The 255,350-nt window shown below is 43.5% G+C and overlaps 1 protein-coding gene across 6 annotated transcripts; it reads right to left on the bottom strand.

Annotated features, from left to right (window-relative positions):
• Window positions 1–64,358: 64,358 nt before the first annotated feature.
• IRS1 (insulin receptor substrate 1) lies at window positions 64,359–255,066 on the bottom strand. Of its 6 annotated transcripts, XR_012906216.2 has the most exons (8): window positions 250,407–255,066; window positions 182,108–182,408; window positions 169,288–169,388; window positions 162,912–163,136; window positions 150,585–150,687; window positions 81,466–81,564; window positions 76,708–76,818; window positions 64,359–65,604 (listed from the first exon to the last, which is right to left on the bottom strand). XR_012906216.2 is itself a non-coding variant. In XM_075937583.2 (2 exons), the coding sequence occupies exon 1, from the start codon at window positions 253,993–253,995 to the stop codon at window positions 250,432–250,434; it is 3,564 nt and encodes a 1,187-aa protein (XP_075793698.2). In that variant the 5' UTR covers window positions 253,996–255,066; the 3' UTR covers window positions 181,372–182,408; window positions 250,407–250,431. The 6 variants fall into 6 exon arrangements, 1 of the variants encoding a protein (XP_075793698.2); XR_016350365.1 differs by lacking the exon at window positions 81,466–81,564 and having other exon boundaries at window positions 64,360–65,604; XR_012906218.2 differs by lacking the exon at window positions 162,912–163,136 and having other exon boundaries at window positions 64,397–65,604.
• Window positions 255,067–255,350: the final 284 nt, after the last annotated feature.

The following is a 255,350-nucleotide window of genomic DNA, read 5'->3' as shown; positions in this document are numbered from 1 at the left end:
GTGTTGCCGTTACTGACTACAAGGGATCCACTAGTTCATTCTCAGCAGGCAGAGTTATGAACAGAAATGCACATGTACTGGGATGTTAAATATCAGTTAATTGAATAGACGAGTAACCTCATGAATTTTTATCGGTTAGTCGACTATTCTATACTCTCTGGGGGTGGGGCCGGAAGCCAGTGGACTTTGGTCTCACTCCTGAGAAGACCCCTGCCAGGTGGGAGCTGCTCCGCGAGGGGAGCCAGTTTAAAAACCAGCTCCCCTTGTGTACTGGCTGCTGATAAAGAGGCAGTGGCACAGGGTGGCAGCAGCCCCTGTCTTTGGGAGTGGTCTGAGCTCCCAGACCTGGCATGAGCAGGAACTGAGCTGGGCTGCCTGCCTGCCCAGCTCCTAATACACTTTAAATGCAGAGCTGCAGAAGGGGTAGGTCCTGGACCCACTCACTGCAAACCAGGACTGAGCTGGGTTGCTGGCCAGCCTGCTAAAAAATTTACTGGCAAGTGCAGAAGGGAAATGTGTGTAGTCTATAGCATTAACCTATAAGCTTTTGCTTATCGATTAATCGGTTAATCAACTACACTTTTACATCCCTAACATGTACCATACTCTGTGACAGACTGCTAAGCCAGAGCTCTGCCACTAGAAGCCTAGCTGAAAAGGCCAATTGCAACCTGCTCAGCAAGCCCATGCCTGAAGAGCTAATGGAAGCAGCTGTGGGCCTCATTAGCCAGAGGGCTATATAAGACAGCCACAGGGGAAGTGAAGGGGAGGAGCAAGGAGTCAGGGTGTGGCTGAGTGAGCTCCCAAGCCAGAAGGTGAGGCTGGCTGAGTTAGCTGCTGGAAAAGCAAAGCTCTGTAAATAGAAGGTGGTGGAAAATTGGCACTGACAATAAAAGGCATAGCAGCACCAGAAAGGGTCTTCAGTTGATTTGTGACCCAAGAAGGGGTCCCAAGGCAAGGGGCCTGGGCAAGGACCTTGCCACAACACATAAATCATGCACAGGGTATATAGTTAAAGGCCTAGAGAATTAAGATTTTCTTCTCCAGAATTTTCTTCATTGCCTGATTTATTTTGCAGACCTTCCCATGCAATTGTCCTGTAAAATGAAATGAAGTCAATACAGGATACATTTTCCAAAGGGCTGAGACATGGCCTACCATTTTACACATACAATTTGCTACCACATTGCTTTAAGCTGAAAAATTAAGTATGGGGACACAGTGGATTACAAACTCAATTCAACACCTGATATGAGCCTGCAGCCCCTTAGGTAGAAGAGATTCAAGAACTTAGGTTTCTACCCACTAGTTCATTGTAGATGCAACAGGTTCAGGCCCAGCACCCCCGTATTGCTTTCAGGAACCTCCTTAGAGGCAGATCCCACAACATGGAGAGGGCGCATTTCAAATGCTAATGCAGCCCCAGACTGTACTACTGTGCAATTTAAGTATGGTGTGGGAGATGGGGATCAGAGGTGCTGACTTCATGGGCCCCAGCCTTGGATTATCCATGAATGAAAAATACCTGCCAGTCAGGTCTTCTCCCTTCCCCCCAGTGCCTCCCACCTTCCAGCAGGCCCCATTCAGCTACACCCCCTCCCTCCCAATAGCTGCATGCAGAAGGTACTGGGAGGGAAGGGAAGGAGTGGGGGGCAGGGGGAGCTTGGAGGAGGGAAGAGATAAGGTGGGGTGAGGGATGGAGTGTGTGTGGGGGGGAGAGGCCTGGCACAAAGAGGGAATCAAGTACCACCTAGGAAAACCACAAAGTCAGGACTTGTGGTGAGGGGTTATGTGCTCTTCAGCCCAACTTGGGCCTTGTTCTACTCCTTTCCCAAGTGCTGAATCTGCAAACCATGATGGAGTCCTAGGAGAGAGGCAAGGGAAACAAGTCTTTGGAAATAGACCTGCCCTGACATATGAGACACCATATGGGATGCCCACAAATGAAGGCTCCTTTTCTCATGTGCAGCACCACCGATCAACCCATACATGAGGATTAAATAAATACAATCCAGCACTACTGTAAAATACTGTGAATATTAGGGTATAAATAGTATGAGCATGTGTGTTTGCATGTAACGATTCACTAAGACATACTGATCAAACAGTCCACCCAACACACTCTCTACAACAGTGTAGGGAAGCCGTGAGGAGCAGAGGTAGTGTCATCCTTACACCAGCAGAGGATTTTCTGGTGCATGATTTTGAAATAAGAGCACTAAGCCCCCCCAGTGGATATATAACAGTTTGAACAACAGTCAAAGACAAATTGCCCATCACCAGTTTTTAGGCACAAGATTTAACCTGCAGAAACACAATGGGGTTCAAAAGCAGAAAGCCTTCTGCACGCAGAATCATGTCTTTTACACACAGCCCAGAGCAACAGGAATCTTCCTGTTTTTAAACACGCTTTGAAAACTTCAGATGCCCATTTGAGTCCATTTTTGCAGTTACCAAAGCCACAGTCCCTCAGTGTCCGTAGATGGGCATTACAGCCCAAAGTTGAGTTAAGCAGGGATTTTTGGTTTTGCGTAATCCCTAAACACCTGTGAGTAGAGGCATTTTAGCAAATGTCAGTATTTTATTACACAAGTAACAAACTAATGGGAAAACTTTTATATCCTTTGATGCTTATCCATAGCATATTCTACACATTATACCTACTGGGTGAAATGTAGGCATAAAGACAGCACAAAGTCCATGTATCAAGAAGTCCCTCATAAGCCCTCATACTGTGGGCTAAAGGAGATCTTAGTGGTGTATATGTCTTGCGCTGGCCCTCTGCACAGGAGTAAATTTCACCCTTTCAGAAATGTTATTTAATACTCAGAATAAAGCACTAAGGGGCCCACTACACAGGAGAACAGTGGCTCTTCACTGATTCACTTGGTGACTTTGGACAGCTCTCTTAACCTCTTGACCATTAAACCAGCTTTAAAAAATTATACTCACCTGCCACACAAGATGTGAGAATGCCTAATTATTGTTGTTGTTAAAGTACTGTAAGGTCTTTATATGCAAAATAGTATTACTTTAAACCTTAGAAACTGGCTATTTTATCTTCACTGAATGGACTTCAAAAAAGTGTCATTGGTCTCAAAGGCAGCTCCCGCAAATGGCAATGACATTATAAAAGTCTTTATGAAATAATGAAGAAGATTCACATGATCTTCCTATAACTTTTTTGGCCCTTTTATTTTGTCAGCTGTTTTACTTAAAACAAGGACATCAGCATCTACAAATGTACAACAAGTATCAGACAGAGAAAAATGGAAATGGTAGAACTCGACGGAGTTACTCCAAAGGGATTTCATATAAAATAGACAAAAGGCAATAGTTCTAATTGTATTGTTTCAAAAAAAGATATAAAGTTTATTATAGATTACCTATTGGCCTGTTTGGCTGACATTTCAAAGTCTAATATGTCTACATCTAAACCTGAAATTTGACAAACAAAACAAGTTTCTTTTTTCTTAGTAGTAAAGTATCTGATTTTATTTTTCTGCATGGCAAATCAGGATTAAAATTCATATATATAAAACTTGCACTGATATACATGTAGATCCTAAGCGATTTGACAAGATAATTAAGAGCATGCATATTTGTTCTAAATTTAAAATCTAATCTGAAGTTGGTACTAAAATTTAAAACACAATGAACATTCTCCTCACAAGCAAAGTTAACTTGATGCTCACCAAGCCAGATAAATTGGCAAATGTCAGCCTTTAAGTGCATCTCTCTTAGAATTCAGCAATTGAACACCAAAGCTCCCATTGACCTCAATTGCCAGAATTCCACCCCAGGACATATTAAGTTTGGCATCCGTGATTATCAAATACCACAACAATTTCCCCTATTTTTAAACCTTTTTCTTCTCCTTTAATGGACATCCAATGCCACACACACAAATTCAATTGGGTTTGGAACTACCTGATTTTACACGTGGTACATGTTTGACAACACATTGATTTGACACCATACATCCAGTCACATGAATTAAGCAAATAGGGCTACGTCTAGACTGGCATGATTTTGCGCAAATACTTTTAACGTAAGAGTTTTTGCGTTAAAATATTTGTGCAAGAGAGCGTCTACACTGGCATGTGCCTTTGTGCAAGAGATGTGCTTTTGCGCAAAAGCATCCGTGCCAGTCTAGACGCTCTCTTGTGCAAGAAAGCTCCAATGGCCATTTTAGCCATCGGGCTTTCTTACACAAGAAATTAATGTTGCCTGTCTACACTGGCCTCTTGCACAAGAACAGTTGCGCAAGAGGGCTTATCCCTGAGTGGGAGCATAAGAGTATTTGCACAAGAAGCACTGATTTTATACATTAGAATGGCAGCGTTCTTGCGCAAGTACTCACGGCCAGTGTAGACAGGTGGCAAGATTTTGCACAAAAGCAGTCAATTTTGCGCAAAATCTTGCCAATGTAGACACAGCCTAGGTGTTTTCCCATCTCTATCTAGTACAGGGGTGGGCAAAAGGGACTCTGCGGGCTGGATCCAGCCCACCAAACAGGTTAATTGAGCCCATGGAGATCCTGCCACTCCCCATCCCCAGGCCAATCAGGGCCTAGGCACGGGGGAGTGTGCAGCTCTTAGAGTCAGCCCTGGTGATTGGCTCTAAGCACCACAAACCAGAGGGCAGGGAGCAAGAGACTTCACATGCTCCTCCCAGGTCAAACAGGGCTTGGGAGTGAGGGGAGCGCAAAGTCTTCTCCCGCTCTGCCCCTGCTTCTAAGTGCTGTGTGCTCCTTGCAGGCCTGGGGCAAGGCAGGAGGAGACTTTGTGTGCTCCCCTCGCCCTCAAGCCCTGATTGGCCTGAGGGTGAGGGGAGTGCATGAAATCTCCTCCCGCCCTGCAAGGGACTTAGAGTCAACCGCCAGCTGCTGCTCAGCTGGTGGATGACTCTGAGCACGGCACTTCCTTGCAGGATGAGGGCAGACTTCATGTGCTCCCCCCACCCTGATTGACCTGGGGGCAGGAGGGAGAGTGTGCTAAGTCTCTTCCCACCATCAGAGGCACAGGCACCTAGAGGGAACTGCTAGCTGTTCAGAATCGCTGGTGGTTCTCGGGGGAGGGGGACAAAAACTTCATGCCCCAGACCAACCAGGGTCTGTGGGCAGAGAAGCACGGAATGTCCTGGCCATGCCCCTTCCGCCTGAGGCCCTACCCCTTCTAGGGCAGCTTGGGGCCACTTCGAAAATTTCGGAAGTGGTCCCCAGTCAAAAATTATTGCCAAGGACAGCGGTTTCCAACAGTAAACTCTCTCTGTCTTTGAAAGGAGTCAGCAATGGAGTTACAACAGTTTCCCAAGGAGATTATTCTTCATTCTAATCAACCTTAGAGTTAGGAAATGTTTCCTGATATTCAGCCTAAATTGATGTTTGCTCAGTTTCATCCCTTTGTGCTAGTAATTTGTCCTTCAGCCAACATAAGAAATTCCTTTCCCTCCTTAGGGTAGGGACCCTTTAAGTATTGCAGACAGTACACATATCCCCTTTAGTCATTGTTTCCTAACACAAGAACTGGGTTGTCTGAATCTATTCCCAGCTCTGTCACTGAATTGCTGTCTGACTTGTGCCTCAGTTTTCCATTTACCTGCTATTTGGCTTCTCTAAAGATTCCTTTTTTAGGATCTCCTGTTTCTACCGTATGACTAGCAGAAAATCCAGCAGCTAAGCTCTAGGCCAACACAAATTGCTGTTCCTCTTAGTATGCACTGCAGTGCTAACCATCGAAGGTACGTCTACACTACAGGACAAAGTGAAATTAAGATACGCAACTTCAGCTACATTAATTGCATAGCTGAAATTGAAGTAGCTTAACTTGGCCTTTGGCGCTGTTTATACTGCAGGAAGTCGAAGAAAAAACACTCTTCCTTCGACTTCCCTTACTCTTTGTGAAAGCCAGGTTACCGGCATCGACCGGAGTGCCCTTCTCACTTCAAGTTAGCTGTCTTAATTAGATCTGCTCATTCAAACCCTGGAAGATCGATAGCAGCAGCTTCGATCTTCCTCTGTAGCGTAGACGTACCCAAACAGGCCTGCACTCCCTGAAGCTCTCAGGAGAAATATACTTGGTAGATCAGCTCTCAGAACTTCCCTGTGTCTCTGGTTTAAAATGTTGCTGGCATTTCTTTTGATCAGTGTGTGTTATTCGATATGTAGACACAATAAGAGAAATTGTGATAAGCTTCATAATATATAAGATTTTGAAATGACTCGAAAAATTAAATGAAATTACTGAGGAACATGGGAGAATTCAGGCATTGAAAGCTTGACTTTTTGATGTTTGACTGTTTTTGTCTATTGAAACATTTTATAGTCAAATGTAACAAGTGAATGTGTGATTTATATTACAGTACATTGCATTGCCCACAGCAGCTATGCTATAGGAACTGGCTGTCCATTGGGAAGCTACAATGCTACCTTCGCTCTCAGGGCTGGCTACAGTGGTGACACACACAGATAATACGATGATTTTTTTAAAAGTGTTGTATGATCAACCTGTTCTGCTCTTTATTCTAACAATCTGCTGAGCTTGCCTGAGTAGATTCTCCAAGACTGATGTGTGGGATGTTTTGAACTGTTGCAGGGAGGTGTCATTGACTTCAAAGAAACTGATCACATGTAGAAAGTTAGATATACATACTCATATGTGTTTGCATGATACAAGCCTTTGCTCTTTGTCTCGTATAAAATTCCTATTCATTCCTAGTTTAAAAAAAATCTCTTCATAGGATTAACCAGAATTTGAAAAAGGACAACAAACAATATATAGACAGAAACCACAGAGATAGAGTAGGCTGTCCCATACTAGAAAGCCATCAGAATATATTTTATTTTTATTATATATTTGTATTGTGGCAACATTTAGTCATTCACCAGTACCATGTTGTACTAGGCACGGTGTAAACAGAACAAAAAAGTTCCCTGCCCCAAAGCACTGACAATCTATGTTAAAAACAAGAGCCGGATAGTGGATACAGGTAGACTAATGGAGGAGCACATGGATACAGTGGTCAGCATGACAGGAGGTGGACACAGCACAACAGGCACCAAGACCTGGAGGGGACTTGGTGTCTGTTTAGGGAGAGCTCCTCCTAAGCATGGGAGGCAGAATGGGAGAAAGCACAAAGGTTCTTATTTGAACACTTAAAAAGCAACCATGGAGGCTGGCACCCTGGCCAATGGGAGATGGTAATTGACATCTCAACAGTGAGAGACAGAGAGAGGATAGGGAATGTGGAGATAGGCCATAAAGGGCCTTAAAACTGAAGAGGAGCAGTTTGCATTTGAGCCAATGGAAAAGGGGGAGCCACTGAGGCGATATAGAGTCATGACAGGTAAGACAACGAGGTGTTCACCTAACTTATCTTTTCAGCAGCATTTTGAGCACATGGAAAGTAAAAGCACAGTCTAGAAAAAAAACCTTTTTTGAAAGAACCCATACTACTCATTTTTTCAGGAGTACAGGTTCTTCCAAAAAAGGGGTGTCTTTTTTTCCAAAAGAACCACGTCTAGACTGTGCTTTCACATGTGAAAACCCCTTTTTCAAAACAGCGATTGGACAGAAATATGCAAATGAAGTGCAGGATATTTAAATCCGCACTTCATTTGCACTTTCGATCGGGCTCATTTACATTCCTCTTTTGACAAAGGAATGTAGTCTAGACACGCCCAACAGAAAAGAAGCCAGATTGTCAAGGCTGGAGAAGAAGATGATGTTGCAGTCAGGGCTGTCTTTAAGATTTATGGGGCCCTGTGCAGGATTATTAAACTGCAGCCCCACTGAGTGTGTGGAGGGGGCTCAGCTCCTGCACAAAACGTGCTCGCAGGCCAGGTTGCACCACACAGCCTGCCCACTCATCCACCCCACAGGCAGAGTCCCTCATATGAACTTTCAGGGCTTAAATTATATTTTTGTATGAAGTTAGGGCAAATTTTAAAACTATTTACAAATTTTAAAAATAAAAAATACGAAAAATCTTTAATATGTTTTATTTATGGTGTCATTCACCCCCTGACCTACATCCCTCCCTAGACCATGGGGGGAGATGAAGCAGGGGGGAACTGGTTCTTCCCAAGAGTTCTGGTGGGGAAATGGAGAAGGGGGAACTGAGTGTTGCCCAGGGACGCTAGCAGTGGTGGTGGGAGGAATGGGGTAAGGGGAACTGGGTCTCCCCCCAGGGTGCTGGTGGGGGAAATGGGGCAGAGGGACCTGAGTCACCAGTTGCTTTGTGGGTTCCAGGGTGAAGGAACTTACCTGGAGCAGGGGTCACCCATAGGTCAGGGTCCAGCCACATGGTGCCATTGCCTCCTCCTGCCCACTGTGGTCAGGATCTTCCCCATGCTCCCATCGGATAGCAGTGGGGTCTGAGCAGACACACGGGGCAAAGGGGAGTTGTATTGCAGCACCCTCCACTAGCACTGCCCAGGGGCCCAAGAGTACAGAGAGGAGGCAGGAACAGTGCCACAGGTGTTCATAGCACATGGAAGCCAGAAACGCCCAGGCCAGCCACCAAGCCTTCCTCTTCCCCATCCCTGCTTGCACCACCAAGTGGTACGAGCCTCTGGGGGAGAGGTGGGGCCAGAGTGGTCCTGCCAAGGCTGAGGCTGCCAGGGTTCCTCTCCACCCACCCTCTCTCTCTCTCTCTCTCTCTCTCTCCCCCCCCCCCCCCGGGTGAGAGAAGAAAATGGGAGGGGGAAGAGGCAGGGAGAAGGCAGCCCTGCTGCCAACTGACAGCAACGCCTTCTATACACAGCGCACGTGGCTGTGTTGGGACACTTGAAAATTTGGTGTCCCAAATGTTCTCGTGCCCTATGCAACTTTGTGTGTTGCATATGCCTAGGGATGGTCCTGGTTGCAGTAATCACAATGCGAGATGTGGGCCTAGATAAAGACATTCAGCTGTGTGGATGGTGTGGAAAGGCTGAGGCTAACAGGCGATATGCAGATAAGATTTAGATGTGGCCCAGATGTGGGGAACTACAGAGAAAACCAAGTTAAAATTGATGCCCCAGTTATAAGCTAAATCTCAGGGAGGTTGATAGTGTTATTGTCAGAGAGAGGAGGATGGTGGGAGAACTTGGGGAATGATTCAGAACTGATTTTGAAGGTAATATTGTGTTGAGAGAACTAACATGACATTGGCTTTTAACTTTCTAAGAGAAATATCAAATCCCACAGAAAAAAAATGAAAAGGAACCCATTTAATGGCTTAATAGACTAGCACTCATTAAGTTTTATTTAGATTGTGCAGTCGGATTCTTGAAGTAGGGGCAGCACCAGTAACATGGTGAAGTGCTTAACTAATAGGTCATAACAATTAATAATGATATAAATGCTTTTTGCCATTTGTGGTTTGCTGCTTTAAATGTAATGATTTTAATAAAGTGGATGAAATGGAGAGCAGAGCCCAGATAGTGAAATGGTTTCAATGAAACACCTAATTATCTTTTATAACAGCCAGGAATGAGCATCAGATATCATTAATAACTAATATAACCAAAGCAAATTGGCCTTTATCAGTAAGCAATTAGAATATCTCAGTGTTCCATCATAACTAGTGCTGTCATGAAAGACCTCACACAGGAAGTCAGAGTTTACATGACAAAAGTGAACAATGAAAAATTAAGAGGCTCAGACCTTTTTTAATTAAAACTTTAATTCATTTAAGAGGTACCCAGTGGCTATATTTATGCCCAGTAGATGTCATGGTGCCTCATGATGCTGCCAGCATCTTCACCCAGTATGGCAGCTATGCCACAGGGAGAAACGAGGATTCAGATCAGCCAGGAAGTGCGGCTGATAAGGGAGAAGAGGACTGAGAGGAATTCCCATGAGACAACAGCTCCAGGATGCGGAGATTAATGTTTGTCTGATCTGAAGTGACAGGTTTTGTTTAAATTTTCCTGACAGAAATGTTGCCAGTCAATAGCAATCTTTTCCCACAGAAAAAATTTCAATTTCAATAAAGCCTTATTTCCAATGGGGAAAAAATTGTTCAAAACGGTTGTGCCTGCCTTCCCTGGGTGTATATTGCATATACGTACAAGGCTTGAAAGCAGTCTCACTGCAATGCCCTGCAACCCCAACTCACAGATGTTAGTGAGCACTCCCAGCTGGCCATGCAGTGGGACTGCCATGAGCGCAATCCTAACCTCTGTGCACTGGATCTCCTGGTGTGAGTTAAGCTTCTGTAACTGCAGCAGGTTGCAGCATTGGTTCCTGCCTTCACCTCTCTAAAAGACTTCCTGGACACATACTTTTAGACTCCTATCTAAACTTCTGGGAAATAGGGCTCCTCAGCCCATCTGCACTAGGTTCCAGGACCACTGCTAACTCCCCAAAAAAACCAAGTTACTTAAACACATCCCTCACTCAGAATCCCACCCAATGGCATCATGAAACTTTTGATTTACAGTTTTAAACTCTCTCAGAGGCACATTACAGTTGTGACATGGTCAACGCACAACTTTGGAGAGTCTAACCTCTTTATGTTCTTTTATACTTCACCACGTAAAGCAAGGATCATACAAACTTCTAGGATCCCTGCATCTAGAAAGGTGGGTAGGGAGTCCAGTGCCTCATGAGGCATCATATACTAGGATATTTCTCTTTCATGGACTAGAGGAAAAGGGCCCTGCAACAGATCATTTTCAGCCTGTCTTTTATGTGACACTTTTGCCAGTTTCCCCATGAGCACAGACCTCAGATGCCCAGTTGCTCTAGATGAAGGGCAAACCATTCCTGGCCTTAAGAATGCCTCCATGTTCAAGGCCTTAATAAGCCCTCTTGATGGCTTCAGTAAGAGAGTCCAGACCTGCCCATTCCCTTCATAGCAAGCCAGAGACCCTACATGAAGCAGCTGGCACCAGTCTCTCTGAACACCTTCCTATTTCCACCATGCCTATCTTGTAGGCTGTTCCTTGCCCATCACCATCATCCTTGAGGACTTCTCATCAGTCTGCTGCTGAAGAGCCCTGCTCTCAGTGGCTTCTCAGCCTCTCAAGAAGCCATCCTACCTGCCTAGTCTAGTGGTCTCATAACAGCTGTGGAAAGTAGTCTGCCTCAAATGAGCAAGCAGTCAGTTTCCCAACTAATTCTTAAGTATCTGAGGCCAGATCTACACTCATAGGAATGTTGAAGCAGGATACACAACTCTAGCTATGTTAATTATATTGCTGGAGTCAACATACCTTGTTTCAAATTTCCCCACTGTCCCTAAAGCAGGAGGCCAAAAGAAGAAAACGCTCCCATCAGCTTCCCTTGATCTTCACACAAGCAGGAGTACCAGCAGCTGGTGGAGTGCCCTCTGAGTTTGATTTAGCAAGTCTTAACTAGACTCACTAAATCAGACTCCAGAAGATTGATCATGTCAGCATTGATCTTCTGTCTAGTGAAGACATGGTGTGAGACAGCATGAGCTATATACACCCCATGACAGCTTCATATTACCAAATTGGGCTTCATATTACCAAATTCTACTCATATAAGAAATGGCATTGCTGGTTTGGAAAAATACCCCATCCATTTTTCCTCAGCCAGAGGTAAGTTTTCTGTGAGACTCAGCCTTCAGAATGTGGCAAAAGTTAAAACAGAATGATCTTTAGGGGACGAATCCTGGGGCGGGGCTGGTGGTAGTGGAGAGAATAAATTGCAAGCTCTTGTTTGTGTTTAAAATATGCAGTCATAAATTTATGCTTATCATCTGAGAGCATGGGTACAGAGACAGCAATATGCATGTGTCTGCCACAGCACAGCTTTTATTTTTATAACTTTCTTTACTACAGTTATGCTCTCTCTGGGCAGGTGTCGGGAGCCCCCCCAACGGGGGTTGCCACCCTCTTCTGGGACATCATTCACCCCGCTTGGGCTTTGGCCCGAAGCGTGGTGCCCCTTTTTAGGGGAAATACGGCCTCATGGCCTAGCCCCCAAAGTTCACTGCCCCGCAATAGGGGAAATACGGCCTCCCGGCCTAGTCCAAAGTTCACTGCCCCTGCGATAGGGGAAATACGGCCTCCCGGCATAGTCCAAAGTTCACTGCCCCTGCGATAGGAGAAATACAGCCTCCCGGCCTAGTCCAAAGTTCACTGCCCCTGCCCTAGGGGAAATACGGCCTCCCGGCCTAAGTCCACAGTTCACAGGCCCAGAGGCCTAGTCCAAAGTTCTTTATCCCAGCCCCCACTCGCCGGGGTCTCGGGCAGCAGGGGTAGGGGGGCCCGGGCCCTCCCTCTCCACCAGGCCCCGACCCAGGGCCCTAGTAGTGGCGGGTGGCTCCCACCACTGGCTCGGCGGGGACTCCTCCCCGCAACGCCCCGAGCCCTCAGGGGCTTCTACAGCTCCCTGCCCTGGGTCGCTTCCTACCCCCTGCCCCCGGCCTGCCGCGGTCCCACCTGTCGGCGCTGGTCGGGCGGCTGTACTGGTACTTCCCCCGGCAACGTCGGAGTTGGCCGAGTCCGGTCCGGCGCGCGGGTCACGGGGGGTCAGTCAGCGGCTCTGGCGTTGGGGCCGAGCCCAGCTGAGGCCCGGCAGCAGCACGTTCAGCTCCCTTGGCGACTCCCTCTCTGGCCGGTGGGTGCTAGCTCCAGCTCGGGCTGCAGTCTGCCCCTTCTGAGCAGGCCAGCTGCCTTTTGTACCAGTGCTCCCCTTGGAGCATGCCCAGTAGGGCTGTGTGGGTGGGGCCCTCTCCGCCCCCGGCACCAGGTGGTTTCCCTGGGCTTGAGTGCGGGGCGGGGCCGCCCCATCACAGCAGGTCTACACTATGTGGCAATTTCAAGTTAAGGTACGCAACTTCATCTACATGAATAGCGTAGCTGGAGTTGATATCCCTTAGGCTGAGTCAGGGTCTCTACTTCAGGGGGTGGATGGGAGAAACTCATTCTGGTGGAGTATTGGAGTCGACAAGAGAAGCTATCGGTGGTTGATTTAGCGAGTCTTTACTAGACCCTCTAAATCAATCCACGGGGGATCATTCACCATAGCGCCGATCTCCCAGTACGCGTAGACCTGCCCTCTGTCACACTAGCTGCTGTTTTGTTAGTGACTGCACTATGTGTAATGGTGGATCAGCCCAGGGAGATTCTAAAAAGGGGGCAATGGATTGGCTACTCTATATACTTAGCCAAAATGTTTAACTATGCCCAGTTGAGAATGCCACCTCCCAAACATATTGAAATATTTATTTAGAGATTTGTCTGTGGTTATCATCCGTGTAGTAACTAACAGCCTCACAAACATTAACAAATTTATCTTCAAAAGACTCTGAGAAACAGGACATTACCATTATCTCCATTTTACAGAAGGGTAAAGAAGATGCTGTCAGGAGGCACTTGCCCAGTCATCAGGTAGTCAGAGAGGACACCTGGGCCAGTGGTAGCTCATGCACGTACCAGTGGATTCTTTGCCTTCCCATGCTTGCTTTGCTTGAATAATTTTGCTTTCTCTGCCTTGGAACCAGCCTTGCTCCTGCACAGCTCCAGACTAGACCCCAGGGCCACTCTTATGTTAGGCATATACATCTGCCAAATTTGGAGCATGCTGCATATGCCTTGGAACGACATATTAAGCAGCCATGGGCACTGCCGGCTCTTGTGGCCTCATGCCCCGGCCAGCCCCCCACCTATGGGTTCAGTGCCAGGGCTCCTACGCCCCACCTCCCCATCTCCAGCCATCTCCCCTCCCGCGTGGGCTGTATGTTGTTTCTGGCAGTTCCTGGCCACTTCCCCTCCTTTGTGGGCTCTGTACTGGCTCCCGTGGCCCATCTCCATGACTGAGGTGCCCTGCAGGCTGCGCCCAGCCCCCGCTCACCAGGTGGCAGAGAGCAGTGTGAGGGAGGGCCAGAGGATGCAAGCAGAGCAGGGGCAGCCATGCAGCAGACAGCTGGAGAGAAGCATCAGCTTCCCCTTCCAAGGACCACTTCTCTTCAGCTGGCAGCTCGGCTGCCCCCTGCTCCTCCTGAGTTTTCCAGCCTGTGCTCGCACCACTCCCTGCCCGTACCTTCCACCTGCTTCTCTGAAGCTGCAGCTCAGCTCCTCTCCCTGCCCTGCTCCTGAGTGGCCAACTCTCCCAGACTGGGCTCCATTGCAGCAAATGGAAACTGGTCTATGTAGTCTGGGAGAGTGGACCACCCCGATCCCCACACAGCTTCTACCCCTGCAGAGTGGCCACTCCCCTGGGGGAGGGGTGTCGATACAGGGCTGCATAGGGGATCAACACTGGCGGGAACAGCCCTGATACACCCTGCCCTGCACCCTAGTCTTTGTCCAGTCTTCCTTCTGCCTCCCCTAAATTCTCATAATCCAGCTCTGACTTCTGCTCTGACCACTTGGCTCGCCCACCTACGACCTAATTTTCTGACCTACACAGAGAGAATAGATAGCTTATCTGAAGTTATCTGGAAAATCTGAGGAACTGAACTGGGCCCTTAACCACAAGCCGCCTCTCCCTGTCCTTTCCATAGCTCACACCTTTAGTTCTGTGGAATTTAATTCAAAATGTGTTGCTCTCATTCTAGTCCCCACTTGTCTCCTTCGTGAACTACCATGCAATTTCAGCACAGCTCACCATCTCTGATCACAAGGAGCCTGGGATGAGAAAGGCATACCTCCTTGCAGGTCAGACCAGAGGTCCTTGGCAGCCTTATGTGAGGATGTCTTGTGCAACATCTGCCCACGCAATGCCTGGCTACAGAAAACACTATTATCCCTTTACTTTGGCTAAGCACTATGTTTACCCACAATTAGTTTAAAAAGAAAGAGAAATATTCCTCTGAGGATGTGTGAAGAGACTCACTTTGTTGGTAAACTTGCTATGGGAGATGGAGTTCTTTCTTCAAAAGACCATGTAGGAAGAAGCTCATTTGTCTCTGCTTTGAAACAAAAGCTGTTGGCACACATGATTACCCCTTTAATCAATCATGTCTTTTGTATTTATCTAGTTTGGTCTGGTTTGCTTCTTCCTAGTATTTTCTTTATTGTTGTAAAGAATCCAGAGTCTCCTTCCATGCTATCAAATCTAGTTTATCCATTATATTTTGCTGATATCAATTAACACCTTGTTTAAAAGGATCGAGTTGTTAAAATAATTGCTCTATGATCAATAACATGAACTGACTAGTGTGCAATTCAGTTGCATACAGGGACTTCTGCAAATTCTTCTGTTAATCTATTGTGTGTAAATATGAAAATACACAGGGCCAGATCCCCTGTTGTGGAAAATCAATGTAACCTGCATGGGAGCTATGCCAATTTACATCAGTTAAGGACCTGGATCACAAAACGCTTTGTGACCATGTTTTAATTATGCCCAAACTAGCATATTTGAGAGAGATCTTATATCCTACTGAAGTGCATCAATTAAGGGACTAATTTTCCATTCTTGCTACACCAATTATATTCCAGCAAATCTCCATTGTTATCAGTGGAGCTGCAGCATCACAAAACCAGTCAACATAATGAAAAATCAAGCCCAATGCCTGCGTGCTAAATTCCTCAATATATTAGCCTGAGCTACAGAAGCATTTGACTCATTTTTCAAAATATTATGCACTAAAAGTTATAATTTTAAAGCAGGAAGGTCAGTGTATAAACCTCTCAATTAAAACTCAAAAACACACAGTAATAAAACAGTAAATTGAGCTAAAAGATCCAACAAAAACATGAATCATCCAGCCCAGCAGACAAATTTTTGAGACACAGTAAAATGTAAACATGCCACACAAGAGATGAGACAAAGTAAACATGTCACGCAAAAGAGATGATGCAAGGCAAACAATATGGAGAAAGACAATTATATGCTAATCTAATTCCAGGAAAGTTCTATTTATTAGAAAATTTTACAACAGCTGCAATTTTTTGGAGGACCCAATTTACACGCACAAAATTCATCCCACCAGTGCATTCACCAGAGCATGGCAGGAATAGTTTATACCAGGAGTAGGGAACCTAAGGCCCGGGGGCTGGATATGGCCCCCGGCTTGCCTGGATCCCGTCCCCCAGGCTTGGGGCTCTCCCCCCGCATTGAGGAGCCCACACTAGTGCTCTCCCCTCCCCCCACCACATCCTCCCACGGAGCTCGATCACACAAAATCTAGTAGCCTGGGCCCCCTTGGCTCTGGTATATGAGGGGAATGTGAGGAGTGTCTTTCTCCTCAGTCGGGGGCCAGATCAGTGAGGATCTGCTTTTGAATTTTTTTGTTTCTCACTAGTGTGCGGTCCCCAACTGATTTTTCTGTGGATCAGCGGCTCCTGGCCCAAAAAGATTCCTCGCCTCTGGTTTATACCCACAACTTACCTCCCAGTGCAATTCTGAATACGTGTGCATCTAACAGATGCTGAAACTCAGACAGTGAAATGTGCAAGTACACCGATTTTCATACTCAGTTGATATTTTACTGGCACAACTTGTCCAGATCAAAAAGGAAAGCCTCAACCCTTTAAAAATGTACCCCATCGTTCAAAATTTTCAAGCTTGGGAGCCTACAGATACACACAGACATCCATATTTCATCCTAATTCCTGATGTGCTTTGTGAGGTCCTAACAATATGCACAACCAGGGAGAACTACTGTCCTGCAATAAGTAAGATAATGCAAAAGCAGGGGAGTTTTGAAAGGCATTTCTCCTGGTGAAGGCACTATCCCTTAGTGAGTGAGTTTGTTTTGTTTTGTTTGTTGTGAGCTGGTTTGCTGGCCATCTTCCTGAGTGAAGTTTCTAGTGTGGTCTGTTTTGGGTGGGGCGGAGACTGTGCACTGAGCTCAGTGGCCAACTGGGCAAGGCTAAGTGCTGCCTAAGGAGGCTCTAGCCTGTCATCCTTTGAACTCTAATCCCTTTAGAATCTCTTGCCAAGGGAGGTGAGACTAATTTAGGGACAACCAACGGTTAAAAAAAAAAAAGTTCATACGTGATCAGAGGATCTACAAACTGGGGAGTTTTGTGAAGACATTTAGAGGGCCTGCAAGATCTAAGAAATATTCTCTTACCTGGACCACTTGAGCCACTAAACCTTCCCCTAAAGAAAAAAATTACACAAATAAGAAGTCCCTACAAGAATAAAAATAGTACATGCAGAAGTCCAGCAACAGAGTGGGGGCTATGCAGTTTATTGCACTGCATGCAGTATACAGCATGGGATTATCTACCTCATGGGTGCAAGCAACTCATGGTCCTCAGAGATGGAGTGTGGATTCTTGAAACCAGAGTGGCTGACCAGGAGGTGGGAAGGGAGACAGAGATACATGGATGAAACTTTCTGGGCACATGGTTCCCATCTCAGTCTGGCAGCTTCTGTGCTGCTGAGGAGGAGGAAGGTCTTGGAGAATGAGAACATCAAGCTGGAGCAGAGGGAAATTATCCTACTGGGGACTTGGGATACTCCTTCCAAATGGTGTCATGGCATTCTCTCACACAGGCAATCCCTCTCCTTGGCAGGGAGTCCCTGTTAGGAAGAGACAGATAATAGTAATGGGGATTAGATTATTAGAAGTACATATAGCTGGGTTTGTGGTGATGGGGAGAAACATGTGGTAAATTGCCTGCCAAGTGTGAAAGTTGCAGACCTCCCAAGTCATCTAGATGGGGTTTAAGTGCAATGCTGGGGAGGAGCTGGTGTTGTATGTACAAAGGCAATGGAAGAAAATGGGACCTGGGGACCAATTTAGCCCACCAGGTAAGAGACAGAATTCCCAAACCTCCAGGGTAGCTATAGGTGCTTAGCTTCTAATCTGCTGGGGCAAGGGTGCTCCCCTGGCTCTGCCCAGGCACCTGCCCCACTCCATACCTTTCCCCAGGCTCCACTGCATCCCGTCTCTTCTCACTCACACTTTTCTTGAGAGCCTTTTTGTGGAGGCACATGGGCCCTGAAGTTTTAAAGTTCATCTTCAAGTGGTCAGTTTTGTTTTCATCTGAGAGAGGTTCACTGTGAATATGCAAGGTTGTGGTTGATCAGCTTGATCAGACAATTCTACTGCTCACCATGGGATAGGTTCAGCCAATCAGAGGAGAAAGTAAATCTAATTGCAAAAGGCATCTAGACAGTTCACTCCAAACAAGGCTGATTCTGAGTACTTCCAAGGGCATACATGAGCTGGAGGAAAAAGCATCATGCAGGCACATTCAAATTCAATTATTGTGAACAGGATTTCACTTTCAATCCAAACTGTGTTAAGTGGCGTTTTCATAAGCAAGGCACTGCACAAAAGAAACTGCAAAGCTCTAGTCTAAAACATGTACAACCAAAGATGGAAACAATAAGGCACCAATAACATTACAGCACTTCAGGGTCTAAGAGAAACTTAAACTAATTTTGAGCCCAGTCCTGTGCACGCATACTGCTAAGTGCTTTGCTTTGTGAATAGTAAGTATCTGCAGAATTGAATACTTATGCAGACTATACACTTAAAATGTCATAACTGGGCAAAATGATAAATAAAACAAATGAGACTAGAAACAAAGTTCCATTAGACATAATTAGTAACTTTTTCCTAGACAGAACAAAAATGAGATATATTTATTGAATAAGCAAGAAAAAAATCTTTGTAAAACAGAATTTTCCCCTGTACCACCCACTCTGGATCCAGCTGCTTTTCAGACATCTATTATTTTCATTGTGTCACGTACACTGCTTATATGTTTCCTAAATGAAGCCCACTTTGCTTTTCCCCCCCAGTCAGTCCAGACAGATGGCAAGTAAAAACAACACATTAGCATCAATCTGGTGGACACCCTTGCTGAAGCGCATTTGCCAAGAAAAGACAGACTAAACATGCATCAGGCCAAATAAAGATGTGTGTTTTACAGGCTAGAGGTACTAGACTTCTTGGGTCACAGAGAATTAGAATAGCAGTCAATGTGTTAAAGTGCTTGCAGAGAGCAGCTGTACTGTTTCACCTAAAATCACAGCATTGTTATCTCTGCAGTCTAATTAGAGTGACAATGTTCTTTTAAATCAAACAAGAATGGATAGCAAATTTCTAAAAACCTCATCAGCAGGGAGAAGCTTATTTTTTCACTGAAGATTTATAACAGATTTGGTACCTTATAGTACCAGTGTATTTCTCAATGGGCGGGGATAGAATATGAGGAACAGAGGTTGCAAAACGAACATGCTCCTAACTTGAAATCTCACCAGGGACTCTTATGAAAAAGAACAGAATTTACTTACTCAGGGTGCGGAGGGGGCTAGTAAGCTAGCATGCCTGAGGGGTGTGGGTAAACACATGCTTTGGGCTGTGGCAGCATGGCCTCATGCCGTATATAGTGTGGAGGCAGAGGGGCATGTACCAAGTCTCAGGTTTCAGTGGTCCTCTGTGCACAGTCCCACAATGCACAGAATTTGGTCTCTCTTCATGACCCTTATCCACTCCTGGCTGTTTTCACCAGCAGTAGCCAGCTGTGCTGACCACATCAGAACAGATTTCTGCTTCTTTCTTCATCAAGATATATGAAAATGGGTCCTGCTCTGCGAGCAGCTGCCTGTCCCACTGACCGTACGCTGGTGCTGATCAATGTGTGGTCAGAGTCTGACCAAGCAAGGTCCCAAGCAGTGGCAGGAACCAAGGCTGCTAAATTACAATGAACCCCTCACTCTCCATGGTTGTATCCCTTCTTGCTCTGGTGTGATACGCCAGATATTAAGCTAAGCTCCCACTCAGCTCCAACCAGTCTGGCCCCCAGCCCAGACATGGCTATCAAAGATTGTATTGATTTTTGTTGAACCACTATTATGCATCTGGCAGAAAGCATGTTGAAAAGCAAATTATTAACAAACGATTATTGTGCTCCATTTTCTGAGCATTTTTCAGCTAGCACACAGGCAGCAGTGGTCAATGTGGCATAAAAGGAGGGGGGCACAAGCCCCACCTTTGCCCCTCTTCCCCCAAAGGCCTTACTCCCAGCCAAATTAGAAGCTGGAGCCAGGTCAGGGAACCCAGGCCTCTTCACCTGCCCCAGAACCGCTAGAATAGTTCTGGAGCAACACAGACCGGAAGGAGGAAGAGAATACATTTTGTAACACCCTGTTTGGGGATGAGACAGTTGTAAGAAATGTCTCAGTTTTCCAAATGGTGGAAAAGTTGGCCAGACTAGGCAGTGACACATGGAAGAGGCCTGAAATGTTACATGCCCCTCCCTAAAACACCAGGCAGCCACCAAGGCTGAAAGGGAAAAGGTGGGGCTAGAGCATCTCCTATTCCAGCTATGCTTGCTGCCTGTGACTCTCTTGCTATGTCTAGACTGCAGTGCTTTTCCGGGATACCTCTGGTATCTCAGAAAAGCAATGCCGTGTCCAAAGAAGGCATCTGCTCTTTTGGAAAAAATTTCGAAAAAGCAGACGTGCTCTTTTGCCATCCCTGTAAACCTCATTTTATGAGGAAGATGGAAAAGACTCTTTCAACAGTAGAGCAGAAAAAGTTACACAAATTGCGTTTCTTTCCGACTTACCCTTGCAGTCTAGATGTAGACTCACTGTAGCCACTGCACTCTGCTGCCCCGGGCTGCTTCTAGCCACAAAGACTGCCTGGGACACTGCCCAGTGCAGTGCAGCAGCTGCTTTCTCCCAGGAGGCTGCTCTGCTGCACTGGGCAGCGTCCCAAACAGGCAGCGTGGCTGGAGACTGCCTGAGGGAGTTGCATTAGTGGTTCCACATGTCAGGGGGATTGGAGCTGGCACAGTAGGAGGACAGAGCAACCCCCTCTCCCACACCACCGAGTAACATGGAATGGGGAGAGAGTGGTGGCCCTGGGCTGGAGGCTGGGCAGAGAGTCACAAGGGGGGGTTATGTTCCCCGCTTGAGCTGGTGCCCCCTTTGTGTCCATCCTCAGAGCCGGCCCAAGCTATGGGCTGACTAGGCTACCACACGGGGCGCCCCATTGTAGGGGGCACCGCACGGGGATGCTGGGTTGGGCGGGGGCGGGGCCGCGCCACGCATGCGTCGCACTCCCGGGGGTGGCGCAGCGCTTCCAGAGCCCAGGGCGTGCGAATGGCTCGGGCCAGCCCTGTCCATCCTCACCAGTCACCAGAAGACATCACAGACTTGGAGCCCCTGAAAGGAACCGTCACTCTTAACTCCACACCTCTTTGGAGACACTATCAACAACGTTAAAAAAATGAGTACATTTATCTTACCATTACCAGTCTTAGACATTTTTTGCAGAATATGAAAAAAGAGCCGAGAACCAAGGGCAGGCAAACAGCTGTATGTCTGGAACGCTGAAAGGTGTCAAAGTTCTGGTCACTTACAGTATGTTCTGTCATGTGGCTACTCCCATAGGAAATAAATGTATTTATCCCTAGTCCCCCTTAAGAAGCTCTAGTCCTGCCCACACACACTGGGAGCAATCAGACAGCCAACACAGGATAAGGGACCCTCTGAAAGCAGGCAGGGAGGTGGGTTCCAGAGTGGTCGAGGGGATACAGTATTTGCCTGGGGAGCTCAGGGCTTGTCTCTGAGCTGGCCAGACCATCAGCTCCCAAGAGGGAAACTGTTCCATCAGGTGGACAAGAGCAGCACCCACAGAAAGTAGAGGCAGATGGAGGAGGACCTTGGAGGAGTCTGGGCACTATAGCAGGAAGAGTCACTGATTAGCAGGTCCATGGAGCAGGAAGTATGCCACAGGGAACAGTAGCGTCCCCTAACGGCGAGGCTGATAGACTTGGTGGCTGAATGCGTCCAAGGCCTGCCTGCTGCTGTAGTCATTATGCCCATCTGTGACTCATCACCACCTCCTCCTCCAGCTGCTGCCCTTGGTTCTGCGGAGGCATAAGAGCTGTCCTCCCTGCCCTGCAGTGACCACAGGGAGACTGCAGAACACCACAGGCACCTGAAACTTCCTCCCAAGTGTTCAGCCTGGGAACAAGGAGCCAGTGGGAGTTGTGAATCCTCACCAAGTATCCACCCCAGACCCCAACCTCTAGCCAACAGACCTCCCTGTTTGTCCTCAAGAATAATTTCCTCATCATTCCTCATTTGGAGAGGCAGAGCATGGAGATTGTTGCAGCTCTATTAACACTTGATCATTGTTCCTGTTATTTTTTGCTAGGGTTTTTTTTTTTTTTTTAAACTTACACATGCCTTACAGTACTTTTAATAAATGTCATTTCTCTGACTTGTGTGTGGACCTTCTTTCCTAGGTCTGATGAATACTGATGATTTCAGGTTTAGGACTGGGCCCCATGATTCACAGCACATGAATTGCATAGGTATAATCATGCCATAAACACTTTCCTGTCCTTTGCACCACCCCACAGCATCAGAAATAATTAGGTCCCAAGAACACACAAAAGGGGCAGGGAAAGTGCATTAGTATTGTGTGCTCACAGAAAGTACTACCAATTCTAAATACACCGGAACTCACAACAGAGAACGGGGGAGATAAATGTTTTTATGGTGCAGTTCATGTGCAGAAAAAACAACAATGCAGACATTTACCACTCCCAAGTGATTGCATCTTTAACTGGCCCTGTCCTTTGCCCCCAACACTTTATCAGTTTCAACCTTAGTAGATTACTGCTCCAAAACAGCCAATAAGTTGCAGTTAGGCCAGCTGACAATGAATGGCTAGGGACAAGAACAGGTGCTCATGTGCACACACCAAAGCAAACATTGATAAGGTCGTTAAGGGCTATTGAATGTTGCCAATAACAGAGGTCTGTAAACAAGTACGAACAGTAAAGACAAAAGCATTTCACAATGACCACATTACAGATTCAGCCACCCACCCTCTTGAGCACAAACACAACCCCTGCAGGTGTTAAGCCAGTGATAACTGTCTGTAATGGAGTGGAAATCCATCAACTTCACAAAGAAACTTGCACAGATCCAAACTGACGTCATCTTCCTTTCCAAATGCAAACAGATGGACATGGTACCTAAGGGTGAAAAACCTACTACAATCTACATAGCCCACAGATTACAGCCAGAGATTAGGATTACAGCCAGAGATTATGCCACACTCCCACAAAAAAACGAAGGAACCACTTTATCAGCATTCTCTACAATGAACAGAAAAAAAATCAAGGAGGAGCTGTCCACATTAGAAACTATCATAAAAAAGCAAGCCTCCACACACACTTTTTATCTTTTCCAGACTTTACTACAATTCAACAAACCACCTACAAGGACCACTTCATCTCCCTTCAGAAAAAAAAGGACAATAAACTATCCAAATGGCTACATGCCTGAGGATCTCTCATTCCAGATACTTTTAACTCACCCAGCAACGTCATCAACCTATCTGACGACGCTCTTAGCCCAGCAGAGGAATCTGTCCGAGCCCATGGACTCTGCTTCTGCCACACTACCCCCACTAAAATGATTCTGTTCTGTGGGGATCTGGAATCCTATTTTCGCTGCCTCCGCCTGAAGGAATATTTCCAACACCGACGTACAACACACTGAACTTACTCCTCCCCTCCTCACTCCCCGCCGTCAAACCCACAAGAGGAAGTCTTCTATGTGGCCCCCAACTAATGGTCATAACCAGGGTTCAACAAGCGGCGGCGAGCCCCACTCACCAGCCGCGCAGTTTAGCACGCTGCACATGCGCAGACCGTGATGCGCATGCGCTGATCGCACTGCGGTGCCGTGCTGTGCCATCAGGAACACCATCCCCAATCACAGTACTGCACACCTGATTACAGAGCTCTGCAACTTTGTCCCCACCCACAACTACTTCAAATTCGGAGACAATTTCTACCTCCACGTCTGTGGCACAGCCACGGGCACCCTCATGGCACCACAATTTGCCAACATCTTTATAGCTGACCTTGAACGTATGTTGACCTTGACTTCCTTAGCTCTCGCGCCCTAACATCCCTACTTTACTTATGCTACATCGATGACATCTTCATCATATGGACCCACGACAAAGAGACTCTTGAAGAATTTCACAAGGATTTCAACAATTTCCACCCCACCATCAACCTCAGCCTGGACCAGTCCACACGAGAAATTTACTTCCTGGACACTACAGTACAATTAAATAATGGACAAATTTCCACCACCCTATACCGGAAACCCACCAACCACTACGCTTACCTTCATGCCTCCAGCTTCCATCCCAGACACATTTTTCAATCTATTGTATACAGCCCATGCCTAAGATACAACCAGATTTGCTCCGATCCCAGACAGAGACAAACACCTACAGGATCTTTATAAAACATTCCTAAAACTGAAATACCCACCTGGAGATGTGAAAAAAACAGATTGACAGAGCCAAAAAAGTACCCAGACATGAACTACTTCAAGACAGACCCAAAAGGGACAACAACAGAATCACCTACAGCCCACAACTCAATGCATTACACACAATCTGCAACCCATTTTGGAATATGATCCCTCACTCTCAGAGGCCTTTGGGGAAAAGCCCATTCTCGCTTACAGACAACCCCCCAACCTCAAACAAATTCTTTCCAATAACCATGCTACACAACCACATCATAAACATCCAGGAACCCAGCCCTGCAATCAGCTGCGATGCCAACTCTGCCCACATATCTATACAAGTGAATTCATTACTGGAGCCAACAACATAAGCTACCAAATCAGAGGATCATACAACTGCACATCGAGCAATTTGATCTATGCCATCAAATGCCAGCAATGCCCCACTGCTATACATATTGGACAAACTGGAATGTCCCTACAGGAAAGAATCAATTGACACAAATCAGATATACATAAAGGGAACATACAGAAACCTGTTGGGGAACACTTCAATCTAATTAATCACTCTTTAAAAAATCTCCAGTCTTGTCACAAACCAATTCTACAAGTCAAATATACAGAGAGGTGTTGGAATTACTATTCATCCACAAGTTCAATTCTCATGCTAATGGTCTCAATTGAGATGAGGGTTGGCTGGGACATTATCAACCTAACACTCAATGAAAGTGCAAACAGCTCTTTGTCCATGTAGATTCTCACTATTGCTATCCTTTTATCCTTATCCGCTTCTTTTTAACTATCCAATCTTCAGGTGTTTATAGATTGCAAGTGCTGCCTACTTGTTTTTTCCTTTGATATTTTCATACCCTCTGATACTTGTTTCCTGCACTCCCTCCCCCCCCCTTTTTTTCTTCCTCCTTCTCCCATCGCCTTCCTCCCTTATTTATTTTGGGTCTGCAAATCCTAAACTCAAAACTCCAGTCATCTGAAGAAGTGGGTTGTGCCCACAAAAGCTCATGATACCATGTATATGTTTTGTCAGTCTATAATGAGCTACCAGAATTTGTTGTTTTTTTGTAATTAATTTTGTCTGTAATGGGTGACTAGTCACTGGAAGGAACAGCTAATGACCTTTGGCTACAGAGGAACAAAATTGTCACAAAACTACCTAATCCCAACAGTATGTCTTGATGTTCCCTCCTGCTTTTCCTGCAGCAGCTCAAGGTGTGAATGTGTCCCTCAGCACAGCCAGGTGTTATCTTCTGCATTCCTGCTCTGTCAAGATATGTGCATATATGTCCTCCCTGACTTCCCTGGGCTTCCGTGAGCCAAGCCCAGTGTGCAGATGGGTGGGATCCAGCAGCCTGCACAGTTTGTAAGTCAGATCCACCCTGAGTCCACTTGGGATGGACCCCTCCTCTTTGCCATCACCAATGTTACAGTGTGCCGAAGTAGACAAATTATACTACTGACACTGGCCACATGGGCCAGAAGCCAGGTGCATAATCAACACCAACAAGACTGCAGCCTACCAAATGGGCACTCCACAATCATTCTGCAGCTACTGAGTTTGTAGCTGAATTCCCTTTTTCCAGGGTGGCTGTTGGGGTTTGGTATCCAGGGCCAAGTTTGGAACAGGTACATGGAGTCCCACAACATAACAGGAATTTCAGGCATTCTGTAGAGAACTGTATCATTTCTAAGGAATAAAATCCCTTCTTCCCCTTTACAATGTAATCCCAATCTCTTTAACATATGAATGTTTTTGACATTAGTATTCCTAAATCTGCCTCTGCAGAGCACTAAGCCTGGCAAAATGAAGGAATAACCTTTTCAATTCACAAATGCATTTGTCCCCTTTTTGTGGGCAAAGTATTGAGATGGAGTGCTTAGGATGACCCCTCCACAGTTTGGAAACACCATCCTCTGAAATCCAACTATTATTTCTGGAACTTTTTTTATACCAACCACCCATAGGTAAATCAGTATTAGATGCCTCACAAACCTGTACGTCCATGGCCCCTGACAGAGGACTTTCCACCCCAACGTGATTTGCAATGGCCTGCAGCCATCTGGTGTTGCCAACTTCCACAAGGCATTGGGCACCCACTTCCGTGCCAGCATGGCTTCCTGTGGTCTGATGCTGGAGATCTGAGGAACACCAAACAATAATTTTTTTTGATGGGGAACACTTTTAAGGGCAGCCATTCCCAAGTTATAGACCAAAAAAAAAAGTCGCCAGGGAAGAGTTGTTGAGCAAAACAAACAAAAAAGAACGGGGAAAAGAAATTGTTAGGAAAAAATCCCCAAATAGTTTGCCCTTTTATCAGGAGAGCAGGCGTTGCCTTCTTAAGGGTGGCCATTTTGAACTCTGTTCAGGGATTGCCCTTTTAAGGATTGCCATTTTAATCTCTGTTCTCCGTGGCACACTTCCAACTGCCTCGCAGCACACCAGTGTGCCATGGAACACACTTTAAGAAATGCTGCTTTAAGGTGTCAGAAAGTTCTCCCCAAATTCCATCCAGCAGTTTGCTGATAGCAGGACAAATGTTTAGGTCACCGAGTAGGCAATCAGAAGCACTTGATCATCCCATTGCTCCATGTCTTCCACCCACTTTGGCAAAGGGGAGACATGACCAGGAACTGCCATCAGCAAAAGAACAAAGGCAAGGGCTAGTATCATTAGCACAGAGCAAAATGCCTCCTGGTGACGATGCACCGTATCCTGGGATATTCCCCTGAAATAGTACCACTATTATCACATAACAGCAGCTGGATTAACCCTTCTGGAGGCCAGAGGCTAGTAGTTTTTGTGGGGCCTGGGGCCAAAAGTGAGGGGGACAGTGTGCAGGAGGGGGCTGCCAGGAAGCCAGATGGGGGTGAGAGTGTGAGGTCTGGAAGGGAAGGAGGGAGGGAAGGTGCAGAGATTGGGGCACTTACCTGGCACAGCTCCCATTTAGGAGGAGGGAACAGGTGGTTCCTTGCTGCGCTGTGCTTTTAGGAACCATCTCCTGCCCTTCCATTGGCTGCCATTTCCTAGCCAACGGGAGTAGCAGGGGAAGAGCCTGCAGGTGAGTGTAGGGACAGAGAGCATCTCTGCTCTCAAGGCAATGCAGCTCCAGCCTGGGGAGGTGGCGGGGGGGAAAGGGGAGACATCAGCATGAAGATCTGCCTTCCCTCCCCTGCCAGGCAGAGACAGACAAGAATGCAGCATGCAGGGGCTTTAGTGGCTGCATCCCAGGGTCCTTCTTAGCCCAGGACCTGAGGTGCTGGGCTGTGGCCTCTAAAGCCCCTTTCATAATCCAACCCTGGCACAGCAGCTGTGTGGATAAGGCTCTCTCATTTTGTGGCTTTGTCAAAGTTTCCGGCAGCACCAACTGATTTTACAGTGCAGAAAGGAGCAGTGCACTTATGTTTATTATTTTGTACTAAATGGGCCATATAGAGGATGTTAGAATTCTTATAAACTAATGCTATCACATTCTAAAAGATGCCATAGATATCATTGCAAGATCGAGTATTTTATACCATTACAGTTGTATTATTTAGGAGGATAGAACAATATATTTAGGAGACAAGTCCCCAAAAGATGCTATTAACTAGATTGCTCTGCAGTAAGGCCATTCAGTAAACAGATTTTTTATCATAAGCTTATCCTGTATTAAATGACTAATGAGTTGATGCTGTGATAAGACAATCCTCAAGGGCAATAAATTATAGACATACAATTATAGGACAAGAGTAGAAATAGATTTTGACTTTTCCTGCTATGCTATTTAGGACCACATGTTGATGTGCATTGTCTGGTGCACAAGACACTTCACCTGCAGATTTTATAGCGCTTAAAAAGGTGGGTAAATGTTGTTGTACCCTGTTTACAGTCTTTCAGCTGCCCCACCTGCAAACTGGGAATGATGACGTTTATTCATCTTTGAAAACACTATGGCTGTGTCCAGACTCAGGGGTTTTTTCAAAAAAAGTAGCCTTTTTTCGAAAAAACTTCACCTGCGTCCAGACTCAAACCGCGTTCTTTCGAAATTAAATCGAAAGAACGCGGCTTTTCTTTCGATGGCGGTAAACCTCATTTCACGAGGAAGAACGCCTTCTTTCGAAAGTTCCTCTTTCGAAAGAAGGCGTTCTTCAATGTAAATAGGGCTTCTTCGAAAGAGAGCATCCAGACTCACTGGATGCTTTCTTTCGAAAAAGCAAGCCGCTTTTTCGAAAGTTCAACGTGCAGTCTAGACGCTCTCTTTCGAAAGAGCCTCTTTCGAAAGAGGCTTGCAGTCTAGACATAGCCTATGACATTAACAGAGGAAAAGCACTACAGCATATGCAAGCCATTTTCTATTACCATTATGGTGTAGGGGAAAGAGTGGGCTTGCAAAGATCGGCAATGTAATTATAATATTAATTAAGAGACAGTTCGCAAAGGTGGATACATCTTTTTTAATGTTGTTATTTAGGTCATGTTTGCAAAATTGCATCTGTGCACAAGTCAAGGAAAAACAAGTTTATGCTATTTTATGTCTGGAAGGGCGAAACAAGTTCATAGATTGTTTTCGTTATCAGTCATTTTGGTAAAAGGGCACTCATTAAGCACTAGGAGAGCTGTATAAAATTGTTGCGCTGAGCACTATGCATCGTCTGCATCTCCAGAGACATAAAAACCAATGAAAAGGTCTGCTTACCATCAGATGTTATTCCCTGGGTTTCATTGTGGAACTGACACTGTCACCAGCCTCACCAAGACTGCATCAATATTCAATTACCTGGCAAAACACACCCAGTTTTATCCGTGTTTACACTGGGCTTTTTAGGTCCAGATGGACTCAAATGGGAATTTAAAATGATGCAACTTAAACCAGCTACAAAGACTGACAGACTTGGACCTGCAGGATTTACACTTACTTGTTTGAATTAGCGAGTCACAAATATTTGTACACGTCACAGTCTCATTTTCACACATAGGAAAGGTAATCTCTGGTAGCAGCAAGACTCCCAGGACTACAATTGTCACCAGATATTGTGTATATGATTTCTGAATCCAGACTCTTCCATTTTTGTTCACACTGTTTCTAATGTTGCAGTAGCAGATTTAGCACTAACATAACACCAATTTCCTGCTAGTTCAAAGGAAATCGTTCCATCATCCCCAAACTATGCTAAAGTATTTTTATTTAGGTAAAGCTCAGAGAGCAAATAAAATCCCAAATGAGTTAAAAATGTTAAATAATCACAGGGAAGTCAAGATTAAAAATGCTACATAAAACAGGCAAGAACAAGAGAGAAAGGAAAAGTTGGGGAGCAAAAAATTTAAGTTGAACCAATTATACATTAAGAAATAAATTCTTGAGTCATGTTACAAATTGGCATGTCCTACCAAATCGAAAGAGGAATGTGCCAATTAGTAGTGCAAACATTCCAGTTATGAGACTATCTGGATGAAATAATGTATTGTGAAAGTTAAATAGCAAGATTCCAGCTGTGACTCCAGATGACAATAGTAGGGCTCCAATCAATTTTAGGGGTGCATTTCCAGAGCCACCCACGCCAGATTAGATATTCAATTCCCATGATGATTGAGGTACCAGTTGTCATGTGGAGGGTAAAGAACAGCAGAGAGATAATTGCTTTTTCGTTATGTATTGTTCCCCTACAGAATATGCATGTTTACCAAACACAAACCATGCAACCTGGTTGTCGTGCATAAAGCATTCCTTATATATTGCTCCAATTAGCAGCTTCAAGTTAAAAACAAAAAAAGTTCACAGGTTTTTGGGCTGTCACAAGAAAAATCCACAAAGTGTTTCTTTATGTTTATTTAATCTGTTTGGTGAAGATGTTGTAAAGAGAGAAAAATAATGATGCATAGCAAAAAGCCTCCTGAGAATCCAGTCATTGATAAAAAAAAATCTAATTAAGAATGCATGCCTTCAGAATGATATCTAATTTGGCATATGGGAAAAAGGCATCTAAAAGAGAATTAATGGCAAGTCCCATGATATACATGCTTTGGTTTGGATTAAACTGCTAAGGGTATCAGCTAAAAGCATCTTTAAACACTGTAGAAAAAATATACCTACATCCAGTGGGAGTATTAGCAGTGTAGTGAAAATCTCTGCATAATGCAATGTGTTATAATTGCAAGGGCAGTGAAAATACAAAGTTTAATTCATCATTTTCCTTTTAGGATTTATGGCAGTTTGTTTATGGGGAAGAAATGTATTATTTTGGGCTACATGTCTGTGATCAGACTGTAATCTTTATCCTATAAACTTCACTGGTGTAGCATATTGGCATTTCTGTTTTTTAGGGTGTGGTTTTTTTACCATCTAGGTAAACAATGCTAGAATGTGTGTATTAAAGCAGTTCTTAGAAATTAAACAAAATGAGGAATATGCTAAACTCACAGTTATTTCGCACATAATTGCATGTCTAGATAATAAGCAGCAATGGGATTCTCTTCTAAACATTGGTTCTGGCAGCTGTTGTTTTTGAGTGTGATCATTAAATCCAGATCGGTACAACAGAAAACTTCCCAAATTAGACACATACATAGAAGCAAAATCTACATCTTCCAACAAAACAACAAACTCTCCTAGGCATTTTGATACCAAGGCAAGTCACTCAGGTCTAATAGGCATTCCTGTATGTTGTAATATTTTTCACGTGCAGCTGAGTGTACTCAAGATATGAAATCTCTCTCTGTCCTTTGAATCCTCAATAAACAAAGGAAAGATAACTATCCTGATCATGACAGCTGACTACCCCAATGCACAGAGTAAGTACGGGGCCCCAGGAAGCCCTTCAATCACTGCTGGGGTGCTGCACAGCACACTGGGTGGCTCAGAGGGCTGACCCTGGGGAGCTGTGCAGTCCAGGTAGTGCTGGGAGCTGGCTGACCCATTCCTGTCCCTCCATCCCAGAACCTGCCTCTTCGGGGAATACGGAGCCTTTCCCCACTCCACTGCCTGGCAATCCTCTTGGCTACCCTGGTAAAAGGCTGTAGTGAGGCAGCGTGGCCTTCCTGTGACCCTGAAAGGGAAGAACTCCCCAAGACAGCCTGGTGGAAAGGGCCAGAGCAACCCAGCCCCAACCCCAGGAAACAGAGGAGAGGGGCCAGAGATATAAAGGCTGGAGCTAAGAGCTCAGTTGGCTGCGGAGGAAGCCCGATGCCTTGCCCAAGCTACTGAGGGGGGAGGCTCAGCCACACCCCCAAGAAGAGAAGAACTGACCTAGGTGGAGAGCTGCCACTGTTAGAGCCCTGGGCTGGGACGCAGGGAGCAGGCGGGCCTGTATCCACCAGCTCCAGCACCCCATTTCCTGGCATTTTCCCTCTGTTTTGGGCAAAACACCAGCACTTGACGGCTAGGGTTGCCAGATGATTGAAACAAAAATACTGAAAACCTCCCACTCCCCCCCCCAAAAAAAAACCACCAGGAAAAAATTCTGTTGAAGGGGAAAAAAGGGGGGGGCTGTCCGGGTGGATACCGGACATCTGGCAACCCTATTGACGGCTCTCTGCCAGAGCAAGGAGACCGACCACGGTTCAACCTGAGGACAGGCCTGAGCTCCGTACCGCTTGCTGCCCTACCTTGAACAAAGGCCTAGACCTACGAACTGTTGCCCAGCCTGAAAACATATCTGAGCTCCCTGAACTGCCTCTGTTTGTTGTCCTGTCCTGAACTAGGCCTGGGCTTATTGATCATGTCACAGCCTGGATCCAGGCCTGAGCCCACTGACTGCTTGTTACCCAGACCTGAGTTAGCACCAGGGTAGATTGACTGCTGCTCGGCCAGAGCATAGGCCCAAGACTCTTTCTTGCCCCGCCCTGAGCTAGGGCCAGGGCAGACTGACTTGTATGGCCCGAGTATAGGCCGGAGAATCCAAACTGTTGCAGGCCTGCCCTGAACCAGTCTGCTTCTGGTGTAGGGAGGCAGCTTTGCCTCCCTCTGGACTCAGCCCAGTACACAGGCCCACATGCTAGAAATAGAAAAGCTAGAAATAGAATAGAAAGTGTTTTTGGCAACTACTAGCTGCACACAGCCAAACAGTTACTACAAAGTGTGACGGTTATAAATGAATTCCACAGTATCCCTAAATCTTGTATTAACTAAGCATTGTACAAGAAAATTAATGGCCCTCTGTTGGTACTAGTTATCACATGCCACACCATGCAGATAATCTATACACACTGTGTAGGCAAAAGAAGGAAGGGTATGTCTACACTACAGCACTAATACGAACTAACTTAATTCGAATTAGTTAATTCGAACTAAGCTAATTCGAATTAGTGCAACTAGACCTAAAAACTAGTTCGAATTAGCATTTTGCTAATTCGAACTAGCATGTCCACATTGAGTGAACCCTGAACCGAGGTTAAGGATGGCCAGAAGCAGTGCCGGCAAGGCATCAGGTTAGGACTTAGAGCGTGGAGCTGCTGTCTCAGGCTAGCCGAGGGCTGTGCTTAAAGGGTCCCGACCCCCACCCTGGACAGACAGTTCTCAGGGGTTCCCCGCCTGCAAAGCAGTTCTGGCTTGGAGTGCCCTGAGTGCCCACACTCGGCACATCAAAGCACTCGGCCATCAGCCCGGCTGCACTTTCCACAGGCTGCCATCCGGGAGGGGGGGTCAATTGGGGGGCTGCAGGAGAGCTTCCAACCCGAAGAGCCCACAGAGCCACCCCAGTCCTCCCCATCGGGGGCTCGTACCCCATTCCTCCCTCACCTCCTTCCACTTACCCTTCCTTAGCCCCCCTTCCTGATGTACAAAATAAAGGACACGTGTGTTCAAAAATAGAAACTCTCTTTATTGAACAAAACTTGGGGAGACTGGGAAAAGGAGGCGGGAGAGGGGAAGAGAGAGGCTGGGAGAGGGGAGGGCAACTAAAATGATCAGGGGTTTGGAACAGGTCCCATATGAAGAGAGGCTAAAGAGACTGGGACTTTTCAGCTTAGAAAAGAGGAGACTGAGGAAGGATATGATAGAGGTCTATAAAAGCATGAGTGGTGTGAAGAGGATTCATAAAGAAAAGTTCTTCATTAGTTCCCATAATAGAAGGACTAGAGGACACCAAATGAAATGAATGGGTAGCAGGCTTCAAACTAATAACAGAAAGTTCTTCTTCACAAAGCAAATAATCAACCTGTGGAACTCCTTGCTGCAGGAAGCTGTGAAGGCTAGAACTATAACAGAGTTTAAAGAGAAGTTAGATAAAGTCATGGAGGTTGGGTCCATGGAGTGGTATTAGCCAGGGGGTAGAAATGGTGTCCCTGGCCTCTGTTTGTGGAAGGCTGGAGATGGATGGCACGAGACAAATGGCTTGGTCATTGTTTCGGTCCATCCCCTCCAGGGTCCCTAGTGTTGGCCACTGTCGGCAGACAGGCTACTGGGCTAGATGGACCTTTGTTCTGACCCAGTATGGCCATTCTAAGTTCAGGGCTCAGGGTCGGGGGTCTCACTGGACCACCCTGATTTTCATGCAAACCTGCTCCTGGGTGGCCAGACTGGCAGCTCTCCTGCCCTAGATGGCCACTTTCCTGTGCCTAGTGCGGACGTCATGGATGAGGTCCACGATCTCCGCACTAGACCAGGTGGGCGCCCGCATCTTGCGGATCCAGGCAGGCTCCCGGGAGCCGCCAGCCTGGTCCCAGGAAGAGGCAGAGGGCTGGGTGGCAGCGGGTAGCTGGTTCGTGCCATGCCAGGTGCAGGGTCTGCTGGCTGGGTGCTGGCAGGCTTGCATCTGGCACGGGCACCGTAGCCAGCCCGTGCCCTTTAAGGGCTCCGGGGCCGGGAGGGGGGCAGACGAGTTTCCCTGGTGGTGCCCAGAGTGGCCACCAGGGAAAGCTGGGGAGGGCTAGCCTCCCACTAGTTCGAATTAAGTGGCCACACAGCCCTTAAATCGAACTGCTTAATTCGAATTAGGCGTTAGTCCTCGTAGAATGAGGTTTACCTAGTTCGAATTAAGTTCGAACTAGCGGTTTGCATGTGTAGCGCCTATCAAAGTTAATTCGAACTAACGTCTGTTAGTTCAAATTAACTTTGTAGTGTAGACATACCCGAAATGGCCAAAGTAGAATAAGGGTTCGTTTTGTGGAATTTTTCTTTTGTCCCGGGCAATTCCTTCATTTTTGATAAGGCACATGTAGCCACAAAATGGTAGACTCAGCCAAAGCAAAATGCTCAAATGAACATCTTACTTCAGCATCACAAATACAGAAACATTCCTAATGAAGCTACACATGAAACACGTAGAATCTGGCTATAATCAGTTCCACTGTCCTCTGTGGGGCACTATGCTCGCCAAAAGGGGGGATAACCTGGTCATGAAGAGGCCATGGAGCGGTTACTAGTAGGATGCACTGATTCAGTGTGTCCCCCTCAGCAATCACAATCAATGGGATACCCTGGAAGCCTCAGGAGTAGCTCCCCTGTTTCCCACATGGATGAATCCTCTTCCCCCCAGAAAGGATCAGGAGGCCAGGTGATACAGGAAGATGTAGATTAGGCTGGGATTTTCACAGAGACTAAACAGACTCCTTTGAATTCAGTCAGAACTTTGTGTGAAATTCATAAGCACCTTTGAAACTTCTAGACTAAACTTTCTTGTAAAATTGTACGCAACAATCAATGCTGCCTATACAAATACCCCATATATATGATCTCTTAGGAAGAAATCAAAGTTGCAAAATTATTTATAAAACTGGAGATGTACCAGAACAGAACCCCAGATCCAAATGGCTTTGCCCTTTGAGGTGGTCAGAAAAAGAACTACATTTCATGGATCCTTCTTGCAGTGAGTTGAATCAAAACTAGATCCAGTTGCTCCCAGACTTTGATAAAAATGGGAGGCCTGATTCTCCTCTCATTTACCCTTTACACACTAACATAGCTCTATTGGGCTCAACAGGTTCACTTGTCATGAAGGCATGATGCTGAACAGGAGTTCCAAACTTAATATCCCTTACCCACATGGAAGTTCAGATGTCTCAGGATGGGCCTCTTTGCAGCAACCCATTGCCTGGGAAGAGGCTATTAGGACTTCTGCATTAATGCAAGTGTAATGGGCAGTGGTGATAACCGAATATTTTGTGGAATCAGAGTTCACTACTGGTGTTACGCAGAGGAGAATCAAGTTCCAGGATAAGGAGAATTTCCTGGATCTTGGGACATAGTTTCTCCTACTTGAACACTAAATGTTGGGTATTAGGCATTCCATTTCCCTGAATTGTTTGAAAGAGAGTAGGAAAAGTAAAGTGCTAGTAACTCACTGCACACTCTCAGCTGAAAGACATTTACTGATGAGTCTAACTCAGTGACATCTTTAAATTAAACTTGTCAGGAGAAAAGGCAAGAGAAACCACTAACATGCGAGTGCTTTTTTTGCCAAATTAAAGTCTTTTGAGGACACACTACAGCACTGTGAAGGGGCCCCAAGTATAAATGAGTGACCAATCCTGCATATTTTAAAATACTGAACCAATTTTCTTCTAGTGACAATTGTTTTCCTTTCTCAGCAAAGACTATAAAACAAACTGCAGCCAAAGAACCTAGCACTTGCTACTCATGAATTATGAGAGTGCAAAAATTTCAGTTGGAGTGTATGAGGACAATGAGATTTTTTTTCCACATTCGCATAATCCCGAAATGACTCAAAGTAGTCAAAAGAAACAGAGCAGGCATGACAAATTTCAGCTCAAAAGAATCTGAGTAGCAAAGAAAGAAGTTTACAAGATGAAAGTCAGCCCCTTTAACATCCGTCTCAGTTCAAATCTCCAAATCCTTACACAATACCCTAAAATGTTAGTCTGTGTCAAAGGGTGGTCTCCTTTAGGGCATCCCCTTATGTCTCAGGGTGGGCCTCTTCCCAGTAACCCATTGCCTGCCCACATTCTCCACCACATGTGAAAAGACAGCTTGTGACGGGGCGCTACCACCCCGTACTTTAGAACCCCCTTTGCTGGCCATGTATGGGGCGCAACGAGGCGGGTATGTCGGGGCACTACTGCCCCACATGTCAAAATCCCCAGCGTCAGCTGAGCCCAGGGGGAGGCACGACAGGGTTGCCGCATGTGCAGCATGCTCACGCACTGCCAAACAGCTGGCTGGGAGCGGCACCTGGAAAAGCAACAGGCGGCAGGGGAGTGACGTGGGCAAGGGGGTGGGGCTCGGAGAGGAAGAGAAAAGAGGGTGGTGTCCACTGGGAGGGGAAAGGACGCTGAGCTGGAAGGCGGGGTATTTGAAAGGAAGGTGGAGAGGGCAGGAGGGAAGGGAGAAAGGGAATGGGCACGACAGGTAAGGGGAGAGGAAGCAGCCCAGGGGAGGGGATTTACAGATTGCCCGCATGCTGGTGTGTTTTGATGGGAAGCCCTGCCAGCCAGACAAGACCAAATCAGGTCTGTGTCCTTAGGGCCCTGGGCTGGGGTCCGTGAGGGAGGGAGGGCCTGGACCCCCCCTCCTCTCACCGCCACAAGTGGCATTCCGCGACTATGTCCCAATCTGATGGAAATTAGACCGAGCGCCCAGCTGAGATAGACAAACAGCAGGTGGACATGGCGCGGGCCCAACTTCGTGACCCACAAAGTGGGGGATGATTAAGGTAGATAAATAAAGACACCGGGTGACAAACATTACACAGCCCCTTCCTGGAACACTGTCTAGAGGCCAGTGCTCCTTCCTCAGTTTCCCCTACATGCTGGAGCCGCCAGGAACTTCACATAAATTTCCTAGGTATAAATAGCACTTTCTGGAGTTAATTTATTACAGAAGTCCCACAGTCATAATCCAGAATATCCCAGTTCAGTCCAAATAGTACATTCAGTCTTTCAAGACTTAACAGTTCATCAGCATTTCTTGCGCAGCTCTGACCACACTTCAGCTCCCCAGCATAGCTCCAATGTCTCACCATGCTCTGACTTTCTGGGACAGCTCCAGTGTCTCTCACCATACACCACCTACCCCTGCTGGCTGAGATGTTTCTCCACCGTATTTCATTCTCTGCTCTAGTCCTAGTCCTCATTCAGAGACACCAGGGCTCACACATCCCTCATTCCCCAGCCTTTAGCCCTAGCTGGCCCTCTGACATCAGCACTCTAGCCACAGGTGTCTCAGTTTACAACTATCAGCTTTCAGCCCACTCCAACTGTTTCTGGGAATGGCTTTCCAGTGTGGGATGTTTGTAGGAACCCCCTAGACTGCATTCCACTTTCATCAGCCTGATCCAGCTCTGTTGCTCGAGTAGGGAACTCTCACCACTAAAGCCTTCAGCAGCAGCCCATCCTTGCAGCTCTGAGCCCAGCTGTGCTCTTCTGCTGAGCACGTTCTCTCTTGTTGGACTCTAGGGGTGTGTCTAGACTACATGCCTCCTTCGACGGAGGCATGTAGATTAGCCAGATCGGAAGAGGGAAATGAAGCCGCGATTAAAATAATGGTTTCACGAGGCTTACCTGTGCCGATGAAGAAAGGCTTCTTTGTCGGCGCATCGCGTCCAGACTGCCCCGATCTGCCGACAAACAGCTGATCGGCAGATCGGGGCAGCCATTTAAATTTAAATGAAGCCGCGATTATTTTAATTGCGGCTTCATTTCCCTCTTCCGATCTGGCTAATCTACATGCCTCCGTCGAAGGAGGCATGTAGTCTAGACACACCCTAGGTTCTGAACTCCCTTTTGCCTTTGGGCTCTCTCCCATTTCTAGGTCTCAGAGTAGTCCTTTTCAGCCCATTATACTAAATGAGGACACACCTGGACTGGAACAGGAGCATTGGGCCAAATTTCATTTTAATGGGGCAGCTATCTTGTTCCATTTCTCCAAACAGGTCATGCTATAACCTTTCTTGGTCTATTTCCCTTCTTCTAGCTCAGCCTGCACTAGGTATTAGGTAGATATAAACTTATATGTTATAAGGTGCCCTGAACACCTTAGTAACTGATACTCTAGAAATACAACCATGATTGTCATTTTTTCATGGAGTGACCATAAAAAAAAATCTAGGAAGAAATTTGTTAAACTCATAGTTTACATGTGCACAATGTCAATTCCTCTATTTTTTAATTCATTCAGCTATATAAGAGCAAGGTGTGGGATTAATAACCATCTGAAATGTTATATGCTGATGCCTATACCTTCTCTACCTGCATGTAGTTAAGATTAAAGAGAAAATATAAAGAATAATGGAAAGAAAGCTAAACAAGAAATCGGAGAGAAAGCAACACTTGGACTTAAAAAAAGCAAAATAACTTATTTTCAAATGTTTCATGTGAATAGTGCTTCTGGAAAGTGCATGGAGAATGACCAGCAATAACAGAGTGGTAATGCAACCTTCCCCACCTTTCTCCATCAGCCTGCCTCCGGCTGGAGCTGAAAAGCCTACCTCCCGGGAAAAGGTAGTTCAGTTCCCATGGCCAACCAGGGCAGTAATTGGAACCAGTTGTGGAGGGGGTTGGGAGGTGAGCACATGTTCACTGGGAACTGAAACAAATGTTTAGTCATGCAAATCAAAAATGCAGCCCAGGGGCCAAATTCTTCCCTGACTTTTGCCTTACATCCTGTGCAACAGCATTCACTGCAGCTGGGTAAACACCAGGGCAGACTTTGGCCCCAGCTATCTGCAAACAAACAGATTTGTTTAATACGCAGAAATACAGCAACAGGCAACCACTAAGATCTTTTCTTGATGCCTCTACAGCTGTAAGGCACATGGGCCCTTTTGTCATTAGTATTTGGATTTTGGCTACCAACAGAGAACTTCAGATACATTTTTCCAAAGAACCTAAGCTCCAATCTCAGAATTAACTTAGGCATTTAGCAGCTTAAGTCTCATAAAAAAATCAGTGGGACTGAAGGGCATGTCTATGCTACAAAGTTAAGACGACTTAAGTCAATATCCAGCCACCACAGCAATTAAGTCAGCTGGGCTCTTCCACACCATGCTCATTGTTTTGGTGGAGTGTGCCTGCACTAGCAGTGCTCGCATTGAGGCAGTGAGCAGTGCATTGTAGGTAGCTATCACACAGTGCAGCTAGCCACAGCAGGGTTTTGGAAGGGCTTGCAGCGCATGACAGGACCAAAACTTTGTCGCTGGGAAGAATGGGAATGTGGCTTTCATCTCCCATGATGCAGTTTACTCCTTCCTTCCTCTCTCTGATATCAGTCACACATTTACAACAGGCTGAGAAATATGGACCCGACCCAGCTCTGCACCTTTGTTGTGAGCATTACAAGCCCCTCACGCCTTATCCACCATCATTTCCAGAGCCAAGACCAGATCTGCTGTGTGGAACATTGTGGAACAAGGAGCCCTGCTGCAAGCCACAGAACGAAACAGTTCCCAGTTGCTGCTGGCTGTCACACAGTGGAGTGCCACTTTTGGTCCCAGGAAACAAGCACTGACTGGTAGTACTATACTGCTCTATTGTTTGCAATCCAAGTACTCATAATGAAAACTTCCACCGTCCCCTCTAGGTGGTCCTATGTGATATTACTGTCCTGAGGGTTTCAGAGATGGCAAGGGAGCAGAAGTTGCAAGTGTCTAGGACACACCTGGTCCTTACATTGTTAAGCTGTGTGCCACAATGATGACGGCAGAATTAATACTGGAGTGACGTGGGAAAGTGTCCTCTCATAGTGGAAACAATAAGGCAGCTCTCCCCAGAAACATTCTGTAAAGGATTGCAGAGTACACCCATGGAGGACTGCAGGGCCATCGCTATGCACACAAACATTCTTTTCCAAGGGACACTCTTTGCATAGCTGGAGTGGCTACTGGGAATCCCACTGCATCTCAGGTTTTCCTCATATTAAACATAAAACATAAAGCATGTAACCTTTGCAGTTCGACTGGAATTGCATATTCACCAGAGGTGCCTTCCCCAGCATCCCACTTAGTCACAATGTTGTTGTGAAACTGTCTGGGCTGCTCTAGAGCTAAAACTAGGCTCCGGTTCCCAGGGGAGATGGAATCCCCGGCTCACCTGTCTCCCCTTCTCTCCTTCTTGCAAAAGCTCCTCACTGTTGCTTGAGGTGGCTTGGGATTCAGACTCCTGGGAGGTGTCCTCGCTGTGTTTGGGGTCACCACCAAGAATCACATGCATCTCATGCTAGAAGCAGCATGTGGGTGGTGCTGGGGGAAAACTGTTCCCCCTCTTTTGTCTTCTGATATGCCTGCTGAAGTTCTTTGATTTCCACACAGCACTGCTGCATACTCTAGGTGTAGCCCTTCACCCCTGTAGCCCGTGCAATCACTTTGTAGATGTTTATATTTATACAACTGGATCAGAGCTATGCCTGCACAGACTCATCTCTCCAGAGACCAACAAGATCTACCCCTTCCTGTGTATGGCAGGCTGAACCATGGTTGGGACATTGAGTCACCATGATAACTTGTGCTGATCTCCATACTGATCAAACAGGAAACGGACATTCAAAAGCACCTGGAGCTGTAACATAGAAGGGGCCGTTGCCTGTGAACCTGTCTACTATACAACGGAGGTGAAAACAATCATTAGAGCAGTCACAATGGAGCATTGTGGAGCATTGTGGAGGCGAATTCAGTCAACTTACACATCGCTGTGTCTATACTGCCTCTGTCAACCGATCAACAGCAAATGAAGTGCTACACCTCTCACAGAGGTGGAGTAATTAAGTGCATGTCACACACGACTTGGATCAGCAGAAGAGACCTGGTAATGTAGACACAAACATTATTTGGCACTTTCAGTTTCCATCAACCTAAGCTTCTAATGTAGACCAGACCTTAGTTTCCTAAGGCACATAACATAGGGTCTGTCTACAGTGCAGAAAAAGATATGCAGTGGCAAGTCTCAAAGCCCGAGTCATCGAGGGGGCTAAAAATAATAGCATTGGGTCAAAGCCCATGCTCCAGCCTGAACCCAAATGCCTATTTTTACCTCTACAGTGCAAACCCTGTGACGAGTCAGTTGACCCAGGCTCTGAGATGCACTGTCACGGGTCTTTTTTTTCCAGTACAGACACGCCCTCAGGCATTTGGAAATTACTTGATTACATAATTAATAATTACTTCTTATTAGCTTCAGAACATTGACAAATTGTCCTCAAGTTCACAAAAAATGAATAGTTTAGGATCCCATGGGAGCCTAGTATTTCAGGCAGATACTATTCTGATGATAGTATCTTTCCTCTGTCTTTCATTCTTTTTTTACAATCCCATAACACATGTAGTGAAGATCCTAAGGGCATATTGCAGCACCAGCTCTCAGTGCTGTTAAGATACCAGTTCACAACATTCTGTTCAGAATCCAAATATAATTTTGTTCTTGCTGCATGATATGGATTTTTTTATGTTAACACATACCTGTCCCATGTCAAATCGGATAGTTGTGTGCTCAGATCCAAGTGCCAGTGTTCTTTAATCTTTGTAGACTAGATAATAGTTTTATTTGATGAATATTTACCGAATAACAGAGTTACTTATTATTACTATTTTCTCTAGGAAGAGTATGATTATAGGACTAGAATTTTGTTCCAGTTAAGGTTTCCAAAGACCTCTGCTTTGATGGTAAAATGAGCTATAGAAGTTACCATTCTAAATCAATTTATCTTGCATGTTTCTAAGATCTTCCTAAAAGATTCTTATATTGTCTGTTAATATGTTTTGACTGTAATGAGGTTATCATCATTTCTTATGAAAGCTCTATGTTATAAAGCTCTATCTAGCATTTAATTATGCTATTTAATTCACACCATCATAAGCATATGCACCTGTCTTTCAAATAAAGCATGCCAAAGTGAGCAAATATATGTTACTCATGATTTTCATGGAAGTGTGTGCTAAACACAGCATTTTGGACTAACATTGGATTGGGAAATAATAATGCATTGGGCCCGATTTTACTCTCATTCCAGTGTAACTCCACTGACTTCAATGAAGGAGGAAAAAGGGACCAGAGGCTAGGATCTGGGACACTGGAGACTCAGGTTCAATTCCCTGCCATGCTATAGGCACCCAGTGAGTCATTATATAAGTTACTTAAAGTAAAATTCCAACTCTATTGAAGTCAATGGCAAAATTTCCATGGACTTTAATGGGGTCAGGAGTTCACTATTTATCTCCCAGTATTTCAATCCTCTTCCTGTAAGAGATGTTATAAGAATAATGGGAGCAGAGCAGCATGTAAGCACATATTGCTCAGGCTACATTTCATTCACAGGTATTTTTAGTAAAAGTCAGGTCACGGGCAATAAAAAGTATAAAAAAATCACACACAAAAAATCCCCTGTCCATGGTTTGTACTATATTTCTCACTAAATCATGGGGATGGGGTGACACCAAAGCAACATGGGTGCTTGGAAGGCAGGCCAGAGGCATTTGGAAGGGCAGCCTGGGGGTGACCAAAGATGATTGAGGGGAAGGGGTACAGCCCAGGGATGGTGCGGATGCTTGTGGTGGATGGCCCAGGACTACTGGTGGTGCTGGGGTGAGGGGAGGATTTCCAGCTCCCTAACCAGCTCCGTGTGGCTTCCCTGAAGTGGCAACATATACGTCCCTCAGCTCCTAGCTCCGCACACTGCCTCTACTCCAAGCACCAACTCTGCATTTCCCATTGGCTGGCAACCATGGCCAATGGGAGCTCTGGGGGCAGTGCCTGTGGACAGAGGCAGTACACAGAGCTAGGAGGTAAGGGAAGGACATGTTGACATTTCTGGGGAGGAGCTTGACTTCCACGAGCTCCAAGACAAACTCCCACTCAGCCCATGTTCCAGAGACCCTGGGAAATCACTTATCCTCTCTTGCCCAGCTCCATCTGCTGTAAAATGGGGATAACAAGGACTTAGTCACTTATCTACCTGCCAGCAGTGTTGGGAAGATCCCCCTCTCGTTAGTTAGGGAAGTTGATTGGAGTAAAGAAATTATGGATCTTGAGGTGGAGGAGGCCTGGGATTATTTTAAGTTAAAGTTGCAGAAGCTGTCAGAAGCCTGTATCCCAAGAAAAGGGAAAAAATTTAAAGGCAGGTGTGTTAGACCAAGCTGGATGAGCAAGCATCTCAGAGAGGTGATTAAGAAAAAGCAGAAAGCATATAAGGAGTGGAAGATGGGAGGGATCAGTAAAGAAAGCTACCTTATTGAGGTTAGAGCATGTAGGGACAAAGTGAAAGAAGCTAAAAGTCAGGTAGAGTTGGACCTTGCAAAGGGAATTAAAACCAATAGTAAAAGGTTTTATAGCCATATAAATAGGAAAAAAAAAAAAAGAAGTAGGACCGCTAATTACTAAGGATGGAGTGGAGGTTAAGGATAATCTAGGAATGGCCCAATATCTAAACAAATACTTTGCTTCAGTCTTTAATGAGGCTAATGAAGAGCTTAGGGATAATGGTAACATAACAAATGGGACTAAGGATATGGAGGTAGATATTACCATATCCGAGGTAAAAGCCAAACTTGAACAGCTTAATGGGAGTAAATCGGAGGGCCCAGATAATCTTCATCCAAGAATATTCAAGGAACTGGCACATGAAATTGCAAGTCCATTAGCAAAAAATTTTAATAAATCTCTAAACTCAGGAGTTGTACCATTTGACTGGAGAATTGCTAATATAGTTCCTATTTTTAAGAAAGGGAAAAAAAGCAACCCGGGTAATTATAGACCAGTTAGTTTGACATCTGTAGTATCCAAGATCTTGAAGGAAAAAAATTTGAAGGAGAAAGTAGTTAGAAACATTGAGGCTAATGGCAATTGGGACAAATTACAACATGGTTTTACAAAAGGTAGATCGTGCCAAACCAACCTGATCTTCTTTTTTGAGAAAGTAATAGATTTTTTAGATAAAGGAAATGCAGTGGATCTAATCTACCTCGACTTTAGTAAGGCATTTGATACAGTACCACATGGGGAATTATTGGTTAAATTAGAAAAGATAGGGATTAATACGAAAGTGGATAAGCAACTGGTTAAAGGGGAGACTACAGCGGGTCATACTGAAAGGTGAACTGTCAGGTTGGAGGAAGGTTACTAGTGGAGTTCCTCAGGGATCAGTTTTGGGGCCAATTTTATTTAATCTTTTTATTGCTAACCTTGGCACCAAAAGTGGAAGTGTCCTGATAAAATTTGAGGATGACACAAAGTTGGGAGATATTGCCAATTCAGAAAAGGATTGGGATATCATACAGGAAGATCTGGATGACCTTGTAAATTGGAGTGATAGCAATAGGATGAAATTTAATAGTGAGAAGTGTAAGGTTATGCATTTAGGAATTAATAACAAGAATTTTAGTTATAAGCTGGGGACACATCAGTTGGAAGTAACGGAGGAGGAGAAGGACCTCGGAGTCCTGGTTGATTATAGGATGACTATGAGCCGCCATTGTGACATGGCCGTGTAAAAGGCTAATGCGGTCTTGGGATGTATTAAGCGAGGTATTTCCAGTAGGGATAAGGAGATGTTAGTGCCATTATACAAGGCATTGGTGAGACCCCGTTTGGAATACTGTGTGCAGTTCTGGTCTCTCATGTTTAAGAAGGATTAATTCAAACTGGAACAGGTACAAAGAAGGGTCACTAGGATGATCCAAGGAATGGAAAACCTGTCTTATGAAAGGAGACTCAAGGAGCTTGGCTTGTTTACCTTAACCAAAAGAAGGCTGAAGGGGGACATGATTGCACTCTTTAAATATGTTAGAGGGATAAATACTAGGGAGGGAGAGGAATTATTTAAGCTTAATACCAGTGTGGACACAAGAACAAATGGATATAAGCTGGCTAGTAGGAAGTTTAGACTTGAGATTAGATGAAGGTTTCTAACCATTAGAGGGGTGAGGTTCTGGAACGGCCTTCCAAGGGAAGTACTGGGGGCAAAAGATCTATCTGGCTTCAAGATTAAACTGGATGGGTTTATGAAGGGGATGGTTTGATGAGATAACATGATCTTGGTAACTAATTGACCATTCATTATCAGTGGGAAATAGGTCATTGGAGGGATGATATGAGTTACTATAGAGAACTTTCTGGGTGTCTGGCTAGTGAGTCTTTACCCACATGCTCAGAGTTTAGCTGATCGCCAAATTTGGGGTCGGGAAGGAATTTTCCTCCAGGGTAGATTGGCTGAGGCCCTGGAGGTTTTTCGCCTTCCTCTGTAGCATGGGCTACAGATCACAGCTGGAGGATTCTCTGCATCTTGGGGTCTTCAAACTATTTGAAGGCTTCAATATCTGAGATATAGATGAGAGGATTATTCCAGGAGTGGGTGGGTGATATTCTGTGGCCTGCATTGTGCAGAGGGTCAAACTAGATGATCATAATGGTCCCTTCTGACCTTAAAGTCTATGAGTTAATGTTGATATATGCTATGAAGATGAAAAGTTCTTAAGTAGTATTACTGATGAAAAAAGAGATCTGATTTATTGCTCCATCACAAACAATCCGACCTAATTCACAGTTCTGTATTTCTGACACTTTCCCCATCCCATTGCCCTCTCCAGATTATTTTGTTATAAATACACACACACCATAAATTCTTTACTATGTATTTTTCCAACATCACTTTCTTCTCTTTACATCAGTACTTAATAAAGAAGTAGCTCGCCCATTTTTACAAGGCAATTGCAAGCTCCTGGGCATTATAAAATGATTACATCTGTGTGTTACCACAGTCCCTTGCTTTGAATGTAAACATCTCAGCAATGGGCATTTCTGTAGCAGCAAGCAACTACTATTCAGGGAATGCCATTGGAATTCTGTCTAGCTAGTTATATGCTGTCCTTCTCCCAGATATCGATTTGCTGTAACTTATTTCGACAGTGTAGTGTGTGTATATATATTAACCTCCTGTTCTTAATGAGCCAAATCCTGCAGTCCTCACTCAGGCAGGGAGATTATTTATTCCCAAAGTAGCTCAGTCGGCTCATTGTAGTTACTGTTAGCAATGGACTAACCACAAGGTTAGCTACTCACCTTTCCTCAGCAAAGCTCAGTTCTAACTTGCATGAGAACCCGTCTCTAATCCTGTGATTTCCAGAGCTCCCTGCATCCAGCTGAACCAGAACTACTTTCAGGATAGTCTCTCTTGTGGTATGTTGACATTCCACTCGTAGCTCTGATGGGAATTAAGAGGTGCAGACAGCAAGGCCAGTGAAAGTAGGAAGGGAAACCCTCAACAAACATTCAAACCTTTAAAAAAAAAAACCAACCCATTCAGTCTAAGAGATGGGCGATGGTTTGAATTTGGTTCATATTTAATATCAGCTACTTGGGCTATTTCTTGCTAATGTGACCTTTGTACCCCTTGGTTTTCAAAGGGTTGTAAGTTGGCCGTGAACATTCCCTACCAGCTAAACCACGGTGGCAGCTTGGGAGTCATTTTTCTTTCCAGTCTTATATACAGAGCAAAAGAACTGAAACGGGCCCACTGAAAAAGTGTGTTCCCCACCAGTGTCATTAAATGCAGCTTAGACGTGCAGTTAAAAAGGGCATCAATAGGCTTGTGCTCAGCACTTTTGAAATTCCAGCCTCTTAAAGCTTGATGCTCTAAGCCCATGGAAAGCAGTGGAGAGATTCCCCTTGATTTGCACAGACATTGGAACAGGCCCTTTCGGAGCATTAATGAGGATTCAGGAACCTAACTTTAAGCTCCTTTAAAAAAAATGGCCTATGCCCTTAATTTGTCCTGTTTTGCCTAGATAGCTGATATCAGAGCCATAGACCATTAATCCTTATCTATTGTAAATGTTGCAATCCTTGCTACTCTGGGCCTTGTGTTACTGGAATGAGGTTGATTTGTCTGAATCTTCAACAGCTCAACCAGTACAAATGTCTGGTCCTAAACCTACATTTAGCTATTTACTCCTCCTACACCCGATAGTATAATATCTAGTGTACATCACATACCCTATTAATTCCATTTTATAATACTGCACATTTGTATATTATCACAGTGAAAGACACAGTGAAAGAAGCAATAGCTTCTAAGCAGTATTAAAAGCCCTACAACATAGCCCAATACCATGTAGCAACTGTCTCTTAGCAGCTGTGCTGATAGTCTCTGTGCTGTGAGGCCAGAATATTCCAGTCTTAGACCCAACAGCCAGGTCAAAAACTTTTTCATCGAGAACTAAACTTCTGCATTTTGCTGGCGTGGCAGACATGTCTCCTGCCAATAAGTGGGAATTTATTTGTCGCTGAAACAGAAAAGAAAAAATCTTTGGAGAGTCACACTGGTTGACAATTAAGTTTTCAGCTGTAATGTATTTTCTTTTGTGATGGAAAAACACAGATTTTGAGCACACACACATGCGTAGATATATACACAACAGTATATTTTACTTGGAAGTTACACTGTGTCATCATTTTAAAGATGTTTTCTCTTCCTGCTTACATGTTCCAAGCCCCTGAACATATGTCTTTGATGTGCCTGAAAAGACAAACATCTTACCTTGGATTTGAACACATGAATAACTACGCAAACCCCCTGAGACAGCAGAAAGAATTTGCAAGCACCTAAGACAAAGTCTAAACATGGAAGCAGAAAGGCCAAAATAGAAAACACTGAGTGGAGCATGTTTTCAATTAGAAACAGGAGCAACATCCTTTTCTCATCAGTCCTTAGATATGCTGAAATGACGCTGTAAGGGCTGGAAGTTATTACTGCTCGGGAGTGAAGGAGAATTTTGGCGGGGGAGGGGGGTCTAGTGCTAGAGAGTTAAATCATACCTTCCCCTTAAAAGCATGCACAAGATGAGGGACAGGACGCAAGGAGCCCTTCTCCCCTCCTCTACCACACCTAGGCAAGGGCCAGATGTAAACTGGTCCTTGGCACTATGGAGCACAAGAGAGTTCAGCTAGTGCTGCCACCAATACTAATAGCAGCAGAAGAAATGTTCCTGATCAAGATGAAGGCCCCGAGTCATCCATGTATAGGAATGGCTGCACTGAGGGCACATTGACAATATGTGATGTCCACCTCACTTTCCCTGAAGCTTTCTACCTCCTCTCCATTCTGAGACAGCATGAACCAATGTAGAAGCTTTTTCACCTTGTTCCTGTTGGCACCTTTTATCTGCTAGGTAGTTTGGGTCAGGGCCACATTTTGAGAAGCATAAACGGACCATCTCACCCTAACAAGTTTTCATCCCTTGCACTGGCATACAGCCACTCACAATCCTTGACTGATGGTATATAAATGGCATGTCTTGTGCTGCTGCAGAGGTGGGAACATCATACTACATTCTGCTTCTGCTGTCTGTTAATAACAAACCAGAAAATATTATAATATCTCTATTTAAATTTACTCCCACATCTTGAATACTGTGGACAGATCTGGTTGCCCCATCTCAAAAAAGGTATCTTGGGACTGGAAAAGATTGGATAGAGAGGGATAACTAAAATGATTAGGGGCATGGAACAACTTCCATATGAGGAGAGGTTAAAAACGACTGGAACTGTTTGGTTTGGGAAAGAGATGATTAAATGGGGATATGACTGAGGTCTATAAAATGAAAACTGATAGGGAGAAAGCAAATAAGGAATTGCTAAGTGCTATTTACTCATGACATGAGCACTAGGGGAGGTCACCAAATGAAATTAATAGGTAGCAGGTTTAAAACAAACAAAAGGAAGTAATTCTTCACACAATGCATATTAAGCGCTGGAATTAAAGACCCATAACAGGGTTCAAAAAGAAACGAGATAAATTCATGGAGAACAGGTCCATCAATGGCTATTACCCAGCATGGGCTAGGATTGCGTGCCTTGCTTCCGTGTGCCAGAAGTTGGGAATGAGTGACCAGGGATGGCTCTCTTCATGATTACCCATATGTTCATTCCCTCTGAAGCACCTGACATTGGTCACTGTCAGAAAACAGGATACTGAACTAAATGGACCTTTGGTGTGACCTAGCACGGACATTCTTATGTTTTCTGAGGCAAACACCTGTACAGTTTACTAATATTATTTATACATTTGTAATCTTGATACAGTAAAGCACTATGAGGTTATGGGTGGAGATAAGAAAGGTGCAACTAGGTATATACAGGCAGATGAAGCAATTTAGGATTAGTTTGTTCACTATTTGCACTATTTGTTGTTTTACTGGAGCAGTAAAATCTGGATCACAGAAGTTTGTGCAGATTCTTGCCCCAGTTGTAGCTTTCATGGGTTAGCTCTCTTATGAATTTCACTCTGAGCTAGCCAGACAACCATGCCATTGTGCATTCCTGATAAGATAAACAAATCCTGCAGCAGGACAGTGGGGACAATAACCCTTAGAAAGGCCAGGCAGTCAGAAAAAAAGCAGCCAACATTGCGGTAGGTAGTGGTAGGGCACAGAAGGGATATGATGGAGATAATGGACCAGATTATGCCATCAAAGGAACAGTCCTGTGTAGACAGTGATGTGGAGTCACACCACTCTAGTGGCAGCTCCAGACAGCATTGTGCTGCCCAGGACTCATCAAAAGGATAGCTGATCTTAGGAAAATGCAATATGCACATGTGGTCAGCCACCTCCACCAGTGCGGAATGAGGTCACACCATGGTGCTACCTGCTCCCATTGGAGAAGCTATCACCTGCAAGGAAATAAAAGGAATGCACCATAGCTAAACCATGTCCAATGAGAAAGGTTTCTTGCTCCAATGGTAATACTGGCCACATCTGACCCTCTTGTGAGAAGGAATAAAGACATGAAAGAAGGGAACAAAAAAGCAGGAAACTGCAAACACAATGTTAGAACAATTTGTAGGTACACATTTCATTGTCTCTCTTTTAACACACAATAGGTGTGTTGTTTTATATTCAAGTAAACCACAAGATTTAGTAACATTTATCTGTTTCTAAGCTTCCTGTAAAACAACAACTGTGCAGGTGATAAATCTTGTTTGTAATGGTAATAGTAATTAAATAATGCCAAATAAAAAATAGTATTAATTTTTCCACCTTTTGCCAGAAATCTTTCTACTATTGTAAATCATTTTCAACTTGCCCATTCAATTGTGGGTAACCAGGATTTGATGCAATATATTTGAATTTATTTGCTGTGGCAAATCTTTTGAATGCTTGACTGTGAAACTGAGGTCCATTATCAGTCATTTCCATATTGGGAATGACATTACTTGCAAAAATGATTTAAATGTATTAATAACTTGTTTGATATTTTCTACTATAGGTATTTCAGAAAAAATATGAAAAATAATTAAGAACCACAACATATGACTGTCCTTTATATTCAAATAGCTCTAAACCTACTTTAGACTAGTGACTTACATTTTTTGAACAAACAGCATAGGTTGTTTAGTCCAAGCATTTCTATATTTTTGATATGTCACATTCTTTTATATAATCCTCTGTTTTGATTCATTTGTGGCCAATTCAGAACTTTTCTACATTTACATTTTTCTATGCTTAAATGTCCCTTGTGTATGTGTTCCAAAATCTCTGCTGTTAGCCCTAAAGGAATTACTACTTTGTTACTTTAAAAAGAAATCCTTCAATTATTGATAAATCCTCAATAAATTGGTTGGGTGGCTTTGGTATCATTATTTTACCCTTTTTCAATAGTTAAATAACTATTTGTGAATTCTTATCCTATTTAATTGTTTGTACAATTTATTCCCATGCTCTTTCTGATAGAGGAAACAAATTTTTAAGCACATCTATTTATTCCATATTATTATCATGTTCAATTATATTGGTTACACCATAAACCCTAGAAACAGTGTTAGTGCCAATTAATAATTTGCCTGGCTGACATTCTAGTTTTAAATCATATAAGTACAACTGGAAAAAGTAATATTTGTAGGCCAAGATATTATGTCTGTCATGTTCCTTTCTGAAACATTAAGTAATGATCTATGAGCTGTTTCTCCCAGTACCAATCTATCATATGTACACTTGAATATTTTTGGCATGTAAAAACCAGTGCTAAAGCCTTTTTTCCCTATTTGCACATACTGATGCACTGTTTTTGACATAGCTCTAGATCAGGGGTGGGAAGCAGCATCTAGGTCTGCAGCGCCATTGTCTGGGAGCTGCCATCCATGGCCAACAGGAGCTGTGATCTGTGGCCAACGGGAGCTGCAATCACTGGTACTTGTGGGGAGACAGGTAAATATAGTGGCGGTGGCCCGACAGGACCTTACCCTCATGAACCGCCATCATTTTATTGCCCACCCTTGCGCTCGGGGCCTGCTTGAGCCATTCCTGCGCCTTGGGCAGCAGGTGTGTGACGCATGCGCAGCTCCGCCCTGGGTGAACGGTGCATGTGCTGCCCCGCCCCCCGGCGTGCTGCACACCTTACAGTTGCAATCGGGTGCACGGCACCTGACTGCAGCTCTAAGGGGCGCCACACAGCCCCCAGCCCCGGGCACATAGCGCCCCTTACAGCTGCCATCAGCTTTTTTTTTAATATCATCAATATTTTTAATATTGTAGCTGTTTTTATTTATTGCTTAAGTTGCTTAAATTCCTATTGAGATTGACAGTCCCATTTCCACTGATTATTTTTTACTAAATAAAACTTTTGAATTTTTTTCCTGCTATTTTAGTAATGTATTTCTCTAGAAAAATAACCACACACCCCAAATTCTGTAATGACCCTTTATCTTTTGAGTAAGCAAGATTGTCAGTGGGTTTGTATTCATTGTGGCTCACCCCTGACTGGTCAGTTTTCCTTCTAGAAATGTTAATTCTCATACTCTAAATTTTTGTTCTGTTTTAATACTGCTTCTTTTGCTCTAGATAATGTTTGTTCATTTCTATCATGTTTTTCTAAAGTTTTGCCTCAAATTTTTATATCATCTATGTATACTTTCACACCAGCTATATTTTCAAAAATCTTTTATGTTCTATGAAATCTCAGGGACTAAATGTAATCCAAAAGATAATCTTTTAAAGCAGTAAATTACACAAAATGTGTTAAATATACACAACAATTGATTTTCTTGTGCCAATGGTATTGGTCAAAATCCATTTGAAGCACATGAAGAAAAATATTTTGCTACTGATATTTTTTTTAAATATTTCTTCCCTGGTGGATATTTTAAAGTATTCCCTTTTAACATACTTACTTAAGTCTTTTAGATTTAAACAAACATAGGTTTTCATCTGTGTTTTCTACTATTACTAATGAATTCACTCACTCAGGTATCTCAGAGGGGTAGCTATGTTAGTTTGCATCTGCAGAAACAATGAAGAGTTCTGTGGCACGTTAGGCCTGGTCTACAGTAGGACCTTAGTCCAAAATTATCCCCCCTACCAGCTCAAATTTGTAAGCGGATCATCTCTACTACCAAGCCTGTTATTCCAGAATAAGGGACTGCAGAATTCAAACTCTGTAGTCCTGCTTTTCATGAGGAATAATGCTAATCCCAAACTTGTAAATCCAAAATAACATTAATGTGGATGGTCTGATGCTGCTAATTTGAACTTATTGGCCTCCAGCAGGCCTTCTGCAGCTCCTCAGAGTGCTTCCTGAGCTCTGGGTCCAAGGTAGCTCTGGGTCCACATTAACAGAGCCTACCTCAGACTACATTTGATTCTTCCCCATAGTGAGGACGCAGAACTTCAAATTTGTAAAATCAGTTGCATTTAGTTTGAAGTAATCTCCTAAGTACATGGCCTTAGAGACATGGGACATGGCCTTAGAGACTAACAGATTTATTAGGAAATAAGCTTTCATGCTTAAAACCCACTTCATCAGATGAATTGGACCTCTTTCTTTTATTGTCCTTTTATATACCTATGCCTCTGTAAACTCCACTCCAATTCATCTGATGAATTGTTTTTTACCCAGGAAAGCGTATGCCCTAATAAACCTGTTAGTCTCTAAGGGTACGTCTAAACTACATGGCTCCGTCGATGGAGCCATGTAGATTTGTTTTTTTGGCAAAGGCAAATGAAGCCGCGATTTAAATGATCACGGCTTCATTTAAATTTACATGGCTGCCGCGCTGAGCCGACAAACAGCTGATCAGCTGTTTGCTGGCTCAGCGCGCTAGTCTGGACGCTCCCCTGCCGACATCAAAGCCCTTTGTCAGCAGCCCCAGTAAACCTCATCCCAATAACGGAATAACGGGGCTGCTCACAAAGGGCTTTGATGTCGGCGCGGGAGCGTCCAGACTAGCGCGCTGAGCCAGCAAACAGCTGATCAGCTGTTTGTCGGCTCAGCGCGGCAGCCATGTAAATTTAAATGAAGCCACGATCATTTAAATCGCGGCTTCATTTGCCTTTGCCTATCTGTCTAATCTACATGGCTCCATCGATGGAGCCATGTAGTCTAGACACAGCCTAAGATGCCTGTTGACTTCAGTGGGATTTGCCGATGTTCAGAACCTTTGAAAAAATCAGAATCTTGTAACTGTAAAGAGTTCTGTGCAACATAATTGCCCTGCAGTAATTTCTAACACCTGTACTGGCTGCCAGTTAACTCTGCTCCAACACAAAGTTGCTTAAAACTTCTGATGTGTACTCAGCAGATCTGATTCCAGTCTCAGACATACGATGCAAATCTCTGCACATTTCCCCAAATCTGCTGCCACATATACACATTAAAACCCAAAAGTGAGATTGGCTGGATATAGGCAGGAAGCAAAAGATATTAGAACAGTACACGTGGAAATCAAATTTCATCCCTTCAGAATTCACTAAGAATTTCTTGCACAGTTATGTGAATACTTATTGATATGAAAAAGTTATTTTGGTTTGCTATAGTAGGTACTGTTGTCTTTACAAACTCTCAACAGCAAAAGTATTTCATAGGCAAACATTTATTTTAAAAGGCAAAGGTCATCTTATTTTAGAACTCAGGGTCTAGGTCAAGATTTCATATTGTCCTAAATGAATTACAACATCTACCAAAAGTGCCAAATGTATTTTTAAAATAGTAAAGAAATACACAGAATAGTTGTGGTTTCTGCATGCTCACCAATTTCACTTAGAGAGTACAGGCAGTCCCCGAGTTACGAATGGGGGGCAGTTACGAATGGGGTTTGCTGCCCGTCTACCTGGTCTGCTGGAGACCAACAGACCAGGGAGATGGGGAGCAAAGCCGTGGAACACGCCGGCAGCGGGACAGCCGCGGCGCGTCTGGGCTGTCCGCTGCCTGTGTGCTCCCCGGCTTTGCTCCCCATCTCCCTGGTCTGGGAAGACGTGGAGCAAAGCCGCAGAGCACGCGGGCAGCCGACAGCCCAGACGCGCCGCAGCTGTCCCGCTGCCATCGTGCTCCGGGGCTTTGCTCTGCTTTGCTCCCCGTCTCCCTGGTCTGCTGGTCTCCAGCAGACCAGGGGGACGCCTGTGATAGAGCAGCAGGGGCGCTGCTGGTTGGTCCCGCAGTGCCGCTCTGGGCGCTACTGGGCCAACCCGGCAGCACCCCAGCTGCTCTGCCCCAGGCGTCCTGATTCAGCCGCTGCTGGTCAGTTTCAGCAGCGGCTGAATCAGGATGCCTGGGGCAGAGCAGCTGGGGTGCTGGTGGATTGGTCCGATAGCGCTGAGGAGCAGCGCTACTGGAGCAACCTAGCAGCACCCTAGCTGCTCTGCCCCAGGCGTCCCAAGTCAGCCACTGCTGAAACTGACCAGCGCTGACTACAGGAAGCCCGAGGCAGAGTTGCTCTGCCCCGGGCTTCCTAGAATCAGCCGCTGATCAGTTTCAGCGGCAGCTGACTTGGGGACGCCTGGGGTTCTTAAGTTGAATCTGTATGTAAGTCGGAACTGGCGTCCAGATTCAGCCTGTTGAAACTGATCAGAGGCTTATTCCAGGAAGCCTGGGGCAGAGCAACTCTGCCTCTGGCTTCCTGTAGTCAGCCGCTGGTCAGTTTCAGCAGTGGCTGAATATGGACCCCAGTTCCGACTTACATACAGATTCAACTTAAGAACAAACCTACAGTCCCTATCTTGTACGTAACCCGGGGACTGCCTGTATCTCCCCTTCTCCCTTATAACTAAAGCACAATCTGAATGAGATGTGTAATGTATCCTGCCATTTACTATATCAGAGAAAGCAGATTTGTCCAATTGCTTTTAATCTTTGAAGCATACTACATTCAAAATGTGCCTTTATATTTCACTTACTATTATGATGACATTAATCTACTTCAGTATGAAATACCATATACAGTGGTTATCTTTCGACAGTTCAAAAACACTGGTCAAAGTCCACTATTCAGAAAATCTGGTTACATTTGCTAATGACGACATGGGGGGAAAAAAACCTTTTCTGATTTTTACTAATTTGAAAAGCAGCAGGAGATAGCTAGCAAAATGAGCAAAAGAGGCAGAAAAGCAGAAAAAGCCAAATGCAGTCTTGATGTAAGTAGACATAGCTCTACTGACTTGGATAGTGGTGTACCTGCTTATACCCATTTGCATTAGATTCTGCAATTACATATTAAAGGAAGGGCTAAGTAAATATACTTGGATACGATCTGAACTTTACTAAAACTCAATCCAAATCAGATTTGTGTTTGAAAATAAAATTAATGTTGCAATGATTTTCTCACATTCTTTTTTTAATTAAGGGAACTTCTGAGAGAAAGAACAGACAACTAGGTCAAGTCTACCCTACGAAATTAATTCACCCACTTTTTTTTTTTTTTTTTGCTTATAAAATCTGGGTTCCTGTTATTTTCACTCCAGTTTCCTGCTCATCCGAGGAAGTGGGCTTTGCTACTGGTTGTTTTTAAAATTACAGACTAACATGACTACCCCTCTGAGACCGTAGAATTCAGAACACACAAGAACCTAGAAACAGAGAGAGGGAGAAAACAGACTACCCCCCAAGTTTTTGAGGCATAAACTGCCTAGATTGTCTTAAGATGGTTCTTTCCAGACTGATCTGATCATAGACTTTGTTATACAAAGAAATCTGTAGCCAAAATTCTCTCTCTCTCTCTCTCTCTCTCTCTCGCTCTCTCTCACACACACACACACACACAAAATGAGTTACAATTTTACACATGCCTCGATACATCATAAAACATGCTTTGTACAAGATTGTTAGTGTGATGATGGGCCAGATTCCATGTGCTAAAGCTGATAAAAGTCAGAGTAAGCCTAGAATTGCTGTCTGTCATCACAATCATTTACTGTAAGCAGGAATATCTTGATCCAAAAAGGGAATCGAATCATTTAACTTTAGTCACTCTTCTGACTTGCTTTCTGGGAACTATACTTTTAAATGGAGAGAAATCCATTTGTCATTTTGTTCAGATGCTGCCTGCTACCAAGTTGTCACATGCAGAGTGCACACTTAATCCACGCTCCTTCCCACTGACACTGCATGGCTACTCTTTGTATGTGGAAGAGTCTAATAATAATCATGGGGGTTGAGTTCAAAGAGGTCGTCTCTAGGAAACTACTGAGGAAACCTGTCTGCAAATCATGTATAGAAGAGAACATTCTGTGCGAAAAGCTAAAATCAACTGCAAAGGATAACAGGGAGTCGAGACCTCCCAATGAGAGATAGTGGAGAGCCAAGAGCACTTGTATCAGACAGACAAAAGAGCTGCTCTGTGCTATTTTACTCCAGTAACTTAAGTTTGTTAATCCAGTTATGAAGGGATGACTTTCCAGTAATGAGAATGGCACTGTTCTGATTCACTAAACTGAACATGCCTTAGCCTAGCAGTAAAGGCCCACTGAATATCCCCAAACAGGAGTTGGACATTATAAATCCCAGGTGGTTTTCTTTTTTGGGAGGGGTTGGGGTTTTTTTGAGGAAACACTGCTGTCTTGGTTTCAACTTAGGTAAATAGCATTTTGTTTCTCTTCAAACTATTTGGGCTACATACTTGACTGGTAAGCAGCTCTCGAGTGGTAGATCATGCATGTAAAACATTACTCCACAACAAAGGGTGAATCTAAGTCCACCCAATATTTTAGTGCCAGTGCTTTGAGGTACTAATAACCTTATGGATTAGTAGCACTGGTGGATTCCAAAAAGATCCCCATCCAGCTCATTTAAACAGGAAAATATTGGCTATAATGAGGAGTCTCAAGGGTTTGTGGGAGAAATGGGAATTATCCTCAGTGTTCTGGCAGGGAGGCAGATAATCTCTCATCATCAGGGAAAGAAGCAAAAAGTCTCAGTTTCCTCTCTTTCCATTTTATGGAAAACAACTGAATTCCAGGCACATCCTGTTTTCCTGGCACAACCAAACCTGACCTTGCTTTAACCTAGGAAGCTGCCTACCGAATTTGGTAGTCCTATTCTTACTGTTTAGAAGGAGTTCTTGAACAAATGGACTTGCAGACAGCTAGATGGATTCACAGATGCACAAAGCTCTTTTATTTTTACACACACACACAAATATAAAATAAAAGTAATGTATTATGTTGCAGGGAAGGTAATCCCCATCACAGGACTGGGTCATGTTTTGAGGGGAGAAAGAAAAAAGAGCTGTGTGGCCATTTGTTAGGTCCTATGCTCATGACCCTGATTACCTAAGGTGGCAGTATGTCCCACTGGCTGGGGTCAATAAACAACCCTTTCATTCATAGCAGCATGGCCTAATAGCTAGGTCAACAAGCAGCCCTCTCACTCAGGGTTGCAGAGCCTTATGGCTGGAGTCAATAAGCAGTTCTATTCAAAGCATCATGGCCAGAGTCAGAGTACCCAGCTCTGTGGGACTGTGTGGCCTATTGGACTGTTGACAAAGTTGGATGCCACTTACAGGAGTGTGGTGCTCAGAGGAGGGGGACTTGGTTGCTCCATGCTCCTCTGAGTCCCAAAGCAGGGCCCTGGTGGTGGTAGTGGGAATGTTCATCACTGGATTCAAAAGGATCCTCCTGAAACATGCTGATAGGTTCCCCCATTCACACTCCAGAGACAAGTCTAAGTCCCATGGGCTGCTTCCTCCCCTTTCTCACTCGCTGAAGTTCCACGTTTACCCACATCTAGGGAGTTCTCAGCTGACCTAATTCTAGCTGACAGTCTCTTTGGAGCTCTATAGTCAGGGTCAGTAGCAGCTCCCTGGAGAGAGCTTGCAATCTGCATCCTCTCTCTTCAGCAGCCTGCCACCTTTTATATGCTACCTACAGGCATGTTCCCTGTAAGCTATGCACTTGTGTGACCACTCAGAAGAGATTCAAATGCTGCCCAGATGATTAGCAGAGTGACCACAGCTAAGTTTTTTTATTCTACTGTTGGTGAATATTCACACATGCCTTCGTGCACACAAAAATTTATTCCACACATGGATGGACAAGATTAGAGGAACATTGGTCTAAGTGTACCCAGCAGGTTCAGAAGTATGGGTCTTTTTTATCCTGCCAAGCAAAGTTAACCCTTTTGAGGTTGGTGCAGGGATAGGTACGTCCACTACAAATCTAAACAAAATGAAATGATAACATTGAAAGAAAGTTTTTCAACGTTAATCAAAAAGAGAAAGAGAATTGTGTTAACCTCTCTCATTTACTGACACCAGTTCAGCTATTGATTTTTATACCATTGTTATCCTTTTAAGGTACTTAGCCTGATAGTTAATTACAGCATCATTTACAATGTTGCCATTAGTCAAGTGTTAAATTATGACCCACAATGGAAAAGTTTTAGATCTGATTTTGAGCAAACTATGATCAAATTTAGAAAAATTGAAAACAGACAGGAAGGTATATTGCATATTTGCTGCAAGAGCGAAAAGGAGGGAAAAAAATAACATAAATGGTGCAATTTTAATAAAATTAAAATTCAAATGAAGTGTGATAATGAACAAAAAGTATCCCTCTTAAATCATATTTGGAGGCATTGAATTCCATGGTCACACATTTAATTTCCAAAATGATTAAATGCTCCATTATTGTAATAGCTTTGATTGACTGTAACTTTTAAGATATTGCTCTAATGATAAAATTTACTGCAAGAAAAGAGGTATTATATAAGAATGCCTCCTTCAGGTATTTATGGACAGGGGGTCAGTATTTGTTGATGGTTGTGGTGGCTTTTTGTTTTGTTCCACAAAAGTTTATAACGAGACAAAATTATTGAAAATAAAGAAGCAAAGAAAAGAAAAAAAGAAAAAAATTGGAAATTCAATAATCAATTCTCAATTAGCTTATACTTTTAATATTTTAAATTGTTTTAGAATTTCATGAACACACAACACAATTTAGAGGCTATTTTATTATTATTTTTGAGTCATGGCATATTTCACCTCTGTTACTGCCATACACAGACCCCTTGTTTTGTCCACCCACTCTTCTTCAGCTATTTTAGAAATGGAAAAGAACAGTTTCTAACTTTTCTGTAAGGGTACATCTGCACAACAGTGTTATTTAGGAATAACTGATGTCAGTTATTCTGAAATAATATAGCCTGTATCTACACTACAAGCAATTATTATTTCAACATAATGTCAAAATAATGTTGAGCTGGAGGAGTGCTTAGGGCTGTAACTCTCATTTTTCAAGGAGTAAGGGAAGTCAGAGGAAAAGAGATCTCTCTCAGACTTCCTGCTGTGTAGACAGAGCCAAAAGCTGAAATAAGCTATTTCGACTTAAGCTACGCAATTTACGCAGCTGAACTCACATAGTTTAATTTGGCTTTAGCCCTGCTATGTAGACGTGCCCTAACTGTTATTCTTCAAAACGTATTGCCTATGTCCAGACCATTCCATGTCAGTTGTGTGTGCACTGCATGCACATTGCCAAAGATTTTTCACTAAGTAATATCCATTAGGCTGTCTCTAGCTCTTTCTTGTACCATCTGCTTATGCACCAGCATAAAGATCACTTCCGATCCCAAACCCTTGGCATTGGTGACAGGTTCCACTCTAGACTCAACATATATTTGGGTGGAGTTGATGGTTCTGCCATTGGGTTTGGGGATGGAGGAGTGGTCCGGTGGTGTTGCACTCCATTGCCCTACCCTTGTGTGCCTTCACCATGGGAGAGTGCCCCCTCTCTGAACACTGCTTTTATGTTTCTTCCTCAGCACCAGAGATGGAGGAAAGTATTGGGAAATGTATGGTGCCAGGGGACACTAAAAAGTGAAGCCAGAGTGCTCAGTGCTGAATATGAGAGCAACTTGGCTTCAACACCAGTCCTAAAGAGGCTTTCATTAGAATAGCCTCTCCATCTTTCTTCAGACAAGGCAAAAAATCCTGACAAATCTGACAGTGCTGTCTTACGTGAGCTTCTCCCAGACACTTTCAGACAACTGAAGTGTGGGTCGCTCTCTGGCACGGGCTTGCTACAGGAAGCACAAGGTTTGAATCCTTCAGGCTGGGGTATGACCAGTCTTGGGGAAAGGGAGCCCCTCTACAATAAAGGAGGGACTTTATCTACATTAGAATCATATTGATGCTAAGAATAACAACTAAGATACAGAGAAGAAAATCACTGAAAAATGCCTTGCTGAAGCAAGAGAAGCTGTTCCAGTGCCTGCTGAGAGTGATATAAAAAGGAAGGGAGATGGTACAGCATCAGCAATGCCACTTATGCCGGTGCAAAAGCACATGCCACCAGAGGGCAATAGAATTGGCCCAATGGATACAACTGAGGGAAAAATCTCCAACAATGGTGCTCAAGGTGAGCACACACCTTATATGGACTTGAGCATTCACTCCAAGAATAATATGTTTTCCAACTATAATTTTTTCCTTTTCTTTTCATCCATTCTATGCAGGCAGGATAAGACCTTTCTAGAAGCAAACTACCCATTGAGCTGTATCTGTCTACACATGAGTTCTCCTGTGTCACCTTAGAAATTAACAAACATATACATATAGTATCATGGGCTTTTGGGGGCAAAACCCACTTCTTCAGATGTGCCCGTGAACACTCATGATACTTTGTATATTTTAGTTAGTCTCTAAGGTGCCACAGGACTACTTGTTAAAGTTACAGACTAACAAGTGAAACTCTCTTTGGGTGACCACAGTGGAGAGCTGAGAATTCAGGTTCCTGGGTTCAGTTCTTTGCTCTAAAGGTAGAGCGTCTGCAAGTGCTTAGAACAGAGGACTGAGTCCTGGGCGCTGTTTGTCGTTCCTGGTATTTGCCATCACACAGTGTTCATCCAGCTCAAAGTGGAAGTGTTTGCAAAGGTACAAGGGGTCATCTTATTTTACACCTTTGCCAAGCCCCTATAACTGGCATTTTTCTGAAAGGCTGTGTGACTGAATGGACCAGGTTTGAAGCTGCCATATAACAGAGACCATGAGACAAGAGACTTTAACGCATGACATGGTTGTGTCTAGAAAAGGGTCTTGTGGGGTTGGATAGTATCATTTTAATAAGGCGTATCTCGGGCCCAACAAGATATTATTAACATCTTTTCCCTTGTTGGGTTTGACACACCCTGTTTCCCAATGACCATCAGCCATCCTTGCTGGCATGAGAAGTTCTGCCCATGCCTGAATGGAACAAAGTCTTGATATTCAAATCCCTGAACCACATTCATCTGCTTAATAATGTACAGCAGCACACTCAGGTTATTACCATGGTCTCTCTCTGGGCCCACTTATTTAATCACAAATGTGGTAGGGAATTCCACAGTTGTTGGAAAGAGTAGACAGCTCGCTATTTAACTTGGCACTTATTTGGAGATCCCAAGGAAAGGGTTGAAATGTTCAAATAAGAGCAGGTGGCCAATGAGGTCATCAAAGGTGCAGGATAATTTATCGCATGGCTCCGCAATGTTTCGTGTGTGTGAAAGGGTGTAAACGTATGAAAGCTGTTTGTCCCAGGGTCAAGGCTAGAAATGAGACCTTTGTAATTCCATTTGGAAAGAACTGCTGAATTTTTCCACTTGGGACACATACCACTTGCCCCCAACCCAAGGCAATGGTGGTGTCATTTTTCACTATAGGAAACCCAAGATAGGTTAATTGTAAAGGTTTTTATGGTTCCCAATGAGCCTTATATACCCAGCCTCATGGCAACCACGCAGTTGGCATCATAAGTGGGTGAATATGGAAAATAGCCCCACAAAACACTTCTTCTAACTACCTTAACAACAATCTTTACTACTTCTCCATCCCACAGAGCACTTGAATTAATGGCTGTGCTTCCCACTAGTGCTATAGTGACAGCCTGTTTTGTGGAAACAGTTATATAAGCATTAGCATGAATTACTATTGTGCATAGAGCTGACTCAACATCGCTGTGAAAGCCGTGCTCGTCGGGGCTCGGCTGTCAGAGCGGAGGGTGGGGGGATTTGCTGGGTTAGATGGTCCGCTGTGCTGCAGGCTCTAAAAAGTAGGTCTGTGTGAAGATGATTCAGAATGTGAATAACTCTGATAAGAGCCTCTATGTTCACTCCCATTTGCCCTACTCCCACACCACACTCGGCGTGTCTTCCTACTGATTAATAACAGCTTTTTCTTCCTACATGCTACCAACACCTGACTGTCTAGTCTCACTCTACAAGAGTACGTTCCTATAATGCATTCAAAGCACAATTTCGTCTGACACCTTTTTAAGTTAATTCTGTTAAAGTGCATTTGTGTCTGGGAGCGCTCTGCCTTCCCACGTGGGAACAAATACACTTTAGCTTCTTTTACCACACCTGCTGTCAGATATTCTGTGCCCTCTGTTAAATATCTTGGGCCCCGTTCTGCAACAGAGGGTGCTGCACTTACCAGGGAGTGCAGTGCAATGGCCTTTCTGATATGAAGGGGAAGCAGCATCAGAGGCCCTGAATAAAACTGTTCCGTGTGGCCCAACCCGCATTCATTCCTTAGGTGCCCTTTTTGTGGAATGAAAATGAAACAAACTTATCTGGTAAGAGAATGTACTACAGGCAGCTCTCCCTATTCCCTAGCCCAGCAGCAAAAATTCAGTGCTCACTAGACATTTTACCAAACAATAGGTTTCTCTCTCATTTCCAAATTTGCCTCCTTTTCGGTCCCTATAGGCTCTGGTCTATACCATATACTGTTCACATACTGCATATTAGGTTTTAAATGGAGGGAAGAGAGAGACTACAATAGAAAAATAGTACTTAATATTCATGCAATGGGCCTTCATCTAATCACCTGTACATACCCTTTGAAGGCTGTCTCCCTCATTTGAAGATATTGTGTAGAGCTCAGGATTCCTTGCATGGCTAGAAGGCACTCCATCTGCCTATAATTGTTTACTGTTGAGCTTAGATCCCATTGGATCAGAGGAGGTCTGCTACTATAACATTTTAAATGCAAAAATAAAAATGTATCAGGCAATGCTTCCAACCCAGGCTACTCCTAGTTGAAAGCATTCTCTTACCCCTTCCAACAACCAAACACAGCAGCCACAGAGACATGCTAGGGGTTGGGAAAGTTCCACATCCCGCCCCCCCACAAACTGACAAAAAGCCAAGAAACCCAAGACTGACTGACATTGTCATGCTAAAACAATTAACACACATGTAAACCCTAATCTCAATGTGACTGCAACTTCATACTCATATTATTTTCTTTTTACCTGGTCTTTTCCCCCTGTAGATAGCTGAGGCACACGCAACATGGAAACAGAAATCTAGGTGCAGTAGTCCTCTTTTACTCCATCTAACAATCTAACACAATCATGGACTATAAGCATACTGCAACATTCTGCGATCATTACAGCTGCAACAAGCACTATCGCTGCTATACGCCCATATTCCACAGCAGGGCTACTTAATTTTGGAAGCCCTGGGGGCCACAATGATATTCACAGCATATACCGAGGGCTGAAACTTAAATGTGGTTGCATATACATGCAAATATATATGCAAATAGCTTCTTTCACACAATGCCCTGGCACTCCCGGCATCTCCTCCTGCGGGGCTGGAAGTGCCAACACCGTGTACTGTCTGTTTGCATCTTTCAGTGCTCACCCCACCTGGGAGATATCTTGCCGTTGTGGAGCGTGTTCCCAGTGCAGGCCATGTTCAAAGTATCTCACCCACGGGCCATGTGTTAAGCCCTGCATAAACCCAAACTGTACTGCGGGCCATGTGTTGAGTAACCCTGCTCTACAGAGTAACCATTGCAGATCATGCTCCATATATAAGTGAATTTCTCTGTGTGGTGCTAGTAGGGAAAAAGCAAGGATTAGAAAAAGGGCCTCATCTCATGGCCTGTGCGTGCAGGCAAGGACAGCTCATTTGTGCATACAAATGGTCTCAGGGCTTGAAAAGCTGAGCATTCCAAGGGCCATGTGCACACTCTTCAGGGAGCGAGAGGCCACCTTAGCAGTGCACAGTGGAGGAAGGGCATGGGAAAGTGGGCAAGACAAGTCAAGTCAATGGGGTGCTGTAGTACTGGTGGATCTCTAATAGCAGATCAAAGCTTTCCTTTGCAGCAAAGAATGGGATGCCGCAATATTGTCTCCAGATTTATTGGGATATATGCAGTCTTTCCATGACCATCTCCTGTAATCAATCTGCAGAGATGGGAATAACAGGCAGTTTCCACTTTCTCACAAGCTGTCGTTCCATGTTTGATCAGATATTGTTGCCCTTTATTGTAACAAGCCACTACGTTCCCTCAGTGTGTCACCATGAGTGGGTAGCATTATCCCTAGCATGTAAATATCAGCACAACTGTAACAGGTACAGACTGTACAAAGTGCAGTATGTCTCTACAATGGAGAAAGGCCAAAGAACTAGCATCATTCCCTACCATATACAAACTTTGTATTTTCAACTGCATACAGTTGAGGCCCAAGCCAGCCAAACTCTTTCCATGGGAGGGAGCCCTCCAAACATGTTCTGATGATGTGCTGAAAAATTCTTACAGGTTTTCAGATGAGTGCAATGAGATGAGAACAAATGGAATCTGCTCAGTGAGAATGAGGCAAGAACAGTAGAGAAGAGGGACAGGAGTGTTGGCCAGGGTGCTGAAAGGAAGAAGTGCATGAGGTGAGGAAATATTTGTGTCATGAATGTGTGATGAAGAGTCCTGAAGCTTGCCCCAGCAGGATTTCATTTTCTTCCATTTTAAAATGCTATACAATGGGCCAAGGACTTTCTAAATAATATGTTTTTGGTACAAGAGCAATTAAAAACATTTATTTTTACATTTGGGTTATGCTCTATTTCCTCATCCTCCCCCTAACCCCAGTAGGATTGAGGGGAAACAACTGAGACACTGCCATATCAATTATTTTCAAACCCCAGTCCTACAATCCTTGCAGGGGCAAGACTCAGCAGGGTTTTTCCCTGCATAGATAATGTAGGATTATTTTTTATTATTATTATTACATTTGTAATGGTAGAGCCGAGATCAGGGCTTCTTGAACTAGGCACTGTACAAACCCAGAGAGGATGCAATGCCCCTGCATGGTGATCAACCCCTGCAGAATGTGGCGAATGCAAGGAAACTGTTTCCAAAATGAGACATGAATTACCACTAAGCAAGAAGGGCCTTCAAGTCTCTTCAGCAATTAAGTTAATCTGGAACTGTAAAATCTCTGCTCCGTTGTTTGTCCAGAATCTGTGTGGGGTAGCATGTCCTTCTCTTCTGCCCTGTTGAACAGGTCCACTTTGAAACAGCTGATAATCTGTTCAGATTTATTCCTGCAGATAAAATTGCAGATGAATCTGTCAAAATGGCACAATATGTTCTGCAGTTTCTGAACATTCATCTTTTCCTTAACTGCGTTCTGCTGTGTACTCTGCTAACAGGTCCAGCTTCACTCTTCTTTTCCTGTTGACCCCTGATATACTTCTGCTGGTACAGCTACAGGGAAATTCCCTTGGAAATCAACACTGGGGAATAGGAGCGGCACAAGTACATGTAAAATACAGGACTATGTAGCACTTTAAAGACTAACAAGATGGTTTATTAGATGATGAGTTTTCGTGGGCCAGACCCACTTCCTCAGATCAAATAGTGGAAGAAAATAGTCACAGCCATATATACCAAAGGATACAATTTTAAAAAAATGAACACATGAAAAGGACAAATCACATTTCAGAACAGAAGAGGGATGCGGGGGGGGGGGGGAGGAAGGTGAATGCCAGTGAGTTAATGATATTAGAGGTGGGGAAGGGTAGATGTCTGTGAGTTAATAGTATTAGAGGTGATAATTGGGGAAGCTATCTTTGTAATGGGTAAGATAGTGGGAGTCTTTGTTAAGTCCCCTGCGGAGAGTGTAACAAAGACTCCAACTATCTTACCCATTACAAAGATAGCTTCCCCAATTATCACCTCTAATACTATTAACTCACAGACATCTACCCTTCCCCACCTCTAATATCATTAACTCACTGGCATTCACCTTCCTTCCCCCCGCCCCCACATCCCCCTTTTGTTCTGAAATGTGATTTGTCCTTTTCATATGTGTTCATTTTTTTAAAATTGTATCCTTTGGTATATATGGTTGTGACTATTTTCTTCCACTATTTGATCTGAGGAAGTGGGTCTGGCCCACGAAAGCTCATCATCTAATAAACCATCTTGTTAGTCTTTAAAGTGCTACATAGTCCTGTATTTTGTTTCAGCTACACCAGACTAACACGGCTACATTTCTATCACAAGTACATGTCTGTGAGATAGGCTGGACCAGGAGTGAGCAATAATTTTTGCCAGGGGCCACTTCGGAAATATTTGAAGTGGCCGTGGGCCACACAGGGAGGGGTGGAACATCAAGTGGAAGGGGTGGGGCATCAAGTGGAAGGGGCGGGGCCAAGATACTTCTGGGTTCCCCACCCCCAGACAATTATTGGTCTGGGGGTGAGGGAGTGCCTTTGCCCCCCTCAATTCCCCCTAGGTGCCCATGCCCCTGGTCTGGGAGGAGACTTCCTAAGTTCCCCTACTTCTACGTCAAATAGGGCCTGGGGGTGGGGGAGCACGCAAAGCCTCCTCTGCTCCCCCCCCCCCCCCCCGCAAGCAGTGTGTGGAAGGAGGGCAGAAGGAGTCTTTGTGTGCTCCCCCGCCTCCAGGCCTCTATTGGCCTGGGAGCAGCAGGGCCTCTACAGGCTGGATCTACCCACTTGGCGGGCCGGATCCAGACTGCAGAGGCCCTTTTGCCCACCCCTGGGCTGGACACTCTCTCCCCCACACAAATTCTCAGGCCCTCTGAGATCTCCAACAGAGGATTTAGCACCAATGAATGACTCAACCACATTCACTTTCATTAACCAAAACAGGAGAAAACGACTATGGAGCAGTGCAGGGAATTGGCTGGGGTGCACTTTGCAGGCTGAATTACAAGGGCATGTTTTTGATTCATATGTCAGAGATGCACTCGGGAAATCTCTCTTTTCAAGCAGCTGTGTCTGTAAATCGTCCAACATACTTTATATTTGTTTCCCTTCATCTTCTGTAACACTTGTCACACATCCCACTAAGGCTGCCAACGGGGGAGGGAGGGCGGCAAACGGGGTAACGGGAGATTTAAAAGGGCCCAAGGCTCCCAGGCTCTGCTACCACCACTACCTCAGCTGTGGCCAGAGCCCTGGGCCTTTTAAATCACTGCTGAAGTCCCTGGCAGTGCTGAAGGCTTGACTGGGGGAGGCTAGTACCCGGCCCTTCTGTGTAAGCCTTGCCCCCTTCTAGAGGACCTGGAGCTGGCTTCCCCCAGGGCCTGGAAAGATCTATCGTCAGTCCTGATCTCAACTTCTTATAACACTTTTCCTTTTTTGGAGATACTCCCAGCACTCTTGATTTTCTGTCTTTTTCCTCCCTCTAAATGGATCACAATGCAGTGATCTCCTTTGCACAGATCATCCCAACTTCGTGCCTGCCTCTCCCTTTCACCTTGCTGCCCTACAAGCTAAAAGAGCACAAGCAGAGAAAAGTTGTTTTCCCCCTCTGCCTCCTGCCACCCTGTGCTCACAGAAGAGCCAAAGTTCTTCACCCAGGGCTCCCTTCCACTCTCCTCCCCCCCCCCCCCCCCCCCCAGGAGAAGCAGAACAGAACTATTCCCGAGAGTCTTTTAGGCCACCTCCAGCTGCACTGTGGCTTTGGGGATGTGCTTCCTTATCCACCTGTTGTCACAGGCCAGAGAGAGGCTGATCAGCATTGCTGCAGCACACCTGAGGCAGCTGGCTGGTAGCCAACAAAGAAATTACAGTGCTTCTGTGGCCTTCTCAGTCAGGAGGTCAATATAAGTCACAAGGGCCAGACAAGGGCAATTTTGACTCAAGACCCCACCCAGGCCTCTTGGCTTCATGTACTGTGTAAGGTGGCTCAGATTTCAGTTCAACATAAATGCTATTCCAATCATTGTACACAGTTGAAAATAGAAAGTCAACATTGGCCCACACTTTCTCCTCCCTGATATTAGAGATACTGCAGTACTCTCCTGTTACAAGTATACAGAAATTACTGCGGTTCACAATCACTGGGCTAAATTCACTGCTACCAGAATTAGCAGATCCAACAGGCAACTTAGGATATGTCTCCCTGTCGGGGGGCAACCCCCCCCCTCTCGGGGGGTGCCGCCCACGTCCGGGGCATAGTTTAGAGTTCTCGGGCCTAGATCTTTAGTACGCTGCCCCTGTATTAGGGGGAATATGGCCCACTGGCCTAGTCTCTCAGTATACTGTCCCTGTATTGGGGAAATACGGCCTCCCGGCCTAGTCCTTTGTATGCAGGCTTTGAGGCCTAGTCCTTCAGCCACGCCCCCTTCTCGCTGGGGTCCAGGGCAGGAGCGGTAGGGGGGCCCGGGCCCTCCCTCTCCACTGGGCCCTGACCCAGGGCCCTATCAGTGGCAGGTGACGATAGCGGCACTTCCCCAGTCAGCGTGGGGGTTTGCGGTGGCCGGTCCAGTGCCTGGGTCGGGGTTGGCCAGCGGCTTCGTCGTTGGGGTCGAGCCCAGCGTGGGCCTGGCAGCGGCGCGTTCAGCGGGCCGGGCGACTCCCTCTCTGGCGGTCGGGTCTGCGACTCAGGAGGTTGGGCACTAGCTCCGGCTCCGAGGGCCGTCTGCCCCTTCTGAGCAGGCCTGCAGCCTTTTATACCTTGGCTCCCCTGGGAGCATGCCCAGTAGGGCTGCGTGGGTGGGGCCTCTCCTCCCCCTGTACCAGGTGGTTTCCCTGGGCTTGAGTGCGGGGCAGGGCCGTCCCGTCACACTCCCCTTGCACTTGATCAACAAAATTTTTGTCATTCCTAGGTGCTTAATCCTCCTCCCCCACAAGAACAACAAAGTTTTGCTGTGGTAAGAGCAAACATGAATGCTGCTTTGTGGGCATGAGTACTCTCCTGCCGACAAAGCAAAAGCCGCTCGTAAGGGGTGGAGGTATCTTGTTGGCAAAAGACCCAACACACTGTGTTCACACATGCTGAATTTTAGTGACAGTGTTGATAGCCTGGTCCCTAAAAGCTGCATAGTGTACCGTAGACATACCCTTAGCCAGCAGAAATATCATCTAACTTCATCTGAAGCTGTTACAGCCAGCTCCAGCCACCAGCCAAGTGAAGTTGAGGGCATCTTTCACCATTATGGCCCTCTCTCCTACACATTTACATCAGTATGATACCACATTCCTCAGCTGAAGCTGCCATAACTAAGAGCTCATATAGCTGACAGAGGAGGAGAGAAGGGAAGAGAAAGTTGACAGGTAGAGAATAGGGGTGGATTGGCTGTTCTGGAGTCATCTGGTAAGAGAAGTTCTGCTATTTTAAAAAAAAATGTTTCATCTAACTTTTTTTTAATCAAAGATTGTTTTTAACAGTTTTGACAGGATTTGCAGAAAAATGATTGCCGGCCTATGCCAAGGAACAGACTGTGATTATCGGGTCTTTCCTCCTCTAATTGCTGTGACTCTATGATCCTTTAGTGCTAGGAAGCAATGGAAATCTGATGGTTGCCAAGCTAGAAGGGTGGTATGTTTTCTTAAATATTGTTTAACCAAATCTAAATGAAACTTTAAAAAAATACCAGCCAGAACTTCCCTTGCCATGCAATTCAGCTATCCAGTGCTTCAAACAGCATGAAGATTCTTTCACCCTATATTTGCACCCTAACACAGGGTTCTTGCTGGAAAGTTGTATTCATAGAACAACCCTTAATGCAATGCTATTTGCTCCACTGCAGTGCAAAGGGCCAATGCAAAGACATACTTCAGCCTGTGGGGCCCAGTCCTCATGCTGACCCTTCACACGGGGATATATTTCACACCTTGCAAGAAGTAGTTCCAGTTGTTGAATGGAGAGACAGATTGTGACAGGTATTTCTAATCCTGTTTTGAAAATTCTTTTGTTAAAATCTATACTGTATGAATTTCCCTTGAGTAAATATTTATTTAGCTTGCTAAGGTATTATAAATAATCACTATCATTTTCCCTTAAAAAGTCATTTCTATTTCCATTCAACACACTTCATAATTTTACCATTTAAGACACACTTGACTGAAGCATGGTATAAAATTGTCAGTCTAAATGCAAATTTCTCTCTAAAAAACTGACAAATTATGCTGTGATTTATATACAGATAAATCAATAAGTATGAGAGGCTAGTGGATTCAGATGCTTTTCTTGGCATGCTCTAAGTAAAACAAAATGTACTTCACAAAAAAAATAAAAATGTGCAAGCCTTGGGTCTGGAGTGGTGCCTTTTACAGCTTTTTCTAATATAAAAGAGCAGAGTTACATAACTTTTCATAGCATTATTAATATATGTGCCACAAGTATCAATAGCACATTATAAGAAAATCATAACACTTCTACTGAATTGTACACTCCAGATCTGTAGCTATGACAAACGCAGTGAGAAAATCTCGGTCAATAGCTGAACTGGAGTGGTTCCCCACTACAATGGCTGGAGAAGACTATTTTTCAAAAGATCCTAAATTACAACCAGTTTAATGTACTCCTAGTAGTCTTGAAATCATATCTAAAGGACATAAGAAGTGGAAAAGAGAAGAAGAAATTGCTGCAGTAATCTGACACATATCACTTAAAGAGGGAAAAGGCAAAAGGAAAAAAACACCCAGACCGATTCCCAAGGTAAAGTGATAGGAGTCTGTACTCACCGTGGTGTTCAGATACCTGCTAAGTAATAAAAAGATCCAAACAAGCAACAAAGAGGCTCCTAAGATTCATACAAGTCAACTTTATGACCCAGCAAGTAAATCACTGATGAATGACCCTCACACATTCATTTTTCTGCAAGTAAAGACTCCAGACTAAAGAAGAAACCATCACTGATCTATGCCTTACTACCAGGAAGGAACTAGTAGAAAACATGAGGCTAGTAGGCAAGTTATTTATTATGAGATCTTTTGGATTCAGCAAGATGGATCACAGAACAGCAGAAGAGCTTTGGACTTTAGGACAGCAAATCTGGGGAGTTAAGAAAGGCGAAGATGAAGTCCCGCTGGGAAGCCAACCCCACAGATACAGACCAAATGAAGCAATGTAACTACCAGTTCCCTGAGGCACGACAATAGTGTAGTCAAATCAAAACCCTCTGGTTTGGGGATTTTCAGTATTTTGACCAATAAACAGATACATGAATCTAAAAACCTGTCAATTAAAAAAATATGTCAAGGGAAAATGTTTGACCAATTCTAATAATTAAATCTACATGTGGGATTCAGTGGTATCTAGAATTATGAAAAACCTGATTCAAAAAACAATTAAATACAGATTGGAAAAAAACCCAACAAACCTTGAGGGGAAACAGTTGGAAATGCATTTCATCAGTGAGCAGGGGAAAGAGACCCATAGATGACTAAGTGACTGCAAATCTGACCTGCATAAACAACACAGTATGAGCCTTAAGGCCACTGCATTTGGGACTGCATAGTAAAAGGCCTACATTCCTGATGCAAAACAGTCTCTCTTGTCCTTTCTGCAATGGAGTACATGATTCTTCCATGCAGTACAGCCTAACAACTATATTTTACTTTTCCCTTGTACAAATCTGTGTGAATGTCAATGAATGTTATTTTCTTACATTTGTAAGTATTTTAAGTATTTGTAAACCAATAAAAATAGCAATACATTTGAAGAAAACAGTATGGTTTCAGTACTGATTACTTTATCCACAAGACACTAATAGATGTGTTGGATTTAACATACCCAGTATTTCCATTTGCATAAGCCAGTGGAACGGTACTGAAGTCAACTGTGATATCCCTGACAATGATGGTGCATTTTGGCCCTATATTTTTTTACCATTTGTATATTTGCTAACACAAGTGCTCACTCGTCATTTTGCTTGTTCTAGATCAGTGTTTCTCAACCTTTTTTTTATAAAGTACCCCTTTAAAAAAATTGTAAGTACCCCCCAGTACTTACACTTTTCAGACACACAAACTTTTTTTCTACCATTGCAACACATTTGTTCAAACAACTTAATCGTAGCCAGGTGCGCAAAGAAATGTTTAGGTGTAAAAAGTACGAAAATAATGAAGTGCTGTAAATAATAAAACAAAAATTCAGTTTTCTCCAATTTTCTGTTGTGTTGACGTACCCCCCAGGGGTAAGCATTGAGGTAGTAAAGTTTGCAGATGATACAAAACTGTTTAAGATAGTCAAGACAGAAGCAGACTTTCAGGGACTCCAAGAAGATGTCACCAAACTGAGTGATTGGGCAACAAAATGGCAAATGAAATTTAATGTGGATAAGTGTAAAGTAATGTACATCGGGAAAAATAACCCCAACTATATGTACAATATCATGGGGGCTAATTTGGCTACGACAAATCAGGAAAGAGATCTTGGAGTTATCGCGGACAGTTCTCTGAAAACTTCCACACAGTGTGCAGCGGCGGTCAAAAAAGCAAATAGGATGGTAGGAATTATTAGGAAAGGGATAGAAAATAAGACCCAGAATATCTTACTGCCCCTGTATAAAACTATGGTACGCCCACATCTTGAATACTGTGTACAGATGTGGTCTCCTCACCTCAAAAAAGATATTTTGGCCTTGGGAAGGGTTCAGAAAAGGGCAACTAAAATGATTAGGGGTTTGGAACGGGTCCCATATGAGGAGAGGTTAAAGCGACTGGGACTTTTCAGTTTAGAAAAGAGGAGACTGAGGGAGGATATGATAGAGGTCTATAAAATCATGAGTGGTGTGGAGAGGGCCGATAAAGAAAAGTTATTTATTACTACCCTAAATAGAAAAACTAGAGGACACCAAATGAAATTAATGGGTAGCAGGTTTAAAACTAATAAAAGAAAGTTCTTCTTCACACAGCATGTAGTCAACCTGTGGAACTCCTTGCCAGAGGAGGCTGTGAGGGCTAGGACTATAATAGAGTTTAAAGAGAAGCTAGATAATTTCATGGAGGATAGGTCCATAAAAGGCTATTAGCCAGGGGATAAAATGGTGTCCTTGGCCTCTGTTTGTCAGAGGCTGGAGAGGGATGGCAGGAGACAAATCGCTTGATCATTGTCTTCGGTCCACCCTCTCTGGGGCACCTGGTGCTAGCCACTGTCGGTAGACAGGATACTGGGCTAGAAGGACCTTTGGTCTGACACAGTACGGCCGTTCTTATGCTCTCTTGAGTACCCCTAAGGATACTCGCACCACTGGTTGAAAAGCACTGTTCTAGATTACAGCACACAGCTGAAGTTTGAGGGCCGGGGGATGTTCCAGTGGAGAATAAAAATTGATAGTCAGGTATTTCTTTGACACAATCTTGTTTATTTGTAAGAAATTATAAAGTCCTGTGTCTCTGAACACAGAAGGAATCAAATAGCAGGAAACAGCATCTTTTGCAAACAGCAACAAGAGGAGTCTTTTCAGCCTGTACTATGATCCAAAAACTTCTCCCAGGTTTCTCCCAGGGTCAGACACCATGCTCCCAGCTGCTCCTTCAGTCTGTGTTGCTCTCTGGTTCAGAACACTCTCTGTTCTGCCCTCCCCTTCCCACCCTGCTGCACACCATAAAAATAATATGCATCACAAAGCCCATTTGGGTTAGGTGGAGACATTTGAGACCACGGGAGCCAGTAGCCTCGCTGGACTCCTGGACAGTATGGCACTCCCTCCAAGAAGAGGTGAGGGGCCTGTACCAGAAGGGTTGGGGCCAGGGAGCACCGCCTGAACCATGGTGCATCCCACCAAACCCACAGCGCTGCCTTGAGCGCACCATGTGGCAGCAATTTATAGGGCATGGGGCTCTGGGAGTCACTGCAACTGCAGTAGCAGTGGCCGGGAGCCCCAAGCCATTTTGAATTGCTAGGCCCTGGGACAGTTGCCATCTTCACCTCTCCCCCTCCCTTACCTGTCCTCCATCATCATGTTAACAGAAAGGTTGTTCACATCCACTCTCAGGCTATGTCTGCACTAAGCAGCTTTTAGCCACAAGGCTGTGTCGACATAGCCCTCCCGCTAAAAGTCAGTGCGTGGAAATGCTGTCTGTCATCACTTTTGCTAACAAAATACTTACAGGCCTCACAAGCGGCTTTCGCTTTGTCAGTCGGAAAGCACTCCTGCCAACAAAGCAGCATTTACTTGCCCTTCCTGTGACAAAACTTTTGCCTTTTGGAGGGAGAGAGGGTTTAAGCATCTGTGAACAACAAATTTCACTGATCAGTTGCAAATACAGAAAAAGCTTTAGTGACATTTTAGCTCCATCTATAACAGGGTTTCACTTGGCTCTGAATAATCAATATTTGAACACACCATCAAAACAATCAGGCAGGTAGCAGAATGGACACTTTTGCGGGGGAATAATCCGGGTTTCACATGTCAATACTGGCACAGCTCATCAATTATGTCATGCACATTCAGTCATCTTGAAAATGTTAGCAAGCTTTTCTGGTGACAATTGTGCTACTCAAACTAGGGATGCTAAATTGTGAGTAACTGACTAATCAAATCGTCAACGCAATTTGCATTGACTGTTTGATTAGTCGATAGGGCGACTCCGCCTTTGAAGTGTAGCAACAGCCGTAGAGCTGTTGCTGCACTTCCAAGGTGAAAACACCGCAGGGAGCATGGGTCCAGTGGGGCGGCAGTCTGCTGATCCTGTGCTTCCAATGGCATTTCAAAGCATCAGCACTGCGTGGAGCCTGGGTCAGCTGGGATTCCACCGCTGACCCCAGGCTCTCTGCAGTGCTGCTGCTTTGAAACACCACAGAGAGCCCAGAGTCAGGGAGACCAGCTGCTGCTTTGAAGTACTCCCACCTCTTCCCACCCCTCTTGCTGCCTCTTTCTGATAGTCATTCACATCCCTCACATCCCTGTCAACTAGTCATTCACATCCCTCACTAAAACTCCATACTCATTGCTAGAAAGCCCTAGGCCTCATCCTTCTTTGAGGTCTAGTCAAGTGGATCTCTGTGTACTCACAAAGCCCAAGTGACTTCTCTGGGGGAACTTCAGGACCTAAATTTGCTCTTTTAGTAGATCCTAACTTGCTTCCAATTTCATTACTGGCCACTACTGTCCAGGTGTTAATGTGGAAAACAGCTTCCTGCGTTCCTTTCCTGATGGCGTGGAATCCATAACCATCAGTGAGTTTTGTGTTTGGTACAGTTCTACTTAATTTTCCTCCTGCTATTCTCTGCTCATAGATACCTGTAAACACACATCAGTTACTTAAAATATATCAATTGAACTGTATTATTATTTTATGGGCATTCATTTCAGGAGAGGATTCATTATATTTTAATATATTTCCTATGGTGCAAAAGTATTTTGATAAATAATTCATATTAGAGTCCCAAATTTACAAGACTAATACTATTAGAATCACAGATGAGTAGAATGTACATACTGGCCACATTTATATTTTCAGATTTACACTATTACAATAGTTTTTATTATCTTTGATTTATGAAAGCTGAAGCCCGAAGGGGTAGATAAGTTGTCTTAAGAATTTACTCAATCTTTCAACAAAGTTAAATGGAGAAAAGATGGGGAAAGAGCATTTTCTCCTTCTAGATGTGTAGTTTGTTCAGCTATACAAATATAAACAACAAAAAAGGCACTACTTATTTTAAAAAAATATTACTTGAGGTCCTGTTTTTATTTTACTTATCCAGATAAAAATTCCATGGGAGGCCACAGGGCTAGTACTGCAAGACCAGACCTCCGTATTGAAGCTGCAAAAAATAAAGCCATCACTTATGGTTTTATGATGTGGACATCTGCTCGCTGAAAACAGTACTGCAGGCCCGCAGACAGGGGGCAAAGGAGGCAACTGCCCTGGGCCCCTCCCTCTGCTTCTGGGAGAGCATAGCCAGGGCTCCCCCCACTTGCCTTGGGGCCCAGCAAGTCTGTTAGCTCTTGTGCTGTATTGAAACTCATCATGATCATCTCAACAGTCATCTGGTGATACCAACTTCTGGTCACTATCTACTTACACTGGATTTGATCCAGCAATATAGAGGTGAAACAAAACTGTTCCATTAAAGCTTTTTCATTCCAGTACTGGTTAGATCAAATAATATTTCTTTTGTTTTTCTTTTAAACAGAAGTTAGGTGGGATCTTCCATATCTACTGCTGAAAGGCCTGCACTATCTTAATCCTGTTATTATCACACCTATAGTTCTAGTTCTAGAACAGTGTATGGTGCACCAACCTCCGTGACCAGTATACAACACTTTTGCTGAATCCCCAACTCCAGATGCATTGGTTTTAGGCATATAATGGGCAGGGGCAGGTAGATAGGGTATATTCCAAATACTCTAACCTCTAAATAGATGGTCAAGCTACTTTGGGAGGAGAGAAGAAGTAGGAGTCTCTGTACCATTATAAAAATTACCAACTCACCTTTCCAGAGTCTCATTTTGAAGCTTGGCTCAGTGTTTAGGCCAGTCCCTAAAGAAAATCCTCAGTATTTATGATCTGTGTAGAAAGCAGCTTCTAGCTTGGAACTTATTTCTGACAACAGGTTAGGGAGGGAGAAAGAAAGTTGCATTATTCATTAATGAATTTTTTATTATCTTCCACAGTTGCATTATTCATTAAAGAAATGTTTATTACCCTGATATTTCACTTTGTTATTATTATGATGTCCAAAGAGTGGTTTCCTTGAACACTCACAGCCCTTCACGCAGCTATGCATTTTTTTAAAGCTGTAGAATACATGATAGTGAAAACCTAAGTATCACTAGTCAAATCTCCAGAAAATCAAGCAGCCAGAGATGTTAGTGACAATATTGTCCGTACAGTTTATACCATTGTTTGGTTAAGCATTACAACAAATGTAAGGCCCCTAGTACTGAGTTCACTTGGTTTATTCTTAATATCACAGCAAAATTCTAGACTTCACTCCATTTTGTAAATTACATCAGCATAAGAAATACAACACACAGGATACATAAATGGTTATCTTTCTTATAGCTTCCAAAAATAAGGATCTCTACAAAGAAATGAGGGGTATTGTGAGATCTCCAGTGACTGCCATAAAACCAAATAGAAAAGACAAAAGATAAATCTAAAGGAGCCATATAAAATACGCTTTTGACTCTCCGGGGTTAATGGATCATATTTCTGGTGCTACCTTGTTTGTTGTAACTCAGTTTTCACTCTGGATTACAAATAATCCCATAATTCATCATGTTCTGGGCAGTTAAAATATTTATTTCTTTTTGACCTCCCACTAAGTGCATTCAAAGGAAAACAAATGGATTCTACTTGGGGCATGCACAATTTTTGTGCCTGTATCCCAGAAACCTGAAACCAATCCAGCTTTCTTGTGATTGAAAAAAGCTGAGTTGGCTGGGTTAAATCTGTTGTCAATATGGCTGGCTTACATAGTGAAATAGTTTCTTTCTGAGCAAGGGAAAGATTTACTGTAGTCAAGATATGGACTTGAGATATATAAGCATGGATCACGGGATGGGGATGAGGAATGAGTGATTCTTTATATATAAAGGCACTATATACCTCAGCAAGAAGCTCTTGCCCTATGAATAATCAAGTTCCTGAATCAACAGACTTTATCTACTCAAACTATCACCCACATCAGAATCCAATTACAGCAAAGCCTACAGAAAACAGGTTTGGCACACTTTAATATTTTGTCATTAATCTAATTTAGCACTGGTTTCAATTACAATGAAGCACGTTTTATTAAGAGATACATTTTGTTTGTTGGCATTTTGATCACATTTTTCCCATATTGACTCTGATCTAGCTCTCTGGGTACTTCTGCCACGCACACTGCCATAGATTTAGAGATTTTCTCCATTTTGCTAAGAAATCAAACCCGGCATCTCAGAATGAACACAATATGTTTTTAAAATTGGCCTGAAGTTTTTGTAGCACTGATTCCACAGCGATGCAGCTCAAATTGACATCAAAGGACAAATGTATCCGATCACTTGACAACTGAAATACTTGCTTCAGAAAGAATGTAGGCATATAGTTAGAATAAAAAGTTCTTATCCTAAGTAAAATAAGCATTTTTTAGGATTAGTACAGTATCACTCATATATCAGTCTGATTTAGGTGCCTTTCCCCCCATCAATATGCATGTAACTGCTATTGAAATTAGTTGAAGTTACACAGAGCACAGACCTCTTATTTAGTTTTCATATGAACTGCAGAATTATCTCATTTTCAAGTTTAATAACATACAGAAGAGATGTGGAAATAATTTTATCTTTCTTCCTCCTGAATTTGGCTAAAACCCTGCCGCTTTCCTTCTTACATTCATTGAGGAGAATGTCATCTGCACAATCCTAAATGCTTACAGATATTTACAAGCCTTTGCTTAAAAACCATTCCCAGTTAGAAATGTGCATCTTACGTCTAAAGACCCAAGTTTCTAAGAATTGGAAAAATTTGCTTCAATGTGCATTCCTCAAATGTAAATATAATTGCATATGCTGATAATCTCGAGGGTTTGCGGGATTAATGTAGGCTCATGAATTTATTGCAGTGATCAGAATAATCCTGCGGAAAAGAGATAACAAGAGTGCTGGAAATATTAAAAAGCAACTGCCGAACATTAGGGAGCAGTCACAATAATCCACAGTTGTGCTCATAAAATTACAAACCTCAGACACTTCATGCAGGTCCAAAAAGCGACAGGATTTGAATTCTGATCTTAGGTTTCCAAAGACAGATCATTTCTTGGTAAGGCAAAGGAGTAACAATATCTCTAGGGAAATTTTATGCATTGTGGAATGGCATGAATACATTCAGGGTAAAAACTGAAAGTTAGTATTTCCTCAAATCAAATGAAGTCTGAATTCTGATACTTTAGTAAAATGCAGGACAATGTAGCACTTTAAAGACTAACAAGATGGTTTATTAGATGATGAGCTTTCGTGGGCCAGACCCACTTCCTCAGATCAGTTTGGAAAAAAGAAGATTAAGGGGGGACATGATAGCGGTTTTCAAATATCTAAAAGGGTGTCACAAGGAGGAAGGCGAAAATTTGTTCCTCTTGGTTTCTGAGGACAGGACAAGGAGTAATGGGCTTAAAGTGCAGCAGGGGAGGTTTAGATTGGACATTAGGAAAAAATTCCTAACTGTCAGGGTGGTCAAATATTGGAATAAATTGCCAAGGGAGGTGGTGGAATCTCCCTCTCTGGAGATATTTAAGAACAGGTTAGATAGACATCTGTCAGGGATGGTGTAGGTGGAGCTTGGTCCTGCCTTGAGGGCGGGGGGCTGGACTCGATGACCTCTTGAGGTCCCTTCCAGTCCTATGATTCTATGATTCTATGAAATAGTGGAAGAAAATAGTCACAACCATATATACCAAAGGATGCAATTAAAAAAAAAATGAACACATATGAAAAGGACAAATCACATTTCAGAACAGGAGGGAGATGCGGGGGGGGGGGGGGAAGGAAGGTAGGTAAGTGTCTGTGAATCGATTCACAGACACTTACCTTCCTCCCCCCCCCCCCCCGCATCCCCCTCCTGTTCTGAAATGTGATTTGTCCTTTTCATATGTGTTCACTTTTTTTTTTAATTGCATCCTTCCTCATGGGAGGCCGAATACAGGGCTTCTGAAAGAGTGTGTGTGCTCTTCCCCACAAAAAAGTGGAAGAGCAGCTGCGTTCCCTGGATGTGGCAGAGTTTTTCCAGGATACCGGAGGTATCCTGGAAATACCACATAGTATAGAGATACCCTCAATGTCTCTGTAACAGTCGGTTCCACTACATTCACCCCCTTTAAAGAATGATGTTAAAATTTGAACAAAGTATGCCTGGTGAGGTATCATTTGAAAACGTATGATTTACTGATCATTATTGTCTTGGTAGAATATGCATGGCAACATCTTATGTACAGTTATAAGATTTTACTGTGTGATTTTGCTGAGACGTGCTAACACATTCTGGAGGGCAGTCACAAAACGGTTCCCCAGAGACATGAGGCTGGCCTCAGCCAGGTGTCAACAAGATCAAATGGACCATCACCTGATTAAGTGGCTACTGTCCCACAAGGGAGAGAGTGTGAGCAAAGAATCTACATTTTGACAAAGCACCAGCTTGAGGTTTGGGATCACAGAGATTTTGTCCTCAGCTAGAGTTGATTCTGGCACAAGTTTTGCCAAGCATAAGAGCTTGTGTGCACAGCGCTATGTCAGTGGGAGACGCTCTCTTGCTCACATTGCTACTCGTTGAGGTGGTTCTCTCCTATCTATAGGAGAGCTCTCTGCCATCGGCATAACATGGCTTGATGAGCCGACACATCAGTACAGCTGTGCCCCTGCAAGCTTCTAAGTGTAAGACATGGCCTTAGCCAGTCAGACTGTTGGACTACGTGGTGATAAAGACCTTTCTTTGAATTCCCAATGGAAAGCAGGGCTGGCCAAGGGAGATGGGGGGGGGGGGGAGCGGGGCTGGCCGGGGAAGATTGGTGGGGGGAGAACCAGCAGGTGGGAAGCAGGGCTGGCCAGGAGGGGGTCGGGGGGAGCAGGGCTGGCCGGGGGATATTGGGGGGGTGAACCAGCAGGTGGGAAGCAGGGCTGGCCAGGAGGTTGGAGGGAGCAGGGCTGGCCGGGGGAGATCGGGGGAAGGGGGGGAGAACCAGCCAGTAGGAAGCAGGGCTGGCCAGGAGGGGGTCGGGGGGAGCAGGGCTGGCCGGGGGAGATCGAGGTAAGGGGGGGGAGAACCAGCCAGTAGGAAGCAGGGCTGGTCAGGAGGAGGTCGGGGGGAGCAGGGCTGGCTGGGGGAGATCGGGGGAGGGGACCGGCCAGCAGGGAGTGGGGCTGGCTGGGAAGGGGTCGTGGGAGTGGGGCTGGCTGGGGGAGAAGCCGCTGGTGGGGAGCGGGGCTGGCCAGGGGAGATTGGGGCAGGGGGGACATCGGCCGGCGGGGAGTGAGACTGGCCGAGAGGGGGTCAGGGAGAGCAGGGTTGTCTGGGAGAGATCATGGGGGGGGGGGGGGGCGGGAACTGGTCGGCGGGAAGCAGGGCAGTACGCAACTACGTACTGATACTCATAATAATAAAACTAACTTAATTCGAAAATACCAGACATTTCTATGTCTGGCATTTTCTCAATTTATTTCCCAGAGAGAAAGCTCAAAACAGGACACCTGGCAACCCTCGCCTTTCCTATCCTACCTCTCTGCAGTGTGCTGGAACCAGTTGTTGACACTTTCCCCGCAGCACTCTCCATCTCTCTTCCATTCTTCAGCCAGAGATTTCAAAGCTACCGCAGCACTGATGGGAGAATGAGGGAGAAGTCAAAAACAGTGACCTCTACTGGCAGGAGACCAAATGCCTCCCTCCTTGCCTCACCACTTCCTACTTCTTTCTTCAAAGATACCAAGTCAGCTGCTCAGAACTGGATTTGGACAATGGGAACGGTGCTGGCCAGGCTGGAGCAGTGGGCAAGTATGCAAAAAGTCAAACAAGATAAACTCTCCCTACTCTTTAGCTCTAAAATGGGTGAGACTGGAGCGAGCGTTTCAGTCAACACCATAATTATGCATATTTCCCCCTCCTCTCCCACAAATGTAAAAACAAGAACTCTTGGACCTTGTCAAAATCCAGAAAAGGCCCCAATTCAAGATTCGCTGCAGCTGCACTGATGTTGACCCTCACACCATTAGCACAATCTGTGGAAACCCAGCACATGGAGCCAACTCCGAGGTGTGTCTACCAGTGCTATGTCTGACTTGATTCTGCTCTCACTGAAGTCACATGCTTCGGGCCAGAAGCATTAAGGGCCCAGATTTGGCCAGGTGCTGGGCGCTCTTGACTTCCACTGAAATCAGGAGGAACTCTTGAAGGATCAGGCTGCAAACAGCACATATACAAAAGGAAAGTGAATACAAAAGCTTTCATTTTGTTCCTGTTTATTGCTTTTGTGTCTCAGCTTATGAAAATGCAATTCAGACATTTCTATCCTTATTAGTTTATGTTCCATATGACTTTCTTTGCACAGCTGATTTCATGGGTAGCTGATTTCACATGGTTTACACAGAGATTTTGCAACAGCGGAACTATTCCATTTCAGGGTGTCATATTTTAACTGAAATACTTATGCTAGCACAACCCTGGAGTGGCTACCGCAATACCAGTATAAAGATACTTTATATTTATAGCAGTACAGCTTATTCCTCTTTCTACCCGGGAAAATGACACCAGTACAACGACAAAGCATCTTTATTCGAGTATAACTGGGTCCACCGCAGGAGGGTTGTCCTACCTTTGCATACTAGCCTTGTTAAAGTGGTACAACTTTTGTGTGTGGACAAGCATTTAAACCCCAAGCCTCCAACATTCAAACCAAAATATGTTTGTGACATTTCCTTGTACTAACATTGACTTTTGTGTGGCTGGAGAAATCCTGTTGTGCACAGAGAGGTGAGAGAAATTGATTTTGAAAAGGGCTAATCTATTGGAGCCGTCCTGAGCTCAACTATCTGGGGTTCAGTGTTTTTCAAACTGCTGCAGCTGCTGCTGAGAGGGTCTATTTACAAATGAAAGGGAAATTCACAGTTCATTCGGATGACTCATTCCAAGTTTACTGGGTGGTTCACACGCCTGCCGGAACAGGAAGGCCCTTATTGTGCTCAATTGTTTTCCTGAATGCCTTTATGAACAACAGCAAAAGGAAATATTACAGTTTGGCATTAGGCCATCAAGCTGCTTGGTACTATATAGTGCTTAGAATGCAAAACAGACATCAGCCAAGGCAAACAGATCCCTAGTGCTGCAGTTAGTTTTGCCTGTGTTTCAGATTAACTGCTGCTTTTCACAGCAATGGAGTTAAGACAACAGTTACTCTTTTTTTTTTTAAGTTGGATCATTTATTTTCAATACTTATTTCATGTTCAATAGCCACACAGGACAGCATTTCACAAAGGTGGCTATTACGGCTGCATGCAGACCCCAGGGGCTTTTCTGTGCAGCCACAGCCTGCTGGGTATGATTGGGTGAGGGAGGGGGGCAAAGCAGTGTTCAACACGCAAACGGGCACATCCTTGGAGGGGGGCAATGGGACAATTGCTCAAAGGCCTGAGTGGGGAGAATGGGGGGGAGGAAGGGGAAAATCTCTCTTCATGCTCTGTCCCCTGCTCTGAGTGCCAACTCCACAATTCCCATCAGCCGGGAACTGTGGCCAAAGGGAGCCGTGGGGGCAGTGGTGCATAGAGCCCCCTGACAATCACTTCTGGGAACCACCCCACCCCACCCCACCCCTCCTGCACCCCACTCCTCTTCTCCAGCTCAGAGCCCACACACTGAACACAAACTCCAACCCAGAGCATGTCCCCTCACCTCCTCCCAGTGCCTGCACCCTGCACTCCCTCCTGCACCCCATACCCAGCTTGGTGAAAGTGAGGGTGGGTTGGGGGCAAGCAACAGGAGGGAGGGGGATGAAGTGAGTGGGGACAGGGCCTCATAGAAGCGGCAGCACAGGGACATGGTCTCAGGAAAGGGGCAGTCCATGGGATGAGCAAGAGTCTTTTGGCTGGCGATATTAGAAAGTTGGCAAGCATACCAAGCAATCTTGTGGAAGCTCCTGGCCTTACCAGAAGAGCTCGCTGGGTGACAGCAGCACAACTGGCAGTTCGCTGGGCACCACAGACACAGGCAGAATGTGTCAGGAGGAACATGTCCACATGGGCACAGTTTGTGCATGCATAGGAGCCCATTGATTTTTCTGCTATGGGGCCCAAAATTCCTCATATAGGTTGAACCTTTCTAGTCCAGCACACTCTGCTCTGACAATACCCAAGGTCCGGCATGATTTTTATTAGCCGGATGTCCACTTATCATGGGTGCAGCCAAGTTTTCCACAGTCCCACTAAGTGTGTTCACAGCCACTGGTCCTGGCTCTCAAAGTTCTGTGCTGTTATTTAGCTCTAATTTACCCCTAAATGTCTTTTACGAGTCCAGAAAGCAGAAGTGTTGGTAATGCTGCTAGACAATACTGACCTCCCATGGTTCAGCAAATTCTCTAGTTCAGCTAAGCACTGGTAAGGTCCCAAGGGTGCTAGACTAGAGAGGTTCAACCTGTAGTGGACCTACCTACAAATATCACTTTTCACTGAAAGAGATTTACTAGCTAATATTTAAAATACTGTAAAGGCAAAAGAAACAACAATAATGAAAAAGACAAGAATGTGCAAAGCACATTATTTGTTTGTTCTGTTTAAGTCCAGAGAACTGTACATTATTTTACTATTGAGTCTGCATAAATGATGATTTGCACATGTGTGTGGATGTTTGCTTTTTCCAAAAGTTATTTTAAGAAAAATCATCAGCATTAGTGGCCACACTTAGAACCCACCAAAAAATTTCTTGTGAAATGCCCTGACATAGGAGGTGCTCTGACACCACCACTACAGAGGTGAGTCAGTGAAAAGACTCTCAGGCCATGTCTTTAAACGGGAGATTGACACTGCCGTGATTTATTTTCCAGAATACGATTTAGCAAGTCTAGTTAAGACTCGCTAAATCAAACTCAGAGACCCCACTGGCTGCTGGTACTCCTGCTTCTGTGAAGATTAAGGGAAGTCAATGGGAGTGCTGTGAGGATGGCAGGGAAACTTGAAACAAGGTATGTTGACCCCAGCCATGTAGCTAACATAACTTTAGTTGCATATCTTGATTAGGTGTTCCCTTTTAATGTAGACCTGGCCTCACAAACACCAGCTTCTGGAATTGTTTACTCTGAAGAGTCAAGCACTACAACGGCAGAAACAGCCAGTCCACCTAATCTCTTAACCACAGATGAATCTTATAGACTTATTGCATCAAATGCGATCCCAGCTCCTGGCCTCCAACAGATGAAGTGTGATATGGTCCAAATACTTCTCTCTGCATCTGTGAGAGTTCATTCCTCCATATAAATTCAGACTCAACTTCCACTGCAGCCAATTTTCTGGCCAGAATTTTTTTCTATTTTGGCTGAAAAATACAAGTTTGGGCATAATTGAAGTCAGGTCAATTTGTTTTCAACTCAAAATGCCTTTTTGTTTTGAACTTTACTACAGTTTTATTTTTAAAAAAGTTTAGAGTCAAAAGTTAAAAAAAACCTTTTCTTCAAAGGTCAAACAAAATGTTTCGGTCAATCTGAAACTTTTAAAAAATATTTTTGGCTCAACCACTGAATAGAAAAAATGATTATTCACATAGCTTTAATCCCCACTTCTTATAGCTTTTACTAGAGCTATAAATGATACAAAAATGCCCAGATTCTACTGTGATGGGAGCCATGTAAAAAGATACATAAGAGAATAGTTAAAACAACTACAAGCAAAATGTTGGGCACTTACTGCACAGTTGGTGTGCATCACCATCACTCCATTGACTTAAATGGAACTACACCAATTTACATCAGCTGAAACTCTAACTCTAAAACTACATGGCTAATAATGTGGTCATCCCAACATATGGCAATAAGAACTTTATAGCAGACCACCTGGTATGTTATAAATATAAGTCATGCAAGTCATAACCCCTAAAGTCCAGGTTAGTTTTCATTGTAATCTCATAATTAAACAAGCTCATCGGTTTCTGTAAAATTTTACATTTTACACTTAGTTTTTTCACTTGAATATTTTAAGTATGAGCAAAATCCCAGCCGTCATTTTGAAAGCAGACTAAAGTAGGAGTTTTTTCCCCTCTTTCCTCTAAAAACAAAAATAAAAAAAGTCAGCAGGTTTCTTGATGAACAGTGTAGACTACTGAACAATCAGCCTATGCCAATTTATATCAGAGGGGGATCAGACTCAAGTTGTTTTGCTAAGTTTGAAAAGAGTTTCATAATAAAAGAGTTGTGAATATTGTTGCAAATGGGAGACTGAAAATGCGCAATAGAAACGTCCAAGTCATGTGACATGCACACCAAGTGACAAATCCTTCACCTAGTGCCAGCCCAGTGAGGCAGATCCTGATCCTGGTAGGTGCATGCCTCCTTGCAGATCAGGGAGTTAATCTGAATGAGATTTCTACGATCTCTGCAGAGGAACAGAAGAGAGGTCACTACTCTGTAAATCCTTCAGCCCAACTTCTCTCATCACCTTCTCCTGTCCTGTACCCTGAGGGGGCCCTATAAAGAAGGGCTCTGCTCCACACAAGGGTTGAATAACCCTTACATGCCTCCACAATGACTGCTCTCTCTCTCACAGTGGAAATGCATTAACTCCACTAGTGTGGAAGCAGAGGCAAGAATTAGTCCTGAAAGGTGGATGTGGTGGTATGAACACACATCCAGGTAGTTAACTGCACAGATATTTGGTTCCAGGAGAAACTCAGCAGCTGAAGCCAGAGATTGTATGATTAACTGGAGGAGTTCAATGGCTTTGAAGCAACGTGTGTGTGTGGGGGGGGGGGGAAGCTTGCAAGGCAGGATGGGGCCTTTTCTTTGTAATTTTGTCTCTGAAGGCTTTTACATGAGAACTATGACCAACTGGCTATATAGCCACAGATGTACCAGTAACTGGCATTAAAGAATGGTATTTGGGGTAATATAAAGATTTGACCTGCACTTTCACCTATAGCTTTACTGCAAACAGTATTCATGAGTTACAAAAGCCACCTGTTAAAAACAACACCCTATGGTTTATATAATTAACCAATATCATGTAAATTTCGATTGTAATTTAATTGTAATTTGTAATATTCTAGGTCATAAATTATCTTTTAGTTTCTGTGTTAGTAAAATGTTAAAGTTTAAAAAAGTGAACAGAAAGGGTCATGCACAAAGGTGAACTGAAATTTGAGTTTTAATTTGAATCAATATTCATAGAAAATTGTTTTCACTATTTGCTCAACTTTGCTTAGTATAATCCCATAGGTGAAATAACACGATATGTTATGCATAGAAAAGCTGTTTAGAACATTTTTTTAAGAATTCCAAAATGTATTACTTATGATTTTCCTCTGCCTTGGAAGGTTCTACCATTGTACTAATGGCAACTACAACTTTCAGGTGAAGGGGTTTGAAAATCTGCACCAAGAAACAACTCTCTGAAAGATTCCTAACACAGCTTTTGGTGGAACATATGGCACACAGAGGGAACATGTGATATAGAGTCATTATTGGCATTTGTTTGGGATAAACAGCATAATTCCCACTGGGCTTTACCGCTCATGAGTAGTATGGTTATCCCAATTCATAGCAATAAATCTTTAGATTGCACCACATCATCAAAGACACACACACATACATATGTATGAGACAGGGAGAGAACACACATATGAAAGTGGTTTATAGTTGCATCACTCAAATAGTGGAATCATGAGCAAATTACACTGATCATTCCAGTATATAGTTTACATGTGGGCATATATGTGAAAATAGAAAATATATGAAAGTAAAAGGCCTAGATCAGAAGTTTAATATCAGTTTGGTATTTACAAAAAGCAGTAAAATAAAAACAAAACAGATAAAGGGACTAATCCTAAAAAGTGCGGCGCAGCTTCATGTTCCATCAAAATCAATAGATATTGGGAGTGCACTGAAGATCGGCATCCAGATCAGACACACAAAAATCTTTATCTTAAACAGAGGATACAGATCAGTGCTCCAGTCCCAGTGATCAACTCCAATCCAACACAAGTCAGCTTTTAGCTGTCAAGACAAGAAGCATCTTGGACATGCTGACAACTGACAGGAGGATCTCTGGGTACACACCTTGCCATTTTGCCATTTATGTATCCTATCCTGAAATCTTTCTTTCCATGAACAGTTCCTTTGGTGACAAGGCTTTGATTCTCCAAACCCTTGTGAAGCATACAGCAGGCAGCCAAAAAGAAGTCAGTGTTGCTAATGCCAGTTTCTATCTGTGTAGCTGAGAACAGAATCTGGCCAAATATCTGATATGAAGTAGAGCAGGGTTATGAAAATAACAAAGTTTAACAGATCATGAAATAATTGAACCCACTCATTCCCTGCAGGGCGAGGAGGGAAGCACCAAATGTTAACTATTTCATCTAATAATAAAGAGCTTCACAAATATGCCCACAAAACACACAGAATGTAATGGAGAAATTTGGTTCAATTGGGACTGGGGAATCTGAGCCGGGGGATAAGGAAGTGGCAGATTTCTTAAACAGTTGCTTTCCTTCTGTCATTACAGGAAGGGAAGGATTGCCTCAGTCAGGGATATTTCATGGTATGTGGAGTTTGATAGTCAGCTGGTAGTATATTTACCATCCGTCTAATTTTCCCAGAAAACTCCTGACCTTAGGTGACGCTGTCCTGAAGCCCAAGAGGATGGCAATGTTATCTAGCTGCTCTTGTCTTGTTTACAGTTGTACCTGCATAACATTTTGTTCTGGAACGGGCTCCCTGGACCAAAATTAGAAATATCACTCATTGCCAAATGCCCACAAAATAAGGAATTAAATGGTGATGGTCACTCTGGGCAGCATTATTTAAAGATTGGAGACTTTGAAGGGCAGGCAAAGGTCTAGATGCAGGTCACCTCTATCTATGAGTTTAAAAGATGGAAAGGATCAAAATCAGCTGCTAACTGTAAGCATTCTTTAATGAGATGGAAGATTCCTGAAGGTTGTAGCTTGGGAAATCGAACAATAGTTTTCAAAGAGGAGAGAAAAGGCATTGTGTCACACTAAACAACACGGCCCACTTAGATTAACAGCAATTGAGGATGAATGTGGAATTTAGCAAGCCACTGTATAGAATAAAATCCAACATGCAATTTGATTGGAGCCAGTCCATGTCAATTTATTTGGACCAAAATCTTGTTTGAGGTGCAGCCCTTCTCTGAAAAATGATTCCGTAAAAATGATTCTGCTTTGGCACCATGTAATATTGTATTTGCTTCTGTTACAGAAGCTCCATGCTTAAGAAATAGCCCAATCAGTGTGAGAAAGACTAGAGCAGAGAGATTGAAGCCAAGACACAGCTTTTACTGGTCAAAGGCTCAGCAAAGCACCTAGAAGAACCTACAGGATCAATGGCAAAAGTCGTTTTCACCACAGTCTAACTGGCTATGCATTCAGCTACACAGAGCCACCTACAATATTCTGCAACAGCCCTGGAGTCGAGTGAAAACCATAAGGTTACACATGGGGTTTCACATGTACTGCCTCTTATTGAGTTCCATATCAAATGCCCCAAGCTTCCTCTTGCTAGCCCTGGGAACTCAGCCTGAGCTCTGAGGATCAAGATGGCTCTTTCCTTCTCATGGATCACAACCAACAATAAAGGTATTGTCGGGAAAAGCACTACAGCGTTTATATTTGTGCACCTATAAGGTAAGCCCTCAGTGACATCTGTGCAACCCCAGGGCTGTGCATGTGTGACTGACTGAAAGTTAGCAAACAATTCTGCTAAAGATGCACAAAGCAGAATAGAATATAGATTATTTTCTCTAACCAAGGCTCTAAAGGCTTAAATAGGATTAATGAAGAGTGAAAACCTCTGTCGCCAATATCAAGAAGCAGTTACATACAAAAAGCAGACCTACTGGGTGGAGGGCATCTTTTATCTTAATGTTTCAGAGTGGAACTGCAACTTAACCAACTGGTTGAACTGAGGTTTTCAAAGCCGACAACGTGAATTTAACTGGATGTTCCCACTCAAGGTAGTTGTGGGGCTAATAGACCTATTCATCTTGGAAAATACCAAATGTAAGCTTTCTTACTATTATCTGAGGTGACCTTGAAGTTTACAATCTAAACTCACCCTAGAAATGGAAACATTAACTTTCCACATAAAAATTATTTTTTTTAAATGGAACAATAAATAGCAAATGCATAGAAGAAAGAGACAACAAACCTTTACCCCAAAAACTAAAACCAAAATTGTGTTGGAGGTTTGTGGGATTTACTGTTGATGGGGTGTTTGGCTTGGTTGGTTGGTCAAAAAATCTGCTAAGATTTGCTTAACTTTTTTTACTTCGTTGGTGTGTGCTTCTTAACTTCCGGTTCTTGCTGAAAGCAACCAAGATGCTTTAAGAGAAGCTTTTTTCCCCATTGTATTTCTGGCCAATACAGAAGAAAAAATTTCCAGATCTGACAAGAATTTAAAAAACAATTAAAATATCAGATAGTTTGGATGCTCATCCAGCCAAAGCTTTTACAGCAGCTATGACTAATGCCCATGATCACACTGATACCACCACCCTCAGGGCAGACTGCAAGGAGCAGGGCAGACAATCCCCAAAATTGGTGCTTTACTCTACAATTAGAGTACCAAACCAATAACAAAAGAGCTTCTCAGACCATACTGGTTAAACAGACACCAAAATCTAATATAGAGAGAGCTTTCTGAAAACCTATCTCATCATAGGTGAGGTTCTTTCATACCAAGTCAACAGAACTTTCAGACCTTATCCAAATATCACAATGTCAGCCAATTCGTAGTAAGTTAACTAAGGATTTAATAAGGGAAGAAAGTTACAAATAGTTAATAGATCATATACGTACAAATTGTTGCTAAGTCCTCATATCAGGTTTGTAGCAATGATGGAACAGACTGCTGGCTTTTAAAGTCTCACTCTAGCAACTTTCAAAAAATTGAAAGGTCCCAGTCTACAGTACAAGATGTTCCTTTTAGTTATAAATCCATAATCAAGAGAGTTAGAGCAGGAAAGAAGCAACATGGAAGTGTATCTTTTTATATCCTCTATCATGCACATGGAAATTTACAGTTACAAATGAAGCTCTGTCTGTAGAAGGTTATTTGCCAAGATGAAGTCCAGGGTCTCATGAGCAAATCACATGGCACATATTTTGCTGAATCACAGGGATTGTCCATTGGTTCCTCACTGACTTGTGGCATCCACAGGAAGATCTACTAGGCAGGATGAGTTTCTTCAATGGCCCATTGCAAGACAGAAGTGTCCTGGATAGCTCACCAACACGTAGTTGTCTAGCCTGGATGTAAATTCTGTCTGAGGGGTGTTATGCAGGAACACAATATGACTGCGTCTAAACTGGCATGATTTTCCACAAATGCTTTTAACGGAAAAGTTTTTCCGTTAAAAGCATTGGCAGAAAAGAGCATCTAGATTGGCATGGATGCTTTTGCGCAAAAGCACTTTTTGCGGAAAAGCATCCATGCCAATCTAGACGCGGTTTTGCGCAAGAAAGCCCCGATCGCCATTTTCGCCATTTGGGCTTTTTTGCACAAAACAGTCCTCCCCGTCTACACTGGCCCTCTTACGCAAATTCTTTTGCGCAAGAGGGCTTATCCCTGAGTGGGAACATCATAGTATTTGCGCAAGAACACTGACAATCTTACATTAGATCGTCAGTGTTCTTGCATAAATTCAAGCGGCCAGCGTAGACAGCTGGCAAGTTTTTCCACAAAAGCAGCCGCTTTTGCAGAAAAACTTCCCAGTCTAGACACAGCCATATACGTATTTAAGATACAAGTTTGTAGCCAATATTCACAACTTCAGATGCAAAGATGATACATGCATACAAATTGGATAATCATGCTTAGCAAAGTGTGACTTTTCCATTAACACCTTACATGACGTATTTTGTACAAGATTTGTTGCCATTTTAGAGCTGTGGTAGACAGAATGATACAAATGGTCATCTCTCTCATATCAGGCTATTGTTAATCATACAACTGGGAAAATAACTAAAACTTGCTGTATGAAGGTTTCTTGTCTATAACATGTAAATTATTTTAAAAGAACAACAAATGGTATATTTCAAAAAGTTTGTCATAGTAATAATGTAGCCATAGCTTAAAGAAGTTGCCACTCCTAAGTCACTCGCTATGACCTTTGTATGGAAAATCCCAGCTGATGCAAACCAAAGTTTGCCAGCAATGCATTACAATGAGAGGTAAAAAGGAAATAGTTGTTCTGTCCCACAAATATTTTCAAGATTTTCTGTTGCACTTTGCAACAAAACAGAGATCTTTTGAAGTACGTACACACACACAAAACACCTACAGATAGAAGGGCCCTAGAATAGCCTTGTAGTAGGAAACATACATTGCAGGTGAAAGACCCAGTTTTGAATTCCCACTGTAGCCAATTTGGAGCAAGGACTCAAACAGGCATCCCATGTAGTAGCCTGACCCCTTGGCTGTTCTGGTGTCAGTCTGTCTCTCCCTTCCTCTGTGACCAGATACTTGATCTTGTGCCTCAGAAACCCCTCTTGAAACTTCGCTGAACCTGCTACATTCCTGCAAAAAGTTTTGTTTTCAACAACCTGGTATTTTCCAATAAAAAACATGCTGGACCAGCCCTATTTAAAACCAAAATCATGAATTAAATGAAACAGTTTAATCACCTTGATCAAGCAGTTTAATCGCCTTCAGCCCACATGTACATTGCACAAATGACAACGTCTTCCATTCTCCTCGCATCCTGGCCTTCCTTCTCCACGTGTGGCCATGTCTTTTCACTATAAAATACTCTCCTCTCTTTGAAGGTCAGCCAAGTAGTCATTTCAGTTCCTGTAGGTACCATACAGTGATAGCTGACATCCATCAGTTGTCAGTGAGCCTCGCTATATACCTGGCCCACTGCATTTTACTATATCTACTCTCAACAAGGACGTCCTGCACACCACTCTGCTGTCTGATCATTTCATTGGGAACTTGGTTGCAGACTGAAATTCCCAACATTCTTTTTTCCATTGCCCTCTCTGTGATAGACAGTGGCTGCTCCTTTGTCCTCATCAGCACCCAGGTTTCGCTGCCTTACAACACTGCTGGCGGTACTGATGAGTTGAAGAGACTGGCACGTGTTACTGTGTTGATTTTTCCTTGGAGGACATCCTTGATAGAATTGAATGCCAACCCACTTCATTTGCAAGAGTTAACCTTCCTGCTCATGGGACCAGGTAACTTCTTGGCCCCAGGAGACCAATTGCTCAACTTCTTCTATTTGTTCTCCCTTGACTGTTATATTTGGGCTTTTGGCAAGATATCAGACTGCATACATTTCATTTTGCAGTCTAAATTGGCTGCTTTTTGTGTTGAGTTCTCACAGCATTTTCTGTAGCTTGGTAGTATTTTTGGCCATCAACATGCATGAATCTGAGATGGTGTAAGTGCTCTTTGTTAAAGTTGATTCTGCTCTTAAAATTCATCTGTCTCATTACCATTTTGAGACAGTCTGTAAAGAATTTTGGTGAAAATATGTTCCTTCCTCTCACATCCTTCTTAACTGGAATATAAAGGGGAGTGTCAGAACAGTTTAATATCAGTGATATTTTTAATCTTTCATGAATGGGGTAAAATATGCTCTATTTTCTCTCTCGAGTCACTATCATATAATGGACTTTTCAAGTAGAGCTGTCATTGTGGTTTCCTGGATTTCCTCAGCCTCTTTGGAATGCTTGTAAATTCCCATGGCCGATAGTAAGCTAAGCAATTTTTAAAAAGCCATAGTAAAGACCATGTCAGTGGTGTAAGCCCTTTTCTTCTCTTTTTTTTAATTATTTTTTTTTGGTTGAGCATGAACATTAGGAGATTATTATCAGCTTCTGACCTAACTTCAAAACAGTTCCAGCTGGGAAAACATCCATTTGTCCATTTTGTACCCTCAATTATACTCTTGCACCAAACTCAATCTTCACTACAAAATAGAAGCATTTTATTCTACTAATGGTTTAAGATATTAAATGGCCCTGAATGGAGAGTTTATTTTATCAAAGTACTTGAAGAAATCAGTCTAGTAAATGGATGTAGTAATGGGGGTGGGGAGGAAATCACTCGTTAGTGTCTTATTACCTGCTATAGAGTAGAATGCCTAAAGAGAATAAAAGGTAAATCCATTGTAATATTTATGTGTGCAGTAACTCGATACTTAATATCTGCCATTTATTTTTATTCATCGAAAAATACTTGAAAAAAGAAAACAAGTTACATATAAAAAGACTATATATAACATCAGAAGAGAATTATTAGACCTCAGAATATCAGACCCTTATTCTGACCACAGCTGCATTGGGCTTTTCATTCTCACAATATGCTAAAGACAGTAAAGTTGCTCTGCTGGAAATGAGATCAAAATTGAGTCTGCATGGTTGGATATTATTGTCCTGGGGAGACTAGAATATGACCATCCTCATTATTTATTGTGACTGCAGTTCTCCTCCCCTTATACATACGGAGTCATACATTATTCCACGAATGGTCCCATAACTTATGAAGTAAGGTACTACTTCGTGTGAACAAAAATGGCAAAGTCTGGCCCTCGTATACAGGGAAAATAGATAACCCCAGGTTTTATCATGCTTCCAAGATAATGTTTGTTATGAAGAAATTCTGAATAATCTACTACTCCCAGAGAAATGACGACTTTGAAAGAACCCCGTAATAGTACTCAAAGCTTACAAATGAATTTGATAAAGTGTAAGCATTTAAACTGCTCAACAATTTAATGAGTGGTTCAAAAGTCAGGAGTCACATTCAAAAATAATTAAAAAAAATCAGTCTATACAGGAAATTCAAAACTATTTCACTCAAAGACAGAGTAACAAACTTACAGAACTAATTGCCAAATAAGATCATGGAAACAAGTACTGTAGTATAAGTGGGTTGAAGAGATGTCTTGGCACTTTTATGGAGAGAGAAGGGATTAAAGGATACCATGACAGAGCAGAGAACTGGAGCTAAGATAAACTTAAAAGGGGACAGACTTTTAGGTCAAGTGGCTTCTTCCTTTCCAGTCATTCCTTTTATGTCCTTATTCCCTAACACACCATGTCAGCTTGAATAAACAATCACTAAAGCTTAGATGAGTAATGGACCTCTTCCATACGGCAAGCACTATCTTCTCCTTCACTCCACTATAAAAGTAATGGCTAACACACAGGAACAGCCTTTCTTCGCTTGATAGAATACGGTCCATTTAACCTGCTCTGACTGATTTCAGATATAGAAGTAACTGATATCACCTCCTTCCTGTAACAGTTTCCTCTTCAGTCCTATTTACTGCCATCACTCAGCTATCCAAGTGGCAGAAATCATCAAACAATGAAAGAGTACAATGTTAAAAACCACAGCATATGTCCTAAATTACACTTCATCAGTGACTTTATACACACTCCACCCAGCACTTTCCCAGTATTATCATGGGTTGAATCACCTACCATGCTGAAAAGAATGTGTTATCAAATTTTCCTTCAAGTTGAAAAAGACTTCAATTATTCTGTTCTGTCATTACAAACTGTTTTGTCTCAAATAGATTACACAATATGCCAATGGATTTAAATTAGCAGCTATTATCCAATAGGGCTACGTCTACCATCGAATTGGGGGACCATCCAATATGAAAGGTGCCTGCTGGTGGAATCTCTCAGACAGCAGGTGGGAGAGCTACAGGAGGAGGTGACTAGGTTGAGGAGCATCCGAATCCATGAGCAATTTCTGGACAGTGTTCATGTGGAGGCAGCTGAGGTAGCTGTCCCAGTACACAAGACTGCTGACACACCATGGGTGGAGGAGGAGACAGCCCAGGGTGGACACTGGCAGGTGGTTACTTCTGGCAGCAGGCAGTGCTCCACCCCTGCTCTGAACTCTCCTGCCATGGTACTAGGAAACCCTTATGCTCTTCTTGATACAGGAGATAAGGAATCACCCCCTACAACAGAGGAGGAGAAGCTTCGTACCCCCAAGGCTGGGAGGTCTGCTGACACCACTGCGAATAGGAAATGTAGGGTAGTGGTGGTCGGAGACTCTCTTCTGAGGAGGAGGGAGGCGCCCATCTGTCACCCTGACATTTCATCTCGGGAGTTATGATGCCTGCCAGGGGCCTGTATCTGAGATTTTACGAAGGCATTGTCAAGGATTACCTGGCCTTCTGACTACTACCCCATGCTACTCATCCATGTGGGCACAAATGATATTGCGAGGTGTGACACTGAGCAGATCAAGAGTGACTACAGGGCTCTGGGAGTATGGGTGAAGGAGTGTGGAGCACAGGTGGTGTTCTCTTCGATCCTTCCTGTCAAAGGTAGGGGCCCGGGCAGAGACAGGTGCATTCTGAATGCCTGGCTGCAAAGATGGTGTTGCCAGGAGGGCTTTGGCTTCCTCAACCACAGGATGCTATTCCAGGAAGGACTGCGAGGCAGAGATGGCGTTCACCTTTTGAGGAGGGAGAAGACCCTATTTGGACATAGGCTGACTAACCTAGTGAGGAGGGCTTTAAACTAGGTTCAATGGGGACAGGTGAGCAAAGTCCATGGATAAGTGGAGAACATGGAGACTTAGGAGATGGGTCGGAAATGGGAGGGATCATGGGCTATAATGGCAGAGAGAGAGGAGGGTCAGGGCAAAACTGGGAGGCAATATCAAATCAGTATCTTAGATGTCTATATACAAATGCGAGAAGTATGGGTAATAAGCAAGAAGAACTGGAAGTGCTAATAAATAAATACAACTATGACATTGTTGGCATCACAGAAACTTGGTGGGATAATACACATGGCCGGGCCAGGCTGGGCAGCGCATGTGGTGTGCGCCCCAGGGGCGGGCCCTGGGCTGCGCGTCAGCGGCCGTGGGCAGCCCACGCATGCGCCGTGTGCCCCGGAGGCAGACCCACGCACCCTGGGGGGCGGGCTCGCAACGCACAGGCCAGCCCTCACATGCGCCGTGCGCCCGGGGACAGCACCGCACACCCGGGCCCGGGGTGCCAAAAGGGCTCGGGCCGGCCCTGCCTGTGAAGGAAGGCTGAAAGAATTGGGTTTGTTTAGTTTAGAAAAGAGATGATTGAGGGGGGACATGATAGCAGATTTCAGATATCTAAAAGGGTGTTACAAGGAGGAGGGAGAAAACTTGGCCTCTGAGGATAGAGCAAGAAGAGCAATGGGCTTAAACTGCAGCAAGGGAGGTTTAGGTTGGACATTAGGAAAAAGTTCCTAACCGTCAGGATGGTCAAACACTGGAATAAATTGCCTAGAGAGGACAGGCGTGCTCAGCACATTTCATTAGGGTGTGCACCCAAAGAATTTTTTCAAAATGTACTTTGACCCCCCATTAGCCACACCCTCTGACCCAGATTAGCCACACCCCTGGAGGTAACACTCTCGGTGCAAAATGGACACGTGACCAGAAGTAAAAGATGTCATATGACCCCCAAGAACTTTTCCCACCATCCTCCTACCAAGAGGGATTAGTTTGGCCCTCACCAAACCCCCCTCATTCAACTATCCTGCAATTGCATTAACCCAATGTGTGTGATATTAACTCGGGGGGCAGAGAGGCTGGGGGAAGTGTTCCCTCTAAGAGTTTCCTCCCATGAGCAGAATAAATTTTGTGTTGTGCACCAGCACTGAGTTTGTGGCTTGTTTGGATGTGCTACTATGGCACCCAAGTTATTAATAAATATCTTATACACCTCTATCTTTTCCCTCTGCTGCCCTGTCTCCTCCCCTTGCTCCATCAGCTCTCCTGGTGCCTGCTCCACGCCCCCCTCCCCGCAACTGCTCACCCACCTCTGCTGTCCTGACTCATGCCCTTCTCACTGCCCTCAGCATTCCTGAGACCTGCCCCCCTCCACCAGCCCTTCTCTCCCCCACCCCCATGCCCACTCCTCCAGGAGCCCCACTCTGATCATGTGAGCTACCCCTCCTTATCCCCTCTCCTAACACCTCCCTCTACACACCTGCCCAATCTCTCCTCTCTGGTGCTGGTCCCTCCCCTGCAGGTGTCTGCCCTTCTGCTTCACCCCCAGAATCTCCTGGCACCTGCATCTTCCCTTACCCCTGCACCCTCCTGGTGCCTCCCCTTCCCTCACTGCCCTGCCCCCTTTGCCCGATGCCCACCCCCTCACCACCCTCTGCCCCCATTCCCCTCATTCCCCTGTGCCCTCACACATGCCTTGCTCCATCCCCGCCTTCCTCATGCCCACCCCTTCTTTCAAGCCTTCCCCCGGCACCTCCCCTTTCCCCCTGCAGCCTCCAAAGCCCTTCCCCTGTCCTCTCCCAGCATTATCCTGTCCCCCCCTCTCACTGACACCACCCCTCCTGCCCTTTTCCTCATTGTCTCCACTTGGCCCCCTGGCATTTGTGTCTCTCCTCCACCCTGACCCTTAGTGCCTTTCCCTTTCTTCTCCTGACCTGCCCTCCCCTCAGCACAAGCCCCTTCCTCTCTGACCCTTTCCCCCTAGTTTTCCCTCCTCCTCTAGCAGCCGCCAGCTGGTCTGTAAGAGAGTTCTAGGGTCGCCCTGACTTTCACCCTTCTGGTGCCCCCCCCCCCCCCCCCCCCCCCCCCCCCCCCCCCCCCCCCCGAAGTGGTCTCCAACCTTTTTACACCCGGCAGGAAGCCTGCGCTACCTCCATTTTCAGAGGTAGGTTGTGGGGCTTCTTGGGGGTGGGGAGAATTGGGGGGACCCTGAATGCCTCGCGATCAACTGGTCAAGCCCTTCCAATCGATTTGTTGGTGACCACGGGTCTAGACAGTATTTGGTCCTGCCATGAGGGCAGGGGACTGGACTTGATGACCTCTCGAGGTCCATTCTAGTCCTAGTATTCTGTGATACACTGAGCATTGTTGTGCAATAAAATATTCAAATGAGGTGCAGGGATGAATATTGCCATGCCTCATTTGCATACCTAATGAGCCGCCATTTTGCAGTACAGGCGTTTGCACAAGAAGAAGCTGTCTATACTGCTCCTCCTTGCACAAAAAAAACCCCTCTTGCGCACAGCCTAGATGTTTAAAGGAAGTAAGTATTAAAGCAAGTTTGTAACAGGAATTCATGATAGTTGCTAAGGCAAGTGTGTTCTGGAACACAATCACATTTCAATATTTTTACACACTTTCTTTTGCTGCTGTACATAATTTGGCATGAATTGGAACAACTGCCACTGTGCTGACATAACCTCAGGATATACTAGAAATCCCAATTTTCCTTCACCATGGCTCGCTGCATTGTTCCAATTAGGTGCATTGTTGTCTAGTGTTCTAACCTCTTGGTCTGACAATTAAAAAGATCTGGAAGACCTAAGAAGGAGATGTGTCCCAGAAATAGGTTTGTCAAGACCCAAGAAGTGATATAGTTAGGTTCCTCCAGAAGTCACACTTACCATACCAGATATGAGTACATTGACAGAAGTATCATGACCCTGACTTTTCTCACAAAGATTGAGTAGAACAAAATATTTTAAGATAACTCAAATTAATTTGGTACCTCTCCATTTCACCTAATCTGTTCCCAAAAATCCTTCTTACATTTGCTGATACTCTGCAAAGTCTATATCTGTGTTTTAGCATTCTCTCTTGGGTTGACTGCTGTCTCAACTCTTGCTTACTCCTGGCCGTCCCCCAAGGTCAGAGGCATTTAATATATTTTGCAGCTATCTAATACAGGGTAAATTCAACGGCATGCACACTATTAAGTCGGCAGCCAAGATGGAAGATGTGCCAACTCTCTTCAAACAATGCAGAAGAACAGAGGCAGCTGGTAGGGTTGCCAGGTGTCCAGTTTTGAACTGGACAGTCCAGTATTTGAGCTTTCTGTTCAGGAAATAAATTGAGAAAATATAAATGTCCGGTATTTTCTAAATAAGATGTAATGTAGATTTTGATATCATGTCAAGTGTGTCTGGTATTTTTGTTGAAACCATCTGGCAACCCTAGCAGCTGGTCCAGATCAGGGCCTCACCCCGAGTGGGAAACCAACAAGGTTTGCCATTCAGGTTAAGAAGTTTGTCTGGGGAAAAGGGAAGAAAAACTCCAGGAATTGTATTAAGGGATTGTCCAGACCAAATCTCTGAACCTTATGTCTATTACCTATCACTTTGTTCTTATCTTAAAAACAAAAACAGATTAAAGAAACAAGTCTCTTGTGCTTGAACTACTTGCAAAAAACACAGCTGGATAAATTCAGCTTTAGGATGTCACATTTATTGGATACTTTTGAGAGCTGATTCTGGTATATACAAATTTTCCAAACCTCTTCAGCTTTCAATTACCACTTACAACTGATAACATGATCTTGGTATATTATCTCCTCCAAAATAAAAAAGATGTTCAATTTTTTTTCATCTCTTACCTTCTTAAAAATTTAGTGGCCACACCCACCATTACATCATATCTGAAATTGTCCCTGATTTCAACCAAATTACATTTGCTTCCACTAGATTTAAATAATTTGACCTTCAATTTCTCACAGTGTCTTATACACTCCACTTTGATAAGGTACACCAAACCTCTTTAAAATTTCTGAATGTAATGTGCATTGTATGTCTTCTCATGACAATTATATTTTTCAAATAGTAATATGTATAAAATATCCCCTCAATACAGTAGGAATAATGAAAAGTCAATTATCTCAAGAGGGAGTATATACATTAAGACTACTATGGTCCTGATTCAGCAAACACACAGATTTAACTTAGTCTTCAGTAGGAATAGGGATTACTCGTATTAGGACTTATGCAAGTGCATGTTTTCAAGGTCAGTGTCTAAGCCAGTAACTTTCAAGTATTAAGTTATTCTTTCAAATATAATTTCAACTCCTTCCACACAATCTCTATGTTCAGATAATTTGTATCAAAGAAGTTGAAGCCCAATAGTCAATAATGAGAGTCGTCTGGATTTAGAATTCTGCATAGTTGTTTTATTTGTACGTCGATGAAATTACACAAAGGCTAATCGGTTTTCTTAGACTTTGCTTAGCAGCAGGCAAATGAGATGTTGCTACTGGCAATCCTGCTGAAAAGTAAAAAATGGCAGGACAGTAATGTTGATGGATCTGAGCTATTGCAATTGATGTAAGAATAAAAACGATTGGGGATTTCCTGACAATTTGATATGACCTTCAGCTTCCCAATTCAATGGTTCCTGACAGTTCAATGAAAAAAAAATCTAGAAGGCCTTTCCAGTGACCAAAATAAGGATTCTATACAAATCAAGTGTTAATTAATTCAGGGAGGTGAGGGAACCTAGCCAGGACAAGGTAATTCTCTTCTGACAAGGCATGTCTCTAAACATTTGAAGGTAGTTTGGGTTCACTGTGACAACAAAGGCTCGCCTCTCAGTTAACGAACACACTCATCATGTGACCCCTTGCCAGCCTACCCGTAAATTGTGGGGTAAAACAGGACCTCATTGTTAACTAGTTGCACTTTCTTATTTATATTTTTCCCTGAAGATTTCAGACCACAGTTCTCTTGGCTCCTGATTGTGTAGGAATACATTTCAAAAATAGCAATGATTCCACAGAGGCTACTTAAACACTACTTTAGGGTTGCTATTTCTAAGTTTCTTTGGGGATTTTTACTTTTATTTTTCCTGTCTACTCCTTCATCAAGGGCTGCTGATGGATGCTGCTCCTGTTGTAACTCCTATCACCACTGTTGCATCTGAGTTAGAGGGCAGGGGGGGAAAAAACAAAGCAAATGAGAAGAGAGGTTATGGAAACTGTATAGGTATGGGTGACTAGGCTGATATGCAGAAGGAGTCTAAATGTTATTTGGCCCCCCACAGTTAAATAACATCCAGCTCACACATACAGGCAGTCCCCGGGTTACGTACAAGATAGGGACTGTACGTTTGTTCTTAAGTTGAATCTGTATGTAAGTCGGAACTGGCATCAGCCGCTGCTGAAACTGATCAGTTTCAACCACGGCTGAATCTGGATGCCAGTTCTGACTTACATACAGATTCAACTTAAGAAACCCAGGCTCCCCAAGTCAGCTGCTGCTGAAACTGATCAGCTGCTGATTCCAGGAAGCCTGGGGCAGAGCAACTCTGCCTCGGGCTTCCTGTAGTCAGCCGCTGGTCAGTTTCAGCAGCGGCTGACTTGGGGACGCCTGGGCAGAACAGCTGGGGTGCTGCTGGGTTGGTCCAGTAGCGCCGCCGCTCGTCGGCGCTACTGGACCAACCCAGCAGCACCCAAGCTGCTCTGCCCCAGGCATCCTGATTCAGCCGCAGCTGAAACTGACCAGCAGCGGCTGAATGAGGACGCCTGGGGCAGAGCAGCTGGGGTGCTGCCCGGTTGGTCTGGAGCGGCGCTGCAGGACCAACCCGGCAGCCCCCAGCTGCTCTACCCCAGGGGTAGGCAAGAAAAGCCTGGTCTGCTGGGGGGGCACTAGCTGCACACCCCCCCCAGCAGACCAGTGAGACGGGGGTGGCGGGACCGCCCAAGTCCTCCACGGCTTTGCTCCGTCTCCCTGGTCTGCTGACCTGGGAGACCCGGAGCAAAGCCGCAGAGCACGCGGGCAGCGGGACAGTCCAGGCGCGCTGAGGCTTTGCTCCCTATCTCCCTGGTCTGCTGGTCAGACCAGGGAGACGGAGAGCAAAGCCGCAGAGCACGCCTGCAGCGGGACAGCCCGGGCACGCTTGGGCTGTCCCGCTGCAGGAGTGCTCCGCGGCCTTGCTCTCCGTCTCCCTGGTCTGCAGGGAGATGGGGAGCAAAGCCTTGGAGCATGCCCACAGCGGGACAGCCCGGGCACGCTTGGGCTGTCCCGCTGTGGGAGTGCTCTGCGGCTCTGCTCTCCGTCTCCCTGGTCTGGAGGGAGACGGGGAGCAAAGCCTTGGAGCATGCCCGCAGCGGGACAGCCCGGGCGCGCTTGGGCTGTCCCGCTGTGGGAGTGTTCCGCAGCTTTGCTCCTGTCCCCCTGGTCTGCTGAGGGCGTCCAGCAAAGCCGCTGGACCCCCCCAACAGACATGGGACACCGGAGCAAAGCCGCCGCCTGGGCAGCTTTGCTCCCGGGCAAACGAGCAAAGCCGCCCAGGCGGTGGCTTTGCTCGGGTGTCCCTGGTCTGCTGGACCCCCCCAGCAGACCAGGGAGACCGGGAGAAGCTTTTCTCGCCCCGGAGGACACGGGTGGCAACCCGCCGCCCGTGAGCTCCAGGGCGAGAAAAGCCCCGTTCGTAAGTGCGGATCCGACGTAAGTCAGGGACTGTCTGTACCAGAATGAACCTCCCCCAATCCAGAAATCCCATTCAATGTCTCGCCCTTATGAAGATGGTTTATGGGGAAAGCATGCCAATAAGGGTGGTCCAGTTAACTACCCTGACTCTGAGGAGCCTAAGAGAGAGGACCAGCAATCTGCTGCCCCAAAGACTTATGTAGTGATGAGGGGCTCAGTGCCTCTGAGTCTTCCCCTAAAAGGCACTCCCCAAGTAGGTGTAGGAGAACAGGAAGCCCAGCGGGGCCTTTGGAAAGGTTGGGACTCAAGGGATGAGGTCTGGGAGCATATGCAGGGAGGTGAACACGCCAGACCTTTTCCTCACTCCCTTTCACGCAGGCTTAATGAAATGGAATATCCACAAAGATAGAGGTACATGATGTGGCTCTTCATCCCCAGGAAAAGAGCCCAAATAAGAGAATTTCCCTCTGCCTCTCTTTAGAGGACAAGTAATGGGGCTAACGATTTTTTATTCCACCTCCCTTTGTCTTACCTTCCCTACCCTTCAAGGCTTGGCAGCAAGGAAGAGATCTGCCCCATCCAGGTGTGAGGAACATGATAGGTATTCTCACTTTCCAATAATGTTAGGAGGTAAGTGGGATCGGGCACTGGAAGGGAATTGGATCCCTCTCAGCCCGTTGAATTCAATTCACACTGGCCATACTGCCTCCCCAAGGAAGCAGATCTTGGGATTCGGAACTGATAACCAACATATAGACCATAGAGAGACTGAACTATATGTGGGCCAAATTTGTCTTGCTGAATACAATCAATATTTGTCTTATTCAGCCAATTTACAATTGATTCACTTGTTTGTAATACTGATGCACACAGTCCAGCAGAGGCCTTTAAAGGATTGGCTTCATGAATCACCACAAGTAATGAAAACATGACAGCAGCTTAAGCAGTTTCCTGGATGAAAGAACTAGCTTTGTGACACCCCCAACCTATAGATCAGGGTTAGGGAACCCTCGTGCCCAGGGACTCACTTGTCTGGATCCAGCCCCACGGCTCAGGGCCCACCCCAGCATTGGGAAGCCTGCGCTGTCACCGTTGTCCCCCCCACTACTCCACCGCGGGACTGGAACACACAAAATCTACTAGGCTGGACACCCCGCCATGCTCTGGTACGTGAGGGGAACATGGGGTGTGTCTTTCTACTTCTCAGTCAGGGGCCAGGTCAGTGAGGTGGTGGGTTTGTTTGTTTTTTGCTTTGTTTCTTCTCACTGGTGTGCAGCCCCTGACTGATTTTTCCACGGGTCAGTGGCCCCCTCCCAAAAAAGGTTCCCCACCCCTGACACATAGAAGTGACCATTGCATGTGGGGGAAGATTTTTTAAACATTCAAGGATCATCCCCTTCTAGTCACATTTACATTGTCCCCTGCCCATTTCTTTCCCTTTAAATTCACCCTTTGTCTTCTGCCCTTCCTGTTTTTCAGTTTGCCTGCCACAACACTTAAGAGATTTATGTTCCTATCACCAGACTGTCACACTAAACTGGCTTTTCTGAAGGCACTGCCTTCAGACAATTCAGTGCAGTGGAGCCACCCACATGGCATGAGCTGCAGGGGAGGTTCAACTTAAGGCAGTGCTGAAAACATATGTCACGCCTGAGCTCTGTCCTGCTTCTCTCATGACAAATTCTATTACCGATTTAGCTGATCATTACTACAAATCCCAGTGAGGGGAGGAAAGGACCTGTGTGGGAATCCTTGCCACTGATTGTTCGTTAAAGAGGACGTTTGTGTTTCATACTAGGTGCCTTTGCTCTGCCAAGAGGTATTTCCAGGCCCCCAGACATTGCACTGGCCTGCTTCTGTTTACATGCAACAGATCTCTCTCAACTTTAATTATACCCCACAAAAGCAGTGACATACTAAGTATTAAGTATAGAACTAATCTCTTCTTTTTGCCTTGACTCCACCTGGAAGAGCAAACCCTGTGGAATATCTTCCAGTTATAAAATCTTTGAACTGTACTTCCCACACTTGAAAAGAGTTCTTAATTTGTTTTGTTCAGACAAAGTCCTACAGTCTCTAGATCCTCTCTTTCTCCACTCTTCAACTGTCTTTTTCCTTTTCATATGCTCAAGAATCATCTGAGCAGTCAAGAAGAATGAGGCATGGAAGACCAACGTGCCATTTTTGGCCCAGAAAGAGTTAAAGGGAATGGTATTTGTTATGCCATGATGCAGGACTTCCAGGCTAGAGTGAAACAATCCAAACAGCTTGAAAAGGCAGAAGTATAGGCTGCAAACTGACAATTTACAAGCATTGCATATTGATTGAGAGCTGCAAGAACCTCCACATGGCTATTCACGTTTAGGCTAGGCGCATGTGGCTAAGCGGTTGACTCATGCCATCATGAATGGATATTTGAGTGGATTAAATTCAAATTCCCTTAGAGCTTTTGTGAACAAATGGGGAAGTGACCAGCAGCAGCTGAAGAGGATGGTGAACCCATACTCTCTTCCCCCATCCCAATTGCATTCCTGACCAAAAATATATACAGAGAAGCAATACTGTAACCACACTGGGTATTGGGGAGCCAAGGTACATTCAGAGGCCTGTGTCTTTACATGGTCTTACACATACAAAGAAAATGCACTATTTCTATTAGCCTGTACATAGATTACAGTACTTGAGACAGTACACAGAGACCTAAGAAACTCATTTCAGAAACACACATGTAGATTCCTTAAACAGTATATATTGCAATATATGCTGCCAAGGGCTAACAATGCTCAAGTGATTTTTTCCAGGCAGTCAGCAATACGATGTCATTCTTTAATCCAGAAGCCTTTCATGTGACATTTGTATTAAAAGAAAATGTTTACAGCAAATAGTAACCTTTCCTTTTGTTCATTACGTTTCATGTAAACCCATAAAGCTCAGTGCAATCATCAAGACCCCTTACCTTTTTGGATTGTATTAATCCAAGTGTTCAAGCTCAATTAAGCAGCCACAGCAGCCAAGGAAATATTTCAAACGATCAATAACTGATAATTCCTTGGATTCAGGTCCCCACTGTTTATCTGGATGTATACAAGGACTCGTTATTGGCAAGTAACATGGTCAAAAGTGGTTCCAAAAGCTGCTCCATTTGAAATTGTGCAATACTGAGTATTCCATCACTTTTGGTCTCCCTTTTTGCCCCACAGTAACTGAGGTGGGGAGCACAAGGAAGGCAATTCAGGAGAGGAATGAGACATAAAAAAACATGCATATGCTCAGTCCTGCTTCTAACCTCGAGCTCCAATGTCCTCAGATAAGGCTTGTCTGAATGCTGGCAGGAAGTCTGCGTGTAGGACTTGCTGAGCAAAAAATTTCCGTTTTCATACAATACTTCCAAAGACGCAACATTTTCATTTCGTTTGAAATTTTTCACCCAAACAATTTAAAACAGGAAATGAAAAATGATTTCATTTTGTGACTTTTTCAGGTCCGCCCAAATACCCTTGAGGTCTTTATGAGGATTTCCACACCTTTTTTTCATTTTTAAAATGAAAAAAGGTGAACAAAGAGCCATTGAGGAAAAAATAGAATCTCAAGAACTTTAATGATACCCCTCCCCTCCTATAAAACAATTTTTGTTTTGATTTTGGGGAATATGGTATAAAGAAATAATTTTTAAAAATTGACCATGAAAGCAACAAAGTTCTTGGCCAAAAGGACATTTTTCTCCCCAAAAGTATTTTCTCTGGGCCAGCTCTTCTTCCAGACCTGCAGTGCACCCTCCTCCTTATGTGTTAGTAACTGGCATGAATGGCAAGAGACAACGGCACCTGCATCCCTTTAAAACAAGGGTGAAGGCAACAGACGACAAAACTTCAAGCTTTAAACACACGCTTAGAATAGACAACATTCCCAGCCCTCGCAAGAGTGATACCCTCCACGGGTATATGCCAACTCCCCTTTGTAAGAGCGACAGCTTCTTAAAAAATATGCAGCATTTTGGGCTGGACTGATCAGATAGGACCCCAGCTACTTACTGAACATCAGCATCCCTGAGCTTTGTGGAACACTGGATCAGGAGCTGAATCTAGAACCAAAACTTGGGCATGTCAATGCTGCATCTGGGAGCTAGGCTCCTAGCCCAAATGGACTGCTAAAAATAGCAGCATGGACATGGCTTTGACACTGTAGCTTGGGCTGGACCTCAGATTCTCAAGACACCAACCCTCCCTATCCTCCCCTTCTCCAAGAGCCCAAGCTCCAGCTTGACTTGCTATGTCAAAGCAGAATCTACACAGATTGTACCATTGGGGTACTAAGGCAGACTCACAGTTGTGGGGCTTTGCATCAAGGTTCTCTGCCAGCTGCAATGCAGACGTACCTCTGTTGGTAGGCAAGCTGGGACCACTTTTGAGCCTGGTAATGGAGGAACCTCAAAAGGTTCAGGATTTGGTTCAACATCCACAAGTTCAGATACTTTGCAAAATCTCTCGACGCTGTTAAAAAATGGGTTGGAAATAGAATGAGGACAAAAAACTCTCTCCTGGAATTTGTTGACACCACCACTTTGCTCCCTGCCTTGCCAAATCAAGGTGTGTGCAAATCCTAGTGAATATGTGGGAGGTTTTTTTCCCCAAATACTTATACTTTCTAAAATCCCTTAAAAGATCAAGTCAGGGTTCAAACTGCATTTGGGAGAGTCCACAGTGTGTTTTTAATTATTATTATTACCCAGCAGTAATGGAAGTGAACGGTACAGCGGTTCTGCAGTATGCATTCAAAGAAAATGAGTTTGCAAAAAGGAAGCAGATGAACAGAACATCATTGTTCCATGCATGAGCCTGTCACAACAGATTCCATGGTACTAGGCATATGAAGAAATGACAAAGTGCACATGCCTGTCAGCTTAAACCCTTTTCTTAAGGTACCCTCAGTGATTTTTAAAACAAGGCAATTGACATTACCAGGCTATAAGCATATGCTTCTGTATGGTCTACTACACCAACAACAGATTAAACATGGAAGCATCTGTCACTGTCACATCCAAATGTAACAACATCAGCATTACAGGTGATGTCAGTAGTAGTTGGTATTCTTTATGTCACAAGATCAAGCCCAGAGATTCTAAAATAGATGCTCAGATTTTCTGCCTCCTGTATAGATATTTCATTTGTAATTATGCAATATTTTTTAGTCTTTATCATAGAAAAAGTGCCCACTCCCAAGCAAACTGATTGACTGACTTCAGCCTGGAATAACTTGGATGATGTGGCACAGAAAGCAGAAAATTGCTATGATGTATGAGGCTATGTGCATGTGCATATAAGGGCAGCCATTGGCTTCGATCCTTCTTCCGCATCAGTGCAAGTAAGTCTCATGCTCTTTTCGTGCTTGCTCCCTAATGCCCCAGTACAGAGAAATCACAAAAGGGGAGCAGCCTGTGCACGGAGAACAAGATTATTAGGTTTATCACAGCCCCACTCCTTTTCTGAAACAAAATACAGGACTATGTAGCACTTTAAAGACTAACAAGATGGTTTATTAGGTGATGAGCTTTCGTGGGCCAGACCCACTTCCTCAGATCAAATAGTGGAAGAAAATAGTCACAGCCATATATACCAAAGGATACAATTTAAAAAAAATGAACATATATGAAAAGGACAAATCACATTTCAGAACAGAAGGGGGATGCGGGGGGGGGGGGAGGAAGGAAGGTAAATGTCTGTGAGTTAATGATATTAGAGGTGGGGAAGGGTAGATGTCTGTGAGCTAATGGTATTAGAGGTGATAATTGGGGAAGCTATCTTTGTAATGGGTAAGGTAGTTGGTGTCTTTGTTGAGCCCCTCGTGGAGAGTGTCGAATTTTAGCACGAATGACAGTTCAGAGGATTCCCTTTCAAGTGCAGATTTGAAAGTCTTTTGGAGTAGGATGCATGTAATTAGGTTGTTCAGACAGTGTCCTTTCTTGTTGAAATGGCAAGAAACTGTTTTTTCTTTGTGATCCTGTCTAATATCTGTTTTGTGGGCATTGATCCTTTGGCGAAGTGTCTGAGACGTTTGTCCAATGTACATAGCAGACGGACACTTTCAGCACATGATAGCATAAATTATATTTCTGGATGCGCAGGAATATATATTCTTCATCTTATAACTCACCTGGTTAGGCCCAATAATGGTATCAGCAGAGTGAATATGTGGACAAAGTTGGTAACGGGGTTTGTTGCAAGAGAAAGTACCAGGGTTGGTATTAGTGTGGTATGTCCTGTGGTTGTTGGTAAGAATCATCTTGAGGTTAGGTGGTTGTCTATAGGAGACTTTGGGTCCGTCTCCCAGAGCTTCTTGGAGTTTAGTGTCCTGTTCCAGTATAGGCTGTAATTTATTGATAATGTGTTGGACAGGTTTAAGTTGAGGGCTGTAGGTGATGACAAGTGGTGTTCTATTGTTGGTTTTCTTGGGTCTGTCTTGAAGTAGATGGTTTCTAGGTATTCGTTTGGCTCTTTCAATTTGCTTTTTTATTTCTCCGGGTGGGTAGTTGAGGTTTCTAAATGCTTGGTAGAGATCCTGAAGTTTCTGGTCTCTGTCAGTGGGATTAGAGCAGATGCGGTTGTATCGAAGGGCTTGGCTATAGATGATGGATCGTATGGTGTGTGCTGGATGGGAGCTGGAAGCATGTAGGTAACTGTATGAGTCTGTGGGTTTTCTGTAGAGGGTGGTGTCTAATTTTCCATTGTTGATTTGTACTGTGGGGTCCAGGAAATGGATCTCTCATGTGGAATGGTCCAGGCTGAGGTTAATGGTGGGGCTTTTCCCCTGTAGGCAGAAGTAATCCAGCAGTCATAAAGCTGAGTTCCTATTATTGCATGACTGTTCTGTTCTTCTTCACATATACATAATATATTTTGTATACTTAGAATGATGCCACTCGGCACTTACAATAGTGCAGATTGTATCTCCCTGGTCCAGCACCCTAGGGACCTGACTCTCGAACCAGGGCATTTTTGCCAGACCAGAGGAGGTCAATGCCAGCCCCTCTTCTGCCGCCAGCTGCAAGGCTCCACTCTGGCAGCAGCGGAGGGGCTGGCATCGACGGAGAGGAAACAGGGGCACGGCCCTTGGGAAAAGAGGCAGGGAAGCAGCTGCAGAGCATAGCCCGTGTCTGCCAGAGGAACCCCACCATGGCTGGGTTGCCTAGTCCCCGGCTCTGTTCCTGGCTTCACTTCTGCCCCCAGCTGCCCACTGCAGGGCTCCACAGTCGGCCACAGGGCTGTGCTCCCAGCCTTGACTTTGGGTTTCTGCAGCTGTCCTGCCACGTCCCCCAAGCACTGCCATCCAGTTCTCACAACTTCCCCTCCCTCCATGAGCTTGACCCCCCCACAAATGATCTATTTGCTGCACTCCAGAAGCTCTGGGAGGGCAGGAGCCCACCTTTTCTCTGTGAGTGTTCCAGCCCCGGTGCACCCACAGACACTGGACCAGGGATATTTCCAGACCAGGGAAGTCTGGTTTATAGAGGTCCAGATGCATCCTAGGAGTGGCTATGCAATGAAATAACGTAACATTAACATTTGAGTGACTGTGCCTGCATCTCTCTGTGCATTTGAGTGTGAACTAGTGGTTTACTGCCGCTTCAACTGATTCAGACTGATCTGAATATATGAGCAGTTAACAACAACTGTGGATTCTTCTGTATGATAAAGGCAGTTCCTAGGTACTTATAAAACCTTACAGGCTTTGGAACATGCTTTACTAAATGTAGATATAAGAATCTTGGCAAGGACACCGGGATTTTATTGCCTACCCTTTCAGAAGAAGCCCTGTCATGTTCATCACCTGTATACAATGGGCAGAATGGACTTCGTTTTAACATCTCATCCAAAGATCAGAGTTCAGTGAGAAAATAAGCAGCTCAGCTTTACCTTTGCTGTCTCCAACTTGATTTAGGAAATGAGATTTAGATCTAGCTTCTGAAATTTTGTAACAGATGTTTGTACAATCACAATAAACCCTATTTACTCCTATTCTGAACATGCACCAGACAAGCTGACACCACAGTCACAACACACTCTGGGATAAGGAGGAGCCTGCAGCCAGACAATTGAATTGGTCCCAAGAGCTCCCAAGGTTGTAGGCAGCTCATATCTCTGTTTTCCAGCATTTTTGTGTTTCCTTAAGCAACTAGTAAGATAACATTAAAAAAACATCTTGGAATGAGGGGCAAGGAAAAGAATAGAGCTCCTTTAGAATATAGATAGGTATTGCTGATTTGTAGGTCAGTACCCGAATCATAGAACTGGAAGAGACCTCAGAAGGTCATCAAGTCCAGCCCCCTGTTCTAGGCAGGACCAATTCCAACTAAATCAACCTGGCCAGGGCTTTGTCAAGCCGAGACTTAAACACCTCTAGGGATGGAGACTCCACTACTTCCCTAGGTAACCCATTCCAGTGCTTCACCACCCTCCTAGTGAAATAGTTTTTCCTGAAAGATATGAATGCTCCCTTTGAACCAGCTGATGGGCCCTATTTCCATGAGAAGGTAAAAAAGTTTTGCAGAAGAAAGACGACAGTCTCTACAGCCTACATGCAGCCTAATGCTGAGAGATTTTCAAAAGGAGGTTCTGGGTGTCGAATGGGAATGTCATGATTTTCAGAGCTGAGGATGGGTGGTACTTGATGTTTCTTAAATACGTGTTTGTCTTGGGACTCTTTCTCTCTCTATTTGCCCAGCTATCAGATTCTTAGTTGTCAAAGAATCATGAGACTGGAAGGGACCTCAAGAGTTTATCTAGTTCAGTTCCCTGCACTTATGACATGACCTAAAGTATTATCTACACCATCCCTGACAGGTCTGTCAATCTAACCTGCTTGTCATGAGGGATTGCAGCACCTAGCCACTGCTCTGCCCATTTGTTGCTTAATACAACGGGTCCCCAGCATTCAGCAGAAAACTGTGTTAGGTCTATGAGGTACATACTGGATGACCAGAAGAACCCACGGCAATAAAAGAAACAAGCAAGACAGCACAAAAGGAAGTGCTGAGAATGGTGTGGGAAAACCTTTCTGCTCTTGGTTTAAAGCCGGTTTAGACTGGCTGATGGAGACGTATTGCAGGGAAGGAATACCCTCTCTCTATAGGGGGCTACTGCAGCATCTTTTCACCCCAGACTGATGCATTCCTCAGACAAAACAAGACCTCATCAGGAAGTGTCCTTTGCCAGCAGCACCTCTGTACACAGAGGCTGTGTCTACATTGGCACACTTTTCCAGAAAAGGGATGCTAATGAGACAAGTCGGAATTGCAAATGCCGTGGGGGATTTAGATATCCCTCACGGCATTTGCATGAACATGGCTGCCGCTTTTTTCCGGCTTGGGGCTTTGCTGGAGAAAAGCGCCAGTCTAGACGGGATCTTTCAGAAAATAAAGCCTTTTCGGGAAGATCCCTTATTTCTCTTAAAATCAGGAATAAGGGATCTTCTGGAAAAGGCTTTATTTTCCGAAAGATCCCGTCTAGACTGGCGCTTTTCTCCCGCAAAGCCCGAGCAGGAAAAAAGTGGCAGCCATGCTCATGCAAATGCCGCGGGGGATATTTAAATCCCCCGCGGCATTTGCAATTCCGACTTGTCTCATTAGCATCCCTTTTCTGGAAAAGTGTGCCAATGTAGACACAGCCAGAGAGTATGTCTAGATTACAGGCCTCTGTCAACAAAAAGCATCTAGACTACTGCCAGTTCTGTCAACAAAGCAAGCTGCTTTTTTGACAGATTCTAGATGCTCTCTTTTGAAAGCGTGTATGCAATAGCACCTTTTGTCGACAGAACTCTGTCAACAAAAGGCATTATTCTTTGTAGAATGAGGTTTACCGCTGTTGAAAAAACTTCCGCATTCTGTTGACAGAACTCAGCGGTAGTGTAGACGCAGGTATAGTTTTGTCAACAAAAGTCCACTTTTGTCAACAAAACCCTGTAGTCTAGACATACCCAGATATGTGTGTTTGTACTAGGGACAGTCTCTAGTACAGACTTTCCACTTGTCAACATATTAACTCCCTAATAATAACTATAATAAAGTCACATCAAAATAAAAGCAGTCAGAATTAAGAGTCAGACTTCAATATATTTCTTTTAACTCTGCAATTAGTGTTTTATTTGGCCTGAACCTGTTCCCATGGATATTAGTTTAGTGGGTGAGAGGAGGGTTTCCCCACCGACTTCAACAGGAGGTGGTGGGGCGACAATTAAATCTTGCCTTGTCAAAATTGCAGGGGGAAAAATAACTCCAGATAATGTGGCAGTGGGCATCTTACAAATGCATGCAATAAATAAGCAATTAATAAACAAATAACCTATCACATACACATAATTAACACTCATATAATAGCATTTTAGCTCAGCACAGAAAAAACTACTGACACTGTACAAACAGAAGCAGTTCCCCTCTCCAGAAGGAGAGGAGATTGATTTTCAATCTCTGTTTAGAACTGCATATAGACATGGCTAGCAATGAATCCACAACATCCATGTTACTGTATCCCTTTTGGGCCCTGACCAATTATATTCCTATGGAAGTCAGTGCCAACACTCCACTTAATCTGAATGGGACCAGGACCAGGCCTTTTATTTATGTGTATGTATACTTTTTTCTACAAGGCAATCAAGTAGTTGCAGTATAATTTTGAACTCCAGGCAGGAGCTACCTGATAAATCAAACGTTTCTTTTAGATGGTGCCCTATTTTTCCAACAGGAAGCACTGGGCTATATAAGTCATTCAAGAAGCTAACATCAAAGGCCTTTTTATCACTTAGTTTAGGGTAATAGACTGCACTTGAACTCTACTCAGTAAAGTGAAACTTCTTAAGCAAAGAGTTGAAGCTGAATTTGTTATTTCTGGCAAACTGCCAAGAGGAAATAGATCTAGGCCAGAGGTTTGTTTGTTAGATAGCAATGAAATATGGACTTTTTAATAGTTGACAAAGCAGAGTGAATAGACGCAATTTCTGAAACTACCGATTATCCCGAGGAAATGCTTTTGCTTGCTCTAATTATTATCATCTCTGCCTTTAAGGATATTTAGCAATTGGCAGATAATAGAAATCAATAGACAGGAAGAGTCAGGATAAAGGGCTTTTGAGCAACAATTTGGTTCTTGAGGCTGATGCTAGCTGATAAAAGAAAAGGACATTATTTTTTAGAAAATGCATCACACAAACTATGTCCCATTTTGCTTTGCAGACAGATCGCTGCTGATCAAGGTAAAAAATGATACCTAGCTAAAAACATAGAGGGCTATTTGTTAATGATGTTAAAGAGGGATATTTGGGCCTGGCAATGAGGCACAAATAGGGAAAGGAGGCACAAAGGACACCTGTTTGAACACATACACTGGGATAGCCATGATTGCAGTGCTGAGTGCAAAGATTAGGGCATGTAGGCACTGCTGTCAGTGCTAGACAAACAAGGATATAGAGCCAGGGCCCCATCCACCTCTGCAGCCTCATGTGTCACCACAGCAGAATACCTGGAAGAGACTCTTCTGTATAGTGGCCCTCTAGAGACTTGATTTCCACGAAAGCCAAGCCACCTAAAGATGTCGTCAAAGAGATCAAAGATCCCATTGTTGAAGGAATACCTGCTGACAGTCCCACCAAAAGCATACACTGAATATCTTGACTACATTTCTGTCCACTGGGAGGATTTTTAAAAAGAAACTACAGCATCTAATCATCCAGTTGTGAAATTAACAGGCAAACATTCACATGAACGATGTAGCCCCATTGAGGAAGTTCAAATAAGAGATCCATGTTCTGCTACTTCCTAACCATAAAAGATGGCAGTAAAATAAAACTTCACATTTTGGACTATGGAGATTTAATAAATGGCAGAAAAGTTCTTCAGGAAAATTGTTTGGTGTCTTGTTTCAAACTCTTCAGCTCAGATCTAATTAAACTGACCTGCATAATGACAAGAGAATTAAAACATGACACACCACAGTAGGCACTACATTTTCAAGCAGTGTCCAAGGAACTGACTCACCAAGCATTTCTTTAAAAATTGTTCCCACTTTGCTACTGCAATAGTTTAAAGAAATGGTTGAGTGTATAGATTTCATAGTAAATTGAAGTAAAAGAGAAGCATTAATGTATATATTTGGCATTATTTTATATATCATGTGGAATTTATAGTGTGAAGGCAAACTACATTTTTTAAGGGTCATCAATACTTTTGTTTTTGTTGTTAAAGTGTTTTGTATGGAAAGAGCACACTGTTCCATTAAGAATCCTCCAAGTAAGGACACCACACAGACTAAGAGAAGGGGTAAGGTAAAAACACAGGTTATAATCAGTCTAAATGAAAGCAGCTCCACTGAACTGTTAATCCTATTTACCTAATGGCTATATTGTCCCATAGAATATATGGGCTAGCGGGAAAAATGTTTCTGCATCACATTCTACCAGAGGCACCAAGAGGAGAGATCCAGTCTAGTGGATTTTCCTTAGCTCTTGCGCAGCTTTTAGAGAGATTGTCTCACAAGAAGGAGGTTAATCTGAAACCATTTACCAATAAACAAACAAGCAACAGAGCTGATTTAATAAGGTACAAACGAAAGGATTTTTGTATATAAGAAACAAAAAAAGAGGAAAAGCAGGAAAGCTTGAAATTATAGCTTGGCTTCTTACACAAGAAATACAGAATAAATCTTCTGTAGTTAATATTGTACCTCTGGATTCTTCCCCCCATCACCATTATGCTCAATTCTATGGCAACGCTGAATGTAAGCACGGAGGGTCTGTGCTGGTGGAAACTGTTTGAATGTGCCCCCCAAAGCTGAGATGTGGCAATAAATGGCCAATATTTGTACTTGTTATATAAAACTGGTTTTAGCCAAGCATGCTGCTACTCTTCCAGTTGCAAATCACCACAGTACTCTCCTCATAAGCTCAGGGGAAAATATCCCCCAGAGACGGTGAGTCGGTGCAAGAACGTTGTTTTGGGTTCCATGGCAGAGAAAAGTACTCTGCATTCAAAAATAGATACATTTCTTAAGGGAGATGGGGGTGGGACAACAGCCCGACTCCTTCCTCTCCCCTAGGTAATGAAAAATGTCAGGCTCCTCTCACTCTTATTTCCTTAGGTACTAAGAAGCATGTGACGATTCCATATTTGTAGCGAATATCTTGTACCTACTAGTGACTAGTGTCTTACTGTTAACACACCGAGACAGATGTTGATAAGAATGGTGTGGAGAAGCTGGCATGGGAAATGGAACAGAGGAAAGGAGAGAAACTTGGTACTGGAGATAAATTGACATGGTTGGAGGGAGAAGCAGGGGACCTGAGCACATAGGGCAGTGGTGCGCAACCCAAGGGGTTCGCAGATGTCTTCCTGGGGGGGTCACAGCACTTAGATCTGGCTGGCCAGGGACTGTGCCCAGCCGTTGGCAGTCCCACAGTGTGGCATGGCGCTAAGATCCAGGCGGCCCCATGGCATGGGGGTCATGGTGGAAAAAAGGTTGCGCATCACTGACTTAGGGCACGTCTATACTTACCGGAAAAGTGATGCTCTGGAGGCTGATCTTCTGGCATTCGATTTAGAGGTCTAGTACAGACCCGTAAATCAAACGCTGCAGGCAGCCGCCTTCCTCTCCTCCCACGCCCAGGCGTCCGGTACTACTCCTTTTGTGAGGAGTAAGGGAAACTAACAGGAGCATTTGCTCCTCTCAGCCTCCTGCTATGTGAATGTTGCCAAGGCTCGGCTTAAGGTGAGCTGACTCCAGTTAAGGAGTTGTGTACTGTAAAATGACTTTCCTGGTTTAGTATACACAAGGCCTTAGAAAGGTTACCAAGATCAACCCAATGAGCAAGGAGAGTCAGGCACTGGACAGAGCGGGAGGTTACTAAGGCATTAGTAGAGGAAAGGGGAATGTGAAGCTCCAACATATCAGAAGAAAGCTACACTGCAGCCATGCCCATCTTACAGGTGGTGCTCATCATCTGAGTGGGCAGATTTGTCTGCATTAGGCAGGGCACGGCCCCAAAACCATCTTATTCAGTAAAATGCAGTAATTTCCTCATTAGTGTTTTACTGAATGTTTCCTGCATCAAACACCAAGACCAAATACCAGCTGGACAGTCTCTCTGAGCTCGGAATCATGTGCTACTGTGACAGCCTTTGGAAAGGTCTCACAATCAAGGGAGATTGGGGCAAAAGGGGGAAGAAATATCACAAGAGATGGCTATGCTTACTCTCATTGTCTGGCATAGATGCACTTGTTTACATTAGACTGGCTTCATCTAAACTTTGCTGGAGATTGACCATAATATTTACAGGCTAAAAGAACAATTATGTAGCTGAGAACAGCTAAATGGAACAAAACAAAACAAGAGAGAGGCAGAAATCACGTAGCTTGCAAAAGTCAAAAACAAACTGGCCCATTAGCCCACACATCTTTTCTGCTTCATGTAAATTAACACTGTTGTACTATTTATACTACTTTTCAGGAGTACAGATGTTCTCTTGAGTTTATAAACATTTAGGCCCTTAAATTCTCCATGTAAGATTTATAAAATACAGACTTTATGAAAGGAAATAGCTTATGTATCTTCTGTTTGCTTACAGAATCTATCTTTACGAAACCAATATTCTTTCCTTTGGGACCTGTTTGCAATCTGCACCTGTGATGCTTTCTTCACTTTGAATCTCATGGGCTGTATTTATTACATAATTGTTTTCCTTCTTTTAAACACCATTAATCATCTCTCTGCAAAGATCTTCTTCCCACTCTACGCCTTACTGTACATTCCTTGCATTTTCACAAAACGTCAGACCAAAGTGAAACAAAGATAAGAATGGCTCAAGATTTACATTTAAAATTCTCTCTTTTTTCAAAGCTATAAATAAACTGAAATGAATAAAAATCACCTGGGGATTAAAATGCATACCTGGTTTCTCTATGTCCCTATAATATTTCATATCCCTGTTTACACAGAGAGAGAGAAAGAGAGAGAGAGAGAGAGAGAGTGAGACTGTGATTTCTGAAAAACAATTGTGTTAATACAATCCAAGAGAGTCTACAGAATCTCCCAAACTACAGGTAAATCATGTACACAATGTTGAAATAATAAACATTATTGGAAAAATTATCCAAACTTTTAATACATTTCCAAGAAATTACTGTTTTTATATTTCATGCTGCTGCAATGGGTGTCTTGGGTTTTATATTTTAAAATGTTAAGCAAAAACAACATTAAAATGTAACTTTCATTTCCTTAGAAACTGCAAAGGTGGTACGAGCATTCTGAATTTTTATTGTTCTCTATTTTGTAAAAATAGTTTTAAAAGATCAGTACCAACACACTTCCTCTGGTTTCCGAGACTTCACAGAAGATACGTCTCGCTATGTTTTTAATTATTATTATTTGATCAAAATGCTCATTGTGGATGACTTTAATTAATTAAATAATGATCTTTTGTTTATTTTTGTTATAACATTAAAACCACTGTAAAGGTGAAAGATTCCACATTACATAAAAGGGCAGGGGTAGGCAAGAGGCAGCTAGTGGGCCAGATCTGGCCTCCCAAGCTGCTGGCTCCAGCCCATGGCCACCTCGCCCGGTCCCTCACTACACAGCAGCACACACCATTTTAAGACTGGCTGCTAATTGCTACGGACCCTAGGGACAGCAGGGGAGGCTTTGTGCACTGTCCCCACTCTCTAGCAAAATCCCTCAGCTTCCATTGGCCAATTTCCAGCCAATAGGAGGCGAGAAATTTTGCTGGAGGCAGAAGCAGCGAGTGAAGCCTCCTCCCTCTCTATTCTGGAGTAGAGCTACATGGAGCAGCCAGTGCAGCAGACAGGCATGAAGCCTGTCTCAGGTTCCTGCAAGACTGCTGGCTGAGAGCCGCGTAAATAAGCACACCTCCCAGCCACAGCCTGCCTCTGGCACCCTACTCCTCTCTCCCCCCAACTACCTCCCCCAGGCCAGCCCCCATCTCCTCTGTACACCCTCCCTACCGCCTCTAGGTCACAACTCCCTCGCAGACCCTGTAATCCTCCTACCTCCCTCCCCCAGGCCAGAAATCTCTCCTGTATCTATACTCTCCTGTATCTTGGACCCTGCCCCCCAAGCCGCTGCCCCAGATCATACCCGTTCCTTCACCCAAACCCCCTCTCAGATCCTACACCCCCTACTCTACTCCAGTCCTCTTTCACAAGCTTCCTTTAACACCTCACCCGCCATCCCAGACTCCATGCCCCTTCCATAGAAGTGTGGCCCTTGACCACTTAACAAAATCTTGGACTGGATCCCCATTAAAAATTATTGCCCACCCCGGGCATGTAAACAGAGAAGTGCTATAATACATTTGTCTATCAAACATCAGCCATAAAACTGCCTAGATAGCTCTGTTCACCTCTGTGAGTAAAATTCAGAGCTGTTGAAGCAAAACAGTGTTTGTTTTATTAACCAATATTAGTATAATATTACCTACCAATAGATTCCTGGTGCAGTTTATGCCCAAGAGTAACTGCTTATTAGACACATTTTTTATTTAAAAGCGATGATGCTAATAAGATGTGCTTATATTAGTAAGGTCTGATCTTTATAGCTTTGGGCTGGGGAGGAGGGAGTCTGAATTTCTGAAACGCCAATCCTTCCTTTGTTATTTACTGAGGAGATTCCAAAAGAAAGCTTTGGGTAGGTTTTTTTGTTTGTTTGTTTGTTTCATGTATGAGAAATGTGTCCAATAATAAACAGTAGTGATATTACTATCATAAATAACTGTAGCTGCCTGTGATAGAAAGTTTATGTTCAACATCGGAGGCCATTTCATACAAAAGCAGTTATTTTCTAATTATCCTGCAAAAATATTGTACTTTTGCTGTGTTTGTATAAATTCTTGTTATAAGTGTTACCATAAGTGTGGTGGTATTGCATTCATATCTTAAGCCCAAAGAGAAGAGAAAAAGAAGATTTCAGCATAATTTGTAGTGTTTGAGGAAAGTACCTGTTTCTCTTATTCTCTGGGCACTTCTAACACTGGACTCTCACATTGGGATAACCCAAAGGAATTAATTACATTTACGTACCCCCAAACATGTAACAAACAGAGCAGTGGCTGTACTGCAAAGAAATGCCTGACTTACCGGTGTAGTTTACAGTACTTACAGTGGGTTGTTTTAAAAACACTGTACAAACCGTGTTTCCTTGGTCACCAATTAATGGAGCAATTCTGCAAACGGCTGAACATACAAACAATTTCTGCCAGGCAGAGATGCATCGCGTCCATTGGGACTGTATGTAAGTGACTATGGTTATTATTTATATTACCTCAGCATGCAAGTATAAATCCAGGATTAGAGTCCTAGACATGTTACAACATGTAACAAAAAGGTTTCTCTCCTAAAAAAGCTAAACAGCCTAAGATAAGGACAACATGCCACTGGCTCATGAAAACAAGCAAGCAAAGGTTGAGGAGCTGAGGATGAATCATCAATAACACGAGGACATTTATATGCATGCTAGCTGCATGGAAAATTGTGCCTGTCTTTTGGCAGTAATTCTGTTAGGGATTGGACCCCAAATTTACGCAGACAGGCTTGTGAAAGAGCAGAAAAAGAAACAACTGTATTTTTGTTCCATTAAGGAATATCCATCAGATGACCAACTTATTTCTTATCCACCTGTGTATATCCACACACACAAACAGACCGTACTAGGGTTAGGCTTGTTTGTATCTTATTCTGAAATATACAACAGTGAAGGAAACCCAAAGATGGCACATGCATAAATGAAGCAATACAGCTGCATCGGGCATGTGGGATGGAGTCCAGATGGAATCAAATATTGCTGTTCTATTTCAGTGCCTTTTAGATTAGACATTGGATGGCCAAATTCAGCTAACATCTCTGGATTTTGACATTTATTTCAGATGAGCAATAAATAGCAGAAGCATATCAACTCTTGGAACAAACAAAATTCCTCTTTTCATAGAACCCTTTAACCACCAAAGAAAAACAAAATGCATAAAATGTATGCTGATGCAGCCTCGGTACTTTTTTGAGGCATTGGCAACTTTGCAAATTAATATTTGTTTCAAAACTTCTGTCTAGTTAGACAAGTAAACTAAAATGGCATCAGATATAAAATCCATAAGAACATCCTAAAGAAAGAGATTTCAGTAAAATAAATCAGATCCCATCTTCTTGGACGTATTGTAACAGTACAGCCCACTGTGCCATTACAAAGAGCCACCATTTATTAAAATCAAACTGCCAATGGAGAGTTTTGCCCTTTTACAGACAAATGTGGAATTTTCCCCACAATCCCATAAACAGCCACAGCCCAGGAAAGAGAAGAGTAAATCTTGGGACAGTAGCAACTTGTATATGTCTATACCTGATATTACTACTACAGGCAGTCCCGGGGTTACGTACAAGATAGGGACTGTAGGTTTGTTCTTAAGTTGAATCTGTATGTAAGTCGGAGCTGGCGTCCAGATTCAGCCGCTGCTGAAACTGATCAGTTTCAACAGCGGCTGAATCTGGACGCCAGTTCTGACTTACATACAGATTCAACTTAAGAACCCCAGGCTCTGCGGCTTTGCTCCACTTTGCTCCCCATCCCCCTGGTCTGCAGACCAGGGGGACGGGGAGCAAAGCGGAGCAAAGCCGTGGAGCACGCGGGCAGCTGACAGCCCAGACGCGTCTGGGCTGTCCGCTGCCCGCGTGTTCCGCCGCTTTGCTCCCCGTCCCCCTGGTCTGCTGGAGACCAGGGAGAGGGAGGGCCCCGTTCGTAACTGCGGATCCGACATAAGTCGGATCCGCGTAACTTGGGGACTGCCTGTATTGAAAATCTGTTGTATTGTGGTTCTGAAGGATTGTGAATAGAAACCATCTACCACTGATGAACCCAAGAAGATGCCAAGATAAATTAAATCAACATCCATTTCATTGAGAACTTCTGGTGCCTTTGTATTTGAGCTGGAGGTTGAAATTTGGCAGGGCACACCTTTTGTCATGTGACAGTTCACCCCTATTTGGCCATGTTCTAAACTGCCCCTGAAAAATCTCCATTTGCACTTGTTTAGTAGAGAGGTGTTAGATTGGTGGCTTACTTCTTTGAAAAGCCCATCTGCACAGCGCTTGTTCCACCTCTTCACAGCTCCTATGTGCTATCCCCACAATATGATGGGGCACTCTGCAGCCCAGGGCAGCAGGAGATTAATAGGATTTGGTTTCCGATTGCTCCTCCTGATTGCCAAAGGCGAGTAGCACAGAGCACAGGAACTAAGAGCAGGGAGACAGTCTCTATCTACTGCGCTCTCAATACTCGCACTGCTGGTCCATAGGCAGAGCCAAACTGAAATGCAGAGAGGCACAGAGTCAGGTCTGAGGAGTGGTGAGGTGGCAGATAGACAAAAAGCATGGGTGAGACTGGAACAAATTCAGGCAGGAAGGGCCATGGAACAGAAAAATGGGAATCACGGGTGCTGGAAGGAGAAGTGCAGGGAGTGCTGCCACACCTGCTGGCTTAAAGTGGCTTCCATTATATGCAGGGTTTACTGTTTGGCTCAATAGCTCTCAACACAAGTTGCCCCAACACCTCTGGTGGGGCGGGGGTGCTTGGGGCAGAAGAATCTGCAATCACAAGAGCCCAGGAGAGTGGAATCCCAATGGTCTTTTTCTGTAATTTCTGAAACCCACTGGCAAAAGGGAACCCACTGTGCCTCATCTCCCTTTAGTGCCTCATCCACATGGAGTGCAACAACCTTCTACTGCTACAAGTTACTCTGTTAACTCAAATGGCAGAGGTCTGTGCTGTGCAGCTAAAGGATCTGATTCTGCTGAAGAGCAAGCTGTGTGTGCAATGGGGGAAAGGACAGGATTAGGTTTAGAAATGCCTAACCAGGGAGAACCAAAACTAAGATCACATAATCCCAACAGCATTCACAGAAGCAAACGTGCATCTCTGACACTCCTTCAGTCCTGCTCTTATCGCTGTGCCAGGCAGGTGTCCCTGAGGAATGTCTACTCTAAACAGACCCACTGATGGAGGGGCAGGGCAAAGGGAGATAACTGGCCCAGGGCCTGGCCATTCAAGAGAGCCTGGGGCACCCGGCCTTGCTGCTGCTATTATGGCAGTGGCCAGAGCCCTGGGCCCTTTAAATTGCCATCAGAGCCCAGGGAGGCAAACCCATCCTCTTCTGCCCAAGGCCTCACTCCTTCTTGGGGCACAGAATTATCCCCCCACCATCCCACATTGCCTAGGGGCCCAGCAAGTCTGTCGGCCCCACTGGCTATAAATCATACTGGGTGCAAATACCCAAGAGGGCCAGGAGCACAGCTGAGGATCAGTGTGGTAGAGGGGCCTCCCTCCACCATTCCAGCCATTGAGCCTCCCTCTACTAGGTCCCTACAGTGCTCAAGTGACCCTTACATTAGCAAGGCTAGTATATGCCAGGATGGCAACACATAGCAGCTGACTTCACCAGACAATCTGGGCCATATGGCCGGGGATGCTCTGAAGCAGTCTTGGGACCAGTGGCTGTCTATTAAGTGTGGTCTCTCTTGTAAATTGTGCAACTACACAGCTATATTAAACATACTGTAATAGAAAGTCTGGTGCGTCAGAGAGTCACAGTGCAATGTCCCAACAGGAACTGATGGGAGGAAATACCACACACGCACCCAGCACTCTTTGGGCTACTCCATTCCCTCTTTCAGCTGTACAAAAATCAGGGCCAAATGGCAGAGAACTCCTCAGAACTCCTCTCTTGGATTCTTAGGAAATTCAGCAGAAGTCTTCACCAGGAGATGGAAGTTGGGCTATACTTAAACACCATTGTAAATATTTCCCCCACATGTCCCATGCAGTGTGCTGTATGCCCTGTTAAAAAACTTCCATAATCTGCAAAGTTCTAAACTGGGTTGGTGTGTCATTTGTCCCTTAGATCATTTACAAAATAATGGAACAGGCGCTGCTTTACTGTGTGCTCTTACAAGCACAATGCTATTTGTTAGCACTTAGTGGGAGTGTGGGATGACTTTGTGCAGAACTATCTGTTCCAGCAGGTTTATATTTGTAGGTGACAGGAATGGATCAGATCAGTGTGTTCCATGCTCTCGAGGTGTGAGTCCCTGAGAAGTACACTATGATGAGGCACATTTGTGCCCATTTGTGTTCCAGTAGGATAATTTAAGATATTCTCTTACACTAGCCCTTGCTCTAGGTTGTTAATAAGAGAACTAGGTGGATAGGAGATTTTTTTGGCTCTGAGTTAGGGGTAGGAGTGGGAATCTAATGTAGTGACTATAGTTTAGGGCATAGGATATCTAGGAGAAAAAGTTGAGATGGTTTGATGTCACAGCAGCCAGAACCAAAGGAGTCGAGACCTTGTGACATTCAGAAATGCATAAGTAGAGGGAATTAAAACTAAAGTCATGCAGTCATGGTGAGACAATTGACCATGTGCACTAGACAGTGGGTGTACCAGTGTCAACCAGTGTTACTGGACTCAAAATGTAACCTCTCTTATCCAGGACATAGTGAACTGAAATATGTGACACCTTTCTGAGAGATGGAACTAGAAAACAATTTCCAACCAGCTGTAAATGTGGCTGCTCTCTTCACTTTCATACCATCTGTGGTCTTCATAGTGCATCAAGGCAGTACTACAGCTGCAGTACATCATACAAGAGGGAATACAGTAGACGGAGATCAACCCACGGAGGAGAATGAGAACAAGAGGTGCCTGAATAACAATTTCCATAAGGCACAAGGAAGGCATTTCAGAATCTAATTATTATGGGTCTTCGTATCACTGGAAATTCTAAATTTTCCATACAATGCGTCTGTGATTTTTTTTTTCCTTTTTAGAAAAAAAAAATTCGGAGGAAAAAAAACCTCTATTTCCTGACTAGCTCTAGTGTGAATCAAGATTCGTGTGGCCATGCACCAATAAGAGGATACTTTCACAGTGGTGCATGTGTGTGTATGTGAGAGAGAGAAGGGGAGGATGCATATTCATAAGCATCTGTTTGGCAACAAATGCTATGGGGCAAGCTGCGCATTTCTTTGTGCTGTTATTGTTTCTGATCACTGTGCATGAAGGGCCAAAATCCCAATAATATGTATGTAAGATCTTGACCACAGTCTCTGTTAAGAATCTTTCACATATGCCCAAACTCCATAGGCCTGGTCTAAGACATGAGGCCTAGTTAACAATGGACAATACATGGCTAAAGAAAGGTTGAGATAAGCAGGAAACAGACATGTTTGTTTAACCAGCCATAAACAAGCTAAGACAGCACAACCCCAGGTGGGGAGCAGTAATTGGGGACTTATCATGAGTTACGGGCACTTAATTCACAGAGAGGGGCCTCAGAGACTCCCTGGTCCAGAAAGAGATAACAAGTACATACTCCCCGAATGCCAACCAGACTTCAGGGAGAGAGCTAGCATGTCAGTCTGAGTTATGGCATCCTCCTTCACAGATGCCAACCTGAGCTCAAGAGGATGCATTGATAAACTATACACAATTGTCATTGCTGTGTACTGTTTACTGTTCTTTTTGCTTTAAGACCCTCTAGTAATGTACCTGTGGGGCAACCCATCTGGGAAGTGCCATCATCATTTCTATGGACCTGAAATCAGGATTTAACTTACACATTGCAAGAGAAGAATTTTCAGGAATAACACCTGTGTATTAGCAAACATGTTAACCTGAGCTACGGGCGGAGCAATGATGTAATCTTTTAGATTATTGGGTTATTGTGCTAATTTTGTCTTGCTGCCAGAACCTTTCCAGGGGCTCGGGAACTCCCACCCAGTCTCATCTCTCTGCCCATTGGCACCCTATATAATCTATAGTAATCCATTGTTTGGCAGTCTCATTGAGCCAAATAAGCAAAGTGACACTCCACCAGTGCTATGCATAATAAACCCGCATGCTTGGATCTCTACGGTGTTGAACGTCTGTTCCTTCATGGCACGTGCACAAATAGGTAAGTCCTGTCCTTATCTCTGTGATATGAGGAGCCAGATGGCAGCAGAGCACATTTTACTGTCCAAGATGAGGAGTAGGCAGGATTTGGCTGTACAAAGGACCACTAGGGAATTGGCACACCTGCGAGGCATGGAACTGGACCTCCATGCAAGCTCCTTGTGAGTCAATATGCAGGGGAACTTGAGGCTGGTTAGGAGTAGATTGGGGAAGTTTAGGGTCCACCACTGCATGGATTATCTAGTTCCCCAAGTATACAGACAGGGGATGTAGAGGCTACTCTACTCCAGTGTAATTGTCAGTTCCTGTGCAACATTTTCACTTTGCTCCCTGGCTTTGCTTCATTTCATGCTTTCTTCCTCCAAATCTATGCAGAGCCAATAAAATGTGGGTTGTTTCTGTGACTTTGTTGCATTGCCACCATGTGTTTGAAAATAAATACAAATGTAAGTATAGCAGACCTCTTCAACACTTCACATCCTGGGTAGAAGCCTGTGCTGATTTCTTTAAACAGAGAGTGACTCCTGACGTTCTATGTAGGTCGTGTGTCTGAGTAACAGCAGTGGAAATTTGTCTTTGAGTGCTTCCTCTATCACTCATCAAGGTTCTGGAGTACATTCACATCTCTCCGTAAGAGCCCCTACAAAGCTGTATTGAAAAGCCTTGTTCCCATTAGCTAATCTGTGAAATTGTCTGAGAGACTGACATATGGGAATATAAACATATGCATCATGTAGGTTGATCTTTGCTACCCAGCTTCCTAGTTACAAAATGTGGATCACAGACGACAGAGTTAGACATGAAAGCCTGGATGTTTTCTCCCTGTTTAATTTACCTCAATCTAGAATGAGTTTGCAATGTCAGATTTTTTTAAATGTGTACGAGGCACTGTGGAGAATGAAGAGGATTATGGCAAAGGAAGACTAAGTGCCAAATATTCAAGAGATGCCCACTAATGTTGGGTGCTTGGCTTGGTTTTCGGAGCAGCTGAGAACCCACAATTACAGTAGAAGTGAACTGGTGTTGCCAGTTTTGCATTCAAACGTCCAATGTATGCAAACACTTGAAGTTACAGCTTGAGCAACACCATCCACAATATAAGTATGGTGACTACATACACAGGATTCCCACACACCTTGCCACTGACATTAAAAACAATCCCCCTGAGAGCAAAAAAAGAGTTCTTACTTAGTTTGTCTGAGGTACCAGGTATGTTATTTCTGTAGCTGCTCCCCCAAAATGGCACAATTCTCCCACCTGGAGAGATCACAGGTAATTACAGAAATCATTTTTTGGTTAACTCAAAAGTAGGATAATTAGCAACTCGAAAGGTTCTGAGAGGATCAAATGTGAGTTACAAAATCCAGAGCCAGGTCAATTTTTTTTTCAAATAATCAGGAGGATCCAGAAAGGCATCTAAAAGACCATAGCCTTTCAGCTCACTGACTTGGCCTCTTAGACTATCTGATAAGACACTGTAAGGATCTGGAGAAATGGAGTAAGCCCTGGCCACATATAGAACACTCAGAAGGTAGCATTTAAATTCAGCAGCTACTGGAATGCAATGGTGCTTGGCTTCAATCCTATCCTTCTAGCACTTTCTTTCCATATGAACTTAAGAGCTAAGGAAGATCCACCAGTTTCATGTTAAAGATCTACAAGGTAGGAGCAGGAGTTCTGCACAGATGATAAAGAATAATGTTTTTTTAAATGTATGTTTACAATTCTTATAGTTTTTCAAGGAATAAACGGATTCACTTTGGTTGGAGGTTTATACAGTTATTCTGCTTTCTGGTCCATCACAGACAAGCTGTTAAATCAGATGCAACAAGGTGATATGTTCAGTTTAAATGATAGTTTGCTGCTGTTAAAAGATGCCAAGATCAGTCTGCTTTAGAATCTGAAGTGAGGTATCTAGCATTTAGCACTGTGAGAGAGTTTCTGCAAAACAGCTGTGAAGCCCTCTTGGGCTAACAGAACTTGCAGTGAAGGTAGGTGAAAGGATAGAGATTTTTTTCTAGGAAATATGGGAAAATATGCTCTTCTTGTCATTGGCCAGGCTAATCTCACCTTGCACAGCGGCAAAGTACAGCACCATTTTAAGAATCAATACTACGCTACACCATTGGTACAGGAGTCGCAACTTACACCAGCGAATACTATTCATTTGGATGGACTGCTAATACTTAGGGCTCCTGTTTTCCAACTGTGTTTAACCATGCTATAGATCACTCACTATCATGTTAGGGTAACTTCTAGCATATTTTTAGAGACAAGATATAAACAGATTCCATTCACTGTAGGTGCAGGTCTTGCAGGCTAACTCTGGAATTACCTCTCGTCCTATCTGGCACCCCTGTTGCTCACACTGTGCTTGTCCCCCACCCCATGCCTGAAGGTGCTCGCTCTTCTTAACTCAGCCCTCCACCCAGATCATAGTACACTTCTCCTCTTGTGAGGTAACAAGGCCCCACAGAACAAGCTGTCCATTGTCATCTCAGTCTCTTGTTCCAATCTCTAGGACCTGTGCCATTTTACGAGGAGCTGATAGGGGAACCTGGGACAGCTCATGACTCAGGTTTAAACCTAGGGAGCCAATGACCAGCAATCCAGCTCTGCTCAAGCACAGACCATGTTGTTCGTCCCTTGGACTCCTTTCCACTCCCATCTCTCCATTTCCTTACCTTAACCTCCTTCCTTGTTTACCACTCAAGATTCCTCTGTTCCCCATGGCTACTTCACTGAGCATGGCCTCTCGCTAGTTCAAGGCAGGTTCCCAGGGCTTAGTCCTCCCCAGATCATCTCTTTGTTCCTGGTCAACTCTCTTTCCATCTAGGGACTGACTGCAGACCTCCCTGCTGCCTCTTCCTGATTCATAAGGCAATCCCAGAACCTCACCCAGCTGACTCATCTGCCCTTGGATTTTATCAGTCCCTGGTTCCCCTCCAGGAGGAACATATAAGGTTATTTGGCCCTTTCTGTCCCACACTAATCTGAGTATGTGGGGTGGACACCTCATCACACAAAGGTCTGATACTCAAGCATGTCCAGGTGTACAGAAGACATGTCCTACATGACCAGAAGGAAACATAAATGGTTCCAAACTAAGTCTCTGTCTGGCTCTGCAAAACTTCAACACACGTTAAAAGCTTAACAAAAAAAAAAAAAAAAAGCAAAGTCCAAAGCAGCTGTTTTATAATTGTGAAAAAGGGACATCCTGTCTAATGTACCATCCCCAATCACCCTAGCAAAGGTAATATGCCCTAAATCTCCCCATGGTCTAGTCCTCTATTCCATGACTGAACAGTTTGATGGAACTCCAGCCATAGCCTACAACTAAACCAATGATCAAGGAAAAAGGAATGAAAAAGAACCTTGATAACTGGGGCCCAGTTTGCCATATTCACTGTAAATAGATGACATGCAAGTCATGAGGATGGATGTGTCAATGGTTAGGGTGCTAGCCTGCGGATTAGGACAGCCAGATTCAATTTTGTGCTCAGAAACAGGCTTCCTATAGGACCCTGAACAACTCACTGAGGCTCACACTTGTAAAGGTTATTAAGGAAGTGTTGAACAGAGCAATGCAAGACCTAAGTGACTTAGGAGCCAATGTCTAATTACAGGGCAACGGGAAGTAGGCCTTGCAATGCTGAGTGGAGTAACACCTAACTACCTTTAAAAATGTGGGCCTCGCCTCTCCTTATATTAATTTCTTATTTGTAAAATGGGTGTAAGAGCATTTTACTTATTTGTAAAATGGGTGAAAGAGCGGGGATTTAAAAATGCAAACTTGCAAGGAGGTTTACATGATCTGTTGAAAACGTCTTTCTTTCTCAACAGATCCCCCTCCAGACTACCGCTTTTTGCTGACAAAGTAGCCGCAGCGGCAAAAAGCAGTGGCCATTTTTATGCAAATGAAGTGTGGGATATTTAAATCCCTGCTTCGTTTGCAATGTTGACCTGCCTAATCTGTATCCCTCTGCCGACAGAGGGATGCAGTCTAGACATATCCGAGGTGCTTACACATTGTGTGGTGCTGAGAAAAAATGGTAATGAGGGCCATATAAGTACTGTACCTTTGATAGATCTTAAATACAAGTGCATGACAAGCATACAGGTGTTGGTAGATGTTTGGCATTGATGGGTACTTTGTTCAGATTCTGTATAGAGAATACTGTACATTATTTAATAAACTTTATGTCTCTAAGATGCTCTATGAGCAAGGATGGTAGTACACAGGTACAATTCCTATGACCTACTACCATGTGATTACAGACATCTCTATTGCTGGTGACAAATGTCACACCTAACTAACTGTTCTGTTGCCTCCAATACATCGCCCAATTCTTTTTGTTTTGTCTATATATAAGATTCCATTCAATGCCTTGGGCCCATCGGACTCAGAGGACTGTTGACCCATTTTTCCGGTGACCCACACCACACATATGACTTAATTCCTATGCAAGTGCTACCAGACCATTTGCTGATTTTTACTGGTACCATTCTTTACTTTGTAAACAGATGTGTGTTATAGAGGCTCTGGTACACTCATATGCAGCATACGCCCAATGCAAGGATGCCAGATTCTGAGGCTGTACTTTTACATGCACAGCTTTTCTCTTCTACTAGTGCACTGCTGGATACTTACCTCATGCCATGCAGCATCACTCTTTCAAAGTCACCATCTTATTGCAGATATAGATTTGGATGAGGATACAAATTTGCAGATACTCACTTTATAGCCACAACTTATTTTTATGGATATAGGTGCTGATAAGGATAAGACATTTTGTATCTGTGCAAGGTTCTACTTATCTCTTCTATAAGAGCTTGCCCAACCCATGCTATTAGACTTTGATAGCAACACTTTCTTCATGCAGGCAGCAATAAAGAGCTCTTTAGTCAGAGTGTGCATGGCTAGGAGTTCAACTACACCTGCAAAACAGATTGGCAGATTATAGGAGATTCTGCTTTCTTGTTCTGGACTGACTCCTTTATTCTATCTGACTAACATCCAGCCTGCCACCTGAGTTATTAAAAAATTGCAACAGCAGTATCAGTTGAATGAGGCAAAACTGCATGTATCCTGAGCTCTGCATGTGTCCTGTCATGGCCACCTGCTACAACTCCAACTGCGCTGACACCCATAACTAAGCATCTTTTTAAAAAAAGTCTGCCAATGTTGTGAGACTTCCATCTGAAAATGGAACGCTTCATCATGCATGCATGCTTGCAGACCTGCAAATGCCCACTGGAAATATAGCCCCAAATCTCTAGCCTTGCAAACCATTATGATCTCTTAAACAGAGAGGATTTTCAAGTAAGCACATTTTAAACAGTAAACAAGCATTGTAATGTTCTCTTCTAATCACAAAAACGTTCTCAAGCAAATTAATTTTCATGGTTAATTGTAAGGTTTCTATGTAAAGACCACATGCCTGGTACTGCAAAGCTGAAGTCTCACTGAAAGCTTGCATTTACCCTTTATCACACTGTTTTGCTTAGTATTCTATAAATAGATTGTGTGCAGTGTTTTTCCTTTTGGCTTCATAACTATTAACTGGTTTTTGATTGGCTTTTGGGAATCTGAAGGAAATCTCCAGAGAATGTTGTAAGCACATTTGATAGAAGTTCACATGTGAATTAATTTCAAAACTGGGCTCATTTGGCACATATTGAAATATATATTAATCAGAGCGGTTTGTAATAGCTTCATCTCCGGCTGCATTAGAAATCAAGAGTCTGAATAGCTTGGTTTCTGCAATCTGAGTTTAGTTACAGTTAGGCTAGGATCTATTTTTAGCAACAAACTGTTTCCCCAGACAGATTCAGCTGCTCATTAACATTAGAAGTCTTCTCTCAAAAATGTATTTATAAGACTCTCTTTTAGATCTGACAAAGCCTCCCCGTTAAAACCCAAAGCTGTGTTCTACAGAGAGAAATATGTTACTATTCATCTTGTCATTTCTTGGTGATTTCTTGGCTGTAATCAATACAACACAAGTAAGTTGTTTCTTTTCCCTTAACAATTATCACCAAAAACTATCACCTTAAAAAAATAGGAAAGCTTGCTAGTGTTCATGAATTTAGAGATTAGATGAGAAGAAGAAAAGAATAGACTCACTGAGTTGAGTTAAAGTATGGGGTATATGGAATTTTCAAAGGAATTGTGTTAACACCATGTCTCTCTTTTCAATACCTCAGCAATGACCCCTTTTGATGAGGTAGGTTACTAGAGCGTGGGTGTCCAAACTGATGCCATCTGCTGGGTGATCTTTCAAAGAAGGATCTAATATACTTTGCCTGCCATGTCATCCTTCTGGCTCAAGTTGCTGCTGTTCTAACTCTGGCTTTGTCTACACTGGCTGATAAAAAGTGCTGGCAGTTACAGTACTGCTCACAAAGCACAGCAGCGAACCCACTGTTGGGGGTTCACACTGTCAGCCAATAACAACATTGCTATGCTTTTAGTCGTGTGCTGTACCCTCCATAATATTTGTGGCTGCAACACTAGAGTGGAACTCTGATTGGTCCCTACAGTGCACTTAGTGAAATAGTGTATGGTTTTTTTTGCTGGGTGAGCTTCCTCATTGTCATGTGTTGGAATAAAGAATTTTTTCCAACCCCAAAACTTCATCTCTCTCTCTCAAAAAAAGTTCCTTTGGGACAAAAGTGTGACATCATCACGTCACTCTGCATCCACAGACTCTGCCCTCATACAGGCTCCCTGACCTGGACACTGTTCGGGGACCAGCAAAGCTGCCTGGCTGTACAGCCTGGGCAGATTCTGCCTCCCAAGAGTCTTGCTGGCTCAGCTTTGGCCATAGCCTTTTGTCAGCTAGAGGTGGAATCTGCCCAGACCAAGCTGCTAGGTGTCTTTGCTGGTCCTTGAACAGTGTCTGGGGGCAAGGAGTGACTCCATCCGGGGCCTGGGCACTGCTCCAGATCAGCCTGTCGCAGGTAGCGCAGCCGCCATTGCTCACAGGGGACACCCCAGATAGAGGCTCCACAGTGGCTGGACTGGGGACATTAGGGGCCTTCCTGGTGGCCCAAGTCCCAGCCCCAGTGCCATTGTCTCCCAAATAAGCGTGAGGGGGATGAGTCGGTCTGCTCTCCCCCCCCCCCCCCCAGCTCAAAGAGTCAGCTGCACCACGACTTGCTCCAAGGGAACGCCGCTGTTGTTCTTGGCACTCATGGGCTGCCGGACCAGCAGGCTCGAGAGCAGTGCCCGGTGCAGAGCGAAGTGCCCCGCATCCCTGGCCACCCACTGCCCCATCCTCTGCTGCACCCTGAGAGGCCACGTCCTGAGCCCAGCACTGAGCTGCCCCGGTGGGGCCTGCTGCCACAGCCTGGGAACCTCTGAGATGTCACAGAGGAGCAGCCCATCACCATTCAGAGCACCTGCCAACAAGGCCGAGTGGGGAGGGGATAGTGGGGGAGGGGAGTCATCTGCCTTTGCATGGCGGTGCCTGGACATGCCCCTCACTGAATGGCCCCCCGGCCCTCATTCCATCCTCCCTATCCTCAGCCCCTCTCCTGCCCCCTCTCAGACTGCCATCCCCCTTCTCAATTTGGCATCCCACAGGCCCCCCCCCACCCTCACTGCCCCTCCATCCAGCTTCCTTCTCTGCCTGCTTTCCATTTTTCTCTGCCCACAGACATCCCCCTCTTCTGCTTCACAGCACCGCAGCAATGCCACCTTTGCTGCCCCTTCTCTCCAGGCTGCTGCCCAGATCCTACCGGGAGAAGCCTTTTTCTCAGTCTCACCCTCACATGTAAGGGCCGGGGTCTGCTTGAGTTACCATTCAGACTAAGTTCTTTGATGTCACATTTTTCATTAACGTCTAACGCACACTCATTGCATGACTATTTTGAACTCCGGTATATTTTTAAAAAATGCGGTCCTCATTTACCAAAAAAGCATTCCCCCACCCCCCACACCCACACACAGAGAAATTCCTGGAGCCATTTTTTTTTTTTTTTTTTTGCTGGTTAGGTTGCCCATTCATGGGAGGGGGCAGGGTGAGTGTAGAAAGGGAGGAAGGGGGGGATAGGGTGAATATGGGGATGGGTGGTGCAGTAAGGATGGATGATGGGGGTGAAGGGGATATAGGAATGGAGGCTGGGGGGTGGGCAGTTTGGGTGTGCGCAGTTTGGGTGTGCAGAGGGGGAGGGTTTAGGGAAGGAAGGGGTGCAGGAATGGAGGAAGGAAGTGGGGGTAGGGATAGGCAGTGTGGAGTGGGGGAGGGGTTAGGGACGATGAGTGGGTACAGGAATGGAGGATGGAGTTGGGCCCCATGTCAGATTGCATTTGGTTTTTGTTTACACATGAAGCCCACAAGCCCGCAGAACATAGCCCTTCCTGGGAGGTCACTTCTCCATAGCCCCGTGCTAGCTGCCAGAAGAGGCTCCAAACTCTGCACCCAAATGAGCTATTTTATTGCAGGGTGGGGCAGAAGTGGGAAGGGTGTGGGGGCGAGGAGCTGGCTGGCGACTGAAGGGCACAAGTGGGTGGGATGGACCGAGAGCATTTGGAGAGAGGGGCCCCTCCAGGGGTGTGGTGGGTAGGAGCAGAGAAGGGTCTGAGTCACTTGAGGCCATGGAGAGCACAGCTGGGTGCAGTGCAAGATTCACAGGCTCTCTGGCCGCAAAAGCGGCCAGCGAGAGGAGGGTTGGTGAGCATAGAGAACAGGGGGCGCAGCCCCTTAGTTTATTAAAAATGACAAACGTAGAACACACACACAGCATAACATATCAGCAGTTTGGGGGCTGCGGGAAAAAGGCCGCAGCACATTGACAGATTTGTGTATGTCCAGGTATCACGTGCGGCCCTGAATCTGATGTGTTATGCAAAGCTAAAAGGAGCAAAAATGCTACATTTCATAGAGGAACCGTTGTTAACACCAGACAGAGCACAGGCACTACCCAGTTTAAACATTACCCACTGTTCACGTACCCATTACTGTCTGGCTGTCCCAAGAGGAGCACACAAGACTCAAAACTCCCAAAATGGTGAGATAACTACTGGGGTTGGGGATTTCATTGGGGCAAACCTGTCAATGGGATCTGAGAGATTGTGCTGGAGGCAAGGGCAGCACACAAAGTCTGCCTCTTCCCGCTGCACAAAGAAGCACATGGAGGGAGCAGCCAGCCATTTTGAGCAGTCTCGGGCTGTGGCAGGCAGAGAGCCTGACTGAGGGTCCTGCTGAGTTGTTGGCTACGAGCCCCTCTTGCAACCCAGCTCCCTGCCCCAGGTCATAGATCTCACATCCCCTCCATAGAAAAGTGTGGCCCTGGAGTACTTACTGAAATCGTAGCATGCCCTCTTCCCATTAAAAATTATTGCCCACCCCTGCACAAGACTCTAGCATGCAGCTACTGTAGCAAGACTGAACTCTGAGCTCTCCCCACAAACTTCCAGTGTTGCCTTGTGTGAGTCTCCTGTACTCTGTGCCTGTTTTTTTTCATTTCTAAAATGATACTAGTAGACTTCCGATAATCCGGAACCTTTGGGACCTATGTGGTGCCGGATTATCGGATATGCCAGACTATCAAGAGGTACTATAAGGTGGTTATATATACACACACACACACACACACACACACACACACACACACACACACACACACACACACACACACACACACACACACACACACACACACACAGTATATCAAGTGTTTTTAACCCTTTTTATGGTAGCACAAGCACTGTCCAGAGTCACACCGTGCCAGTGGCAGACTGACTTGGTCTTGTCCGGTTTCACTCGGTTCAGCTGCTGCCGCTGCTGCCTTGTGACTTGTTTTTTGCCGAAGTTCACTCACTAGGCTCTTGCCATTTTGATGCCGGACTATCGGGAGTGCCATACAATTGGATGCTGGACTATTGGAGTTTTACTGTACTACTTAACCTCTCACAAGAGGCCCCTGGGGCTTAAGCTGCTCCTATAATATTTTTAAACCTAATTTTTTAGAAAAATAAAGTTCATGGCAAGGGACAAAGCCTTCCATCTTTTCTGTTGTCACAAAGGACTTTGACTCAGTGGACCTGGTGGTTAATAAATGCAGAAGGGGCACTGCACTGGGGAAATATTGCCTCCACAAAAATGTTGTCCTCCTCCCTGCCCTTCTCTTCCCCAAAGCAAGCCAAAGAGGAGTTGTGGGGAAGTAAGTGTGTAGTTCTTTGTTGTGACAGCCCTGCCAGGAAAGGAGCAGAGATAGCCCCAACAAGTCCTACTGCCTCTGCTTGGGTAGCAGGGGGCAGATCAGTAGCTTCTGATCCCCATTATCTGGCCCGCCATTTCTGACAGCATAGCCTTCCATTTACATTAGGCAATCCTTCCCTGTCCTTTCCTTGTTTAGCAGATACAGTGGAATGGAAGCACAGGGGCTCTTCCCTCCCAGTCTTGGCCCCTCCTTGATTTTGATATCATTTGCCACAGCAGCTGCCTGTTCTCCAGAGGTGCTGCTGTTCTCACTTCCCAGCTGATGAGCACAACTAGCCAAACTGCAAAATGGAAGGTGAAAAAAAAATCATTTTTTGTTTGGAGAGAGGGGTGCAAATCCAAATGAAAAAAATAGCTCTAAAAATTCACAAATCCTCCTTTTTTCTTACCTCAGAGAAGTGGTTACTACAGATCAAAGCAGAGGAGCATGACAAGGCTGGCACTGCTGCTTATGCTCGAGCTGTTCCTCAGGTAACAGAAGAGTTCAAAATCCAGAAATTTTAGTTCAGCTCCTTTCAGAAGCACCACAATCACTAGTCAGGCAGACTCAAAGGAAACTGTTCATTTACTGTAATTATTTCTAATTAAAAATACTTACATGGCACTTATATATTACTATTATCTCAGTGCATAAGTCTCTGTGTTATAACATTTACAAAAAATACAGGACAAAACATATTTACAAAACCTTAAGCATTAAGAAGAATAGAAGAGACTAAGGAAATTTACCCAATATATTCTGTTATTGCTGAGCACTTCCTGCTCTACTGGCTAGAAACCTTCTCATCTCTTTCAAAAGAGTTATTATCCAAAATTATAAAATGCCGGAGTACTGATAATGAAATTTCATAACAAGTTTTTAATCCTTCAGCTATTGTGATGTAAACAGAAATATTAATGATACATAATGCTAATATTTATTCATTTACAATATTTTCAAAGGACCTAATGTATTAGAGTATTTTTATTTATATCTGAAGTTTCAAGCATTAAAATCTTCTGAAAGATGAAGTATTAGCTGCTCTAAAAGATTTTTTAGAAAGTTACTTTTAGCCTTTGAATTCCCAGACTATTGAATGAATTTCAACCTTATGAACCTTTTACCCTATGAGCAAGCAGTGTAATTTTGGTTATGCTCAACAGCTGCTTTCCTGTTTAAAAAAAAAAAGAATGAAATCTCACTTCAATTGAAAATGTGAATGCAAACTTAACTTCATTATGATGTCACCCAAAATGCCTACAGTATGTGTAAGAATTGCACACACACATAACTTCATTACATTACATATATGTGCACCTATGTTAGATTTAGAAAACTATATCAAGTAAAAACATACCATTTTTTTATATAAAGGAACCATCACGACACACTGTAATTGAAACCATACCAACTGGTTCTAAATTTTTAATCTACTGTTTGTAATTTCGACCTTCTGATGCCGAGCAGTTTAAAAACTAGTTCTATGAGCCATTAAACTGGTATAAGCAAAATGTGTTCAGAATAAAGGCTCTGAGAAATAAATAGAGAATATTTAATTTCATATTTCAGTAGGCGTGCTGGGCAGCACCAGTCTTCCCTAGGAATTCACCTTGCTTTTGGTGATTTTGTTTCAGTGGAAATGTTATTTTAACATGGATTTGGGTGTTTAGTTTCATTACAATGATATTTATAGTACTGCACCACACAAGGCACAACATTCCTTGAATATTTTATAGAATGCATCAGCTTAATTTGGAACAAAAGCAGTTGTTTTGGATGCATCACATCAGACTATCATCTGATCCAAGTTGTCTGCTTCTTAGTGTAGATTACTAAACAGGATTGGCTGGGGTTTTCTGCTGTTGTTTTCCTTTTCCGAGAGGTGGCATCTAAAAGATCTATACTTATCTGACACTAACCTAAAATTATCCCCTGTGAGCAAAATTCTGCCCCATTACACTGTCATATGCATTCCCCAGTCAGGAGCAACTGTGTGTGTGTGTGTATATATATATGATTTTATATTATATATGAAGTGTGGTTCTTGAGCACTTAAACACACACACACACACACACACACACACTATATGTAAAATAATAAAATCATCTCCTGCATGTAGTGTCTTTTAGACCAAAAAGATCCCAAAACATAATAGAAACTTAATCTGATATACAAGCTATATATAGAGATGACACCACCAAACACTGAATCTGACTGCATGCAGTTACCACAACTCTGGGTGTTGTCAGGGTGCTGGTGAAGGCTAATTAGGGACACAGATATGTGCAGACTATGCGCACATAAGTTGATGCATGCAGGTCTGAAATTCTGTCTTGCATTGTTTTGAAAACACCCGTCTGGGTAATCCATATATGCTCGATGGTCATAATACTTTAGGTGCAGCACAGGGGCAGGATGTTCCCTCCCTTTCCCACATGCACATTTTCTTTCTCCCCTCCTCAGACTATGGCTCTTGCTCTAATGGCAGAGGAAGGCCACTCTGCAGATACGCTCTGCTGTAAGGAAGTGGACTGGGTGGATTATACTCTCTACTCTCTGGTCAGAGTAATTGTGTGGGCATACAGAAGGGAGAATAAACTGTTTCACCCCACCCGCACCACTGCAAAAATGGAACAATTCACTCCTTCCCAGTGCCATGGAGGGTTCATGTAGGGCTCCCAGGTATTCTACCAGACAGTCCGGTATTTGCACTCTTTGTCCAGTAAAAAAAAAAAATCAGAGAATACTGGACATGTGCAATGTCCGGTATTCTCTTATTTTTCCTGCTGCGCACCGGTCGGAAGCCTGGCGTGGGCGGGGGGAGCAGCTGGAATCAGCGCTAGCCCGCCCCCACCAGACTTCTGTGCAATCACAGGCTCCCAGCGCCGATGGCAGCCCCGCCTGCCAGCCTGGGAGACGGGGCTGCAATAGCTGCTCTGGGCACTTCAGAACCCAACTGGAGCAGGGGGAATGGCTGGGGGTGTGTCTAAACTACATGGCTCCATCAACAGAGCCATGTAGATTAGGCTGATCGGCAGAGGGAAATGAAGCCGCAATTTAAATAATCGCGGCTTCATTTAAATTTAAATGGCTGCCACACTCTGCCGACCAACTGATGATCAGCTGTTTGTCGGCAGATCGGGGCAGTCTGGATGCGCTGCTGTTGAGAAGGAAGCCTTTGCCGACCGGCTCAGGTATGCCATTTAAATTGAAATGAAGCCGAGATTATTTAAATAGCAGCTTCATTTCCCTCTGCCCATCAGCCTAATCTACATGGCTCCATTGATGGAGCCATGTAGTTTAGACACACCCTGGGAGTCCCAGCTACTCCCCCTGCCTTCGCAAGGCTTCTGAAGTGCCCAGAATGCTACCAGGTGGGGAGTTCCAGCTGGTAGGCGGGGCCGCAATCGCTGCTCTGGGCGCTTCAGATGCCTAGTCCCTCCACCCTGGCTAGGCTTCTGAAGCTCCCAGCGTGGCGATCAAAGCCCCGCCTATCAGCTGGGACTCCCCACCTGGGAGGCGGGGCCGCAATCACCGCTCTGGGCACTTCAGAAGCTCCTGCTGGGAGCCTGTGATTGCACAGGAGACTGGCGGAGGCAGTGGCTGGGAGTCCACCAGGGGTTGTGATCGCCGCTCATCCCGCATTCCTTTTTTTTTTTTTTGCTCAACCAAAAAATACCGGAGACCATCTGGCAACCCTAGGTTCAGGGCCTAGGACGACCCACCCCAATACTCCAGATGTGGGGCCCAGGGCAACTCTCCTGCCCCAAACCACCTGATGGACAGGATAGCTCTGCTCCTGCCCCAAAGCAGGAGAGGAACGATGAAATGGGACTCTGAATCACAGTTAGCCCTCTGCTGTCCTCCTGAATCTTCAGTACATTACTAACTGGAGTTATCCACACATGACTTAATTCCTCAGGAGTTAGCTTAGTTCAATGGAAAGTAGGCATACTGTAGAACACCACTAGAGCTACACAGAATGGTTGTGCCCACTGTTGACGAGCTGTGCTAATTAGAGCTGTTGTCTGGGCCCCCCAGTGGGCCAGGCACTTAAGGGTTAAAAGCATCACCCTCTTGAATTTAAAGGGGTGGGTGAGCGGACAAGACAAGTTACAGACAATGTTCAATTTATACCTCAAAGTTAACTCTGTGAAGAGAAAGTCCAATGAAAAACTAAGAGGCAACATACAACCAGCTGCTTTTTTTTAGCCTACTGCAAAATTAAACAAAACTCATCTTTCACAGTTGGACAAAGGAACCCCTCATCTCCTTCCTGTCCAGTACACTCCCCAAAACCTCCATCTCCATTAATTCTACCTCCTTCACATCCCGGTGAGGTAACAACGGATAACTTTGGAGCCAGCAAAATGCATTTACCCCTTTCCATGAAGAACCGGTATCTGACTGGAGGAGGGGATTCAAACACTGCTAGACCGTTACACAGTCTGGTAACTTGTGGCGGGGGGAAGGGGAGGGCAGAGAGGTGGCTTTGTTTTTCAAATATGACAAATGCAGTGCCCTGATGTAAGTGTCTTGCAGCCAACCAAAAGATTTAACATTTGTGTGCTTTAACAAAGCATGGGTTTTGGTCGTTTCGTATTTCACTTAATTTCACAGCCATATGATTCTAAAAGTTTCAATTTAAAAAAAAGAAAATCCTTTGGGAAAAGTCAGAATTTACCTCTAGAAAGCAATGAAGCCACAAATCTGAAAATAGGCCAAAACTGACAACTGCCCACCACATTTTACTGAAAACTCTTCTCTTCCCGTATTCCCCCTCACTCCAGGCCCCACCTTCCTTTAGACTCTTTCTTCCCATTCCCAGGCCAGATTTGAGTTTGGAAGTCACTAAATGAATTCCACAAGTACTACAGAGTTTGTACTTTCACAGACTGCTTAAAAGCTGAAGGATCAGATTTCACAGCACCATGAAGAGGCTGGAACAACTTCAAAGCACTTCTGAAACATCTATTACTTTATTATGGAGAGACAAAGACAATAGTCTCTCCATAGTTCAGGTTGAAAGAATCTTTCCATTTGCAGACTGATTTAGACATATTCAGCCTTAACTTCATCAAAATGAAACCAATCCATCTGAAATTTCACAGGCAAGGGCTTATGCCAAGGCAGAATTTATCTGGAAAGTCTGAAGCAAGTGTTTGGGAGATAAAGTTTTTAAAAATATGTGATCTTTAACAAGTCATAACTCAAAAATGGTTTGAACTTGGAATTCCAAGTTTGATTTAACATGTTGATACTGGCAAGCAGTGAGTGCTGTTAACTAGTTTGAGGAAACATTATTTAGTATAAGAAGTGATTTCCCATTATATTATCATCTCCATGTAGTTTTTAACTTTGCCTTGTCACAAATATCTAATGCAAAAATTATAAAATCTGATTTAATAAAGTCTGAATAACTCGAATTAACAGATTTAAAAAATAAATTTCCCCTCATAGACACCACTGAAGTAGTCAGTCATAATCTCTCTCGAAACTCAACACTGGCATAAGCAATTACTGTATGCATGAGAATATAAATCCTAAGTTACTATACTTTTCCTTGATGGCTTCACAAGTCCTACAATCTCAAGGTTTGCTGTTGTGAACCTAATCTCCTTTAAGAGCAAGGGAAACATAAAAACCACATTTACTAGGAATAGCAAACAGACAGGAAAAATTGGCATCAGAACCAAATGTAAGTAAATTAAGATCAGCAAAATTGACTAAGCAAATATTGAACTGAGAAAGCAGTAGGTCAGCTGTAATTTACAACTGAACTGTGTAATAGAGCTCTTATTACTTTAAATATAACTGTTGGACATAGGGCTATGCGTTTTTAAAGTTACAGACTAAAACGACTATCCCTCAGACTTGTGGGATGTAGGGCATTTCCCCAGTTATGTAGTTGACATATTGCATGACAAGCTATGAAATAGCAATATACAGGCTAGTAAGAACAGAGCTATAGCAAGAAAGAAAAGGAAAAAAAACCAGGCAGCATAGGTACTGGGAAAAACAGCTGTAGGATAGAGTCTGACAAAAGATCAAATGAAACTCTGGATGCAATTTTAAGAAGAGTCAGTGTGTACTGGTAGATCTTGGCTGCAAGAGCTCATGAAAAAGAAATAGGAAAGGCTGCTCTAAGTAAAAGAAAATTGATGGCATCTTTAACACAAAGCTAGGCCATTTCTATTAGGGCTTATTCTCTCTAGGAGTAATTCATGTAGGGGAGACTCAGTTCCAGCTTCATTAGGAATGGAGAGGCAGGCATGACTCCTCTTACCCCAACAGCCAAGGTGAAATCCTGGCCCCACTGAAGTAAATGACAAAACTCCCACTGATTTCAACAAAACCCAGAATACCATCGTAAGCATTTAAATTCCTTATCTTATGGATCCCGCCCCTTCCATCTACTCCACTGCCCACTCCCAGAACTCCTCCTGCTCCCACAAAGTAGCTTTTGTGAATAATGCCAACCAATACACTCTTCTCTCAGAGCCTCTAGTCTAAAGGGAGGTTCCACACAATGAGGCAACTGATTGTATTAATGTGTGCTGTATCTTCAATGTAGGGTAACCATATGGCCCATTCTGGCTGGGACAGACCCTTTTTTAAGCCTGGCCATACTGACTGTTTTGGGGAAACAATGCAGTTTTGCTAAAAAAGTGGGGTGTGACCCTTAATAGGGCATGGAGTGGCAACAAGCAGCGACACCAACCCTATGCAGCAGGATGGGTTCGGGAGTGTAGCTAGGGCTAGGTCATCCCTGTGCGGGTGGGCGCCATAGGTCTTCAGCTAGTCCTGTAAGCATGTGGGGCCTTTGGACAGCTCCCCGCATGTGTGGGAAAGCAACAGGGGGGTCTTGGGCCACTCCCACAGAGAGGGGTAGAGTGGAACTTTGGGTTGGCCCCACAAGGAGGGGGCAGCAGGTGCCTCAGGCTGGCCCCCTGCAGTGTCCTGCTTTACTTTAGAGAAAATACGGTGTCACACCCTTTATGGATTCATGAGGGAGAACGTGGAGGAGTCCAGCCTCCTCTCCTGTGCCAAACCATGCAAATTCCTGAAGTCAGAAACCTATTAGTTAGCTACAGAGAGAGTCATCTTAGGTTCTGGGGAAGAGGGGAAAATTCCACAGTATAGGAATGATCCTTCTCATAGACAGATGCAATGGTTCATTCACAGATGGGAGCAGGGGACCTATAGTTATTTAGCTACTGTTAAAGTTTGGAAAGGCTCACTCTCAAGGTTGGTAAACCCCAAATTTGCCTCCCTATCACCTGTCCTTCTCGCCCCAACAGCTTCATCATGTAATAGTCTATAAATGTTTTTTTCTTTGAATACTTCGAATGCTTTCTGAAAGAACTCAAATATGAAATTGTGGAACTATTAACTGTGGTTTGTAACCTATCCAGTAAATCAGCTTCAGTACCTAATCATAGAATCATAGAGTACTAGGACTGGAAGGGACCTTGAGAGGTCATTGAGTCCAGTCCCCTGCCCTCATGGCAGGACCAAATACTGTCTCTAGACCAACCCTAATAGACATTTATCAAACCTACTCTTAAATATCTCCACAGATGGAGATTCCACAAGCTCCCTGGGCAATTTATTCCAGTGTTTGACTACCCTGACAGTTAGGAACTTTTTCTTAATCTCCAACCTAAACCTCCCTTGCTGCAGTTTAAGCCCATTACTTCTTGTTCTATCCCCAGAGGCCAAGATGAACACGTTTTCTCCCTCATCCTTATGACACCCTTTTAGATATCTGAAAACTGCTATCATGTCCCCACTCAATCTTCTCTTTTCTAAACTAAACAAACTGAATTCCTTCAGCCTTCCCTCACAGGTCATGTTCTCTAGACCTTTAATCATTCTAGTTGCTCTTCTCTGGACCCTTTCCAATTTCTCCACATCTTTCTTGAAATGCGGTGCCCAGAACTGGACACAATACTTCAACTGAGGCCTAATTAGCACAGAGTAGAGCGGAAGAATGACTTCTTGTGTCTTGCTCACAACACACCTGTTAATGCAACCCAGAATCATGTTTGCTTTCCTTGCAACAGCATCACACTTCTGACTCTCATTCAGCTTGTAGTCCACTATAACCCCTAGATCCCTTTCTGCTGTACTCCTTCCCAGACAGTCGCTTCCCATTCTGTATGTGTGAAACTGATTGTTCCTTCCTAAGTGGAGCACTTTGCATTTGTCTTTATTAAAATTCATCCTTTTTACCTCAGACCATTTCTCCAATTTGTCCAGGTCATTTTGAATTATGACCCTATCCTCCAGATTAGTCGCAACCCCTCCCAGCTTGGTATCATCTGCAAACTAAATAAGCATACTTTCTATACCAATATCTAAATCGTTGATGAAGATATTGAACAGAGCCGGTCCCAAAACAGACCCCTGCGGAACCCCACTTGTTATGCCTTTCCAGCAGGATTGTGAACCATTAATAACTACTCTCTGAGTACGATTATCCAGCCAGTTATGCACCCCCATTATAGCAGCCCCATCCAAGTTGTATTTACCTATAAGAATATCATGCGATACAGTATCAAATGCCTTACTAAAGTCTAGGTATACCACATCCACCGCTTTTCCCTTATCCACGAGACTCGTTATCCTATTAAAGAAAGCTAACAGATTGTTTTGACATGATTTGTTCTTTACAAATCCATGCTGGCTGTTCCCTATCACCTTGCCACTTTCCAAGTGTTTACAGATGATTTCCTTAATTACTTGCTCCATTATCTTCCCTGGCACAGAAGATAAACTAACTGGTCTGTAGTTTCCCGGGTTGTTCTTATTTCCCTTTTTATAGATGGGCACTATATTTGCCCTTTTCCAGTCCTCTGCAATCTCTCCTGTCTCCCATGATTTTTCAAAGATGATAGCTCAGATACCTCCTCTATCAGCTCCTTGAGTATTCTATGATGCATTTCATCAGGCCCTGGTGACTTGCAGACATCTAGCTTTTCTAAGTAATTATTAACTTGTTCTTTTATTTTAACTTCTAAAACTACGCCCTTCCCACTAATATTCACTATGCTAGGCATTCCTACAGACTTCTCAGTGAAGACCGAAACAAAGAAGTCATTGAGCATCTCTGCCATTTCCAAGTTTCCTGTTACTTTTTCTCCCTTCTCACTGACCAGTGGGCCTACCCTCTCCTTGGTCTTCCTCTTGCTTCTAATGTATTTATAAAAAGTCTTTTTGTTTCCCTTTATTCTGGTAGCTAGTCTGAGCTCATTCTGTGCCTTTGCCTTTCTAATCTTACCCCTGCATTCCTGTGCTGTTTGCCTATCTTCATCCTTTGTAATTTGTCCTAATTTCCATATTTTATATGACTTCTTTTTTATTTTTAGATCATGCAAGATCTCGTGGTTAAGCCAAGGTGGTCTTTTGCCATATTTTCTATCTTTCGGACACATCAGAATAGCTTGCTTTTGGGCTCTTAACAAAACTGCCCTTTGAAAAACTGCCAACTCTCCTCAGTTTTTTCCCCTCAGTCTTGATTCCCATGGGACCTTACCTATCAGCTCTCTGAGCTTACCAAAATCCGCCTTCCTGAAATCCATTGTCTCTATTTTGCTGTTCTCCCTTCTACCTTTCCTTAGAATTGTGAACTCTATGATTTCAGGATCACTTTCACCCAAGCTGCCTTCCACTTTCAAATTCTCAATCAGTTCCTCCCTGTTTGTTAGGATCAAATCTAGAACAGCTTCCCCCCTGGTAGCTTTTTCAACCTTCTGAAATAAAAAGTTGTCTCCAATGCAGTCCAAGAACTTATTGGATAGTCTGTGCCCCGCAGTGTTATTTTCCCAACATATATCTGGATAGTTGAAGTCCCCCATCACCACCAAATCTTGGGCTTTGGGTGATTTTGTTGTTTAAAAAAAAGCCTCATCCACTTCTTCCACCTGGGTACATGAACTATAGTAGACTCCTAGCATGACATCACCTTTGTTTTTAATCCCTTTTAGCCTAACCCAGAGACTCTCAACACTTCCGTCTCCTATGTCCATCTCCACCTCACTCCAAGTATGTTCATTTTTAATGTATAAGGCAAGACCTCCTCCCTTTTTTCCCCTGTCTATTCTTCCTGAGCAAGCTGTACCATTCTATACAAACATTCCAATCATGTGTATTATCCCACCAAGTTTCCGTGATACCAACAATGTCATAATTGTACTTATTTATTGGCACTTCCAGTTCTTCCTGCTTATTTCCCATACTTCTCGCATTTGTATATAGGCATCTAAGATCCTGATTTGACCTTGCCCCCCAGTTTTGCCCTGACCATCCTTTCTCTCTGTCATTGTAGCCCACGCTCCCTCCCATTTCTGACCCATCTCCCAGGTCTCCATGTTCTTCACTTACCTGTGGGCTTTGCTCACCTGTCCCCGTCTAACCTAGAATAAAGCCCTCTACACTAGGTTAGCCAGTCTGTGTCCAAATAGGGTCTTTCCCCTCCTCAAAAGGTGAATGCCATCTCTACCCAGCAGTCCTTCCTGGAATAGCATCCAATGGTTGTCTCCTGGCGACACCATTCTCGCAGCCAGGCATAGACCTCCAGGATGCACCTGTCTCTGCCCGGGCCCCTACCTTCGACAGGAAGGATCGAAGAGAACACCACCTGCGCTCCAAACTCCTTCACCCATACTCCCAGAGCCCTGTAGTCACTCTTGATCCGCTCAGTGTCACACCTCGCAGTATCAATAGTGCCCACATGGATGAGCAGCACGGAGTAGTAGTCAGAGGGCCGGATAATCATCGACAATGTCTCCGTAACATTTCAGATACAGGCCCCCGGCAGACAGCATACCTCCTGAGATGAAATGTCAGGGCGACAGATGGGCGCGTCCGTCCCCTCAGAAGAGAGTCTCCGACCACCACTACCCTACGTTTCCTATTCGCAGTGGTGGCAGCAGACCTCCCAGCCTTGGGGGTACGAGGCTTCTCTTCCTCCATTGTAGGGGGTGATTCTTTATCTCCTGTATAAAGAGGAGCATAACGATTTCCTAGTACCACAGCAGGAGGGTTCGGAGCAAGGATGGAGCAGTGCCTGCTGCCAGAAGTAACCAGCTGCCAGTGTCCACCCTGAGCCATCTCCTCATCCTCCAGTGGTGTGTCCACAGTCCTGTGTACTGGGAAAGCTACCTCAGCTGTTTCTTCATGAACACGGTTCAGGAATTGCTCGTGGATTCAGGTGCTTCTTAACCTAGCCACCTCCTCCTGTAGCTTTCCCACCTGCTGCCTGCGAGATTCCACCAGCAGGCACCTTTCGCATTGGATGATCTCTCCAGCCTGGATATCAGTAAGTGGGAATTGCAAGCCACAGTCCCTGAAAAACCACACCAGGATCTGGGTAGAGGCATTCATGCTCAGGTGCTCTGTCTGGCTGCAGGCTCAGGTGGAGGAGACAGAAGCAGTGCTGGCACAGGTGTTGCGGGTCTTCCTGACCATCGTAGGCCTCCCTCTGTCAAACTACCTCTCAAACTCCCCTGTCTACAGCCCCAAGTCCACTTACGCTCTCTGGTCACTCTGCCTCTGGCTTTTAAAGCCTGCTTGCCTAGGCCAGGCCTGCCCCCTCGTGAGTCACACAGGGGAAAGCTGACCAGATGCAACCAAGAGAGCAACTGAGGAAACAAAGGGTCAGACACTCAGTCCCAACTGCCACAGCAGCTGAAACTGAAACTGCAGTCACCCGAAATCAGAATCAGAATTTAACAAACAAAATTCAAACAGTCGAGCAAACTCACTCACACCAAAAGTGAGTACTCTCACCAAGTAGCCTGTTCAGCAGCGGGATCTCTTGCGGTCCCTCTCAAACTCCCCTGTCTGTAGCTCCTGTCCGCTAATGAATGGAAGATAGCTAACGTGTCACCAATATTTTAAAAGGGGTCTAGAGCTAATCCTGGCAATTACAGACCAGTAAGTGTAATGTCAATGCTAGGCATATTAGTTGAAACTATAGTAAATAATAAAATTGTTAGACACATAGATGGACATAATTTGTTGGGGAAAAGTCAACCTGGTTTCTGTAAAGGGAAATCATGCCTTACTAATTTACTAGAGTTCTTTTAGGGGGTCAACAAACATGTGGACAAGGGGGATCCAGTGAATATAGTGTACTTAGATTTCCAGAAAGCCTTTGACAAGATCACTCGCCAAAGGCTTTTAAGTAAGTTGTCATGAGATAAGAGGGAAGGTCCTTTCATAGATTGATAACTGGTTAAAGGACAGGAAACAAAGGGTAGGAATAAATGGTCAGTCTTCAGAATAGAGAGAGGTAACTAGTGGTGTCCCCTAAGGGTTCGTACTGGGACCAATTCTATTCAATCTACTTATAAATGATCTTCTAGAGAAAGGGGTAAATAGCGAGGTGGCAAAATTTGCAGAGACCACCAACCTGCTCAAGACTAATTTAGCTATAAACCACTCAAGAGAAAGATCTTGTAGTCATTGTGGATAGTTCTCTGAAAACATCCATTCAATGTGCAGCGACAGTCAAAAAAGCAAATAGAATGTTAGGAATCATTTAAAAAGGGATAGAGAATAAGACAGAGAATATCTCATTGCCTCTGCATAAATCCATGGCACGCCCACATCTTGAATACTGCATACAGATGTGGTCGACTCATCTAAAAAAAAGATATATTGGCATTGGAAAAGGTTCAGAAAAAGGCAATAAAAATAATTAGGGGTTTGGAATGGGTGCAGTATGAAGAGAGGTTGAAAAGACTGGGACTTTTCAGCTTAGAAAAGAGTAGACTAAGGGGGGATATGATAAAGGTCTATAAAATCATGACTGGTATGGAAGATGTGAATAAGGAAAAGTTATTTACTTGTTCTCATAACACAAGAACTAGGGGAGAACTAAAGTAACAGGTAACAGGTTTACAACAAACAACAGGAAGTTTTTCTTCATGCAGTGCATAGTCAACCTGTGGAATTCCTGGCCAGAGGATGTTGTGAAGACCAGGACTTTAACAAGGTTAAAAAAAGAGCTAGATAAATTCATGGACGTTAGGTCCATCAATGGCTATTAGTAAGGACGGGTAGGAATGGTGTCCCTAGCCTCTGTTTGTCAGAGGCTGGAAAGGGATGACAGGAGAGGAATCACTTGATGATTCCCTGTTCTGTTCACTCCCTCTGGAGCATCTGGCATTGGCCACTCTCGGAAGACAGGATACTGGGCTAGATGGACCTTTGGACTGACCCAGTATGGCTGTTCTTACATTCTTTAATGTTCCTTAAAAATAAAACTCCAATACATCACAATGCCAAGAGGCACCTCAAATCTCTCTATATATGCTACAAAAACTAGCATGCATGATTGAGGTAAAGCCTTTGGTCAGGAAACAGATTTCCATCTGACATCTCCAAGGAGTTATAACAACAGTGCGGGAAAAATATTTAAATTCTGAAAATAACCTTTAGATAATCTTTTTAAACATAATCTAGAAAAGGTGATAGCATGATAAGTCATTGGTGGATAACAGAGATTAGCAAACCAAGCAATGTGGAAGTTCATCTGTAGCCCATAACGCTGGCCCAAAGTTCAAATTTGCAAAATTGAGTCTGCTTTTCTAGGTATGGAATCTGAATCTGTTAGGAATGTTAAAATGCATTTACACAAGTAAACATGTAACCACTGAAAATTTCAATCTTTACACTTGGGCATGGGCACTCCTGCCTGTCTCCTTCCCACTGTGCAACATGCTACGGGGAGCAGGGGAGGAGGGGGAGACAAGAGTGCTGCATATAGGCTCATCAGTTAACCATGTACATTGTTACACTTTCACATTTCTAGTCTGTGTCTTCATGAGCAGCCTCTTCTCCCTGAAGCCAGCCCTATCCAATCAGAGAGACAGACTTCAAAGCTGAGCCAAATTTCTAATGATCGTATTTGGTTTGGCAAACTTAAGCGTGGTTAGCTTGTCAGGTTGGTTTTTCAAAACACATCATTTATTTAATCCTAACACGTTCCATATTCTTTTGTTGTAGGACAATTTGATTATTAGCACCATTTTCTTTAAAAGAAAAAAGATACCATTATACTATGCAATCCGTAATCAACAAGAAATTACAAAACAATCCAACACACCTCACTTAAACAGCACTATTTTTCAGAGGTTGACTGTGTATGTAGACAGTGTTATTATTTTAGTTATTTACTGGATAACCAGAAATAGGCTAAGTATCTTACAAGAACAGGAACACACATAAATCACCAATTTCAAACCTGATTACCTGAAGTTAGGCTGAATTACACAGATGCTGTCCAACTGCAGGTTCCAATGAAGACAATGGGAGCTGCATTGCTCAGAGCCTTTGAAAATCAGGCCACTCACTTCTGAAAGTTTGAAATAAAATAATCAAAATAGTTAGTATCCTACAGTAATTCATAACTAACAAACCCCTTCATGGCTTTTTTTTGTGTGCTGCTTGTATCTATAATGCTCTATAGATAGTGGCAATGCTCAAACAGGAAGACAGAGGGACGTGATGCGATGCTCTCATTTTTTCAACATGCATATGAAGAAGTGGGGGTTTGAAATAACTACATTTAGTCCCCTCAAATCCAAATACTGGTTGCTAAAAACAAAAGATGCAAAGTCACACACTGAAAGAGAACTAGAGGAAGGCTAAAATTTAGATCCCACATACAGAGATCTATCAAAATTAGAGTGAGCAGACATCCTGATAAAATCAAGATTGTCTCGATCTTGGAGGCATGTGACCCCTATTCTGATCAAATTAATGTTGGGACAACATTTGTCCTGATTTTTCACAGGGCTGATGAAACCCAACTCCCAGCTGTGTGGAACTCAATTCCTTCAACCGTGTACCACAGGACTCGTACTCCTTCAAGGAGCCCTACAGCATAGGGTACGCTTACATGCATATTCTATTTTAATTTTTGTTAAGTCTTGTATATGCAACTATCCCTCTTTTTCTCTGCTCCAGAACAAAAAATGTCCTGATCTATCACACTTGCAGTCTGGTCACCATAATCAGAATGTTCTGCTATGGGCTGCTGAAACCTGATGCACATCTGTGTAAACTTCGTCATAATCCTCTCCACTTGGTATTATGAATATGTGATAAAAATTTAAAATGCCTATATTTAAACACACACTTGATTTATTCATTTAGAATTTCCAAGAGGGGTTTTGGGGAGGGAGGAGTTTAAATGTATTTAAAATACAGTATTAAGGATTTTTCCCCCCAGAAATACTTCAAACAATGCAAACAGGTAGGAAAATGTATCTGAACATTTGTCTTTTCCAGAGTTAGATCACTCATTTCACACAGCAGTTCCAGGGGATTATCTACTTGGCAGCTTTCTATGGCGAGGGCAGATTCTGATCTCACTTAAACTGGCGTAAATCCAGCATAATTCCGTTTCAGCAGAGTTTATTCCAAATTGGCATTGGTGTAACAGACATGAGTCTGCCTGATCTTCGTACGAACAGTTTCACTATGCAAAAGTTGTTCAGGGTAAAACTGTTTGACATACTTTAACTTCCAAGCCTCCCTGTCACAAGGTTGCTGACCCATTTAAGAGTGTCTAAGTGGATGATGAACTAATTAAAGGAGGCCATCTAAGAATTTAATTAAACAACAAGCACCCAAGTCTGATAAAAGTTTATACGAGCTCAGCTGCACAGAGGTGTTCAGAAAAGAGAGAGAAAGAGAGAGATCGTTCTCGTAAGAAAGGAAATCCTAGGGCTGTGCAACCCTCCAAGTGCAAAGGGAGAACCTTTATTGCACGGTTATTTTGGGATTTAGTAATAGAATTTCAGAGGGGGAATTCTGTCAAACACTTCTGGACTGTATGGCATTCTTAAGGGGCCCTGAGAGGAGAGAGACAGTGGAGGAAATTGCCAGGAGCACATTAATTCAGGAAAAGACGCTAAAGGGCAGCCATCCCCGTGGCAATCCTTATTCACCACTTTCTCCAACACTTAACACTAATGTTCCTGAGGTATCACTACCACAGAAGTTTTGAACAAGGAAAGGATTCCAGCTGATCAACTTGGTTATGGTTTTCTGTGCATGTGTACTGTGTACCCGCCTCAATGAATTATGTAAACATTTTATCATCAAGAATTGGGCCTACTTACTTATTACTCTTTCCTTCTACCCTCCATTTTTTATTCCCTTCCTCTCCCCCCATTTTAAAGCTCCTGAAAACATGTAGTACATTTTGGGCATGTCTACACAGCAGCGTTATTTCGGAAAATAACATAGTGCACGTCAGTACTACAAGCCATTATTTTGAAATAATGGCAAGATGGAGGACTTCTTACTTCGACTCGTGGTAGCCCTCATTTCACGAGGAGTAAGGGAAATTTATTTCCCAGGAGTTAACTTGCCATGTTTGTAAGCAGACTATAGTTACAGCTTTCTTTCTAGCTTTTTTCTCCATCATTTTAGCAATGAAACTGATCAAAGTTAACTGACTTTTCATTGGGCAATGATTCAGCAATGCTTTTGACACAGCCCCTTTGAAATGTATTATTTGACATGATAGATTACAGCTGCAGAGCGATAAACCACAGAGTCCAAAAGTATTTGAAAGATATTTGCACAATAGGTGTCAAGATGTCAAAATGTCAAATTGATTGCTATTTACAACAAAACTATCTGATACCCTGATAGTTCACGTGGATCTATACTGGTTTTTATATCTGAAATCTTCATAGCTCTTTATACAAGACAGTTAAATATATGCACTCAGATTACTATATACCAACCACAGAAATGGTCACTGGGAGTAGTTCAAAATGTTTTACAAGAATGCTTTGATGATATCAAGAGCAGTATTACTGGCCAGTAGCAAAACTATAATTATGTTAGCTGGATCTGAAATAAGGATTGAGTTGCAAAAATTCCTCTCTCATCTTTCTTCCAATCCAGAACTTTCCCAAAAGTACACTGTCCTCCATAAAGTTCAAAACCCATGCAAATGAGAGCATAGAACTGGAAATCAAAGTGCAGAGTCATTTTGGGTTTTTTGCAGCATACATTTCGCAGAAATGAAGAAATCATTGTAAACATTTACAAAAGTGCCATTATATTTGAAAAATCATGCAGTGTTCATGGCTGACTAATTAAGGACTGATACTATATCCCTTGAAATCAACAGGAATGTTGTCCCTTACTAGAATGAGCACAGGAGGCAGCCCAAAAGCTATCTAAATTGTACAAGCACAGTATTTAGTCACTTCATAAAAATGCACGTCCAACCTATCTTCAGAAGGTTCCCCACTGACCAGGACTCCCCAACTCAAAGCGGCACCAACACAAGATGCAAAACCTGTGGACATATCTCCACAGCTACATCGTTCAACATGTGTTGTACTTTATCTCGCAAATTAAATACTCTACTAGCAACTATGTGGGTGAAACCAATCACTATTCTCTCAAATGAACTCACACAGGAAAATGATAAAAGACAAAACCACTCCACATCACTTGTGGTTGAACAAAGTGATCATGCTGTCTGACTTACCTGCCCTCATCCTCAAAGAAAACCCGAGCAACACTTTCAAAAAACAAGCCTGGAATTTTAGATTTATAACTGCTAAATACTAAAATCATAGATTGAAGAGAGACACTGGATTTATGGCTTATTATAACAACCTATGACCCACTAACAATCCTTCCCAATTGTTTTTCCCCTTCCTGTCCTCACTATGATGCATGGGGTGTTAATAGGACACTTCAGCTTGAATGTGTGTTAATTACTTATGCAAAACAATGTATTCCATCTTGTATTTAGCTGTGACACTCTGAGATCCTCTCTCTCACTTCAGCAGTGGCTCTCAACCTTTCCAGACTATTGTACCCTTTCAGGAGTCTGATTTGTCTTGCTTACACCCAAGTTACACCTCACTTATAACATCAGAAATCAAATACACAAGTGTCGCAGCAATACACAAGTGTCTCTGAAAAATTGTTTACTTTCTTATTTTTACTATAATAACAATTGGAATACACTGTACCTACATTTCTGTGTACAGTATATATAACAGTATAAGTAAGTCATCGTATGCATGAAATTTTAGTTTTTAATTACAACACAAGTGCTTTTTATTCAGCCTGTTTTAAAAATTGGCAAATATCTAGATGAGTGATAAGCTGCTTAGAAGACTTCTGCGTACTTCCAGTAGAAAACATATCTCTGGCTGAAAAAACCACTGCACTCACTACAGGTTACTTCAATATAAAACTTACATTGCTCAGGAATGTGATTATGTATACATACCCCTGAGAAATGTAAATTATACTGATGCTTGTGCCAGTGAAGGCAGTGCCAATAGGAGAACTTGCTCATCAACATGGCTACCACTTGTCACAGAAGCAGGAGTTTTCTATCAGGTAGGTATAGCAAAAGTTTGTTACAGCGCTATATTCAGATGTATAGATAAAGGAAAGAGACGCTTTCTCCTTACTCTCCTCAGATATAATAGGAAAGAAGCAAAAGTATGTAGTTTATCTACTAAATTAAGCTAATTCCTGCTGCTTGGGTAAATTTTGGCTTTGAGGGAGTTGTGAAGGAATAATGCACATCGTTTAATGGCCACCACAGATTATAAAGATTAGTGCATATAAGGTTTTTAATTTTATTTGTAATTAAGTCAATTTTTGTGTCTTTTTCATTATAACCATTGAAACTTTTTTAAGGTATCACCAGTTGATTAGAAGTTATGCATTAGGATTAACTCCTGTATTTGGAAATTGAGCAGTTGTATATTTACAGCATTTTCCTAAAGGAGCATCTCAGAATCCTAATAAAAATTATCTTCAGATGGGGCTGTAATACCTGCCACCTTCTCCCCCACCTCCTCCCTCCGGGCAATATCTACTATATTCAAATCTGATTTTGGCTGAAGTCCATCTAATCAACTACAATAAGGTTTCATTGATTATAAAACTTTTAAAATGATTATCCACATGAACAAGAAGAAACGTATTAAGTGGCTAAAAAGCCAAACAACAATGCTGAAACATGCTGATCATGGCACTTAAGAGATTTCATCTAGTCAGCATCAGTTTAGATTAATGTCACATGTAAGAAACATCTTGATTAAATAACACTTAAAACAATGGATTAACAACATAGCTGTTATTGTGATGTTATTTATTTAAGAAGGATTGTCACTATTTTGCAGATTGATGGGGTTTTTATTAAGAAACAATTACATGGCACTATAAGCTAGCAAGGGGTTCAACAAAACAGAAGTGAAAAAGTATCCCTACTCCACATATATTACAACAAAGAGTTCAGTTCAGCTCCTAATGAAGTCTGTAGAAACTCCCTTTGCTTTCTGTCATGCAGGTTTTGTTTCAAAGGTCATAAAGCTACAAAGCCCCAAACAACTTCCACTCCTGAGAGAGTTTTGAGGTGCTCAATGCTTCATAGAATGGGATCGCAAAATACAAGACAACATATGGGGGAAAAAAACATTATAGGAGGGGCACATGGAATATTCACTGTCAGAGTTTCAAGGAAGGAGTGTGTTTATAAAGAGAGAAGAGTGCTACATTAGTTGAAGTAGAACTCACTTTTGTTTTGGCTGCATACAAAATCAAGCCATGAAGACTAAGAACAGTGCCACCTTTTCAAGAGAAGTTTCAAAGAGAAAAAGTCTCAAGTTCTTTAGCTGACAGACCACAGAGCTCACTAATTCCCTTAGCTCACACTATTCCTAAAAAGAAGAAAAAACAACAAGCGGAAGCCATCATTCAGGAGGACACTTCCTATTCCTGTTCAGAAGAGGGTTGCCTTAAGCACTTGCTGAAAACCTCTTGACTTCAGTGTACAAAAGGCCAGCCCAATGGAACTGAAGCAGCATTATGAAATCAGAGCTGGAATACAGCTTTCCTTAAAAGGATAAAAAAGAAGCTTTTAAAGATTGTCTGCAGAACCAGAATGAAGTGCTACAGTTCCCTGGAAGTCTCACATCTGCTATGAGGAAACAGAAGAAGCAAAGCGAAGAGTAATACTGACATGCTTGGATTAATAACCCCAAGGGCAGTAGACTGAACCTTCAGGTAACTGAGGCTGCTGGCCTAGAAACAAGACATTAAAGGGAGAATGGAGACTAGAACCAGCTGGACAAAAGCACTGTTAAAGAAACGTATGTTTCGCCTATCCCAATTAAGTACCCTAAAGTAAAATGCTCTACGTGCAAGTAGCTGTAAGAGGTATGCAAGCAGGGTCTACGTTACATCTAAGGCACTCTTCTCCTTAACACTGATCTTTTTTCACAGATTACAGCCGTTTGGTTTGTTGAAAGGGGCTGGGAGGCTGGCGGTATGAGCTGCCAGAACATTCTGCATTGTTCTTTGATGAACTGCTGAAGAGCTCAACAAGGCAGTTGCCTAAGCAAGACTCCTATAACACACGGGAATTGAGGAGAAATTAAATTCTAGCTTACCTGTTCCTGCAGGACCTTGCTATCTGGCAAGGCTGACGTTAGGGGATAGATTACTATGAAGAATGACGGAGAGAAGCTGGAGGAAGGGATAGCGAAACGGCAGGCTGCATGAGGACACTCAAACACTGAGGGAACTGGAATGAACGCAGGAGGTCTATTGGCACAGGCAGGCTGAGCTAGACTGTTCTGCTGTGCAGCTGAGGAAAGCCAGAAGATGATGTAGTAAATGGCAGGCTGGGCTGGGCTGCTCTGATCCACCCACTCAGTAAGCTGGAAGGAACACAAACTCAGCACAGAGTCTTTGAGCTGGCCTACAAGGAAAATGATTCGCTATTAAAAATCTAATGCACCTGAAGCCCCCTACAGTTTGAGAAGAAATATTCACACTCTACAGTTCTGTGTTTTAGAGAACAGACAGCCTAACATAGGATTTGAGAGCCAGTAAAAAGGAAATCTTCACTGCCTTGTGGTAGAGCGAGCTTCCATGTCAAACACTACATACACCAGTGTGTGCCTAGGTATAAGAAACTGTGTTGACAAAGAAACAAGATGCTTATATGATCACTGCCGGGACAGTCTTTTGATTTTAAAGAGTTTAATATTCAATACTATGCAAGAAATACGCTAGAAATGCTGAAAATCTGCAATCCAGAAAGCACAAGGTAAAGCTCAGGGGAGATAGATGTTTCCAATACTTGACCTTTGATACTATTTCAATTATATAACATTAATTGTAAATCATTTGCACATTTATTGATATTGAGTCCAAAGTGCAAATCATGTATGATTTTTAAAAGAAAGTCCTGAAAAGAATATGAAGTAGAATAGCTGATTCCTGGATAAACCACTCATGTTAGAAAGGCCCCAAAAAGAGCAACTATCGTGCCAAGATTTATACCAGACGATGTACCACACGCATTCATCTTTCATCACTATTTCCTTATCAAATATACTTCAAATACCAGACATCTTCATATACCTACACTGAAGTCAAAACATAGAATTTGTGGTATCAGTAAATACCCACAGATTGTGATGTCACAAAATAAGTTTTCACTCATTGCACACTCAAGCATAATCATAGAATTGACTGAAAGGGACCTTAAGAGGTCATCAAGACCAGCTCCCTACACTCATGGCAGGGTCAAGCACCATCTAGACCATCCCTGACAGGTGTCTGTCTAACCTGCTCTTAAATATCTCCAGTGATAGAGATTCCACAACATCTCTAGGCAATTTATTCCAGTGTTTAACCTCCCTGACAATCAGAAAGTTTTTCCTAATGTCCTGCAATTTAAGCCCATTACTTCTTGCCCGATCCTCAGAGGTTAAGGAGAATAATTTCCCCCCTCCTCTTTGTAACAACCTTTTAAGTATTCAAAAACTGTTATATTATCTCTCTGTCTTCTCTTTTCTAGCCTATATAAACCCAATTATTTCCCTCATAGGTCATGTCTTCTAGAACTTTAATCATGTTTGTTGCTCTTCTCTGGACCTTCTCCAATGTCTCCACATCTTTCATGAAATATGGCACCCAGAACTGTAGCTAAGGCCTCAGAGTAGAATGGAAGAATTGCTTCTCATATCTTACAACACTCCTGCTAATACATGCTAGAATGATGTTTGCTTTTTTTGCAATAGTGTCATGCTGCTGACTCATATTTAGCTTGTGGTCCACTATAACATCCCTGCCATCGCTCGCTTTCTTCAATACTCCTTCTAGGCAGTCATTTCCCATTTTGAATGTGTTCAACTGATTATTCCTTCCTAAGTGCAGTACTTTGCATTTGTCCTTATTGAATTTCATTCTGTTTACCTCAGACCATTTCTCCAGTTTGTCCAGATCATTTTGAATTATAATCCTATCCTCCAAAGTACTTTCAGGCCCTCCTTCCTTGGCATCATCCACAAACATTATGGATGCATTCTTTATGCCATTATCTAAATTGTTGATGAAAATATTGAACAGAACCAGACCTAAAACTAATCCCTGTGGAACTCCACTCGTTATGTCCTTGCAGCATGACTGAAGTTTTCTGTAAACTATCCAGCTGTAACACTGCATATTATGTACCATGCAGGCATTCAAGGAACCTGCCTGAGGACCTCCCCAGCCTCCAACCTGCCATGGCTGGGAGTGGATTGGCCTGAAGCCAGCACCCGTCTGAAATGAGCCATGGCGGAGGAGGCCCAGCCCTGAATCTAGCTGTGGCGGCCTTCGGCCAGCTCCAACCTGCTGAGGTGTGGGCCATACCCAGAGCTGTCATAGCAGGCAGAGGTGCCTTCCCCCCATAGCCCAGGTGCTGCTGTGAAAAGAAAGCTGGGGAGAGTGCTCTCTCCTCGCAGTAGCCTCAGAGTACTCTCTTTCATCCTATACCCCCCAATCCCACCCCACCATAGTCTGCACCCCACAGCCAGAGCCCTCACACCCCAGCTCCCCACCCTCTGTCCTAGACCTGAGCCCCTTACCATTGGCCCCACACCAGAGCCTGCATCCCCAGCCAAAGCGCTCACACACTTCCACCGCAACCCTCTGCCCCTGGGCCGAGTCTCCTCCCACACTCAGGGCCTCTTGACTTCACCCCTGCCACATGAATTTTGTTAAATGCACCAATATGAAGGTGATGTGTCACACTCTACCTCCATATTGGTGCACATAAAATTCATTCTGTTCAGAGGTATGAAAATTAGAGGGAACACTGCTCTCTGGGAACGATCATCCGGCCAGTTGCATACTTACGTTATAGTAGCTCCATCTAGGTTGTATTTCTGTAGCTTGCTAATGAGAAGGTGTCATGGCTCCTTCCCCACTCTGGCACGATAAATGCAGAAGTGGGGGCCAGCAAAAGTACCCCAAAACCTTATCTACCAGGCTTTGGTATAAAACTTCTCCCCAAAATCTTAACCTAGATTTTGGAAATAAAATCTCCGCTGCTACCATCCAAGTATTGATACAAAAATCAGGGGAAAGATCACTTAGGAAATCTCACCCCTAAAGTACAAACCAGGACACAACCATTAACCAATATCAGGTTAATAAAAAGGAAAGAGAAAGAATTTTTATTATCACTACAATATTCTTGTTGCAAGCATAATGACTAGATGGAAAAGTAACAAAATAGTATACTCATGGAGGAGAAATTTACTATGGACCAGGAGCTTAGTTACAAAGGAGAGCAAACCCCATTTTTAAATGCACAGACATCCGATCCCATTGCCCAAACCATAAAACAATAAAACCAAATGGATGTATCTAAACTTTATCCTACTTACAGACTGTGAAGAGTATTTCCTTAGAGGGATACGTCCTGTCCCCTTCAATAGCTGGAGAGAAAACTACCCAGGACAAAGGAAGGAAAAACCCACAAAATTCTTTGTCCCAGTTTGAAATTCCTACCTACATTCCTATTGGCTGAATCTACCTATTAAGTAAGGGACATAGTTAACCCCTTAGTCCCCAGGCTGCTGGCTAACTCTCATGATCATGACAGAAGGTCATGTCAGACTTTAGACCAACCAATGGAGGAGGCAAAGGGGACAACTGCCCTGGTGTCCCCCAATTCAAAAGGGTCCAGGATTGCTGGCCTCCATAGTTGCGACTGCAGCAGTGGTGGTAGTTGGGCCCCAGGCCCTTTAAACCACTGCCGGAGCCCCATGCCACACATTCCAGGTGCTGTGAGGGTTTGCAGAGGGAGCAGCATTGTCCAGGTGCTGAGTGTGGGCTGCCCTAGCCCTGTCCCTTAGGCCTGAGGGCCTGCCCCTTCTGAGAGCATGGAGCCAGCCCCCACATCTTGCCCAGGTGCCCAGCAATCGTCAGCCCCTCTATAAGACGGTATCAAATGCCTTACTGAAATCTCAGTATATCACATCTATTGCATCCCCCCCCCCCCCATAGATAAGACCTGTTACCCTGTGCATGAAAGCTATCAAAATTTGCTTGGTTTGACAGAATTTGTTCTTGACACATCCATTCTGACTACTACTTATCCCTTCATTATCTTCTAGATGGTCGCAAATTGATTAATCAATTATTTGCTCCATTATCTTTCCTGGCACAGTGACTAATCTGGAATTCCTTGGGTTATTCCTATTTCCCTTTTTATAGATGGACACTATATTTCCCTTTTCTCCGTCTTCTGGAAACTCTCTAGTTTTCCATGACTTTTCACAGAGAATACTTAATGGCTCAGATTAAGTCATCAGTCAGTTCCTTGAGTATTCTAGGATACATTTCATCAGACCGTGGTGACTTGAAGACATCTAATTTGTCTAATTGATTTTAACTTGTTCTTTCCCTATTTTAACTTCTGAACCTACCCCATTTTCACCTACATTCACTAACTTAGGGATACAATCACCACCAACTTTTTTAGTGAAAACTGAAACAAAAATGTTAAGCATCTCTGCCATTTCTCCCTATTCATTGAGTAATGGCCCTACCATGTCCTTGATCTTCCTCTTGCATCTAATGTATTTGTTACCCTTGTTACTCTTTATGTCTTTAAGTTTATTTAAGCTCATTTTGTGCCTTGGCCATTCTAATTTTGTCCCTACATACTTTTGTTATTTGTTTGTAGGTCAAGTTACAAAGGATGAGTAATTTCCACTTTTAGTGGGACTCCTTTTTGATTTTTAGATCAGTGAAGATCTCCTGGTTAAGACAGAGTGGTCTCTTGCTATACTTCCTATCTTTCCTATGAAGTGGATTTGTTTGCTCCTGCATCCGTAAAAATGTCCCTTTGAAAAATTGCCAACTGTCTTCAGTTGTTTTTCCTCTTAGACTTGCTTCCCATGGGATCTTACCCATCAATCCCTCAAGTTTGCTAAAGCCTGCCTTCTTGAAATCCATTGTTTTTATTCTGTTGTTCTCTCATCTACCATTGTGTAGAATCATAAACTCTTTCATTTCATGGTCACTTTCACCCAAGATGCCTTCCAAATTCTCAACCAGTTCCTCCCTATTTATCAAAATCAAACGTAGAACAGCCTCCTCCCAGCAGCTTTCTCCACCTTTAGAAATAATAATAATAATAATAATAAAAAAGTCTCCAATACATTCCAAGCACTAGTTGGATAATCTGTGCACAGCTGTGTTATTTCCCAACAGATGTCTGGATAGTTGAAGTCTCCCATCACCACCAAATCTTGTGCTTTGGATGATTCTGTTAAGTTGTTTAAAAATACCTCATCCACCTCTTCTTCCTGGTTATGTGATCTGTAATAGACCCCCCTACCATGACATCACCCTTGTTTATTTACCTTTTTTTCCCTACCCACAGACTTTCAACAAGTCTGTCTTCTGTTTCCACCTCAAGCTGTCCAAAGTGTATACATTTTTATATAGAAAGGCAACACCTTCTTATCCTACCTATTCCTTGTGAGCAAGCTATACCCGCTATACAATATTCTAGTCATACTTGGTATCCCACTAAGTCTCTGTGATGCCAACTATGTCATAGCTGTGTTTATTTATTAGCATTTCAAGTTCTTCCTACTTATTCCCCATACTTGTTACATTAGTATACAGACATCTAAGATAGGGTATGTCTACACTGCCACCCTAGTTCGAACTAGGGTGGCTAATGTAGGCATTCGAAGTTGCAAATGAAGCCCGGGATTTAAATATCCCGGGCTTCATTTGCATCTTGCCGGGCGCCGCCATTTTTAAATCCCCCTTAGTGCGGACTCCGTGCCCGCGGCTACACGCGGCATGGAGTAGGTAGTTCGAATTAGGCTCTCCAATTTGAACTACCAGTACCCCTCAGTAATGGTAGTTTGAATTAGAGAGCCTAATTCGAACTACCTACTCCATGCCGCGTGTAGCCGCGGGCACGGAGTCCGCACTAAGGGGGATTTAAAAATGGCGGCGCCCGGCAAGATGCAATGAAGCCCGGGATATTTAAATCCCGGGCTTCATTTGCAACTTCGAATGCCTATATTAGCCATCCTAGTTCGAACTAGGATGGCAGTGTAGACATACCCATACTGATTAGATCTCCTTTTCCCGCCCTCCACCCAATTCTGTCTTCTCTTCTTCACCATGTCTATTACAGTTCATGCTCACCCCCAAGTACTGACCCGTCTCCCAGATCTCAATGTGTTTGACTTCCCTGTGGGCTTTACTCACCTGCTCCCTTCAAACCCAGTTTAAAGCCCTCCTCACTAGGTTAGACAGTCTGTCCAAATATGCTCTTCCCCTTCCTCGATAGCTGAACTTCATTTCTGCTTAGCCATCCTTCTTCCTGGAACAGCATCCCGTAGTCAAGGAAGCCAAATCCCTCCTGGTGACACACCATCTTCATAGCCAGGCATTCATCTCAAGGATGCATCTGTCTCTGCCTTGGCCCTTATGCTTGACAGCAGTTGGGTTGTAAGGGAACAATTTATATTGTATTAAATCAATGTTCAGTTGTAAACTTTTCAAAGAACTACCATAATGTTTTGTTCAGAGTTACATACATTTCAGAGTTAAAAATAGCAGCCATACCTAAGGTGTTCGTAACTCTGAGGTGCCACTGTAGTTTCTTTTATATGACTGGTTCCGGCTGTCTAATCTCTAGAGGACATAAAGCTTTTAGTGTCAGAGATGTAAATGTAACATCAGAGATGACAGGTCCTAGAGGAGTCATGGTGTAAGAGACATCTTCAGGCTGCAAGCTCTTTGTTTGTGTGGTATTATTGGAATTCCCAGCAGCATTACCCATAGGTTATGGAAGAGTGTAATATACTCTTGTGCTTCAAGTATTACTTTTACAACAATAACAACATCAATTTAAACCAGGGTGGGCAAAAGGGCCTCTGTGACGGGCAATGGACCCAGCCCTCGCTGAGCGCACGAAGCCCCACACTCCCCAGGGGCGGTCTCCAACCATGCTGCAGCGCAGCGGTGTTGCTGTGCCTGTTCCATAGCTGCCTCCCCATACGTGAAAGAGGAGGCACAAGGGGCTGCCACTGCATGGTGTGCGGCAGGGGTGGGGCCATGGCACGCCTGGCGTGACGGCGCCGAGGCGCCAATTCAAATGGCGGCCAAGGGCCGCAGAGAGAGCGGGGAGAGGAGAGCTTCAGGGAGGAGCCGGCAGGACACCCAGAAACTCGGGGGAGCCGCAAGGGGACCAAAGACAGTTGGGATGCAGACCCTTGGTGACGTGATGTGGAGGGAATGAAGTGACCCAGGACAGGGTAAGGCAAACACTGCCATCCCCGAGGGTTGGTGAGTTTTGGGGAACATCCTCACCAACCAGGCAGCGGTGTCTTTCCCCTGCCTTTAGGGTCCTAGTCGGGACCTGGAGAGGGGGTGGGACCAGGTCCCCCTTCCACTCCGCCATCCTGCCAAACTGGCAAAGAGGACAACTAAGCCACTCAGCTACCAGAGTAGATTGCTAGACTGAGCTTAACCGAGCCAAAGACTCGATAGGAAATTGGGGAATACTCGGGTGTCGAGGGTGGAATCCTGATAGGACCCCGATGATGAGGCGGATGTAAGCCTGAGGAGAGCCTACCCTCTAACAGCCTCCATGAGCCGGATCTGGCCTGCCAAGTGGATGGATCCAGTCGGGGAAAACCTTGCTACTCCCCCGCCCACAGGCCAGTTAGGGCCTGGGGGTGGGGAAGCATGCGAAGCCTCCTCCTGCCCTGCTTTGAAGCACCACACGCTGTTTGCAGGGCAGGGGGAGAGTGGAGAAGGCTTTGCACACTCCCCTACCCCCAAGCCAATCAGGGCCTGGGGGCAGGGGAGCTTCATGAAGCTTTCTTCACCCTGCCCCGGCCCTGCAAGGAGCCCACAGCACTTCAAAGTGCCACATGCTCCTCACAGGGTGGGAGGAGGCTTCCTGCGCTCCCCTGCACCCAGGCCCTGATTGACCTGGGGGTGGGGAGCATACCAAGCCTCTTCCAGGGCATGGGTGCCTAGAAGGAAGGGGGGGCAAAGGAGCTCCCCATCCCCTTCCTGTTTAGGCCCCACCCCTTCCTGTTTAGGGCCCACCTCTTCCAGGGTGGCCCAGGGCTACTTAAAAATTTTTTGAAGTGGCCCCCGGACAAAAATTATTGCCCACCCCTAATTTAAACAGAGTTGAGAATGGGACAGACTCACTTATGTGTTTCCTGGTCAGACCCATGAAGCAATTTTTTTTCAAGATGTCAAGGTAAGCTACTTTGTCTCTCTACAAACAAACACACATCTGGTTGGTTATGGTTATTGGATTGGTATTCTTATGAAGACTGAAGAGTCTGGTTTCAGTGAGAACAAGATCAAAGGGAGAGTTTTGTCATTGATGTCAATAAGAACCGAATCAGGTCCATGTTTAGGAACTAGCTAGCTGTGACATTCTTCTTAATGACTATATTGCAATAGCATGTAAGAAGACCACTTTGTGGACCTCATACTTTGGGCATGCAGAGAATGTGGCTATTTCTGTCTTTGCGCACACATTTTTTGAATGAATGGTCAGGATGAAGCAAATACAAGACTGAAAGAGCTATTTAAATAACTCAGACTAGTCCGCTAAATCTATAAAAAAGTTTAGATTATCTGAGACCTAAACTACCGTTGCACATTCTGCTATGAATTGATAACATGAAATGCCTCTGAGGAGACCATATTATGGTATTTTGCACCACAAAGCAACATCCTGGAACTTCTGTATTCCCCCGTCATATAATTATTAAATGTTTTGTAAAAAGTATGCCTTGCATTGTGAAAAGTCTTGATCTGTTGAACATTAATATCCTATTGAGTTATATAAGAGATTACTGTATGAAAAATCATGAAGTGTTGCTATTTGTGAATTCTGAAGTATGTTGTGAGGTTTCAAACACCAACACATAGCCTTTCAGGTACACGAATGGAGTAGCCCGATGCCCCAATGGCTTATTAAAAAAAATGTGCTATTCCTGGAACTGTATACAACAGGGACTTCTCAGAAAGAGCAAGTAGACAGTAGAGCAATGGTTTGGGGTTGCCGGGCGCCAGGGGGCGTGGCCGTTCGCCCGCCGGGCGCCCGGGGGGGCAGGGCCCCCCCATAGCCGCATTCCGGGGCCGGCGTTCTCCCCTCAAGTGCCGCACGCCCGGGGCCGGCGCTCTCCCCCCCCCCCCCAAGCGCCGAGCGCCCGGGGCCAGCGCTCTCTCCCCCAAGCGCCGAGCGCCCGGGGCTGGCGCTAGCGCTTTCTCCCCCCCCCATGCGCCGCGGGGGGTGAATCCGCGGTGCCCCCGGGGCCGGCGCTCACAGTGCGCCACGCGCCCGGGGCCAGCTCTGGCACCGCGCATGCACCACGTGCCCAGGGCCAGGCCAGCCCTGAGCACTTGGCGGGCGCCGAGAAATGCCCCTGCGGGCGCCATGGCGCCCACGGGCACCGTGTTGGGGACCACGGCAGTAGAGAGACTGCTTGACCAATGTGGGTGGACTCCCATGTCCAGTATAGATCTTTTCAAAAAGCTGAAAGAAATTACAAAGAGGGGAAGTGACACAATGACTTGGCATCACTCCCCACAACTCAATACGCGAGAATGTGTCTGGAGGACAAAAACTTTGACGTGGGGCAGAAGGCTGGGCTGGAGGACAGTTCCAGTCTGTCTATTGCTGATCTGCTGGATTCAAATTTCGTTGAGCTTATAGGACTGAAGATTGAGAATTTAATATTAATTCTTAGGTAACCAACAGTGAGCTTTTCGCTTATTACTTATAATTACTTAAAATCATTCAGTAGTTAATACATCTGTTTTAAGTTTTACCTAAAACAACATGTTTTGAGTGAAAACTGCTTAGGAAGGCTGAGCTCTGCTTACAAAAGAGCTTGTGTTTCTTTTCCATATCAAGGGAGGGGTGGACTGGATAATAAACTTACACTGAGGGGTGTCCTTGCCTGTGGATACCTGCATTAAGTGCAGCACCTGCCAGATGTTTGTAGCTTGTCACAGCATCACAGCAGGAGGATACCCCAGGTTGGTGAGACAGAGCTCAGCAATTCCACAGTTCAGGTAGCACTCCAAATACCCCATCACACAAATTTAATATCTGATCTATCAAAGAAGTTACACGTGGCCCAAATGTAAATCAGATATTCTAACTTCCAAAAATGTTTAAAAAAAAACTGTTTTAAGAAAATCACATACTATCTGTTTCCTGGAAGACCCGTACTGATTTCTACCAACTTTCTTCCATAGCGTTTGTCAGAATTAGAAAAGAAGAGAGTGTGAGGGGCTAATTAAGTTTCTGAATGAAAGAGTAGCAGAAAGTTGGCCAATCTTATCCTCATTGCTCATTTTACTTATCTAGCAATAATTTTCTCTTGAAGACTGGTGTGGTGATCTTAATTTCTTTTTTGTTTGTATGCCCAGGACCTGGAGAATCTGGCACTGGCATGTGATTCAACAAATAATATTGTAGCATCCTTATCATAGCAGCTATTAGAAATTGTATTCTTTGATAATAAGTAAGCGAACAACACTTTGTGAAGTGGGGACATGCAAGTGTTACCACTTTAGGCCAACAACCTTATGTTTAGGGAGTGCCATATCTGCGGCTTATAGATTGTTTTAGTTCAGTACTAAGCCCCATTTCTGGAATACCAGGAGATGTACAGTGAGTGTTTTCAATGGATTCATGAAATTTTTCTGAATGGGAAACAAGCTCAGTAAAAAAAAAAAAAAAAAAAAAAAAAAAAAATCAACTGATGTAAAGAATTACTACTGCAAACATTTAAACAAAATTATCTTATAACAGAAATCATTGTCAAATGAATATTAAAATTCCTTGCTCTCTGAAAGCTATTCATATAATTTTGGTTTTTTGAAGGTATCTTTTTTTCAAAACTCTCACTTGTAGATTTTAGCTCCTTAATACAAGACTTATGAAATATGCTAGCTTCTCCAAGGGCCCCCTACCACTCACTCTATCTTCTCTCCCTCCCCAACCCTCATCACTCACTCATTCATTTTCACCGGGCTGGGGCAGAGGATATGGGCTCCAGCTAGGGATGTGGTTTCCCAGGTGCCAAGGTCCTTTTTTGACCAGGTGTTCCAGTCAAAAACCAGATATCTGGGAACACTAATTACAGAGAAGGAACCCACAGGGATGGACAAGCAGAGATGAGAGACTGTCAGAAAACTGACAGGCTACTTAAGAGAGAACTGCAGCACCCCTCTGGAGAAGAATCAAAGGACCTCTATATCTATGCAAAGCCTGCTGAAAAATAAGTTAATCACTGAAGTTTAAAGTTCACTCACTCTGAACTGAAGTAACTCCCAAAAGGAAAATGGCTTTCCATGTTTTAAAAAAAAAAAAATCAAGCAGACAAGAAACAGTTGGTTCAAATGAGCATTCATCATTATTGCTGCCACATTAATATCCCAGAACACTTTGGATTTAAAAATAGTGGTGGGTGTTAAAGTGTGACATCCTGAATCAACCTGGTAAGTGTGGTTAACTTTCTATTAGCTTCAGGGCATAACCGAGTTAGTCTGTAACAGGATAAACTTAAAAAAAAACCCAAAGAGTCTGGTAGCACTTTAAAGACTAACAAAACACGTAGATAGTATCATCAGCTGGTCATCTGAAGAAGTGGGCTGTGCCCACAAAAGCTCATGATATCATCTACATGTTTTGTTAGTCTATAAAGTGCTATCAGACTATTTTTGTTTTTTAACTTTCTATTAGTTTATGATAGGTCTGTATGTAGGTGGAGTTAGCCTTAAGTTAGGTAAGTGAAGATCGACAAGCAGCTGTTGTACATGAAGCATGATTACACTGCACAGTAAACCCTTTCCCACATGAAACTGTATGCCTAATAAAATGGCAGGGGCACAAAAGGCACCTGCTCAGAAACCCCATCCAAGAAGCTGTGGTTTCAAGTAATGAGCAGAGGTTAGTCTTTCAGTCTGATTGCATCAGCCTTGCTCAGCAGAACTTGGCTAAGAACCATACCTGTCTGGACCAGTAACTGGCAAATACGATTACTGAACATCATTCAGTCCTGGGCATGGAGAAGGCAGCCCTTGCTACCAAAAATGCCTTCTTGTAGCTTTCTGGTTAAGTGAGATGAAAGCACAGTAGGAAAATCTGATCCCTCATGTTCTGGTCCAGAAACTTCTTAGAAGGATTGCTCACAAGCCAGTTGTCTGTGCCCGGAAGGAGGAACACAGCTGCATTCTTAGGGTACGTCTAGACTACATGGCTCCTTCAACGGCTTTATTTCCCTTTGCCTACCATCGACGGAGCCATGTAGTCTAGACATGCGCTTAGTTACAGACTATCCCTAGAGTACATTCTTGGTCAGCCAAGATCAAAATCATCTATTACCTAATGGCATGCTAGTCTCTCCATTACTTGCTTTCATCATCTTAGTCCACAAGATTGTCTTATATGCTAACAGGCCAAGCAAACTGGAAGTACAATACAGAAATGAGTTTCAAAAACAGACACACAAAACAAGACAGGTACTGGGGTATTTCAGAGAGGCACCAAAACATACCTGGACTGAAAAGCAGGACTGGAGTAAAAAAATAATACCTTTGTTGCTGTGATGTGAAACAGAGCTGGAACGATAGTCTGTTGTAGCATTAGATCCTGAAGGAATCTCTTTTGATGACCAGAGTCAAAAATGCAACCAGCTGAAAGATATGGAGATCAACATTTATACTCAACAGATGTATGCAGCAATTTGGTCTGTGCTTTACACATTGAAGCTCTCTAGTCCAGCAAAATCCATGCTCTAGTAAGACCACAGAAGTTGCTGAACCAGAGAGCCCCAACAACTAGGAGCAAGAGCCAGCTGGGAGTCTAGTGGCGGAGGATCTGGAAGCAAAGCTGATCCAATGGTTGAGGGGCTAGCAGTGCAGCTGTTCCAGTGGCAGCGGAGCCTGGTGGCCAGGTCCAGCAGGAGGGCCAGGAGCCGTGAGAGGAGCCTAACTGGGAGGCTGGCGGACCCCAGGAAGAACCCAGAGGCCAACAGCAGAGGGGCTGGAATTGACCATCCCTGGTCCAGGAAACTCCCTCATTTGGGAAAGATTAGGTGCTGGATGAGGGAGGACCAACATCTCAAGAATCAAAAAGCCTTGATACATAAAGGATGGAGAAGGAAATAAGACTGAGGATGTCCTGCACAAATTGTTAGAGAACACTATGTCCCTTGTTGCATTCTTAAGATCACTGGCTTCAATACCATTTCTCTGTATAAAAAAAAGTGACAGACACTAGTGACACTTTAGTTTTAGGCATTAAGAATTTACTATAAACATATTTTACTAGATTTTCTTGATTTGAAGTTAGTTAATTGAAAAAGCTAAACATTTCAAAAGCAAACAATTTATTCATTCATGTTAATCATTTTTTATATCTATATTAAGCATCTAAAAATATGTCACAGACATTTATAGTCACTAACTAAAACTTACAAACATACTGCTAATTGTAAATCATCACTAAGGGATGTCAATTAGGAGAAAGACTGAACTGTGTCTTCAGATAAAACTGAGCAGACAGAAGGTAACACTAAAAGTTGCCTGTAACATGGACATATGTTCCTTACTGTTCCTAAGTGTGCCTTCATTGGAAAAGGTTTAATATGTGAGACATGACTACTATGAGACATGTAACATTTAAAATTTAGGAAACCAGATTCATGTCAAAAAGACTAAAAGCATCAGAATTTGTTTATGGTTCCATGGTACATATACCAGCTCAGCAGCAAATTGAGCTTGAATATAGCAATCCTCAGAAGACAATGTATAAATAAATGATGCTAATATCACTGCAGACTAAGGATGACAAAAATCATTATGCAAATAAACATGTAACTAGTAAAAAAAATTCAACGTTTACATGTTTGCACAGTGGGATGGCCGTTAATTCCTGCCTCTCCTCCCCCAGCTTGTACTGACTCCCTTCTGCTCCTGTCCCCGTTGCCTCAGCAGTGCCAGGGCGAGAGGAGGGAGAAGGCTGTGTGTAACAGTGTACACAGGCTGATTGGTTAACCGTATAAATGGTTACACTTAGACATCCCTACTGGAAACTGGTTCAATCTTTGTCTGACATCAGTTCTTTTCATTTTCTTATGGTAGTGTGAAATACTGCTAAGCCATATATGTACAGACTTCTCAGTTGTAACTGTCAAAGTCAGATAAAACTTTAGATAGATGTAGCTTTCCTATGAAAAAGATTGAAGGCAACACTAAACAAAACTGATTTTTTTTTCTAGTTGATATAAAACTGAGTCCATGTATAGAGACTTGGTGCGATAATACACACGACTAGAATACTGGTAATAGAAAGGTACAGCTTGCATAGGAACAATATGCAGAGAAAAAGGGAGATGTCTTATATATTAAAAATGTACACACTTGGACCGAGGTGGAGACGAACATAGAAGACAGACTTGATGAGAGTCTCTGGGTTAGGTTAAAAGGGGTAAAAAATAAGGGTGATATCATGCTAGGGGTCTACTATAGACCACCTACTCAGGCAAAAGAGGTGAGAACGAGGCTTTTTTTAAACAACTAACAAAATCACCCAAAGCACAGGATTTGGTGTTGATGAGGAGTTTCAACTATCCAGATACAAGTTGGGAAACTAACACAGCAGGGCACAAATTATCCAATAAATTCTTGGACCGCATTGGAGACAATTTTTTATTTCAGGAGATTGAGAAAGCTAATAAAGGGGAAGCTGTTCTAGATTTGATTTTAACAAATAAGGAGAAACTGGTTGAGAATTTGAAAAGAGAAGGCAGTTTGGGTGAAAGTGATCATGAAATCAGAATTCATGATTCTAAGGAATGGTAGAAGGGAGAAAAATAGAGACAATGGATTTTCATGAAAGCAGATTTTAGTAAACTCAACGAACTGGTAGATAAAGTCCCATGGTAAGCAAGACTAAGAAGAAAAACAACGGAAGACAGTTGGCAGTTTTTCAAAGGCACATTATTAAGGACCCAAAAGCAAGCTATACCACTACGTAGGAAAGATAGAAAGTATGGCAAGAGACCACCTTGGCTTATCCAGGAGATCTTACATGATCTACACATCAAACAGGAATAATAAAAAGTTGAAACTAGATAAAATTACAAAGGATGAATATAAGCAAACAATACAGGTATGCAGGGGCAAGATTAGAAAGGCAAAGACACAAAACAAGATCAATCTAGCTAGAGGCATAAAGGGTAACAAGATGACATTCTACAAACATAGTAGAAGAGGAAAACCAAAGACAGGGTAGGCCCATTGCTCACTGAAGAGGGAGAAACAACAGGAAACTTGGAAATAGCAGAGGTGGTTAATGACTTCATTTTGGTTTTTACCAAGATTGATGGTGATGGGATGCCTAAAATAGTGAATGCTAGTGGAAATGGGGTAGGCTTAGAGGTCAAAATAAAAAAATAACAAAGTTAAAAATTGCTCAGAAAAGTTAGATGTTTTCAAGTCACCAGGGCCTGATGAAAAGCATCCCAAAATACTCAAGGAGCTGATAGGAAGTATCTGAGCCTTAGCTATCATCTTTGAAAAGTTATGGAAGTTGGGAGAGATCCCAGAAGACTGGAAAAAGGCAAATATAGTGCCCATCTATAGGAAGAGGGAAATAAAAACAACCCAGGAAACTACAGACCAGTCAGTTTAACTTCTGTGCCAGGGAAGATAATGGAGCAAGTAATTAAGGGATTTGTGTGCAAACATCTAGAAGATAAGGCGATAGGAAACAGCCAGTATGGATTGTAAAGAACAGATCTTGTCAAACCAATCTGATAGCTTTCTTTGATAGGATAACAAGTCTTGTGGATAAGGGATTTCAGTAAAGCATTTGATATGGTGTCGCATGACCTTATCAATAAACTAGGGAAATACAATCTAGATGGAGCACTATAAGGTGGGTGAATAACTGACTGGATAACCATTGTGAGAGTAGTTATTAATGGTTCACAGTCATGCTGGAAGGGCATAACAAGTGGGGTTCCGCAGGGGTCTGTTTTGAGACTGGTTCTGTTTAATATCTTCATCAACAATTTAGATATTGGTATAGAGAGTATGCTTATAAAGTTTGCAGATGATACCAATCTGAGAGGAATTGCACGTGTTTTAGAGGATAGGGTCATAATTTAAAATGAGCTGGACAAACTGGAGAATAGTCTGAGGTAATAAGGACAAATGCAAAGTACTCCACTTAGGAAGGAACAATCAGTTTTACACATACAGAATGGGAAGAGACTGTCTAGGAAGGAGTACATAAGAAAGGAATCTAGGGGTCATAGTGGACCACAAGTAAGGATGTTAAGAAGTGAGTAATTGACTAATCGTGTACGCGATATAATTTACACTGAATATACAATTAGTCGATAAGGGGCCCTGCCGCAGCTGTGCAGTTTAAATATAGTAGGAGCCGGGGAGGGGAAGAGTAGTTCAATAGTGACTTGCTACTCAACTAGTCGCTTATATTTAGCTTGTGGATAGGGATGCAAGTCAACAGTGTAACACTGCTGCAAAAAAAGCAAACATGATTTTGGGATACAATAACAGGAGTGTTGTAAGCAAACACAAGAAGTCATTCTTCTGCGCTACTCTGCACTGATTAGGTAGGCTTCAGTTCGAGTATTGTCTCCAGTTTTGGGCCCAACATTTCAAGAAAGACATGGAGTAATTGGAGAAGACCCATTGAAAAGCAACAAAAAAATGATGAATGGTCTACAGAATGTGACCTATGAGGGAAGACTGAAAGAATTGGGTTTGTTTAGTTTAGAAAACAGAAGAGTGAGAGGGAACATGATAGCAGTTTTCAAGTACTTAAAAGGATGTTACAAGGAGGAAGAAGAAAAACTGTTCTCCTTGACCTCTGAGGCTAGGACAAGAAGTAATGGACTTAAATTGCAGCAACAGAGATTTAGGTTGGACATTAGGAAAAACTTCCTGTCGGGGTGGTTAAACACTGAAACAAACTGCCTAGGGGTGGGGTTGTAGAATCTCCATCACTGGAGATATGTAAGAGCAGGTTGGATAGGCATCCCTCAGGGATGACTGAGATCGGGGTGGGCTATACTTTTGGAAGGGGGGGGGCACTTCACAAATTTTGGAAGTGGCCGCAGGCCGACCCGGAAGGGGTGTGGTCTCAGGCAGAAGGGCTGGGGTTGAGAACTACCCTGCCAGGAGCTTTTCTTGGCCTGGGGTCCCTGCCCTCTGACTTCTGGCCAGTGGAAGGGACCTGAAGCAGATGGGAGGCTTCTGGAGGCTAGCATCCTCCCAGAGTTGTTTGGAGTAGAGGCTTAGACTTCACATAACATAGCTGCTAGCTCCTGACCCCACTGCTAGACCTGTTGCCTGGCAGCCTCCTGGCAGACACAAGCCCTTTGAATAGAAGCAGTTGAAAGGCTGGCACCTCCCAGGCAGCTCCCAACCAATGGGCCACCAGGACTGAGAGCTTCAAGCCCTTTCAGTTTCTTCAGTTTAAAGGACACGTGCCTGTTGGGTGGCTGCCATGCAACGCAGCCGCCCAGCAAATGCGAGCCCTTTAAATAGCAGCAAGCAAAAGGGCTCATGCATCTCCTGCTCCCAGTCAACACAGTAGGGCAAGGGTCAGAAACCTTTCAGAGATGGAGTGCCAAGATATGACTTATTCGCCATTCTGTATGGGTCCAAGGGCCAGTGATACTTTTGAAAGTCAATAAAAGTCCTTCTTACAGCAGCTTCATTAAAAAATAAAGATGCAGAACTTACCCTTTTAGAGTAAGTGTGCTGGGGGCAGGAGCAGAGAGGGGAGGCAAGTGCAGGCAAGGGACGGTGACCTTATTTTCTGAACCAGCTGCAGCTAGTAAGAATGGTTTAATTTAAATTATAAAAAATTAAGCATTTTAACTCTCTCCGGTTAACTCATCAAACTTCATTTTAAATAAAATAAAATTTTAATTTATTTCCAACACAAAAGGTTTAAATGTTTTCTTTATTTATGGCAGGGGCGGGGAAACCTTTTTGGTTCGGGGGTCACTGACCCACAGAAAAATCAGTTGAGAAGTGAGAAGCAAAAAACCCCCCCAAAACCCCAATGTTCACTGATGTGGCCCCAACTGAGACACCTCACTCCTCTGGTGCCCCCGCCTCATGGGTGAAGGAAAGGGAAGGAGGGACAGAGATTCATGGCGTCCCATAGACCAGATTTAATTTTCTGGGGTTCTGGAGTTAGTGGATTTTATGGACCTTCTTAGGCTCCAGGGTAGGGACAAAAATGAAGGGTGCAGTGTGCGAGACAGGGCAGCCAGCAAGTAGGATAGGAATGGGGTGCAGGATCTGGGAGGGAGGTGGGGTGCAGAAGCAGGCTGGGAGTAGGGTGTCTGTCCAGATGAAGGGCACAGGAACAAGGGAGGGAGTCAGAGCAAGCTAAGAGCGCCGGGTCTTGGGGGGAGAGGTAAGTGAGAAGATTGGGATGGGGGTAAAGGTCTGGCCATGAGAGGAGACTTTGCCTGGCTTTGTGCCCCCTTGCAGCAACGGCTGTAGCAATGGCTGCAGCCATGTGGTGCAGGGCTAGCCCCGGAGGCCGGAGGTGCTGCTGCCACAGTGGTCATGTGGTTGTGCTGCCGTCACGGCCACACAAGCCTGGACCACATGGCCACGGTAGTGGCACCTCCAGCCTCTGGGGCCGGCTACAGACCACATGTCCAGCACCTCTGGTCCCTGCTGAGGTGCCTTAGCCCCAGCACTGCCTCCTCCCGCCACGGCCTAACCTGCTGCAGGGAGGAGGGAGTGCTCTCCAGCAGCCGTGCAGTGGAGGAGGGGTGAGGCTGAGCTCCCTCCCCAGTGTTGCTGCGGCACACGTGCCACAGGTTGCTAACCCCTGCATTAGGGGGCGGGGCCCGGAACTGCCTCACAGACCAGATCAAAGCCCTAGGCAGGCCAAATCTGGCAGGGGCCTGGACTTAATGATCTCTTGGGGTCCCTTCCAGTTCTAGTATTCTGTGATTCTATTTAGTTTGGTAACTTATGAAAAAAATTAGTCTTGTTGATTAATTAGTTAACTCGTGTGATTAAAAATTATAATGAAAAATCAATTTTAATAGCACCATTAAACAATACCAATTGTAATATATTCACTATTTTGGATGTTTTTCTACATTTCTACATCTAGAAATTTCAATTACAACATAATGCCAAGTGTAGTATACTCACCTATACTGCTTTTAATACAAATATATGCACTATAAACATGACGAGCATTTTTCAATTAATCTCTAATATTCTTTATGGTGAAAGTGCAATTTATAAATATAGATTTTGTTGTACAGCTGCATTCAAAAACAAAACAATGTAAAACTTTAGCACGTGCAGATACACTTGGTCCTACTTATTGCTCAGCCCATCCCCATGACAAACTGGCTTGTTTACCTTTACAGAAGATAATGCTGGCAACTTATTTATAATATGTCCTGAAATCAAAGTATTTACATTCCAATTATGCTACACATTCATATGTCCCTTCATGCTTCGGCCCATGGCAGAGGACATGCTTCTCTGATTATGACCCTCATTAAGAAAATATATTAATTAAATTTGTGAATGAACTTGGGAGAGAACTGCATGCCTCCTGGTCTGTTTTATCTGCATTTTACTATATATTTCATGCTATAGCAGTCTCGGATAATGACCCAGCACATTTTTAAAACAGTGCAGATTTGACAAAAAGCAAAAGGTACAAATATGAGATTTCTAAAGAGCACTACAGCACTTGAACCAAGCATCCAACGTGAATTCCAAAATATGAGAAGGATGAGGTATGGAGCATGCTCTTTTAAGACTTATAACAGCTAAATTAATGTAGAGACTACATAACTTGAACCACAAAAATACAAAACGAAGCACAAAACCCTTTTTCTGGTGGCATCTGAGTCAGATGCCAAAAAGGAACACGCATTAGTCCACGCTACTTTGGATTGTTACCTAGCAGAACCCATCGTCAACATGGACGTATACTCTTTGGAATAGTGACTGAAGCATGAACAAGCATGTTTCAGGTGAAACTGTCAAGAAGCAGTGAGCAGCATTATCTCTTGCAAACTTCTTTGTCTCAGTAATTGGCTGAACAAGAAGTAGAACTGAGTGGACTTGTACGCTGAAGTTTTACAACTTGTTTGTGAGTGCTATTATATTTTGTACAAAATTCTACATTTGTAAGTTCAACTTTATGGCAGAGATTGTGCTAGAGTACTTGTGTTATATGTAGGGATGTAAAACCCTTCTTAATTGGTCAACCAATTAAATGTTCAGGCCAAGTGGCTGATTAAACAGGGGTGGGATGGTACCTGCTCCAACCTTGCTGGGTTGGAGTCCCCCCCCCCCTCCCAGCCACAGACAGGGTCTGCTCTGGCTGGGTTAGAGCACCCCTGCCTGCAGCAGATGCAACAAAACTACAGCAGCCCCCTGTCCATTGCAAGCGGAGGGCTACGCCAGCCCTTACAGATTAACTGTAACTGGTAAGCCTCTCTCATTAAGAGTGAGGCTGACTAGTTAACCATTAACATCCCTAGGTAGAAGAACTGAAAAATACAATGTTTTTGTTTTTTTACACTGCAAATGCTGATAATAAACACTGAAGAAATTTTTTTTTGAAAATGTAGAAAACATCCAAAATATTTAAATAAAAGGCAAGTAAATGGTATTCTATTATTGTTTAAAAAAATGAATTGTGATTAATTGTGCTGTTAATCACTTGACAGCCCTAGAAAAAGGTGTGTTTTACAATGGACAAAATGAGAGAATGCACGATTATCTCTCTTGAAAAAGTTTATAAGCTTTCATGGAATGGTGTTTTCATGATGCCTGAATTTTTTCAAGTAAGTGTAAATGAACAAGGAGAAAAAGATTGAGACTTTATAAATGCATTTTGCTTCAGTGCGTGACCGTCAATAAATATTTGCTGAAATAGGCATTGTTTACACTAAGAAAAGCTAAACATGGATAGAAAACCAGTTAGTGCTAACTTTGCTAATTTACTGTATGTATAACCATATTAATTGTGACTAGAATGAGAAGTCTCACCCAACACCCTTCCTTCCTCCCAATGTAATGGCAAATGCTGATTTTTAAATTATATTGATTAAATAAACTAGGGGGCTATGGCCCCTATTCGCCAACTCCCCTCTGTCCACTGCAGCTGGATTTTGGCCTCTCCTGCTACCCATGCCATAGGAGGAGGGGGGGGGGGGGGGCTGCTAGCAGTCCTTTCTGTGACAAGATCGGGGGTGGACCATGTAGCCTGCCCCAGGATTGAGACTGAGAACAAGATGCTGCAGACAGATGCAGGCTAGGACCCCAACTGGAGCCTCATTGGCCAGGCTTAATTTTAAATAAAATATTACATCCAACACAAAAAGTGTTCAACATTGTCTTTATTAATGGCTGAAGTGGGAAAACGTTTTCGGGGAAGGGGGACACTGACCCCCAGAAAAATCAGTTGTGGACCTCCAGGCCCCCTCCCCAATGTGGCCCCCAAATGAAACACCTCACTCCTCTGGTGCTCCAGCCCCATGGGGAGAGTGGGAAAGAGTACTGAGGTTCAAGGTCTCAGGGTATGTTAACTCTTCTGGAGTTCCAGGGTTAGTGGATTTTTGAGGGCTCTGTGGTGGGGCCAAAAATGAGGTGTTCAGTGTGTGGGACAGAGCTGCCAATGATTGGGATAGGGGTGCAGGATCTGGGCAGGAGGCAGGGTGCAGAAGGGGCTAAGGTTGCAAGGTCTATGTGGGGGAGATAGGGTGCAGGAGTGGGCTGAAGGCAGGGTGTCTGCCCAGGGCAAAAGGATACAGGAGTGGGCTGGGGGGAACTTACTGGTCTTCAGCATGGCTTCTCACTACTCCCATTAGACGGATTTCGGTCAATGGGAGCACAGGGAAAGGCTCCAGCCAGCATGCCTGCACGCTGCTGTTACCCCCAGCCTACAAGGGGGAGTGCTTCTTCGCTGGGCAGCAAGACTCGGGGCTTTCTCGCTCCCCGCAGTGGGAAACCAGCCTAATGCTCCAACTGAGAGCAACAGGAGGGAGGGCGAGGCTGCAGTGCCAGACAAAGGGGGCCCGGACCACTCTGGCCAGGGCTGCTAGGCACCCCAGTAGCCCCTGCACAGTACTGGGAGCAAGTGGCAATCCTACTAATGGGCAGAAAAGGAGACATATATGAAAGCACATGAGAAGCCAGGGAGTAAGGAAGGATTTTGGAATAACAGAGCAGATGCTTTAGCCAAACAAGGGGCCCTGTTAACACAAAGTGAGGAAGAAGAGGCGGCAAGTAGTGTAGTAACCAGAGCACAAAAACAGGTGAGAAGTCCAAAGACATTGGATCTGCAAAAAGAAAGAAGTAAATGAAAAAGAAATAAAGGAACACCAAGAAGGAGGAAAGACCCAGAAGAAGAACTCACCTCCAAGACACAGCCTAAGACCAGAGCTGCCAGGACTCAGCGTCTGCACATCACAGTCAGGTAGAGAAGATCCAGAGAGATGAACTATGTCTGGCCAACAGGGGAAGTCTGTCTGCCTTGATCAGGATTGGGGAGCATGACACTGTGTGTTTAGCATGTGTATTCTGCTTGCATTGGAATTTTCAATAAATAGAGAATAAGAATATTACTGTGTAAGGCTCTTTCAGTGGCAAAAGATTCTGCAAACCCACAGGAACTTACTCCCTGAGCCCTAGGACGCAGGTATGGGTGGGTGTGTAAATGAACATGGTTGCACCTTGGGCTCTAGGAATTGGGTAAAGGTATATGTCCCTAAAATGTAGAAGGGAGAGACAAATTTGTGCTGGTAAAGCATCCTTTCCCACCTTTTAGAAGCACCGCTCACTGCTGCAGCCCCACGTGTAGCTGGGCAGGAGGGAACTTGGGTCTCACCGGGATGGCTCAGCACTGGGCTCAGGACGTGGCCACTCAGAGCACCACGGAGGATAGAGCAGTGGGCGACTGGGGCGATGGCGGGGCCCTCACCCTGTGCTTCTCCTAAGCCCCAGGCCTCGCACCAACCAAAGCAGCCCCTGGGCTGGGAGACAGGCCACCCAAAAGGCTGCGCCAGGACTGAGCAGGCAGGACCCATGGAAGGTAGAATTTGCCAAGGTTGGGCTACCAGGCAGCTTTTCCAGTCCTCAAACAGTGGGATACAGAGTGACGTAATGATATTACTCTGTCGTCCCACAGGAAGGGGGGAGGGGAGGAGAAGAGGTTTTACACAACATAGATATATAATGAAATATACATCTTTCATATGTATTGGACAGGGTATTCAATAGCTCATTTAAAAAAGCCTACTTTATTGTAGTTTATTGTAGCTACAACCTACTTATGTTAATAATTGCTAGAGAATGCAAATTATCTAATAGAACACAGTATTCCTTGGCCACAAAAAACTAAAGAATCAAGGTTAGTTTAACAGCAGCACTGAATGAAGTACAGTGAACACTCATGTTAATTTGCTAAAACAGAGAAAACTGTGTGCAAGATATTTAATTTAAAAGACATGCAAGTTTTCATTGCAATTGAAATCCATAAAGAAAAGCTAAAGGATTGCAAGGTGCAAAATAAATGAAGAAAGGGCTCGCCGAACCAGGCTCTTCCGGGTTACAATCTACTCGCCATAGGCCATAATTTGTTGAGCCCTGTTTATAAGTATTGGTCTGACATTTAAGGGGCTTATTAAAAACTATGAAAATACCTTTCAGGAACAATGGATCAAAAACATTGAACCAGATTGCCCCCACTTGTTTAGAAAACACCACAGAAAAGTAAGTGTGTGTGTCTTTTTCTGGTTTCTTTGGAGAGAGAATTTCTCTCCAACCAACTTCTTTGGAGAGAGAATTTCTTTGGGCAAAGGTAAGAATTTCAAAGGCAGCACACTTCCAAATCTGCTGATTTTGAAGAACAATGAGAAAAAAAATTCCTTGAGGTCTCACGGGCCAATGTGCAAAGATAGCTTTTGGTCCAATGGCCAAACTATCCTTAGGAATACAGCTCCAGCTTTAACTGCACTGACAGCAACATAGAGCTGCTTAACATAAGCAGCAGAGAGGACATCAGAACCAATAAAGCTTCAAATTATATTATCTTTTGACCATATTTTCACATGGAAATCCAGGCGCACAGCCTGACCTCTGTTACTCTACCCCCACCACCAATTAGTGAAGTCCTGCAGGTTCTATTCATTCATGGAAATTCACTAGACCCAGAAAAGGACATAGAATAGTGTCAGAGAAGCAGCAATGCCCCCTTCACACAGTCAACTCCAAAAAATTGTCTGAACTTTAAAAAAAAAAAAAACTACACATGGAAGTCCTACTTCCAAAGAAAACTGTGTATAATTTTTCCATTGACTTCAATGGAATGACGAGTGAGAATTTCCAAGAAATCTGAAAAAGTATTAGTGAACAGAGATGCGTGCTCTCTATTTACATACAAAATTACCTAATTATGCTTGAAATTTTAACTCTGAAGTAGCAAGCTCTATGGTAACCTGCCAACATTCATCTCTCTCTCTCTGCCAACATTCATCTCTCTCACACACACACACACACACACACACACACAGTCAGTAGAGTGTCTGTAAGTGGATAGGTTAGACAGTTAAGATAATTTACCAGGGGGGAAAAAATAAGCAGATAAAACAGTATCTAGTTTATTACATATAGAAAGATTTCCAGAATTTACAAACACCCACATTTTTCATTCCAGGAAGAATTTTGATTTGAAGACTTCACCCATGTTTCTGGGGTCTATTTTTTTCCTTTTTTCTCCTAACAATATATACAATGGAAGACTTTTGATTTATTTTTTCTGCTTTTTGTAAGTTTCTGTGCAATAGATGAGCTCAGGTTGACACTTGTAAATACCATGTACAGTAATTTTATCTTCATTTGCGTTAATAGACTATTTTACAAGGAGTACAAAATTATTATTTTTCTCTTGGAAACAATTTAGCTCAACATCAGGGTTATTTTACAACTGATAGGATCAGTAAATAATATGACTGTACAATCAAGGCCCTTGGGCCAATGATTCATATTATATTATTTTCTGAATTACAATCTTAAAACAAGAATAGTACCCTACTCTATTCTTATTAGCCTTGTTTTAAGCAGGTTCCCCACTCTGTTTACAACAGAATATAGTATACCTCAGTTCCACATCAAAAAAGATGTGCTGTAGGAAAAAGTTATTTTTAATTAAAAAAGTACGTGTATAAATCAAAACCTATGTTAAATATTTAATACTCTTCAACCAACATTAACAGTTTTGTATGTAATAATTTACAATGATGATTTGTCATACAGGTTTTCAGCAGCAAATGAAATGTATTATGTAAATGTGCTAGTACAATACCCATTCTCACCATGACAGTGGTGGGCACATCAGTTCACTGTGTCCAGCTAAGTCCTTATGGTAGAGGATGAAGTAATAGAGACTCATTGTCCAGGTGTCACAGTGCTTTTGCTTGGCACAACATAGAATGTGCAGTTCAGTCAACTAACTCCTGAGGTTTGTGTAAAGTAAACAAACTGAACTGGATGCATCGTACCCATCTATGGACGAGGAGGAGGATGTGAGGTCCTAGTTGTGATTCATGTAACATTTATAGTCTGGATACCCATGAGTTAAAAGAAGGATTTGCTGAGGTTGTATAGGTCATCTTTCTGAAATTGAAAGAGAAAGAAAATAACCATCACAGGCTTGTAAACACACTGCTTATAATTACTGCTTTGAACAAACAAAATATGACATGTGATATTCAAATTTCCGTATTTAGCAGCTTAGAAAAAGAAGGATATACATGAACTATAATCAAACATGTAAGAATCACTAAACCATCAAGGAAGTTAAACCATCAAAAATATATTTTAACCCATTTGAGAGATTCGCCTGTGGAAAAAAAAGAAAACAATTTAAAATGTGTATATTGATACAGTGTTCTGACACCAATTTCTATACTGGGGGAATGGGGAGGAAGAAGGGGAGGGAAAGGAGTCCAGATCATTAGCCGTTTAGCATGTTGTATGCTCTCTGCGAAGAGGTTTTTGGTTAAATTCCACTTTCCTGACTACCTAAGGTACACAACTTCTTATATGAGCAGGTGCCATGCATCACCCAACAGGACTACCACTGCAAATTTTGGCCATTACCATGGAGCTAGAAGTCAGGACACACTGGTAATCTACACTGATGTCTTTTGAAAAATTTAGCTTATATCACTGACAGAAGATTGATGCCTCATCTATGTGAGGTGTTAGTCCACACTAGCAGGGTGTAAATTCTAGTCTAAACCAGCATCAACTAGTCCATGTTTACCCCTGGTGCTATGTACTAGATGTTCCTTGGTGCACCAGTACTATTAGAATTTGCATCCCACTGATGTGGACTAATGCATCGTATAGACAACATCTGATTTCCCAAAAGATACTGCAACCATAATTCTGCTTCTGAGCCTAACCTCCTTACTGAGGCTACGTCTAGTTTGCAAGCCTTTTTCAAAAGATACTTTCGAAAAAACCTCTTTCAAAAAAGAACATCTAGCCTACAACCAGTACTTTTGAAAAAGCAAGCTGCTTTTTCGAAAGAGCACCCAGGCAGTCTGGATGCTCTCTTTTGAAAAAGCACTGTTTGCATTACATAGCGCCTTTATTCGAAAGTGTTCTTTCAAAAAAAGGTGTTATTCTTCGTAAAACGAGGTTTTCCACCATCAAAAAAACCTGCCGCGTTCTTTCGATTTACTTTCAAAAGAACAAAGGAGCAGTCTAGACGCAGGGGAAGTTCTCTTGAAAAAAAGGCCACTTTAAAAAAAAACAAAAAAAAACCCCTGTAGTCTAGACACACCCTGATGGTAGAGCATCATTTTAACTAGGACTTTGACAAAGTGGCCCACCAGTGAACAATATCCCATATCACCACCACTATGTGTTTTAACTGTCTTAGTGGCACTTGGGGCTAAGTCAGAATTTATAAGCTAAGATTTAGATTTTATAATAGTGTATATTTTTCGTAATGTACATTACTTATGCCCTAAAAAGATAGATTAATGGTATATTTTCCCCTCCTGTAAATAAAGACTTCTCATAGGGACACTGAACTAAAAATTGAAAAGGCCTCCTGTTCTGTCCTCTTCAATTTCTCCAGAAACAGAATTTACTTTGTGTGGTCCTTCAAGTGAAAGGAAAGCCTATCCTTGCAAATGATGTGTGGTATGCTGTGAAAACTCCCTGGAGAATTCTCTCACAGATCTCTCATTTATTTTCAACTTTCTCTTCAACTCATATTGCAATCTAATGGAATGTTCCTACCAGAATCTCTATATACAGCTTAACATAGTTTCACAGCTTTCAACTATGTTGAACCTAAAAATAGTAATGCTATACTTTAATAAAGGACAAGTAACAAAGGAAAAAAAAAATCACCTAATTTAAATTGAGAAGTACTGAAATACGCATGATTTGCTTTTCATTTCATATATGGCTCTTCTCCAGCATAGCTGAATGAACTTAGTGCAAGAACAAACTGTACCTAATAGTAGGGTCACATGCTCCAACCTGCCCAGTGGAATGGGGAGGGAGATGTACAGTTTTTCTACTTATGTCAAGCTTGTTCTTTTAGGATATCTTCAATACACAGAGAACAATGTTCAGTGTCAAAAGAGTGGATCATCTATTATCTAATGTTTTTGTAATCTACTTCTACTCCCAAATCTGTCATAAAACGCTTATAAAAAATCTTCTCTTGCTTCTCCAAACAACCAGTACCATCAAGACTTCTATGTAAAGAAACTTGGTGCAACTTCTGGACATTACTCTCCAGACTTCTGTACACAGAAAGAAGAGGAAAAAAGCATTTATTGGAGACAGGGAAATATTATCTAGTGAAATAATTCAGTAAGTTCAACATTCCTGAATAAAATAGAAAAGACTAGGTGCATAAGTCACCTAAACCTTTGGGAAAATGAAATGGGGGAAGGTTGGAGTAGGCTGTATATCTAGGAATTTCTGTAACTTAGGAGGACTCTCCAAATATATATGGAGCAGTAACTCAAGTACACTTTCAATGCATATTAATTGGCTCTCACTAGTTCCTTAGAAAAGCACCATGAAATGGATACGTATAGTAGTAGTAACATGGGTCAGTTTCAAATTTTCAATGTCTGCAAGGTTACAACGGGACATGATACTCTTGAAATTATTTTCTGAAGATTCTGGCCTCCTCTATGCTGATTAGGCCTCAACTGGAATACTGTGTCTAGTTTTGGACAACAGATTTAAGGAAAGATGTGGACAAAATAGATACCATCTGGAAAAGTGCAATAAATCAATTAAAGGCCTAGAAAACATGACTGGGGGAAGACTGACGGAACTGGTTTTGTGCTCTCTAGAAGAGAGACAACTAAGAGGGAACATAACAGCTTTCAAATTGTTACAAGGAAGAGGAAGAAAAATTATTCTCCTTAGCCTTTTATGATAGGACAAGGAACAATGTTTGCAGGGGATTGAATCTGACCTCTCAAGGTTCCTTCCAGTTCTAGGATTCTATGAGTTACAAGGAATCTAAAGCAGGCATCTGAAATGTTACGTATGCCTTACATGCAAAAAAGTAACGCACACAAGTGAACAAACACGTAACATTTCATTATCTGCTAAGGAAAGCTTACCTTAGAAAACTGATATTTTAAAATTACCTACTTCTCAACTTGTTACCCTCCTCTGCCCAAAAAAATGTCACACACACACTGACAAGCCATATTATAACTGCACAACTGTGCTGCATGGTCTGATTCCACACACAACAAAAACAAAAGTTAACAGCCATATGCTTAACAGATGTGCTTTCTCAAGGTTAATATAGCATCATAACTTAAAAGCATAAATAGCGTTTTAGACCTGTGGAATTTGTGTACATAAAGTGCTTCACCACTAGGACGTCAGTTTTGACACACATTTTATTCTGGGATTGACTCCCATCTTGTCACACTTTTCCAATTCTAATATATATATATTTTGGCCAGGGAGACTAGAACTGAAATGTCTGAATTAATGGACAATACGGAGTCTCATCACAAAGATCTCCAAACATCAGAAAGCGACAGAGAGCCTGAGTAGTTGGAGGTAGTAGCTATTGAGAAGACTACGTGGACAGACAAATGTAACTCTTCTTATATGAATGCAATCAAGTCAGCACCATAAGAACCAAAATGCCGGTTGAAAATTGTGATCTATAGTCTTGTAGGATGATTTAAGAGTAGTGCTCTTGGAAAGCCACTTAACATTGGGATGTGTAAAAACTGTGATGTTAAAATTGAGATGTTAAATTGTGATTAATTGGCTAATCAAGTGGTTGATGAAATTCCATCGACTACTCAATTAGTCAATGTTGGGAGGGGTACTCATTACAGCTGCAGCTCTGCAGTTTAAATGCAGTAGGAGCCGGATGTGCAGCAGCCAGGCTCCTAACTACATTTAAACTGAAGAGCCACAGAAGGGTTAGCCCCTGGCACTCCCAAATCATGCTGGCCCTGGGGGTAACCCACTGCACCTCTGTCTTTTAAATGTAGTAGGAGCCAAGTAGCTCTTACTACATTAAAAGGCTGAGCTGTAGCACTATTGTGCCTCTGCCGCCACTGTCCCAGTGAAGAGACGGTGCTGGGGGGAACCGGCTTTTGTGTTGGCTACCCTCAGCACGAGCTCCTGCTTCCCCCACCCTCTTGCTGCCTCTGACACAGGGCAAGGAGGGGGAGGAAATGCGAGTAGTCAACTACTCTTTGACATTCCTAGTAAAAAAAAACCCTCCTTTTACTTAATGCTGAGAACAGACCTTTCAGCTTGGACACTTATGCATCCAATTTAAAAGATCTTCCTGGATGAACTCCAGGCTACCTCTAAGGCAGTGTTTCTTAAACTGTGTTCTATGGAACACCAGTGTGCCGTGGAGAACAACAGAGTTCAAAATTGCCACTTTTTTTGGGGGGGTGGGGGGGGAAGAGGAGAGAGGGAGGGAGAGGTCTACAAAAATTCCTTGGTGTTCCCCATAAAAAAAATTGTTTGATGTTCCTCAGTCTTAAAAAGTTTAAGAAACACTGCTCTAAGGGGACTTTAAACATCAGAGCTAGCAGATGGACTTCTCATCAGCAAGTAGAACAAGTTCATTTTATAGACTTATTTCTATAAAGATAATCTCACCGTCAATTCTTGTTTATGTCACCTCTTTCAGAACACAGTACAGTTAGGACAAGCCTGTTTGGTTCTGGATGGAGGAATGGTCCTTGTGATAGTAGATCTCAGAAGTGACTGAGCTCTGGGTAGATTAAAAAATTACATATATATATATATATATATATATATATATATATATATACACACACACACACACACACACACACACACACACACACACACACACACACACACACACACACACACACTATATATATAGGATCTTCCATGTTTCTCCATTAAGGTAACAAGGAAAAACCACTGGATCTTCACCCAGCCAATGGACATCAAGGTGAAATACGGACAGGATAAACAGGAATTAATGGATCTCTCACCTGAGTTCGACAGGAAAGGCTATCTGTACATGAAACCAGCATTCCCAATGGGCTTCAACAAGGAATAGATTTTTGTTAAGGCACAACTTTTTTTTTCTTCATAGTTGCCTTGGTTTTTGTTGAACATTCCTCCAACAAGGCTTTGTACCTTATATAATACCTAATATATATATCCCTTAGTTTCAGAAACTATCATTCTCTATCTGATTTCTCTACATATAGAGCCCTGAATAGCAAAACAGTCCAAGAAGTGGTAAGAAATAATGAATTACAGAAAGAAGAAATTATTACAACTACAGAGATTTTGGAAGAGATCCTGGAAGTACTTTTCCAGACCAAAACATGAATGATCTGAGTGAAAAAAGCTGGCATCCATGTGCCAAGTAGAATTACTGTCTAACATCATACAATAAGCATAAGACAAATGTCAGATCCCTGAAAGACAGAAAACCTGTCTGCAGATAGTTAAATAGAAATGAAAGTGTCCATCTTGAATATAGGCACCTCTAGTCACTTATTCAGATGTTCAGGCAAAGACCTACTCTTTCTCCCCTGTTCTCACAGGCAAGAAATATAATAGGATGAGAAACTGTTCTTGAGTTCCCTCTGCCAGGGAATGGGTTAAATTGCTTCAATTTGCAGCGAATGATAGATAGAGGACAGCCCTCACATCCTGCCATTTCCACAGTGTGCCTGAGGCAAAACTGTGCATTTCATTCTTTCACAGGTCAGAATCCCCCTTCCTTTTGAGCAATGTTTAGGAACTTAATTTTGAGCGAAGGTGAATACCTATCTGTTCCCGAACTGGAAGAGGCTGGTACCAATCGCCACATGACAAGTGTTCCTTCATATTGTGTTTGGCAGGTGCATGGATAACTTGACTTTTCTGGTGACTCCATTACTACCTTGTACCTTGACTGTCATATAATTTTCCATGGATATAAGAAAGCAGGAAGCCAATTAATACAGAAATTCCCTCTCAATGAACAAAACCACTTGTGCCTGCAAGAAACACTGTATCATACAACTTTTCTGAATAAGATATATATGGCATGCCTACAAATGATCACAGAGCAAGTGGCTGTCAAAAGACATTTTCCAGAGAGCAGCTCTTAGGCTTTGAAGTCTTTAAGCTTTGAGAAGCACCCAATCATGCAATACTATCCACCAACATTAGTATTGCTCATGCAAAGCATGTGGAGGTTGCAGAAGGCCTTTAATTGTCAGACAACCCTAGTAATTCCTCCTCCACTCTTTCAGGTAAAAATAACCTTCAGCTGGAATTGCTGAGTCTTTAATTCTAATGAAACAATAGCCTAGCCCACCTTCTATAGTGTCATCAGGTTGGATTTAGCCTGCTACAGATAAAGCAAACCAATGCATGAAGGCAAGAGGACTGGAAAGAACTAATTGGTGGGACAAGATACCTCTTGACATCTGCTTGCTATTCTGCATCATGAGCTACTCTCATCCTTCCACATACAGCTTTGGGGAAAATGTGATGTAGAAGATGGTGGAGTACGATGATACACATTGATATCGGAGTATTACACACTGGTTGTAAGAGCATAATGGCTTGCAGCAGCAGCTAGGTACAATAGCCCAAATGGAAGACCATGGTGACACAGCAAGGGACATTAACGTGTTTTTTCCCTAGTCTCTTGAGAATGATTAGAAAATCGTATTAGTTTCTTATGTTATCTCCCCACAGACCATGAGGCACGCACCTTGGCCATAGTATCAAAATTCTCTATCACAACTTTGTGGTAGTTTTTTTTTATTATAGTGTTGGGTTTTGTTTTGTTTTAATGTTGAGCCTTTTTCTCTGATTCAGACAGCTGCTCACCTCCCCTAAGGAAGATGTGTATTAATAAAATATTATTTCCTTCACCACTGGTGTTCAGCCCTGTACTTCCAATTAAAAGGGTGAAGTGAAATCTGGCTCCGGGATCACACTAAAAATATTTTAGGTGATTAGGACACCCACAGAAGTTTTATTTATTTATTACTTTGAAGCTTGCTACAAGGCCTCTGGCATTATGAGTCACAAGATGATCATAAGAGACACACCTGTCACTGAAGTCACCTTTACCAGTCCTGCTTGCCTCTTTTTTGCTAGGTGTGAGAGGCAGATGTGACCCTGTCCAACATGGAATGTCAAGGAGAAATAGCATTCTGTGCACACAGAAAGCTAAGAGCCCCATAAGACACTTCAGGGGGCGAGGGTGTTGTCTAAACGCAAGATGCAGACCTTTCTTTGTCCCTTTGGCTTTTCAGACTACCTGTATGCAACCACTTCAGAGCATCAATGGCAGAAGCTAAGTCATGGAGAAAGAATCCCCAAAAGGCAAGTTCAGCCAAGGGAGTGAATTGATAGTAAGACAGCCAAATTATTGAGCCAAACTTTTACCTAATAATTTGAAATAAAATTTTGGCGTTTTCCACAGGAAATCTATGTAACAGTGGATGCCCATCTGTGAAAGACAAAAATACAGCCAAAACAAAATAGAGGCAGTTTATTACAAAATGAGCTAACAGATTATTCCAGCAGGCTGAACATTAAGAGGTTTTAGTGCTGTACTTTAAATAACTACATTACAGGTTTTCAATCAATGTTGAAATACAAATTTAACAGCTATATACTACCTCACTTTTAACAAGCTATTATTCTGTAGTTTTCAACTTTGTCAAATAACAATCCAATCCTTTTTCAATTTTGGTCATCGGGAAGCAAAATTAAATTTTAATTTCATTGTTTTGTCTAGTGAATTAAACAGCAAAATAGATTTCTGAATAAATATCTTAAATTGAGTATCAGTGCATCAGGAACATGTAATCTCACTAATACAGAATACTGAGATTTAATGATATTTCAGGTGTGAATTCAAAAAGCCAAAAGGGAAAGGGAATTTTTTATTCAAGTGATGACTTTTAAATATACATGTATATGACAATTAAATAGGTACTGTATATCATTTTACATATACATATTTAACACAAGATTGCTAAATTACACCATAAATTAAGCAGTGCCCTATTTATTAGATGATCTGACAAAGATAAACCCACTTCACTAATTTGTAAGTGTTAAACTGTGCAACCTGGACTTACACTGGTGAATGTTACATGACAATCAGTCTGCTTTTCAATAGCGGAAGTTGTGGTAAATTCTTTTAAATTATTCTATGTCAAATGCAAAAAAATATTCTTTAATCATGGTGATTTTGCATCATGTTCTAATTTTAGGTACTGAACTTGCTATCCCAAGTTGATGTTACATTTTATGTGAAATTCTCACAACTGTGAAACAGCAGGGATAATACTCTATAATTCTAGCAGCACATGTTCAACACCTGGTTTGCAGACTTAAAACAGCCTAAACAGAACATAACAAATTTTAGTTTGCAACCCATGGTAACATACTTAAAAATGTGTGTTCATACTTTCTAAAATTTTACTCCATAAAAAAAGACTCAAAATATTTATTTTAAATAGGTATTTAGTTTTTCTTTTAAACAGTAGGAGTATTTTATTTGTCCTCTCCCTGGTGTGCTATTAAATGTTTTAGTGGGGAAAGCACCCCATACAGATTTAAGTCATCATCTGGATGTCCTGTTGTTTCTTATCAACAAGCATCAGTGTTTCCTTAACATATAAAACAGCACACACAAGACAAATGTTTTAATAGATGGTGCTAGAACTAAAGCAAGCTGAGGTAAGGCTCATTAACATTACTGACATCACTATTGGCAGCTTAACAAAAGGGAAAACCTGTGTTTAATCTATTTCCTACTCACCACAGGCTGTAGCTGAGTCCCCAATAATATAGTTTGTGGTTAACTTTATGGAAGAAGTAGGTAATGCAAGAAAAATGTACTGAAACAAACAAGGATCTTTAAAAGTGACTACACAATACATTTGACAAGTGATCTCTGCTCATCATGTTAAAAGATACAGTTAACACGAATATATGATCCAGTTGGCAGAACTTGCTTTTCATCAGGTTATTAGGCCAGACTGGATACAAAACAGCTCATCTGTAGAGCCCACTACAACTGAAGCCTATTTTAAGATTTCATGTTAGCAAAATGTGATTTACATCTCCTGGATAAAGCACCCTTAAAACCAGAAACTGAAGGCTCTCTCAGGTTCACTTATTTCCTTTAGGATTAAAAAAAAAAAGTAGGGAAGGATGTGCTTAGTGTTTTAATGAACACCAAATAGTCTAGACAAAAAGATTTTTTTCCCTGAAGTCAACTAAAATCTCATGCATACAAGGGAAGTGTGCTTAAAATGTATTCAATTTATCACCCTCATTCTTTCTTCCTCAAACAATTCTCATTAAAAAGAAACACAAGACTAAAATATCTCCAAGCCATTAAAATGAAAAATGGAGCTATGTTAAATCCAAAGAAGCAGCATTCCAGCCTCCCATTTAAATTTATTATTCTGATTCATTAGGTGCCAACACTGTGTTTGGTGCTGTACAAAGCACAAGTAAAATACAGGATTATCCTCCTTAAAAGAAATGCACTTTTTTCCATGATAATTTGACACAGCTAAAAGTGTTCTCAGTTCAGCAAATAAAGGCAATTAGTTTATTACTGCTTAACCTGCTACTGTCCCACACCCCATGGACCAATGCTTTTTCCTTACACAAGTGAGGAAAGACTGACAGGGTGGGTGCCCTGCAGCTGAGCACATGGAGAGTTTACTATTAGGTAGCTGCCTATTAGGGATGTTAAATTTAGATTAATTCGCTAATTGACTATTGGCAATTTGCACCGACTATTCAATTAATCGATAAGGATGCCGTAGGGCTGTTGCTATACTTCAAAGGCAAAAGCGCTGTGGGGAGCACAGGGCCAGTAGGGGACTCAAGCAGCACCCATGCTCCCTGCGGCGGGACTCCCCAACTGACCGTGGGCTCCATGCGACGCAGTTGCTTTGAAACACCACAGGAAGCTCGGTGTCAGGCTGACTGTGGTGTTTCAAAGCAGCAGCACCACATGGAGCCTGGGATCAGCAGGGGACTCCCAGCTGGCCCTGGGCTCTATGCCGCTTTTCAAAGTGGCAGATCCCGGGCTCTACACAACACTGCTGCTTTGAAAACCCCCACCTCCCCGCCTCTGACAGAGGCGGCAAGAGGAATGGGGGGAAGCAGCTAGTTGACTAGTGTGTTGACTATCCAATAAATATTTCTTTATCGGACAGTCAACTAGTCGTTCACATCCACACTGCCTATGGTGGCAGATTTGGTCAAGTCACCCTTCCATGAGGGAGGGACATCCAGGCTACATCTGAGCAGCACTGTACCCCATGCCCCAAATCAAAATACCACTCCCCCACCTCTCATCATGTCAGAGGGGTGGCAGTCTATGGGGAATGGTGATGGTACACTGACTTTCAGGGACAGTTGTAGACTGTCTTGAGCAGCATCTGAGTATATGGCATTAAGGGAAACAGACTGCCCTAATAAGGGGAGCTACTCTGAAGGAGGATGCCAACCACTGCCTTATGTAAGTAGAACATGAAGGAATGAAGGCAGGAGAGATGTCAAAAATGCTCATTAACTTCAGCCTCACAGACAAGGTGAGATCTAAAATGCAGAGGACTTTGTAACTCAAGTAAAGTGCTTTTAACAGTAAAGGGTCTGTGATTAAAGAATTCCATTGCTAAGCCTATGTTCCCTGTTTTCCTTCCACATTGCCCCTAGAGGGATATAACTAGAAGCCCAGAGCACCCACAGCACTGATAGAATTATAATGGATGTAGGCAAATGCAAGGGCTCAAAGTGGTCTGAAGCACTGGTTCCAGGGTCCAGAGCAATCAGACTATACAGTCCTACATCCTAAGGAGCAGGCATCACACAAGAGATCTGAGGCCTCGGAGTCCGTCCGATAGGCCTCAGCCTAGAAACAGTAACTAGTTTATGCCCTGATTACAGAGTTCAAATTAACAGGCACAATGATTGGGTTCACTTAAAGACGGGGTGACCACACAGAGTGATACCAAGACAAGTAATAACAAGGCTAATATTTAAAAAAAAAAAAAAAAAAAGAACACCACCTCCTCCCTTTCTCATCTCCTCAGAGGTGACAGTAAGCTAGTGCACTGCTCTGTCAAGAAGGAGCCAATGGTTGGGGTGCTCAGCTATAGGAGGCAGCTTCCAGCTGAGGTCCAGGGACTTTCCTGAAGGCTACCACACTAAGCAGCAGGCAGGCAGGCAGACAGTTCAAAAGGCCCAGCCTCAAACCCCCACAAGACACCCTTGAGAGAGGGCAGGGAAGATTGAAATCCCATCCCCCAATATTCATATTAGGATGCTGCTTGCAGGCTCCGTTCCCATCAGGGAGACAGATCACACAGCACCCTGGCATTCCTTTTCCTCCTGGAGGGAAAGAGGCGGAGCAGAGGAGCGAGTGACCCACACTGTGAGCTTTCTTCTCACTTTGCAAGTGATGGAGGGAATAGAAAGCAGCCTCCTGGTACAAATCTCAGGTAGGGGTTTCAGCCTCCTTGCCACCCGATGGGTCCTTGCCTCCCCACACTGCCCCTCCACACACACTCCCCAATCTTCTGTCCTGAGCCCCTCCACACTAGGGATGTAAGTGACTAGTCGACTATCTGATAAGTCCCCCCTCTCCCCACCTCCTAACTCTGACATTGTACCAACGCATTGTCTCTGCCTTGAAACCCCACACCCCCAAACTCCTGCTCGGAGCCCTCTCCTCCCCCCCCGGAATTGAAAGAAATGTAAGTTACTTTTACATCTGGACTAGGGATGTGACTGATTAACTGGTAGGGGCTACAGCAGCTCCCTGCTCCAGCCCCACAAGGCCCAGCCCTGTGACCGGCAAGAGCAGCCCATTTGTGACCAGGCAGCAGACTCCAACCAGGAGCCTGCTGCCTGCAGCCCCAATCTCAGGGATAGGAGCCCACTTAGTTGGCTAACTGGTTAAACATTAAGTTAACCAGCTATATGTTAGGTCAACTGATTAATTGGGATTTTACATTTCTAGTCTGCACCTCTCCAAAATTATATTCCATGTCTACAAGAGAAGTTATAAACAAGAGATGTATCACTTGAGCTAGTTCCCAAAACATCTTGCATTCATTAAGGATAGACTTTAAAAGTATAACCAGCGGTTTCCAACCTTTTCCACATGGGGACCCATTTTGACAATTCAGGAAGACTTGGTGACCCAGGGCAATTCAAAGAGTGTGTGAATGGCTCCTTAAGAGCCACCTGGAGACCCTTTTGAAATGTAATGGCGACCCATATTTGGGTCCTGACCCATAGGTTGGGAAACCCTGGGATAAACAAAAGCAGGAGGTGGCTAATCACAAATGGATCACCTTGCCATTCAGACCTCCAATGGAGAAAAGGATGGTAAGCAGCCTTGCCTGGCCTTCCACTGTCCAAGATCAGCATTGAATGCAATCTGCCTCTCCCCGGAAAAAAAAAAATTAGGCTTACCACACAGACAGAAACAAGCTCCCAAAAGACTAGGACCCACCAATTCAAAGTGGCACCAGATCCTGCGATAGCAATAGATGCAAAACCTGCAGACCTATATCCACTCGTATGAGGGTCAATACCTCTCAAAAACATACCATTTAAGATCAATGGGTTCTACGCATGCATGTCACATCATGTGGTATATTCTCATCCAGTGCAGCAAACATCCCAACAACGTGGGTGAAATGAGGCAATCACTATACCCGCAAATTATCTCTCATAGAAAACATATACAGGCAGTCCCCGGGTTACATGGATCCGACTTACATCGGATCCCTACTTACAAACAGGGTGAGGCAACCCCGCACTAGCTGCTTCCCCCCAGCAGACCAGGGAGACGCGAAGCTAGTGCCCCCCCTCCCTCCCAGCAGACCAGGGAGACTCAGAGCAGCTTTTCTCAGCAGACACCTCAGCTTGAGACTAAAGGACTGAGAGAAGTGAGGTGTGGGAGAATAAAACTGAGCTCTGGAGAAATGTTTGGCTAGAGTTTCCCCTACAATATGTACCAGTTCCGACTTGCATACAAATTCAACTTAAGAACAAACCTACAGTCCCTATCTTGTACGTAACCCGGGGACTGCCTGTACAAGACAGCGGACCATCACAAACACTTTTCACAAAAATCATCACCCCGTATTTAACCTCTCAGCCTTATCCTCAAAAGAAATCTGTACAATACTGATGAGACTGGGAACTTATGTTCTTAACTTTGCTATAGCAAAATCAGTCTAAGAGTATGTCTCTAAGACAGTATATATGGTGGCAGACCTTCTGTTGTTCAAGCATGTAAACAAACCAATGACAATGACACCTACATAAGCACTGGTGTGAACAGTGCTTCTCCTGCTGTCATAGCTTCTCCCACACATGGAGGTATTATTATTTATTATGCTATTGGGTGGGATCTCTCCTACCAGCATGGAGAGGCTTGAGACATGGTGCAGCTGCAACACTGTACATGTAGATATACCCCTAATAAAGGCAGGGGGTTTATTGCTTATCAGTTTGCAACTCAGTAGCTCCTCCTTTATTTGGCCTTTCTGTCAAGGTTGTAACAGGCCACATCTTGAATACTACCTATGAATGACATTCTAAACAAGTAAAAGTATGGTGACCTTACCCATAGCTAAAGAGCAGCTGTGTAGCTCAAAAGTTTCTCTTTCATCAACACAATTTGGCCCAATAAAAGAAATTATATCAACCTTGGCTCTAATATCCTGGGATGAACATAGCTACATCAACACTGCAAAGGAACTTTAAGAATTATTCAGATTTAATTCACCTTTACAGTCTGTCTACTCAGTGAGAAGTCAGCACAAAATCCAAACCCAATCAGTTCATCCAGCAAAAGAGGGTTTGAAAAGGCTAGCAATAGCAGAGGAAGCGACAGCCAGTAAACATCAAATACTGGAGAGAGTGATAATTACAGGTCCTATGTGCATGTTCCACATATAAGCAGCAGAAAACAAGTCAGTTTTCTGGGCTGGTGCAGAAAGATGCTAGGAGAAAAAGTAATTCATCAGGCTGTGAGTGTAAACAGATGCTACAGGGAATCTCTTATTTTATTAATGGAAGTTCAGAAGCTTGAGAATAGCTGACTCAGCTCAAAGATTGCATTTCTAATTTCTCATTTTTACCTTTCCAGTTTTGAAAAAGAAATGATTCCCCATCAATTGGTTGAACAACAGAATAAAAATTTGAAGCTTGCACTAAAGATGTTAAATTTAGATCAATCAACTAATCAAAACTTGATTCGTCGATAAGGTCACCTCCGCCTTTGAAATGTAGCAGAGTCCTGCTGACTCTTGTACATTTCAAAAGCAAAGTGTGTGCGGGGAGCACAAAGCCAGCGGGAGACCACTTGAATCTCCTGCTCTCCTGGTGCTTTTGTTTTTGAAAAGTAGCAAGAGCCCCACTCGTGTTACATTTCTAAGATGGAAGTGCTGCCAGTTCCCTGGAGCACCTCCCTCCCCGGTGCTGGGGGTGTAGCAATATGGCTTTTCTGTAGCCATGTTGGAAGGCCTGTGGTAGGCCTGAACCAAAGCCTTCTTCTGCATCCAGACTGAAGAGCAGCAGCCATTAGCTGTAAGGCCTAGAGTCCCATCATCACATTCTATCTAAATTGTATTAAAATAGCGTCACACCAAGCTGTGAGAAGGGGATTTTGTCCTGATAGCTCCCCCATTGTCACCAGATAAAGAAACAGATCTGAAGATGGGTAAAGAAAACGTAAGTAACACCATTCTGTCTGGCAAGAAACTGCTTATCCATAGAGAATGTTGTGGAATCCAAACTATGGTTAAGTATCCTTACTTTTCTATTGATAGAAATGTATCCTTTGGTATATATGGTTGTGACTATTTTCTTCCACTATTTGATCTGAGGAAGTGAGTCTGGCCCACGAAATCTCATAATCTAATAAACCATCTTGTAAGTCTTTAAAGTGCTACATAGTCCTGTATTTTGTTTCTACTTTTCTATTGTTTGTTTGTGTGATCTGTTTGGTTTGTAACTGTTTGTCTGATTTTGCTAGGTGAAATCAATTAAGGTGGTGGGGTATGATTGGTTAGGTAATTTTGTTATGATTGGTTAGTAAAATTATACTAAAATAATTGCTTTCGGTATAGCTAGGCAGAACTCAGGTTTCGTTTTATAAACTGGGGTCCAAGAAGGATACCAGGAAGAAGATCGGAACTAAAAGAAGCAGAAAAAAGAAGCAAAAGGCTGGAAGAAGACCAAAGGAGACAAGGAACACCAAGGAGAAGGGGGAATACCTGGAAGAAGAACTCGCCTCCGAGACACAGCCTAAGACCAGACAGTGACATGCAGCAGCTAAGACCCAGAGAGACTGATCTTTCCTGGGCAACAGGGGAAGTCTGCCCGTACCAGGATTGGTGAGTATGACACTGTGTGCTTAGCATGTGTATTCTGCTTGTTTGGGATTTGTCAATAAATAGAGGATAAGGATATCAATGTGTGAGGCTCTTTCAGTGGCTAAAGATCCTGCCAACCCGCAGGAAGATGCACCCTGAGCCCTAGGAATTGGGTAAGGGTGTATGCCCCTGCAGTAGTATGGAAGGGACAGAGAAATCTGTGGGTAACAGGGGGAGCCAGCTTTTAAGCCAGCTCTACCAGCACTGGCTCCTGCAGGGCTGCCTCTCTCTAATAGAAGAAGCAGGAGGGTGGGGAGGGAGTGAGAAGCGACTAGTCGAGCTGAGTATCTGATAACCGCGGCGAGCCCCGCTCACCAGCCGCACTGTCCAGCAATCTGCGCATGCACGGATCACCCAAACCCAGCTCTTCCGGGTCACCACGGGCGAGCAGATTGTATTATTTGTCGAGCCCTGCTGATAAGCATATGCACCCCTAGCCTGCAGGTTGTGGGTTTCTATTATAAAATGGGAAATACAAGAGTGGATCTCCACTGATAAATCTCCATTTAAAAATGTAACATCTTATTGTACTTTATTAAACCAGGCAAAAAGCCAATGTGTTTTGAATCCCCTTGCCCTCTCTACAGGCTTTTTTAATAATCCAGGCTGAGCATTAAATTAAAGCACCATTCCAACCAAGATGAAGGGAAATTTTATTTTTCCAGGAAAAAAATAAAGATTTTCAAAAAGTCAGAGAATTCAGTCTCTGAATAGATTTGGTTCAGCCATCTCACCTACACCCTTTCGTAATGATTCTCTAATACTCTCGGTATCTTAAACTTCCTCTGGTGCTCTTTACATAAGCATAGTGATGGTACCCATCCTTTTCATCTCCTCCCCAAAATCTCAACTTGCTACACCAGAGTACAAACAGACAGTAAATGTGCATCATCATGTTAATAGTTTCAATATTCATTGCACAAAGTGATTGCAGCTGCTGTAGAATTCTCACAGCACCTGATCAAGTCAACCAAAGCAGATTATTGTAGAAGTTGCACTGTTTGCTGAATCTGAAGGATGAGAGAGATGCTGGGCATCCTCAGTTCACAGAACAAGATGTCAAGTCCCAAGTTGATGGAAGTTAAGAATGTTGAGTTTCTTCCAAGACTGGGCTCACAATTGAGAGACTCCAAAAGGAGAAAATCTGAAAACAATCCCCTTTCACAGTCTTCCTTTTAAAAACAAGTTTTACTTGGAAGAATAAAAGTTGGATCAGTGTTCATTTTCATCATCCTACTCAATGTAAACTGCTCATCCCAATCACCTTTTTAAAAAAATATATATTAGGTGATGTTTTCCAGAGCATGTAGCAATGTCCTAACTGTTCCCAATAAAAATCAAATGGTAAAATTACCATTACTTCAATGAAAGAATTAGCCAAATGCTGGGCTTTTTTGAAAAAAAATCCTACATTTTCTTTTTATGCCACGAGTTGTAAAAAAATCGTAAATCAAAGTTACATCTTATAAAAATAGTTGTTTTGGAAACGATTAAAAAAATCTGACCTGTTGTACATCCTCAAATATAGGGTACCAAAAAATGTGTATTGCATTTTAAAAATACACTACCAACTCAAACATTTTTCATTCATAAAAACCCATAAAGATGCCAAAAAAATTTTTCCTAAAGCCTCTTATTCAATGGAATATAAAACACCACATTTTGACGGTTAAAATACTGCAATTAAATTTTAAGCTATGAGTATAAGATTATTAACTGGAAGAACCTTAGAAGGTAATATCTTCATTACGCAATTCATTTCTCAAAAGGAATTTCTTACAAAAGAATATTGTTTTATTTCTTTAAATGTAGTTCAGAGTTGTACAATGCCACCAGCTAGGGAAGCCAATGTGTAGTTCACTAATGATTAACCAAGAAGCCTGGGCTTATCGGGTAATCCTGTCCCCTACACATATTTCCCCCATCTCTTGCTGACTCTGTATTAGAGGCCACAAACACAGGATGCTGCAGAGCCACCTGCCCTCTCCACCTCTGTGCTATTGACTCTGGTAGAGAAGCAGCAACACAGAGGGTGTGTGGGAGGGGTGGGTGTGTGCAGGAGCCAATACACTTGGGAAGCCAGCCCCCGCTGCCTATAGACCACAAGGGGAAAGGAGGGAATATAGGCAGGAGCCCGTGCTCGTGGGGAGCTGCCTTTTATGAAGTCGGATTCTCCCAAGCATTAGCTTTGCCTCCTCTCCCCACTGCTGCTATCAGAGGCAGTAGCAGGGCAAGACAGGGGAGGCTGCTGCAAAGCGGCCTCTGTCTGTGGCAGACCCAGGCTCACCGCGGACAGAGGCTGGTTGTGGGATGCCACAACCTGGTAGAGCTGCCACGGAGCAGCCTCTGTCCTCGGCAGGCCCAGGCTCACCATAGAGAGAGGCTGCTCCGTAGGATGCCGGTGCAGCCTCTGCACGTGGGGAGCTAGGGCCCCTTGTCGACAGGGGCTGCTGCCGCCCCACATGACCCAGTCTGCGCAGGGAGCTGTTTTTTAAAAAACTGGCTTCCTTCATGGATCAGCTCCCGCTTGCCACGCTGCTTCTGATACAGAGGCAGAAGCACGAGGTGGCAGGGGGCTCTCCAGGAGGGAGGCCGGTAGCGCACTGGCTGCTGGCCCCACCCCAGAGTGTTATCAAATAATAGTATAAGGACTAAAATTTGATGCGGTTACACGTTTATTCAATTACATGGTCTCTAACATCCAATACTAGTAACAAAAGCTGCCTCTCCAGGAGGAAAGAGTAGCTAACCTTCCTGTCTCTTGGTATATTTACACAAAGCCTCAAACCTGTAGTTAGTTTGATCACACACACAATTAAACCTGACTGAACTTACAAGGATGCACTAAGGCTTGATGTATATTGGTATGACAATCATAGCAAAAAAATACAAGAGGTTTTCTAGCATCCAATACGACCATCACAGAGCTCAATTTTCAAGATGGCCACTTGTGTCTTTTTGCAATCATGCATTTATATGCTGTTTTTTTAAAAAAGGCATTTATTTCACTGGTTTAAAACAAGATGACTGGGATTTATATATAAAACTAATGTTTCAGCACCAAAGTTATTTTTTAGTATGAAGCATCTCCAAGACCATCATAAGGGAGACAAGCAAAATTCACAAAAATCGAATATAATTTATTTTAAAATAATATTGTTTACTAACATAAAATGAATGCTAAATAGCTTAGGAGCAATTTTAAACAGAGTGCAGTTACATTTAGCAGGACTTATTTGTCCACAGAACTGACAGTCAGTACGGTAAGACAGGAACTTCTTCCTGACAGCACCTTAAAAAACCCCCAAAACTTCCTCTACAGCCATGTCTACAGAAGCCTTGCGGTGGCTGTTCTGTATGTGTGTGGGCACAGCAGTGCATGTAGGTTCACGATGAAGCCAAACTTTTCAAAATTCTACTTATCTGGGGTAATTTCTTTTGATGGCATTGTGGAGAACCTCACTGTGGTGGAGAGAGGCTTTGGGCTGTATCTCCACAGAAAGAAAAACAAAATCTGTCAACTTGCTCCCTGCCTGCCCATTTGGGCTAATAGGAGTTAGGCTGCAGAACTCTTTCCTTTTTGTGCTGACTCCTAGGCTTGGGATGGAGTTCTGGGACTCCAAGCTGAACTCTGAAGTTCACACAGCAGTGAAACAGCCCCACAGCCTAAGCTGTGCAAGCCCGAGTCAGTGGGCTCAGGCCAGCCATGGGTTTCTTGTTCACTGAATAGACATAACTTTTGAGAGAGAAAGGGAAAGATACAGCAGCCACTAGAGTAGGTAACCTGGCTGCTTGACGCATAGCACCATTATTTCTGCTCCCCTTAAAGTTTTTGCCTGTCCAAGTGAAGTGGCTCACCTACACAGCGCTACTTGAAGAGCTCAAGTGAATATAAAAAGAATGTTTTCTCTGGTATCCAATAAGGGGACACTAAGAATCTGCAATGACAATGAAGGAACAAATGGGAAACAGAACAGAAGAAGACAGACAGACAACTAACAAAAGCAGAAAGATAGCTCAAAATAGATTAGAACAAACAAGAAAAAACTCAAAGTTGTCAAAATTGGGGGGGTGGGAAGAGGGCAGAGAAATTCAGCACACAAGAGGATGACACAACATCCCCTCACCCAGTCACTATAATAAGCTGTATATGAAGTACAGTACCTTAAAAATTTCTAGTAAAAGAGCTCACTGTGCATTCCTGACATATTTCCAAGTAATCTGCACTCAGCCTGACCTGCTCTGAAGACCTAGCAGTGTTTAATGCTAGTACAGGCAGTCCCCGGGTTACGTACAAGATAGGGACTATAGGTTTGTTCTTAAGTTGAATCTGTATGTAAGTCGGAACTGGCGTCCAGATTCAGCCGCTGCTCAAACTGACCGCCAGTTCTGACTTACATACAGAATCAACTTAAGAACCCCAAGCGTTCCCCAAGTCAGCTGCTGCTGAAACTGATCAGCAGCTGATTCCAGGAAGCCCGGGGCAGAGCAACTCTGCCTCGGGCTTCCTGTAGTCAGCGCTGGTCAGTTTCAGCAGTGGCTCAATCAGGACACCTCGGGCAGAGCAGCTGGGGTGCTGCTGGGTTGCTCCAGTAGCGCCGCTCCTCCGGCTTCCAGAGACCAGCAGACCAGGCAGACGGGGAGCAAAGTCTCTGCGGACGCCGGCAGCGGGACAGCCGCGGGGCGTCTGGGCTGTCCCGCTGCCGGCTTCCCCCGCGGCTTTGCAAAGCCTCGGGGAAGCCGGCAGCAGAGTAGCCCAGGTGCGCCTGGGTTGCCCCACTGCCCGAGCCCCCCCGCGGCTTTGCAAAGCCTCGGGGAAGCTGGCAGCGGAGCAGCCCAGGCGCGCCTGGGTTGCCACGCTGCCCGAGCCCCCCTCCCCCCCCCCGCGGCTTTGCAACGCCTCGGGGAAGCCGGCAGCGGAGCAGCCCAGGCGCGCCTAGGGTGCACTGCTGCCCGAGCCCCCCCCGCGACATTGCAAAGCCTCGGGGAAGCCGGCATTGGAGCAGCCTAGGCGTGCCTGGGTTGCCCCGCTGCCCGAGCCCCTCCGGGGCTTCGCTCCGCGTCTTCCTGGTCTGCAGACCAGGGAGACGCGGAGAAAGCCCCGGAGTACACGGGCGGCAGGACCGCGAGGTCCTGCAGTCCGTGTACTCCGGGGCAGCCCCGTTCGTAACTGCGGATCCGACATAAGTCGGATCCACTTAAGTCGGGGACTGCCTGTAATTCTCATGTAGTCAATCAAGTTCCACGTACATGTTGCACAATTTGTACAATAAGAAATGACTATTTTTCCACACAAAAGAACATATTAATTGATGTTTCACAGTTGATCATTTATGTATCCCCATTTCTGGGTGCCCAACCTAACATCTGGGACCTGATTATCAGAAGTGCTAGGCACTCAATGGCAACTAAGTCAATGGAAAAACTTAAAACAACAAATAGTATCATGAGCTTTCATGAGCACAACCTACTTTAAGAAGTAGGTTGTGCTCATGAAAGCTCATGATACTATCTACATGTTTTGTTAGTCTATAAGGTGCTGCTAGACTTATTTTTTTTAAAGTTTTTCCAGTTACAGACTAACTTGGCTATCCCTCTGAAGCTTTTAAGTTAAATCGAAGCTATGGACATTTTGATAATGCAGCATGGCCTGGAGGACTTGGCATGGTATTCAAACTCAGGAGATCCTAAAATAACATCTTGGGTCTTTTAATGATTTCCTGTTGGTCTTACACATATTACTTCGCCTTTTTGCCTCAGGTTCCCCATCTGTAAAAGAGGTATTATATTACTTCACATCTAGTTTTTAAGGTCACAGTAAAGCTCATTCATTCAATGTCTGAACAGTGCTTTGAACATATGAGGTATTATAAAAATGCTAACTGTTCTAAACCAATACATAAATAAATGAGGCTCTGGGTTTCTGAAGTTAGGACAGTCACTATACTACCTGTAATAAGCAGAGACTTTTTGCAAGTCTTGGCCTTTATTTCCCTGTGCCTTGGTTTCCTGCCTGTAACAGGAAGATAAACTATCATAGAAGAGTATGACTACAAATTCATGAATATTTGTGAGGCTCAGATACTACAGTGATGAGTGCACCAAAATGTCTGTGTGGCAGTTAATTCCATATTCAGAGTAGGCTTAGCACAGTGTGCAATAAATAAGACAGAGACATAAATTAACAGTGAGAATCAACTGAATTCTCACCATCAAGGTAGAGACTATCACAACACATATGCGCAGAAGGGACAGAACGAAGTTGGGTTTTTTTCAGAAAACCTTAAATCTGACTTTCCTAACTTGAGTGCTTGACTTTGTAACCTAAGTAATGTTGTTTCAACCTTTAAAAAAAAAAAAAAAAAAAAAAAAGAGCATAAATACACAACCTTTTAAAACCTACTTTTTCTTTAAAGCACATAGCAGTAGCAAGGAAGAACATAACACAAACTCCTGAAAAGAACAACCCCCTAGATTTAACTATCAAGATTATTTGGATTGCAATGGGATAAAGCTCAAAAGCATTACTGAAATATTTAATCAGCTTTCAGTGCAAGGGCTGGACTAACTCATGAACCTGTTAGACACTGCAATCCTTACTTATTTCTGTATTATGTTTTCTAAAAACAATTGTTATTCTAGTTATTCTCTGAAGGAAGTGAGGTAGGAAAATAAGAGCTAGACTAATTGGGAAGACGACAAATAATGCTAGTTCAGAATATAAAACAGATACAAAGTTTTCACTACGTGAACACAGGAAGAAGCATCTAGCAGGACCCGGGGTGCTGTTTTGGATACATCAGTGAATACAATTAAGTCTAAATTATGAAAGATATGTTAAATAAAACACAGCCCTCCATTTTTGCTTTTTTACGGTTTCATTCAATGAATATTTGAAAGCCTGAAATACTGCTAGTGCTAGAATTAGGGCCCTACCACATTTGTAATCCATTTTGCTAAATTTCAGTCATAGGATTTTCAAAATCATAAATGTCATGATTTCAGCTATTTAAATCTGAAATTTCATGGTGTTGCAATAAGGGTCCTGACTGAAAAAAAGGAGTTGGGTGTGGGGTCACAAGGTTATAGTGAGGTTTCAGCACTGCAATCCTTACTTCTGCGCTGCTGCCTATGTTCTGCCCTCAGAACTGGGCAGCTAGAAAGAGGCAGCTGCTGACCAAGAGCTCAGCTCTGAAGGCAAAATTGCCACCAGCAGTAATGTAGAAGGGTGGCATGGTATGGTATTACCACCTTTCCTTTTGCACTGCTGCTGATGGAGCTCTGTCTTCAGAACTTGGCATCTAGCCAACATTTTCTGGCCACTCAGCTCTGAGGGCAGAGCAGAAGTAAGGTGGCAATACTGTAACCCTTCTAAAATAAGCTTGCAATCCTTCTACAACTCTCTTTTGGGTCTGAGTCACACTTTGAGAAACACTGGTCTCCCACATTAAATCTGTATAATAGACAGTAAAAGTATACAAAGGACCAGATTTCACAGTGGAAGACCAGATTTCATGATCTGTGACACCATTTTTCCATGGCCATGAATTTGGTAGGGCCCTAGCTATAATGTAACAAGCACCAATATAATACTACTGAAACAGTGAGGAGAAAGATAAAGTATAGTCTGAAAAAACTGGAGAGACTCCAGACTGACTGAGGCAAGCCTCTGAAATTTTGTTAAAGAAAAAAAAAGTCCAGATTGATCAGGTTTCATCTATAGTAGTGCACAAATGGTTAGATGGGAATCCACTACAATTTAAATACACACAGTAACAAAGATGAGCCAAAAAGATCTGCATCAACTGATTATATACATCTAAAACAGAGGGCCAATATTGGCCAAGTTGAAATGCATGTGTAGAATAAAATTCCTGAGGCAGGCTATGATATTCTGTTATAATATTCCCTATTCTAAATTTGGAGTCTGGGACTGGCACACAAACACAGTACATGATGGTCGTCCCTCCCTCCGTGTCTGTCTGTCTGTCTCTCTCTCACACACACACACACACACACACACACACACACCCCCAGCCTAGGGTGGGAGACAGGACAGGACACATTCAGTGGTGCTAGGAACAAATGCAGTTGTCAAGTCTCTGCTTTAATATAATTTTTAACCTAATGTCTCTGCTTTAATCCCCAGATGGACCATATCCTGCAGAGATACCTTCTTGAAGCTGACAGACATATCACCACTAAACACATAATTGAGGTATGTTTTGTTTAAATACTTGTATTACTGGAAACACTATGTAACTTTATATTATTGTGAGGCAAAATAAGAGCAATTAGCACCTATCCAGGAGTCCAGGATCTTACCACCCCCCCCCCCCCCCCCCAATCACTTTGATCTGCCCATTCTATGGTCTGGCAGTGTTCACTGAGCTCTAACAAGTGACATGACACGCCAACAGCACTGTGTGTGCAATAAACTCTCCTGCTTACTTCACATACGGTGTTCAGATTCTGTTCCTTCACATGCATACTTTCATTAACTTCAATAAGAACAGGATTTTGGTCCATAGAGTAAATCAGAAAAGTTGCAGACTGGATATTAAATGAGAGCACTACAAATCCTTCACTGAAAAAAATGCATGTCCTCTCCCCCTCCAAGAAGACAGCTCGTGCTCTAGAACAGGGATAGGCAATCATTTTTGACAGGGGGCGACTCCAAGATTTTGCGAAGTGGTTGAGGGCTGCACTCTTCCATGATGGAGGTTGAGCGCAGAAGGGAGCTTGGGTAAGGGATTGTGGTGCAGGAGGGAGAGTGGGGTCTGGGAAGGAATTTGGGTGAAGGAGGCAGTTGTGAGCTAGGGAAGGGGACTGGGGTTAAGGATGTTAAATTGTGGTTACCTAGCTAATTGTATAGTGGATGTAATTTGTACTGACTATATGATTAGTCAATAGGACCTCCCTGTAGAGCTGCAGCAGTAGCAGCTCCAGGAGCCGGTCCAAACCGGGACTGAGCAGTCCCATCTCATGCAGGCTCCAGGAGCCACTCACGCTGCAGCTCTGCTTTTTAAAAAGTAGTGAGAGCTGCCAGGTTCTTACTAAATTTAAAATGCAAAGGCACCGTGTCCCAGACCAGAGTGACCCGGGACTGCTCGGTCCTGGTTCACACTGAGTCTAGCAGCCTGTGTCCCGCTGGTTCACACTGAGTCTAGCAGCTGTGCCTCTGTCTCCACTGTCCCCTGCCGAGATGGTGCTGGGAGGAACCAGCTTTTAACCAGCTGATAGAGGCAGCAAGGGGGGAGAAGCAACTAGTCGAGTCATGACTGAACTATCCAATAAGTTTATGATAAGGCAGGGGACTGGGTGCAGGAGTCTGAGTTGTAACCTAGGGGAGGAAGGTATTGTGATCTGGGGCAGGGACTGGGGTGCCAGATCTGGTAGGGGATATGGGTGCAGGATGGGGGCAGAGGATTTGGGTGTGTTGAGCAGGGAGGAGCAGATGGTTGGGGAAAAGAGGAGCTGGGGTGCCAGAGTTACTAGCCAGCAGCCCAACCAGCCTGCCTGCCTGCCAAGCTAAACTTTTAAAGCACTGCCTGCAAGCATTTCTCTGCCTGTCCGCCTACCCACGTCTGCACCTCCACGTGCTTGTGTGAATAACTGAGCTGGAGGGCACCGTGACATGGTGCTTCATGTGCTGTCTGTTATTCAAACAGGCAGCTCCAACTGGCGAGAAGCCAGCCAATGGGATTTTGCTGCAGGCGGGAGCTATGATTGAAGCCCTCCCCCCCAGGCTCACAGTTTTTAAAGAGAAATGGCCCCGCAGCTGCTTTTCTGAGTGGTGTGTAGGGCTGCAGAGCAAGCATGGGAGCCTACCTACTGTAGTAATTAGTTTCAATTTTGTTCTAGTCACCCACTGCTTTGACAAACTGCAGGTCTGTCTTTGTCAGACAAAACAAGAGACTACCAGCTCATTTCTGCAGTTTAGTTGGTTCATTCCTGGTTTCCCTAGCCTACACACAATATTATGAGTGAAATCCTGGCATCACTGAAGTGAGATCAAGCAAAATGCAGGACAATGTAGCACTTTAAAGACTAACAAGATGGTTTATTAGATGATGAGCTTTCATGGGCCAGACCCACTTCCTCAGATCAAAGGATCTGAGGAAGTGGGTCTGGCCCACGAAAGCTCATCATCTAATAAACCATCTTGTTAGTCTTTAAAGTGCTACATTGTTCTGCATTTTGCTTCAGCTAGCCCAGACTAACACGGCTACATTTCTATCACTATTCTGAAGTGAGATCATAATTTTACTCAATATATCTAATTGGAAATTATACCATGTTGTAAAATACAACTTCAAAACACTGTGCAGACATTAGCTCATTAACGAGATACACAGGCATTATCATAAGGCTATCTTAGGAATACAGATGGCAGAAATATGCAGTGACTTACCCAAAATGACATAGAATATGATAAGCAAGATTGGGATCAGTACTTACGATTGACAACTTCACACATTTCTCCAGCTAGTGAGCTTCCCTTTCGATTTCCAATTTTTGGTTGTGCCCCTCCACCCCAGGTTGGGTGGCCTGCTTCAGTGAGTCAACATGTCAAGGTGGCATTCCCTCCCCAATGCCCCTCGCACAAAATAATTTGACTCCCCGAATGTTCCTCCCTACACACCTGCGGGAGACCCACTCCACGGATTGAAAACTTCTGTACTAAATAAAACGGGTTGTCTGTCATGTGATTTTTCTCATACATCTCCAATGAGAGCTTGCGAACCTACACCCCAAATTGAAAACTGACCAAACTGTGGAGGCTGGAGCAGTGGTTCTTTCAAAAACGTTTTCAATCTTGCAGTTTCCCCTAGTCTTTTTAAAATTAATGATTAATGTAAAATGTACATCAGTATATTCCACAAAACAAACCTCAATATCGCTCGTTAATTCCAATCTACAATAATTATTCTAACTTTTAAAACATATGTTCTGCTATGTCCAACACACTCTTAACGAATTTCCTGGCATTCACAAACCCTCTCTAACTCTTTCCACTCTTAAGAACTCAAAACATGAGAATGATTTTCACTACTTTGTGCTGAGATAATGAATTCTCCTACCAATTCCTCCAGGGACTTCCTCTCACCAGCTACATTAAATCAAGCTCCTCATCTTCACTTTCAAGGCTCTTCACAACATCAGCCACACCTCTTTCTGCTTTTGCTTCTGATACTCCATGCTTTACTCTACCTATGAGATGCTTATTCATTTCCATATTTCTTTCCTTGTGCCCTCCTCTTAGGATACACCATATGCCTGGGGCATCCTCTCTATCCTTATGAGTCAGGAGAACAAATTTTTCTTTAAGACTCACTTTTTCTGAAAGACCCACAAACGTGATCTCCTCTATGAATACATCTAGATATGATTAATGGACCTTAGTGTCAACAGGGTAAGCTAAATTAATATGTTATGTAATTATAGCCAAGGGACCATCTCAACCAACATGTTAAATACAACTCTCCCTGTTTTTTATTAGTATTTTAAAACATTTTAAGCAAAATAAAGTAAACAACCTTTTATCTGAGTCTGGACTAGGCATGTAAAATATTGGTTAATTGAATAGTCGAGTAACATCATGAATTCTTATTGGTTAGTCAACTACTCTATAGTCCCTGGGGGCAGGACCAGCAGCCAGTGCACTCCAGCCTCACTTTGGAGGAACTCCCTGCCACTCCACACTTCTGCCTCTGAATCAAAGGAAGCAGCATGGAGCCAGGCGGGAGCTAGTTCACGAGTGAAGCCAGTTTAAAAACCAGCTCCTCTCATGGACTGGCTGCCTGTCACCTTGTGCTGCTGCCTCTGATAAAGAAGCAGCAGCACGGGGTGGCAGCAGCCCCTGTCTGGGGTGGGAGGGTCTGAGCTCCCAGACCTAGCATGAGTTGGAACTGAGCAGGGCTGCCTGCCTACCCAGCTCCTAACACATGTTAAATGCAAAGCTACAGCAAGGGTAGGTCCCGGATCCATCACAAGCCAGGACTGAGCCATGATGTTGGCCAGCCTGCTAAAAAATTGACTTGCAAAGGGGAAGGGAAGATAGGATGCATGTAATCTATAGCATTAACCGATAAGCTTTTGCTTATTGGTTAATAGGTTAATCAACAACACTATTACATCCTTAGTCTGGACTTACCCTATATTAGCACCATTCTCTGAATCGCTGCCTTGTGCATGTCTGCATTTCAGCTACTAATTGTTTTGGGAATGGGCCATGGTTTCTTTCATATCCAGGAAAAGGCACACAGCAGCATTTTGACAAGCCAACATATTCTTTAGTTCAGTAACAGCTATGTATGTGCAAATGGTGAGTGGGAGACTACGAAGAAGAGGATAAACATTATTATCTGTTTCTAATCTTTTTTAAAAACCACTTTTCTGAAGTCAAACTGTTAGAAAGTCTTATCCTGTGCCTCAAGAAACACACATATTGTCTAACAATTACAAACTTCTGTTTCAGATTTCTTTTTATCAACAATTTAACATATGTATTAACATTTGTAATATATCTGAAGACTCAAAATTCCTGTTGGCTTGTCTACCCCGAGAGTTATTTTCAGAATACATCATTCCCCACCCCCCTCCGTCTACAATGTTTGTCAAATGGATTACCCATCTGGCAACTGACAGTGTATTAGTCAACAGGCAAGGATGGCTGTTGGCACCAGAGCAGAGTTGCAGTATGTCAGCATTTCTATTTATTTTATTTTAATTTTCTTTAAAATATTTTACTTTATGCAGACCAGAACATGCATGATACACAAGGAGAAAGAGAAGATATATACACTGCTGATTTCAGAAAAATTGTAGACTTTTTTATATAAATGGTTAAAGTGATTTTTTTCTTAATACTAGTGCCATGCTGCTATTTACCATTTCTACTGTGTTACTTCTTTCTGAAGGGACTATTAAACTCTTCAATACTGGACAACACTATGACCTGTGTTACGCTGGAGGTCAGACTAGATGTTCACAACTGCCCATTCCAGAATTAAAAAACAAACAAACAAACCACTTTTTGAATCAGTAATATACGCCAAAAGAATGCAAGGAACAAATGGTTCATTGTATGTTTGAGATAAGAGGTGAGGTGGGAGCGGGTCAGCAGTGGCAAAAGTTTTTTTTTTTTTTTTTTTTTTTTTTTTTTTTAACGTGAACATTAGTAAGACACCTCTTAATCGGCATCTCTATCAACCCTATTTATTAGGCAGCTAGTTACAAGGGTGAGGCTCAGTTTTTCAACTCAATGAAATCTTTCTGCAAGACATATCCCTTCAGTATCTGACATCTGATTACAATTATTTCCCTAGAGATGTTATTTCATTAAGACAGAAAAGTGTTACGAACAAATACTTATGACTTTAGGAAAACGGAATAAAGTGATTTGAGTTCACCAACAACAGAATAGAAAAACAAGACCACCACCAAAGTATATTACACATAGTAAAATGCCACATTAAAATGCACTTTAAAAAGAATGATGTCAAATTGCGCTATATCTTCAAAAATGCACACTCCCCCAGGCACTCTTTGTAGGATGCATAATAAAATTCTTCAGAGAGAAAAGTAAGAGAACTTCTGTCTTATCAGAACATCACACTACACCAAATCCAAGTTTAGTGGTTATCACATGATCAATGGCAGGTGGTATACTACACTGCTGAAAGGAAATACATATTGTTTAAACAGCACTTTTAATGTCCAAAATGTATGTTCTTTAAGGTCACCAAATTAGCCTTATGTTACCTATTTATTGAAAGCGAATAGCATTCCTGAGGGTGTTTTTGTTCAATGTATTCAATAACTTTTGGTTGGTTTGCACTCTATGGATACATGCAGGGGGTAGTTGTGTTCCCCTGAGTGCAGGCACTACAAATGTCTTGCTTTATGTCAGGAGGGAAGGAATGTAAAGTAGAATGGCAAAAAATACCTTGCACATCTCCTCTACCTGTACACTCATGTAAGGGAGCCAAGAATATTCAGACTCCAAGTGGCCTCATGTAACACTATTGTTAAGATAGAATTAGTACTTTCACTGCAGACCTTCATTTTATCAGTTTCTCAAAACCTCCATGCCCACCACAGCACAACATGCAACTTCACTGGTTATCCCAAGTGTATCTCAATCCACGTTATTTTGAATGGGGGGGGGGGGGGGAGAGAGAAGTATGTTTTCCAGAAATAGATTTTGTGATATTTATGACTTAAATATCAATGTGTGTGTGATACCGTTTAGAACAGGGGTGAGCAAGAAGTGGCTAGCAGGCCAGATTCACCCTGCCAAGCTGCTGGATGCAGCCAGTGGCCACCTTGCCAGCACCGTTACTACAGAGTCAGCTTCAGTCAATTTAAACAGCAAGCTGCTAATTGCTATGCAGTCTGGACAGGGAGGAGAAAGCTTCACACACTGTCCCTGTCCCCTAGCAAAATCCCTCAGCTCCCAATGACCAGTTTGTGGCCAATAGAAGGTGAGAAATTTAGCAGAAAGAAGGGGCGGTTAATGAAGCCTTTTCCCTTCCCCCTCTCTCCCTGTGCTGGGGCAGAGCCACATGGACCAGCCCAACCGGCACAGAGTCAGAGATCCTGTCTCAGGTTTCTACAGAGCTGCTTGCTGGGAGCCATGTACCGAAGTGCCTCCCCAGCCAAAGCCTGCCTCTGGCATCCTACCTGCCTTCTCTAGCTACCTGCCCCAGGCCACCACCCAAGCCCTCTGTATCCCCTCTCCCCACCTCCTCCAGGTCACAACTCCCTCCCAGACCCTGTACTCCCTCCCACATCCCTCCTCTAGGCCAGAATCCAATCCTGCACCCATAAACTCTCCTGGACCCTATACCCCAGATCATAACCCCCTCCTTCATCCAAACTCCCTCTCAGACCTCACACTCCCTCCTGCACCCCATCCTCTATCCCAAGCTTCCTTCTACATCCCACCTGCCATCCAAGACCCCACGCCCCCTCCATACAAGTGTGGCTCTTGATCACTTAAAATCTTGGTGTGGCCCCCTCATTAAAAATTATTGCCTACCCCTGGTTTAGGACTTCTTGAACAAGCTGACTTGCAGACAGATGCACTCTAATATATACATAGATAAATCATCATACTAACTTATTAGGGTTACCATCCCATACTCTATATATTGAGATTTATAAACTACTAAATGTTCTAGCAGATTAGCTGATATACCATGAGGAGGAAATTTTTTAAAGATTTACAAATGACTCCACTGTGACAAGGAGTTAGTACTTACAGAAGTAATGACCAAGACTATAACAAATTCTACTGCACATGCACTAGGGATGTAAGCGAGTAGTCGACTAACCAACAAGCATAGGCTTGGGTTGATCTTGTTGACTACTTGCTTCCCACTCATACCTTGCTGCTGCTGTGTCAGAGGCGGGTGATGGGGGGGAAGCAGGCGCTGCTGACAACCATCTTAAAAGCTGGTTGCCCCCAGTACCAGCTCTGTGGTGCTTCCAGCCCCCCCCCATCTCCACACTGCTATCTCTATCAGAGGCAGCAACACGGGTGGGCGGGGGAAGAGGCTGTTGTGAAGTAGCCTCTGCCTGCAACGGGCCCACCACAGGCAGAGGCTGATTCAGTAGCAGCCCCTGTCCGCTGGGACCCCCATCTGACCCACAGTACATTTAAACTGAAGAGCCACAGCAGGGGTAGGTCCCAGATACAGTACAAGCTGGGACTGAACTGGGCTGCTACAGAGTAGTCAATAGAGTTTGTATCAACTACTTGATTAGCCAATTAACTTCATCTTAACATTCCTAATATTCACCAATGACCATTTTTCAGGGATTTAGACTAACACATCTTAGACAGATTTTCGCTGGGACAACGTAAAGCACTTCATAAAGTTTGAGACCACCTTCCTGCCAAATGTCAAGGTCCTATTCAAAAATCTCTAAGAGGCAAGAAATGTTCAAAATATATTACATTATAATGGGTAAACAAATACCTCTTTACATTGGAGGCCACAGAAGGGCACAAGATTAAAGAGTAATAGAAAACAGCTGCACTTTCCTTTCCCATTGTTTATATTTCTAAGGCATCCACTCTTAAAATACACCCAATGTATATCAAAATACACTGTGCCTGAATAAGACTTAAATAATGAACACTAATATTTAAAAACAACACTACACAGTTTTAAGGTAATTTAAGCTAAACTTAAACTTTATGCATATGACCTCTCAGCACTGGCATATCTTAAGGATAAACATTAAACAAACATTTTCACGGCTGAAAATTTACGAACCATACCATCTTTGAAACACATTCTCTTATCTAGGTAGTGATTACAGTAACCTGAGTAAAATGGGTTCTGTGACTGCAAAGTGACTAAAGAAACCCTACATTCCTGTCCTCCTAATATGGGTTAGACTAAGGACCAAAGTTATTTTATTATTTCCTTCAAGTGGCACAAAGTCAAGACTTACTCATGTCAGTGCTAACTATAGAGAAGAAGTGGCTTGTACCCATGAAGCTCCTGATACTATATGTATTTTTTGGTCAGCCTCAAAAGTACTAAAGAACCACTTGTTTAAGTTACAGACTAACACGGCTACCCCTCAAACTATTGGGATATTTGATATGCACACATTAATTTGCAATTAGATGTAAATTACTACATTTAACTAAAAGAACCATAAATTTCCAGAGAGTAGGCTGACCCCTTTCCTTAAAATATGAGTTTTTTAAAAAAAGACCCAAAATTAAAAAGTAGAACTGTATCACAACAGTCGTTCTCAAACTTTTGTATTAGCAACCCCTTTCGCAACGCAAACCTGAGTGCACTCCCCCACTCCTTATAAATTAAAAACACTTATTAATACATTTAAAACACCATTATATATATGGGATGCAAAGCGTGATTTGTGGTGGGAGCTGACTATGTAATAACCTTGAGACCCACCTCCTGAGGGATCCTGACCCTCCATTTGAAAGCCCAACTTAAAAAAATTAAAATAAACCGCACCTTCCCATTTGAACTTTATTTCGTTAACTTAGAGTAGACAACATTTTTAAACACGCAATATTTTTAACACTCTCATCAAAGTTTCAAAACAACAGCCTCCTCCCCCCCCCCCGCATATATATGATCACCTGTAAAAAAAATGCATTATAATGATGTATGATCTATAAAGTACACATCATTCCATGTGGTAACAACTAATTCCATACACATGCGCAGGGCACCACATAGTGAAGTCAAGACTGGAGCCTCAGACAACTTTGAAAATCCCAACACACGTATATGATTTTTAGAAACAATCACACAACATATTAGCTATACAATAATGGATAAAAGTGTTTTGAGATAAACATGGTAATACTAAACTTCTGGGAACAGAAATCCTAGAAAGCAAGGATTCATCTACTGCAATATTAGTTGGAGTATTGTGTCTAGTTGGAGTATTGTGTTCAGTTCTGGGCACCGCATTTCAAGAAAGATGTGGAGAAATTGGAGAGGGTCCAGAGAAGAGCAAGAAGAATGATTAAAGATCCAGAGAACATGACCTATGAAGGAAGGCTGAAAGAATTGGGTTTGTTTAGTTTAGAAAAGAGAATATTGAGGGGGGACATGATAGCAGATTTCAGATATCTAAAAGGGTGTCAGAAGGAGGAGGAGGGAGAAAACTTGTTCATCTTGGCCTCTGAGGATAGAACAAGAAACAATAGGCTTAAACTGCAGCAAGGGAGGTTTAGGTTGGACATTAGGGAAAAGTTCCTAACTGTCAGGGTAGTTCAACACTGGAATAAATTGCCCAGGCAGGTTGTGGAATCCTCATTTCCAGAGATATTTAAGAGTAGGTTAGATAAATGTCTATCAGGGATGGTCTAGACAGTATTTGGTCCTGCCATGGGGGCAGGGGACTGGACTCGATGACCTCTCGAGATCCCTTCCAGTCCTAGTATTCTATGATTATTGCAAATTTTAACTACTATGAGCAGTACTGACTAAGTAGGATGTAAATCTAGCTGTACTACAGAGACTTAAGGGTGGATTTTTTAAAAGCACCAATTGCTGGACTAACATTGCTTCCTTGCTACCCTAAAGTATATAAGATTATATACAACCACAAAATTACACTATGTTGTTACAGGGGAAAGCATTGCTAATAATGATAATGTTGGTATTACATTTGTAATAAAATACTTTCTTAGAACACTTCTCTTGACCCCAAGTAATTTTGGGGTATTTTTCATTATTTTCAGTTTGTAGCAAACCAAAGCTTGTACAGAAACTTATTGGTGGGATGGGCTGAAATGTAACTACAACTATAGGACTGGTCTACACTAGACCCGGAAGGTCAGCTTAAGATATGCATCTACAGCTACCTAAATAATGTAGGTGGAGTTGACCTACCTTAAGCTAAGCTTGGTGACATCTTCACAGTAGAAGGTAGATGGGAACAAATGCACCTGTCGGCTTAATGCTGACTGGAGGCACCATCAGCATTCAATTTAAAGGGTCTTTTTCCTGCTAAATTGAATGCCAGAAGATCAATCTCTGGTGTGTAAATATAGATATGTCCTTAGTCATTTAATGTAAACATTATCCGGGAACAAAGTGATTTGTTCATATATTTTTTAAAATGAGTATCTGTTGCACGTTAAAAAGCACTAAGGCACATTTTATCAAGCAGTATTTATCCTCTTACAGTGATTTTCAATGTCTTTTATAGTTGGTGGATGTGGTGCCTGTTAAGATAAATAATTTTAAGTATTTTTACTACATGGAAAGTGGAGTTGAGAGAAGATGGAAGCCCATTTCAGAAATAAACTGCTTTTTTATTCTTTCAAGTAGAGATATACACAACTAAAATAACATTTAACCAGTTCACTTCTTGCCTGGCCTGAGTTGCTCCATCATGGCTGGAGTGGGGGCACAGGGAGAGGAATGTCCTGCCAGCCTGCCTGGGCCAAATTAGACTGCTGAGGATTGGGGCGCAGCCATGACTCCCACCTGTCTGCTGGGGCCAGAGTTGCAGTGGGCCTCTTCCACTAGAAGATGGCTCTCAGGGTCTAGCAGCTCCGGCTGCTGGCCCTGCTGCAGAGCCCACAGTGCAACTAGCTGCCCAGGAAAGGGGACAGCAGCTGGAAGCCAATGTGCACTGGGAGCCAGCTTACAGGATAAACCAGCTCCCTAAGTACGCCAGCTCCCAGCTGCTGCCCCACAATGTGGGTTCTCCAGTGGCTTACGTTGCAGGGCCTGCAGTGCTTACAGGTAACCAGTTCCACAGGAGTGGGGCTAGCAGCCAATGCATGCCGAGAGGGAAGAGTTTAACCACAGCAGTAACGGCTAAGCTGATTACTGGTTACCTGCTTCAATGATTAAACTCTTAAAACCCTCCTTTCAAGTGCAAGATATGTTTAAAATAAATTCTAGTTCTATTTTCCTTAGAACACTGTTATACAATATCATACTTAAGTATAATACAAACAAAAATAAGAAGTATAGAAATCATCCAAGAATCATTTGTGGTAAATTCTACTATAAAAGCATTTGATTACAAAAGCAAACCTAACACTCCTAATATTTAGTGATACAATATCTCAAAATTTTACACATGCATTGTCTCCTTAAGTATGATGAACTCTATCTAAAGAACATACTTGATAAAGTGCATTTCCACCAATATACTTTTGGGCACTTCTGCTTCTGAGCTTAATTCCCAATGACCCTCCACTGACTAACTCAGATGTCTAAACAAGCCTAACATGATAGGTAAATTAAAATTTATTCTAAGTATTTTAGTGAAACTTATTTTCTTTAAAGCAGCTATGTTTGTCCTCCCCCTTTTGTACCTCTCACACTTTTTACACCCAATAAGGAAGCCATAAACATCACATTAGCCATTTATAACTTGGTGTAACATTTGTTTATCGGGAGAGAACTCGTTACATTCTTTTCAAAGTCAAGCAAGTATCTGTTCTTTGGATAGAGTTACACTGAAGAGGCCCAGCCAGAACCTCCCTCAACTTCTGTGGATTTGGCTCCTTGTCAAATAGGAAATTAACTCTCTACACTCCCAACTCTATCACATATATATTGAAATGGATTTCTTTACAAAAGATTTGTATTACTCTCTCAATTTGTGGCATTATTTATATCTAGCAGCAACAATCACAGATGGTTTTAATAGCTACAAAATAAAAACTGTTATAGCACATGCAAGTTTTTCTGAGGTTTTGAAAGATTAAATTATTGTTAATGCTCTCAAAAAACAAAAACAACAACAAAAAAAGGACCTTGTAATGTATCCTAAGATGATTGTATACAGTTATGAACCTTTTGATGTTAGCACCGGCACTGGTAGGCTTTAAACACCATCTGTTAAGTGTAAGTACACAATGGAATACTGTCTTGATCTTTTCAACATAACCAAGAGGGCTATACTGTCCCATCCTCTATGCTTAACGTCAGAGAAGGTATACTACAGGCAAACTTGAACATAACTGGAAACAGGAATCAATGTGTTATTTAACAACATAGAAAGGCATTGTTCAATCAGATTTTGACTTGGTTGGTATCAATGGCTCTGCAACATGGGCACAGTCACCATTTTCTACATCATGGGTTCCCAAATGGGGGATGTGAAGAAATTCCAGGGGGAGGGGGGTGCGAAGTGACCCAGCCCCCCCGTCAAATCTCCCTCCCCAAGTTTTGCTGCTATTTTTTTGCTCAACAACTTTTGCTGCTATTTTTTGGGGGGGAAGGGTGTGGGGGTTTCTCAAAAATCAAAAAGGGGCATGATGCCGAAAATTTTGGGAACCACTGTTCTACATGCCAAATGACTAAAAAAAAAAGCTACTGTGTTTAAATGTGTCACAATTAACAAGTATCCAAAACCATGCTGTAAAATAGGGTAACAATTATAGAAATTCAGCCTATTCCTGAAACTATTCTAAATTATTGGCTCTTGAAGCATATTAAAATAAAATCATGAGGAGAAAGCCTGAAATGTATTTTGATTAACAGAATATAAGCAATTATTTAAAAACAAGGCATTACAATAAGAGTGAGAGGAGTTGGAGAATGCATTCTGGAATAGACATGGAGCAACCTATCTCAAAGAACAACGACAAAGTTAGTAACTGTTTTTTTCCTTTTTCAAGTTCTTGCTTACATCCATTCCAATGTAGGAGACTCTGTAAGGGTAGGGTTTGGAGTTTACTGGCAAGCAGACTGTAGCACCGCTGTGCCAAACCTAGAATTGTCTACGGCCTGTTGAATTATGGCAGTGAGATGCAAAAGCGTGGAACAAAGACAATGTTGTTGTTCTACGGATGTCCTAGGTAGAGACCTATTTCACAAATGCAACTGAAGATGCCTGAATATTCCACAATGGACAATCAGTGTCAGAGCAGGGACCATCACCAGACTGTAGCATGTGCAGATACAGCAAGTAATCCATGGATGAAATTATCTGGACTAAGACTGGAGAACTGCAAGTGCTATAGTTAAGTGGTTTTATGCAATGATTTAGTCCTTTCTATGTAGGACTGCTGCCCGCGTGTTCCGCCGCTTTGCTCCCCGTCCTTCTGGTCTGCAGACCAGGGGGACGGGGAGCAAAGCAGAGCAAAGCGGCGGAGCACGCGGGCAGCGGACAGCCCAGACGCGTCTGGGCTGTCCGCTGCCCGTGTGCTCCGCCGCTTTGCTTCCTCTCCCTGGTCTGCTGGAGACCAGGGAGAGGGCCCTGTTCGTAACTGCGGATCCGACATAAGTCGGATCCGCGTAACTCGGGGACTGCCTGTATTGCAAAGAATAAACTAAATGATTTCGTGTTAATACAATTAACACTATCCATACCTGATGACAATTTGATACCCATTTCAGTTTTCTAGATAAACATAAAAAAATATTCTCAACATGACAACATGCAGCATAACTTCATTAAACAATTACCATTCAAGTTTGTAAATTCCATAACATTTCAATTAAGCTTTCATTTTATGTTGATGTCACACAGCTCATAAGTGAGTTTCAAAATATTAACACTACTTTATTTCTCATGTACACCACACTTCAGTGTTAATATTCATTAACACTACATTATTTCAAACAGCACGTGTTAAGGATTGGGACGCCAACTTCACTGGCTATTATAAATACACATGAAGGTACAAGAAATATATGTGTTGACAAAAAGATCATAATTCATTATTATGATGTCCTACTTGCATTTAAATCACAAATTGTTATAGCTACTTAAGAAAAAAACGATTCAACATAGGTTTAATAAATGAAGCCTGCATGCATAATCTGTTTTCATAGAATCATAGAATAATAGGACTGGAAGGGACCTCAAGAGGTCATCGAGTCCAGCCCCCTGCCCTCAAGGCAGGACCAAGCTCCACCTACACCATCCCTGACAGATGTCTATCTAACCTGTTCTTAAATATCTCCAGAGAGGGAGATTCCACCACCTCCCTTGGCAATTTATTCCAATATTTGACCACCCTGACAGTTAGGAATTTTTTCCTAATGTCCAATCTAAACCTCCCCTGCTGCACTTTAAGCCCATTACTCCTTGTCCTGTCCTCAGAAACCAAGAGGAACAAATTTTCTCCTTCCTCCTTGTGACACCCTTTTAGATATTTGAAAACCGCTATCATGTCCCCCCTTAATCTTCTTTTTTCCAAACTAAACAAGCCCAGTTCATGAAGCCTGGCTTCATAGGTCATGTTCTCTAGACCTTTAATCATTCTTGTCGCTCTTCTCTGTACCCTTTCCAATTTCTCCACATCTTTCTTGAAATGTGGCGCCCAGAACTGGACACAGTACTCCAGCTGAGGCCTAATTAGTGCAGAGTCGAGCGGCAGAATGACTTCACGAGTTTTGCTTACAACACACCTGTTGATACAACCTAGAATCATATTTGCTTTTTTGGCAACAGCATCACACTGTTGACTCATATTCAACTTGTGGTCCACTATGACCCCTAGATCCTTTTCTGCCATGCTCCTTCCTAGACAGTCGCTTCCCATCTTGTATGTATGGAACTGATTGTTCCTTCCTAAGTGGAGCACTTTGCATTTCTCTTTATTAAACCTCATCCTGTTTACCTCTGACCATTTCTCTAACTTGCTAAGGTCATTTTGAATTATGTCCCTATCCTCCAAAGAAGTCGCAACCCCACCCAGTTTGGTATCATCCGCAAACTTAATAAGCGTACTCTCTATCCCAATATCTACATCATTGATGAAGATATTGAACAGTACGGGTCCCAAAACAGACCCTTGAGGAACTCCACTTGTTATCCCTTTCCAGCAGGATTTAGAACCGTTAACAACAACTCTCTGACTACGGTTATCCAGCCAATTATGCACCCACCTTATTGTGGCCCTATCTAAGTTATATTTGCCTAGTTTTCTATACTCCTATCCATCTTCAATGTCTTTATGTCAGAGGCAGAAGCCTTCACAAGCTTCTGTAAAAGTACAAGTACATCTGGTTCAGATTTTATTTAGCACATGTATATGCACTACACAAAGAATTGCTAAAACTAAAGAAGTCAACAGAATTTCAGAAAATGTACCCAAGTTTAATAAAATTTTCATTGGACAGTGTTTTAAACCAAGTCTTAACAGCAATACAACCAATGACTTTATAAATCCCAAGACTAAAAACTGCTGTTAAAATACAAACTGAGGCATAACAATCTTTAGAAATAAATTGAATATTTATTATTCATTATCAGTAATTTAAATTGCTTTTCATAAGTTAAAACTAAGCAGCTATGTAGAAAGTTTTATAGTTATAAAAAGATCAGTATTCCATATGCATATGCTGAGGAAAATCTTTTAAAAGTCATCATAATGCAACACAATATTGTCATATGACACCATACAGTTATACGTGTCCATATCAACAGAGCTTCAAGAGTTTCTGAGGTTTCCCTCACTGCTTCCATGAAAACTAACACGTCTAGGTTTCACTGCCTGTTTATGTGAAACTAAAGTTAGAAGCCAAAGAAAAAAAAAATGAAGACAAACATGAGTGTATGAATATACTTCGAGCCTAATCATGTGTTAAGTCAAGAAAGATTTCCACTGACATAAATGGGAGTTCTGCCTGAGTAATGACAACAGGACTGGGCCTATAATTCTTAGTTGGAAAAAAAAAACCCTTTCTGTAAATAAAGTGACATGCATGTTTACTAGTAATAAACAATGGAATTAATATAGGAACACTTGCATTCGCTTGAAAATTCTCTCTTCCAGCAAAAAAAAATCCATACAACTAGACTTTGCACTGCTCCCACTTTGAGAAGCACACATTCTGGTCAATGGCAAGGAGGGAGTCATCACATCCCTGAAGACTTAACCAGTTTGAGGTAGCTTCCATAAATAAAGCATTTCTATAGCAGCAACTAACTCTAAACCAGTAACGGACTTCAGTACCCTATTACAGTATGTTAAAACAGAACATCTACTGAAGCCAGGGAGGAATAACCATATACACCAAACAAGCATCCAGGTCCATGTGACAGCTAGGGGCAGAGACTGCAAAGTATTTTACATTTAATTTGTACAATTGTGGTAATAAGCATGAACAGAAGACCAAGATTTATTTTTCTGTCCACTTAGTTGCCATTATATTTAAGGAACAAGTTCTAGAGTAAAATCAAGGCTCCAATTAGGGATGCAAAATCCAGTTTAACTGGTTAAATGATTAAAGGGAAATGGGCAGGGTTGAACCACGCCAACCCAGCTGGAGCAGCCCCTGCCTGCAGTACACCCGGGCCCATCACAGAGAGTGGCTGCTCCAGCCAGGCTCAAGCACCCCTGCCCATGGCAGACTCTGTGCAGCTGGAACAGCCCCTTGCCCATGGCGAGCTGCTCCAGCCCCTGCCAGTTAACCTTTCATATCCCTAACCCCACCATTGGCTTCATCAGCAAGCCCAACATTTCACCTTTTCCTTCACACGTAAAGAAAAAACAAGTCTCCTAAATCTGTAGATTACCGAAGCTTTTCTGCTTACACATATAGAGATAAATCTTTGGGGCAGTCCAGGCTATTGCTGCTAGATAGGAAAGGGTGAAGGAATCAAGCATCTGAAAGCCTCTGAACAGTTTATGCAGTTTTAAATATTCTACTAATACGTAGTGCCTGCCACAGATTTCTAACTACGAGGAATGGGGAAATAGCCTTTCATAACTCCTGGTCCTTCCCCAGTTCACAGACATGCCAGGAAATCTGATATGGACAGATTACCCTTCAGTTCTGCATGTATCCTAATGGTGGCTTTCTTCAGGTCCAGAAATCTTTACACTGAAATAACTTATTTATACCATGACATAGAAAGATGATAAATACACGACAAAGTGCACCTCTTTATGCCTCATGATTGGTTTAACTTTTCGTAAAGTGCTTTTAGCCGAACACAACCTGAACTTTCCTGTAAGGTAGACAAACTGAGGGATAGATAAATGAAACAGTTTGCCCAAAGCCATACAGGAAGTCAGTGCTAATGCTGGGGACAGAACCAGGAGTCTGATTTCTGCTTCTCTCCACTCTAACCATTACTTGACACTGCCTTGAGATTTTTATTAATATATTTACATATCCAACACAGGCATAATGTCAGAGAAGTTATACTAAAGGCAAAGAAATGAAATGAAAATTATGAAATGCACAGATCAGTCAAACACCAAAAATAACCCACTCAAAGTAGTAAAAGTACTAACACCCACCACCCCGCAAGTATGTGTTGGATCGGGACACGAGTGTGAAGTACAGTGTGTGTTTGTGAGAATGACAGACACACACAGGGTGTGAGAGTGACAGAGATTTGCATTGCCAAGCTCCCTCCATCCGCTTCTCTCTGTGTAGAGATAGGGTACAGGAGTAGGGGGAGAAGGGACATCCTGCCATCAGTGCCCCACTCCACACAGCAAGCAGGAGGCTCCCTGGGGGCAGCTCTAACATACAGGGCAGGAACAAAATGACAATGGGTGGAGGGACCACTGAAGTGCCAGTGCTTGATAGCTTCCTGGCTAAAGCAGCCAGGATCACCTGGTCAGAGGCTCCAAGATTTACCAGTAGATCCCGATCTACCGGTTGGGGACCACTGATCTATGGTCTTTGCCTTGTAGACTTCAAAAGTCTTAATAGATACTTCATTAGCTTTGTGACTTTTTAACAGGTCTAGTTAATTTCAGCTCTCAGGCACTTTAAATCCTTACACCGATCTAATGCTTTTAAAAAAAGATTCGGTTCACATTCTCCAATATATATATATATATATATATATATATATATATATATATATATATATATATATATATATACACACACACACACACACACACAAAAAGAATCTGCTAAATATAGTAAAAAAAAAAGTATATGGTTTTGATATTTTATTAAAATCTAGCCTGAGGTGCAATAAAGAAAATGTGATTATTAATGTCAGTTTTATATCATTTTTATTTAGTCTAGCAAAAGTAGATGGGAAAAATGGCAGGGCCAATAAACAGGCATAAGACCCATCATATTTATCATGGCAGCCAAGCATACCAACTTATTGCTTATATTAAAAAGAAATCCATTCTACCCAAATCTGATCCTATATATAATACCATGTTAAAATTGAATCCTGACAGGCAATGCTTGCGTGTCAAATATTACAGCTGAAATGTTTTCTATTTCACTAAGCCTTTCATTAGGTCTATGCTACTGAGTGAATTTACAACAGAAAAAGAAAGACAATTGCCATACAATTGGGCAAACATGTAATAAAGCAATTATTCTCCTCAAAGGAAATCTACAGAACTCCTTTAAAAGATAAGCTTGGGAGCTTACATTCCAAACTTTGTTAGATTTTAAAAACTCATGCATTTGTTAGAGTTAGAATTTATGGCTTATTACAACAATCTATACTTCACTAAGACTGCAGAGCTGTTAACTGCCATTTAACCTTGAATCATCTCTTGCATTAACTCCAGACTGTTCCACCTCCTGTTTAGCTGTGATTAACTTTCCCAACCTGAAGAGCAGCTCTTTGTAAGCTCAAAAGCCAGTCCCTTTCAACAACAGACATTGGTCCAAAAAAAGAAATTTCCCTCTCCCACCTTGTCTCTCTGAATCATAAGTTTATCCAAAAAAGTTAGTTTTAAAATTCATAGTATCTTGCAGAGGAAAACTTACAAGGTTACAAGTGAAAACACTTTTATTAAAAGTATTTTTTCAACTGCACAGATGATATTCTTGACCTTTGTTTTAGACATGTTGGAGGATGAGAGACATTCTTACTGTTACTTTCAGAGGACTGAACTCCAATAGACGTGACAGGGATAGGTCACTTGAAATTCCCTTCCATTGGTGGCCAGAGAGAGTCTGGGAGTTCCGCTCAGTGTAAAACAAAATACCTCTATTTATTAACTGTACTTGACTAGTTTTGTTTATGATTCATGTTTATTCTGTTTTGCTTGTTTTAATTAATATGATTTTTTAATTAATACATTGGTATATAAGATATTAAGTTAACAGAGACAGTCATGGTAATGGCAGTTTAAGGAACTGAGGAAGACTTATCTAATATTTTTAAATCTTTTCAAATTCATCTGCCACGCTGCCCTGCACTCTATAGACTGCTAAATAAGAGCAATCACAGCCAACAACTGTCAGCAAGGTCAAAAACATATTGGTTTGCAGTAAAAACAGCTTACGATATAAATAGTGGTGTTGCTTGAATTGAACAACATATTAGTACACTCTGGTCAGAAAATAAAAGCAAATGCCTTCTCTCATGAAACTGGAAACAAAATTTTTATATTAAAATATTTGACTGGTTGCAATAAATACATAATGAGGACATCTGGCAAAATTGCTGAAAGGTGCATTGTCACTGAAATAGTACCGAACCTTAACATACCAGGATGAAAGGCATAACTTGGCTTAAAAATTCAAGAGCACTGTGGCATAGGTCCTGCAATGAGCTCTGCGGGCTTGTCTCCACTTACCAGGAGATTGACACTGTGGAGAAAGATCTCCAAGGGTTTGATTTAGCAGGTCTAGTGAGGACCCGCTAAATCAATTGCTGATGGTATTCCACCAAGTCACAATGAATAAAGAAAGTCAACAGGAGAGTTTGTGAATACTGCAGAAACTCGACCTGAACTATTCATGTAGCAGGAGTTGTGTTTCTTAGGTCAACTTTTTCCCCTGGTGTAGACCTGGCCTGAGTTTCTGCAGGTGCCATGCCGTCTCAGACTCTGAACAATCTCATTGCTTGCTCTACGGAAAAAGCATCGTGTGATTCGTGCAGAAGGAACCTGACAAGAGTTGCTGTTACTATGGAATAGCAAGACACAGATGGTGGTAGAAAGTTTAATGGCAGCTAGAAAGCCTCAAGGAAAAGAGATTCAATTTGAAATAACCTATTTGCAATATTATAGAAGACCATTTGACATTTTTTACAAAAGAATTACAGATTTTACATTAAAAGATTTTTCTTTAAGAAGTGTATAGAAAGTGATGTAAGCAATGCAAGTGCTTGTAAAAATTTTCTGATCACACTTTTTCGAGACTAAAACCTGTATTTCTCCAGAAAACAAATTCTTACAAAACTGCAAATTTGCAAGTTTCCCCAGACTTGTCTCAGGTTCTGAGTTTTCTAGTAAGATTTCCAAAGTTGTCCGTTGTAGCTTCAAATGTATGGCTATTTGCCTCTTATGGAGGAACTAAAAAACCGAAAACAAAACAAAGTCTGGTGAACTTTGGAGAACAGGACTACTTCTAGAACACTCCCCCACCGAAGGTTCGTGGAGGTGGGAGTAAGCACATCCATGGTTCCAGTCTTGCATGTGCCACCAACTTTAGGTGAGGAGGGCATGCTGCACCACATTCACTGAATACAAGCAGGTCATTTCAAGTGCATCAAAGTTATCCCACTTGCAACAGTGCACGGAGGATGAAACAAAGAGGAAAGCTCTACATTCCTTATTTCAAAACAACAAAGCAAAAAGGAACAGGTGAAAGATTTCTTCTCTCTTTCCCCCTCTTTCTTTTCTACTTTCTACACAAATACCAGGGAAAAGATTTTTTTTTCCAAAGTTGGTGGTTTGGGCTTGCAAAGGCAGACAAAACCTGTAATTACCCTCCTATTTACTCTCTACAATCCTGTACTCCTTCAGTACCCTCTTCCTTCTATAAACAGTGCACAAAGAAGAGCTATGTAACCAGGTTCCAATTAATATTGCTCAGCCCCCTCTCATGAAAAAGGTGAACTCTGAAAAAGAAAATTGTTTCCTCTCTGAAACATCATGTTTACCATTTCTTCTGTTTGTTTTACATAGCTCTCCCTCATCCACTCCTGTAGAAAGCATTCTGTGAATTTTCTTGCCTTTTGATTGGCTCTATAACCCATTTTGCCTGGTGCTGCTGCCTCTGAATGAGTCAACTCCTAATCAGTTTGGTTCAACATTCTATAATCACTACAGATTCAAGTTTTATGGAACTGCAAGTAATATCATTTCAATCAACTTCCTCTGGTTAAGAAAAAGAACACAAAGGATTTGGATCCTTGATGGAGTTTCCTATAGACACTGGAGCTTATTTTTCCTGACCAAATTTGGTCATGCTGCCTGGCTGCACAGAGAAGGTAGCACATTTGTATCAGACACTAAACCACATGAGAATATTTATTATGTTAAATAATCTCCATCTAAGATGATGACAACTTGGGGTTTGTTTTGACAATGTCCAGCACACTGCAGACGCTACTGTGATAAGTAACAGGTACTGATTACCATTTGTTATTTGTATTGTAGTATCCCAATCACCAACTAGGTCCTGTACCAACAGAACAAAAAAATGGACACACTCAATTTTTCCACCTCTCTCATAAAGCAGGGGTGTCCAGAACTAAAGACATAGCACTCCAGCTAAGATGTTCCCACTGCTGAGCAGAGAAGAGAGTTACCTCCCATGTTTTACATATGGCATTCCTGTTGCATAGAATATTAGCCTTTTTTGTAATTACATCACATCAACTCATATTCAGTTTGCAATTTACTATAACTCCCAGATCCTTGTCAGCAGTACTACTGCTTAGCTCTTTTGGGTTGTGCATTCAATTTTTCATTCCTAAGTGAAGTACTTTGCACATACCTTTATTGAATTTCATCTTGTTGGTTGCAGGCCAATTTTTCTGATTTGTCAACATCATTTTGAATTCTATTCCCATCTATCAAAGGGCTAGCAACACTACCCTGTTTGTCCTTATCTGCAAATGTTATAAGCATAATTAACAGAAAGTAGAGTAACAACGTTGAACAGTACCATACCCAAGACAGACCACTGAGTGATCCCACTAAATATGTACTCCTAGTCAGATAGAAAGCCATTGATAACTACTGGTCTTTCAACCAGTTTTGCACTCACTTTAAAGTAATTTCATCCAGACCACAAGTACCTAGTTGGCTTAGGAGAATATCAAGTCGAACTGTGTCAAAAGACTTATTTCAACATACCTCCCATCTAAAGCTTCCCCTTATTCATTAGGCCAATAATCCTGTGAAAAAAAACATTAAGGTGGTTTGGCATGATTTGTTCTCAACTAATACATGCTGGCTATTACTTCTATCTTTATCTTCTTCTAGGTGCTTAACAACTGGAATAAATTATCTTTCCAGCTATTGACGTTCAGCTCACAGGTCTGTAATTACCTGGTTTTTTCCTCCCTTTTTTTAAAAGCAGATGGTGGAGTTATCAGCAATTGGGTGACCCTGAAGAGGAGCCCTGGAAAACCCCGGTGACTGCAGGGCCAGGGTGACCAGACAGCCTCCGCTGAGGAACCCCTTGCTGAAGCGGAGCTGGCAGAGATGGGCATCCCTGCCAGGAACACTGGGAAACATCCTATGGCAGCAACCAAGCAGCCCCAGCAGGGAACCACAGAAGGCCCTGGGGCAGTAGGGTGGGGAGCCCTACCGAGCCAGCGAGAGGGCAGGCAGCCTCAAAGACAGGAACCCCAGAGGCAGCCAGTGAGGGATAACTGACCTTCCCTGGTCTGGCAAATTCCCTAATCTGGGACAACTCAGGTCCCAAGGGTGCTGGACCAGGGAGGTCCAACCTGAAGCACTTAAAGCTCAAAATTGAGCTTAGTTTCCTGAGCTGGTGAGGCACCAGAAGCATTCTGTGCTCCTAAAGAAACTAAAGGCAGAAGGAAGCTCCCTGAAGACTCCCAACTTTTCTTTGGTACAGCAAGTTTCTTCTAGTCCTAAAGGACTTTGAATTGGACAGCAACTTACAGGAGATTCCACAATCACCACAAATGGGATAAGCTTGCTGTGGCTGGCTAAAGCAGTACGTGGATCATTTTGGTCCTGCTTTTCTTATTTCTGGTTTCCATACCATCATTAACAATCAACTGCCAAATGGAAAGTGAACGAGTCTGCTGTATGAACTTGTTTTGCTGAGACAGAATGAACCTGAAAGAATCTTGTCACAGCAAGACTCCCCCCCCCCCCCCCCCGCACACACACACACACTGTCTAAAAGGTGCCAAAATATTTGATACTACCAGAGGCACTTATGGTAGAAGAAAACTATCCATCTGCATAGCCTGGTGGACTCAATTTAGCATCTTTTATCCCACTATAAAAACAAAGTGTATAACCTAAACTAGTAAGTTAAGTTAATTTTAAACTTAATTTTCCAAGTCTCGTTCTATGCAAAGTTTCTTCAAGATATACAAAATCTTTGTGTCCCTCTTCTAGACACCCATGAAATTCCTTTAATAAATGGGTAAAGCATTTCAGTTATTACTCTCACTTCCTTAGTTAGAAGAAATACTTATTGTTTGAGCCAACAGTGACATTTCAGTTAATGAGAAAATTACTTGTTAAAAAATAAAGCAATCTGAACTTTAACAAGGGAGCAATCATTTTTCCAACAAAAAATTACTTATGTAGAAGGATTAGTTAAGACAAAATGCAAATAACTTGCATTAACATACACAATAGAAAAAGATAACGAAGTCAAGAAAAAAAAACTATCAAGCTATTGATTGTAGTGATTCCCAAAGTATCTTGATCACCACAGCTTGACTCAAGCCAACACTTGAGCTCCTCAACAGTTGCACAATGAAGCTGTCTTTTCAAGACAAGTTCCAGAATTTGAACAGTTTCTTCTGCTTAATAAACGAACTCCTGGTTCTTGTATGTACACAACATTTGTATAATTTGCCTTGAGCATTTTCATCACCAGATGGTCAATATTCCATAGAATATAATCTTAGTACAAAAAACAGATTCAAAGTTAATCACCAGCTGACATATGATCTATCGCTGTCTTGTCAAGCAAAAAGTAGCACGTCTTAGGGATGCTGAGATTAGTAACTTGTACCCTGCTGAGATTTTCCATGGTCACAAAGTCTGACTAAAAAGTGGGGATTAGTAGGTATAGATGCTCCCTTTTTTTTGCCTCTCCTCTTTAGATATCCAGCTACATAGTCCATTAGATGGATGCTGTTTCGCATAGGAAAAGGATTTAACAGGCAAGACTTAAGACTTCAAGGATTCCCCTGAATGTGAGGTAGGCTACATTACAAAAGTTACATCAGCACAGTACAACAAACCCACTAGGAGCCAGGCCATTTGTTATAGTCAGGGATAGGGCTCGACAATCTATGCAGACAGACCATTCTATGTAATCTACCCGTGGCAAGTAGATTACATCCCGGAAAAGCCAGGTTCGGACGATGTGCACATACGCAGAACACCAGACAGCACGGCTGGTGAGTGGGGCTCACCGCAGCTCGGAGAGCCCTGGTCAGGGGGTTAGTAACTGTCAGAAGGATCTGTCAGCCATCGCCATAGCAGCGAAGCTGAAGGTGGGATCCTAGAACTGGGTTCATAAACTTTTGGGTGTAATGAAGGGCATTATAGCATATAGCTATGCTGGTCAGGCTCTCTTAAAATAAAGATTGCAAGTCGTAATGTGGCTGCAGTTATAACACCATAAAGAATCTTTATACCACTGTATCTTATTTTGTTTGCTATACTGAATATTTTGCCATTAAGCACTCGCCATTAAGCACTCTTTGCCAGTTTAGCTATAGTAACGAACCACTTTTAGAGAGGGCTTAAGCTATGTTGGTATTAGTACTTTGTACCTGTATACCTGCACTCTGAATTTGGGGGGAGGGGTGACAAGCAGTGTTCCCTCATTTTTTCCACCTGTGTGCGCATTTTTTCCATCCATGTGTGGAATAAACAGTTTTATGTACACTGAAGCATATGTGAATGTGCACCACCAATAGAAACAAAAAAACCTAGCTAAGTACTCTGCTAAAACAGGTGGGTGGCATTTGAATCTCTCTTGAGCAGCTGCACAAGCACACAGCTTACAGAGAACACCGGCAGGTTGTTACTTAACCAACAGTTAAGAGTCAAAGTTTCCCAGTGTACACAAGCTATTTAGTGGGGGAAGGGACAGGGGAAGCTCATAAACATGAGGGAAATCAGCTCTTTAGGGGTATGCTCAGATTGAGGGAACAGTAAAGACTGAGCTGTGGCCATAATGGTCTGTCTACAAATGAATCAAGGTTACATCAGGCAAAAGGTAAACTTTTCTGGAAATAGGGAACAGTTGGCTTGATGCCAGGTTGTCCCTTGCATTTGCAAGAAGAGACACCCAGATCAGAAGCTATATACAATGTTTATAACTGTTTAGCAATAGCTGTAAAAACACTAAGTGTATAGCAATATTACAAATAATATTTTGCTCTTGATTATTAAACTAAATGCAAGTTTTAACTTGTCCTGAATCAGTAAAAGGCAATTAACACAATAAAATCTGCCAGACTATAGAATAAAAATCTCATGTGCCACCGTAACACTGAATTAACTTGCATCGAAACAATGTTTTGTCAATCTTAGAGAGCACCAAGAGAACAGTTTTCTGAAAATACTAAATCCAAGCTACGAAATAAATTTGACACTGAATCAGATCATTTTGGAATATTATATAGTTGCAATTGAATTCAACTGCAACTTAATATTAAATTTAAACAGAATGCTTCTAGTAATAGCTTACTGAAAACAAATGATGAAAAATTGTAAGTTTAAGGGGCCAGATCCTAGGTGATGAAAGTTGTCCCAGCCCACTGACTTCACTCAGGCTATGATGAATCACACAAGTTCAACATCTGGCCCAAAAATGTGCAATTTTGGTTTTATAGCATTAAATGGCCTACACAGAAAGGAAACTGTTTATGGCTCGCTCTAGAGAAATATTTTCTCAGAAGGGGTAAGCTTTTAAAGGAACACCACGTCTTCTGATTTTGTAATTGCAGGACAGTTTTCTTCTGTAAATCAGTCTTTGCACGTTAATTCCTTTCACTGCTCTACTTCCTAAAATATATTCAAGTACTCCATTAATTTCTATTTTTAATGTTTAATCTAATGTTATGCTTATCTAAACCATTAAAATTATTTGCATCCACGGAAAACAAGCTCCTAGGTCCAAATTCCTCTCTGCTAACTTACTGCTTGGATTCTTAACTTGGCTTCTGTCCTCTCTACTACTGGCAAACTGCTCTCATGATGGTTTCTAACAGCCTATGCCTGGTTCACTTTTCAATTTGCCAGCAGCCCCCGATACTGCTCATCACTCCTCTTGTACACCCATCTTCCCTTGGCTTTCACAGTGTTATCCCTTTCCTGGTTCCTCTATTTTTCCCTCCAAAGCATTTTTGGTATTTCTCAAAGTGGCACCTTTTCATTCCCATATCCTTTTTCTGCTGGGTTTCCATACAGCTATATTCTTGACCAGCATCAGATCACTTTTTTACCTTAACTCTAGATGACTGCCACTAGTTCACATATACAGGCAGTCCCCGGGTTACGTACAAGATAGGGACTGTAGGTTTGTTCTTAAGTTGAATCTGTATGTAAGTCAGAACTGGCATCCACTTAAGAACCCCAGGCATCCCCAAGTCAGCTGCTGCTGAAACTGATCAGCGGCTGATTCCAGGAAGCCTGGGGCAGGGGCTTCCTGTAGTCAGCCACTGGTCAGTTTCAGCAGCGGCTGACTTGGGGATGCCTGGGGCAGAGCAGCTGGGGTGCTGCTGGGTTGGTCCAGTAGCACTGCCGCTCCTCGGCACTACTGGACCAACCCAGCAGCACCCAAGCTGCTCTGCCCCAGCCGTCCTGATTCAGCCGCTGCTGAAACTGACCAGCAGTGGCTGAATCAGGACGCTTGGGGCAGAGCAGCTGCGGTGCTGCCGGGTTGGTCCAGTAGCGCCCACAGCGGCGCTACAGGACCAACCGGCAGCGCCCCAGCTGCTGTACCACAGGCGTCTGGAGCAAAGCCACGGAGCACGGGGGCAGCGGGACAGCCCAGACACGCTGTGGCTGTCCTGCTGCCCTCAGGCTCCGCTGCTTTGCTCTGCTTTGCTCCCCATCCCCCTGGTCTGCAGACCAGGGGGATGGGGAGCAAAGCGGTGGAACACGCGGGCAGCAGACAGCCCAGACGCGTGTCCGCTGCCCGCGTGTTCCGCCGCTTTGCTCTGCTTTGCTCCCCGTCCCCCTGGTCTGCAGACCAGAAGGATGGGGAGCAAAGCGGCGGAACACGCGGGCAGCGGACAGCCTAGACGCGTCTGGGCTGTCCGCTGCCCACGTGTTCCGCCGCTTTGCTCCGCTTTGCTCCCTGTCCCCCTGGTCTGCAGACCAGAAGGACGGGGAGCAAAGCGGCTGAACATGCGGGCAGTGGACAGCCCAGACGCGGCTGGGCTGTCCGCTGCCCGCGTGCTCCGCCGCTTTGCTTCCTCTCCCTGGTCTACTGGAGACCAGGGAGAGGGCCCCGTTCGTAACTGCGGATCCGACATAACTCGGGGACTGCCTGTATTCAACGATCACTTCTCTGCCAATGGATTTCCAAATCTACATCACCCCATTCCACTAAACCCATCTTTTATAAAGAGGATCAGACATATCTGAAAGGGGCTATGGCCATCTCAAGCTAAACAGTACCAAAAGCGAGTTTCATATATTTCCTCAAACTCCTCTGAAAGCAACGAGCTAACAGAGGAAAGGATACTTGTTCCAAATTAAAAGTATCCATACAAGGAGTTATACCTGTTCAGCTATAACTGTGTAATGATTCCAGTAAATTTCTCTTTGTAGACAAACTCCTAGTTCTGAAGGGGTTTTTCCTAATATATAGATCAACTGAAATCCATCTATTGCTGTACCCCAGCTGGTAGAGCACTTAAATCAGGGGTGGGCAATAATTTTTGACTGGGAGCCACTTCAGAAATTTTTGAAGTGGCCCTGGGCTGCCCCAGAAGTGGCAAGGCCTCAAGCAGAAGGGGCGTGGCCAGGACACTTCCATGTTCCCCCCCCCCCAGACCCTGACTGCGTGCTCCCCCATCCTCAGACCAAAGTCTTTATCTCTCCCACCCCCAATAGAGAACGATCAGCTGTTCCCTCTAGATGCTCATGCCCAGGCATTGGGAAGAAACTTCACATGCTTCCCCCTACTGCCCCCAGGTCATTCAGGGCCTGGGGAAGGGGCGCACATGAAACTCTTGCTCCCTGCTCCGCAAGGGAGCGCCGCACTTAAGAGTCAATCACTAGCTGAGTAGCAAATGGAAGTTGACTAAGTGCCGAGCCCCTTGCAGAGCAAGAGGATACTTCATGCACTCTCCCTATCCCCAGGTCCTGACTGGCCTAGGAGCATGGGGGGAAAAAACGTACAAAGTCTCCTCCTGTCCTACAAGGACTGTGTGGTGCTTAGAAATGCCGCACGTTCCTTGCAGGATGGAGGCATAGCAGGAGGAGACTTTGCGGGCTCTCCCCCATGCCCTGATTGGCCTCTGCGGGCCAGATCACCTCGCTTGGCAGGCCAAATTTGGCCCGCAGTCATCCTTTTGCCCACCCCTGCCTTAAATGCATGGAATTTCTTAACCAACTAGTGGAGATTGACCCACCTGATATTTTTTATTGTGTCCTTGATAATACAAGAAGTCTATCCAAAATTCCGCTTATGCAGAACAGGCTTTGAAGGCACAATAATATGCCTGAATCTGCTGACTTTAGCCTTAGGCATTGAAACAAACATTCATTCTGCCATCTTAAAACCATGTTCTGAACCTAGTTCAAAAGCTTGAAAAACAACATGCCCTAGCTACTTGTCTGCATACTTTCTGAAAGGCTTTTCCCTTGTAACGACTTGCTAGATGATCAAACTGCATGTTGAAAAATATTTAAGGTGTTCGGGGGTTCTTTGGTTTCTGTGGGGGCTTTTTTAGAACAGAACTATTAAAAACTTAAAATATTACTTTAAGAAGAACAATTACAACAGCAATATTAACCCACTTGAGATTGAAATATTTTAATCTTTTTATAAATCTAAGTCACAACTTAGTACTGCATATGTTGATTGTAACAGAGAACATGCTCTTAATTTTTGTTCATTATACCTGCTCCACCAGTCCATAGTTTTGAAGAGGAGGACGAAAGGTTGGCATGTATTTTCATCTCTTTTCTTTCTCCTCAGTTTTCATTTACTATGACAATTAATACATTAGTTGTCCATTACTTATATACAAACATAAACAAATGAAAAGTTAAAAAAATATTTTCTTCAAAATATTGCTCATGAAAATTTGTAACCAGCTGCTTGTAAACAAAGTACTTTTTTCTGCAGTCTTATTCAATTTACTTTTCGACTAAATTTGAATATTGTTGTGAACAGAGAAAAAAATTATTAAGAAGAAAATAAACCTAATCAAAGTAATCTCTGCAGTTATGGAGTAAGACTACTTAAGACACTTAACCTACTAGAGGTGGTAAAACATACTTACAGTTGCTGAGGTCTTTGAACTTTGAATTACAAGATGTAATTTTCTCTCTAGTTGCTAGGATTCTAGAGAATATTTAATCTCCTTCCCCTCCCCCACAAGAAGTGCTTTTAAAAGTTGGAAAGTGTTCTCACCTATATTTTAAAAAATGGTACTGCTTTGATGCATACATACACTAGTAATTAAATATGCAAACATCCTATTACTTGCAACAAGAACAGCAGATATTCACCAGATCGGTTTAATTAATAGCTGAAGAATTATAACTCAGCATTGTTAATTATCCAGATCATGAAACAATAAATGGAGCATTTGCTAAAATATGTAATAAAGCACACTGGAATATAAGAAAGGTGAGAATTCAACTCTTCCCCCCTAACGAAGTATGAGCAAAGTTAACAAGTCAGAGAAGAAAAGTTCTATTTATATATCAGAGAAAGATAAATTCTCATTTTCAACATAGAAGAAAGAATGAAAGTACGGGTAAATTACTGCTTAACAGCAACTCGGCCAGTCACTCTGGGCTATTTCCATAAATTCTGAAAGGAAATCCTCAGAGGTAAATTCCAAAACTGATAACAGGTAAAAGATGAAACAGTAAATTTAAACTAACTTAAGAAAGACTACTCAACAGGTGGAAGCTAAAGCAGAAAAAAAATCATGTAAGAAAATACTTCAAAAAATGCCACATCAGTCCAAAGAACATGGTTGTGAAGTAGCAAACAAGTAATCCAGACTTCACAGACCAGAAAGATATGTACATGGGAAAGGGAAAAGACAGACAGTATCAAATCATTCCAACCTTGCTTTCATTACTCCCTCCCCAAAAATCGCCCTAAAATAGAGACACTGCAGCTTATAAAAATGGCTTCTATTTCAGAATGACGACTTAGGTCTCCTAGTTGTGTTATCAATTGCTTGTATTGGAGCAGGGTGAATTGAATGAAGAAAAAAGAAGAGTTGGTGAAGTGTTTCTGCATACCTCAATGGGTAACTTCCAGGACCCACTAACTGGACATGACCTGTGCTAGACATGAATGACTTCTCTTGACCACTCTCACATTGTGTGGCTCTACACATGCACCTTCTCACGCTCAGGCACCTCCTTAAAACTTGAAGGGACTCCCTGTGGCTTATTTCCTGTTGTCTAGGAATGAAAGGAATGAACTAAAATCAATTGAAGATTATTCTCTTATTGGGAAGGCTTTGATCCCTTTTTCCAGGACAGTAAGCCAGAGACTCATTGAACCCATTCCCGTTGAATGGGCTTCCCTGAGAACAGTCTCCGATTTGAGTCATTTATTTAAATAGAATTCATAAGTCTCTTCTCCACAGAGTAGCCGCTTTTAAAGGAAAGGCACCAATAGAGACTTAATAAATAGAGTTCCGCACAGATACATAATTTGTATATGTATCCATATCCACAAAAGAGCAAAGTGGATATCTGTACTCACACCCACAGATGCAGACATCCTCTGCTTTATATCCACAGATATCTGCAAATTTGCAGGGTTCCATTTATAAGATTGGGCTTATGTGTATCTGAACTAGGTTGCTGAGTATCATTTTAGCAGTAAGAAACTCCTCACTGACAAAGAGGAAGCTGTGGCTCTGGGTGTCATTTTTATTATTCTAAAAGTAGCTCAGAAAGAATACACTTCAGAAAGACAACACTGCAGATGGGTCACAGCCCTCATTCTTGGCATCTGAAGAAACATTTCTATAAACAACTACCCACAGTACAAAAAGCATAAGTGGCATAAACTGAAACTTGAACCAAAAGGATCAAGCATTCAAATCTCTTCAGGATTGCCTCAACTTTTCTATTGAGAATGCTTTTTGGTTCTCCCCCCGCCACCACCACCCACGTTACCAAGATGTTTGTCCTTTCTGTAATTCCTAAGATGGCACCATCCACTCCGAAATGTTTCATGAATGTCTAAGTACAACAGTTTGTGAAGGAATATGGGAACCACTTAGTAAAAAAAAGAGTCAATGATTCTGTGGAAAAAGAGGCCAGAAGAAACCATTATATAATCTAATCTGATTACAATAAAACAGTCTATGCTCTTTGTGGAAACTCCCCCTCTCCTGTTTTTAAAAGTACACAATTATTTTGATCTACTATAAAATGTAAACATAGCAAACAGAAAAAATATTTAAACATGAAACAATTTAAAATGTAAATAGGACATTTAATTTTATATATGGTGAAAAAATATGTTTTAAATTAAAAAAAGATTCTTCTTTTTAAAACGTTGAAAAATCAATTTGAAATTGACAGTGTTCAAGCCTAACCTTACCATAACCTATTAAAATAATTAAACAAAATATATTCAAGCAGTGTGTGTTTGCTATCAAAGTTATAAAGACAATCAAACCACAGAACTGATTGAATTGCTAAGCAGCAGGATTCAGAATTTAAAAGTCCTAAACCAGAAGGTACAGAAAATATTTTCTTAATTTCACTTTATTCAGCAAATTCAGTTCAATTAGCAGTTCATTCAAATATCTGAGAAACTGATTGAGAGCTAAAAAGGCTTTGTTTTCTGCTACCAAGCAATAAATAAGAGTGAGAGGATGAGATCTACTAATACTGAAATTATGAAAGAAATAACCAGAAACAATTAGTTCAACCTAGTAACTACAAACAATATTTTCTTTATGTTTTGACAAACTCATTTTTTTTTTAAATGAATCCAGTACATTTGAGACAACGAAAGAAAAAAGCAGTATATTTTACTGGACCAACTTCCTTTGGTGAGAAGAGCTTTTGAGCCACGCAACGGTTCTGCTTCTGTTCAGAGGCGCTGGATTATACCTTATTACAACTACCTGTAACCCACTAGCCACCACTCCCCTCATTTTGTCCTATGACTACTGATATGCTCAGGCCATTCTGCCTTGAATGGCCCCTTACTATGTGTGCTAACTACTTAAGCTAAAAAGCTTCAGAGGGATAGCCCAGTTAGTCTACAAAGGATAAACTTAAAAAACAACAAATAGTCTGATAGCACTTTAAAGACTAACAAAAACATGAAAGTGATATCATGAGCTTTCATGGGCACAGCCCACTTCTTCAGCTGACCATCTGAAGAAATGCTACCACACTATTCATTTTTTTTAAGTTTATTTATTTATGCTAAGCAATCTATTCTTGGTGTGTCACTGGAAGTACCTTTCCCATACCTAAAGAAGAGCTCGGTCTTCTAGAAAGCTTGTCTCTCTCACCAACAGAAGTCAATTCCATGAAAGAGATTACATCACCCACCTCATCTTTCTAGATATCCTGGGACCAACATGGCTACAACTATTCTACATCCGGTACATTTAACATTATGTACAATTAAATAAGGCTATTTAAAAATGCACTAAAATAGGATTTTCAACAAAGTTAAAATTTCCATCCAAATGTTGTGCAGAGCCACAGTGGGAGTTGAGGCCATGTCCAAGTACAAACCAGGACTGAGCCAGCCTGTCAGCCAGCCAGCTAAAAAAAATTTGTTTGCAGAGCCCTGGGAGGGGTGGAGAGTGCGGAGGGGGAGGAGAGTGCGGAGGAGGATGTTTGCGTGTAGTCGATTTCAGTTCATTGTTTAGTTGACTATACTATTACATCCCTAGTCTACGCTACAAAGTTTTGCTGACAAAACTTGACACTCAAGGGCCACAAAACCAAAATTGTGAGAGGCTATTCAAACTTAATCCTTCCATTAATACAGATCATGGCCACATTGGGGGCACCATTGACGGTGTCACCCACAGTGCATTGCTACATATTCCACAGTGAAGTACTGTGGGGAAAAAAGATCTGACCCCTGCACATCTTGGGATTCCCTCAGAGTTCTCCCACAACATCCTCAAGCACCTGGGAGCACCATCACCAGTAGCTCAGTGAGCTCTCCATGCTGGGTAATGTCAAAGAATCACAGCATATCTGCCACCCTCTCCCTGCAGCAGCAGTCTGCCTGCCTTGTGTTCTTAGTGCAGGGCAAAACAAGAGTATTCCAATGATTAGTTCTTTGTCCCCCAAATGGAGCAGCCCACTCTGCTGTCAGATTCTTCCTGGATCTCTGAAAAAGGCGAGGCGCATGCCTGTAGGGCAGCAGAGATCAAAACACTAAGCACAGTCATCAGGGCAGATATTGTAGGATACTGGTAGAAGCCAGTTCTGCCCACTAAACAAACAGCAGAGTCTCTTTGTCAACAATAAAGGAACAGGAAAAGGGAAAAAAAGTTGTTGGGGTTGGAAGTATTTTGTCACGAAAACTGAGTGTTTTTCCCCCAACAAAAGTTGCTTTGCCATGAGAACACTTTCACTGTTTTGTGACCAAAAAAGCAGGCTTTGGCAACAAAACTTGGTTGTGTAGACTTACCCTTAATATAGTAAGAAATGCATCATTCACCATTTCTAACATAATGGAAATGTAAAAAAAGTCTCAAATCTGAATACATAATTTTTAAATTACCTCTATATGCACTTAAACAGTTATATAATGTATCGCTCTAGTGAGCAAGTAGTATCAAAACTGGTGCAGAAATAATGATTAGCTGCAAATCAATGTTTTAATAGATAGCAATCAATGAAGAAATCAAATCACCCTTAAGGAAAATGACAAATACAAATGCAAAATACAATTAAAATTGCATATTTAAATCAAGATGCTGTTTGATAAATCATGATAAAAATAATCAGTGCTCAATTCATATTGAATCTACTACAGTGCAAAAAAACTGAGAAAGCTTGACTTGACAATTATTACTGATGAATTAGTTATTGCATCCCTTTGAAACGAATAAAACATTGATAAAATATTAACCACGGAGACACTCCCCTATCAGTTTCATTTCTAAAAAGGCATAGGTGGGGGAGAGGGAAGAGTACATGCAAAAATCTTTTTCCAAGTGATACCAAATTCCACTGACTTCAGATGAACAAGCAACATCAAGCCCTAACAAAACTACAAAATAACAAGACCCTTATTACTGAAGAAAGCAAAAACACAACACCCCCACTCCTCTTCACACACAAGGCAGATGGCTATTTCGTTCCCTGAATAGAGAAGGCTGTGGAGGTTAAGTTTGTGCTGACATAGAACACAGACTTTCAAAAAAGTTCAACAACATGCAGGACTTTTTAGCCAATAATAAGAAAGAAAAGGGGACAAAAATGAATGCCATGTATGCTAAAACTGATGATCTGGAAAGCTGTTTCTGGTCCTCCCTCTTACAGAGGCAGGAAGAAAAATAACTTATTCATGAGGTCATACACTTTTTTTTTTATTTAAAAAAAATGCTCAATCAGTAAGAGTGTTTCTGATGACACAGCCGAGTGTCTCTCAATTCCCTTCCCATTCCTTTGGGAGAAACGATTGTTAGATTCCTGCATCATTTTTGGTTCTTTTTTACCCTCCCATGCTGCAAGAAGTAGGGATGTTAAATTTCAATTTATCGACTACTTGATTAGTCAATCAAGGGGGCATTAGCTATCCCACTGTACCTCTGCCTTTGAAATGTATGAGAGCCACCCGCAGCTCTTGTACATTTCAAAGGAAGAGATGCAGCAGTCTGGACCAGCATGAGCATTCAGTCCCCGCTCAAGCCGCTTCGCCACTTCGTTTCTGTCTTTCCTGCCCCCGGTGGAGATGGTGCTGGAGGGAGGGGGGGCGGGAAGTGGCTTTTAAGCCTGCTCCCTTTCCCCACCCCCACCCCACTTCCTCCCTCTGATAGAGGCAGTAGCAGGAGGGAAAGCAACTAGTCAAGTAACTACTTGAATACTCAATAAGCATATGCTTATCAGATAGGCGACTAGTCACTTACATCCCTAGAAAGAAGCAGATGACTTAAAAACAGAGAAGCTCTCCTGCGATCAGGCTTTTAACTGTAGTCCAAGAAGAAATCTGAGGTTGAAGAGTAGCTACTTTTTTTTTATTCTTGAATTTCACTGTTAAAAAGAAACCTTTGGTGATGCTGACTGTAAATGTCAGAATTCCTGATTTAGAAACATCCACCCACATAGCAAATGAAAAACAAAATCTAGATAAGATGACATAAATCAAATTGGGGGTGCGGTCCTAAAAGCTCCAAATTGTATCTTTCCAGCTTCTAACAGATGCATAGGGCCATAGGGTCATCAGGAATAAATTTATGCAATCAATAAAAGTACAGGCAGTCCCCAACTTACGCGGATCCGACTTATGTCGGATCCTCAGTTACGAACGGGGCTGCCCCAGGGTACACGGACTGCGGGACCTCGCGGTCCTGCCGCCCGTGTACTCTGGGGCTTTCTCTGCATCTCCCTGGTCTGCAGACCAGGAAGACGCAGAGCAAAGCCCCAGAGGGGCTCGGGCAGCGGGCTGGCCCGCTGCCCGAGCCCCCCCCCTCGCCCCCAGCGGCTTTCCAAAGCAGCGGGGCAGTCCAGGAGCGCCTGGGCTGCCTCGCTGCCCAAGCTCCCCCGCCCCCCCCCCCGCGGCTTTGCAAAGCCGCGGGGGGGGGGGGGGCTTGGGCAGCGAGGCAGCCCAGGCGCCCCTGGACTGCCCCGCTGCCGGCTTCCCCAAGGCTTTGCAAAGCCGCGGGGAAGCCGGCAGCGGGGCAGTCCAGGAGCAGTCCGGGGGCTCTCCAGCAGACCAGGGAGACGGGGAGCAAAGCCGCGGAGGACCCAGGCAGCAGGACCGCGGTGCGTCGCGGTGCGTCTCGGTCCGCCGCCCGTGTCTTCCTGGTCTGCTGGGGTGGGGGGGGCGCAGCTAGTATGCCCCACCCCTCCCAGCAGACTAGGCTTTTCTCCGGACTCCTGTGGCAGAGCAGCTGGGGTGCTGCCGGTTGGTCCCGCAGCGCTGCTCTGGGCGCTACTGGTCCAACCCAGCAGCACCCCAGCTGCTCTGGTCCTGATTCAGCCGCTGCTGGTCAGTTTCAGCAGCGGCTGTATCAGGACTCCTGGGGCAGAGCAGATGGGGTGCTGCTGGGTTGGTCCAGTAGTGCCGAGGAGTGGCGCTACTGGAGCAACCCAGCTGCACCCCAGCTGCTCTGCCCCAGGCGTCCTGATTTAGCCGCTGCTGAAACTGACCAGCACTGACTACACGAAGCCCGAGGCAGAGTTGCTCTGCCCCGGGCTTCCTGGAATCAGTTGCTGATCAGTTTCAGCAGCAGCTGACTTGGGGAACGCTTGGGGTTCTTAAGTTGATTCTGTATGTAAGTCAGAACTGGCGGTCAGTTTGAGCAGCGGCTGAATCTGGACGCCAGTTCCGACTTACATACAGATTCAACTTAAGAACAAACCTATAGTCCCTATCTTGTACGTAACCCGGGGACTGCCTGTATTTGGAGTTGGGCTGTAAATACTGAGGCATTTCTACAATACTACTTACTGCTCATAAGATAGGCTTCCATTCTTGTAAAATAATTCAACAGAAACTGTGCATGCAAAAACAGACAAGTACTTATTTTCTGAATAATTTTAAAGAGACAAGGTGGGTGAGAATTTCTTATTTTGGACCAACTTCTGTTTGCAAGAGAGCCAGAAGATGGCCCAGTTAAAAAAAACAAACAAACACACCAAACAAAACAAAAACAACACACCTTCATCTTGCCTCTCTATCCTGGGACCAATACAGCTTAAGTAAATACATAATAGAAATTTTCAAGGCAGCTGACAGAATATAAATTATTTATATATATATATATATATATATATATATATATATATATATACACACACACACACACACACACACACACACACACACACGTATTGTACACTAGCAAAAAGATGTAAATCAATATTATAAATCAGATAATAAAATATTAGGCTTTAATCAGAGTCTCATATTATGATTAACAGTTCCATATACACAAACTTGTTACTATCCTCCTGACCTCACCGTGAATTATTGTGAAGAAAACAGCACTTTCTAATTACTCAAACTTAAATCTCAAATGACAGTCTACAGAGAATGTGACCTAGATATTTCAAACATGATCACAGCGAATACATATCAATTCATCTTTTAGTTAAGAGTGCGAGGCTTATTTAAATCTCCTTTATCTATTCACACCTCTGTTTTTGTTCAGTTTCCCACCATATTTAAATAGACAGAAAAGATATTTACACAAGATACTCTTCTTCACCACTGTTATTTTGTAACAAACTACTGTAGTTGTTTCCATTCGAAATAATGTATCAAATTAAGGAACAGTAAAAAACAGAATTAAAGCTATTACAGTTTATTGAAAATGTATACTTTCAGACTATGCCCCAGAAGCAAGTTCTAGTTTTCAATATTCTGACAATGTGGAATTGTAGCTATAGTTATTCATATTTCTACTGTTGCTATAAAATGTAAGCAAAGATTTATTGCAATAGCAAGTCCCACTCATTTTGTGATTTGAGCTTTTCCTTAATGAGCTACACTTTAAACTATTTAAAGGGGATTTAATTATAAATACAGGATATGAATAATTAAATTAGCATGCGTCAAAAATAAAACTTGCTAAATGAAAAATTATCAGTTCCCATAGTTGCATAGTGCACAGAAAAAAATCTAAATGAAAAGAAAAAAGGAGCAATTTAAACAAAAAAAATCAGTGTGAGCATTATTCTCTTTTTCCTAGAAGGATGTTTACATGACAACAACATCCTTGTTGCTTAAGGAGCTATTCGGCCATGCCTATTCCTTATTTAAAGTCTGACATTAACATACGTTTTAAGTACTGTGCATTATACTATCAGAGCATTCAACTGCAATTAGTAAGAACACAGGACAAAAGAGCAAGTGAAAAAATCCTGCTTCCCTCACTCAGGACAATGGGATGCATATCAGTGTGAATGGGATGGTGAGATGAGTAGGCAGCAGGAACTCCAAAGGCTTGTCTACATTGGCAAGCTGTGACCAAAAAACCCTTTGGGGCAGCAAAATCCACAGAGCATTCACATGCAAAGTGACAAGTGGCAACAAATGCCCAATGTTGGCAACAAAACACTTCCACCTCTGCAACAGACTTTGCCTCTCCCCTTCCCTTTACTGGTCACCAATCACATAGTGTGTACTACAGTAGGGTTTCTGTCCAGGTCATCAAACTCCGGCATGTTTCCCACCATGCCCAGTTAGCTACTTTGCCCAGCTCTTTGAACTTTGCTACTCTGCAACCATGAAAACAGATGTGCTCCTCCAACTTGCAAACCCCAAGAACTTTAACATTCACATTCCTCTGTCTAGCTCATTGTGTAATGGTTCGTGGAGTCTTCTCAGGGAAACAGGGTCCTACATGGAGCACACCAGAGCTTTTGGATTTTATCAATGTGTAGGGTGAAGAAATCAGTGCAATCACAGCTGCGAGTGATCCCTAAGAATTGAGAAATGCAGTCACATTTCTTGAGCCCTTTATGCAAAGGGGCATGCTCAAAGCACACTTAAAAGGCAGAACCAAGACAGACATACCAGAAGGGGAAGGAGGCAAACAGCCAGTTTGGTGCTGCACCCAAAATATGCCATTTTTATAAAGAACTGGATGCATTCCTGGCTGAGGACCCCATGTCCACTACCAAGGAACCTATGGATACTTCCCATAGCATAGAGACAGAAACAGGACTTAATCTGGAGGCACAAGTTCTTGATGAAGAGATGGAAGCAGAGAAGGAAGAGCAGCTCACTACTACATAGCCAACCTATGTGCAAGGTAGCTTGAAATTGTTCTCAAGTCCCAAGAAGTCTCAGCAACTTTACAGGGAGCATGAAGCAAGGGAAGTGACATAGGGTAAGTTGCTCTACTGAAGCTGTTACAGCAGTGTGGGGCAATAAATATGCTGTGTATTGCAGTTGGGCAGAGAGGGGCAGATGGCAGCTAAGTTGCTCTTGCAGCTGGGAAGGAGGAGAAGCATGGGGTAAACAGAGGCAGTATTTCTGTGAGTTGGCTAAGCCCTGCCTCAGTCTGTGTTATGTCCAAACAGAGCATTGATGTACACAGAGATATCAATATAATCTTGCTGGGAGATGGTGTTGAAGCTTTTCCTGAGGTTCTTATTAAAATTTAAACACAGAGATTTACATGCACATACACACAGTCACAGCAACTTTATTCAAAAGTGATATTCATATGTGGATTCAATTAACCTTAGTGGTGGTGTTCTAATTTTTGCAAAACCATTTAAAAAACTCTACGTTCCTAATTGAAATTTTCAAGTTCAGCTGTTCATTACGCTGCAACCCTTATGTTATACAAGTAACAGAATACACATTAGATCTTGGTCAGATTACATTCCAACTCCACAGGTGTCGTCACATATGTTCTTTAGGGCTCTACCTCCCAGCTGTTAAGTGTTTAAAACCAATCCAGAATACATATGTTCTTTATACCATCACCTAAAAAAGTATCATCCTTAACTTTGAATTTCTTGTTCCATTTTCTAATTTAAAACTGATCCTAAATGTAAGTTTAATACTGACTGAATACAAAACCTGTGTGTCACAGGATCCTATTGTACTGCCTACTTGATCTCTGAGACACAGCCCCAATAGAACTCTATAAATCAAAGAGAAAAACCTTGAAAGCAATGTTCCTAAACCTCCCATGTAAGTCAGAAGTCCAAGCTAACAGTTGAATGAATTATTGTAGATGCACGCGAGGAATAGGTCTGCAGTTTGAATTATGAAAACATATTTCAAGTCTGTAGAGTAATAAAATTAACTGGAACTGCAAGTACATTGACACAGTAGCAAAAGACTTTCCCCTCAACTAATACCTACACACAGTGGGAAACACCCTACATAGTCTTTAATAATACTGCTAGCATGTGCAACTTGCATATTTTGCTGATGTCAAGTTACTGCTATCCCAGAAATAGAGGCTTCTGAACTTGTCGTCTTTGAAACTGTTTTTTTTAATTGCATGCAGATAAATGCGATACATTTTTAAAGTAACTCAAGTCCACAAAAGATCTGTAAATGAATTAAATTCAGAAGAAAGCTATAAAGCAATTTCTTTGCTACTTACAGAAGAAGATGCATTTGAAAAATGTTCTTAGTATTTTATACAGGATTTTCAAGAAGGGATGAGAAATGTTAACCAGTAGGGACTGGAGCAGCTCTCCATCTGCCTGGGCAGGAGGCTGTTCCAGGTCTCCCAGACCTGCCATGGACAGGAGCTGCTCCCACTGGTCTGAAACATCCCCTGAATGGGGTAGAGGGCCACACCAGCCCACCCACAACAGGTGGAGGGGGCCCACTTGCCCACACGAATTGGTTAACCAGTTAAATACAATTTTACATCCCTAATTCCAAGACAGCTTCATACTTCAAATGTTTTGTGACTCTGTGCTCAGAACATCAAGTGCTCACCTTCAGTTCTGTGGCCAACTTAGAGAGGGTCCTCAAAACCACACCAGAAGCACAGGAAGAAACAGTGCCTCAGATAGTTCTGTATTGAGAAATCCCAGGAGAAGCCAAGTGAAACTTATAAACACTAGTGAAACTGATACATTTTTGTAAGCAGCCAGAAGAGGCAGGGCATAAGGAAGAAACCTAAGAGGTCTGCATATAGCAATAGATTAGGTCTCTTTATTAAGAGCACAGAGAGAAGCAACAACTCTTTTTCTCCTATAACCCAGGAAGAGAAACTAAGACAGCAAGAGGGCAGGGGAGATGATTGAGTTGTGTGACAAAGATGTAAAATTGCATGTCAGCTCACCAAGGTTGCTGATAGGACAACCACAGAGCACTGGCTCTAGAAAGAAGGGAGAGGAGGAAAAAGCAGACAAAGCACCAGAAGTTCTTTCTGAGGAGGAATGAGAGCAGCTGGAACCAATGTATAGTAAAGAGACTCAAGGAACAGAGTGGAATTTAAACTACTGGTCCTTTAACAGGCTGGGAGAGGAGCAAGAAGTAGAATACTTTGGTGCTGACAAACAGCTAACAGTTTGAGGATCCATGTAAAACCAGAAAAGCAGCAGGGCTGGGGACAGCAGCAGGAACAAAGAGGAAAAGACAAGAATATGCATGAAGGTGAGGGGGGGGGACACAGAATAGATTTGAAAACAAGTGATTTCTTCACAGGAAAATCTATTAGAGCAGTCAGAACTCATTTTTGAGGGAGATACAGAACGGAGTATCTTGATATAGGTTAATAGTGTATCACATGCATGGTTTGGGAAATGGGGGAGGGATGGACGTTGCAGCAAAGGGCCACAAATTTATTCTTCTGCGAATGATAAGCTGGAAAATACTCAATCCTGACCTCACAACCTGGAACAACAACATATTTTGGTCTGAATAAATAGAAACTGTCCAAGTAGTTTAAGCCTGTTGGGGATGAAAGCTAGCCTATGTTAAATATATAGGAATATGCAATCGTGTGTAACTCCTTGCCAATTTTGGGGTTTAAAGATTGCATCATAACACATGCACAAGGAAGCCAAATTAACATTGCATAAGTTTTTTTCTATCCTTCTCTGCTCTTCCCCATCTCTGTCTCCTGTCCTGACTCTGGTCCCTTTCCTCCTCTGCTCTGAGCCACACCCAGCTGATATCTCCTCCAGTCTAGTCCCCATCCCTACGTACCAATCTGCTCTGCATTCTCATCTAGTTGCTTCTTACTTCTCCCTCACAGAGCATGGAACACCCGCAAACTGAGGAAGGAAAGCACAGAAGAGAGCCTTTCCCTGCCCTCAATTCTTTGCACACAACCATATCACCCACTGAATCTGGGCCGGAATGGACTATGAGATCTGTGCAGATGGAATCCGTAGAGAAACTATCTAGCTGCCTGTCTCTAACTCTATTATGTGTGCACAACCAGATTTTTCAGGAACCTTCACCATAGCAAATGGTGAGAGATTTTTTTAAGGGAAGGCAAAAAGCACATCCCTTGATACTTCAGCAATACCTTTGCCAAATGTTAAGTCCTGCTCAATGGCACGATTTAAAATAGCACATACTGATGATACAATAAGACCACCTTAATATTACATTGTTCAAATAAGGAATAATTGCAAATGTGAAACAAATATGGGAAAGGAGTGTTTTGTTTTTGTTCCATGTATCTTGTAATTCACACTCCTACGTTAGACTTACCAGTTCAGGTAAAAGAAAACTCTACATTTGATTGTTAAATCTTTCTCCACAGCCCAGTGGTGTTAGAACTTACACCAAGCAAAGAAGCAATAAAATATTCACTAAATTTATTTACAGTTACTACTTGACTGTATCATTTTGTCCAACTACTTTGTTGTAAATGCTCACCATAACTATTCACTGTACAGTGACTGCTATGAGTTAAATACTGATCTTTGAAATTTTTCATGTAAACATCTTAATATTTAGATAAATACAATCTGTAAGAACAAAGCAAAACTCAATGATATTTTCTATAGCTATCATACAGAAACACATACTTAGTGGAGAAAATGTATTAAAATACTCTATTTCTTCAGATTAAACTTTGTATTCAGTTTCTATTTGACAAATATAGAACATTGGATGCAAAAATATTTGTCCTGTGCATGCTTTGTAAAGCCAATGTTAATACAGATGTCTGGCAAACTTTGCCTAGATTTCAATTTGCTCATTTTTAAACATCATAAGCCAGCTGAGTCCATTCTACGCCATTTGCTTCTTCTGCAGTTTGCAGGTACTTACTGAATATAGTTTAGCAAAAACCAATTTTATATCAATATTAACCTAAACACATGTACACACACACACACACACACACTAATGATCAGAATCTCTTCAAAGCATTTGGCAAATATTACCTAGTTAGTTCTCACAGCAGCCCTGTGAGGTAGATATGTACATTTTACACACAGGAAAAATGAGTTAGAAAAAAATTAGTGAACTAGCTTGCCTAGAGTTACAGGGTACTGGCCCCACTATACTTAGAATATAAGAGCTTTTGAATCCGATCTGTACTCCCATGTTCAACACAGGCCACACCTCTTTTACATACTCTGACACACACACACCCACTCCCTCTCCCACACACCTTTTTTGGGTCTTTTTATATATTCCTGAAAGATTAAATGAAGTAACAGAGAACCACTAAAGAGGTGCTTTAGTTAGCAACAACACTCAAGGAAATTTCAGAGTTAACAGCCTCACCATATCTGTTCACAAATCATGAGAGCCAGTTGCCTGGATAAGTTTACAACATGTCACCTCTGAAAAGCATCCATGATTCAAGGATGCAGTGTTAATTGCTAATTGTGCTTCTGGAAGCAAAAGCATATTTAAAATCAGAGTAAACCAAAAAAATCCCTTTTAGTCTTAACTCTCAAGTGCTAAATTTGGCTACAGTATTTTCCAAATCACATCTCATCAGGAAAAAAACGTTAACTTCTAAGAACACAGTATCTACTTAACCAAAAAAAAAATCACCACAGCAATCTACTTACAGAAACTTCCTCTGTAAGAAATAAGCTTCAACTAGTCTGTTCCAGATTTTATCCAACCTATTTGTTATACGTTAACTAATGACCATGCTTAAGTCTATCCCCCCCCCCCCGCCCAAAATCTTAATTGTACAATATTTGAAACTGCCGCTATCAAAGATTAGCTCAGTGGAGTGAATCTGTATCTTCTTTCCCCACAGCAATAGACACTCCGCGCATTTAAAGGGTTCTGTCTGAACGAGCAGGATGCGAACCTGCAAAGAAACAAGAGAACAGACTCCCACCTGAAGCTATCCCTTTAGGGCTCAGTTCAGCAGTCTGAACCATCTCCAGTTAGGGTGCCTGATTTTCACTGGCCCGTTGTGCTGAGTTTCAAGTGGGCGTTTCTCCTCGTTTAAACGCCTCCCCCCTCCTCCACTGTGCACTCACCTTCTCTCTGGCTCTTGCCCAGTTCTTAGACGTCCTCCCGCCTCTGGAAACTGATGCTGGCATATGCGCTCAAATCGTCGCTCGAGTGGCTACTCCCACAAGGCTGATTAGGGGCTTTGGGCGGCGGTTGCCGCCCCGCCGGCACAGAGGTGCCCTCTTGGGGGTGGTGGGCGGGTTGGCGACGGTGATTAAAATCCTTCACTAAGTCCAGGTCGATGTAGTTGAGCCCGTTCTCCAAGCCACCCCCGGTCCCGGGCTGCGGCTGCTCCCTCCTGGCGGCCGCCCCCAGCTCCCCGGCGGCAGGCCGGAGCCAGACGTTCTCGAAGGAGGCCGAGCTGTGGCGCTTCACCTCCTCCGCGCCCCCCGCCCCGTAGAGCTGGGGCGCGTTGAGGCCGGCGCTGCCCGCCGTGCCGCGGGCGTTGCTCGGGGTGGACGAGAAGGTTTCGGAGCTGTGGCGCCGGCGGCCCCCTTGCGGGTCGGCGCGGATCACTTTGGCGCTCTGGTTGCGGCCGGGGCTGAGGCTGACGCGGGTGAAGGCGCTGTGCACCCCCGGGCCTCCCAGCAGGGAGGAGGAGCGCGGCAGCGCCGGGGCCGGCTCGGCCGGCGGCTGCGCCTGGGCGGAGGCAGGGGCGGCAGCGGGGTCCTCCGCCACGACGCAGCCCGTCCGCATGTCGGCGTAGTTGAGCAAGAGGGCGGGGGGCGAGGGGTCGGCACAGCCCGGGCAGGGCCCCCCGACACCGCCGCCCTGTTCCATAGTCACATAGTCCCGGCCACTGGGGGCAGCTCCTCGGCCGGGCCGGGCCGCACATGCCGCCCGCGCGGCCCCGTAGCCGGCTTGGCAGGCCGCCCGCGGCGGGCCCAGCTCCATGTTCATGTAGTCGGAGCCTTCCTCCCCCCGGGGCCGCGCGGCCGACGGGAAGGGCGGCTGGTCACTGGCCACGAACTCGATGTTCACGTACTCGCCGGGGCTCTTGGGCTCGGGCGGCAGCAGCAGCGGGGGCTGCTCCCGCGCGCGCGGCAGGGTGCTGGCCTTGGGGCCGTCCAGAGACAAGCGGGTGGGTCTGGCCAGGCGGCTCCTGCTCTGCGCGGCCGCTTGGCGGAGAGGCGGCTGCTGCGGCGGAGGCTGCGCCCGCTGGGGCCCGCCGCCCTCTTGGCCCCCGCTTCCTCCGAGACTGTCGCTGCTGGTGGAAGAGGACGAGTCCTCCGCGGCGTAGAGCAGCCGGCCGGAGCTGAGGGAGATGCGCAGCGGGGGGCCACTCTCCTCGGCCGCTGCCCTGCGCTGCACGTGTTTGAAGGAGCGCGGCAGGGAGAAGTAGGAGTAGATGGGCTTGTGGGGGGGCTGGCCCGGGTCCTGCGCTGAGGTCTCCTCGGAGCCCGGCGGCCCCGAGTTGGCGAAGTAGCAGTCCGGCGGGGTGCTAGTGGCGGAGCCGCTGGCGGGGGACATGTTGATGTAGTCACTGCCGCTGCAGGGGAGCTTCCCTTCGCTGCTCTCTACCGAGAGCTTTGGGTGGTGGCCAGCCCCGTTCGTCCAGATTTTGCCATAGCCCGCAGAACCACCCTCAGGAGAACAGCTGCCACTAGGGGACATCATCATGTACCCATTGGAGTCCACCATGGCTTGGACGTGGCGACCCCCCCTGCCAGGGTTGATGATCTGCTGTGGGGCTGAGACGCTCTTGGGGCTCATGGGCATATAGTCACCACCTTTAGGAGCGCCACCACTGCTGGGCACAGGGGCCACCCCAGGAGACATCGGCATGTAGCCATCATCAGTGTGTGGGGTGGAGTTGGTCCGGTGGTGGCTGCCCTCCAGGTGGTGCATTTCCAAATGCTCTTCAGGATAGGAGTGAGTGGGCACAAAGGCTGAGTGCCGGTAGGAGGGCAGCCGATTGCCACCACAAGGGTAGGAAGGCAGCATTTCTGTGTACTCCTCAATGGAGGCCACTGAAGACTGTGATGGTGTCTTCTGGTGGGAGATGGTGGGTGAGGTGCCTGCAGAGTGAGTCCGCTTCCTGAAGCCCTTCTCCAGATCAGTTACCTCCTCTCCGCCACTCCGGGGACAGCATGGGGTGCCAGGAAAGCGGCACTGCTGCTGTGGTTGGCAACTGCGAGGGAGGAAGTGGCCATTGGGAGCTGCCAGGCTGCAGGACGAAGCAGCCTTGCCCCCCATACAGATGTAGTTATTGAGCTCCTCATCCCCCCGCGCTGGTGGGGTGTGCCCCAAGGAGTCGGGGGTCACACTGCGAAAAGAGCTGCGGAAATCACAGGGGCTGGAGCCATACTCATCAGATGAGATGAAACCGCCATCACTGGGGGAGCCTGATACCGAAGCACTGGACCTGCGTGGGAAGAGGCAGTCTGAGGTGGAGCCATGGCCACTGGTGCTGCTGGATGACAGGCTGACTGGACTAGTGGCTGAAGGGGAGCAACGTGAAGAAGGCATTGGGATAGAGCGACTGTGATTGAGCGGAGGGTGAAGCCTGGAGTTGCCACGGTGCCTATGTGAGTGGGTCCGGTTGGCACTGGGGCTTACTGGGCTGCCGTCAACTGAGGCAGGCCTGGACATAGTTCCTTCCCCATCACTAGAGGCTCTCACTCTGAAAGAGCTGGGTTTGCCTCCTGTCCCTCCTCCTCCACCACCCCCAGCAGGAGAGGTAGCAGTCACACTTTCAGTCCTGGACCTGCGACTAAGCCCTACCTGGCTGGGCGGGGGGTTGTTGACATGGTGTCTGCTGCGGAGGGGCACAGAGATGGGATTGGAGCAGTTGGAAGAGGACTGGCTCTTGCTGCGGGGCCGGAATTCCTCACTCATAGCCCGCATGGCCTCCAGGATGGTCTCATGCATGTTCTGTGCCACCACTGAATCATCCACCTGCATCCAGAATTCACCAGGCCCAGTCACGGCTGAGCGCCCCACCTCGATGAAAAAGAAGTTCTCAGAGTGGCCACACCTGCGGATATTGAGCAGCTGCAGTACCACAGCAGCTGCATCTGAGTTCAGCTTCACAAAGCTGATGGTTTTGTTGGTCAGGCACAGGCGGTAGATGCCAATCAGGTTCTTGGTCTGGCCCAGACCTTTAGGTTTCAGGATCACTTGCCAAACCTCCTTGAAAGCTGGACCAGGAATCACCTCACCATAGTTATCACCTGCCTCCCCTACCCCTGCACTGCCACCCCCAAAGGAGATGTCGCTGTGGTGGTGATGACGGTGATGATGGAGGTGGTGGTGGCCTTTGGCCCGATTGTGCAACTGCAGCAAGGCTTGATACCAGCTCTCCTGCTCAGATTCACTGTCAGCTGCAATGGCAAAATGCTCGTCCTTGGTATAGAGGGCCACCAGGTGCTTGTTCTTGGAGTCTGCCCGTTTGTTGATGTTGAAGCAGCTCTCCAGTGGGATGGAACGCTTTGGGGCTCCTGACTTATGTCTCCACTTCTTCTCATTCTCATAGTACTCCAGCCGGGCAGGTCCCGACTCGCTAGCTGCCCTCAGCACGAAGAAGCGTTTGTGCATGCTCTTGGGTTTGCGCAAATAACCCACCTTCCTGACATCTGAGAAGAAGCCCTCATTATTATCCGTGGGGCTAGCCATGGTGGAAGGAGAGGTGGTGGTGCTTTTAGGGCAGCTATCAACCCACAGGCCTCCAAAACTGCCAAGGAAGGCAGAAAAAAAAACACACCTCTTAAAATACAATTCATGCAACAACCATCGTAATAAAACAAGCACTCTAGCTCGGAATCCCCTCTCCAAAACAGAATGGGGGAGGGGATACTGGCAGGGTGAGGGCAGCTGTTCAGTGGCAGAGGCAGCTTCCAACAGCACAGCAGCGTTTATATTGCTGTTTATGCCCAAATCACCCGTAGAAGGGTAAATATATCCTTAAAAAGTCCAGTCCCAGTCAGTCCAGATGAAAATCTAGTTCTTTCAGCAGCAGCCGCCGGGGAGAAGAAACGCATCTTTCAGTCTTACGGGTCGGATTCCTCTGTAGCGAGGAGCAGGAAAGGGGTCCCTCTTGCTTCGCTCCCAAACAAACACCCCTCCCTTCACAAGTTCGCTTCAGCAAGCAGCAACCTCTGTAACAGAGCCTCTGGGTAGCGGTTTGTTTTGCAAAGTCCGGGGCTTACACCCAAAAAAACACACGCTTCTTCCCCCCGAAAAGCATAGCCCAGCCCCCAAACAATCAGCGCTGAGGCTGCTGCTTCTGTTGGTGCGCGAGGAGGTTGGCGACCCCATTCAGTCCCATCTCGTTAGGAAGAGAAAGTGCCATTTCAACACAAAATGCAGCAGCAGGAGGGGAAGCAGCCCAAGTGGGGAAGGCACATCCTCTCTTCCGCCGCCGCCTCCTCCTCATTCCAGTCGGGAAAGGCGCCGAGGCCAGCAGCAAAGCCCCCTCCCGTGCCCCAGGCTGATCGCGGGTCTGGGGCCGCCGGGGCTGACTTCTCCTCCGGCTGCTTCTCGGAGTTTCGCAGCGCCCCAAACCCAAACAAGCGGCGGTGTCTGTGTTTATGAGTCCGGCCCCCTCCAGCCGCCGCCGAGACTCAGTCTCACTCCGAGGAGAGAAACACGTGACGGCGCCAGTGCGTGGACCATCCCAGCAGCGGCCGAGGGAGGCTCCAACCTAGCCTGGTGCCGCGGCATTCCACTCCGCCCCCTCCTCCCCGCCCGCCGCTCCTTTCATTCAGCGCTGCTGCGGCTGCAATTACCTTCGGGCTCCGATCTGCTCGGCGCCCCGGGGGGCCGCCTTCCTATTGGCGGCACGGCCTGTCTCTCAACCCCTCCACGGGAGGAGGCGCCCAGGCTAGGTTGAGGAGTGGAGCGTAGTAAAAAGGCGTAGACGCCATTCACTGGCGTGTTATTTATAAACTAGGGGCTTGCGAGTGAATCTCTGCAGTGTGGCAACTTTGCTCGAGGCGCTGCTGCTGCTGCTGCGTTGTAACCACGAGGCT

Source organism: Pelodiscus sinensis, chromosome 10 (assembly GCF_052426305.1).
Source record: "Pelodiscus sinensis isolate ZL-2025 chromosome 10, ASM5242630v1, whole genome shotgun sequence".
Classification (NCBI taxonomy): Eukaryota; Metazoa; Chordata; order Testudines; family Trionychidae; genus Pelodiscus; species Pelodiscus sinensis.
Note: the sequence above shows the minus strand (reverse complement) of the source record. Positions and strands in the feature narration are given on the sequence as shown.

What these genes read in the sequence shown, in the direction of transcription:
- IRS1 (XM_075937583.2), bottom strand. Translation starts at nt 253,995, where the DNA reads ATGGCTAGCCCCACGGATAATAATGAGGGCTTCTTCTCAGATGTCAGG.